The sequence below is a fragment of the Sarcophilus harrisii genome, chromosome 2, assembly GCF_902635505.1.
Source record: "Sarcophilus harrisii chromosome 2, mSarHar1.11, whole genome shotgun sequence".
Taxonomy (NCBI): domain Eukaryota; kingdom Metazoa; phylum Chordata; class Mammalia; order Dasyuromorphia; family Dasyuridae; genus Sarcophilus; species Sarcophilus harrisii.
This window is the reverse complement of record NC_045427.1, coordinates 477,993,777-478,282,134: the sequence shown is the minus strand read 5'-3', so window position 1 is coordinate 478,282,134 and position 288,358 is coordinate 477,993,777. Positions and strand designations below refer to the sequence as shown.

Here is a 288,358-nt window from a genome sequence, read left to right as displayed (position 1 = left end):
AGAAAAAAAGTAAAGATGAGAATTGGTGGGACTAGGAATCTGGGAATTATTTAGTAGACCAACTTCCCATTGTTTAGGGAAGGGACTGAGGAATTGTAGTCATTGTTTGAGTATGGGTTGGCTGGAGAGAGAGTATTTGTTTAAAAACAGAAATATAAGCAAGCTAGTGTGGCTGTTCTCAAGGAATTTACAATCTTACAGTCTATATGTCAAGAAAGCTGGGAAGGGGATTGAGACGGAGACCTTTGGAGTGGACCAGGTGGGGAAGTTTTGGAGGCTGGGCTTCTGCCATGTAAGGGAAAGGATGACTTGACCTAAGAGGCAAATTTCCAAGAGCTAAGTCTGGGTTACCATAAGGGTAGGGAGGTGAGGTGATGGCTGTACCCGAGGCAGCTGGGAAATGGCTTGGAGGCCTACCAGATCCCCCTCCCAAGATAAGAAAAAACCTTCGTTGATAAGGTCACCCAGCTTCAGTTCAAATGTTTTCAGTGGACAACAGGAATCTTTCTTAACCTTCTGCAATTGTTGAGCTAAAATCCTCCGGAGCCAGATGAATTTAAGTCTAATCCTGATTGTATTTATTGCTACCTCTTTGGATCTAGGATCTATTACAATAAAAATCCTGACCATCTTTTTATCATATCCTGCTCCAGGCAATCCTTGGTCCTGATTTGGTCTTTCTCTTCCAAGAAAAGGGAAATCATTTTATTCTGTGCACAATGCCTTTATTAAGCACCTTCTTGGGAGTAAATGCTGGGAATACTAAGACAAAAACTTGCTCTTACCTTCAGGAAGTTTTTTTTTTTTTTTTTTTTGGTAGTAGTTAATGTTGGATGGAGAGTCAAAGGACATAAAACAATGTATGTAAATGTATATGGGAGGGGCATTAACAATTCTTGTGGTTTAGTCTTCTGGTTTGGGTATCTGTTTTCTTGGCCTAGGTACTGGACTGGTTTGCCATTTCCTTCCATTTTACTGAGGAGGAAACTGAGGCAAATAGGGTTAAGTGACCTGCTAGGTCACAGGGCTAGGAAGTGTCTGAGGCTAGATTTGAACTTGGGTTTTCCTTACTCCAGTCTCTGTACTTTATGCATTGCTCTATGTACCTGCCCTCAATTGGGGCTTCTGATCGGGAAAGGCTTCTTCCAAGGGATGATCCTTGGACTGAGACTTGAAGAATACTCAAGGATCCCTAAAGGTAGAAACAATTAAGGAGTGCCTTCCATTCCAGGAGTGGACAGGTACCTGGGCAAAGGTACCTGGGCAGGAAATGGAATGTTATATATAAAGAATAGCAAATAAGTAGGTTTGAAAGGAAATCAATATGTGAGGGGGAGGGATGTGGAATTATCCTGCAAAGACTGGTTGGAGCTGGATTGTGAAGGCTTTGGAGTTTGTTTCTTTTCCCCATGACTAGACTTTAAGCTTTTTCAGAGGAAATACTGTCTTTTACTTTGGAACCCACCACAGCATTCATCACAGAAGGTGCCAGGCATAGGTCTTGGTAAAATTGATTGGAAAGAGACCAAACTTTCTGTCTGTCTGAAGTCCTTCAGCATCTTCCAGTCAGGGCCCTCAGGGGCTCAGGGCTCACTCCCATCAATCACCTTGACTTGTCAGTAGCTGATAAAGGTTCAAGGCCTGGCTTCCTTTGATGACTGGCATTTCTGCACAGATTTCAGGTGGTGGATGTGTTGCAGATAGAAAGGGATTAAAGAAGGGACGGGGTTCTGGCAGGGCTTGGAGGGAGGGAGAATTTGGGACCAAGGCAAGGCTGTCTCCTGTTTCCTCTGAGGAAGGGTTTAATAAACAGTGTTGTGGAAGCCTCTGCCCAGATCCCAGCTGCTGCCTCTTTTTTTCAGAACAAGATAGTGGATCAGTGTGAGAAGCTGCAGCTACAGAGTGCTGGTATCACCAAATACATGGCTGAAGTCTTGCCTCGGAAAAACCAAAATGCAGCGGTAACTTCCCTCTCATTCCCTGATCCCTGGGCCCACATCTTGCTTTCTCTGCCCACAAGAAGCCTGAGCCCCTGGGCTTCACTTCTCTCCACCTAATGTGGATACTTGGCGCCTTCACTACTGAGCAGATCCAGATATCCCCGCCCAGCCTGAGCCTTGGCTTTCTTTCCTATCTGTTTTAGGAAGCTAGCCTCTAATTCCATACAGAGGTCAAGAGTCAGTGGCTATAAAACACTGTTTTTAATTATCTTGATGGCAGGGCTTCAGATATTTAAAGTATGAATACCTAGAAATCACAGATAACTCCCCCAGACTCATGCATTTTGCTAACGCTTCTTCCCCACAAACTCTTCTTTTTATCCTACGTGCCCCCCAAAATCACTTCCTCTTCTTTCATCTTACTCTCTCTGTTAAGGTTGCAATAGGTTATGCACTCTGAATTGTGTCCCTGGTAGTGGGAACAGATTGTCAGTGAGACAATCTCTCTGCTCTTTCCCCTTCTGACTAAGGATATTCTCATTAGGGCAGGAAAGGGATCATGGGATGGTAGCATGGGAAGAAACCTCAGAGCACAGAATGTTAGCCCAGGAAGGGGCTCTAGTACTTCTTTCTCTTCAAAGCCCCCCCCCCCCCCATCAATGAGGAAATAGAGGTTCAGGAGCGACTTGTCTGGGGTTACACTGTGAAATCATAGATGGAGTGTTTACCTAAGACAGCCCTTGAGAAGCTCACACTCTAATGGAGGAAGGCAGCATTTAAAGAAGAGGGGGGTGCCCATGAGCAGGTGAGAATGGGCCCGAGTCTCCTTGCCGCCAGCCAATCTTTCTGCCCCTGATTTGCTGGGAGTCCTTTGGGCTTTTCAAAAGCTCTCCTTTTGTGTCCCGTCCTCCCCAGACTATGGCCAGCGGGGCCCGTGAGGTGGTGATCCAGCGGCTGGGCCTGGTGCGCACCGTATGTGAGAGTGAGGAGCAGCGGCTACTGGAGCAGGTGCACGCGGAGGAGGAGCGGGCCCATCAGAGCATCCTGACCCAGCGGTCTCACTGGGCGGAGGCCTTGGAGAAGCTGGGCACCCTCCGCACCAAGCTCGTGGCCATGATCACCGAACTCGATGACCACAGCCTGATCGTAAGCCTGGGGCGCCGTCTGTGGTCCTTCAGGGAGGGGAGTGGGTGGGCAGAAGGAAGAGATTGGGGATATATTCTAGGGCCTTGTGCAGATTGAATGGAGTGAATCACATCATAAATACATAGCTTAGTGTGCTCTTAAAATTATGATGTTTGTTATAGATGAATGAAAAGGCATTAAGTACTGTGTGCCAAGTATTGTGCTATGTACAAGAGTGAGAATCGGGTATAAAGTTAGCTCAGAAAAAATCTAGGAAATTTTGGAGGAAGTGTTTTTGTTTTAGTAATTTATCTACTCAACATCCCCTGATTTCCTCCCCCCACCTCTTTTTTTTAAACCATTCAGAAAATATTTTTTCTAGGTTTATTTTCTTGACCAGGCTTTTAAATCTTTAGTTAGGACCACTGCAGGGGGCAACTGACATTTTATCCTGGAAAAGTGTAGTTTTATGCCCACCCTTTCCTTTGGAGGAAAGAAAGAAAGAACTTTTACTTTTTTCCTACTGGAAGCTTCCTGTAGGAAGAAAAACAGACAGGAAGAAAGAAGGGATGAATATAAGTGAAATTTATTTAGACATGAATCTAAGAGGAAAAAAGTATGAATTGAAGTATGGACTTAAGGAAAGGGCAGCAATGAAGATGACTGCTTAGATCATGACTTGAAGGTTTGGGAAATATCTGTAGTAGTTAGTAGATAGTAGTTGATGTAGTAATTCAGTTAACAAATATAAATGAGTTGATGGCATTGTTCTGGTGATATGGGGGAATACAGACATCTGTTTCATTCAACAAAATCTGTTATGGAAAAAGAACCATGCTAGATAGGTGCTAGAGGGGTAAAAAGTTAAAAACCAATCTCTATTCTCATGGAATTTAGTGTCCAGTAAGAGGGATAAGATGCTAAGATGAATATAAGACACAAAATTACTTGATAAATGCCTAGGAGAGATGCAAAATGATTCTTGATGAGGTTTGAGGGAAAATGCTATTGATAAATGGAATTGGGGAAAGATTTTTGATGCAGTTATCATCTGTTGGGCTTAAAAGAGTAGGAGACATACAAAACACCATCTCTGCCCTGAAAAGTTTAGTCTAGTTAGTGATAACTAGCTACAGGAAAAGATAATGAGTAATACAGGGCAATGCATATTAAGTAGTATAAGATGGGTACAGACAGTGATTCTTATAGGAGCTGAGAGAAGGATGAGATCATTGGGCTGAAAGAAGGTGAGGTGGTGGGAAGAAAATGCCTGGAAGAAGTGGGCCTGGAGGGATGGGTAGGAGTCAATATGTAGAAAGAGGTGGGAAAGGCATGGGGGTGGGGGAGCAGACAAAGGCCTGAAAGTAGTAGAGGTAAAGTGTATTTGGGGAACAGTGAGTTTAGAGCACAGGCGTTTGCTTGGTTAGGGGAATAGTAAAAGGGAAGGTCAGGAAAAGAGATTGGAGCCAGATTGTGAAAGGCTAGACTGAAAAATAAAATCTTAAACTGTGGGTAATAGTAGGTCATTGGAGGTACATTTGACCACTATAGCCATAAACAGGGACTCTGCAGTCCTCCTCCTGGGACCTCCTCCTTCTGGTGCCCTTGTCAAGGTCCCTTCTGAGGTCTGAGTTCCATGACAATTGACAGGCAAATGATTCAGGCAAGAAGGATCACTCATTTCCTTTTTGCCCCAAACTGGCTTTAATGTATTTAGTTCATGACAAAATGCATGTTTTTAAATGTCTAACTTGCTAAATATTTTTTCTGTTACAGCAGTCAGAGCGGGAGATTTTTGAGAGGTGAGTCAGTGATTTTTTTCTCTGAGCCTGTGTAAACCTGGAGCCAGGTGGGTCATTGTGGGTCAGAGTAGGAAGAATGACCATTACAAGATCCAGCTTCTACCTTGTAACTACTTTGTATTACTACTGAGCAAGTCACTTATTTGACAGCCTTGGTTTTCTCCTCTATAAAATGGGTAAATGAACACTAAGGTCTGTTCCAGTTCCTAATCCGATGAATATGAGATAAATGTCAGACTAAATGATTTGTGTTCTCCAGTCTCAAATCCTGTGAGAATGCTTTTTCCTTCAGGGCACTGGTTTTAGGACAGTATTTTTGTTTTTGCCTTAGTTATTCCCAGATAGAGAATCTCCTCCATCCCCAATCCAATGCCCAGTGACTCTCTTGTAACAAAGATAGTCAAGAGGCCACATGTGATCATTCTGTAGTCCCTCACCTGTGTTACAAGAAGGGAAGGAGAAAGGTGTGCCTCTTTCTTTTCTCTGGGGCCAAGATTGTCCTTAAGTCTCTTTCATATACTCAGTTCAAGACTTCCAATTATTTGGGAGATACTTGTTTTTTCAGTTTAAGGATTCTAGGCAAAATCCCAATAGAAGTTTGTGGTTTATGATAATGATTCTGAGCCTTGGGACAAGTATTTTTGTGTCCCTTACCCACAGCATTATCCATGCCTCTTTTTGCTGTCTCCCACATGGGTAGTTGGAATGGGGCTGAAAGATTCAGGTACTTTCCCCACAGTGGTGGGGAATATGTCAATATGAACCTGGGCTTCTTTTCTTTTCTTTTTAGTATACATTTCTTTATGTATCATGTTGGGAGAGAAAAATCAGAACAAAAGGGAAAACCATTGGAGAGGAAAAAAAAAAAAGAAGCAAGCATAGCATATATTGATTTACATTCAATTTCCATAGTTCTTTTTCCGGATGCAAATGGTATTTTCTATCCAAAGTTTATTGGGATTGCTTTGGACTGGATTTCTTTTGGTACCTTAATGTCATCTATTGGGTGAGTGTGGAAAAGCAGCAGCTTTCAGAAGTCTTCAAGTGACTTGCTGGAAACCTGCTTGTCAAACTGAGAAGTGTCATCTGTTGTGGGCAGGTGGGGAGGATAAATTGATGTCTCTCATTTTCTGACAGGTCTAGGTTATGACCTAAAACAGACATGTCCAACTATCTATTATTTTTCCCCCACCCAAGCAAAGGTTCACTAGACACCTGCTGTGTCTTAACATCCGTCCCTCCCCTCTGATACTCCATTCGTCTGGAGTGACAGCTTCTCTCCTGAAGGGTTGAGGGCTCTGAAAGGAATTTGAACACAAGATCTATCCCTGCCCCCATCCCCAACTAGAGGGCCCTGCTTGGGATGGGCAGCTAATTGGAGATGCAGCACTGTCAGGACAGGAGGAGACACAGTTCCTCTCTTGTCTTTTATTACAAAGAGGCTTTGTTGGTCAGAGACTCAGCAGGAAAGCTAGCTTTGTAATTATCTAGGGCTCTTGTTGCTTTATTTCTCTTTTGGTGACTTCATTTTCCCATGTGTGATTCTCTTTTTGAAATCAATTTCTTCCAGGCTATTTGATCTATGGCCATTAAACCGTGAGGCCCTTTCAGAACTAGGGTGACCCTAATTAATTCCACAGACTTTTTACTAGGCACCAGCTATGTGCAAGAAACTGTTCTAGTAATTTTGGGGATAGAAAGATATAAAATAAAATGAAATTATAATTTAGTAGGAGAGAGGAGTTGGACATGCATAATTAGAATACAAATTTGAATGGAAATGTAAAGGAGGAATCCAAAGAAAGGCCTATCAGAAATTTTTGGTGCATCCCTTCTTCCCCTCTCCTTTTTGTAGATGAGAAAACTGAAGCTCAAAGAGGTTAAGTGGCTTGCTAAAGTTCTCTCACCTGGTTAGTGTTGGGATGGGATTAGAACAGGGAACTATAAAAATTGAGGAAGGACGCTGTCAGGATTGACTGTTTTTAGTCAATAGTTCCAATTTGGCAGTGTGATGTGGGGCAAGGGGCTATGAAGCAATTGAGTTCACTTCAATGGGGAGTGCCCTTTGGACTAAACAGTATGGGAAGGTCTGAGATAAATCCCCATCTTTTGCTTCCAAGTTCTTTTTCTTCCTCTTCCTTATTTACACACATCTTCAAATCTAATCATACAATTCATTATTTCAGCTAGTCAAGAAGTAAAATGATCTGAATAAATTAACACACACTAAGATAGAAATTTCAGAAAATCTTGTGTTTTCTTCCATTAGGACTGAAGAAGCTGAAGGAATCTTGGATCCCCAGGAATCTGAGAAGTTAAATTTTAATCAGAAATGTGTGCGGAGCCCATTACTGACCCAGCTTTGGGCATCAGCTGTTCTCTGCTGTCTGTCAGGTCAGGATTTTGCCAAAGTCAAAAGCACTCAGAACTATGACTAGAAATCAATGTGTTTCATGGTTAATATGTTAAGGAGGATTTTGTGGCTGACTTGCCAGAGGACTTGACTTTCTGGGTTTGTAAACCTGTGTCTGGGGGAAGGCAGATATATTAAATCAATATGGTTTTTCCCATACAACCACATTGTTCCCCATCTTTGATCATTGAGCCCTCTCCTGATACTATTCTTGGTCTGAACCTATCCGTCCCTCTACCAACCCTTTCCTTCTGAAAGCCTTCAGTCTTAAAAAATTATCATTGCAAAAGATAGGATAAATTAATATACCTTAAGGAGTTATGTGTTGACAGATTTGATGTTATTTCTTCATGGAATACTAGCATTTTAATAGAGGATTGTTCCTAAATCAGGTGAGGTGGTCTAGTGAGAAGAACCATATATTGAGAAAAAACCTGGGCTCTCATCTTGGATTTCCCACTTGCTGGCTCTGTGCCTTCAGTTGAGCAACTTCACCTGTTAGCTTTGGTTTCCCCATTTGTAAAATGGATCAAACATTTATTAAACCCCATATTTGGCCTTAGGCACTATGCTAAGCACTAAGGGTGCAAAGTCAAAAAAAGAACAGACCTGCCCTGGAGGAGCTAACATTCTATCAGAAGAGATAAACATAACAATATATGCATAAGTAAGAACAACTGTCCACCTCATGGGATTGTTGTTGGGATCAGGTGACAGTTAATATATGGTATCTTTGTTACTGCTACTGAGGTTCTGAAAAACTTGGAGGCTTGGATGAGAACTCTTGGTTGGGAGTTGGTTAGAGTTGGGGAGCTCATAAAGGGTTTAGGACTGTTCCTGAAAAACTACTTTTTCAACAGGTACTGAGGACATTCGTGTGGATGAGAGGACCATTAGTCCCTTTCTCCAGCTGTCAGAGGACAGGAAGACCCTTACCTTCAACCCCAAGAAGTCCAAGGCCTACACAGACGGCCCAGAACGCTTTGACCACTGGCCCAACGCCCTGGCCTCCACCTCCTTCCAGGGTGGGCTCCATGCCTGGACGGTGAATGTAGAGAATAGCTGTGCTTACAAGGTGGGGGTCTCCTCGAGCCAGCTGCCTCGAAAGGGTTCTGGCAGCGATACGCGCCTGGGCTACAACGCTTTCTCCTGGGTCATCTCCCGCTATGACCAGGAATTTCGGTTCCTGCATTGTGGCCAGCACCAGCCTTTGGCCTTGTTGCGCTGTCCAGACCGTATTGGAGTCTTGTTGGACTTGGCAGCAGGTGAGCTCTTGTTCTATGAGCCCACCTCAGGTGCCCTCCTGTGCTCCCACCACGCCCAGTTTGAGGGCCCCATCTTTCCTGTCTTTGCTGTGGCTGACCAGAACATCTCCATTGTTCAATGATGAGCTCGAGGTTCCCTCTCCCTCCCCACCCTCAACATCCTGGTGCCGGGTTTCCCCATTGTGCATGCTCAGTAGCCATCACCTGAGGCACATAGTGGTAGGAAGATGGGACTGAGATGGGTTTGCAGTCTGAGTTCTACCTCTAGATACTGGTGGGTGTTGGTGAGGAGCCCTTACCTCTCTGTGTGGCAGGTCTCTTTTCCTTATCTATTCTTTAAGTACCTTATATGGGAGGACTAGAAAGGTGATCAAGGCAAGTATTGGAAAGAAAATTGGACAGGGGAGTCAAACGCCTGGGGTCTGATCTTAGCTCTCCCACCAACTTATTTTGAGATTCCGAACAAGTTGTTTGATCTCTTTGGACATCAGTTTCCTCATCTGTGAGGGCAGATGAGCTGAGTGAGCATTTGCTCTCACATTCCATGTACAGAATTCCCTGGCGATTACTGTTTCCAGTTCCTTCGGCTGCCAAGTCTGTGTTTCTAACTCTTTTCTTCTGTTTGGCAACCCCCCAAGGTCCGCTCTCTTGCCTTCTGGAATACAGGGTATTCCTTGAACCCGCTCCATCCTAGGCTCAGTTAGGTAGGCTCTCTACCAGGTGCTAACTTTAGCTGGAGTTGTGGGCCAGTTTTGCTGAAAGTTGCTGGTAGCTGATGGCTTTTCTCTAACCCAGCCTGATGACTCCATCTCTACCTTTTTCTGACTTAACAGTACCTATTCTCTAAGGCTAGGGTTTGAGCACATGAACCTTGAGAGCAGAGGATGGAAGCATGGATGCCTGATGGCAGGGTTGGCTCCTGATAAGGTGCCTGGCTGTGGGTAACATTTAAATTATTAAAAGATTTTGGAAAAAAAAGTTAAATGCCTTGTTTTATTTGTCTCTGTCCTTTGCTGATAAGTGACCTCCATGTGCTGACAAACTCCCTCCTTCTTCTCCCCCCACTTCATGGCCCCTTACTAGGCCCTATCTCTGGAAGCTGGTTGGACTTCTGCTTGCTAGAAAACTCATGTCTTCTCCACCTATATATTCCTTCCAAAACTGGAAGAGGGAATGGGAAAAACATTGAGCTGGGACCCAGGAAGTTTGGGTTCTAGTTATGCCATCAGCTAGACGTGCTGTCCGTGAGCTAGTCACCTCATTCAATTACTGGCCTGTTTCCCCATTCACAAATGAAAGGAGGAAGGGATGCAGAGGTCCTAGCTGGGCCTAGAAACCATTCTTTGGTTTCACCATGGCAATATCTACAAAATCTCAACTACTGACCAATCTAACCTTCAACAATATGGAATTGTATTTGGCAAAAGAATGTCTTTTTTATGTTTTATAATGAAACAATTTATCTTTGAGTTTGGGCACTGGATAGAGCACTAGGCCTGCAGTTGGGGGAAACTCATCTCCCTGAATTCAAATCCAGCTTCAGATAAATGAGCTGGATGGCTCCAACTGCTATTATGTCTTTCAATTATTTGTTTGAAAATGAGTTTTTCTGCTCTGAGGATTAAATTTTTTGACAACTACTTTGCACCTAAGTGGATCATTTCAGCTGGGAAATGTAGCCACAACTCTTTCCTATATATACACCTTTGAATTGTTCTACTCTCTTACTACCCAATCTATCCAATCACAAAATTTTAGTCAAAAGGAAATTCAGTATCCATCTAATCCAATTGGAAAGATGGCTACTATAACATACATACAGCATTTGCTTAAAGATTTTCAGTGCATGAGAATCCGCCTCCTTCATTCCTCCTTTGGATATTCTTAATTGTTAGTAAACTTTTCCTGACATTAAATCTAAATTTGCATATTTGCAACTTCAACCCAGTGGACCAGGTTCTGTTCTCTGGGGCAAAACAGAGCAAGTCTACTCCTTCTTGCACATGACAATCTTTCAGATACTTGAAGATATCCATTACATCCTCCTGAAATCTTTTCTTGTCCAGGTAAAACATCCCCTTTCTTCAACCTGTCTTCACATGGTAATCATTTAAGACCTTCAACATCTCAATTGCTCTACACCAAACTCTATCCTGTTAACATCCTTCATAAATATCAGTGCCCAGAATTCATCCCAGTACTTCAGATGTGGTCTGGCCAGGGCCAGCTCACAGAGACTATCATCTTCCTTTTCTTGGTAATTATGCTTCTCTTGATGCAGTTTAAGATCACACCTGGTTTTTTAGCTGCCACGCCACACTGCTGATTCACAATGGACTTGAAGTCCACTAAAAGTCTCAGATGTTTTTCAAACCAACTATCTAATTACTTTTTTCCCATCTGGTACCTATGAAGTTAATTATTTGGAACCAAAATGTAGGAATTTACATTTGTCACACTTTAATTACAGAAGCAGTATGGTACATGAGAAAATATACTGTCTCTAAGATGTAAAAACTCCTCAAATTGATTCAGCTGAGTGTAGCTCCCCTGCCATAGTGTCCATGTTGGTCCAACAGCCCAACATCAAAAAGAGACTGAACATCCTCCTGGCTATAAGCAAGTGACAACGAAGTAAGGTCAACTGAGCCGTTAGTCCTCTGAGTTAACTACGTCTGGAAGAGAGTCTGGATAATGTCAAATGGAAAAGGGGTATAAGCAGGATTTAGAATATTGCTTCTATCACAAATGGATCTCTTGGCAAAAGAATACAGAATAATTTTTAAAATAATTTCAAATAATTTTCCAGAATCGTTGAAGCAATTCAAAACTCCTCTAACATAGAATTTGCCTATCTTTCCACAACCCTTCCAATATGAACTATTCCCATCTTTGGTCATTTTTGTCAATCTGGTGGATCTGAGAGGAAGCTTTAGAGTTGATTTGATTCATACTACTTTTGTACAGTTGTTTTGAAGAAATCTTTTATATAGTTATTAATATTTTGTAATTCTGCATCACACTATCATATATTTAGAGGTGGAAGAAGCCTTAGAGATCACTGAGTCCAACTATTTTGTTTTACAAATGATAGAATTAAGATACAATATAGTTAAAGATTTATCTAAGGTAAGACAACAACACCAGCTTGCTATACAGGATGCCACCTAGCTGCTGCTTTGTCTGTCTTAGTTTCCTAGGTATCTTGAGTCCCTGATCTTTATCAAAGATATTTGATGTAAAGAATTTTTTCTCCAATTAACTGCTTCCTTTTTAAAACTTGTATTGATACTAAGCATACTCTTTGACCCAGCAGTGTCTCTTTCGGGCTTATATCCCAAAGAGATCTTAAAGGAGGGAAAGGGACCTGTATGTGCAAGAATGTTTGTGGCAGCCCTGTTTGTGGTGGCCAGAAACTGGAAACTGATGAAACAGCCCATCAGTGGGGGAAAGGCTGTATAAGTTATCGTATATGGATGTTATGGAATATTATTGTTCTATAAGAAATGATCAGCAGGAGACAAAATTAGAAGGAAAGCAATAAACTGGAAAAACATTTTTACATCCGAAGGATCTGAGAAAGGCCTCATTTCTAAAACATATAGATAATTGTCTCAAATTTATAACAGTTCAAGCCATTCTCCAATTGATAAATAGTAAACGGATATGAACAGATGATTTTAGATGAAGAAATTGAAACTATTTGTAGTCATATGAAAAGGTGCTCTAAATCACTGTTGATCAGAGAAATGTGAATTAAGACAACTCTGAGATACCACTACACACCTCTCACATTGACTAAGATGACAGGAAAAGATAACAATGAATCTTGGAGGAAGTGTAGGAAAACTGGGACACTGATCCATTGTTGGTGGAATTGTGAATGGATGCAGCCATTCTGGAGAGCAATTTGGAACTATGCTCAAAAAGTTATCAAACTGTGCATACCCTTTGACCCAGCAGTGTCTCTACTGGGCTTCTATCCCAAAGAGATCTTAAAGGAGGGAAAGAGACCTGTATGTGCAAGAATGTTTGTGGCAGCCCTGTTTGTAGTGGCCAGAAACCAGAAACAGAGTGGATGCCCATCAATTGGAGAATGGCTGAATAAGTTGTGGTATATGAATGTTATGGAATATTATTGTTCTGTAAGAAACAACCAGCAGGATGATTTCAGAGACACCTGGAGAAACTTACATGAACTGATGCAGAGTGAAATGAGCAGAACCAGGACACGGTTCTATACCGTATACACGGCAACAAGAAGATTATATGATGATCAATTCTGATGGACATGGCTCTTTCCAATAGTGAGATGATTCAGATCAGTTTGAAATAGACTTGTGATGAAAAGAGCCATCTGCACCCAGAGAGAGGACTGTGGAACTGAGTGTGGACCACAACATAGTCTTTTCACTCTTTCTGTTGTTATTTGCTTGTATTTTGATTTTTCTCAGTTTTTTTTTCCTTTTTGATCTGATTTTTCTTGTGCAGCAAGATAACTATAAATATGCATACATATATTGGATTTAACATATATTTTTAACATATTTAACATGTATTGGATTACCTGCTATCTAGGGGAGGGGATGAGAGGAAAGAGTGGAAAATTTGGAACACAAGGTTTTGCAAGGGTCAATGTTGAAAAATTACCCATGCATATGTTTTGTAAATAAAAAGCTTTAATAAAAAAAAATTTCAAAGCAAAAAAAAAAAAAAAAAAAAAAAAAAGATAAATGAGCTGGAGAAGGAAATGGCAAAGCACTTCATATCTCTGCCAAGAAAATCCCAAATGGGGTCATGAAGACTCAGATATGTCAGAAAAGACTGAACAACAAAAAATACATTTTTTTAAATTGTTGTATTTAGTTTAGTATTTGTAAAGTTTACAAACCTCTCTGGCTTTGTGAGCTAAGAAGTATAGCACAACTATTCTCTCCTTTTCACAAATAAGGAAACCAAGGCTCAGAATTAAGATTTGCCCAGCTATGTCAGAGTTGGTATCTGGACCCAGGTTTTCTGACTGCAAGGAAGGCCAGGGTTCTTTCTCCTGACGCTCACTGCCCTTCCAATCATTTCAAATGGCTGTTAGGCTAGCCAAGGCATAACAGGTCACAGTGAATGTTTGGCTTCAAAGACCGGGGAGCCCATGGCAGAACTGAGTTGATAAGTCATGTCCTCAATAGCAAAGAAATTGAATCTCAGGAAAAGAATCCAGGAAGTTGACGTCAGGTGTGGCCAAGCCAGAATAACAGGCTACCCTTCCTTCTCCAAGGTGTCTGCCTCCCTTTTTGCCCCTCCTGCTGCCCTCAACTCTAGGGTTCATCCCCACCCCCAAACTCAAACCCCAGTGACTCTTTTGTCTCAAATCAAGTCTAAACTCAGCCAGGCCTTCATTCATCGTCCCCTTCACCTAACTTCCTACCCCCCCACCTGTTCTTTGGATCCTTATTCTATTCCTCTTTCCTCCCATACCCATGGTCTTCCTCCTCTCCCAAATCCCATACCTCCTTGGGGCTTTCCCTGACTGTTCAGGTCCACACAAAGCTCTCTTGTAGAGCTGCTGCAGTGCTTCCAGCTTCTGGTCCTCACAACTAATCCTGTAGTTCTTTGTATTGTAGTCTGTTGGATGCCCAGGTTTTCCTAGCTGAATTAGAAGTGCCTGGAGTGAAGCCTTACCCCACAGCACCCAGACTGTGTAAGAGGAAACATGGAAATGTAGTTTGAATGACCTTGGATTGGTAGTCAGACCTAGATTAAAATCTCAATTCTAACACTTCTGTGGCCTTGGGTAACTTTGCTGGATTCAGTTTCCTCACCTGTAAAATGAGAATTGCATTAGATGATCCGAGGTCACTTCTATCTCTAGATCTAGGATTTCCTCTTTATGATGGGGTCAAACAAGATCAGGTAGAAATTATCTAGTTTAGAGAGTCTTAACTGAGGTTCCATGAATTTTGTTTTCTAAAATAATTATTTGAAGTAATTTGTTTCATTTGTAATCTTATATATTTTATGGATTTAAAAACATTTTGAAAAGGGGCCTATAAACTCTCTATATATGTAAAAACTATACACTATAGTCTATAATTTATATCAGATTGCATAAAGGGGTAGATGAGAAGAGGTTGATAGATGATCTAGTTTGATAAACACCTCAGAGAATGAAAGACCAGAATATTTTGCCCAAGATCACATAGTAGCAGGGATAGGATTAGGATCCAGATCCTTTTGATTCAACTCAGCTTTGGTGCTTTTTCCACAAAAAATAACAACTTTTGAGACCTTTTCCAGTTCTATATTCTTTGATCTAATTTCTAAGAAGAAACAAGGAGTCACAATAGTTTATGGTCATTGACTTTATGGTAGCCTGCTATTGAAGCTGAGGGGAGAACAGCTCCCACTCTGGCCACATGGGAAGAAGGGGTCAGTTTCCAACAGTAGGTGCTACTACTTGAGATTTTCATTGCCTTCTCCCACCTGGTAGGCTCAGCTTGCAGGGATTTTACCACCTTCCCTTCCCCACCGATGTTCAGTGCTTTGGAGCTGAGCCCTCCAGATGGTTGAGAGCAACCAGAACATGGGGAAGAGAAGGCAGGATGTATTCCTTAGGGACCGTTCCCGGGAAGGGGTCCTGGCGCTTGGTACCCACCAGCAGGAAGCTGTGCATGCCCACCTCCCGCGGGGCCTGGTAATCGTTCAGGTAATGGTCTCCAATGTGGGCAGCCTGGGTGGGCTCTACATCAGCAAGCCGCAGGGCCTGATAGAAGATCTGTGGGTCAGGTTTGGCCCTGCCAGCTGACTCGGATGTCAGAATAAAATCGAAGTGCTTGCGGAGACCACAGTGAGCCAGGATGTCCTCCAACCTCCGGTCAAAGTTGGAAATGACACCTAGCTGCAGGCCCCGGTCTCGGCACCGCTGCAGAGTGGATTCGGCCCCTTCCAGCATCTGCCAGGTCTCGGCACTGCTGAAGTTCTGGTAGAGTTTGTCGGCGATGGTGTTGAGGACGCTAGAGTTCTGCACTCCCGCCAGGCGGAACGTCTGCAAGACCACATCGAGCCACCACTGTCTCGAGGTGAAGCCTTTGCTTAGCCCATAGTTGGGGAACTTCTGATTCTGGGCCTTGTATGCCTCATGGAAAGCTGATCCAAGGGCTGCTGCCTCCACCTGCAGCCCATGAGCCCGAGCCTGGGCTGCGTATTCTTCCCCCACTGGATGACGGAGTCGAAGCAAAGTGTCCTTCACATCCCAGGTCAGCAGCCGCAGCCGGGGGGCCATTGGCCTAAGAGATAGAAGCCCAGCAACGGACAGAAAGTCAGATGTAGTCTACCTCTTCCTCCTCAGACTTGGGGCTCAGGGATCAAGGTTCAAAAACTGCCCTAACCAGTCCCTTTTCCTGTTTTCCTTTTAAACCCGGCAAACCAGATTTTCACAGAGGGAAACCCTCAGGAAAAATTTCTTAATTCAAATTCTCTTCCTTGGCTTTCACAAAAACTACTTAAGAGCTAGGGACTGTCAGAAAGGTATGTGAATCGTACAGGATTAGCAATAACTAGACATTATGTAGCCCAGACAAGCCTGCAGGACTTGCCCAAGACTCATCTCCACTGCTTGGAGAACAGGACCCCTTGAACGGATAAAGCTCCACTCCACTGGTCACGCGGCTTAAACAGGGAGAAGGGCTCATTACTGTCTGGGCCCCCTTACACACGGTCCTCCCGGCCCTCGGATAAATAAGTGCTCCCCAATCCCAGAGCCCGTTTTCACCTAACGGGCCTTCCTCTTCCAGCTCCTAGGGTTAATTATTTAGGTATCTGAGCCCCGGTGTCAGATTTCTAAAGGGCTGCTGGGTAAGAAAGGAACAGCTCGGGGGCCAACGCTGACCGAAGCCGTGGAGGCGAATAACGGGGGGACACAATCTCAGATTTGGAAAGGCCTTAGAGACGATCTACCATCATCGATTCTGTTTATAGACAAAAAATCGGGGGCTAAGGAGGGAAGGGTCTTTTCCAAGGCCTCCGATGAATAAGGGCCAGGGCTAGAAGGATGAGCCAAGGGCTGCCACGGTCCGACAGACCCGACTTTCTCCCGATCTCAGACCTGAGCCTCGGGCGGGGGGGGGGATGAGCCAAGGGCTGCCACGGGGGGGGTGGTGGTGTCTGAATGGACGGCTGCAGCCCCCGGGGAAGCTCCAGGCCCGGCTCGGGCTCGGCCGCTGGGAGCCCAAGGGCGGAGAGGGGGCCGGAGAGAAAGGGGTCGTCGGGCGCCGGGGTCCGACTCCCTCCCGGGCGTCCCCGAAGGCCCCGTGGGCCAGGCCGAGCTGAGGAAGGAGGAGTCTGGAGGACCGTGCGGTCCCCGCGCTGCACCGGCACGTCCCGGACACCGGCTCAGGAAGAGAAGCACCTTACCTAGAAGGCTCCGGGAGGCAGGTGCGACTCCCGGAAGGCGGGGCGCTGCCTGAGCTCCCGGCCTCGGAGGAGGGTTTCCGCCTCCCCTCCCTCCTCTTTCTCTCGGAACGTCGCGCCCGCCTCGCGGGGTCGCCGGGCTACGAGCGTTCCCGGAATCCCGGAGAGCGGGAGGGGGGGGCCTCGGGGCCCGCTCTCACTCCGGCCCGCGTAGCCCGGGGGCCAGAAGCAGCCGGTGCCCGGCCCGGCGGGAGCTCACGCCCGGACGGAGCTCGCGCAGGCGCGCCTCATGCGTGTCTGTGAGCAGAGGCCGCGGGACAGTTAGCGGCCCACGTACTGCGGGGGCGGCAGCGCCCTCCGCACGCGTCGGGGCTCCGGGCGGCGAGGTGCGGCTCCCGGGGGAGATGCGGCAGGGGCCCCGAGGCCCCGGCCGGGGAGCGTTGTGGCTCCGCCAACGTCGCTGCCCGCCAGCAATAACAGAGGCAGTGACGAGGCGGCGGGCGGCCCGTCCCTCTCGCTTTCCGTTCCGCCTTCCTGCTCCTGGGGCGTCGCAGGTTCTTCTGGAACTCGGCCCGCTGTCACGGGCCTCTCAGGCACAGCGCCCCGTGTCCCTTGCCTCGGCGGCGGGTCGGGGCCCGCGGTTCGAGAGACGCCCGGCGGGGCTGGTCCGGACCCCCACCCTCTCGGGCTCTCCTCGGAAGCACAACCCAGGCGTGGCGCGCGCTCCAAAGGAACCTGGAAGCCCGAGAAGTCAGGAGGCCGTGGCTCATAGTCACGTGACCCCGCTTAGAGCCCCGGCCCCCAGACGGGATGGCAAACCCGACTTCTCGGCGCGATGAAGCTCTCAGGCCCAACTCCGTCTTTCACGCACACTCTCCGGGGTGGTGCCGTAGCCCTCCCAACAGCTGCCTTCCGAAAGCGATTACATCGTTCCAGAGGCCTGGGGGTTTCTGCTTCATCGTTCCCCGGGCCAAGTTGCCCGTCTGTTATTACCATAGGACTGCATCACACCGATATGATATACAGCGTAGCCTTACTATATAGTTAATACATAGGCATTATATGAAATAAACCTGTGGCTTTTTCTCTATATCGCTTAACGAGATAGATTTGAGGCAGATAACGTAGTTTGGGGAGGGCGTGCCTTAAAAGCACCCGAGGGATCAGGAAAGACACAGGACATTTGAGTAGCCCCCATTTCAGGTTTCTTTCTTCCAGCCTTTCCTCCAGTTGTAAATCCGGGAGCGTTGCCTTTTGATCTGCTTTCAGACTTGGGGTGGGGTCTCTGTGCTGCAGGTTCCACCCCTCCCCTCTTTTATAACTTCGGCCTTGAGTCCCTTGTAGGGTGCGGGTGTTGGCCTTTCTGCTGTGGGTGGTGATGAAAGCTTAGAAGCCAGGAGACTTGGACCTTGGGCATATTATTTTATTTCTGGGTTCTGGTTTCCTCATCTATTAAAACAACAAAAATAGACTAGACGCAGATAGAAAGGCCCTAGTCAATGATTGATCAGCTTCAGCAGATATTGAGCTGTCCCTCCTCCCGCAGTCTTTTTGGAAATTCTACAACTAGGACAAAGGTAATTGGGCACTGAACTCTGTCCCGTTATAAACTAAAGAGATTGCACTTGGTTACTGTCCACACCACCTTTTAACTGCTGAAAACTTAGTGGCGTCCAACGTATGAAAAACATTCAGACACTTTTATTGATTTTTTTATATTATTTGATTTCCTCCCTTGTTTAGAGAACCATTCCATATAACATTTTTTAAAGAGTATTAAAAATACTTCAGTAGAAGACTCCATCAACCAAGTCTGACATTGTATACAGTTGTTGCTGTTGTTTGCCTTCATACTCTAAGAGGAACATAACATCAGGGAGGTGATGGGTATAAATAAATAGGATTTAAGTGAGGGATGCGGTGCAAGGTCACCTGCCTCACTTTCCCCACCAGAGCCCTCTGGGTCCAATGGCCAGATACAGATCGATTGGAGAGGGCCCTGGATGCAGTAGGAGACCTGGACCTTTTAAAGTTAGAGAACTTTAACTAGAACTCTCAAAGGAGAACCCATCAATTAGAATATGATGCAATTGTCAGGACCACTGAAGAAATATTTTACATGTAACCTTAGCTCTACCCTCTCCAAATAATTTTTTCTAGATCCTTGACTTTTAGCAAGCACAGGGTTGGTGATCATCCTGTATAATAAAGAAACTCTGCTGCTAAAAACAGTTCCTAGTCAGGTCCCCAGATCTCTAGAACTCTGAAACTCATATATTTGTCTCCAAGACTTGCATGTTCATCTTTGTATGATCTTTTGGTCACTTACACTCAAAGAAGAAATAAAATAAAAGCAGAATACAAGACCCAAGACTCTGGCCCGGGCTCTTCAAAAAAAAAAAAAAAAAAGGGGGACTCTGGTTTTTTGAACCACCTTTTCAGCAAAGCCATGTCTCATCTAACAGCAAAGCAGAAGCAACAACTGTCTTCCCTCCTGAGAGGACATTGAAGGACATTATATAGGAAACCCTTGAGGGATCTCCTCTGTCTCATGTTATAGAAAATGCTAAGTAGCTAGTCTGTCTTTCTCCAATCAGTTCTCAGCAAAGGAATACCGTTATTCTAATAAGCACCCTTTCCAGAAAAATAGCTGCAAAGTCAGACTCCTTTCCACTTTATTCAACTTTTATATTTTGTCTTCTATAAACATTTCCACTCATCTTCTGTGACTGACATATGCTTAGGTTCTTCTGATTCTATCTTCTTTGGAACACAATCTCCTCATCTCCCAATGCCACAAATCAGGCCTCCTTAGACAGAAGGAGGAAACTTTTGTGGAAACTTGAAAATTTTTTTTTGTGAGGTATGGTTCCAACAATCCTTCTATAATTACTCCACAGATTAAATAATTAAATTATAATTTCTCAGTTATACCCTTCCAGACTTTGAAGGTAGTCATATATGTAAATGATTGGATGGATCATGGAACCCTGTCTTTTTCTCAATGAATGGTCTGCCTTCAAATAGGTCCTCATGACACATATCTGAAAGGCAGTTTTCTTTCAGATTTTCAGAACTGTCTATGTCTTTCTTCAATATTTTATCTGAGAGATTATGTCTTCTCAACTAGGTCAGTAGAACAGATATTATATATATTATCTTTATTTTTGTTATTTATTTATTTTTGATGTGAATGGGTCCCACCCATCTTTTTTTTTTTTTTAAGATATATTTTTAATCTGTATTCAGATACAATCAGTTCTTTCTCTGGGTATGGATAGTATTTTTCATGAGTCCTTCAGCGTGTTCTTGGATTGTTGTATTGCTAAGAACAGCAAAGTCATTCAAAGTTGATCATCCCAGAATATTGCTATTTGTATATAGTACATTTCATTTTTCATGAGCTCATGGAAGTCTTTTCAGGTGTTTCTGAGGTCATCCTGCTTATCATTTCTTATAAAACAATAGTATTCCATCATAATCACATATTACAATCCATTTAGCCATTCTCCAATTGATGGGTATCCCTTCAATTTCCAATCTTTATCCTGAAAAAAGCTGCTATAAATATTTTTCTAGGGCCTTTTTCTTTTTCTTTTTCTTTTTTTTTAATCTTTTTTGGGATGCATGCTTAGTGGTGGTTTTGTTAGGTCAAAGGCTATACCCTTTGTGAAGAGTTCTAAATTGTTCTACAGAATGTTTGAATCAGTTCACAATTCCACCAACAATGCATTAATGTCCCATTTTCTCCACATTCCCTCCAACATTTGTCATTTTCCTTTTCTGGTCCATTAGTTAATCTAATATGTATGAGATAGTATCTCAGAGAAATTTGCATTTGTCCAATCATTAGTTAGAATATTTTCTAGTTCTTCTTTGGCCATAAGTTCCTCCTTTTTCCACAGATCTGAGAGGTAAACTATGACCTTGTTGTCCTAATTTGCTTAGAGTATCCACCCTTTAGGTCTAGTCTAAATCATGAATCTATTTTGACCTTATCTTAGTTTAGGGTATTAGATGTTGGTCAATGCCTAGTTTCTGCCCTACTATTTTCCACCTAACTTCAGTCTTAAAGAAAGTATTTATGGTATTAAGGACAGATAGGAAGAATTCAGAGAGGCATAAGAAATATGAAATGAGGCAGAGGAAAATGAGGGTGCAATGTAAATCAAGAAATTATAGGTTTGAATTCTGCTTCAGACTAGCTGTTTCAGCCCATACAACTTACTTAACTTCCTCTATCAATCTTAATTTACTCATTTACAAAATAGAGCTTGTTATGAGGATCAAATGAGGTAGAACACCTTATATTGATTTATAAATGTCAAATGAGATAGAACACCTTATATTGATTTATAAATGTTAGCTTTTATCATTATAATGTTCAAGTCTGTTCCAGAGAAGAGGTAAGAAAATCTCTCCTCTTTTTCTACTTTTGACCAAGATGGGGGATTATTAGAGTGGGATATTGCATATATTATCAGGCAAAATTGCTTGGTGGGTTAGTTGGACTTTCATTTTTGTTTCTTTGTTTTAAGGGATAGATTCCTGAGAAGGGGAAGGAGGTAGCATGTCTTTGGAAATGAGGGTCATGTAAAAATAAAGGATGTCAATAAAATGTTTAAAACACTCACTTTGTAAAAATTTTAAACAAAATAGTTAATAACTTGCTTTTTACATAATTAGATCCAGACCAGAGCTTATTAATAATATTCCTCTAGGAAGTTATGAAGAAGCTGATAAATTTCTGCATGATTTACATTTCTGCAAAAGAGGAACTTTTTTTCTTCTTGGCAGGCCTTTAGCCATTCTGCTTTTGAGCAGCAAAAGGAAAAAAAAAAAGAATTCCTATAATGCTTTTGATCTCTGACAGAAAATAAATAGTCATTCATTTGATGCCTGTTAAGGAAAAGGTTGAGGCCTGGAAGGGTTAGGAAGGAATGCTGGAATCTGGCTTGTTTCCCCTACATTTCAGTCAGAAGGTGCTTTGACACCTTAGAATAGTACAGGCTTGGATTTCACAAGGGAACTCTGGACAGATAGGAATGGAGAGACCAAAGCGATGGTGTCCTAGAGAAAAAAGGAAATGGCCTTGGGGAGCCTCTTCACTATGGATAAGTAGGGACCATGCCCATGTTCCTTCATCAAAACCTAAAGAAAATCCTCAATGTGAAAGGAAAGCTAGATAAAAATGGATCTTCAGAGTCTATAGGAAATCCAGACCCTTAGGTCCCACAGTTAAAGTAGGAAAGGATGTTCCTTTTGGAGGATGATGTTTCTGGAGTTAATTCCACCTAGATCAGTGGATAGTTAAAGACGTTGGCTGGAAAAGTCTGATTTTTCATTCTTTCTTTCTTTTTTTTTTTAATAAGTGTCTGAGGCGAAATTTTTTCCTCTATGAGTTTTATTTATTTATTTATTTTTAATATACATTGTTTTGTGAATCATATTGGGAGAGAAAGATCAGAGCAAATGGGAAAAACCATGGGAGAGATGAAAAAAAAAAAAAAAAAAACTAGAAAAAAGGAAGTGAACATAACATATGTTGATTTACACCCAGTCTCCTTAGTTCTTTCTCTGAGTCCAGGTGGCATTTTCTGTCCAAAGTCTATTGGGATTCCTTTGGATCACTGAACTATTAAGAAGAATCAAGATAGTTGATCATTGACCATCTTAGCTGTTATTGTGTCCAATATATTCCTAGCTCTGCTTGTTTCACTCAGCATCAGTTCATGTAAATCTTTCCAGGCCTTTCTAAAATCGGCTTGTTCATCATTTTTTTATAGAACAATAATATTTCATTACCTTCATGTACCACAACTTGTTCAGCCATTTCCCAATTGATGGACATCCACTCCTTTTCCAATTCTTTGCTACCACAAAACTGATTTCTTTATAAAGAACTTGGCAAGAGTTCATTGCTCTGCCCTCCAACACTCCAATGAGGTGAGAGGGTGTTGAGGAGATATCAAATAGCAAAACTGAGTCAATCACCAATTTGACCAGATTTAAAGGGATGAGTTCATTTTGAGGAAACAATGGAGGCATGAAGTTGTAAGAGTCAAACTAAGCAGTGGACTCCCTGACCCCATTTGGGGTTTTCTTGGCAAAAACATTAGAGTGGTTTGCCATTTCTTTCTCCAGCTCATTTTACATTTGAGGAAACTGAGGCAAAAAAGGGTTAAGTGACTTACTCAGGGTCACACTGCCAATAAGTATCTGAGGTCAGATTTGAACTCATAAAGATGTCTTCCCGAGGCCAGGCCTGAGCTTCCTAGCTGCCATGGTGAATTAAGTTAACTGGAAAAGTTCAAGTCCTCTTGCACTGATTATTAATTTACAAAATTATGAAATGGGGGCAGGTACACCTGGTTATTTTGATGCCAGTTGGGAAAAATCACAGTTGGCAGTGGGAAATAAGGCAAAAATCACACGTTCATTAAACACAGAGTGTATGGGTCAAAAAAGTCCCTAAAGGCAGAAAAAGAGAGTGAAGAGTAGATAGTGAGATGGAGGCAGACAGTGACCTGGGGATAGGGCATGGGGTAAAGGCAGAGTGGAAAATGGGATGGCGAGGGCATGAATCGCTTATATAATTGGGGATTAGTTGGCAGCACCAGAGCATCATAGACCCTGAGGAGATGGAAGAGTGCTTGTCAGAGGGGAGACTTTTGAGTCTCAATTTTTTGGGAGAAACAGAGAACTTGGGGTTAGTTCATTAACATATCCAAATCATCTCAAAGTTATCAGCATTTTTGAATTGTCCAGAATTTACATGAGATCAGTAATACTTAGATGGCTTCTGCTGATTTGGCAAATTATCAGGATGTGAATTTTGATTAATGTATAATACAATTTATAAATTATGCTACTTTGATCTTTGGGACAATATGTACTTGACTTCCAGATTCCCTTTTGCAAGCCTAATTCCTGCTATTGCTCCTCTATACTGGTTATTTATAAACTTACTATACTCTACAGACTAGAAGGGGAGGGGGGCAGCAGTCAGGGAGACCAGAACAAGAAACTATTTTAACACACTTCCTATAAAGGGAAGCCCTGATTTGTCCTTGCCCAAGGTCACACATTAAGTGACTATCAGAGGCCGAGTTTGAATCTGGTTCCTCAGACTCCAGAAATTCCTTTCCACTGTACCAGAAAGCTGAAGAACAGAAAGTTGACACCCAAAGGAAGAGGGGAAAGACTCCTGAATATTTGGAGCTAATAATCAGATTTGAGACTTTTCATGATGAGGAGGGGCCATGAGCTATAAAGAGGAAGCAGCTGCTTCTCCAGGAAATGATAAAGCAGCTCCATCAATATGATCCCATGAAAGATCATTTGGTGAGATCAGGGGAAGAAAATGATTGTAGTTGCAGATGATTCTCTGCTGAGGGATACTGAGGTGGTTATTTGTCTACATGAAGACACTAGTAAGGAAGTCTGTTGTTTTCTCATCATGTATTCAAGCCATGACAAAGATCCTGAGGCTTATCAAAACACATAACTGCTCTTTGCTGCTGGTTTCTTTCTTCCTTCTTTCTTTCCTTCCTTCCTCCCTCCTTCCCTTTCTTTCTCCCTTCCTTCTTTCTGTTCTCTCTTTCTCTCTCTCTTATTTCCTTTCTTTCTTTCTGTCTTTCATTTTTTCTTTTTTCTCTCTCTCTCTTTTCTTTCTTTCTTTCTTCCTCCCCTTCTTCCTCCCTTTCTTTCTTTCTTTCCTTCCAAATGCCAAATTCCCATAAAACTATTCTTTTTTTCCCAATAGTATTATTTTTCAAATACATGAAAGTTTTCAACATACATTTCAATATATAAAATGTTAGTGTTCTCAATTTTTCTCTCTCCCACTTTTACCTTACCCCCAAGACAGTAAGCAATCTGATATAGATTAGATATATGCATTAATGTTTTATTTTTATTTTTTATTAAAGCTTTTTGTTTTCAACACACACACATAGATAATTTTCAACATTCACCCTTGTACAACCTTATGTTCCAATTTTTTTCCCTCCTTTCCTCCTATCCCTTCCCCTAGATGGCAAGTAATCCAATATATGGTAAACATGTATGTACTCCTTTTAAACATATTTCTATATTTGTTGTATTGTGAAAAAAAATCAGACCAAAAAACCCAAAACTCATGAGAAAGAAAACAAACAACAATTAAAAAAAAAAAGGCGAAAATACTATGCTTTGATCCACATTCAGTCTCCATAGTTTTCTCTCTGGATGTGGATAGTACTTTCTGTCACCAGTCTATCGGAGTTGCCTTGAAACATCCCATTGTTGAGAAGAACCAAGTCCCTCACGGTTAATTATCACATAATCTTGTTATTAACCGTGTTTTCCTTTTTCTGCTCTCTTCACTCAGCATCAATTCATCTAAGTCTTTCCAGCTCTTTCTGAAATCAGCTTGTTCATCATTTCTTACAGAACAATAATATTCCATTACCTTCATATATCATGGTACCTCAGAGCTGTCTTAATTTGCATTTCTCTAATTATTATTTTCCATAAAAATATTCTTAAACTTGCTACCAGCCTCAATATTTTCAGTCTTAAATTTTTTACAAGTAATGTCCCACTCTAGATGACTACTGACAGTGACTCTGTTGCAATAGGTGTCAGAGAATCCTTTTCTTCATGGGATGAAGTCATCCCATGATATATAGTCACACATTTGGTCACACAGGACTCTTTCTGCCTCCTCACTTGGTGCTCTTTGCTCCTGGCATCCATTTGACCTTGTCGTTGTAAAGTGCTATATAAAGCAAAATAAAAACTACTTTTTATGCTAAAATCAACTAAACAAATCAGACCAAAACTAAAACAAAGCAAAAAAATTTGATCCTTTACAACTTGGCCCCAGTCTAACACTTAATAACATTATTATTTTAAACTTTTTACTCCCTTCTTATAAATTTTAACTTATTTACTCCTTTTCCTACACTCAGTGGTCCAGGCAAACTGGTCATCTTGTTGTTCACACGCAACACTCCATCTTCCATTTCTGTGTCTTTGTATTGGCTATTTCCTAGGTCTGGAATGCATAACTACCTCCTCTGCCTCTTAGACTCCCTCATTTCCTTCAAAATTCTGCTCAAGCAAGGTAATTGTATAAATATGTTACTATATTGGATTTACATATATTTTTACCATGTTTAACATATATTGGATTACTTGCCATGTAGGGGAGGGGGGAGAAAGAAGGAGGGGGAATTGGAACACAAGGTTTCACAAGGGGCAGTGTTGAAAGATTATCCTTACATATGTTTTGAAATTAAAAGGCTTCAATTAAAAAAAAAAAACAACTAAAAAAAAAGGAAAAAATAAACAAAACTGCTCAAGCAATATCTTCTACATGAAGCTTTTACTGCTGCTCTGGACTGTTAGTGTCCTTCCCAACAAATTTTGCTTTGTTTTTATATTGTACATTAATGAGAATATACATGTTATCTTACCCAATTGAATCTAAGTTACCTGAATATAGGGACTCTGTTTCCACCTTAGTCTTTGGAGAAGGTAGTGGTATTTTAGAGCGAGGAAGAAGAGGCTAGAAATGTCTATTCTGCCTTCCTTCAAGCCACACAATGACACCCCAGGCTACATATTTAATACAGTCCTTGCCATATTTATATGTTGTTTCTCCAATTAAATTGCAAACTCCTTGATTTCAGTGAATTACTTTTGCTCTTCCCTTTATTCTTCTCATATCTTTAGTGTCTAATATAGTTCTTAACACACAGTAAACACTTAATAGATGCTTATTGACTGATTCAATTTGTCAACGACTTTATATTCAGAGATCTTTGGGAAGTAGTTCTATGATAGTATAAATATGCAAATCTGTATTACTATACATCTGTTAAAACTATTTCTTTTTATGTCTGTGGAAGGCAAATGAAAGAGGAGATTCATAAGGAAAATCAGGCCTTGGAGACTGGAATACTGCAGACCATGGTTTTCTCCTGCTGGTCTTTAAACGTGTAATGGCAACATAAATAACTTTCCTAAAGTACTTTGAGGCTTGCAAATAATATTATGTAAATTATTTCACTGGATACTACTGACTGTGAAGTCGGTGCTATTACTACCCCCATTTTACAAATGAGAAAACTTTTTATTTTTATTTTTTATTTAATAGCCTTTTATTTACAGGATATATACATGGGTAACTTTACAGCATTAACAATTGCCAAACCTCTTGTTCCAATTTTTCACCTCTTACCCCCCCACCCCCTCCCCTAGATGGCAGGATGACCAGTAGATGTTAAATATATTAAAATATAAATTAGATACACAATAAGTATACATGACCAAAACGTTATTTTGCTGTACGAAAAGAATCAGACTCTGAAATATTGTACAATTAGCTTGTGAAGGAAATCAAAAATGCAGGTGTGCATAAATATAGGGATTGGGAATTCAATGTAATGGTTTTTAGTTATCTCCCAGAGTTCTTTTTCTGGGCATAGCTAGTTCAGTTCATTACTGCTCCATTAGAAATGATTTGGTTGATCTTGTTGCTGAGGATGGCCTGGTCCATCAGAACTGGTCATCATATAGTATTGTTGTTGAAGTATATAATGATCTCCTGGTCCTGCTCATTTCACTCAGCATCAGTTCGTGTAAGTCTCTCCAGGCCTTTCTGAAATTATCCTGTTGGTCATTTCTTACAGAACAGTAATATTCCTACAAATGAGAAAACTAAGGCTGAAACAGGGTTAATAAACTTGCTAAGTCATATAGCTACTTAAGAGTCTGAAGAAGGATTGATCTCTGGATTTCCTGACTCTTACAACAGATCTTGTTTTGCAATGCTACCAAAGGACCTGGGTTTAAAGCTCATCTCTAATACTTATTACCCATTTGACTTTAATAGAGAGCTTTGGCTTCTCTTGGAAATGAAGGAGTGAAAGGCAGCTAGGAGTGGAAAGATCACTGGGTCTAGAATCAGGAAAAAGTGAAGGTCAAATCAATCCTCAGACATTTACTAATTATGTGGCTGGGTAAATCTCTCAACTTCTGCCTCAGTTTCCTCAATTGTAAAATAGGAGTGATAATCATAGCACCTACCTCCCAAAATTGCTCTGAAGATAAAATGAGTTAATATTTGTGAAGTGCTTAGTAAAGTGCCTGGCACATTGTAGGTGCTTGTTTGCTTCCTTCCTTCTTCTTCAGTTTTCTCATTTTTAAAACATATGAGTCGAAATAAGTTCAGTTAAACAATCCAACAAGCATTTACTAGTCTCTTATATTCAGGGCATTGACTAGGTATTGGGTATAAAAAACTCCTCCCTATCTTCAAGGAATTTCTATTCAGAAATACAACATGGATGAAAGGTTAATCAGTCAGTCAATATTTATCAGATGCTTGCTATGTTATCATGCACTGTGCTAAGTGCCAGCGGTACCAAGAGACAAAACACAGTCCCTGCCCTTTATGGGACATACAGACTTAGAGGGAAGACAACAAGCAAACAAATATGTACAACCAAGCTATATACAGGATAAATAAGACAATTAGTAGAGGGAAGGCTAGAATTTAGAATTAAGATAATTTGAGGAAGAATTCTGTAGAAGGTGGGATTATAGTTGGGATTTTAAAATATAATTTACAAACAATAACTTGAAATAGAAACACTTGGAAATACTTTTTTTTCTCTATGCTTGGGGAGTAGGGGAGCTATATTTGTTTTCCCCAGATAATATTTCTTGAGCCATAGTACATGGGATGTACTATGAAATGTACAGTCAGTAGTGGCAAACTATAAGTTTTAAAATAAGTAAGACAGGAATAATATAAGTGTTAGTAGGTAAACAATAAAATGTAAACTAAATTTGGGGACACATTTATTGTAGTTCTTTAGAGTATCTTTCTACCAACCATAAATTCTATTTCATAGGATAGGAATTCCTTCCTCACATCGCAGCACAGTTTTTGAAATTATTAAAAAAAAAAAAGACAGGTAATGAGGTATTAATTTGCTCTTTAAATTAAATTAATTTTTGGTGGGGAGTTAATTTATAACTTCTTTGTAAAGTCTATGAAGGTCTCTTTGATGAATTTAGAGAACAGCTAGCTAATGGCCTGCCAAGAATAGGCCATATCCTTGGTGGTTTAAAATAATAATTAGAAAAAAAGAAAAAACTGGAAACACAGGGAGTCAAGGCTACTCCCTGAATACAGGGGAAGAAAGAATCTCTCTCCTTTTCTCCCACCTCTATTGGTCATGGTATTTTTTCCCCCAAATGATTAAAAAATAAAAATGTGTTGAACTTTATCAAAAAGTTTTCTGCATCTATTGACATAATTATATGATTTTAAAATTGTTGATATAATAACTTATGTTAATAATTTTCCTTCTATTAAACTGTCACTGGACTCGGCATAAATTCCACTTGGTCATAATGTCTAATCTTTGTAATATATTATTTTTAATCTTTTAGCTAATATTTTGCTCAGGATTTTTGTATCCATATTCATTAATGAAATTTGTCTATAATATTCTTTTCTCGGCTTTTTTTCCCTTGACCTGTCATTTGTCTTTACTTCTACAGGCAGAAATACATATCTCATTGGCTCCTAAAATCTTTTTTCAATAATATTTAATTTTTTCAAATACACGTAAAGATAGTTTTCAACATTCATATTTATAAGATTTTGTGTTCCAAATTTTTCTCTTTCCCTTATTTACTTCCTCCCTTCCCAAGAAAGCAAGCAATTTGATATAAATTAAATATGTGCAATTCATTTAAACAAATTTCTGTATTTGTCATGTTGTGCAAGAAAAATTAGACCCAAAGAGAAAAAAAAAACACAAGAAAGATAAAAAACAAACAATAATCAAAAAATGGTAAAAATACTATGCTTTGATCCACATTCAATCTCCATAGTGATGAATGTGGATGACATTTTCCATACCATGTCTATTGGAATTGCCTTGAATCACTGCATTGTTGAGAAGAGCCAGGTCCATCACAGTTGATCATCATATAATTTTGTTGTTACTATGTACAGCATTCTCTTGATTCTGTCACTGTATTCAACATCAATTAATGTAAATCTTCCAAGATTTTTTTGAAATCAGCCTGCTCATCATTTCTTATAGAACAATAATATTTCATTACATTCATATACCATAATTTATTTAGCCATTCCACAACTGATGGGCATGCATTCAGTTTCCAGTTTCTTGCCACTGCAAAAAGGGCTGCTACAAACATTTTTGCACATGTGGGTCCTTTCCCCTCTTTTATGATCTTTTTGGGATACAGACCTAGTAGTGACATTGCTGGATCAAAGGGTATACACAATTTTATAGCTCTTTGGGCATAGTTCCAAATTGCTCTCCAGAATGATTAGATCATTTCACAGCTCTACCAATAAGGCATCAATATCCCAGTTTTCCCATATCTCCTCCAGCATTTATCATTATCTTTTCCTGTCATTTTAGACAATCTGATAGGTGTGAAGTGGTACTTTAAGATTGTTTTAATTTGTATTTCTCTAATCTAATAGTGCTTTAGAGCATTTTTTCATATGACTAGAAATGGCTTTAATTTTCATCTGAAGATAGTCTGTTCATATCCTTTGACCATTTATCAATAGGGTAATAGCTTGTATTCTTATAAATTTGAGTCAATTCTCTATATTTAGAGGCCTTTATCAGAAACATTGCATGTAAAACCCCCACCCCCCCACCCCCAGCTTTCTGCTTTCCTTCTAATCTTGGCTGCATTGGTTTTGTTTGTACAAAAGTTTTAAAATTTAATTGTCTGTTCATGTCCTTTGTTGGCCATGGTATTTTGCAGCAGATCTACTTACCTAGAAGTAACTGCATGGGAGGTAGAGGAGGTGAGCAACAAAGACAGAGATAGCAAAAGAGACAGACAGAGTCACTCAGAGACTACAAAGAATACAGGAATGAATGAATGAAAACAGCTCCAAGAAGTATAATCCTGGAGGCAGATAAAAAAAGCCTTGGAAGAAGAATTAACATTGGCAGTTGGGAGTTTAACTTCTAAGAGAAGGCTTAGGGAATCTGGTTAAGCTCAACAGAGTCACTGAGTCCAGGAAGGCTACCCCAAGAAGAAAAAGAAGATGCTTTGGTCAGATGAGTTCCTTGTGTGTATTTTACTAGCAATGTACTTACTCACTCTACTCTTTTGACTGATTTTGTGGGATAGTGTGTCCCAGATTTGTGATAAGAATGCTATTTTTGAGCTAATTATATTTACTGAACCATTTTTAAAAGATGAGTGTACCAGTGGAGGAGCAAGAATTGTAGGTGTGAAAAAAAAAAAAAAAAGAATTGTATGTGTGGATCTGCAGAATAGCTTGAAATCTGGAACTAGTTATTCACCAGGGACTGCATCTGCAAAATGGTGCCAAGTAAAGATTGGAGAGAGTATAGCACTAAGAATAATTTTTTTTTAATTCTTTTTTTTTTTTTTAGTTCAAAATTCTCTTCTTTTCCTTTTTTCTTTACCCACTGAGAAGACAGAGAAAAAAGGCAATACAAATGTGATAATAATGCAAACAAATTCCTGCATTATTCTTGTCAAGAAAAAAAGAAAGGAAGAAAGGAAGGAAAGAAAACATACTTTGATATACCTTATAAGTCCTTTAACTTCTCTATCTGGAGATAGAGTGATTTGTTTTAAATTCTCTAGAATTGTGGTTGGCCATTGTATTGATCAGTCACTTCATAGTTGACTATCTTTACAAAGTTGTTATTACATAAATTTTCTCTTGGTTCTGCTCACTTCACTTTGTTCATGTAAGTCTTGGAAATAGTTTCTAAGGATTTTGATTGAATTCATGCTTTAGAGCACTGTTTCTTCTGGAGTCAGAATAATAAGGTTCAAATATTTACTCCAGTGATTACTGTTTAAGAATTCTAGGATCAGACCTTTTAGAGAGAGAAGAGAATTTCTTTACTATCATTCACTCCTGAAGAAAGAAAGTGGTCACTGACATGGCTCATCTAGCTGGAAAATTGGTAAGGGGGATCTATAAGTTGGGAAAGCAAAGGTTCTAGTCTTTGCTACTCTTAGTATTACAGTGAATGATTTGGATGGTACAGATCCAATTAAAAGAAGCATTGCTTGTTTAGTAGCCCCTGTCACCATGGTAGCTTGGGCTTGTTCTGATTTTGACCTGAAATGGTTTCACCTCCCCAGGTAACAGCATAGCCCCTCTTTTCCTCCCTGTATTGATGAGCAGAAGCTCAATTGGTTTAACCCGCTGGAACTCAGAATACCAGAATTCAAGAGATCTATTAGCCTCAGCCACTTTTGAAAACCTGTCCCCTTCCCTTTTCCACTCAATTTCTCTGAACTTCCAGAGTTACCCATTTCCAAAGACTTTACAGAGAGAAAGAAACTTCATGAGGAGAACAATTTATTACAGACCTCGTTTAAGAGCCTTTCTTTATTCCTCCTGGTGGCAGCATCTCCCTTCTCATCGCGATATGTGGATGTGTTTGTGTATGTGTATGTGTGCAAGCATGTATCTCCTGTATTTATTCATTATGAGTCCAGAAATTCTTGGCTTTTATGTTTTGTGGATACAAAATTACAAACTGTAACCTTTTTTTGTGTTCAAGGGATATAGACAGCCCCTTTTCACAATATTTTTAAATTTATAAAAGAAAATACATAGGATTACAAAGGAAATCATTATTATTTAATTATTTAAATTATTTAAATAAGGTTATCAAAATATGTTTTACAAGTTCACGTTCTCAATTTAAGAATCCCAGTAGATACTGTAATTCTTGAGGGCAGGGATCTCTTACTTTTATACCTGTGTCTCCTAAGGCAGTTGGCAGTGGCTCTAGGGATGGGTTTGGAATCAGGAAGACTTGAATTAAAATGCAACTTCAGATTGTGTGCCCTGGAAAGTCACTTACAAATATTTTTTGAAAAATTTTTATATTTTTCCTCATTCATTTGCATTCTCTTTGCATTCTCCAGAAATATTTTTAGTACACTGGGGTAAATCATTTAAACTTTGTCTCTCACCTGTAAAATAGTGATAATAACAGCAGCTACTTCAAAAGTAGCTGTATTTTTGTGAGGATCAAATAGTATTAGATTTGTAAAAAGTTTTTAGTACCATGCCTGACACATAGAATACATTAAAAATACATACACACGTATGCATGCATGTATGTATATATAAATATAATAAATATGTAATATACTACCTGTAATATGTAATTATAATTTATATCAGTAAGGTTAGATTTACTATTATTAATAATAATAACACAAAATATTGATATGATGTATTTATGTAGTATATTATAATTATATGTATAACGCATTTATATAATATATTATAATTATAGGTGACATCTAAAATAATACAATGCAATAATACAATACAACAATAAAATTTCCCCCCCCCTTACTTCCCCAGGGCTTAGCACAGATACTTCATTGATTAATTGATTTAATGATTCTAATTCCTCATTCTCTTCAAAATAAAATAATCAGAATGCTATAATTACCAATTTTTCATTGCATGGCAAATATTGAAAATACCATCATGACCAAAAACCTAGAAGCCAGAAGGGTTGGACAACAACCCAAAGGAAAAAAGGAATGTGTCAGGATGGCTTTCAGAGGAATCAAACAACAATGTACTTTCTCAATCTAAATCCAAATTACTTAAAAATAGCCCAAGGAAGTATTTCTCATCTCTGAACTAATATAATTATACCTCATGTTTATTAAAGTGCTTTGAGGAGGTTTACAAATTGCTTTATACATATTATTTCATTTGATCCTCACAACAACTCTAAGAGGGAAATATTATTATTTTTCCACTTTACCAGTAAAGAAACTGAGACAGAGATTAATTAATTTACTCAGTTACACAGAAGAGTCTGAGCCTGAATTTGAACTCAGCTTTTCTGTAGGGCTCCATGCACAGCGCCACCTAGCTGCTCTCAAAGTTTAGTTTATTGTTTTTATAGTAATATAATCCACTTTCACAGTGGAATATAGAATTAAACACTGAATAGTTTTAATTATTATAGTTATTATATATGGAAGTCAATATTTAACATAAACTAGAACATGTGATTATTATAACTATTATACCTAGTTCTGTGATCTCATCCATACTGGTATTGCCTTCATTAGTTGGAATTGAGATCCACCCATACTTTCTCTCCTGTGTGATTTGTGTTCCTGCTATCCTGTAAACTCTGCACCGAAAAGCTATTTCATACACTAAAGATTTCTTTTTAAGTCATCATATATTTTGTGAGCCCAGGTCCAGGTCTTGGGTTGTTCACCCTTCACTCTTGCTACATGACTAGCTCACTTCTATTTCAAATGAGATATTTCCTCCCTATTGACAAACTATTGATGAACAAGAACTCTGTCAGGTGCCACCTCCACTGTGAAGCATCTCCTGACTGACCTACCCCCTTAGTAGTACTCTCTTCCTTCTCAATTTTTCTTGTTTGCTATTTATATTAGTGTCATATTCCTCTAGTAGCATGTGAGTTCTTTGGGCAGAGGCTGGCTGGGGTGCTCAAGTGCTTAATAATAATTCAAATAATAATTCAAATTCAGTCTCAGGCACTTACTGGACAAATCATTTAACCTCTATGTATTTCAGTTTTCTCAATGGTAAAATGGAGATAATATTTACCTCCTAGGGTCATTGTGAAGATGAATGAGGTAATTTTTGTAAAATGCTTAGCATAGAGCCTGGCACATACTAAGAACTTAAAAAATATTGGTTCTTTCCGCCTTCTACTTTCTAATATTCACACCTATATTCTCTCTGGTTCTGTTCTAGGATATATATATTTATATATCTCCTATATACATTTGTATACATAAATAGGATAAGATAGAGAAGATTAATAGTTCTAAAATAAACTACTTATCTCTCCTCCTTTGGGTCTGACTTGTTCCCAAGACTCCTGATCAAGGAGATGCTCCTTATATTTGTAAGAGAAAACTCTCCTCCTACATAACAAGATCATCAGACTAGGCTAAAGTATATTAGATTCACTCCCACAGAACATAGATATATTTTTCTTAAAAGACCTCAAAGAATTATGTTTGAGCCTTTAGACATGGGAGATAGGAATAATCAATTCACATTTTTTTCCAGGAGTTATTTATTGACATAATAGTTTTTGAAATTGGTACCACTTCATGCTTTGTTTAATTATTACCTTTTCAAGGTTGGCATGGCTCACCCTGGTTGGGTTTGTGAAACGTGTAAGAAAGGAATATTCTTTGTTTGTTCTATGGCCCTCCCCATGTCCCACCTCCAGTAAGTAAGCTAGAAGGCCCCATGGGTAGGGCCGAGAGCAAAGAGATCTGCATCAAGAAGGAAGGCTGAGGGACTGAGAAGGGGCTTTCCTCTGAGAGATGGGAGCACAATTCATTACTGAGTCAGGATCTGGGAAGGGCCTGATCCTGGCTAAACAAGCTAGTTTTAGGCTTTGTCAAAGAGGCAAGAGGCAGGGAAGGTGCTCTGGGGTTTTCCCTTCCAAATTTAATGTAGAATTTCATCCTATCCATAGGAGAATTGTGTTAGTCTTCCTATATCCAAACTCTCCCTATCCCAGGGGTGGAAAAAAGCCAGCTGACACAAGGGATGCTCCAGAGAGAGAGCGGGTATCACTTATCTGAATCTACCTCATCTCTAGCTAATGTAGAGCTCTGTGATGTTACTTCCCTTTACAAAGCCATCTGGGGAAAAAAAATTGCCTCTGACTTCTATGAGCATGAAACACATACCAAGGTTCTTGCTCCAGTGTCTACTCCTGTGACCTCCCTGTCAAACTTGGGGAGCTAGGACTTATTCCCACACCTAATCAGGAATTAAGTTTGGAGGAGTCTTGAACTCAGAACCTATATATAAAGAGCAAAGTAAGCATGGCAGTTAGATGGAATGGTGGCTTGCTAGACTTGGAATAAATCCTGAGTTCAATACTTACCAGCTGTGTGACCTTGCAAAACAGGCATAATAATAGTTTCACAGACTGGTGGCAAGGAACAAGTAAGATAACATATGAAAAGTATTGCAAATCTAAAATAACTAGAGAAATACTAGCTATTTCTAGGTATCCTGTAGCCTGAATTGCACCCCACTGCTCGCTCCCCTCTTTACCTTGGTTTCCTTCTTGCCTGGACTATTAGGATAGGATCCTAATTAGTCTCCCCTGCTTCTAACTTTTCCCTTTTAAATTCATATATTGTGGCCCAAGGGTGAGAAGTGGCCCAAATATCACATACTGTGACCCAACTCTTCAATGGGAGTATCTTTGGCAAGAAACAGCTTATCTGGACCTCCAACATCCCTACTAGTTCTAGAGCTACATTACTATCAATGGAATCTTTCTATGGCTTGTTTGACTTTGCTCAAAAAGTTTCCACTGATTCTAGTCTAAGAAGTTGATTCTTCAGCTAAGCAGTTAAAACATTTCAGTCTGGCTGCAATCTTTCTTTCCAAGAGAGGAATCATTTATATTACTAGAAGCAGCTGCTTTACTATTTTAAAGTATTATGATAATTCAGAACTATTGTTTTTACAAATTATAGTCTTGCTCCTTTCCCCTCCTCCCTAATTTCCTCTTTCTCACACTCTCATTCTCCATCTCCAGTTTTCTTCAGGGAAAGTGATTATGATAAGGTTTAATAGAGGCTAAAAGAGAAAGGTCTGTCAAGGGGCAATGGCCTAAGGAGAAGAGAACAATTTTTAACCATCCTTTAATCCCCTGTACAATAGGTTTGTTTCAAATAGGAGTTTGGGGACATCACCCAAAATACTCAAACTTTTGGTAACAGACTCAGCTGTTCCTCAGACAGTGTAACCTATCTATTTTGGCAGTGAGTAATAGTGTGATTTCCAGCACTTCCTTCTGCATCTTTCTATCGCAAAGGGCTTCCCTCTCCTAAAGTGTAAATAATAGTTTCTTTCGGAAGCTCTGAGTTTTGATCTCTTAAGGCCTGATGCCCCGACTGGTGCTTTGTAATCTGATCAAGTACTAAAACAGGCAGGTTGGTGGGAAAAAGTGTAAATTGGGGTAAAGCGGGGAGCGAGTAGTGGGGTGAGGTTCAGGTTATAGCCACAAAGAGGCAGCACTGTTCGATCATTGGCCCGACCTGTTCAAAGACTGAAGCTGCTTGCCACCTTAGAGAGCGGCGGCGGAGGCTGTACATTACGCGCTGAGTTGGGACCCCCAGGACCTCCGAGAGATCTCTGTGCATCTTCTCTTCTCCACATGCGGGGAGAGCTCTCTTGACCTGCGCCGATGTAATCCAGGCTATGGTCCCCAAGACAGCAACGGGGGAACCGCTGCGTTCTGCTTTCTTCCTAGAACAGGCTCGGTACCTCCTTTGCTCCCACACTTCCCGGGCGCTGCTTCACTACACCAGGAGAAAGTTGGTCAACGGGCAAGGGCTCCTGACTGGTTCGGGGGATGGCAATGGAGGCTCAAAACGAAGACTGAATATAGTTCGCGTAGGATTTGGAGCTGAAAGAAACCTTAGAGCTCAACTTACAGGGAGAAAACTGAGGCCGAGAGAGGGAACGTAATTTTTCCCAAGTCAAATAGTAAGCAGCACTGTTGGGATTTGAAGCCAGATCCTCTGACTCCATAGGATGCGTTGATTTCCTGATTTAGTAGGAACCTGGTTTAGCAAATAGCCTTGAATAAAGAGCTCAGAAGTGTAGAGTTATAATCTTGTCTCTTTCACTGAAAGCGAGACCATGGACAACTCTCCCTTTGATCCTACTTTGCCCCTCAGTAAAATGGAAAGGCTGGCTGCTCTCCAAGGTCCCTCCCAGCTCTAGCCGCCTGACGTGCTAAGAAAATAATTGCCTGGAATGACTCCTTAAAAGCTTAAAATATCGGTCTATTTTTGGTTTTTTCAATTATAATCCCCACCGTCCCCCCAAAGTTGTAAGATTAAAAAACTGCTACGTCACAAGGGTATTAAGAGGAGGTAATACAATCTCAAGGAGCTGGAGAAGAAAACCCTGTAGAACAGGTTTTGTCTAAGAATTTCAATTTCTCAGAAGTGGGTGTGGGAAGGACTGGGGTGGGGGCCGCAAATGTTTAGAGGAGAAGATAAGCCAGAAGCTCATGAAAGATTAGTTTTTGGTAGAATATTCGAGATTATCTGGTCCAGGTCCACTACACAGTAGAGAGGAAAAAAGGGAGGTCCCATAGAGAAAGAGGATCCTAGATATACAGATCTGGGAGGCAACTGACTCAAATCCTCCCCACTCCCCCCATTCCATCACAGTTGTCTCACAGAAGTGGGATACAAACGAAGACTTTCTGAGACTAGAGTCAATGATTCCTAGATCATCCAACTGTTATAACATCGTGGATTTAACTTTATTTTCATTTTAGCTTTCTTTCTAGTGAAGAAAAAAGAGAAAAGTATCACCAATTGGATTTTCTTGTTCTTCTAAAGCCTGATAATTCAATCTTGACAAGCTCATTTTAATTTTTCTATTTCTGTTAATAATAACAGCTGGTATTTTTATACTATTTTAAGGCTTGCAAAGCACTTTACAAATATGATTTTATTTGATCCTCACAACTACCCTTAAACGGAGGTACTATTATTATAATTTTACAGAAGAAGAAACTGAGGCAGCTGGAGGTTAAGTGACTTGTTCAGGGTTCATAGTTAGTAAGCATCTTGAGGCCAGATTTGAACTCAATTTTCCTGATTTCAGGTGTTTATCCACTGTATCACCTAGTTATTCCCAACAACTCTGGGAAGTGGGTGCCGTTATTATCCCAATAATTTTATATATGAAGAAACTGAGGCAATTAAGTATTAAATGACTTGTGTGAGGTCACATAGTAATAAGTGTCAGATACCAGATTTATACTCAGATATTTCTGACTCCAGGCCAGGTACTCTATCTATTGCACCACCAAGTCTTACCATACCATTCTTCAATTAAAACAAAAAACAAAAAACAAACAAACAAAAAAAAACAAATCAAATCAAATCTATTGCCTTGATGCAATACACTTAATTTAGATAGGCAGTTTGGGCTTTTCTCACTCTGGTTTCCATTTATCTCTTTATACTTATTTTATACTACTCTCATAAGCTCTGAGTTTCAGTCAAACTGAACTGATTATGGGGAAGCTAGATGGCATAATGAAAAGAGTGCAGGCTCTGCAGTCAGGAAGACTCCTCTCCCCAAACTCAACTCTGTGTGCCCCTGGGCAAGTCACTTCACCCTGTGTGCCTCAGTTTTCTCACCTGTAAAATGAGCTGGAGAAGGAAATGGCAAACCACTCCAGAATATTTGCCAAGAAAAGTTCAATATGGTGTCATGAAGAGTCAGACATGATTGAAAAATGAAATATTTTTAAGTGTAATACTCATATCCTACTCTCCATGCATTATTTGCACAGCCCATGTCCTGTTCCTTATAAAGTACTCCCTCCTCATCTCTACATTGTAGAAGCTTTGTCTTCTGTTGAAGCTCAATTCTGATTCTTGCAGTTGCTATCATTCTCTCTCTCATCACTTTTCATCACTTCATTACTTCCCCTTTCCCTCCTTCCTGAAACTGTTTATAAGCACCTTGAGGGCAGGAACTATTTAGTGGTGGAGTTTAATAAATGTTGAATGGAATAGTATTAAATTATTTTGGGTTAAAACTGATTATTTGTCATAGATTCCATTAACTTGTCTCACACTGCCACAGAAAGCCAACATGACATTTTAAAAAATAATGCAACAAAATAATAAATTTACTTTAATAAGACAGGCAGTGAAGTATAGTGGATGAAAAGTCAGAAGTGGGAAAACCACATCTGATACACACTGGCTATGTGACCCTGAGGCAAGTTATTTAATTTCTCAATGTTCCAGAATGTCTCTGAACATACAAATTGCACAAGGACTGCTGATTTGCATCGGTGATAGGAGTTTTCTCACAAGAAATCCCCTACACTGATGAAACCATAGATCCTGTAAAAAGGAAGGAAAGAAAAAAAAAAAAAGAAGAAAGAGAGAAAGAAAGAAGTAACCAGAGAAGTTAAAAATCATCTAATCTAACTCCCTCATTTTAAAATGAAGAAACAGGTTCTGTGTGAGGATATGAGTTGGCTCCAGGTCACAAAAGTAAATAAACAGTAGTTCCCAGGACAGTGACTGTCAAATAGGCCCATTTGTGTACAAAGATCTTAATTCAGAGTAGGAATAAATAGGATAAGTAAATAAGCCCTCTTGGATTTTTGGACCTGGACATACTCTGCCCCACTGATTTTCTGATTAGGGAAGTGACAAATTAAGTTCCTTTGGAAAATATTTAGCATGTTGTCATGTTGAATAGTTCCTTTCCTATTCCTCTTTCCCTATGTAGTTTTCCTCAATTTCAAGACATTTTCCTTGTTCTTTATTACATTTTTTTTTTTTTAGGAAGTAGTAAAGATAGTCCCACTCATGAAAAAAAGATTTTTGTGATTTGACAGTATTGGAATTCAATCCAGTCCACCAAGTAGTCATTTATCACTTATTGGGGAAGATATGTGATACTTAACCATCCAAATATCCAAATGACCCTGGACACCAACACTAATCTCTTTATCACCTTTCCTTGAGTTCTCTGTGTGGAAAGAGAGGCTGGGATATAGTTGGACAGAATGTATATATAGCTGAAACTTTTCCTTACATCTTTATGTCAAATAAACCATGTGGCTACAGAAAATTTATTGCCTGTGTAATAAAGAGGGTTGAGCCAGAAAATTTACCAACTATAAGCTAGGTTTTGAGAGCTATATAGATTTTCCTACTTCATAATCATGAACACTATTTTAGTTGCCAGGCTAAAGTTCAGACTATGTCATCACAACCTATCTTTCTTTTTAAAAGCTTTTTATTTTCAAAACATATGCATAGATAATTTTCAACATTCACCCTTGCAAAACCTTGTGTTCCAAATTTTTTTCTCTCCCTTCCCCCTAAAGAGCAAGTAATTCAATATATGTTAAACATGTGCTATTCTTCTATACATATTTCTACAATGATCATGCTACATAAGAAAAATCAGATCAAAAAGTAAAAAAATGAGTAAACAAAATGCAAGTAAATAACAGAAAAAAAGGTGAAAATACACATTGTTATCCACACTCAGTCCCTACAACCCTCTCTCTGGGTGCAGATGGCTCTCACTAGCACAAGATCATTGGAACTGGCCTGAATCACCTCACTGTTGAAAAGAGTCATGTCCATCAGAATTAATCATTATATAATTTTGTTGTTGCCATGTACAATGTTCTCTTGGTTCTGCTCACTTCACTCAACATCAGTTCATGTAAGTCTCTCCAGGTCTCTCTGAAATCCTCCTGCTGATCATTTCTTGCAGAACAATAATATTCCATAACATTCATATACCACAATTTATTCAGCCATTGTCCAACTGATGGACATACATTCAGTTTCCAGTTTCTGGCCACTACAAAAAGGGCTTTTGCACTTTTTCACACGTGGGTCCCTTTCCCTGCTTTAAGATCTCTTTGGAATATAAGGCCAGTAGTAACACTGCTGGGTCAAAGGGTATGCACAGTTTGATAAGTTTTTGATCAGAGTTCAAAATTGCTCTCCAGAATGGCTGGATCCATTCATAATTCCACCAACAATATATCAGTGTCCCAGTCAAAACTTGTCCTTGAGGTTTTTTCCTGTTCACCTGTTTGAAGTCTTTTGTCACAGTAGAGTGAGTTTTGTGTATGGGAAATGGGAAACTATCTCTGGTTATGTGTCAGAGAGACCTTGATGGGACCAGAATAGAATCTCATCTGATGGGAAGAAAATATATATTCTCTTACTGCTTAAATAATGGAATAACACAATGCCTTTTCTGTGGGCTGACTGAAGGTGGTACACGACCTGATATTGGCTTCTTATACTGCTGCCGTGTTCCAAGTATAAGATGGGCTACTCGTTACCTCCTAGGGTTATTATGAGATCAAATGACATAATTCCTATAAAATGTTTTGATAACCTTAAAACATTACATATATGTCAGTTGTTCTTATTCTTGCAGTTATGTGCTAGACTCTGGGCTAGGTGTTGGGGTACAAAGACACAACAAAAAAATGGCCCCTTGACCTCAGGAAGCATAATTCTAGTATAGGGGGTGGGTGGGTGATACAATGTGTAAATATAGAAATATATACAGAATATGATCATTTGAGGAGGGAGTCAGTTCATTAACAATTAAAGTTTACTTTCCATTGTAGTTAATTTACCCTTTCACTTAATGACCTTAAAGAAGATTCTGAACTTCTAATTATAAGTTTAGGGATAGGTGGGTGGTGCCAAAAGTCTTTTTGCTCCCTGAGGGCAGGGATTTTATTTGTATGTAATGCTCTTAATAAAACCTTAACCTGACTTGTTCTAACACCCTTATTGACCTCTTAACACACCTGTTAGCAGACTTGTCTTCTGGTCGACCTCTCTTCTGTGCAAAGGCTTCTAATGACTTTCCTTGTCCTTTGACACTTCGGAAAAATTCTGCTAGCCTTTTCAAAACATTCCATGCTCTAGCCCCACCCTATTTCACCCTATTTCTAATTTGCCAACTTAAACTGCTGCCCTTTTACCCAGAAGTATTTTCACCTCTGTTTCTCATGTTTCCCCCCACCCCCTTTTGGTCTGATTTTTCTTGCTCTCTATGACAAATATGGAAAAAATTTTAAAATAGTATTTTATTTTTTCAAATATTTTTCAAAAATTTTTTAAAATTCAAAGATAGTGTTCAACATTCATTTTTGTAAGACTTTGTATTCCAAGTTGTTCTTCCTCCTTCCCTTATATCCCCCCTCTTCAAGACATGGAGCAATCTGACGCAGGTTATATAGGTGAAATTCTTTTAAACCTCTTTCCTTTGTTTAGAATTTCATGGTTAATTTATATTAGATTGTCTGCTGTCCAGGGGAAAGGGAGGAAGAACAATTCGGAACAGTCTTAAAACAATGAATGTTGAAAACTACCTTTTACATGTATTTGGAAAAATAAAATACTATTTAAAATAATAGGGGCCAGACTGCCAAGATTATTCTCTGAAATTGCCTCCTTTTTACACTGCCTGTATCCTGCATGGGTATAGCTTTTTGCACGTTGTTGCCCCATTAGAATGGGAGTCCCTTGAGGATTTTTTGCCTTTCTTCACATCCCCAGTACTTGGCACACAGAAGGGGCTTACCAAAGTTTTGGTTAACTTTTCTGGTGGCAGTATTTTTGAATCATAGATTTAGAGGGAGAAGGGATATAACAGGGCATCAAGCCTAAACAACTCATTTTATAGATGAGAAAAACCAGTGTAAGAGAAGTGGTGATCTTGAGGGTCACATAGCTAGAAGAGTCTGAGATAGGATTTGAATTCAGGTCTCCCTGATTCCAATTCCTCTACTGTACCATTTTGCTGCAAAAACCCTTAACCAACTGAGCCACAGAAATTAGAAGTTTTAAAACATGAGATATTAGGAAGAACATTAATTCTGGAGCCAGAGGATTTGGATTTGTTATCTTGTCTCCAATGCTCGCCTACTATTTGTGTGATCTTGGGCCTATTTTCTCATCTATAAAACATGGGGGAGTGCGGGTGGAATAAATGGTCCCCAAAGTCTTTCCACCTCTAGATCTATGTTCTTTCATCATAGGCAGCACATGAAAAAAGTCTCTTTGCTTGGAGTAATGTGGTAGGAATGGTAAATGGAATAAAAATTTCCATTTACATAGGGCTTTAAGGTTTGCAAAGTGCTTTGCTAAATGTTATTTTATTCATTCTCATAACAACCCTAGAAGGTAGGTACTTTATCCCCATTTTATGGATGAAGAAACTAAGGCAGAGAAAGGTCAGACAACTTGCTCAGGGTCATCCACCTAGGAAGAGGTAATGTGGTATTTGAACTCAGGTCTTCCTGCCTTTTAGTTACTTTGGGCTCTATCCCATATGCCACCTTATTGCCTAAATAAATACTATCTCTGTGGCTTAAATTTTTAGGGTGAGGTGAGAATTGATTAGGGTGACAAAGACTCAGATTCTCTCTCTCTCTCTCTGACCAGCCCCACTCCCACCCACACTTTAGCCATTAGAATTAAGTGAAGAACCCAATACTGAAGCTTGCCTGCTCTGGAAGAACTAGCCTTTTCCTTGCATTTCCACAAATCTAATAGGGCATCTGAAGATGTAAACTGAACCCAGAGCTAAAGTAGAGAGATTGAAATGTCTTTGGGAAATTACCAGGGCTTTTAATATTCCCATACTTTCCCTTAAAAACAAGATTAGGCCCTTGAAATCACAGATTTAGAAGTGGAAGGGTTTAGGGGTTGTCAGATTCTCATTTTTGAGATATAGAAATTGGGGTCCTGATAAGCTAAGTAACTTGCCCATTTCACCCTTTAACACCAATATTATGGTCATGTACCTTTGGTGGAATTGTGAACTGGTTCAACCATTCTGCAGAACAATTTGGAACTATGCCTAAGAACTATAAAACTTTGTATATCCTTTGAGTCAGCAATAACATTACTAGGTCTGCAACCCAGAAGAGATCAAAGGAAAAGGATCTATATGTTCAAAAAATATTTATAGCCACTTTATGTGGTAGCAAAGAATTAGAAATTGCAGGGATGCTCATCAATTGGGGAATGGCCGAACAAGTTGTGGTATATAATTGTGATGGAACAATCTTGTGCTATAAGAAATTATTAGCAGGTTGGTTTCAGAAAAACCTAGGAAGATGTATATGAATTGGTGAAGAGTGAAGTAAATAGATTGAGAAGATTGTTATATACAGTTACAAAAATGTTGCAATGATGACCAACTATGAAAGACATAGCTATTCTGATCAACATAATGATTCACAGCAATTATAAAGGACTCCCGATGGAAAAATGATAGCCACATCTGGAGACAGAATTGATAAACTCTTAAGTGCAAAGTGAAGTATAATTTTTTCATTTTAAAAATATTCTAGTGATATGTAGCTGCAAGCCACAGAATAACAAGATTATTGTTTCTGAAGAATTAATCAACAAAATGACAAAAATGCAGGATGGGCCAGAGCAGACAATGTTATCAGAATGTATCAGAAAAGTAAGGATGCTATCAGAGAGCCGAATGATAGGAGAACAAAGACATAATTGGTCACATAGGGAGGCTGAGTCAGCCTGATATGGTACAGCTCCTAGGGAAAAATAGCGGTGGTTTTGGAGTCCCTGACCTTGGAGGGCTTCTGTTCTAACAATGTCAGTAGTCCTAAATCTTCTAGCTTTGGAATCTGCCTCAGGAAACTTTCAGGCCTAATCTGTCAGATTCTGAATAGACCACTCCTCAGTCTTTTAGCTTCTGGCTTCAGGGAGCTCCCACAGATCAAACTCGAGAGACAATAGTGAATAGACCACTCCTCAATTGTTTGCTGACTGGTAATTTGGTCAGTAATAATCTGGCCAAGAGAACCAAGTTCTGGAGACCACTCCTTCCTACCTATGAGCCATAGAATTAGCTTATCTCTGATTGAAAGCTGGGTAAATGTGTTTCCTTGCTTGGGTTTCTCTGTTTACAATTCAGCCCACTTTGAAATGGCCTTACTTAAAATAAAGCTTTGCCCCATGGCTAAGGAGATGGGTTCAAGTCTGCAAATTCTTTTGAGACACCTTGCAGCACCAGTCTGGGACCCAAACTTTTGGGGTCCCCCCTTTCCAACCTCAACGAGCCATTGGTATTTGTACAATATCAAGAAACCTTGAAGAGAGGCCTCTGGTGTACTGCTGCTGGATCATGGAGGCCAAAGAGTGCAGGGTAGGCTGCTGTCTCATTTTTGGAGGGAGTATGAATCCTGGGGAAACCATAGCTTTTTCTCTAAAGCTTGGAGATTTCAGTGGTTTGACCCTTTGAGCCAGCTGAATAAAAGCCCAAAGAAGACTTGGGCAGAACTCTACAGAGGAACTAGCTGAAGAACAGTGAGTCCCAATAAAAGGGTGTAGCAGTGAATGTGAGCTCTGTGAAGAATTAAGCAGGTTAGATTCTTCACTTCCTAAAGGAGCCAGTGTGGCCAATAGAAAGGGCTGGAATGATCTGGAAACCTTCAAGTCCAAGCTCCAGTCAGTCTGGACTTGGGTGTTAGGTCACTCACTTAAACCCTTTGTTTTTTGTGTCCGGTCTGCAACATAGAAATGAGGTAAAACGCCATTGTAAAATCATTCACCAAACCATGTTGGAAAATGCAAGATTTGGCAAAACCCATCTGCAACCTGTGAAGGGAGCAGGCACGTTCTGGGGGTTCTTCCCTTCCCTGGGGTGATAGGGAGGTGTCAGGAAGAGATGAAGGGAGAAGATTTAAGATCCTGAGAGTGAGCCAGACCCCTGAGAGGCAGAGGGTGGGGAGGTCTAGGGAGGGAATGCTACAGAGAAATGCCAGTGTTTGTTAGTAAAAGCCTCATCTCATACCCTCAAGCCTAGATTACCTGCCGAGAGGTCTACCTCCCTCAAGTCTCTCCCGACTCTAATCCATCCTGATGGGGCCAATAGTAATTTTCCTAAAGCACAGGCTTCCTATCACCTCCAAGGTTCAAATACAAAATACTACTTGGCATTCAAAACTCACCTACCCTTCTTATATCTCACTCTCCACACACCACTCTTGGATCTAGTGACTCCGGCCTCCTGGCTACTGTGAACAAGATACTATTTCTCAGCTCTGGACATGTTTCCTGGCCTGGAACACTCCCTCTTCTGCTCCAACTACAGACCTCCCCAGGTTTCTTTTAACTAAACTAAAATCCCCCCTTCCACAGGAACCATTCTCTCTTTGAATTACTTCTTATTTATCATGTATATAGTTTGCTTTGTTTGTATGTAGCCTTCCCCATTAGATAATAAGGTCTTTGTGGGCCGGGACTGTATTTTGTCTTTTTGTATTCTCAGCACTTAGCAGTGTCTGGAAGTAAATACTTAATAAATATTTATTGATTGATTGGGTTCTCTTCTGTCCAACACAGATGACAAGTTTACATTCATATATATCACTTGTTAAGATTTACAGAGCAGTTTTCTATACATGATCTCATTATATCCTTAAAAAAAACCTGGCAGAGATGGGATTCTTGCACCCATTTTTGCCAGATTTCCCTAAACATTATTAAATAGTTGACACTTATAGGGAGCTTTAAAATTGGCAAAACATTTTACAAACATGATTTCATATGGCATCCTTTGCTCATGAACCTTCCATGATTTTCCTTTATTTAAAATCCAAACTCTCAGTCAAACACTGAAAGCTGTCTTTTATCTAATTCCATTGAATTTGTCCACTTTTTTCTTTCCATTAGTTCCCTCCCTCAATGAATTCATAGGTCCTTTTACAGGGACCTTTCCCTTTCCCTGCTCCATGCCTTTGCTCACACCTTTGTATGGCTGGAAGCATTCCCTCTTTCTCCTCCTCTTGATTCACCCAAACCCTCTCTGTCTTTTTTAGCTGTCTTCCCCACATTCTTTATGAATCCCCCAAGCTGGATCCTCCAACACTTTGGAACTGTCCCACTCAATGGGCAGCCAGCCTACAATTCCCGATGATGCTTGCTGTCTTTTTATGCTGATGTCCCACCTCTCCCAGTTTAAATAGTTAGTCTGGTTAAAACACTTGGATAAAATGGTCAATGAAGCTGTGGGGAAGAGCCTCCCATATGCTCATGTCTCCCCATACTAGACTTCAATCACTCTCTGGAATATATGGGATAGGGAGCTGGACACTTAGTATAATCCATCCCATTAACAGAAAAAATAAAACAAAACTCCTCTCCAACAAACTCGGGTATCTTTTGGTGATGGGAGCAGAAGTATCAAATAATATAAGAGAAATGACTACATGTAACAATAGTCTAAGACAGGGTTCCTCAAACTACTGCCCGAGGGCCAGATGCGGCAGCTGAGGAAGATTATCCCCCTCACCCAGGGCTATGAAGTTTCTTTATTTAAAGGCCCACAAAACAAAGTTTTTGTTTTTACTATAGTCTGGCCCTGCAACAATCTGAGGGACAGTGAACTGGCCTCCTATTTAAAAAGTTTGAGGACCCCTGGAAGGTTTGCATTCCATTCCCAGCGCTGACTGGCTCTATGATCGGGAAAAATTACTTTCCCTCAGGCTCAGTTTCCTCCTTTAAATGGGTGTAATATAGCATTTACACTATTTGCTCCACAAGTTTGCAGTGAGGCAGATAGTATAGCTGCAGTTAAGTACTATGTCAATGTACAGAAAGGGGTCCACCCCTTCTGGTTAATCTGATGAACATGGGAAGCTTGATTCAGGGCAGAAAATGTAATCAAACTGAAACAAACTTGAGCTGAAAAGCAAATACTTGTCCTTGGACTGAATAAAGCTGTTTTAAAAACATACCTTATTACTTTTTAATATCCTTAAGATCCCTTTAGTTTTCAAAATTCTATGATGCTGAATTATTTAAACTGAATTTGTCCTTCAGGAAAATTGAATCAAATCTGTTCTTCAGCAAAAGCTCTTATCTGTCAGCCTGTGGTCCACTAACCATTGGATCTGGGGGACCTCAGAGATATAATACCCTCATTTTACAGATGAGGAAACTGAGGCCTAAAGAGGAAAAAACTTTCACAAATTAACTCAGAAACGGCGGATAAAACCTAGTCTGACACACTAGATGGGAGTGGCTTCCAACACAACCCTTCCTTGCTCTTTGCAGGCAGGGGACAGTCAGGCCCATGGTACTAAGCACAGAGAATAGCACCGGCCTATGAGAATCACAGAATCTACCCTTCACATAAAGCAGCAGCAACAATAGCCCAAGACCTCCACTTTAGATTTGAGAAACTTCAGCCTTGGAGATTAAAGTAATCACAATGATTCACATTTTCATAGCATAAGGTGCTTGTCACAGAGCTTCTGTGAGGCAACAGTACAAGTACTAAGACCCCCCATTTCACATACAGAAGGAAAACTGAGGTCCACAAAGGGGCAGTGATGAATCCTGGTGTCTGGCCTCCAGGTCTAGTGCTCTTTCTGCTACTTGATGTTGGCAAAACATTCTGCTGGAGGCCTCATCCCATGTCTGGTACCCAATCGCCGCTGTCACTTCACTCGCAGAGATTTTTCTTTGCCCAATGTCCTTCTTCGGAGGGACCCTCGCTCCTTGTTTACTTATTGCTGGATGGTTTTTGTTGGCTTGAAATAATTCTGGGAGAAGATAAGATCTCCCTGATCTCAGCAGGTCAAGACATTCGAGGAGCTAAAGATTTTCTAAGAGAAACTAGAGAGAAGTGTCCAGGTGAGATTAGCAGGGTGGATCTGGAGCAGCTGGAGGAGCAACGGGGTCTTCTCCACAGGATCACAGAAAGCAGAGGTGCCCCGAGGAGGCGGTGGCACTGAGGGCCCTCCCAGGAAACCCCAAGGTACTGCATGCTCCCCAGGATGAAGAAAGTGGGTGCCAGGAGCCCTGAGTACAGGGCGCAGGAAGAAGGGAGAAGGGGATGGTCTGAATCATCTCTTTTAGAGAAGTTTCAACTTCTCTATGGCTTCTGGGTTATCTTCTTTATTTTTTTTTCTTTTTTTTTAATTTAAAAAAATTTCTTAGTTCTTGCACTTTCTATCCGTCCATCACGGCTCCTTTAGCCACTGTAAGAGTTGAGGTGTGTAATAGGTGATGATGATGTCAGCACCTGTATTTAGGAGAAACAAAAGGGGGTGGGAGTGTGAGAGCTAGCATGAAGGGCTCCAGCTGGTCTGTGTATGCTGCCCACTCTCAGGAGCAAAGGGCACTGCCTGGGACCTCTGCTGTATCTGCAGTCACCAGAAAAGCATCACGAGGCTAGAGAGGGACCTGGCTCAAACCCAGCCTTTAGCCTAGTGCTTGGTGCTTAATAAATGATTGCCTGACTGACCCTGCTTCTCATACATCCAAGCCTGGGAAATCCTTTGTTTCTTAGAACCTCAGTTTCCACATCTCAGTTGCCCATCTAAGATGGGCAAAATACTTCTATTATTTACCTTACAAGACTGTTGGGAGGAAATAATTTAGTGAATCTTAAAGTCTTGGTATTAAGCTGCTACCACATCCTTACTGTGGGTCTGTTTTCTCAACTGAAGCTAAAACTTCCAATCCCACCAGAGTCCAGACACATAATACTGACTTACTCTTTATTCCTGTATCCCAGCTGGCAGGAGAACAGAAGTGGAAGAGGAAAATCCTCTCCACTCCTTCCCAATCCCTGCCTTACGTACCTGCTCTTCGGAAGGCTGTCATGGCCTCCATAACAGCAGTCTTGAGGTCAAAGGCCCCAGCTCGGGCTCCGTGCCACAGCATGGCGAACTCCCCAGAAACATGATATACAGCAAGAGGCAGGACAGAGTGCTGGAGAGGGGAATGAGCTAAGTTACAGGGAGTGGCTGATGGTGCCCCTAAGGAAGTATGTTCCCATCTTCTCCAACTCTGACTCGCCCCATTCTGATCAAGCCTGAGCAAGCTGACTTTTATCTGTCAAACTCTAGGACTAATAACACAAGACTGACTAACTTTATTCTGAGGTGGTGAACTATCTAAGAAGCCTGAATGATCTGTCACAGAGGATACAGAAGGGGATTGCTACTGGATCAGAAACGACTAAATGTGGCCTTCTCAGTCTGATTCCAAAATTCTTCAGAATCCTCACCGCTTTCAATTCTGCTTTTGCAGAATTGCTCTGCCCTTGACTCACCTTGTTCTTTACTTCTCTTACAATGTCCAAGTATGGCAACCCTGGCTTGACCATCAGAATATCTGCTCCTTCCCGGACATCTCGATCCTAAGGTACATGGGATAGAGAATGTGACTCCTGAAACTTTTCTCAAACCCATTTTCAGGGAAGACTGTAGGAAATTCTGGGGTTGAGAGGAGGACTTCTTAGGAAAGGAAGGGAGGGTGGAAAGGAAGGCTCTCAAAAGGAATGGCTGGGAAGGGGAGGTCCCTTTTTACACACCACAGCTCGAAGAGCCAGGCCCCGAGCCCCAGGAGGCAACTGATAACAACGTCGGTCACCAAAAGCTGGGCTAGAATGCGCTGCATCCCTGTGGAGAAAAGCCAGGTCATAAGGAGGGAAGCAACAGATCGCTCCTGGGTCTTACCACAGATTGGGACTACCAGGACTACCTGGGGCCGCTAACTCTCATGCCCTCCAATTTTCACTCACCGGAAAGGACCATAGAAACAAGAAGCAAACTTGGCACTGTAGCTCATCACTGATACCTGTTGGGAGATAGTTCCTTGGGCTGAGTATTCTGCTAAAAGAGCTCTAAATTTGGAGTCAGGAGCCCCAGGGGGTTCCAACTTTAATCACTGCCCTTGTGACTCTGGATAAATCCTCTATCTTTTTTGAGACCTACCTCATCTATAAAATGACGCAGAAGGATTTTACAACCCTATATCCTAGGAGCTAATAAACCTGTGGATTCTAAGAATGGGTTGGAGAGGGGATAGGCTTCCAGTCCCTTGCAACCACCCCCTTCTCATTCCCCACCTCTTCCAATGCACTACTTTGACTTCTTGCCCTCTTACCTTGTTGCCAAGCCCATGGGCGATCAATGCCTCCTTGATGGCAGCAATTCGCCCATCCATCATGTCTGATGGAGCCACGACCTGGCAGCCTGGAGGAAGAGTTAGAAGATGGGAGGGGATTGAACTTGACCCTTGCCAAGGTTACCATCAGCTCTAATTGTGTCTGATTCTGAAGATGATGTAGTCTGATTCTGCATTTTGTTTGTCTCCCAGAACTAATTGGGTCTTCAAATACCTATAATTCCCTTCCATCCCAGGATGTGTAGCACTTAGTTACTCACCTGCCTTCGCATAGGCTAGAGCAACTTCTGCCAACCTCCTGCTGCTGTCCTCGGCCCGGAACGAGCCATCCTCTCTCAGGAGCCCTGCAGGAAACCAGTGGGACTCAGGAAAGGCTCAGGGATCTCCCCTCTGCCTCCCAATGCAGGGAAACCCCAGCATTACTCCACCAAGACTTAGCCTTGTTGCCAGAAGTGGAGCAAAGAGATCCTCGGTAGGATCGGGGAGCTCAGGACTCACCGCAGTGACCATGTGAGGTGTAGGGACACAGGCACACATCACAGGCCACCAGGAGGCTGGGAAACGCCTTGCGCAGCAGATGAATTGCCTGAATGGCGGGGGTATCTTCTGTGTCAGCTCCTGAGCCCAACTCATCCTGGGTGAGCAAGGATGGCTTTATCACCAACATCCAGGCCTCCTCTCAGATGCACGTCCTCCACTCTCAGCCCATTCCACTCACACCCTTGTCCTCCTCTTCCCCAACACTCTAGCCTCTCCTTTCTTCACCCACCACATCTCGCTACCCATGTCCTCACCTTGCTGACTCTGCTGGGTACCCCAAAGATCAGGACGCATCGTAGCCCCTTGGCTACTAAGGGCCGCAGCATCTCTTCCAGCTTATTGACGCCATACCTGGGAAGCAGACAGGCCAGCTTGAACCCTGGGCTAGGACCTTAACTTAGGGTTTCAGACTGAGGCTGGGCAGGGCAAGAGAGGTTGGACCTGTCTGGATCACTCTCTTGTAAAGGAATTGCATGTACAGATGTTTAATAAAAGTCTGATCAAGGCAGGAGTGACAGGGCATGGGGATATTATAGGGTGGGGGGGGCTTTACATTACGTTTTCTACTTCCTAAAGTGGTTTTGCATCCATTCTCTCATTTAATCATCACAATAACTCCATGGAATATGTAGGGCAGATTGAGTCATTCTCATGTGGCAGTGAAGGCCAAGGAGTTTGAAGTGACTCCCCTTGATAGTCACACAGTGAGTGGGGAAGCCTAGATTAGATCCCAGATCTCCTGAATTCCAACCTAGAATCCTTTTAATCATAGCCATTCTTTCTTTCCTCTAGAGATCTCCCAGGAGCTTCTCTTACCTGGAAATGCCAGGAAGGCTCTCAATTGGCTGCACAGCATCAGGAATGTCCCTGAAGGAAGCAGAGGGGTAAGCTGTGGGAGGATGGGGTAAAGGATAAGGGGGAAAGATGATTTTGAGGGCCAAGCAGAAATAAAAATGGAGAATCAAGTGCCTTGGAATAATCCTCTGAATTAAAAGTTGGTTCCTACCCACAAGGGTATAGGGGTGTGTCCTGGACAGACCAGTAATCTGTACCAGGAGTAGCCACAACTCACATTGTTGATTAATACATGAGCTTTGTAAGTGTTGTACTTCTTACTGGTATGAAAAGACCCTCCATAGTCTAATTATCTCTGGTTAAAATAACAAAATAAACTTTCTGAACCCCAGCAAAATTTATGACCAGATGTTTGTCCCATGGTGCTTACAACAGGACTCAAGTGGTCTGCACAACCACTCAGCCTCTTTCTCATCATCTCTTGAATGAATCAACAATCCCCACAATAATAATAATACTTCACGATTAAATTTTATGACTGTGAAAGCTTTACAATTTTCAAAGTACTTTGCTAACTATCTGATCATTGTATTTGTGAGCTTTGGAGAAGGATTGTTATATCCATTTTACAGACAAAGCATAAGCTCAGAGAGGAAAAGTTATTTGCCCAAGTTGGTAAAACAGGGAGGGTCAGGAGCAGATAATTCCTAAATATGGTTTATAGTTTCCCCCAGGAGAGAAGAGGCAGCCAGATGACCCTGCTTTACTAACCAGACACCTTCATCAGATCAATTTGGTACAAGAAACACTCAGTAGACCCCTGCAGACCTTTCTTCCTGCTCTCAAACCCCACAAGTAAGCCTGAAGTTGGACACAGTCCCATGAACTTACGTGACAAAGATGGGGTAGATAAGATTGGAGGCATCGAAGATGCTGGCTGCTGTCTGCCAGTTTCGTAACAAGGGGTGGAAGTAGCCGCTGTGAAGCAAGGATTCAGGCTGCATGACTGGGGCTCAGCAGGGGTTCTGGAGACAAGCAAAGAAATATTTACTAAAGGCCCCCATAGCCAGCCCTGTGCCAGGGGCTTTAACAAGACAAAAGGCGCTCCAAGATAGTTCCTGCTCCAAAGGATCTTACAGTTTCACTGAAGGAAAAAAAAGATACAAATGTATAAACATATATATATATATATATATATATATATATATATATGTACATACATACAGATACAACACACAGAACAAATACACAACATGAAAAAGCAAGCAAAGGTAAAACAGCCTTGATGACCAGGCTTTTTACCCTGAAGGGAACAGGGAAGCAAAGGAGTTAAGTGACAATCTGCTGTGCCTTTGGAAACTGAATCTGGCAGCAGGCCTAGCATGGACTAAAAAAGGGAAGACACTGCATTAAAAGGCTGGTGTAACAATTTTGGGCCAGAAGAATAGAGAAAGGAGTTCAGTTTTAAACTTGTTAATTTTGAGGTAGTAACAAGAATTCTAGCAGGCAGATAAGTGGGAGGACTGATTGTACAGCCAGCCGAATTCTCCAGGCTGGTTTATCCTAGATTGGGTCTCCTCCAGTCTTATTGTGACCAGGAGGTTGGAGCTCCTGCTGCTTCACCCATTACAGTCGAACTCTGACACTGGGCAGTTTCTGGCTCCTTTCCCAGTCAACCTAAAAGCCTTATCTTAATTTTCAAGGCTCAGTGCCATTTAGAAGGTTATGTTATCACTAGAAACACAAGTTCAGCCTCTTGCCACACCCCAGGGCCAACACACTGTCTGTCTCCCCCACCCCCCAACATGTCCCCCCCCCCTTCCCTACAATCCCTGGATTCTTATTCCTCAGCTATTCCCACCTTCCCCAGTATATACACTCAGCCCTTTATTTTTTCTCTCCAAAAGCCTATCTTGGGGCCACAAACACTTCATGAGAGGCCACAACTGGGACAGAGGTGAGCTACGGGTTTATAGATTGTATGTGAAGAGGATACCCAAGTGTTCATATCCCACAGACCTTTCCAGGCTCCTCATCTGTAAAATAAGGTTGTACTGAAAAGATCTTGGTGATCTCTTCCAATTCTGACAATTTACATGACTCTTGACACTTCTGAGGTGCAAGGGAACCCACAGGACAATGGAGGGGGCAGATAACTAATACTGGTGCCCATTCTTTGGCTTCTGAAGGTCAAATCTTGTGAGAAAACTTTCTTCAGGTATTCTGAATTGATGTCAACCCTTTCCCTTTTCTCGCCCTTAGCAAGTTCAAGATTAGCATTCAATAGGAAGGTCCCTTAAGCAATCCTAAGAACAACCAGTTCTTGGGCATCATCATAGTGCAATAGGCTAGTCTTGGGTAGGTAAAATCCCCTGTAATTCGGTCACCTCATTAGAGTCAACCGTTCCAACTCCTACCACACGTTCAGCCAAAGCTGCTAATGTTTCACAAGGCCTGACTTCTTTACGCTGTCAGATCCTAGGCAAGGTTATAGACTGAGAAGGACTTGTTCTATATTTTAGGAGCTTCGGAAGATAGTGAGGAAAGGAAAACCCTTCAAAAATAGGTTTACTTGTCAAATACTACGCTCTCTTATCATTTTACTAGTAATTCAGTGAAAGAGTTTGAGATCACAGCTTGCCACCAGCAGCAATAATGTTCAGGGAACCTGACAAAAAGATCCAGGTGCTACATATCAGGAGATGGGAATGGCTCAGCTTTGGAGAAATTATTATAGAGTCTTAAGATATTAAAGCTAGAAGGAGCCTACTCCTTCAGTTTTCAGAGGAAATTGCTGCCGAGCGCAAAACTCACAGTTAGTAGTAATGCCAGAATTAGACTACTCCCTATCCAAACACTTTCAATAACACATCTAACACCAGTAAATTTTGTCTTAAAAAAAAAAAAAGACTGGGAGAAGAATTCTTCCTTGGTCAGCAACAAGTGGGCATCACCACCAAAAGTTGTTTCAACAAAAGAATGGTAACGTTCCTGGAGGCTAGGCTCAGCAGACACTCCTGAAGGTGCTAGGTTATAAGGGAGTGATTGTTAATACCATCACATTAAACAATTAGAACCTAGAGGGGCATGAAAGGAGCAGACAATGGCACAGCCAGCCAGGCAGAAGCAGAAAAAAATTCCTCAAGCTTACAGGCTGGAAAACAGTCTCCTTGCCAAGGAGGGCGGGAGGGGAGGAGGGAAGGGGAGATACTGTCTGGCCTGAGAAATCAAATTACTAGGTCAGAAAAAGGACATTAGACTCCCACTTCCCTAGACGGGCAGATTTGCCCTGATAGCTTTTAAGATGGAGTGAGCTTGATATTGAGCTGGTCCTGGGAGTTGGGAGAAAAGGTAAAAGTTCTAGGGTCAGTTCTTCAAGGGCTCCAGCTGGCTGGCGAGTTCGGGTCAGGCCTCCAAGGTATACTCAAGGGCAGGCCATGTGACCCCAGCCCTGGCTCTGGGCCCTGACACTCTGCTTTCCATATCCGCAGGGGCCTCACAGATGTGCAATTATTGTAGCAGTCAAAGGAAAAGAACTCGGCCTCCATCAGAGACACTTAAATCCCCGGGACGGAGCCACAGGCAAAGCAGGCCCCCCGACCCAAGTCAGAGGGCAACCAAGGGAAGGGCCGAGGGGGCTTGTGCCTGGGTCAGCACCGATGCGGGGAGAAGATTCATCCAGGAGGTTGCCACAAGGGGAAGGATGGCTCTACTGAAGCAGAAATAGGAACCAGCGCGTTTAGAAATGAGTCTCCGGGGCCAGGAGACCAGATAGTGGAGAGCCAGAAAAACAGAGCCACTGACTGACACCATGACCTTGGGCAAGTCAATTGTCCTCTTTTAGTCCATTTCCTAGGTAAAAACAACCCCCACATCCCGTGGTTTAAGCACTGGGATGTCTCCTACCGGCTTCCCGCCCCTCCCCGCGCCCCACGGAGAGGGGAGCCCTCGGACGGGGGGAGCAGACCCTCCAGCCAGGATCGCCCGGCTGACCTGAGGGTCGGCTGCACGCACGCTCCCCCGGGAGGACAGATCGCGGACACGCTCGGCCTCCCGGCGCCCCGGCTCCCCAGCCCCGCTTCTCCCGGCCCACTAACTCGTCACCCCGTAACCCAGGTCCCGGCTTACCAGGAGTGCAACAGAGCTGCAGAGAGCGCGGATGCTCTCGGAGGTGGCCACCGTGGGACTAAGTAAGCCCACGTGGGGGTGGGGCGGGCTCACCCGGAAGCAGCTTCTCTCGGCCAGGCTCCGCCCCCGGAGTTGTTTGCTGTCCCTGCACTGGCTGGCTCGGCTCCGAGTCACCGCCCCTCCCCTCTATGCTTGGGTCGCGGGTGCCCGCCAGCCCACGTTACTCAGCCCAGCTTCGCAGAGTAACCGGAGGGCGGCCCGAGAAGGCGGGGACAGCCAGGAAGCAGGGCCCCCTGCTGAGATGAAAGTCCCACGTGACTCGGCCCCGGCTATCCAGCTGAATGGCTGGTGGGAAGGGTTCAAGCATTTACTGAGCTTCCAAGGGGGACCACGCTGGCTGGTAAAAGATGACGAAGACATTGCTGGCCTGTTTACTGTACACAATGTGAACAGAAGACTCGAATGGTCAAGAGTGGGACCAGTGCAGGGAGTCTAAGGAAGAATTGGAACCACCTGAGTGGCAGGGAGTCTTGGGACCGCTTTCCAAAGTAGGATCTGAAAGGACACTGGAAATTGACACAAGTATGTTAAGGGGAACCAACTCAACTAACTAGGGGCCGCCTTGAACGCCTGAGTTCAATTGGGACTTAGAAACTTACATTTAAAATGGTTTTGAGAAACTGAAGACTATCTGAGAGGCAAGGGCAGTAAAGTGTGACAGGTCTCAACCTTAGTCCAAACTCTAAGTAAATTGAGCAAAATTTTTGCATTCAAGTTATCTGAAAAAATGCTTTATATCACTAATACAAATTAAAGCAGTTCTTTGGTTCCACTTTACACCCATCACATTGGCAAAGAAGAAGAATGTTAAGAGGGGCGGTAGCAAAACAGCTACAGTAATGCACTATTAATGGACCTTTGAATCTGCAGTTCCATTGTGGAAAGCAATTTGGAATTCTGACCTCAAAGGTTCTGAACTACACATCTACCCTTTGACTCAGTAAAAACCTCTGCCACGTCTATACTCAAAGGGATCAGAGAAAAAGGACTCATACATATAAAAATATTTGGAATAGCTCATTTGTTGTGGCAAAACTAAGGGGATGTCAATCAACTGAGGAATGACTGAACAAATTATGGTATAGGAATTCAGTTATTGTGCCTTAAGAATACTAAAGGTATGGGTCCAAAGAAATGTGGGAATGGTACATTCTATATAACAGTACTGCAAAACCAAAACAATTTTGGAAGACTTAAAAAAAAAATTTCAACTATGAATCCAGAGGAGTGAACTTATCACCTGACTGTGAGGGAATGAGATATATATTTTGGATAATGTGAGAATTCGTTTTGATTAAGAAGTTAGCATTTATATGCCATTTTACAATAAAACAAACTTAAAAGCCATTCCCTTTTCTGTTTCAGGTGGTCATCCAGGTTCTTTAATATTTTCAGAAAGATACTCAGTTTCTCACAAAGCAACCTTTTCTATCCTAGTTCCTAGAAAATGCTTCCTTTGTATAATAAACTGGCAGTTGCTTTCCTGTAACATCCATTAACTGGATCCTACTTTTCTCCTCTGGAATTAATAAAACTAAGGCTGTTCTCTTTTCCACAATAGCTCTTCTGGTATTTTTAAGACCAGCAATCCTATCTTTTCCTTCCCCTTAGTCATTTCATGGCTTGGGTGGGGGAGGAGGGGAGAGAAACAAATATGTTCATTAATGACATGACCCAGAAGGCAAAGAATGTATTTGTTAAAGAAGAATTAACAAGGGTGAATGATTAATGGGCAGGGACTTTTGGAGCTAATTTTTAAAATATGAAAATATTTAATTGATGAAAGCAGTGTCATGAAGAAAACTGCTATAATAATAGCTCAGCTATTATTTTTCTGGTACTCGAGGAACACCTGCTGGCTATACAGGGCGTTGCAGGTTTTCCTATGGTTCCCATATAGCAAAATACAGAAGACACATGAAGAGAAGTTAGTTCTTTCCATATAGTCACAGATGTGGAAATAAAAGTTAACGATTTTTAAACATTTTTTATTTATACAAACCATCCCATTTCCCTCCCCCAAATATAGAATAAGATGAAATTCCTTCCTCATTTATTAACAAACTTGTCCTATAATCCAATAATAAGTAAATGTTAGCAGACTACATTTTTCACCTGTAATACTCCAATTGGAATGGGGTCACTATTATTATTTTATAGACCAAAAAAATTAAAACTAAGTAGGGAGAAAGGTTGATAAGAACCTTCATTCCCAATTCTCAAGGTAGCATTATCAGGACTGAATGTGGTCTCTGAAGGAATCCCCTCTAGTTAAACACAGAGTTGTTTTTTTTTTTTTTTAATTTTCTGGCCATGGGGACAAAGGTCTTCTGGTAGCTTCCAATCTTTAAAAATAACCACTTAACTTGGGAGTAAATAGGGAGTCTAACAGAAAATGAAAGCCCTATCAAAACCACTTTAGAAGGGTAATTTATGAGAATTATATTACTAAGCATTATTAGATTTTATTAAGTTATTCCATCAAGTTATCCTTAAAAGACCAATCCTTTCTGGGATTGGAAGAAAACTTTACATTTGTTCAATTAAACTGGACTGAAGATCATAAGTTAGCAAAGCCAAGATTAGACTAGAGAGTGGTACTTGGAGGAAATGAATTTTAGAGCTTGTCATTTGTTAAATAAAAAAGACAAGTACAAAAAGGATGAGACACCTGAAAAGGTCATATGCTACATATATTAGAAAATTTATTTTCAAACTTATGATCAGGTGGCAGGTGAAAAGGAAGAGAATTTAGAAGAGAAATGCCTACTTTACATCAGACATTTCACTAGACCCAATACTCCACTAATATAGTGAAGTACAAACCTCAAAACATACAAAGTGCTATATAGAGTGTGGTAAACAGGGACCAAGCTCCAAACGCAGCAAGAGACTAGGGGAAGGAAGACTCAGGAAGAGAAGATAATCAGTTACAAACCAAAGAAAGCAGAACTTTGTCATCCCTTAGAAAGTAACTTTCATCAATTTCATTCTTTACCCCAAACTTTTTGGATAGCTCCCCCAAATCCAGAGTGCCTCAGTTACTCTTTTTATAAGATATATCCAATCTCTCACAGGTTAATTCAAACTCAGAGTTCAAACCCCTCCAATTTTTAGCTCCCTCTACAGTCCCTAAATTTTATGAACTATGGGTCATAAAATAGGAGTGAAATATATGACTCTTTTACACATTTTTCCTATAAAAATCTGATTAAGTGGCAGTTTATAACCTACCTTGTCAAAAGGTCAAAATTTATGGATTATATATAAAACAAAATTGGAAAGATCTCATTCATAAAAACTCTGGTTTGGGGGTTATTCAAGAAGTATTCTTAGGTCCTCATATATAAGCATTCTTAGCAGTGGAGGAAAAGGCCACAATTCTTTCAAACAGTACTATGGAGGCAACAGTGTTGAACATCCAATTTCTTATCATCTGATTCTGTGTTCTCTCCATGAAACTCAATTATCAACTTCTTCTTCATCATTCTGCTCCTCCTCTTCCATTCTTTCATCATAGTCTTCATTATCATCTTCCCGGCTTTTGTCTTGTTCCTCAGAATCTGTTCTTTTGTCTTTATCCTTCTTCTTTTGTTCTGAAGCTTCCTTCTTACCTTTTTGTTCACGTCTATATGCTAGAAATAGAAGGTAGCTATAATAAGGCAAAGCTAAACAAACAGAACCAAATTATCGCACTCTAATAGCTTATTATTTCAAAAGTAGAGACACTAAAGCATCTGAGACAGATTCAAATGAAGATGCTGCCAATACTCAATACTATATTAAGTCCAACTGGTTAAATCATATGACAAACACTGTACCAAGGATCCATGTCTACAGCCCAAGATAATACAGCGGTTGTTACCATCTAATGCTTCTTTTAAAGGAGAAATGAATCGCTGAAATTCCATCTCTTCCATAGCCGACAGTACATCACCAGCATTTAGGGTCTTCCGCTTTCCTTTCATCGCAAAGTTGTTTGCACTTAGGAAAAAAAAGAGAGAGAAATTATTTTGGCCAACTCCTGTTTCAAGACATTTAAAGACAGGAATGTATAAGCAAATCTGATTGCCTGACCAAGCTCACATCTAGGAAAAGTACTATTGCCCCAAACTTTAGTCAGTGATTACAAAACACAATTACTCTGGTAAAGGAAGGAAAGAAAGTGTGAAAGAGCAGGTGCAGCAGTTTTAGGCCATGTGGAACTTGAAGGGCTACCTACGCCAAAGACTGTTGCAGGAAGCCCTTTGTAAATATTTGATATAATTATATTTTGAATGCCTTATTTTACTAATGAAGGAAGAAAGAGCTGACTTTTGAGATCAGATTAGTGGTTCTTCTCTCAGATCATTTCAAAAGGTCCATAATACTAACACATTTAAATTTCTCATACACTAAAACACTGATAGCCAGTTATAACACTGCTCCATGGCCAAGCTCACTTCCTGAAGAAGGCAGCATGGCTTAGTGGAAGGAGTACCAGAGCTGGAGAAAGAGTAAGGAGAGCTGGGTTCAAGTCCTAATTCTGTTCAGTTGTTGTGGAACCTCATCTGTCAGTCTTGGCGAGGTCAATTTGAGAATGAGGAAACTACATTAGATTATCTCAAAGCGAGACAGGGACTTGAGAGGAACTTTCACTGGACATTGATTTTACTAGAATGGGAAACTCTCAATCAAGGAAAACCCTCTCCGAAAACAATCTACCCCTTCTCGGAAACCCAACACCCGAGGCACTGAGGGAGAATTAAGGGACTTGTCAAGTGTCAAAAGCTAAACTATGGATCAGAAGCTGCTTTTGAACACAGGTCTCCCTGGTTTCCGGAGACACAAAGTCCCTGCCCTCAGAGCTAACATTTCTACGGAGGAAATACCGACTGCGAACAGATTCACAAGTACAAAAAATAGCCAGGTAAGGGATAACGGGGAGGACGCGGCCAGAGCCTGCGGGGCAGCCGGGGACTTGGGTAAGGGACGTTCCGAGCACCAAGGGGTTCGGGGCGACGCCGGCAGCGCGGGGTGAGCGAGGGTGAGCAGCAGCCCGCGGGGCTCCGGCCAGCAGCCCGCGGGGCTCCGGCCAGCGACCCGCCTGGGATCTCCGGCCAGCAGCCCGCCTGGGATCTCCGGCAGTCTCGGCCCCTCACCAGGACGTGGCGTACAGCACGAACACGCTGGCAGCCCTAGAGATGGCACTTCGAGCCTCTTTGGAAATGTTGACTCCGTCGGGGAGCTGCAAGGGAGACGGCATCGGGATTAGTGGCTGCGCCCCGGGCCCGGCCCCGGCCCCGGCCCCGGCCCGACTCCGCTCACCGCCTCCTTGATGATCCTGGTAATGACGGCATTCGGAAGGTTCAAGTCCTCCGGCCTTTCCGCCATGGTCGCCTCGCCCTCCGTTTCCCTCGGGAAAGTGGCAACGACGCCGCCGCCGGCCTCCAGCGCAAGGCGGCGGTTGCCCCCGGAGCTACGCCGGTCTCGTTGCTCGCCCAAGGCGCCGCTCCGGCGTCCGTACTTCCCGCCCCCGGCCGCGTGTCCCGCCCGGGCTTCCGTCCGCACGCCCGCCTCTCCGTCCCAGCGCGCTGCACGCCGTCCGAGAGCGGCGCCAGCCTCGTGCTCTCCCTGCGAGCGACTTCCCCCGACGGGTTTTGGCCAATCCAAGGGCCCCTGGGCCCAGTCGGGAAACCTGAAGGCCCCGCCCTTCCCGGTGGGCCCCCATGGTGCAGCGCGCGGTTGCCTAGAGACTTCTTTAATGCTCTCTGTGTCGCGCAGACTTGGCGGAGGCTGAATGAACATATGTCTGTTGGGCTGGGATGAAAGGTCTGCGCTGGGAAAGTCCCGCTCACTTCAATGCCGGGGCAGAGATCCCCTCAGAGCCGCGCTTTCGCGTCCCTCTCAGCGGGCGTCCTCCCGCCAACTCTCCGGCTTGGCAGTGCTCGTGGTCCCCGGGGTGTTGCTTTATCCTGACTCCCAGGTCCTGTTCCCCATCTTTGTCTTGGTGTCCCCGGCCCAACCTCCCTCGGTGGTTCCGTGCTCCTTGTGCCCCGCCTGACCCTTACCGCCCTCCGCCTCTGCTCTGTCCCGCCGCCCCTCAGCTCCCCCAGCCACTCCTGTGCCTGCTCTGGGCCCCGCCTCTCCGGGACACCCTGCCCTTAACCAGCTTGTCTGGTTTTGTGTCTCCCCGGGACCGTCCCGTTGGCCCCTTTGCGCCGCGGCGGCGATTCTTTGGCGGAAGGAGCCAGCTGCCTCTCCCGGAGCAGAATCGCGGTTTCTCAGCGACTTCCACTCTTAGCCAGCCAGTCATGCAGCGCCGTGCGTTAGAGGCGGCAGGATCTGAATCCTTCCGCCTGGTTCGCTCACTCTCCCTAACTGCTGCCTCCGACTCATCCTCTAATAACGGGCTCTAACTTTTCTCGCGCCCTCCTCCTGCCCTTTTCTCTGGCTTCCCCAGATTCCTGAATCCTTTTTTCCCTTTAAGCTTCTCTGGTTTCCAGATTTTGCTCCCTTCCTAAAAGAATCTCAGGGCTAGGCTTCTGCTTTCTTTGGCTCTTGAAACTTTCCATCAGACATGGTTTTTAAAATGTTTCAAATAATATATATATAATTAGTAGTAGTACCATTATTGATAGGATGCTAACAGGCTGGTGTTGTGAGGAAAAATGAAGTAAGATATGGGAAAGTGTATTGGAAAACAGAAGTGCCATATAAGTGCAAGATAATTATATATTTTTTACTCGTTTCATAGGATAATGGGATTTGTAATTAGAAGAGAATTTATAGATCATCATTTGAGCATTTCATTATATATAAGGAAGCAGGCGGAAAAGAGAAATTGCTTGTCCTAGGTCACAGATTCACTATCAGATTCCTCCTTCAAATCCCGATCCTCTGACTCCACATTCAGTATTCTTTTCAATCACCGTTTTTATCTGCCTCTGTATCAGGATTGTATTAGTTTATTAGCTGTGTTTGTAATAATGGAATTAATGCTTTTCTTTAATTTTACTAATGGTATCTGAACCACCTCCCTGTTGGTCCCCATTCTAATGCTTTTTTTTTTTTTTGAGGTGATATAGGTATTCACAATCAAATTAAAGTATGGACTACATGTTGCCATGCAGATATAACTCAATATTATGTATTATTCCCTATCTTATTCAATTCTTGTTTCTCTAGATGGCTAATGATCTTGAGGTTGATTTCTGTAGTCAACCTGTGATAAATGTCAGATTGCCAGATCTCAGTCAGTTGGATGAGACCACCTGCTCACAGCTTGTTTGCCAGCATCCACACTGTTGGGCAGCAATCCGAAGGCTTCAAAGAGGCCATCCTCGAATTCTTCAACCAATTTCCAGAGCTCCTAAGAAAAGTGAAGGTGAATGGACAAGACCCTATCACATTTGTACTAAGAACCATATGTTTGGTATATTTAGCCTCCTTTCTGACCAATTTTTATTCTGGTCTGCATTTCTAGATGAACTGCCAACTCTCAAGATAGTGGACTTATCTTTACCTGATTCTTTTATTTTGGCCAAGAGAATCAGTGATTCGGTCCCATTTTTCAAGCATCCACCTTCTTTGAGTGGAGACTCTAAAGTCGAGTCGGATTTACAAAGCAGGTGAATCATCTGAATCATCATGGAAACCCTGGAAATCATATGCCTCATAATCTCAGGTGTTATTTTTTAGATCCAGTGCTCCAGAATTTAGCATGCCAGGTTAAAAAAAGAAACAATTGCTTTATCACAATAGGTCTGCCTGGGAAGAAAGAGTTATCTCCCACTAATGAAATGAAGTGTTGAGTAGATGTTGAGGAAGGGGAAAGAAATATGTCCATTATTGGGTTCCAATAGGCTTGCTAAATGAAATGTACCTGGTCATTGCTGCAAGTATATTAAAAATTTTTCAGATTTTAATTTCTTGTATTATTCTTAATTGCTTCGTGCTTGAAACTATATTGCAAACTCTGAGAGACAGAAGGGTGGTTTTTGCTTTCTTGCATGTACCATAGTAACTGGCACATAGTTAAATAGGTGCACAATAAATACTTGGATTGAAAAGTAGATCATCTTAGAGTCAAAGTACAAGTGTTGGACCCTTTTACATACTTTTTAGTGATGTTTTTCCTGTTCAATGTAGCTCAATGAGAGAGGGTGAAACTGAACAAAGGGAAGATCATTTTCATGCTTTGGAGAAAAGAATGGAAAACTGCCTTTTTATGGTGTGAAAGTGGACATATGGTTGGCAGGCATTCACACTTTTCTCCTGGCTTAAAGCTATAGTGCAGAGTTGATGGGGAACTGCTATAGCAAGTCAGTCCTTTCAATTCAGCTATATTAATGTATAATGTATAGCCCTTACTTTCCATTTCTGTGGCTGCTGTATTCAGAACCATGAAGGTACTAACTCTTATCTAGCTTGTGTCAATAACTTCCTAACAAGTCTCTGTCTCTTCTTTCAGTCCATCTTGTATATTTATACCAGACTGATTTTCTTAAAGCACTAATTAGTATGTCTTCCCTCCTACTCAACATTTTCATAGGCTTTTCTTTGCTTACAGAATAAAGCCAAAACTTAGGTTTGTTATTCCAGCCTCTTCATTCCCTTTCCCACTTTATCTCCTACCTGTTTCCTCCTACTTTTATCTCCTGTTTACAGGAACCTTACCCTTTATCTAAACTAGTCTACACATCATATTTATTTTTTGTTTTAAAACTTATAAAACCCTTTCTAAATGTCAAACCTATGAGGGAGGCATTTTAAATATTTCCATTTTCTATATGAGGGAACTTGAGTCTAAGAAAGGAGAAGCGTTTGCCCCATGATCACTCATGGAGTAAGTGTCTGTCTGACATTCTCTCCACCTTACTGGATTGTCTTTCTAGGCCCAACTCAAGTTCTCCTGTCTCCATGAAATTTAACCAGATTTTTTTTCTTTTAAGAGGGATTGGTTGGGGTCAGCTGGTTGGTGCAGTGGATGGAACACCAGCCTGAAGTCAGGAGGACCTAAGTTCAAATCTGGTCTCAGACACTTAATACTTCCTAGCAGTGTGACCTTGGGGAAGTCACTTAACCCCAATTGCCTCCTTTAAAAAAAAAAAAAAGGGATTGGTCTTGCCGTTTTCTCAGAACTCCTATAGCAGCTAGGTGGCATGATGCATGAGTCAGGAAGACTCATCCTTCTAAGACTCATCTTCCTAAATTCAAATCTAGTAGCAGACACTTACCACTTATGTGACTCTGGGAAAGTAACCCTATTTGCCTTAGTTTCCTTATTTATAAAATGAGCTGGAGAAGAAAATGACAAGCCTCTCTAATATCTTTTCCAAGAAAACCCCAAATGAGTTCATGAAGAGCTGAACATAATTGAAAATGGTTGAAAAACAACTCATTATATAGCTAACACATGATGCATTGTACCATTCCTATCTTCCCAACTGGTATAAATCTCTTGAAGACAGGGACTGCATCTCATACTTCCTTGTGTCCTAATCATGTGTCATCCACATAGTAGATGTTTCACACTTGTCTGTTGATCATGATGCATTTCTTTACTACCAGATTGGGAAGCAGAAATTAAAAAGGGGAACTTTACAATAGTGAGGAATTATGGAGAAGCATTATTGCCATAAGCATGAGGAAGGGTTACTCCTAGACTTTCCCTCTACCAGCCTTTATTTTCCTTTCACTTTTCCTAATAATCCTTTTATGTTTCTATTTCAGTGTGGAAGAATCTTTTTTAGGCTTCAGATCTCTGAGAGACTTCCATGGTAAGGGTTTTGGCCAGAATCGTCGAAAACCTGCCAAAGTAAGCAAAGAAAATTATTATTATTATTATTATTATTTTATTTAATAGCCTTTTATTTACAGGATATATACATGGGTAACTTTACAGCATTAACAATTGCCAAACCTCTTGTTCCAATTTTTCACCTCTTACCCCTCCCCCCACCCCCTCCCCTAAATGGCAGGATGACCAGTAGATGTTAAATATATTAAAATATAACTTAGATACACAATAAGTATACATGACCAAAACATTATTTAAGCAAAGAAAATTAATCCACATTTGTAGTATAGTATATCTTTCCAGGTGAGCTGAATAGCACAGAATAAAATGTCTTTTATATAACCTGTATTCTTGGGTAGGGCGCTAGGTGGCATCATAGTGCTGGGTTTAGAGTCAGAAAAACTCATTTTCCTTAGTTCAGATCTGGATACTTAACTAGTTGTGTGACTCTGGGCAAGTCACTTAACCCTGTTTGACTCAGTTTCCTCAAATGATAAACTGAGCTGGAGAAAGAAATGGTAGACAATTCCGGTATCTTCACAAGAAAACCTCAAATGGGATCATGAAGAGCTGGTTTTGACTGAAATGACTACACAACAATATTCTTGGGTAGTGTCTGTTGTTTGTTTCATGACTAAAGAAAGCCGTAATCTCAGAAGTATACAGAATAAATCTGGGAAGTTCAATGATAAGATGATGATGATGATGGTGTGTGTATGTGTATAAATATTCAGTTATTGTTAAACAGAGCTCAGAGACTTACATGAACTGATGTTGAGTAGATGAGCAGAACTAGGAGATCATTATATACAGCAACAAGAAGACTATACAATGATCAATTCTGATGGACGTGGCTTTCTTCAACAGTGAGATGATTCAGACCAGTTCTAATTGTTCAGTGATGAAGAGAGCCATCTGCACCCAGAGAAAGAACGGTGGGAATTGAGTGTGGATGAAAACATAGCATTCTCATTCTTTCTGTTTGCTTGCATTCTGTTTTCTTTCTCAGTTTTTTTTCCTTATTGATCCAATTTTTCTTGTGCAGCAAGATAACTATAAATATGTATACATATATTGAATTTAACATATATTTTAACATATTTAACATGCATTAAATTACTTGCCATCTAGGGGAGGAGGTAGGAAGGAGGGGAAAATTGGAACACAAGGTTTTGCAAGGGTTAATGTTGAAAAATTACCCATGCATGTTTTGTAAATAGATTACTGTAAATAGATTTTTATAAATAGATTAATAGATTAGATTTGTTTTTAATTTTACTTTTTTCATTTTTTAATTAAAGCTTTTTATTTAAAAAACTTTGACTATTTTGTCTTGTGTGCCTAATCTATCCCACTGGTCCACCACTCTTTCTTAGCCAGTACTAAATGGTTTTGACGACTGTTGCTCTATAATAGTTTTAGACCTGGTATGGCCAGGCCACCTTCATTTGCATTTTTTTCATTAATTCCCTTGAAATTCTTGATCTTTTGTTCTTCCAGGTGAATTTTGTTATTATTTTTTCTAGCTCTATAAAGTAATTTTTTTTGGCAGTTTGATTGGTATGGCACTGAATAAGCAGATCAATTTAGATAGAATTGCTATTTTTATTATATTATCTTAGCCTACTTAGAAGCAATTAATATTTTCCCAATATTTTAGATTTGACTTTATTTTTTAAAAATTTTCAATAGTATTTTATTTTAAAAAATATATGTAAAGATAGTTTTTAACATTCTTTTTTGTAAGACTTTGTGCTTCATATTTTTCTCTTTTCCTCCCTTCTGTCTCTCCTCCCCAAGATAGCAATCAATTTTTTCTTTTTTTTTTAAATTTATTATTATAGCTTTTTATTTACAACATATATGCATGGGTAATTTTTCAACATTGACCCTTGCAAAACCTTCTGTTCCAAATTTTCCCTTTCTTCCCCCTACTCCCCTCCCCTAGATGGCAAGTAGTCCAATACACATATGTTAAGATATATGTTAAATCCAATATATGTATACATATTTATACAGTTATCTTGCTGCACAAGAAAAATTGGACCTAAAAAGAAAGAAAGAAAACCTGAGAAGGAAAACAAAAATGCAAGCAAATAGTAACAGAAAGAGTGGAAATGTTATATTGTGGTCCACACTCATTTCTCATAGTTCTCTCTCTGGATGTAGCTGGTTCTCTTCATTACTGAACAATTGGGACTGGTTTGAATCATCTTATTGTTATATATATCTTCTTGATCTGGTAATTATGTATTTTGAATACTCCCTGATAATTCTGCTCAGCATATGATTGTGTTCTCTTTTCTTTTGTTTTATATTACTTTTCTGTTTTCCTTTTTTTTCCTTACTTTTTTTCAAATAAAATAAACTTTAAAAAATATCATTGATTTATGTGGGTTTATTTTATATCCTACAACTTTGCTAAAGTTGTTAATTGTTTCAGTTAGTTTTTTAGTTGATTCTCTAGGATTCTCTGAGTATACCATCATATTGTCTGCAGATAGTGCTAATTTTGTTTCCTCATTGTCTACTCTAATTCTTTTAGTTTCTTTTTCTTCTCCTACTGCTAAAGCTAATATTTCTAGTATGATATTGAATAATAGTAGTGATATTGCACATTCTTGTTTCATACTTTATCTTATTAGGAGTGCTTCTAGTTTATCTCCATTACATATAATGCTTGTTGATGATTTTAGATGGATGCTGCTTACCATTTTAAAGAAAACTTCATTTATTCCTATGCCCTCTCGTGTTTTTAAATAGAAATAGTTGCTGCATTTTGTCAAATGCTTTTTCTGTATCTAGTGAGATAATCATATGATTTCTGTTAGTTTTGTTGTTTGAGATGGTCAGTTATGCTAGTATTTTTTCTGGTGTTGAACCATCCTGGAATTCCTGGTATAAATCTTATTTGTTCATGGTATATTATCCTAGTGATTGATTGCTGTTAATCTCTTTGTTAATATTTAAGATTTTTGCATCAATATTTATTAGGGAGATTGGTCTATAATTTTCTTTCTTTGTTTTGGCCTTGGCCCTTCCTGATTTAGGTATCAATATCATTATCTGTGTCATAAAAGGAATTTGGTAGAATTCCTTCTGACCTATTTTTCAAAATAATTTACATAATATTAGAATTAATAGTTCTTTTAATGTTTGGTAGAATTCACCTGCTTTGGAGGTTTTTTCTTAGCGAGTTCATTGTTGGCTTGTTCAATTTTTTCCCCTAAACTGGCGTCATTAGGTATTTTATTTCTGCTTCTGTTAAACTGGGCAATTTATATTTTTTATGAATATTTATCTATTTGATTTATATCATCAGATTTATTGTCATACGGTTAGGCAAAATGGCTCCTAATTTATTTTCCTTTAATTTTTTTCATTTATGGTAAGTTCATTCTTTTTGTTTTTGACATTGGTAATTTGGTTTTCTTTTCTTTTTCTAATCAAATTAAAGATTTATCTATTTGACTTTTTTCATAAAATCAACTCTAGTTTTATGATTTCAGAAGTTTTTTATTTTCAATTTTGTTAATTTCTCTTTTGATTTTCAAAATTTTTAATCTGATATTTAATTGGGGTTTTACTTTGTTCTTTTTCTATCTTTTTTAGTTGCATGCCTAATTCATTGATCTGCTCTTTATTTTATTCATGCAAGCATTTAGAGATATAAAATTTCCTCTTAAGAATTGCTTTGGCTGCATTCCCAAAGTTTTGGTATGTTGTCTCCTTAGCATCATTCTTTTGGATGAAATGCTTGTTTCTATGATTTGTTATTTGACCAACTCATTCTTTAGGGTTAAATTGTTTAATTTCTAATTAGTTTTTAGTTTATCTTTCCATGACTTTTGGGTTAAATTGTTTAATTTCCAATTAGTTTTTGATCTATCTTTCCATGACTCTTTATTGCATGTAATTTTTATTGCATCATGATCTGAAAAGAATGCACTTAACATTTCTGCCTTTCTGTATTTGATTGTGAGGTTTTTAATACCCTAATACTTGGTCAGTTTTTGTGTAGGTGCTATTTGCCTTTGAGAAAAAGACATGTTCTTTTCTTTCACCATTCAATTTTCTCCAGAGGACTTATTGTTCTTCAGAGAAGTTAGATCGTTTCACAAATCCACCAATAATGCATCATTGTCCCAAGTTTTTCCACATCCCTTCTAACACTTATCTTTTCCTGTTATTTTAGCCCATGTGAGATGTGTGAAGTGTTACTTCAGAGTTGTATTAATTCATATTTTTCTAATAAACTTCTCTAGTGATTTAAAACATTTTCCCATATGATCATAAGTTGCTTTAATGTTTTCCTCTGAAAATTGTCTGTTCATATCTTTTGACCATTCATGAATTGGGGAATGACTTGTATTCTTATAAATTCGACTTGGTTCTCTATTTAAAAATGAGGCCTTTATCATAAATCCTGCCTATAAAAACTCCCCCCCCCACTTTTCTACTTAACTTTTAATCTTAGCTGTATTGATTTTTTTTTGTGTGTGTAAAATCTTTTTAATTTAATGTAAAAAAAGTTGTCCGTTTTGCATTTTTAAATGTTCTCTAGTTCTTCTTTGGCCATAAATTCCTCCCTTTCACATATCTGATAGGTAGATTATCCTTTGCTTGACTAATTTGCTTATAGTGTCATCCTTTATGTCTAAATTATGAACCCATTTTAACCCTGTCTTGGTATAGGATATGAGATGTTGGTCTGTGTCTAGTTTCTGCCATACTATTTTCCAATTTTCCAGCAATTTTTGTCAAAAAGTAAGTTCTTATCCCAGAAGCTGGGGTTTTGGGGTTTATCAAACACTAGATTACTGTAGTCACTATTGTCTTGTGTAACTAACCTATCCCACTGATCCACTACTCTTTTTCTTAGCCAATATCAAATGTTTTGATGATTGCTGTCTTATAATATAGTTTTAGGTCTGGCATTTTTTCCCATTAATTCCCTTGATGTTTCTGTTCTTTTGTTCTTCCAGATGAATTTTATTATTATTTTTTTCTAGCTCTCTAAAGTAAATATTTGGTAGTTTGATTGGTATGGCACTGAATAAGCAGATTTAGGTGGAATTGTCATTTTTATTGTGTTAGCTCAGCCTACTCATGAGCAACTGATATTCTTCCAGTTGTTTAGATCTAACTTTGTGTGAAAATGTTTTGTGATTGTGTTCATATAGTTCCTCTCAGGTAGATTCCCAGATATTTTATATTATTTGCAGTTAATTTAAATGGGATGTCTCTTTCTCTCTTTTGCTGCTGGGCTTTCTTGGACACCTATAGAAATGCTAATGTTTTATGTGGGTTTATTTTATATCCTGCAACTTTGCTAAAGTTGTTAATTATAAGTAATTTTTTAGTTGATTCTCTAAATATACCATCTTATCTGCAAAAAATGATAATTTTGTTTCCTCATTGCCTTCTCCAACTCAATTTCTTTTTCTTCTCTTATTGCTAACATTAACATTTCTAACGATAATAGACAACCTTGTTTCATTCCCGATCTTACTGGGAATGTTTTTGTTTTACCCCATTATATATAATGCTTGTTGATGGTTTTAGATCGATGCTACTTATTTTAGGGAAACCTTCATTTATTTTCCTGTACTCTCTAGTGTTTTTATTAGGAATGGTGGTGTATTTTGTCAAATGCTTTTTCTGCATCTACAGAGGTAAATATATATGATTTCAGTTAGTTTTGTTATTGATATGGTCAATTATGTTGATAGTTTTCTTGATACTGAACCAGCCCAGCATTCTTGGTATAAATTCTACTTGGTCATAGTGTATTATCCTGTTTACAAGTTGCTGTAATCTCTTTGCTAATATATATATATATATATATATATATATATATATATATATTATAATTTTAAAAAATTTTAATAGCTTTTTATTTACAAGTTATACGAATGGGTAATTTTACAGCATTGACAATTACCAAAACTTTTGTTCCAATTTTTCCCCTCCTTCCCCCCACTCCCTCCCCTAGATGGCAGAATGACCAATCCATATTAAATATATTAAAGTATAAATTAAATACAAAATAAGTATACATGACCAAACCATTATTTTGCTTTATAAAAAGAATCGGACTCTGAAATATTGTACAATTAGCCTGTGAAGGAAATAAAAAATGCAGGCAGGCAAAAATATAGGGATTGGGAATTCAATGGGAACTCATCTCCCAGAGTTTTTTCTCTGGGTATAGCTGGTTCAGTTCATTACTGTTCCATTGGAACTGATTTGGTTCATCTCATTGCTGAAGAGGGCCAGGTCCATTAGAATTGATCATCATATAGTAGTGTTGTTGAAGTATATAATGATCTCCTGGCCCTGCTCATTTCACTCAGCATCAGTTCGTGTAAGTATCTCCAGGCCTTTCTGAAATCATTCTGTTGGTCATTTTTTTACCGAACAATAATATTCTTTGCTAATATTTTTAAAAGATTTTTTTTTTGCATCAATATTCATTAGGGAAATTGGTCTATAATTTTCTTTTTGTGTTTTGGCTCTGGCCCTTCCTGTTTAGATATCAGTGCTATCAGTTGTGTAGCCTCACTCAGCTTCAGTTTTCTGACTTATAAAAATGATAATAATACTTTGTCATAGGCTTGTTGTGAGGTTCCAATGAGGGAAAAATATATATTATGAGGTTCCAATGAGTATATGGTCAATTTATTTATACACATATACATACATATACCGCTCTGTAAACCATAAAGTATAAAGCACTATATAAATGTCACGTTTTATAATTGTTATTATCAATTTCCCTGACTTATGTGCCACTTGGGTATTTATTTTGAACTGAGTTACTTGGGTCATATAAACTCACATAAATTAGCATTAATATCTTTTCATTTTTTGTTGTAGCTCCCAGTGCTGAATTTGAATTCAACATATATTCCAAAATCTCCAGATGGTGGGAATTTAGTTATGGTATGGATCCCAGATGAACCTGTGAAATACAAGAGACCTGACCAGAAGCGTAGGACAAAGTGAGCATTATTCCTAACCTTGGGATTTCTTAGATTTTATACCTGCATGAAACTCCTAGAGATTCTCCACCTCTAGGTTTCTCTCTAGTAAAGATTTTTCATAACAGAAATTAGAATTGCCCCCCAACTCAGTTGAATGGCTGGTGTGTGAGAGAGAAATCACCATCATTCTTAACCTATACGGATTATTACAGATTTTACAGAATTACAGATAATACAGATGAGGCCTTATAATTTTCTGACTAATCATTGTTTATTGTATATAAAGTATCTGGAAGTAGATAGAGAAATCCTGGGACAGTTTGTAATTCATAGGCCTTTTCATGCTTTGTTTCCATAGATTGAGCCCAGATAAGGCATCTATACCTTTGAAGAATAGCAAAGCTATATCAAGCCTGGAAGGGATCAGCAAAAAAGCAGCTCATAAGGTTGTAAACTCTTTGTTCAATTTCACTGATCAAAGTGTTGATATTTTTGTTCTGTTAGGTAGAGATTTTTTTCCTACCAGTTCTCCTCAACTCCTAATTAAGGAAAGAATCCAAGAGAGATCATCTTCCAGGTAGATTCACCAAACGTCTTTCCATTCCAAAAATATTTTCCCTTATGTTTATCCATTTGTGGAGAAAAGCTTTTTTGTAGATCTTTCTAAAGGGGACAGTCTTAATTGAGTGCTGGGGAAGACAACATAGGATTAGCTGACTACCAGAGTGGTGTCAGGGACCTTCTGGAAAGGAAATGGAACAAGAATGGTGTTATACAGAGAAGCTGTGCAAAATAAAGCAGGAATTGTGCTTGGAAGAAAGTAAGGGACAAGTTAGAAGTAGTGTTATAAAGCTAGCGTCTTAACTGGAAGAAGTAAGAACTCTAAGGTGGTGACAGGAAAATAAGGGAATTGTTTTTCCTATTTGTTTCTCTTCAAGAAAAAGAAAACAACACAAGTCCCTACTGGTGGGCAGCCCTGTTCTGCCCAATTGATACATCGATGGTTAAAGGTGCTCCCACCATCACCAGTCACCATGCCTTCGAATATGGGATCCCTTTCTTCCTGGGATTTCACATTCCCTAAGCAGTTATTAATGAGGTAAGCAGCATTCTTTAGAGTACAGCGATCAGAATGACTTGGGTTTGAATTATCCTTCTGATACTTATTAGCTCTTTGACCTTAGGATCATAGCCTCTTTCTGGCCTTGATTTTTCCTTATACAATGAAGATAAATAAAAGATACACCTGTCTCATAGGATTATTGGCAGAATTGAATGATAATTAAGTATAGAAAGCACTTTGCAAGCCCTAAAACATGGTATCAGTGTTGAGTTCTTCTCTTCTGTTTCTCTTTCCCTCCCAGTCTTCCTTACCTTCTCTTCTTCCTTCCTTCCTCCTCCCCTAAGTACTCTTCCTTTTTTTCCTACTCTTTTCCCTTGCGGTTCTCTGTGAATACCAAAAGATGAACCTGCTTCTTTCTGAATCAAGAAGTGGAGTGAATACTCCCCCTCCTAATCTGTTTATACTTTTGTCTTAAGTTCACAGTTGGGCACAGATGGGCAATTATCTCTGGGTGAGTATCTCTAAGTGTTTTTACAGCAGAGTATTGATTTGTGCAAATCTCTTTCATGGTCCGGATAGTGAAATTTCACTGATCCTTTAGACATTTTCAACCATTTATTCATATTCTTTCAGAATAGAACTATTTGCTCTCTGTTTATCCTTCTCTTCAGCTCTTTGTCTAATGAAGAGAAAGCAATTGCAAAGATGAACCAATTGGATGTCATAGATGAAGAGAGCCTTTTTCAAAAAAGGCATCCATTTAAATTGTCCAAGACAAAGATGATTCTGGCTGTGCACAGAATAAACCTTCAGGTAAGAGCAAGGAGATTTTAAGGGGAAGGTGTTTTTTTTCACTTGACCAGACTCAGAGGATGAGTACTGAAGTCCAAAGCACTGGTAACCTTGTTATCAGAACTGATATTAGGAAGTGTCTTCTCAGGGGAGGATTAACAGCAGGAAGGCTATGCATTTTTTAAGCAGACCATAGGTTTTTAGTGATGCCCTGTATTCAGTCTCTGAAAGTGTTTGTCCTTAAGAACCTTAGAATTCATTTTTGTAGATAAAACATGCACATAAAATGGCTTGGAAATTTAAAAGTTATGCTCTTGGTCATACATACATCATGGATCTTGTGTATAACATAATAGCAGATAACAGTTTTTTTTGGTCATTGTAGCATGAAAAATCTGTAATGTTGGAGCTGTCCTCATTTTCTGATATAAAATTTTAATAGAATTTTGCTTTTAAAAAAATCTGTGGTTTTTAAAGTATTCATTGTTACCTGTCTTTATTAGAGCAGAGCATTAAGCACGTATTGCTACTAAAGATTTTTAATCTCAAAGAGATTTTATAGATTATGGATTGCAAATTCTTCATTTACAGGAGAGAAGAAACCAAAGCAAGAAAGAAATGATTTGGCTAAAGTCACATAGCTAATTAGTGGCTTAGCTTAGACTAGAAATCTGACTCACAGTCTGGCTCTTTCCATTTATGCTATGCTGACTCTAGCAAGGTTCAGTCTTGGAATTGAGATGCTACTTAAATTCTGTTACTCAAGGCAGTGAGTGGAACCGGATCTATCTGTAATAGTCTACTTATTAATAACAGGGAGTATATCCTGAACACTTATTTGGCCAAGGTCATTAAGAAAACCCAAGGAGTATGTTTGGAGTTGGTCCTCACTTAAGCTGCTGTATTTTTGGCTATGCACTTTCAGTCCAAGGTACCAATAGAAATTGAAGACATCTATCACTCCTGTGAAGGATGACCTGTAAGATCAGAGATAAATGTCTACAGCTGATTCTTGGATAAGAAAAGGGCACAATTAGCATCCTTTCCCCAAAAAGTTTTAACTTTTCTGTGGTAGAATGATATAGAAGAAGGAGGAAAAGTGAATCAGCAAAATTCAGGTGGGAAAGAGTCTTAAGAAAAGCAATGTTTTTTCCCCCTACAAATATAATCCTTCATGGTAGGAACAGTGCCTTCTATTTCTTCTGCATACTTTCTACCACTCTTACATGATAATGCCTAGTAGTGCAGTGTACTGCACAGTCCTCCTTTGCAATCTCATCCTGGTGAAGAGGTGACTCTGGGTCCTGGAAGACTGTCAGTGCTGGCCCAACTCTGGTAGGCACTACCAGACTGGAAAGTTTGGTGTTTGGGCTCTATGATGGGCTAAGTGTCTTTTTTTTTTTTTTTTCTGAGGACCAACTAGTCTTTGTGAAATTTGGAGAGACTCATCATCAGATTGTCATAAGGCTTGTTAAATTCTCTGTTCAGGGAGCAGTACACGGAAAAAATCACGGATTTTTCAGGTATTGAAATATGGACATAGTGAGGTGTGGATCCTAGGGCCTCAGTATATATTTGTTGAAGGAAATCATTTGGGAAGAGTTGGGTCTAAGTATTAAAGCAAAAGAATTCATTTAAATGGGAGTTTTTCTTATGTTTCCTCAGAGGCCAGTGTTGAGATATCCAGCAAATATAAAAGAATTACATTCTAGAACGGCCAGAACAATTCCTAAGATAAAGAAAAAAGGTAGAGTTAAAAGGATCTGCTCTCAGATAAAGGGATAGGCCACTTTGGCCCCACAGAATTGTCCAGAGTCACTTCCCATCCATTGTCCTGGTTGCCCAGGGTGTGTGGAGGAATGAGGTGTAGGGGTGGGTAAGGCAGGAGAGGGTAATAGTCCTAGATAAATAGTCATGCAGAGTTTTGAATAGGACTTTACCCTACCCTCTACCAGGCTGCCATCTTAATAATATTCATCTCTGAGAGAAGGGAGGATCAGTTATTAACATGGGGTAAAATGGGAGCTTAGGAATGAAATATAAATTAACAGAAGAAGAATAGTTTGGCTTTTTGCTCATTAGATCTCAAGATTCCAGTGCAGAAAAGTGACAAAGCTGCCAGAGAGCCAGGCCTTTCAAAGAATGAGATACCACAAAGCTCAGAGATGGTGAGTGATGGTGAAGGTGCCTTGGGTTGAGCTCTCTCAAGTTGCTGTAATGAAAGGTTTGGTCCTGTCCTTAGTGCAGACAGGCAGAATTATCACGGAAAGGTGGGTACTCTTAAGTCAGTGGTTCTCAAACTTTTGTTCTCAATATCTTCATGTTGTTAAAAAAACCCTATTGAAGATCTGTTCAAAGACTTTTTGTTCACATGGGTTATATTTATAGCTATTTACTATATTAGAAATAAAAAATGATTTTGAATTTGTACTGAAAGGGTTTCAGAGACCCCAACAATTCTTTGGATTACACTTTGAGGACCACTACTTAAGTACTCAGGATATTTAGTACAGATGGTAAGATGCTCCACAGTCTCTTAAATATCTTCTGGATCTTATCTTAGATGCTGAGTTTGAGAAGTCATTTTAGTAGCCAAGAATCTTTCAAGTGCCTTTTCTCTCTCATTTTCATATTACATACAGACATACAGTCACACACATGTGAGCTTATGTACTTATCAACCTATTGAATCATGAATTTCAGGAGCTCAAAGAGGAATCAAAGAAGAGCAAGGAACTTTTGGACTTAAATCGAGTTTCTATCAGTAGCAACTTTCTGCTTCAAAAAGACAGTAAGTGATTCTATAAGAAGCAATCAGCAGGCTTACATTTATTGATGCTAAGTGAAGTGAGTAGAACCAAGAGAACACTGTGCACAGCAACAAGAAGATTATAGGATGAGCAATTCTGATGGACTTGGCTCTTTTCAACAATGAGGTGAATCAGGCCAATTCCAATAGACTTGGGATGGATTCAGCGATCTGCATCCAGAAAGAGGAATATAGGGACTGAATAGTGGATCACAACACAGTATTTTCACCTTTTTTTTTTTGGTGGTTGTCTGCTTGCTTGTTTTCTTTCTCATTTTCCCCCTTTTGATGTGATTTTTTGTGCAGAATGATAATATGGAAATCTATTTAGAAAATTACACGTATTTAATCTATATCAGATTATTTGCTGTTTATATATGTTATATATATATATATACACACACACATATATATATATATATATATATATATATACACACACACACACACACATATATATGTGTATATATATATATATATATATATATATATATATATATATATATATGACAGTAAATGGTTGGTTGGAATGAGACTGTAAGTGGCAGAGAGTGGGAAAAATTGAGCCATGAGGAGCCAGTATGGGATCTCCCTTGTCTAGATGGAATTTCCCTAGGTCATCTATTCTGTCTTTTTGTTGCTTATGGGAATTTAGGAAAAGCCAAAAAGCACTAGTTGAGGCTTGATTTTTCTTTCAGGTATTGTCTCAGCAAAGGAAAAGCAGATCCAGAAAGACAGTGTTGTTGCTGACAAGGCACAAGTGCAGGAGCCTGAGGCTCAAAATGTGAAACCAGAGGAAACTTCTAAGCTTCCCTTGGCTGTTGATGAAAAGAAGTTGAAGGAGGAACCTTCAGACTCCATACAGATTCCTCAGGCTTCTGAAGAGCAAGAGGATGAACCACCCACCCCACCAACTAGCCGAGAATGAGAATAGAATATTGAAGATGTCAGTCATACTTGTCAGCTCCATCCAAGAGGGTAGTCAGTCCTCTCAGGATAAGGTTGACTCCTCCACTTTTCCATTGGGAAAATGAGTTTCTCTTTGGAGCTCTTAGTCAGGCTTGTACTGTGTCTGTTTACCTTCTCTCCCTTTCTACTCGTTTCTGGTATCTGGCTAGGTGTTAAGAAAAGGATTTAAAAGCTTAAGAAAAAGGCGATTGAAAAATAGGTTCCTTTGAGCCTAAGAAGGTTGTGTTAATCAGATCTGGATTATTGTTCTCAAGTGGTTCTGATGTAATGATTAAAATAGCCGTTTTCATTCAGAAGATTCATGTGTCTGTTCTGATGGGGGTTTGGTTCAGCATGGGAACAGGAACACAGGCAAAAATATTCCCTGTAGAAATACCATTTTATGTCTTTTATTCGCTTTTCTGCATAAACATTTTGGAGTTGAGTGAAGGTATTTCTCCTTTCCTTGTTGGAAATCATTCCACATGTGGAGACCACAGCACAGAGTAGATATTTGATTTGTAAGCTTGTCCATCAGTGAGGCTTCACTAACTCTATGGATACATTCCCTAGTGGGAGGGGGATCATTATCAAATAATTATTGTTTGACACTAAACTAAACATGTTATAGTAGAGCACTGAACTAGGATTCTTCAGGAAGGCTGGAATTCAGATCTTTTGAAACTAGCTATGTGATTATGGGCAAGTTATTTATTTAATCTGTCTGAACCTCAGTCTCAGTTTCCTACTCTACAAAATGGAGAAAACACAGGTAGTACCTACTTTATAGGATTATTGTGAAATGCAGGTGAGTTATTATATATAAAGCACATTGTAAGATTCAAAAGGGCAATTATTAAGAAAAATGTTATAAGTAATAATGATTGCTTCAAAAGGGCAATTATTAAGAAAAATGTTAAAAAAATGTTATGTGACGACAAAGAACTTCAGTTTCTGATGTGTTTGAATTTATAGGAAAATATATTGAGTTTCAAATCAGATCTGTGTAAAATTTTAGATTTGAGAAAATGTTAGAGACTTTAATATTTAGGATGAATTTTACTTAAAAGCTGGAGGGTGGAGAAGGTTATGATTCCCTGAATTCTCCCAAAGCATGAAGTGAGAGTTTGAGAGATCTTGACTCCGTGCTCTTTGGCCTCTTATTTTAGAGATGATCCAGAGAAGCTGGTAGTAAACTACCACCTGCTGGCCCCCTCTTATTTTGTATATGAGGAGACTGAGCCTCAGAGAAGTGGCTTATCTAGTCACACAGGTAGTAAGTGGCAGAGCCAGTAATTGAACACATGGCCCTATCCTCCAGGTTCAGTGCCCTTTCTGCTATACCACAGGGCCCAGTCCACTGGCTCCTTTGCCCATGATATTTCTACTGAATGATGTTCTTTCATAATTAGCCATGGCATATGTTTTCATCTAAGTTTGGCTTCCCTCCAGCTGGAATGGTCTCCTTATCCCATCTCTACTTGTGAGTGATCTTTCCTGGTCATTAATTGGGGTATATCCCAATTGGAATGACAGTACCAGCCTAAAACAAACACAAATAGGAAGATATATCTGTCACTTCCCTTCTCCTTGCCTGCCCTTGCTACTACATCCCAAAGTCATACTAAAAGGATTTTTCATTATTTGTGCCATTTTTCAACTATATTGAAGAATCAACTACATTTAATTGAATATTCATTGATTAGAAAATGAAGTTTTATGTGGGCAGTTTTCCTGATATACTCCCAAGGCTACCCCTGAAATACACAAGTGGAGAAGTATTTACTGGAGGACCCAGCACACCCCTCCCCCAACCTTCCTGGTGGGGAATATGCCCCCAGTGTTCTGAGAGGAGGAACAAGGTAACTGTCACTACCTGCCAGTGTCCTCACTACAGCAAGTTATGAGCCAGTGAGGCAGACACTAGGCTGTTTTAGGGCTAGGGAAGTGAGACCTTAAAGGTCAGGATTACAAGAAGTCTACTCAAATGGTCTCAGCTTTCTTTAAGAGCTTAGATGACTCAGTCTGGTTGATAACTGGCCTGGTCACCTGATCACACCTGAGCTCCTAGTTCTCCAGTATGATTCTTACTGTTTCAGGATATTTGCCACGAATGGATTACTCTAGTTTGCTGACCTTGTTTTTTGGTACTGATGGGCTGCATCTAATTGGTTCTACATCCTTAGTTTTGAGGTTAGCATTAACATCTGAGGTGGGGTTGATCAGTGTCGGTACTTATTTGTTTCTCTTGGGAGTTGGCATTTGTTCTTGGTGGAAGAAACTCTTATGTTTTAAAAACCAAATGATTTGGTTAAATGATTCTAAAGTTGTTTCAGCCAAGCCAGTGCTAAAATAAAATGCCTTATGACTTTGAGATGGAACTAGTTGAGGTATGTGGGGCTCTATGAAGTCAGAAAGAATCTGGGAAAGAATCTACAAGTAGTTTTCACTTTCAGGCACCAAACCTTGTTTAGTCTGTTTTCAGGGGATGAATACACAGGTCCTAGAAGGTCCTAGGGCTTGGTAAGGTAAGAAAAGTAGAGATTTTTGTGGATGGTCCTGATAAATGTGGGCCCATATTAGTAGCTTTTTTTTTTTTTTTTTTTTTGGTGAGAGCAACAGGTCAAGCTGATCAGTAACCACTAGATGGTGATCCTACACTACTGGAAGTTTCTCATGATGGCATTTCAAGGGTCCTCTAAATCTCTTGAGGTGTCTCTAGTTACTTTTAGGACCTTAACTCTAGAATAGAATCCTATAGTTAGAAAGAACTTGACCTATCATCCAATTGTCTGTTCATTCATTTGTTCAATATGTTTATTCAACAAATGCTTATCTCTTGCTTAGCTTTGTGGGGAATACAAAAATTTTAAAATTTTGGTTCCTGCCCTCTAGTTGCTTATATTGGAAATTGGATAGAATTAGCTAAAATATTAGACTCATGTCAATATTAAAAGGCCCTATCTGGCAAATTGCCTTATGAGTGGCACAGCCTTTGGAAGTTGAAGGTATAAGTGAGATCATTGGAATGATAGAAAATACTTCATGGAAGAGGCGAGATTAAAATTTAGATGGTTCAGATTATAAATGGGATTGAGAGTGGAGAAGACATTGAGTTGGAAAGACTAGAATGAACATGGAGGCAGGAAAGTACAAGGTCTTTTGAGGGTAGGGAATATTTGAATATATGTATCTCTAGAATCTAAATGTCTTGCATCATGTAACTAATGGTTTCTAAAGGTTTGTTGAATTAGAGAATAATTGCTAAAATTCAGTGTTCTTATAGAGAATAATACAGGAAAGTCTTATTTGGGGCCTTTAATTTCAGACTAAAACAGTTTGGAGTTTACTGGAAGACAATCAGGGATTTCTAAAGATTTTTGAATGGTGGGGAGGGAAGGAGTAGTGGGAGTGACATGGAAAATAGTACTTGAGCATTAATCAGGTGGAGGTGTGAAGGATAGATTAGAACAGAGACTGATCTCATTTAGCTGTTAGTGATAGGCGTTTGAAAAATCAAAGCCCATGGTAATAAGAACTTTTGTTAGTATTAGTATGATAGTAGTGGATCTAGGAGTAGAGACATCTATAAGACATATTGATTAGACAATGAATCCAGAGAAACTCTCATGGTGAAATAACAGGGCTAGAGTAGAATAAAGATGGAGGATTTTGAACTGGGTTTATGGAGGGAGATGATCAGAAACAACTCGGAGGAAACAGCTTTGAGGGGTTGATTTCAATTAGACATGTTGAATTTGAGGTGTTAATGGAACAATTAGGTGGAAAAGTCTAGCAGGTAGTTGTAAATTTGGGATTAGAGTTTAGGAGGAGTCAAGTCAGGTCTGAGAATATTGATTTGGGACTAAGATAATAAACAAGTCATTGGATTTGGTAATTAGGAGACTGGTAAAGGAACAGATACAGTTGTGATGAAAATCAGATTTCAAGGAGTTAAAAATAAGTGAGGAGAAGATGGGAGTGGAAAGGTATAAAATTATTCTTCTGAATACATTTGTATCAAAGCAATCAAGAACTTCAAAAGCATAGCATAACATTTCCTGAGTGAACTAGGGCTAGTTTGAGATGCTCATGTTTTTTCCCCTATATCACCTCTATTTTTTTCCCTTTATGCCATTAAGGACTCTAAATGGCCACCACATGCACAGGAAGCTAATTTAGAGTGGTGCTTGCCTCCTACATCTATATTTAAGTTTGGTATTTAACAAAGTTGAGAGCTGAGCAGCCAAGCCCCTCTGATTCAGTACTCTTGAGTTTATAGTAAGCATTCCCATAATTTCTGTAAGTGGAAATAGCAAATAGCAAATACTAAATTGTTAATAGCTTCCCTGAAATTTAGTTTTGACAAAGTATTATAGTTTGACAAAGTATTATAGTTTGTGCTAATAAGCACAGAGCTCTAAAGTGTTTTTTAAGTTAGTTGATTCTTATTCTGGATTTGATATTTAAAGTAAAAAACTTTTCCACAGTCAAACTCAAGTTAGAGACCAGGTAAATATAAACCCTGGGGAAAAGTTACTTGGCCTTTCTTAAAAAGGATACTTGGGGGGCAGCTGGGTGGTGCAGTAGATAGAGCATCAGCCCTGAAGTCATCAGGACCAGAGTTCAAATCTGGTCCCAGACACATGACACTTCCTAGCTGTGTGACCTTGGGCAAGTCACTTAACCCCAACTGCCTCAGCAAAAAAAAGGATACTTGGGTACTTCACTGGATTTTTGATTTTATTGGTGTAGTTACTCCTTCCATCAGTGCAGATTGTATGCTATCCATGCCTTTTCATCTTGTCATTTTGTTTATGTCTTACCGTAAGTATTCCATAGAGGAACACTAATCTGATGATTTCTTCTAGGTTTTTAAATATTTTGTGAATAGCAGTACAACAGTAAAGCTATCCAAAATTCCTTATTCATGACTGGCCCAATCCCTTTTCTATCATTGATGTTATCTTTTATGTCACTCTACTTATAATTGTTGGTGATATATTGAATCCTACTTACATTATATATCTTTATGTGCTTCTTTATGGAATGGGCAATTTTGATTCTTCCAAGAGTGAGATATTGCATGATTTGCAACTATCAGGGGAAGGATATTAGTATTTAAAAGGTGGGCTTTTGCAGTAGACTGCAGCTTTGTATCATTGAAAACACTTTGTAATTTCCTAAATGCAGTCTAGCCTCTTGATCATTTACAGTATTTGGACTAACTCAATGGGCTAAGCTATTTTTCATAATTTGGGCAATAAATATTCTTTAGTTTTACTTTGTTAATTACTAGGTTTATCTCTTTTGATGAGATCATGCCATATAAGGACTAATTGAAGGAAATAGGGATAGTTTGGAGTAGAAAAGATTTAGTGATGGTGGGGAACATGTTTTCTTCAGGTATTTGAAGTGAAAAAGGAATTAGGTTTATTTTGCTTAGGTTAAAAGAAAGAACTTAGAATGATGGGTAGAAGTTGAAGGAAAATTGAGGCTTCCTAGTAGAGCTATCCACAGAAAGTCTTCAAGCAAAGGTTGATTAATCATTTGTTGGGCATGTTGTAGAAGAGATTCATAGTCAGGTGTGGTTTGACCTAGGTGATTTCTGAAAGCTTTTTCGACTAGTCTTGTGCTTGTCAAAGTGATCCTGTAGTGTTTTTGTCCTCATGCAATCACATCAATGTCATTCATAAAGGAGGATCCAGAGGACTTTACTATCAGTGGGGAATCTCTCTTCTATTGATACTTTCTATGATACTGGCAAATGCCTTTGACAAATGTATGTTCTCTTTTTTTATACCTTGCTTGGTATTAGTAGATTATGATTGTATCTATTAAGTTATTTTGTAATATGGGAGACAAGTTGTGAGACAATTCATTGTTTTGAGTCATGCCTTTTTTCAAGCAACAAAGTGTAAACAATGGGATTTCTTGACTTCATTGTATCTCGTTTTTTGATTGTGTATGATTTTGTGGTCTGTTGTTGATCATTTCTGCATTCCCTTCCCCACCATCCCGTGGCCTTTAAATTTTCTCCATAAAAATATACATAAAGCATACTCCTTGAAGATTTTAGATTAATGAGAAAAATCATAGTAGCTGGGAGTTGGCGTATTTTGATCATTTTTTTGGGTAATAGTACCAGTTTTTACAAGTATCTTGTAATCTTTTTTTAAATTATTATTATAGCTTTTTATTTACTATGCATGGGTATGCATGGGTAATTTTACAGCATTGACAATTGCCAAACCCTTTGTTCCAAATTTCCCCTCCTTCCCCTCGATGGCAGGTTGACCAATGCATGTTAAGTATGTTAAAGCATGTATGTCCTAACAATTATTTTGCTGTACAAAAAGAATTGGAGTTTGAAATAGTGTACTATTAGCCTGTGAAGAAAATCAAAAATGCAGGTGGACAAAAATAGAGGGATTGGGAATTCTATGTAATGGTTCATAGTCATCTCCTAGAGTTCTTTCGCTGGGTGTAGCTGGTTCAGTACTGGTTTGGTTCATCTTATTACTGAAGATGGCCACGTCCATCAGAATTGATCATCATATAGTATTGTTGTTGAAGTGTATGATGATCTCCTGGCCCTGCTTGTTTCACTCAGCATCAGTTCGTGTAAGTCTCTCTAGGCCTTTCTGAAATCATCCTTTTTGGCGGTTCTTATCAAACAATAATATTCCATATTATTCATATACCACAATTTATTCACCTATTCTCCAATTGATGGGCATCCACTCAGTTTCCAGTTTCTGGCCACTACAAAGAGGGCTGCCACAAACATTCGTGCACATACAGATCCCTTTCCCTTCTTTATGATCTCTTTGGGATATAAGCCCAGGAGTAACACTGTTGGATCAAAGGATATGCACAGTTTGATAACTTTTTGAGCATAGTTCCAAATTGCTCTCCAGAATGGCTGGATGTATTCACAATTCCACCAACAATGTATTAGTGTTCCTGTTTTCCCACATCCCCTCCAACATTCCGCATTATCTTTCCCTGTCATTCTAGCCAATCTGACAGGTATATATAATGGTATCTCAGAGTTGTCTTAATTTGCATTTCTCTGATTAATAATGACTTGGAGCATCTTTTTCATATGGCTCGAAATAGTTTCAATTTCTTTGTCTGAGAATTGTCTGTTCATATCCTTTGACCATTTATCACTTGGAGAATGGCTTGATTTTTTATAAATTAGAGTCAATTCTCTATATATTTTGGAAATGAGGCCTTTATCAGAACCTTTGACTGTAAAAATGTTTTCCCAGTTTATTGCTTCCCTTCTAATCTTGTCTGTATTGGTTTTGTTTGTATAAAAACTTTTCAATTTGATATAATCAAAATTTTCTATTTTGTGATCAATAATGATCTCTAGTTCTTCTTTGGTCATAAATTCCTTCCTCTTCCACAGGTCTGAAAGGTAAACTATCCTATGCTCTTCCAATGTATTTATAATCTCATTCTTTATGCCTAGGTCATGAACCCATTTTGACCTTATCTTGGGTGTACAGTGTTACGTGTGGGTCAATGCCTAGTTTCTGCCATACTAACTTCCAATTTTCCCAGCAATTTTTTGTCAAATAGTGAGTTCTTATCCCAAAAACTGGGGTCTTTGGGTTTGTCAAAGACTAGATTATTGAAGTTATTGGCTGTTTTGTCCTTTGAACCTAACCTATTCCATTGATCAACTAGTCTATTTCTTAGCCAATACCAAATGATTTTGGTAACTGCTGCTTTATAATATAATTTTAGATCTGGTATAGCTAGGCTACCTTCATTTGATTTTTTTTTTCATTAATTCCCTTGAAATTCTTGACCTTTTGTTTTTCCATGTGAACTTTGTTGTTATTTTTTCTAGGTCATTAAAATAGTTTTTTGGGAGTCTGATTGGTATAGGGCTAAATAAATAGATAAGTTTAGGTAGTATTGTCATCTTTATTATATTTGCTTGCCCTATCCAAGAGCATTTAATATTTTTCCAGTTGGTTAGATCAGACTTAATTTGTGTGGAAAGTGTTTTGTAGTTTTGCTCATAAAGTTTCTGATTTTCCCTTGGCAGATAAATTCCTAAATATTTTATACTATCAGTAGTTACTTTAAATGGAATTTGTCTTTGTAACTCTAACTGTTGTATTTTCTTAGTGATATATAAGAATGCTGATGACTTATGTGGGTTTATTTTGTATCCTGCAACTTTGCTAAAGTTGTGGATTATTTCTAATAACTTTTTAGTAGAATCTCTGGGGTTCTCTAAGTATACCATCATATCATCAGTAAAGAGTGATAATTTGGTTTTCTCATTGCCTAGTCTAATTCCTTTAATCTCTTTCTCAACTCTTATTGCCAAAGTTAGCATTTCTAATACAATATTGAATAGTAACGGTGATAGTGAGCAACCTTGTTTCACTCCTAATCTTATTGGGAATGGTTACAGTTTGTCCCCATTACATATGATGCTTACTGATGGTTTTAAATAGATCCTACTGACTGTTTTAAGGAAAAGTCCATTTATTCTTAGTATCTTGTAATCTTAAGATGTTTTGACAATTTATCCTTAAAAATCTTTAAAATTGTGTCACCTCCTAGAATGAAATTCTTGTAATAATTATTTGACCAGATTCATCTGTACAGTCCTACTTTCTTATAATGTGTAAGTATATATATGTGTGTGTGTGTGTGTGTGTGTGTGTGTGTGTTGTGTGTGTATCATTCCCACACAAAAACTCCACTATGATGTTTCCCCATGATATGGAATTAACCTAGGATTCTCAAAGTACTCAAGGGTACACTTTGGCATATTCTACTTATCTGAGAAAGGTTTAAAGTATTGTTCCAGTAGTAGGTTATAACTGGGCAGGGAATGAGACTGAGTATGACTAAGCTTATTGCCAGAAAGTTAGCTCCCAGGTGAAAATTTTTTTTGGTCATTGTGACCCAGAAAAGAAAGAAAACATACAACAGTATCTTTAGAACAGCATAGCTTCTCTCTGCTTTGGCAGTGATGGTGGCAGAAGGACAGAAGCAGAAGAGAGAGCAGATGGTTCTAAGAATCAGAGTTTTTAGACCATTTACAAATTTCTTTAGCCAATGTTACAATAAATATGAGATCTTTGTCATGTTGATATAATATTGGAGGAGATGATATTTGTGATATAAATGACACCAGAACATATTAAGTATGGGCTAGTCCCACACAGCATTTGCACTGATATCAAACACTGCAGTTCCCCAAAGTATTCTAAAAAATACACTTTTTTTTTTTTTTGCTGGCCCTTACTCATGGGGTAGTAGAATGTTAGAAGTACGACGTGACCATTAAGAGAAACTGATAACTAGAGAGAGGAAGTGATTTATTTTGGTAAAGATGGTATGGATTTGATACTTCTGAGCAAAATTTCCCAAGTTTGAAAGCTTGCATTTCTACTTTTATTTCCTATGCAGACCCTGCATGCTGATTTAGGACTTGAAGTCGTCTTGATGCTGTTCGGCATATTAAAGTTTCTCAGACCATGGCAAGATATAAATGTTTCAGTGAAGAATTACTGATCTATGGACACTGTTCTTTATGCCATTAAGATGAAATGAAAATATCTTATTAAAAGGCAAGTCCTTCATTTAAGAGATTAAGTAAAATATTACTAAAAAATAATTCCAGCTACTTAAATTTAGGGTGCTGAAAAAGTCCAGTCCAACAATATTCCTTGGCTTTGGGCCTGGAATATTTTTGTGTGGTAGTGAATTCTATACAATTTTTTTTATTCATGTTGAGATTCTTCCCAGTATTTGATTGAGATCGGCAAATATGATTGACACTAATCGTATTGGTTTTCCATCTCAAATGTTCTCTTTCTGGAGGATTATTGATATTAAAAAATAGCCTAATATTGCTGCCATATTTTCAATGTGAAACATTAGATCTTCCTCTTCCTTTTCAATCTGTCTCATCTTTTCCATTCCTACTGCTTTCCTCCTAATGAGCATCCTTACCAAATCATGCCTAGGTTTTTCAGTTGCCTTCTCTTTGTTACCATTAAGTCTTAGATGAGATTCAGATGAATCTTTGCCGTCTTCTTTTCAGGGGCAGGATAGTTTCTCCCTACTTTCTTTTCCATAACTCTGGATCTGTTTTTCTGGAGGAAGATAGGAATAAACTGATATATGGAAAGTGAGCTACTGTATTGCTGTGCACTCTTTAAGACTTAGAGGTATTGAAACAAGTGGGGAATCATACTTCCTGGACTTTTGGGGGAAATTGGAGATAAATGAGATGGATAATCTTAACTTGGAGAGGAACAGGAAACAAAGACTTGATTGAGTAGGTTGAGAAGCATCTGAAGAGATCTTTTGTTTATAAGGTGATGGGACCTACTGCAAAAGGATGAAAATGAGTCAATAGTTGAAAATCATTCTGGCCTTGGAGGTATGAAACTGTCAGGTAGAATTCTAGGCATTTTGCTTTCAGCCCAGCAACGCTGAAGAAGACAACTGTAATGCTGATTAGGAGTAGGGAACAATGACCATGGGAAGGTAGATTGCTAGATGCTTGTCAAGAGAGGAGATACCAGGGTGAGCACTAGGGGGTATTATCTTGATCATCTTTCCTTCAGTGAAGCTTGATTCAGGGCAATGCTATGAGGTATATCAACTATACAAATTTCTGGGATGGGGGAAAAGTGATCATTTTTCAGAGAGAAAAGGGCTCTCACCTGGGTGTAAGTTCTATATTCTTTCTAGAGTAAATAGAATTGGTTCTATTTTTGATGCCTTGTGAATTTGAGTACTTATAAGGGTATCTGATAACTGACCATCTTTAGATTCTACTTTAGTGTCCGGAAAGGAACTCTAGAAATTTAGAGGTCCTCAAAGTTTACCTGGATCCTTATTGTCATGTGTTATTATAGTCGTTTTTCAGGTTTATTTGACTCTTTGTGATCCTGTTTGGAGTTTTCTTGGCAAAGATACTGGAATAGTTTGCCATTTCCTTTTCCATTTCACTTTTATAAATGAGAAAACTGAGGCAAACAGGGTTCAGTGGCTAAATTTAGGAAGATGAGTTTTCCTGACTCTGGGTTTTGGCATTCTATCCATTGAGCCTAGTCACAGGAACTTTACTCACAAATCTCTCCAAGGCTTCTTTTTGCCAGATAAGCACAAATACCATTTGATTTCTTTTAATCAAATGGGTTACAAGATGATTCTGTAGAATCAGAATGACTTTTGGGGATCCTGAAGAGTGATCCTCTTGGTGGCTGCCTGGGAATAAGGTTCCCAAAAGCAATAGGATTGTGAGGTGAATTGAAGAAGGGAAATAGCAAGATTTGAGTTTCTTTTGTATTAGGGATTAAAGACCAGCAAGGTAAACAGTGTGACTTCCTTTGGGTTTGGGGAAAAGAGCAAATAATAGAGGTTGGTAGGTTTGAGGGAGCTGCTAGGATAGTGTGTGTATGTGTTTTGGGCTGGGATACTTTGTTTGGTTACTTTACAGCAGTGAAATGTACTTTCTTAGGTCCTGGCTATGGCTATTGTCTTCTTTCTTCTATCTAGATGCACAAATCACCACAAGAAACAAACAACAAAGATCCCCTGCATTCCATGGCCCTGTCCAGGAGCCAGAGCTTGCTGAATTGACTTCCAATATAGCATATTTAGGCTTCTGAGCTGTCTTCAGCCTTTTAGTCTGAGAAGAGAGAAAAGTTGTTAACAGGGTTGCTCTTTACTTAGCCCGACTAGCAACTTACTCTTGAGAACCCACAGCAATTCTGGAACTATTCTGAAAACTAAACAGCATGCTAACTCTTGACAGCCCTAACTAACCCTTGACAAAAGCAGCAAACTTTATTTTTAACCCACCCCTTCCTCCCGAATTCTGTGCTTCTTTTTGCCTTCCTACCTTCAGATTTGCCATGCCCTCGTGAAGCCTAGGTCTCCCCTATTGTTAGAGAAAAGCAGATGATATGGAGAAGGCCAGAAGTGTTGGTGGTAGAGGATTTCCATACACCATAGCACCTGGGAGAGGGAAGCATATGTAGGCCCCTTTATCTGGTGTATGACCACTCTTTATTCTTCTACCTGGTCCTGCAGGTTGGGAAGTCTTTTCTGGTCATTGTGCCAATTTTGCTGCAGACTCCAATTTCTTCCTAGGAAGATGGCTCAGTTGGACCGAAGGGAGGAAGAGCAACTATCTGAAGGCCACAAGGGACCTGGAAGAATGGAACAGGATCAGGTCCTTCCTCTCCTCTCAGAGAGGAGAGAGCCAGAGAGCAGCACCAAGAGGAGGATCAGCCACTTGCAAGTTGAGGGTGCAGGTACACTTACTGTCTTCCTGGGGATGCTGAGCAGAAATCAGTCCTTTAAAAGCTAGCCATGCCCACGGTGGGTGAGAAGGGCGGGACTCAGGCAGTCTCCATTCAGTGAAGTTTTCTTTTATTCTAGCTCTAATCTAAGTGTGTTATTACAAAGCATGCCTGAGTATTTAACTTGAAGATAATTTGCATCTCATTATGCATGTTTTAGCATTTAAACTTAATTGTAAGAGCCAAATAAATTACATTCCGTAGCCTATACTCTTTCTCTTATGAATCTGACTTATACCCATTCTGTTACTACATTGGGTCAGAGTCCAGTCAGCCCTGGAAAAGATGCTGCATTCATCTACGCTCTATTGTTCTCTTGTAATGGTTCTTGGGATCAGCCTGGCTGAGATGGGATGAGATTTCTGGTGTCTCTCAGGAATGACTGAGAGAGTATTTACTGTGTGCCAAGTGAGGACCAGGGGTACACAAAGTTCCAAGGTTTAAGGAACACACGGAGATTGTCCAATGACAACAGCCAGATTTTAAAGGGCCTTCAGTCTATAGCCTTTGAGGATACTGACACGTGAAACATCTGGCAGTAGGCAACTATACTAGTTGATTCCTTGATAAAACCCTTTTAGATTTTATGAAATTTAATGTAAAAGTTTAGTGAAATTCCCTAATCTCTGCTTCTTTTCCCTTGTGGAAAATAATCACGCTTTATGACTTTGGAATCCTTACAAAGTGTTAAGTCATTAGAATTGATAGAGACAATAATTATCTAATTTAGCGTAGTTCAATATGATTGATCTGATCCTACAAGGAGATGTTATGGGCCAGAACTTGAAACAAGGTACTAAGTGGAATTGAGGAGACAATGTTTAAATCTAGTTTAGAATTGATTTAATCCTACAACAAATAATGGTTTCCCATTGATATAATGATTGGTGTGTACTCATTGTACAGCATATAAGCAAGAAGCTCTCAGGGCCAGGGACAGAAGCCCACTCTTGGAGGCGGAGACAGATTCATTCCATATTCTACCTTTGTGCTGGCTGGAGACATTTGGAGGGAGCTAGGGGCTGAAGCTCAAGACTTTGAAGGACCCAATAAAGGACTGGATTTTAATTCCTGACTGCATTTGAAGTGATTATTACTTGGAATTGAAACTAAGGCTGCCTCCAGAAAACGTCCCCAAGAAACCTGCTCCCAGAGAACCATCATATATTATAAAAAAGAAAAGAACACCACATATGACTTTATTTTTTCCATTGCCATATTGGGCTTATTTGGTTTTGAAAAGTTGGATTTCCTCAAGAGATGGTGAAGTCTTCCTCGTAAATCTTGCAGTTAGAAGTTGGATGAACACTAGTCAGGGATGTTCTAATAGGGATCCCCTTCATGTATGGGTAGAACTAGATGATCACTGAGAGCCCTTCCAATTCTCAAAAAGAGCCCTCCAAATTCTCACAATTCTGTAATTGTTAGTCTTAGTTGTCCTGCTGCTCTGGACTTTTTCTTGAGAGGAACTCTTCTTGGATCCATCTCAAAGGAGAGGCATTTGTTAGTGACATTGAGGGAATATCATGTGGCTCCTCAGAAGGCAAGACTTAATTTTTTTTTTTTTTTAGCAGTTTTTAATAACTTGAAGTTTAATGATCAGATGTTGTAGTGTGAGATTGTTCCCTGGAGTTTTAGTGACTCGAGTGTTTATTCACAAAGGACATGTCCTTCTTATTTTAGTTTCTTTATTCTAAGGAATGGGGGAAAAGAGGATGTATTTATTGTGCTCCATCCATCTACTTTAATTTGGAGAGTCTTTGATGTTGTCAGATCCTTGGGATACATGCTAAAGCTTCTCTAAGGATTAAAAATCCCTCTCATTTTCTTAAAGGAGCTACTATCTAGTACAAGTATGGCGCATCCTCAAAATGCTTTGCTTTAATAGAGAGGAAGAAATGATCATCTTAAATAATGAAGATTCCTAGCAATAATAGTATCCACTTAATTCTGCTGATGTTTTCAGTCCCCTTGATGCAGAAGGATTGACTAAAGGCAATTCTGGGAGTCAGTGACTGGGTTAATGAGCAGGAAAAGCCAGTTGTAGAGGGTTTCTGCAGGTTGGGGCCCCTGGGTGTGGCCTTTTCACAGGTGCTATGGTCTGAACAGGTGCCTTGAGGGGAGGGAGCAACATTTGTGCAGTTCAGAAGGGGCATGGTCCCTCCTCTTTCTCCTCCTCCTCCTCCCCTCTGGGCGGAAACTTGTTTACCCAGTCAGGTAGAAATCATTACCATTCAAATAATGTCATGGCCAATCATATTCTGGGTTCCTTGTACCCTATTCAAATGAATGGCGGTTACAGCTGTCTTGCCTTTCCCCGAGGCCTTGCAGTGTGTGTGTATCCTGGGGGATGGCGGGGAGGAGGAGGGGGTGGGCACTGATTTAACGGCTGCTTAGGTTACTGGAGAGCAACACAGAGGACTCCAATTACAGACTCCTTAGGAGAAGGAACAGCTATGGAGCCAGACAACATCCACCGAGTCTCCCTCCTTAGTAGAGATGCCCACTGGGACTCCTCTTTCTACCTCACAAGCTTTGGTGAGTGCTTTCCTCAGACTCCCAGAAAAGATCCTGAGTCCATGTCACCATCGGGCGGGCCCATACCCCATGAAAGTGAACCTTTTTCCATTTCCGATTCCCAAGCCTTGAGACAGATGACTTGCTCCCAGTTTCATTAGTTTCCCCTCTACTTAACCCTCTCTCAGTGATTCCTGAGCTGCTTCCTGTGGAAAGGAGCTCAGAATTGTACACACCAAGGCATTTCTGAACTGATGAGAATCAACTGCTGTCCTGCTATTAGCACCAAGTCTGGTTAATTCCAGCTCACTAGGCTGGAATAATTGCACAGTGTTCAGTCTTTCAGAGTTCAGATTTGCTATACAGAATGTTCTTTATTAACTGTCAGTTCATGGGAAATTTAGGGTTAAAAGAGATGAAAAAAGATAAGGTTTCCTGCCCCACTTGGGGGATTTCCTGACTTTGCCTAGATTTGAGGGAATAGGTGGCCAGGGAGGCAGAATCAGCTGACTATTTTGGAAGCCATAGCTCACAATGTGGTGCAGGAGAGGGGCTTTGTTTCTGGCCAGCTGGTTTGGGGACCATCTCAGGTAGGGGAAGGAGCTAGTTGAGGCCAATAAAAAATGTCTGTCTCTGAAGACAGTTTGAGATTATTAGTAAAGTGCTGAGGGGCCTTTCCACTTTTGCCCATAGGGTAAAAAAAAAAAAAAAATTAAAACTAAAAAAAACAAAACAGAACAATTAGGACACCAGTCATTTGAAAAAACTCTATGGAAGCTAGCATTAGAGCTTAATTTCAAGAGGGCAGTTGGACATTTGTGGGGTGTGGGGATAATTTGCCCCCTTTCCAGTATATCCAGTGGGGACAAAGGAAAGAAATAACAGATATAGGCAGAGTTTCAGAATTGGAAAGCAATCTCAGTGATCAGTACTAGAGAAGGAAACTGCTCTCCCATGTACTCATCAAGAAGTTTTCATGCCTTTTCTTGGAAACTTCCAATCAGGGAAGTGTGGTAACTCCTTGCCTCTTGAGGCAGCCCATCCCATTTATAAATAGTTCTTTCTTACTGTTAATAAGTTTTTCCTTACATTAAATAAATTTTGTTTTGTAGCTCGAGTCATTACTCCCAGTTGTGTTCTTGGTGACCAAGTAGAACAAGTTTAATCCCCCTTCAAATTCTTAAAGTTAGTTCACATGCTCCTCCTTCATCTACTCCAGGCTAAACTTGCTCTTTTTCTTCAATAAGACCTCATGTAGAACTTGAGGCCTTTTACAATTCCTAAACAGAGGACTAAGCCCTTGGAATTGGTGAATGGCTTGATTTCCTGGAATTTACTAGCCTGCTTTGTGAGCAACATTTAGCCTTTTTAAACAATAATAGATTCAGGAGATGGAGGACTTTGAGTCCTCAGCATTTAATTCCAGCCCTGATAATCACTGTAGAGAGCCAGTTTTTGCTACTTATGAATAATAGTGACTTTGTCAGAAACACCAGAGCAAAATAATATTGATGGTTGCTGAAAAGGGGGTGGAGCTTTATTTTTGATAATCTTAAGTTTGAAATACCTTGAAAAGTGGACTTGGACATCATTTAACATGGAGATACTGTTTACTGTCAGTGGCTTGTCCTGAAGCAGAGAATTTGGAAATAATAATCTATTTGGAAGATGGTTGAAAGGACCATGTACTGGATCTTCCTTCTGGGTCTGGGGAATTGGTGTTCTCTGAGATTGAACAGTTGCCCTAGTTAAGTGTAGAACAGTAGTTCAAAACTATTTTCATAATACTACGAAGATAATTTAGTACTTCACATGGTAAATATAAATAAAAACTATGGGCTCTTTAATAGTTTTTAATAGTGTAAAGGGATTTTGAGACTAACACATGGTTTGAGAACCATTGGGATAAGGCAAAAACTGATTATTAGAGGGTAGACAAAGATGGCATATTGCCTGGAACATTCTAGGTGCCTAATAAATATATATTGACTGAATGGGTTGACCATGAGATTGGCTTTCCCTAGAAGTTATGATTGTGATTGTCCTAGTGGATAGAGCAGAGCTTTAGGGTTATTCCTCATGGAGTTAGAAACTCTACTACCCTTTATGATAACCCAGCTCTCAGGGTTTTTAAGAAAGCCAGTATCCTGAGCAGATGTATACTGATGGTCCTAATATGTAAGAGACTCTGCAATCTCTGCTCTTACTACCCTGTTTCAACTTAGATGGCTCTGGACTTCTTTGGCACAACCATTGTTGACACCTTTTCTGCCAGTTATAGAAATTGGGGGCACTGAGAAGCTTAGTCTCAGTTTGTGTCAAAGGTAAACCTTGAGGTCAGATTTTTTTGATTCTGTGGCTCCCTATCTATTTGTCACTCCTTATTGCATTCCATCAAGTACATATAAGCACTTAATGAGTTCTTTTTGATGATGGTTTTTAGTGGGCCTAGATTAACTCACAGTATAATGAGTGGTAGACTTTGTTCCAGAGAAATGTCAAAATTTTAGAGCAAAAATAAATAATAAAAACAGAATATTGAAATAACTGTCATATGATTTTAGTTTTCTTTGAAAAATAATGGAAAAATAATCATTTAAAAAATGAAGTCCTTTCTAATTAATCACAGTGTCATCATTAAACATTTAACAGGTCAAAATCATTATAACATATAAACATAGAGAGAGGTTTTAAAATATAAAATTGCTTTTTGCATAACTTGTAAAATGTTCCTAATTGACAATTGTAGAGCAAAAACTAGAGAACTCTGTAAATTTTTCTATTAGATTGTAAGCTTCTTGAAGGCAGGTAATTATAGTATTATTATTCCTGCTTTAGCCTCTTTTATTACATGGCTTTTATTAGAGGAGGAGTTCAAATAATGAATTCTTATTAAAAAAATAAATCTTTACACTTCATAATTTGGTAAAAAATTGTTGAGAAAACTAGAAATCAGTATGGCAGAAACTGAGCATAAACCAATATCTTACATTATTTACCAAGAAAAGATTAAAATGGATACATGACTCAGATATATAGAGATAGTTTAAAAAATTGGAAGAACATGGAACATATTGCCTATTAAATTTATGGATAGATGAACAAGTTATGAGATAGCAAAGTTAGGTAGAAAAGGGGATAATTTAGATTGTATCAAATTAAAAAGGTTTGTACAAATAAAACAAATGTAGTCAAAATCAGGAGAATAGAAAATTGGGGAAAAACTTTTTTAGACAGTTTCTCAGTTAAAGGTTTCATATTTCAACTATATAAATAACTTTGTCAAATTTATGAGAATACGAGTCATTTTCCAATAGATAAAGAATATGAACAATTTCCCAATGAAGAAATCAAAACAATTTATAGTTATATTACCCTAGGTCAATATTGATTGAAGAGATGCAAATTAAAATAATTTTGAGATATCATTTTATACCTACTAGATTGCTTAAAATGATTTCAAGGGGAAGGAGACAATTATTGGAGAAAATAGGGAAAAATTGGGACACTAATTCATTGTTGCTGGAGTTGTGAACTGATGTAGCCATTTTATTTATTTACGCAGGCATGGGTTCTGTCAATAATGATGTAGCCATTTTAAAGAGTGGTCTGCAATTATGTCCAAAGAGTTATTAATCAGCTTCTACTCTTTGGCCCAGCAAGACCACTGCTAGGTCTGTTTTCAAAGATGATTAGGGAAAAATATTCTTTATGTTCTAGAATATTGGTGGCAGTTCTCTTTGTGGTGGCAAAGAATTGGAAATTGCAAGAATGCCCATCAATTGGGGAATTTGCTGAACAAGTTGTAGTGTATGGATTATTATGGAATGCTATTATGCTATAAGAAATAATAAACTCAGTGATTTTAGAAAAACATGGAACTCAAATCTGACCCCATATACTTAACACACTTCCTAGCTTTATGACCCTAGGCAAGTCACTTAACCCCAATTGCCTCACCAAAAAGAAAAACTTGGAAAATTTGCATGAAATAATAAACAGAATCAGAAAAATATCATATATAGCAACAGCAGTATTTTTTGTTTTTGTTTTTTGTTTTTGGCTGAGGCAGTTGGGATCAAATGACTTGCCCAGGGTCATACAGCAGGAAGTGTTAAGTGTCTGAGGTCAGATTTGAACTTAGGTCCTTCTTACTTCAGGCCTGGTGTTCTATCCACTGCACCATGTAGCTGCCCCTAGAAATATTGTTTTAAGAATGATTTGGGGCATATAAATCATTTTGACTATTATAAATACCCAAATTAACTATAAAGGACACATGAAAAAAAGACACTATTTACATCCAGGAAAGAATTGATAGACTTATTTATAGAATAATTTTACATGTAAGTGCTTATTTGTCTCTAATGCTAGCCATTTCTATAGTGGGGAGTGGGAGGGAAGAAAAAAAATAAATTTACATAATTTGGTTATATATTTAAAAGAAAAAATAAATTGTATATAATGGATTTGCAATTTCATGTGCAATCTTTTTTTATTATACTATGGAAATGCTTATTTTATTCAATAAATAAAAAAAAATTAGAGTAGGCATTCAAATCTAGGTCTTTTCAGATTTCAGTCCTAGGATATGCCTCTTACTTAATATGTTATCAATCCTTAGTGACAATAATGGACTTATTTTTTTTTTTTTTTGACTTGTAATAATATTCCTGGAAAGATCTTCATTCCATAGGTAAGACTAATCTGGACTTTGAGATGTGTAGCTTTGGACTAACTTAGTTGCATCGAGAAATTAATGATAGAATTTATTCATCAAAAAATCCAGTAAATCAGCAAGCCTTTTAGCTCCTAAATAAAGCAGTATTGAACCTTTTAAGAGAAATGAAACCACTACATACTTTTCATAAAAGGCAGCTTTAAAATGCTAGTTTAAAAATTTCAACATTTATCTTCTGAAAACATACCATAGCAATTAAATCGGATGTTGTCAATTTTTGAAAAGCCAGTGGGGTTCAGCTTTTCCATTTTTTTCTAGCAACTTTTCTTAAAAAAAAAAAAAAAGTTAGGATAGTAGCTGTGTTTCTCATTATCCAGAGTCAAAGGTGTCAAACGTGGCTTAGGGATTACATGTAGCCTACAAACAACACTCTTGAATATGGCTTGAATCAGATTAAAATGCAGTTATCTATTTAGCGTATAAATATATTAATGAAAAATATAAATATATGTGGTTTTCTAAATCAATATAATATGCAATCTGCAGAGGTCCTTATATTTGGTGTAGTAGGCCTCATTTTTATTTTTTATAAATATTATTAGGTACTAATTAATTTATGACTTAAATGATTCCCCTCTCTTTGTAAATTTAAATGTGTTCAAGTTAGGGGCTGGGTTTATGTTGCTAATGTTTTGGGAAGATTTTCTTATACTAGACAAGACCATGAGGACTAAGGAGATCCAGTTGATGACTTCTGAAAATAAGTTACTTTTCTTCCTAAACTCATGAGACTTTTTGGGGCAGAATTTTTCTCAGTAAGCTTATGATCTTGGAAGGAAGGTATGTGTGGGAATATTTTATAGATAGATCCTAGATATCTCAGATGACTCTTACTGTTATTTTTTGATTGCATCTATTTTTTCCTGACAAAATCTTTCCCTAGAATCTTGGTAAGTTGTAATATTTGGAGTTAAATGAATGGTTTCAACAAAGTCCTGGATCAACATGAAGCCGTTGGGGTTAGGAAGCAGAGAGAAATACCATGGTAGTATACTGGTCTTGTTGGGCATTTAGCATGGAACTTTCCTTGGACAATTAGACATTTACCTGGTGGGTCTGCCAGGTAACTATTCCTCTTCAGTAGGGACAATGTGAGGGAAAAGGGAGCAACCGTTGCCACCTCTGGAAATGCTGTTTGAGGCCCTGGCATAATGAAGCTTTATCTCATCTGTTTTGGTGAAGGAGCCTATATGAGACTGTGGAAGGGCCTAGCTGAGGCATCCTTACATCGTTGGTGTCTGTGACTACTTGTCAGGCATCAGTAACTGACTAAGGGACAGGATAGGAAAATAGTCAACAAGCATGTTGTAAGTGTAGAACACAACCTCATAGCTCCTCTACAGCAGAAGAGAATTCGTTTCTTTCTCTTCTCTTTTTCTCGACCCCCTGACTTACTGTTTTCCACCCAGTTAATCTAAGTCTATCCTTGAATGGCGAGGATGAAATTTATCATAGATGTTCCCCATTCTCATAGCTCAGAATAGTAGTACTAGCAAGCATTGTACCTTGGTACAATAGTGTACGAAAAACAATGTGTTTTTGCTCTGTCCAGGTTCAGTGAATGAAGGGTCATGACTGTGGGAAATAATAATTGCCTATAACTTCAGATAAAAATACCACGGATTTTTGTGATACCTTTCATCCAAAAAGCTTAAAGTACCTCCTAGTATTATCTGACTAATCTCCTGGGGTTAAGTTACCAGTATTATTATCTCTATTATATACCGGTAGAAATTGAGGGTCAGAGAGGAGTAGATTGGACCATTAGGTGAGTGAGTAGTAGAGTCCTTGGGATTTCTCCTTGCCATTTTTCCTAGGGCTAGTACTGAGAACGGGGACATTTTGGATCATACTGGTCCTGGAATGTCATGAGCAGCAGAGTCCCAGGGAAATTAGATTGATTTGAGAGCTGAATATAAGGTTTACTACATTCAGAATATGCTAGGACTGAAGTTTGAAAACATAGATTCATCCATTTGTTCACTCAACATTTATCAGTTATCAACTATACAGGATTGTACTTTGTTCCTGTAATGGGGGGCATGTCTAACATGGAGGGGTCAAGAAACCATCACAGTCTTTGGCTTTAACTCCGAGGGGTTCCAGGCTCATTGAGTTTAGCAGTTGCAAAAAAACCTTATTTTTGGCTGTGACTTTTACACTCACATCCTTCAATGGAAGATGATACTGTCTTCATTATATAATAATAGAGTATCTATAATCTGAACATTTCTCAGGGGCATGTAGAAAGGACAGGCTGGAACCCAACTCATGGAATCAAGGTGCAAAAAGGGCTTGATTTCCATAGCTAGTTGATGTGACCTTTTGCAACACTGCTTCCTTATATTACTTTTGCTGTAGTTATCTGATCAAGTTTTTTCTTTGATTTTTTCTTATTACTGCTATCCCTTGGTGTAGAAATCTGCAGTGGGAACTGCTTAGAAGGTCTTATTTGGGTCATGGTTTCTTGGATGCTTTGTTCTTTAGAACTATTTCATAAAAACAAATCACATCTATGACAAGCCATTAGATTTTTGGTTTATACATGGGATAAAATGAATTGCTTGTGTTTTTTCCTTAGGTCAGTTGAAACTGTCAATAGATAAACAAGACCGGGTTTTGCTTCTTTATAGTAAGTATGTTTTTGCACATCTCATTCAGTAAGGGCTAGACACAGATCATTTCAATTGCATTCAAACTGATTTCAATTATCCTTTTCTTTGTAAAATATTCTGTTGGTTTTTAAGAAATGTGGCTTTTACGTGAGACCTTTTGTAAGGCAGTTTCTCTGCTTCTGTCTCATGTATGTATTGAGTTCATATCCCAGGCCATTTTGCCCAACCAGATCAGCTTTACACCCCAGGAAGCAGTGTTCTCTGCCTGCAATATTCTGTAATTCCCTAAGCAAGCATACAGTGGGGGAAGGGTCTCTCCTTGCCCTCTCACTTCTCTGGATTTCGTGACAGTCTGTTTATGTGTGTCTTTAAGGACGAGGGGAAGTGTTTTTTTCAGTTATGGACTCTACTCTGTTCAAACAGTTTTTTTGTTTTTTTTTTTAAGTTAGTTGACCTCAAGACTATTTTTACTTTATTTGTATTGGAATTTTTTTCTTTGGTTCCACCTATGTTTTCACCTGTGTTTCTCTCCTTCATGGTCATGCCTTCTCCTTTGTTTTACTTTATAAGACCTTAAGCTAGGAGCATAAGGCCTAGTCTGCAATAAAGTCATGCAGATTTTTTAGCTTCTTTCCTCCTGCCCTGCCCCCACCCCCTCCCCCTGCAAGGGTCATGCAGCTAGGAAGCATTAAGTGTCTTAGACCAGATTTGAACTCAGGTCCTCCTGACTTCAGGACTGGTGCTTTATCCACTGAGCCACCTAGCTGTCTGTTGTCTTTAGCTTTTAGTTGAAATCAAAGAGAATGAAAAAGAAGAGCAAAATAGATTCTGATTACTTGAGATTTACTATCTGATTTCTTTTAGGCTATAGCTACAAAAGCTAATGCTTGCTTCCATGACTGCCTCTGCCTCTGCTTATACTCTGCTTAATATGTGATTGCTGGATGATGTTAGCCTTGTCTGCTTAGTTAGTTTTTGCTTCTTCATTTCATTATGATTTGGTATGGGTAGTCCCAGGGAAGGGAAAGGAGGGCTGTGACAGATTTGAGGAAGGGATAATATCATGAAAGAAAGGAAGGAATCTTTTGAGACAAAGGGGCACATGCATTTTCCACGATTAATCCTTCTATCAACTATATACTTTTTTTTAGTCATAGAAGCCAAAGATCTCATGATCAAAGACTCTCGACCTTGTGATGCTTATGTGAAGGTATGTAATGGTGGGATAGGGTGGGAAGTGCCCCTAAGGCACTTAAAAATGTAATTATTTCTGCTATAGATATTAGAGTTTAGTCAACACAAATATTTATTGATTTCCTATTGTATATTGTACCTTGTGATAGGAAATCTCCATTTTCTCCATCTTCAATGGTTGCCATTCCATTATGTCAAGAGACATAGCTCCCATTTATATGGTGCTTTATATAGTATATAGTTAGAGAATAGTTTTACATTAATGGATTATTAATGAATAATAGGTATAATATGGATATTTGAAATTTACATTTAGTTCCACTTATCTTTAGCAGTTTCAGTTATAATCCTACCAAATATTTAACTAAAAGTAACAGTTCAAACTAGCTAAAATTTAGGCAGTAGGAGAGAAGAGAATTCTAAGACCTGTTTAATGAATCTTTAGATTAGTGGTTTTCAAACTGAAAACATGGCCCTGACCCAAAAGTATATGTGATCAGCCAGTTGGAAGGTGGGAAGATCCATTGTACATTCCACCTTTCCTGTGACAATCACCTGGAGAGTTTGTCTCCCAATATAATCACACCCACCCTTGTCCTCTAACAATCCTAAATTCAGCCCCCTCCCTTTACTATGAGAACTTCCAGCTTCTTCCCTTTTGAACTGAGCTTCAACCTCTCTAGGTATATATGACTCAAGTGATAGCTGAGTACTCACAGCAGCAGCTGTATAGATACCATTGGAAAAGTTATCTTCTACTCCAGGAAAACTACCTTTTGTCCCCCAGATCATCATCTCATGCTTGTGGCAAGTGCCTCTTCATTGGTAGGCTCTGTGATCATAGTAGTGATCAGTGAGTTTTTTTTTTTTTTTTTTTTTGAGTGGGACAGAATGAGTTGCACAAAATGAACAAGTATGAGTAGATTATTTCTTTACATTATCTTTCCCTTTGAGCTCAATCCTATTCAGAATTTCTCTGTTTTCAAGGATATCACCATCCTTATAGTCACTCAGGTTTACAATTTCAGTATTAACACTGATTTTTTGTTGTTGTTGAGGCAATTGGGGTTAAGTGACTTGCCCAGGGTGGTCACACAGTCATTAAGTGTTAAGTGTCTGAGGCCAGATCTGAACTCAGGTCCTCCTGACTTCAGGCTGGTGCTCTATCCACTGCGCCACTTAGCTGCCCTTACCATTGATTCTTTACTCTCTCTCCCCTTGCATTTCCAGTCAGTTGCCAACTCTTGTTATTTATCTCTTTATATTTCTTGCATCTGTCCTTTTAAATTTACATAACCACCACTTTTGTTGAGGCTTTTTATCACCTTTTGCCTGGACTACTATAATGTCCTCCATCCTTGGAACATAACTTCTTTTTAACTTCTGCTTCACAGAATCTCTTTTCCTCCTTCAAGATGAAACTTATTTTGTATGTGCTTATATGTGTCTTTGTGTTCTTCCATTAGAATATAAGCTCCTTGTGAGTAAGGATTGTTACATGTATTAGATTTATATCCTTTGTGTCTGACAGAAGTGCAATATAGTTAATTAACAAATTTCTTGTTGACTAATTGGTCTCTTGTCTCATCATTCTCTTCTTCAACCCCCTCTTTCAATTGATCAATTAATTAGATATTTATTCAGACCTACTATGTGCCAGGCACTGTTCTAGACATTGGGAATACAAATTCAAAGAATGAATCCTACTCTTAATGAACTTACATTTGAATAAGAGTACATTTAATTTAAAATAAATCTTGTACTTTATTAATAACATCATAGAAAATTAATGTAAAGTTAGCAAATACAAATATATTCAAAATGGTTAAATACTAGTTTAGGAGGGAAGAGGGCATTATCATTTGGCAAGTTCAGAAGGTTTCATGAAGAATATGGTGTTTCAGCAGTATCTTAAAGAGAGGGAATGTTAGGCATAAGTAAGAAGAGAGTGCATTCCAGATATGGGAGATGGCCAGTTGAAGGGCAGAGAGACAGAAGATGATGAAGTGTTTTGTGTTGGAGGAAAAAAGAGAAGGCTAGTTTGGCCAGATGGCTGAATGTACAAGTGGAGTAATATCTGGTGAAACTGGCAACAGGTTTGGGGCCAGGTGGTGGAGGACTTTAAAAACCCAAAAGATGTGTTTATAGCTTAATCTAGTGGCAATAAGATGTCACTGAGGTTGGTTAAGGTGGAAAATCATGGTCAGATCTGTACTTTAAGAAAAATTCCTTTGGCAGCAGTGTGTAGAGTGCACTGTAGTTGTGGAGAGTGACTTGAGGTAGGGAGAACAAATAAGAATCTCTTTCAGCTATCTAGTGGAAGGTGATGAGGACCTGACCTAAGATGGTAGTTGTGTAAGGACTTACGAGGGAAATGTTGTAAAGGTAGAAATGGAAAAATTTTTACAACTATTTGGATGTGGAGGTTGAAGCAGAGTAAGGAGTCCAGTACAATGTCAAATTGCAAACTTTGGGAAGTAGAAGAAGAATGGTTCTTTTGACAGAAAGAGGAAAAATTGGAAGAGGAGTGATTAGGAAAAAAGATAATGTTGAGTTTAAGCTGTCTCTAGGAAATACAATTGGAGATATCCAATAGGCAATTGGTGATGTTCAAGGGTTAGATATAGATCTTGGACTCATCTGTAAGCAATGATAATTAAAGTAATGAGACTTGAGAAAGTCACCAAAAGAAAAAATACAGAAGGCCTAAGATAGAATCTTATGAAACAAACAAAAAGAGAGGTGAGGTGGATGATGGGTCAGCAAAGGAGATGTAAAAGGAGTGGTCAGACAAATAGGAGGCAAACCAGAAGAGAGCAGTGTTAAAGAAACCTAGAGGAGAAGGGTGGTCAGCAGGAGCAAATGCAGCAGATTAAGGATGAGGACTGAGAAAAGATCAGTAGGTGGTGAGAATTGTGTTCATTAGTAATTTTGGAGAGAGTAGTTTCAGTTGAATGATGAGTTTTTGCAGGCTGGACTACCACAGATAAAGGAGTGAATGAGAGGAGAGAGGAAGGGAAGTCAATCTTTTAAGAAATTTGGCTGAGAAATGGAGGAGACAATTTGAGGGCGTGGTAGATTCTAGTGAACTTTTTTTTTTTAAATAATAGGAAAATAAATATGCATTTAAAAGTAAGGAACCACTTAATAGAAATTGGAGATTCAAAAGAAGGGAATGATTAAGGATATAATCCTATAGAGAAGACAAGAGAGGATAAAATCAAATGTACATACAGAAAGGTTGTTTGGGCAAGGAGAAAGGCCACTTTCAGAATCTAGAGCAAAGGAGCAGAGAAGGGGAGATAATGTCAAAGGGTCTTTTAAATGAAAAGAAAGGAAGAGAAAGGAGCAGAGGGACTTATGTCATGCTCAGTGACTTGAAGTTGACTGAAGGAATATGTCATTAGACTCAGGGTAGTTGAGGGACATCTGCATGGAGAGTAAAGCCTCGTTACATTGAAAAAAATTTTTTTTTAATAAAGGCTTTTTATTTACAAAGCATATGCATGGGTAATTTTTCCAACAGTGACCCTTGCATAACCTTTTGTTGCAAATTTTCCTCTCCTTCCCCCCACCCTCTCCTCTAGCTGGCAGATAGTCCAATACATGTTAAATATATTGAAATTCATATTAAAGCCAATATATGTAAACATATTTATACAGTTGCATAAGAAAAATCAGATCAAGAAGGCAGAAAAGAAAAAAAAACTGAGAAAGAAAACAAAATGCAAGTAAATAACAGCGAGAGTGAGAATGCTATGTTGTGGTCCGCACTCATTTCCCACCATAGTTCTCTCTCTCTGGTATAGATGGCTCTCTTCATCACTGAACAATTGGAACTGGTTTGAATCATCTCAGCATTGAAAAGAGCCATGTCCATCAGAATTGATCATCATATAGTATTGTTGTTGAAGTATATAATGATCTCCTGGTTCTGCTCACTTCACTTAGCATCAGTTCATTTAAGTATTGCCAGGACTTTCTGAAATCATCCTGCTGGTTGTTTCTTATAGAACAATAATATTCTGTTATATTGCATACCATAACTTATTCAGCCATTCTCCAATTGATGAGCATCCACTCAGTTTCCAATTTTTTGCCACTACTAAAAGGGCTACCACAAACATTTTTGCACATGTAGGTCCTTTCCCTCCTTTAAGATCTCTTTGGGATATAAACCCAGTAGAAACACTGAAAGCCTTATTATATGAAGCAGGTGTTGGGGAGTAAGGCAGATGGTGAGCCAGGTGCTGTACTTCATAAGAACATAATTTTGACTGAGTGGGAAATTTTGATTTGGTGGACTTCAAAGGAGGAAGGATCATTGAGGAAGGAGGTAAAGGGAGCATCTGAAAGTGCCACTGGGAAGCAAGGAATATTCTGACCTCTCCTTAAAAGATAAAGGTGATGGTAGATGGTACTGTGGAGATGATAGCTAGGTAAAGATACAGTATCATTGGGAGGGGGGTGGCCCAGGTCTCAGGACTAATACATGGAAAGAGTATGATAAGTCCAGGATGAAGAGGGTTTCTTTAGGGAACAGAGGGCACAATGTAAGGGATGGGGAAGGTTGGGGTGGGATATGGGTGGGGACATTTGATGGGGATGGGGATGAAATAAGATGAGGAAGGGGCTGAGGACATTTTTCTCTTAAATAACCCTTACAAGGATAGGGAGAGAAACAACAAAAGCTATAAGGGAAATAGTGGACTAAGTGAGTAGAGTAGCTCAGTCTTTTAAGAGATGTTGCAGAAGAAGCTGAGTTGGCCATAGATCTGATCCTTCAGTTGGGTAGCTGGTAGCTTATTTTAAGGAGCAAAGCATTGGGGAGAATGGTAGGTTGTGGTTGCTGTTAGCTGTTGAACTTGGATGGGGTCTGCCAGATGCAGGTGCTTGCCTTTTCCAGGGTGTCTAGTGGTAGGGTATAAAATAGTCCCTTCTCTGTTTTTCCCATTAGAGAATTTGTCCATTAAGGTTCCACCATGATGATATGTTGTGGTGCAGAGGTGACTTCAGTTCTTGAAGACTGTACCAATGGAGGACAAACTTTTCTAGGTCCTACCAGGGAGTGAAAACTCCTACAGGTTCTACTATGCTAGAAGTTTTTTTTTTTTTTTTTTACTGAATTTTTTTTATTATTATTTTTAAATATCACTTTGTAAAATTACTCTCAACCAGTGGACACATTATACAATTATAAAAGAAATGCAACATGCAGCATCAGGTTTGTGAAATGAACAAAATATAACTTTTGCATATGGTACATACTGGAAGACCACAAGGTCCCATGATTCCTATAGAGAACCCCAAGGTAACATCATTCTGAACCTCAACCAGTGACGGACCAAATTTGCTCAGAAGCTTAAAGCAAAAGGGCATATCATGTACTATGCTAGAAGTACTTTGAATCTGGGTGTGACAGTAATCTGTCACCTAAGGACCTGCTGCATAAAGTTCTCATTACCAGGAAGTTGACCCATCTGATGATGTATGTTTTGACTATTGTAACTCATGAATTGTCTACTGAGGGATGAAGAGATTGTCATCTGGGTTGGTAAAATAAGTACCCATAATGATAAAGATTAAAAAGAGTATTGAATTAATTCATAGCTCGGTTATGAATCATGACTCAGGAACAAGTAGAGCCTGGTCCTTGAACAAGGCAATAGACAAAATGGAGATAGACACCGGTATGTTTTCTGACTGTTCATTTTTGCTTTGGATGGTTGTAACATTTCAGGATTTTATCCCATGTTGGAAGGTCTGGAGAGCAGAGCAAGAATTTCATTTGTCTTGGTCAAACTTAGAGTCAAGGTCATCCTGATTCATCTCAGACTTCTCCTTGACTTGAAACCTTTTGAGGAGCCATCTTGACTTATGCATTCCTTTAGTTGAATGATTATGAATAGTGAAAATAGAGAATCATATTTTCCATGAAAAAGTCAACTTTGCCTGAAGGCCTAACTAGGAATCCAGAAATCATGTCTATTGTTGGGGAACAATTGATTTTAGCTTAGCTTGGGCCTCTTTTCTCATAACATTCTAAGGCCCTGTACTGCCTCTTCTGAGAGCTACCTTTAAGAAGTTGATACTTTTATGTACTTTTTGAACTGCTCGATGGTGAAAGTCACTTGTTGACAGACATAAGAGGTACCACTGGGAAGGCTTTTGATATTTGGCTGCTGTTTGAAATATTTTTTTTTTCAGCATGAGTTGATGAACAAAGCTGATTAATGATAATTATAGTGGTTGGTAACAAGCTGAATCTGATTGAGAGTGGGTATGATTAGCTAATACAAGTTTGTCTCCATTTCAAGGTGTCTGTGGTACCTGATAATGATCGAAAACGAAGGCAGAAGACTCAGACTATCCCAGACTGTAAAAATCCAGCTTTCCATGAACGTTTTTTCTTGTAAGTGAATCTATTGTGGTATAATTCTATCCTACCCTGTTTTTCTCCTTTTTGGTGGAAAAGAGATTTTTTTTTCCTCAGAGATAGTTTTGTTTTGTGAGATAACCATTTCTACTGAAAACATGCTTATTTCCAAAAGCCACTTTTCCCCCCTGCTTTTTTTTTCTTGCAGATCTGATATATGGCAATAAAATCAATGTGCTTGATGTGATTTATCTACTTTTCATAATTGAAATGCCTTAGAACTAGAATTAGAAGGTTAGCCATTTTTAGCCTCTTGGAGGGAGGGAGCCCTAGAGGTACAGAATGAGCACACTTCTAAGTCTGGTAGGCTGAAATAAGGGTCTCAAGACAAAATTTTGCTTGAAGGAGCACTGGCCCCAAAATTGCATATGCTTCCTTTGTTAACCATGAAGAAATCTTTCTTTTTTTAATCTTTTTTATTATAATTTTATAAATTATATATTATATATTAAAATTATAATATTATAATAACTTTTTATTGACAAAACCCATGCCAGGGGTAATTTTTTACAACACTATACCTGGTACTCACTTCTGTTCCGATTTTTTCCCTCCCACCCTCCACCCCCTCCCCTAGATGGCAAGCAGTCCTATATATGTTGAATATGTCCTAGTATATCCTAGATACAATGTATGTGTGCAGATCCAAACAATTTTCTTGTTGCACAGGGAGAATTGGATTCAGAAGGTAAAAATAACCCGGGAAGAAAAACAAAAATGCAAACAGTTTACATTCCTTTCCCAGTGTTTTTTCTTTGGGTGTAGCTGCTTCTGTCCATCATTGATCAATTGAAACTGAATTAGGTCTCTTTGTCAAAGAAATCCACTCATGAAGAAATCTTTCAAGTTATTAGAATGTTCTTTTGGTGGCCTTTTGGTGTATAAAGAGCATATAGAATGAGATACCTTTTCCCCTGTTCTGATTTCTGGGCACTTGTAATTAGGTGAAGGAAATCTTGGGAGCTTTGTTTTGTGATGGAACAGCCTTCTTGGACAAACTGGAGAGTGTGTATGTGTGTATACACACACACACACACACACACACACACACACACAAACAAACACACACATACCCCTCATCAGGGTTTTTAACCATACAAGTTAATTTACCAGCAATTTATTCAGGTTGAGCTGCTCCCCTTTCCGGGGTGGCAGGAGCGGGGGGGGGGGGGGGGGGGGGGGGGGAATAGTGTGAAGGGGAATTTATCCTTTACCAAAATCTTTTATCTCTGGAGTCAGAATTAATCAAGACAGGAAGCTGGTGTTTCTTCTCTAAGCTTATTGCATGGATAACTTGGGAAGAAAAGTTTGTTGTGTAATGGCTGGTTTCCAAAGACAAAGGATTTTTACTCAGAGTTTCTTAGCAGATGGCTATAATTGGACCATGTGTATAAAGATGACTTAATGATAATATTTATTTGATTCAACTTGGGGTCCTGTGTCAACCATGAAGACCCTTGATGCCTTTAATTTACTTTACAGTCCCATCCAAGAGGCAGATGAGCAGAAGCGGCTTCTGGTTGCTGTGTGGAACAGAGAAAGAGACAGTAGGTAAGAAGGGTTTCCTAGATAGAAATGTGGCAGCCTCCCCCACCTCCCCCACTTTCCCCACAGTCTTTGGATAGAAATGGTGAGGGACATCTGATGCCAATACAAAATTCCATTCCTTTTCCAAATAAGAAGTGTCAGGGCTCTCTACTCTCCCTCCCACCTTATTTTCAGGTACTGTCCTATATTACAACCTGGTATTAGAGATGCAGAGAGGTCATGGGGTTTTGTCTTTAAAGAGCTAATAATTAAGTTGTGATAAGAGATTGCCTCATCTCCATCTCTTTCCTTATTCATTTTGCAAAATCCCTAATTTCCTTTAAGGTTAAACCACTTTCAATACTTCCCTTTGCCTGACTTTCCAGGCTGCAAGTGTCTTTCTGGTCCAATTTACCTTGTATCTCTTTTGTACAGACCTTTATGTACACATTGTATTTCCACTAAGTGGTAAGCTCCTTTTGTTTGCGTTATTGTATCCCTAGTACCTAACACAGGAGCTGGCACCTAGAGTGTGGGATGGAATAGGAAAGCATTTATTAAATGCTGACTGATTATGTATGCAAACACTGTGTTTAGTGATACAGATAGAAAATTGAAGCAGTTGTTACTTTTACAAAGCTTAGATTTTAATTGGGTGAGATTCTCTATAAAGAAGAATTTTGTTTTGTGGCAGATAGAAAGTTTAGGTTCTGGTGGGTAGTGTTGCAAAACAAATTGAGAAACCTCATGGACCTTAGCAGGTGCTTAGTAAATGTCTGTTGTTTGATTTGTTGATCTCATACATAAAACTAAGGGTCAGTAATGGAATGTGTATAATAAATAGCAAATTTGTATTTATTACCTGTAAAAGGAGGGGAAGAAGCTCTGTGGGCTGGTGTTTTCAAGGAAGGTTTCCTAGAGACTTGGAATTTGATTTAATTTGGGTTCTGAAGCAAGGGGAAGATTTGGAGAAATACTAGGGGGAGAGCATTCTAGACAGGTAAAACGAGATAACAAATATAACCACACAGAGACATTAAATAGCGTAACAGTTTTGGGTAAAGTAAGATGTTAACATAAGGCTATATTGGGGAATGTTCAGTCCACAGGCTATAAAAAGCCTGTAAAATCATTTGATGTAGTCCTGCCAAGGCAACTGCAGGTGACCTTATTGTAGTGGGAGAATGTTTGTAAAGCACTTAGCACAATGTGTGGCCCAGAGCAGGCATATAATAAATTATTCCTTCTCTTACTATATCCTTCCTTATCTGAATCAAATACTAGAAAGTAAGTTTTATAAGAATATAGATTTATTTAATTCAATATCAGATGAAAATGCTGTGTATTTAAAACCAGGGAATAACCCTAAGTTTGAATTTTTGTTCCTGTACCCTAAAGTTTAATAAATTGGAATGTTTTTTAAAAGTAGTATATTCTTGAAAATCTGTATGTTGTCATAGTGGTGTAAAATAGTGTCCTGGAACTAACTTTCTCCTCTAGGGTATTTGTTCATTGTATGCTTAATTTGAATAGAGACAGATCCTAGAAAACTTAATTTGTCCAGGATAGGCTAAATCCAAATATGTAGATGAGTAGAAGAGCATGTAATCTAAAGTTATTTTACTGTACCGATTGATATGTTATGAAAACTCTTGGAGGTGCAGCCACTCACCTCTCTGTTTTACAACTAGAATTTCATGACAGTGGAATAAATTAAGCAAAGTGTAGTTTAAGAATGAGTGATTAATGTTAATTCAAGTTATTGGCAAAGAAAGGCACAGTTATGTTGGAGCGAATGAGTCAGCATCAAGTTGAAGCAATACGACAATGTACTAAGAGATATTTTTCACATTCTTGCCTATTTTTGGGAAAGTATGATTCCCTATTCAAAAAATCCATAATAGGCAGTCAAAATAAAAAAAAGAATACAAAGAAAGAGACATATATATGTAACTTTCTCAAATTGCTTTGAATTGTGTTATTGACAGCCTTACTAAAAAAAAACAAAACATCAAGTTGTTGTTAGTAAAGAGCACATCAGTTCTCATTGATATGACTCAAGATGTTGAACACAAACTTGATGAATAATACTGAAATGTGTCACTGATGTCTTTCAAAGAGAGAATCTGCCTTTATAGCTACATAATCTGTGAAAGGAAAATAGTATGAAAAATACTGCCCAGCATGGTGCATGTGTTCTTAAATCAAAACATTTTTTCTTAAGTATGGTCATTAGTCAATTTGAACAGAAAATTTAATGAATTTATATCAGGATTTCAAGAGAATATAGTTAGGTTTGATCATTTTTGATAGCTTTTTACATCAAGCATACTGGTTTTCTAATATTCCCTTGCATGGACTTGCCTCTTTCTTGTCTGTACACTGTTGGGGTCTGAGAATCTTTTTTTTTTTTTTTTTTACCAGTAGATGTTAAATATATTAAAATATAACTTAGATACACAATAAGTATACATGACCAAAACATTATTTTGCTGTACAACAAGAATCAGACTCTGAATTATTGTACAATTAGCTTGTGAAGGAAATCAAAAATGCAGGTGTGCATAAATATAGGGATTAGGAATTCAATGTAATGGTTTTTAGTCATCTCCCAGAGTTCTTTTTCTGGGTATAGCTAGTTCAGTTCATTACTGCTCCTTAGAAATGATTTGGTTGATCTCGTTGCTGAGGATGGCCTGATCCATCAGAACTGGTCATCATCTAGTATTGTTGTTGAAGTATATAATGATCTCCTGGTCCTGCTCATTTCACTCAGCATCAGTTCGTGTAAGTCTCTCCAGGCCTTTCTGAAATCATCCTGTTGGTCATTTCTTACAGAACAGTAATATTCCATAATTTTCATATACCACAATTTATTCAGCCATTCTCCAACTGATGGACATCCATTCAGTTTCCAGTTTCTAGCCACTACAAAAAGGGCTGCCACAAACATTCGTGCACATACAGGTCCCTTTCCCTTCTTTATAATCTCTTTGGGATATAATCCCAGTAGTAACACTGCTGGATCAAAGGGTATGCACAGTTTGATAACTGGGGTCTGAGAATCTTTCTCAAGGTTCCTTCTCAGAGGCTACCCTGTCTGTAGTCCCCACTTCTCTGTTTATCCAAATTTTGCCTGTCCTCCAAAGTTTGGCCCAAACCCACCCTCTTCCTTGAGCCCTCTCTTTCTAATGCTTTGACGATTTTTCCTCAGATGTCTTTCACAAATATGATCTGTTTTATTTTTTTGGTAATCACACATTTGCCTTGTAAGATTTGAAATCACAAATTTGGAGCAGGAGGTGAATATAGAGCATGGAATGTTAGAAAATAGATTGTTACAAGTTAGAAAATAGATTGTTACAATTGTAAGAAACCTTGGAGATATGTAATTTAACTCGTTTATTTTATAAACAAGAAAACTTGTGACAGGCTATGGTTAAGGTTAATTACAGGCAGAGCTGAGGCTAGAAGTACATCTGAATCTTCTTTCCCGTCTAATCCTTTTTCTACCATGCCATAAAGCTTCTGTTGTTTCATCTTGAATTGTTTAAAAAACTCTTCTATTGTTACTTAGCTTTTCATGCTTCTCATTTTGCTGACACTTGTAATCGACTTGAACAATTACATCTGGAATTTGTTGTGCATAGTAGGAGCACAATTTGTGAATTAAGTATAAGTTTTGGGTTAGTATTTTTGGTATTATTTATTGACCTATAACCTGAGCCATATTCATATTACATATAAAATTTTTAAATATCTTTAAATATCATAAGTAACAGAGCACTTAAGTGATTTCTACTTATGAGTGTTAATTGTGACAATTTACCGTACCTGAATGATTATGAAATCATTGGCGCCTGAGTAGGAAGCAAAGCTGTGGGAAAGTTATTAACAGCTTAGTACTTTCAGTTCCTGTGGGATGTGAATTCTACTTATCAAAGAATATTACAGACACTGTATTCTTTAGGTCAAGGAATTATTCTTGTAGAAATATAGAAGTATAAAATTCATAATACTATAGCATATATTTAGTATACCAAGATTCAACTAGTACAGTAGAATACTTTGTGCATCCAAATATCAGATTTCTTTTGAATGGGTTGCCATTTATTGTTAAACATGTCTCAAGATGTTAAACACTAACGGAAACAGGTTTACAAGACTTTCACAGAGGCTGTTTGGTTTTCTAGAGTAACATTTTAGGTCGGCCTTATAGATGTTATGATGGCTGCTTTAACTTTAATGATGGCAGAAACTCTGTAGTATTCAGGGCATCTCGATCTCTCAGATGTCAGATCCCAGAAAAGCTAGTAATTGTGGTGTTATTCTGTGTTGGCATTTATTTACAATCATTGTTTGTGAGCACCTACCAGTATGTTTGCTTTTACTAGTAAGCCAGAGGACCCAATTAATTCAAAACAGTCATTTAATGAAATTTCATAGTAAGAAAAGTAGCACCCTAATATTTTCTTCCATAAATCTGGGACATGCTATCTCACATACCATCAATGGGAAGAAAGGGAACACGTGTGGGAAGGTGTGGTTAGAGAACACTTATAGAGTAATGCACATAAGAGAAACAAATTTTTCATTCATGAATAAAAAAAACCCAGTTATTAAGCACTTACTATGGGCCAGCACTGTGCTAAATAATGAAGATAAAAAGAGAAGCAAGCATCTGCTATCAAGGAGCTTAGGGAATTGTGAAAAAAGACTCTTGAAAGATAGCCAGGTTTACCAAGGTGGTATGTGGATCGGGAAGGACAGCGGGGCTTGAAATGGTCTGGAAGTGATGTGGTTGGTTAGCCTGGGATGACAGAATGGGAAAGCTCCTGAGCCCAGGATCATTCTGATGGGAGGATGGAGAAGGCCTGAGTGCTGGGGGCATGGTCTAGGAATGACTAATGAGGGAGAGCATAAGCCAGACGTGACTGATGCCAGGTGATAGTGCTCGTTGGGTGCTTCTCCTGGGCTTTGCCCCTTGCTGGCGTGGTGGGCACATTGTATGCCCTGGCATCTCCATCAGACGGAGCATTGCTGGTTTTGTGGATTAGCTCGTGATGTGGTTGGGCAGTCTCTGCTCTCAGCTCTGACTTCAGCTGGAGCCCTCGCCTGAAGTGTTAGCTCTTCATCAGAGGACAAGTCTTTTTTTAGCTTAGAGCCTAGAAGCTTAGCCACCAGTTTTTGGGGGAGTATCAGGACCTTCACATACCTCACACAAAGAGGGTAAAATCTGACCTTGCAGCCTTTCTTATTGTCAGCCCACACTCCCTCAGCATGATTTTGGGAAACTTCATTTTAAACAAACCACCAAGAGCCTGATAGTCCTCTTTCCTCCAGAGATCCATTGATTTTCCTAATCTCCCAAGATCCTTCTCTGGTTGGCATGCAAATAAATTTGAACCAGAACAAAAACTAAGCCAATGAAGAGAGTTCATTGTTTTCCATCCAAGTATCCAATTACCTGTCTGTTTCTATTATATATTGTCTCTTCTCTGTACCAAGAATGGTATATATTTTTGGCTATGGATTTAGGAATTGAGAATTTAGTATTTTAGTAATTGAGAGCATTCACAAATGTGAATAGATTATTGGTATGGTTGTTTATTTGGAGACAGCATGAAGAGGGGACAGCATATGAAAATGAAGGTAAAGAGTCTGGGGAGCATTTATTAGGAGAATAAGAGAAAGTGGAAAAAAATAACCAAGGTGTGAAGGAAAAAGGGATTAGGATGTGTGTATGTGGGAAAGAACAGTGGCCTTAAAATTCATTGTCCTTTGCTGTAGAGTCATTATTATGTCTCCTGGGATATAGGATATATAGGATGGGACAGCTATTGCTTACAAAAAACAAAACAAAATAAAACAAAACCTCCAGAAAACCTTTAACATTAAAAAAAATTTCAGTTCTGAATTCTCTCCTTCTCCCCCATTAATTAATTAATTTATTTAGAAGGCAAGAAGTATAATGCTAATTGACAAAATCAGGTTGTCTTTTTAAAAAATTCATCATATGTACAGTTAATTTTGTCTTGTAACTGTCCAAGTCATGATTTCTTGCCTCTGAATTTAGTTCAGAAATTCAGCTGTCCTGTAATGAGTCAAATTTAGAAATCCAATTCCCTTTTTATTACTGTTCTATTCTTATGTCAAGGAAATACGTTACCCTTGAAAGAGGCAGGTGGACCCTAAGGAGTCTAGACTCTTTATATCACCATGCTATCCTTTAAGGATGTCTCATTTGTTATTTAGAGAAGTGTAATCACTATCTCTAATTCTGCAGGTAGACTCAAACAGTGAACATTTTTTAGTCACAGACAAAAAGAAGGGGCTTGTTGCTAATTTCTCATTCCCAATTTCTAGCCATTCATGTTGTCCCCATCCCCATGATGCTGTCTATTCTGTAATCAACTGCATTGTTTTCCCTACCTACCTCACTCTGTTCTTTGTTCTCTTGTATTTTCCAAAACTATGTGAAAGCTAGTAAGTTCCACCTTGTCTTTGGTCATTGAGAGAGCTTATTGACCCAATTTACAATTTACTAGACTAACTAATAAATTGATTATGTTCAGACTACTGTCTCTCAGTTTACCTTAAATTTCATATTTACCTTAAATATTGCACTATTATAATATGAAATTGTATAAAGCATTTTTATGTTAGCCATGTTTTGGGGAAAAAAACAAAATAAAGAGAAAAAAGTATGCTTCACTCTGTACTGAGAATTCATCAGTTCTCTGGAGGCAGATAGCATTTTTCATCTTAAATTCTTTGGAATTGTTGTGGATTATTGTATATTGATCAGAAAAGCTAAGTAGTTCATAGTTGATTATTATTATAATAATATTACTGTGTATAAGGTTCTCTTGGTTCTTCCCACATCCCTTTATAGCAATTCATATCAATCTTCCCAGGTTTTTCTGAAATCATTCCCCTTATCATTTCTTATAGCATAATAGTATTCTGTTATCATAATATTCTATAACTTGTTTAGCCATTCCCCAGTTGATAGGCATCCCCTCAATTTCTATTTTTATGCTATATCAAAAAGAGCTTCTAAAAATATTTTTGTATGTATGAGTCCTTTTTCTTTTTCTTTGATCTCTTTTGGGTGTAGACCTGGGAATGATACTGCTGGGTAAAAAAGTTAGCAGTTTTGTAGCCTTTTGGGCCCAGTTTCAAATTATTCTCCAGAATGGTTGGACCAATTCACAGACAACTAGTGCTCTTGATACTTTATCTTTTGATTTGATATCATGAAAACTGTCTTGATGTATCTGCTTGTCACCTCTGCAGAGGAAAGTGAATCTTTGTCAGTGTAAATTAACCTTTTGCTTTGAATGCTAGATTGAGAGCTACCATCCGTGAAAGAAAGTCCTAAATGCAAGGACTTTAATAGATTTTGAATACTAATTGTTTAGGACTAGTCAGATGCTCCCTCTAGTCTTTAAGTTTTATGTTGCCTATATTAACTGTACAGCACTAGTGTTATTCACTAAACGATTATGGTGATGAGAACTACCAATCATATAGTGTTACTCTGTACTGGGCACTGTGCTAAGTACTTTATGAGTATCTCATTTGATCCTTAATAATAATTCTGGGAGGTAGGTGCTTTTATTATACCCATGATACAATTGAGGAAGTAAGGCAAACTGATTAAGTGACTCAGATGAGGTAATATAGCTTGTAAGTGTCTGAGGCTGGATTTGAATTTAGTCTTCCTGACTCTAGGCCCAGTGCTCTATTTACTGTACCACCTACCTACACAATCGATTCTAGAAGTTGTGTTTTTCTTGGCTGACCCTTGGGTTTCCATGTTCTACCTTGGTACATTTGAAAGTGTCTCTGTGATGTGGATAACTATGGAGACATTTTCTTGTGGAGCCTGCAACTGATCACTTCTTTCCATGCTCCATCATCCCTATGGACATTGTAATTGTATTCCTATCCCTCATGATGAGCTACTTGGAAGATTAACAGCAGAGCTGTTAAACATCCCACTCATTCTTTTGTTAGTCTCTTTGCTCCAGTTAGGAATGCAGAGGATGAGGGCAAGGACAGCGGAAGAACTGGATGACTTCAGGCAGGTTGTTTCTGTTTTTGTGCTTCAGTCACATTCTCTATAACACAAGGAGAGCAATACCCACCTTGTCTGCCATACGGGAAAGCTGTGAGGATAAAATCAAAATGTGGATGGGAAAAGATTTTGAATGTTAAAAGCTGTAACAGTGCACAGTGATCTCATCACATCTTCATTTCCACTTTGAGGTTCTGTAACTGAAGAGAGGACCTAAGGGAGTAGGGGGAAGATAATGGAGAAGTTGGAAAATGGCCAATTCAGACATTTTGGATTATGGGACCAATAATAATTCCACTTTCTTCTTACTAACTGCAGTTTGTTCCAGCATTCATATCCCACTGGTTAGAGATTACCTCTTGGATAAGTGGCTAGATATCCCTCTTGAATCAGTAGAGCTTCATAACAAGCAATTCCACTCCACCTTGGATTTTCTTTGATATGTGGATTTGGCTCCAAATCTACCTGCTGCTTAGTTAAAGTTTCTCAAAAGCCTAGTGAGTCCATTTTTCCCCCCATTTTGGTCAGGATACTGATTAAAGTTCTGTTTTTTATCTAGACAGAATCAACTCATTGGCTGCATGAGTTTTGGGGTGAAATCTCTTCTGGCCCCTGACAAGGTAAGTCCCCAGGAGAGGCCTGGTGATAATCATGACTCTGAAAGTGGTGCAGGCCTGGGAAATTTTCTCTGAAAACTTTCAGGAGAGGTGATAAAGTCCCTGACTTACACTCTGCCTGTCCAACAAAGAGGCAGTTAGATGACACGATGGATAGGGTATTAAACTTAAGAATCAGAAAATCTGAATTCAACTCCTATCTCAGACACTTAATAGCTTTGTAATCCTGGACTAATTTTTTAGTCTCTTTCAATCTCAATTTCTTCATCTATGGACTGAGGGAGATGAATCTCTCTTATGATGTTGTTGTGAGAATCAAATGAAATGGCATATATAAAGCACTTTATAAAAATTAAAGCACTACGTAAATATTATTATTTGTAGTTGGGTCAGTGGAATGACTTTTGTTACCAAGTCTGATTGAGCTAGAATCATCCCCTTTTGCTGTTCCATATCTAAAACCAATGGATCAGAATTCTTCCAAAAGGAACAGAATTTTGGGGAAGGGATATTGTTTAAAAAGAAGGTCTTTGGTGCATAGGAAGGACTAAAATATAAAATTACTGTCACCCCTTGTGTACATTATTGTGGCTGCTGTGAGGTAGATGTGCAGATATTATTGTTTGTATTTTGCAGATGAAAAAAAAGTCTTAATTGACTTCTCCAAGGTCATATTGCTAAGTATTATTCACATTTCTTCCGACTCCAAATCCAGGACTTCCTGACTTTCACAAGGGAGTAAACCCATATTCTAGGCTGCCATTTGCTTCTTTAGAGTTTCTCATAAGATGAACTGACTGGAACAAGGCTCAGCAAGTTTTGAACCCTGAGTATACCAATTAAGGGACAAACCAGTGAGGGGGCAGCTAGGTGGCTGCTAGGTGGCGCAGTAGATAGAGCACCAGCCCTGAAGTCAGGAGGACCGGAGTTCAAATATGACCTTGGACACTTCCTAGCTGTGTGACCCTGGGCAAGTCACTTAACCCCAATTGCCTCAGGAAAAAAAAAAAAGGACAAACCTTTATACTGGGGACTCTAGACAATAGAAAAGGAGAGGAAAAAGTTAAAACAAAAGTAATTCATATTTCTATATAATTTTTGAGATATATAAAGGAATATATTATCTCATTTGGTTCTCACAGTAACTATTTTATATTTTTAGACATAGGAAACTGAGACTTGTCCAAAGATACCAATTAGGACGTTCCAGAATTGGAATTGGACCCCAGATGCCTGACTCCCAGTTCAGTGCTCCATATTGCCCTATACCTTCTCTGTTCTCCAAATGCCTTATTTGAATGCCCTATTGCTGTCATCTGTCTGTGGGCTAAATGGTGATGTGACTTTCAAAATGTTCTTATGAGAGTGAAGATAAATACTTTCTTTTGTGGTAGTTATTAAATTCTCTTAACCTGTTCTCAAAATGCTAACTAAATGTGCATTTTGCTGTTATTATTTCCCTTGCTGAGCTCCAGATCCCCTGCTGCCTTCTGCTTCTCATCTGCCTTAGTAAGGGGGAGGCCTCACAGGAAAGGTGAAATCTGAATTAGACTTTGGAGCACTGGTGGTTCATTAGGTGGAGATAAGAGTAGAGAAGAAGGAAAACATGGCAAGGAGGCCCCTTTGGTGGGAGGCAGGATATGCAAATAGGGAGTGTGATTTGAGGCTGACAAAATAAGCATGAGTTACACTGACTTTGAGGAAGGCCAGGAGGGCCCACTGTTTGACTTTTGTTCCACAGGCAATGGGAAACTTCAAAGACTTTTTAAAGTGGAGGAATAATCTGAATTGTGCGCCTTAAGATGGCAGTAGGTACATCATGGATTAGGAGGAGACAAATTTCATGAACTTTTTCATCATGACCTGGTAGTGGAACTTAAAAGTTAATCAAGGTTTATGAAGCACCTTCCATTTACCTGATGCTGTACAAATGAAACCATTTCTGTCTTCAGGGAGCTTACATTCTACTCACTGATAGTGTTAGAGAAGCAGTGATGAGATCTTTTTTTTTTTTTTTTTTAAATTGGCTTCAAAACATCTCCAGAGTCCAGAATTTCAGAGGATGTGGAGGGAGCTGCTGTTTATGCTGCTTGTTTGGCTTCTCACTTATCAGAGGCACTCAGGACAGCAGGAGGTCAACTTCTTCTGGTGGTTCCATTTAAAACAGAAATATTTTGAGAGAGATATTTCTGCTTAGGCTAAAGTGGTAGACTTGAGTCCTTTCTCTCAGAATTGGGGATGTTTTCTTTTCTTCAGGAGTCTTATATTCATTTCTTCTCTGTTAGTCACAGTAACAGCAGCCCCCCCTCCTCCGTGCTCTCTCTATGAGAGAACTGTCAAAATAGGCTAAGTTTCTCATTGTTTTAACAGTAGATTGTACATCACAGACACTTGGTAATGGTGGCCAGATCCGATAATGGTGTCTTTGCCACACTGTTCCTCCTTCCAAGTGATTTTGTTAAACTAATTCTAAACATGAACCCCTTTCTTCCTCACCCTACTAATGCTCTTCTTGCCATAGGAGATCAGTGGCTGGTATTATCTTCTGGGACAGGACCTAGGCCTCACGAAACATCTTAAGGTGGCAACTCGGCGGTTGAAGAAGAGCAGAGGTATGTTTTCCACAGTTTCAAGCCTTGGTTATAAAAGACTTTTATTTGGAGACCATACTAATGGCATTTCCTTGAATACTTCCCCTGCTTCCACCTTCTTCCAGGGATCTATTCCTATGTTTGTATTAGAGCCTGTTAACCCTATATTTTGATAAAAGTGAATAATTTCAAAGTCACTCTCTTTACTGATTTTTTTTTTTTACTGGTTTACTGATTTTTACTGGTATTAATGATTTGCTCACCTTAGGCAGAAGGGGCAATTTTTCTAGGCAGGAAAGCTTTGAGACCTTCCTCTGATGCTTCTGTGTCTATTTTTCCTCTGCACCTCATTTGTATGACATAATAGCTATTTGGCCATAACTATCTTAACTTTAACTCCTTCTTTTGAGCTATCCTATTGTTGATGTGAATCTTATATACATATATGTATGTGTGTATGTATGTATATATATATATAATATAAATATAAAAAAAATTTAAAAATGTTTAAAATTTGTCCATGTTCTTCAAAATTGATCTTTTATATTGACTCATTTTTTCTAATTGAGTTTTCTTTCGGAGAAGAGGGTGTTATTGGCTATATGCTATATACACTTAGGGGTAGAAGTGGACCCTGCAACCACACTGAGAATGAAATTTCCTAGGGAGCTTTTTTTGAAGTTCATCCCTTTTGTGTAAGTGATCTGGGGCTAAACAGTAGACAACAGATAGAAATTAATTGCATATCCCTATTGATGACTTGCTTCTCTTGATTGTCTTTTAGATGCATTACTGAGAAAATCTGATCTAGCACTGAAACATGTGGACAGTGAAAACATGCAATTAAAGGTGGGTGAATGGGAGACCTGGATACCAACTGATAATGAGAACAGCTGTCGACCATCAGAACATTTCTCAAGGTTTTATTGTCTGTAGCTTGCTGGACATCCATTAATGTATCTCTAGTAGAATCACTTTATAAGGTACCTTAAAATCAATAGGAAATCTGCTGTAATTTGCATAATTGTGGCTGTTTCTTAAGTACCATATTTATTACTTAAAACAGAACTTTGTGAAGCTCTGGAAAATAGATGGTTTAGAAACCTAGTTGGTTACAACTATTTAAGAATTAGGAGTTAATATACAACATCAACTAAGACTTTGCTCAGAGACTTTTTGCTAGATTTGGGAACAAAACAGAGTCACTTCCATGGAGGAGTGGAAACTCCTAATAGTCAGGACCTGAGACAGCATGGGGCATTTAAAAGAACTCTAGACTTAGTTTCAGAGGACAGTTTATGGACAAGGCCCAACTCTGACACTTGTTAGTCATGTGATCATGAATACCTCATTTAATCTTTGAGTTTTAGGCAGCTCTCTGTCATCTGTGTCTGTGCTCCTTTGACTAAATTATAGCTCCTTGAAGTATTGACTTAAGTATCTTTAGGGTCCAAGGGCTTTTGTGAGGACCTTTGTCTACTGCCCAACCCTAATGCTTTGTTCCCACTAGGATCTCTGAGCTGCCACTAACCCCCCCTCCTCTGCCCTGCTTTGAGTTAGATTCCTCTACCTCATCTATCCTTGCCAAGTCTGACACTAGCTTCCACTTGCAGCTTGTTGGTGAGAGGGAATGCTGGAGACATGGAGGATTTCTAGTGCAAAGGAATAGATTTGAGAACAAGCATTCTGCCTTGTACTAGATACTTCTCCAAGTTGTCTTTTGGAGCAATGATCTACGTTGGCTTTAGATTCCCCCCCTTTCTATTGGTTTAGATTTTCATTGATGGAAATAGTCAAATTCCACTCTTGAAATTCTCAAAGTTCCTGTTATAGTGCTAGGTATCAAAAAACATGGCTTGTGGTAATGCAGAAAAGATATTTATCACATGTCTTGGAGAAGTAACTTGGTTTTATTATAGTTTTGAATTTAATAGGCATAGGGTAAAGTTTTAGGACACAGTGGATAGAGTACTAGGCTTGAAGTTAAGAAGACTCATTTTCCTATGTCAAAGCCAGATTCAAATACATACTAGCTGTATTAACCCTGTTTCCCTCAGGTCCTCATCTGTAATATTAGCTAGGGAAAAAGATGGCAAACTACTCCAGTATCTTGGCCAAGAAAATCCCCAGAATGGGATCATAAAGAGTTAGACATGACTGAAAAAACTGGGACAGTCACTACAACAAAAGAGTGTTAAGCTTTGGTCCAAGAAATTTACTGTGAAAGTACAAGACAGAAAGGGAGAAGTATGGTTTGTCTTAAGAAGATTTAGGGGTTTTAGTGGACTACAAGCTCAATATGAGTCAACAGCATGATAGTGCAACCAAAAAAGTGAATGCTTTATTGGGTTACATTAAGACAGGTATGTATAACTTTGAGGAGTAAGGAGGTGATTGATAGTCCTGCTGAATTTGTGGTGGTTAGATTACATTTGAAATTTCATTTTCAGTTCTGGGCATCATATTTTAGGAAAGGCATTGCAGAGCTGAAGGGAGAGCTTTTAGAGTCATCAAGTCAAATCAGTAAGCATTTATTAAGCACTTAGTACTTCCAGACATGGCACTAAGTACTGGGAATACAAATAAAAGCAAAAAAGACAATTCCTCTCCTCAAGGAGTTTATATCCTAATGGAGGAGCACAGCATATACAGAAAATCTAAAAAGTGGAGTCAGGAGTATTGGAGGGGAGATGAATCCTGAAAGGAAGGCTACAGAGCTGCTTTGGAAGTAGCTCAAAACTTCCCCTTGCTAGCAATCGGGAGCGGGGGAGCGGGAGGGGAGGGTTTCAGGGGGGAGGCAATCAAGATGGTGCAACAAATATCAAGTACTTTCTATGTGTCAGAAGTTGGGGTTATAGATTCAAAACTGAAAAAAACTGTCTGCTTTTAAGAAGCATGTATTCTATTGAAATAAAAAACATAGAGCAAATACAAATAAAATATTAAGTCAATATAAGGTGATTTCAAGTGGGAGACTCTTTATCCTAGACAAGGAGTAGTAGATCAGGAAAGGCCCTTATGAAGTGATTTGATTAGGAGGCTATTGTAATAGTCCAGGTTAGAGGAAGAGAGGAGGCTTTGAATTAGGGTAATAACTAAATGAATAAATAGAAAGGGACAGAGCTGAGAGGTGTTGTAGGGGATAGAATCTGCTTGGCAACTAATTGGGATATGATGGATAAAGGTAGAATAAAGAGTTGAACTCTTAGTTGGAGAGCACCAAATACAATTCACACACAACTCAAACCATCACCTCAAGTTGTCATTGGTCCCCTTTGAAAATGAAGGATGAACAACAACAACAGAAATAGGGCAATTAAGACCAGTTAATTGAAGATTGATTGATGGAACTGGAGATGTTTAGCCTGGAGGCTGGATATGATAGTTGTCATCAATACTTGAAAGTCTTAATTGTAGAAGAAAGATTAACTTTGCTTCTGTTTGGTCCCAGAATATAAAATTAGAATTAATGGGTGGAACTTTCAGAGGCAGATCAGTTAGAATTATCCAAAAAATGGAACGAGTTGCCACAGAATGTGATGTCTTCCTCTCTGGAGGCCTTTGGGCAAAGGCTGGATAATCACTCTGTATGTGTGTGTATTAGGAGGGAATCCATTTTTAGGTTTAGACTTAGTTAAGTGCCTCCTTCTAACTCTGTGATTTGGTAATTTTGCAAGTCAGAGAGGCTGAATTTGAGTCCCTGCCTGCTACTCACTGATCATCTGTGGGCCTCAATTTCCTCCTTAGTAAAGTGTGGGGGGGTTTGGACTGGATGACTTCTTGGGACCCTTCTAGCTCCAAATGCTATGAGGCTGTGATTTCATTCTTTCATATTTTCCAAGGAGCACTTCAGGACAATAAAATTGGTGCTGACTCGGCAAGTAGCAGCTTTTTGAGTTTATTAAGTTGCTTATTATTTCTTGCCTTCACTATATCCCTTCCTTATGAACTAAGTGCTTTCTTCCCATTATTCAGCCTTTCTTCCCTCTCAGTCAATGCCTTAGTCTCAATACTAAGAGAATGGGGAGAAACACATTCTTGAGGATTTTTATAGCACTGGAAACCTTTCCTTCCCTCTCTCATAAGCTTCCTCATCACACTTTATTTGCATCAGTGGCTGAATGTGACCCATCATTCCAAAAGTCAGGTTATTGTAACATCTTAGGAGGTTGGCAGCTGCTGATTCTGTCGTTCCTGGATCTGAGACTGGATGGTATTTTATTGATTAGGTGCACAGAAGTCTATCTAGGAGACATGGGAATGTGGGAGGATTTCTTTTTCTTATAGAGTATATTATTGGAAATACAGTAATTAGTAGGTCATGTATGAGGCTTTGCTTATGCCCAGCACTGTACTCAAGCATTGAACAAAGGAAGTATAGGCTCACTAGGAGCTTCTATATATAGTCTAGCCAGGAAATTAAGACACAAGTCAGTGTGAGAATAAGACCATATATAAAGTGCCCCAGTCTTGAAGCAGTTATAAGCTCTTAAAAGTTCAAAAGTACATCAAAACTTTTAGGAAACCCTGTATAATAAAGGACTAAATATATGAATAAAAATAACAAGTGCATTTGGAGTCATAAAAGGAAGAGCAATACCTTTCACTTTAGACATAAATATTTCCCTTCTCTTTGAATAAAGACACAAGCCTCTCACTTCTTTGCCCATTTGGATGAATTGGGTGAGCTAGGACATATACTGCTGCTCCTCTTTGGTGCTATTCCCAGAGAGAATGGACTGATGCTGAGAGAACAAGAACCATAACAATATTAGAACAAGGAGTAGGATTTTTAAAGATGATCTAGCTTAATCATGATCCTGTAATCAAGTAAATTGGTATAACCAATTTAGAGATGAGGCTTCTGAAGCCAGAGAAATTAAATGACTTGGACAATGTCAAAAACTTTTTTTTTTTAAAATTCCCTCAGGGTTTTTATTTTGGCAGTGTTGGCATTGGTATTACTGTAGGTTTTTGATGCCTCTTGTTTTTATTTTTAATTTTACTTTAGAGGAGCTAGGTGGTAAAGTAGGTAGCCCTGAAGACCATCCCTGAAGTCAGGAGGACTTGAGTTCAAATCTGACCTCAGATACTTAACACTCCTTACCTGTGTGACCCTGGGCAAGTCACTTAACCCCAATTATCTCAGGGGAAAAATTATTATAATAGTATATTATTTTCAAATTATATATAAAGATAGTTTTCAACATTTATTTCTGTAAGATTTTGAGTTCCAAATTGTTTTTCTCTTTCCCTTCTTACCTCCATCCTTCCCAAGACAGCTAGCAATCTGATAGAGATTATACATGTACAATCATTTTAAACATAATTCTATATGAGTCACATGTTGGAAAAGAAAACTCAGAACAAAAGAAAAAAAAAGGACAAAACAAAACAAAAAGGTGAAAATAGTATGTTTCGATCTGCATTCAATTTCTATAGTTCTCTCCCTGATGCAGATCCCGAGTCTATGGAATTGTCTTAGATCATTGTATTGTGCAGAATAGCGACTTGATCATCATACAACCTTGCTGTTACTGTGCACAGTGTTTTCCTGGTTCTGCTCACTTCACTCAAGCCCTTTATGTCTCTTCTTTAGCCCACAGAGACTTTGGACCTCTTCCAGCCAAGTTCCAGAAGCTAACTGGTTGAGGAGAAGTAGGCCCTGAACTTGACATCAGATTAGCCATTCTATAATATATTCTGGTGCCAAGCTCTGGGTTGCCTTAGAGCAGGTCTGCCTGGCCTGGGACACAGCTGGCTGGCAGCCATATCTCTTGAATCTGTTCTCAGGCTAAGAAGAAACCCCACAGGGTAGCTGCAGTACAAAAATTTAGCCTGGGCTTTTGGCCTAAAAACTTAATTTCCCCTCTGCAAAGAATTCTGAATGAATAGGGATTTTGGTTTGTAACTTTGGGGAACTGTTAAAGGAGAATTGAGGAGCTATCTGTTCTATAGCCATGTAAGGCTAAAGAGAACGTTGTCTTTTGATTTGGATACCTCATTTGTTAAGAGGTACTGCTGTCTGCCCTCATGTGAGAGCAGTCCTGGGATTTGGAGTGGGATCCTCTGATATGGGGTCAATTTTCTTTGATTTATATGAATGATCCTAGAAGGGGAGTAGCTACACAACATTGGACCCCAATAGAAAATGGGACTCAACAAGGCCATTGATTTATCAGCATTCAATTCTGTTTGGCTGCTTTCCTTTGGCTACATTTTTACTTATTTGTTTGAATCTGTAGAGTTTTGCCAGGCAAACAAATCCAGGGCCTGTTCTCCCCTCCCTTCCTTTCACACAATCAAAACTGGCTCTGAAAGCTCCTGGGTTAATCAGTTTACACTTCTATGTAGTACCCAGAGAGCAGCATGAAAGCAGCAGCAGCTCTTTAAACTCCTTCTAAATCTGAGGGCCCTCTTTCCCCAGACACACAGAAGTTTGGGCATAAGAGAGAAAGAAGTTGTTGGGATTTTTATTTGTGCTAATGCTTCTAATACTTACTGACTGTGGTCATCTGGAATCTCAACACAGAAGGAATTGTGCTTCAAAATAGCCACAGCAGTTCCACCTTTTCTATCCTGCATGCAGAAGAGGGAGGCTTTCCCCCCCCCCCTCCCCCCCAATGCAGTGTTAAGATAAATTCGATCTTCTGAGAGGGAAGGGAAGAGAGAAACTCTGAAACATGCTTCAAGGGAATGAGATAGGGAGTCATTTATGGAAGAATTAAAGTATTTGGTGTGTAGCTTTAGGGCTTAGTTGAAATTACATGACATAAATTTGTAGTGTTCCCAGCCATCACAGCAATTGGGATTGGGAGCTAAGATATCTCCCTTTTACTTCTCTTTTGGGTTGAGCACAGCCTGTTAGTGGGAAAGCCAGCAAAAGTGACAAAGTTGATGACTTCTTGTAGTGGGATCTTTAGATAGATTATAATACTGGCCCATGTCTCCAAGTTTTAATGGAAATGGAATTGGCTCTGTGCCTCTTCTCAATTTCCTTTCATTTTGGTTCCTTTGGGACTGTATCTGGGTGGGAGACAGCAAGTCTGTTTGCAGCTTAGAGATGTTTGAGTTTCAGAAGTGGGAGGGTCCCCCCAGTGTGGCTATTCCTTCCTCATCTCCCTGGGCTTCATCCAGGGGGACAGGCTTGGGTTGCTACTGCTACCATTGCCTCTCTGGCTTCTAGTGAGGGCCATATTTTTTATCTCCCAGAGAGACAAACATTATGGTGCGATGGAAAGTTAGGAATTTTATTCTCTGGCCCTGACTTTGCTGTGTGATCAAGACCAAATCATTTCCCCTGTTTAGGCCCTCACTTTCCACTTATGTAAATGGAAAGGATTGTCATAATAAAAGTATTTTCAATTCTGAATTGTATGCTCTATGATTAGGATAGTTCTATTCAGCAAACATTTATTAATTACCTACCATTTGAAAGGATATTTAAAGTCCTTTCTACCTCTGAACATGGACTTTATGATTCAAGTACTAAAACAAAGCTTTAGAAGTGGAGCCATACTTCTTTATTGCTCTGCCCATAAATGCCCCTTATGCATCCTATGAATAACATAGCTAACAATCCAATAGGATTATCTCCTTGGCTTTTGAATCCTTAGTACTGTTGCCTCTATAACTACAACTGCAGACTCTAAATCAGGTATATTTGTTTAGGCTAATGAAATGAGGAATAGGAGAGCTAAGGTAAGCAGGGAACACTGAGAAAGATGATCAGGGCCAATGACAAGTAGCAACTTAATCATGTTAGAAACAACTTATCAGGTCTTTCATAACTCAGGTGTTTTTTATCTAGATGGACTGGGACGTAAAACCTTTTTTTCCAATTTTGTTGGAGGAATTATAAAGAATAATTTTTCCTTTCTCTATCCTAACACAAGGATGTGCCATAAATCAGAGAATGTCTTTGAAAATTTATGTGGATTATATAGAATCAAGTCAAATTTCTACCTGCTTGATAAAAACTCAGGGCTTTAGTAGCAAGCCTACCAGTCTCATTTGGCTTGCTTTTATTTTGTCCATCAGACATGTCTTTAAGAAAAGTATGGTGATGGACCTAGAGAAAAGGTGGTTGGTGGTTTTTCCAGGCTGCTTTGGAAACTTGGTAGCTGGACAAAGAGGCACCAAAGCTAGCATTATATAGTTATGTCATAATGATTAGAATGGATTCTTACTAATGTAATATTTTACAAAGTGTTTTCCTTATAACAACCCTATGAGGTAAGTAGCATAAAGATTATGCTCATTTTTTGGAAATTCAGAGTCTGGTTGCACAGATGAAGAAACTAATACTTAAAGAAGTGAATGAAGCATGTTTTAAAGTTTTAGGTCTATTAAGATAGAGCCAGGATTTCAGTCTCACTCCCCTTATTGTAAATTCTGGGTTCTTTCTGCTACACTGGGTGTGCCTTTTTGATAAATCTCCCTGACCTCTTTCCTTATCCAGTCTTCATGTTGCCCTTTTGTGACTGTTCTCTTTATTCCTGTTCTAAGCTGCTCATTTTGAGCAGATTTCACACAAATAGAAATGTTAGGGTTAGGAAAGCACATATATTATTTGTTTTGGATCCCTTGGGGGTAGGTTTTTTGCACAATTGTATTTTGTGTTGAACACAAACAGGATGGGATGTCATGATACAAACAACTGTGGGCCCTTTTTGGATTCCCCAAGCCCTGCTCTTCCTCCTTATCCCAGACTGGGCAGCCTCTATGCTAGATGGAAGGGAGGGGGAGTGGTTGCGATAGAGAACTGTGTTTTCTGCCTGGGCTTCCCATCTAGGCAGTGTTTGTGAGAACACTGCAATAACAAAGTGCTCCATGCTCAAGAATGCAGCCAGAACAAAAGCCACATCAATAGCGCAGGGGCTAGGGAATACTAAATAGTTGACAGGATTTTAATATAAAACTCTCTCTTCCTTGTCATTCAGAGGTTTCAGGAAGCCCTCGGGCTTATCGTAAAGAGGCATACAGCTCAGACAGGGCTTGGGGAGGTGAAAGGTGATTTCCTGCCATTCTTCTGTGGAGCTGGGTTCCCATGGGCGGTTATGCCAGTTAACTGTGGCTCAGTCCAAGCTGTCGTGCTGCAGGGTGACTAGGACTCCTACTGCTTTGGGGAATTGAGTTTTCATGGGGTAACAGCTGAGTTGGGACCTGTAGCTATGAATCGCTTCAATGGGCTCTGCAAAGTGTGTTCCGAGAGGCGTTATCGACAGGTGGGTGGAAACTCAATTTCTGGAAAAGGGCATTGGGGGTGGACTGGTAGTGGCTATTTGGTTTTACTGTTATGTATCCCCTTCTCTCTGTGCCCCGACTTTATCTTCTACACCTGTTTGGCATATTTCTCTTTGACCTTAATGAAGGGGGAGAGAAAAGAGGGTAGGTTGGGAATTTTCCTAAGAACCCAAAGGATTCAAAGGATCCAAAGGATCTTAACTTCTTATTCTGTCCTCTCCTCATTGTTAAAATACCTCTCTTATCTTAAAAATCCACATTTTTGATTCTAACTATTGAGCAGATTTTCCTTTTTTAAAAAAATCATTGTTATTTTCCTCCTCTTTTCCATGACCCTTTAAAAGTTATTTTAAAGGATTTTTCATAAAGGGCAATTCCAGCTCAGAGAATGACATAGGGTAGTGTAATAGAAAGCACACTGCGTTTGGAGTGAGGACTGACCTGGCTTCAATTCCTGCCTCTGGCTTTCCTAGTTTGGTACCAAGGACTTAACTATTGTGACCCTCAGTTTCTTCATCTGCCAAAATGAACTATAGTTCTCACCTCTTTGAGTTGTGAGGCTTTGTTGAAATGATGCTTTGCGAATTTTAAAGGCTTTTATATAACTGTCAGTTTTCAGGGGTTAGGATACTAGACTTTAAAATTAGAAGGGATTTAGCACTGGCTTTGTTCATTTCCCTCATTTTGTATAGGGAAAACCTGAGGCCTCTAGAAGTAAGGTGACAACATTACCCAGAAATAGTAAGGAGAGGCATCCTTTTCTCCGCCCCCGCAGAGTTGTTTTGGGATGATACAAGATTATTGATGGACCCTGGAACTTTTCCGAATGAGAGATAGATTCTTAAATTTCAGTCTTTGGTGGCAGATATGAACCAGGTAAACTCTTGAAGTAAAGAGGATTGATATTGGGTCTTTGGGGGATGGTGGTCAAAGGCTAGAAAATAAAGGGTTTTTTCCCCCTCCAAAAGAAGGTAGTGATATGTATGAAAGCAAGGAGTATCTTATCCTACTTAAGGTAGCTTCTCTCTCTGGGGAAGATTTGATTTGTTCCTCATGTTCTTTGAATTATCTGTGGCTTCTTTAGCAGGGGAAAAACAAGTGACAGCACTTCAATTTGTTGCTCACTGCCTCTGAGCTGGAGGGGCGACTATTGCTTTAAGGTAATTTGGGTGTTTAGCTTCTGAGCAGAAATTTAGACGTAGTTTTCCTATCTCTTCTCCAACACCTCTTAGATCAGTAGTTTTTGGCTTTTTGCTCTTCATCCAATTCTCTTTCATTTACCTTCTTATTCTGGCCCGTACCCATTCTTGGAAATACATGAGTCAACATATATTGGACACTCAGCATGGCTGGATTATTGGGTGGCCATATAGTTAACATAATACTAGATCAGGAGTTGGTTTAGGAATTGGGAGCAGAAGTGAATCATACAGATAGGGTGGGATGCTGGAACCAGAAAAACTTGGGCAAAATAGAGGCTGAGAATGGGCATACCTGGTGAGGGCTTAAAAGCTGAAATCAAATCTTGCATTTAAGAGCTAGGTGAGCATATTGGCTTGTGGAGCCAAAGGAAGGAAACTGATAACAAACAAAATAAGACCAGGAGACAGTAGCAAGAGGCATCCTTGAGAAGAATTTCAACTCAGACATGAAGACGTTGAGATGTTTTCTGTTGAGGTGAAATCTTGCCCAAGCCATGCTGTTCTGTTTCTGTTCTAGCTATTTCTGTCATGTCTTTTCCTATGCTCTTGGGCCAGGCCATTTACTTCTTCAGGCCTTAGTATGTCCAGATATTTATTGAGACGTTTGGATTCCATGATCTTAAATATTCTCTCCAACTCTGGATTTAGGGTCTGTTGATGTGAATAGCAAAATCCCATTAGGAAGATGGTAAGTATAGTAAAGTGTTGGAATATGAGGTAAGAGATAAGGGCTGATTTTGATATCTGGAAATGTGAGCATAAGATATTTTACCTCTCTGGACCTCACTTTGCCTATCTACAAAATATGAATGAATAGTAGGTAAGAAATGTGCTTATTAGCATTATATAAAAATATATTTAAAAATATTATTTTCTGCTTGGGAATTTTAGTGCTCAACATTTCCTGGACACTAAAAATAATTCTTTTGGATTTTAATATTGTCAGGATATAGCAAGAGAAACATAAGACATAGTGCCTTCTGTTTTTATCTTTATAGCGTAAGGTATGATAGAACAGAACACTACTGTTATTAGACTCTGCTTTTGGTAGGTACAGATTCTCATGAGAACCAATTGACTTCCATTTTTTTTTTTTCCTTCCATTCCCCTCATCCCTATCAATATCAGGATGTGTTTGTCTTCTGGTGCAGTACATAACTTCCGGAATCTTATTGGGCTTGCCTTTGGAGCTTGGACATGGGCAGTGTCTGTGTGTGTGTGTGTGTGTTCTTTGCTGGTTTGTTTTTCTTTTTCTTTTCTTTTTTTTTTTTTTTCCTGCTTTGGCTATGTATTTTCCCAGAATTCTTATGGGACTTGGGTTCCCCATCACATCACCCCTCCCTTCTTGTCTGTCAGATTTCCTGTTTTATAAACTTGCTTTGAATTGAGTTCCAGGGCTCATAGGAAACAGAATCTCCTGAGCTGTAGCAGCAAGGCCAACCAGTGATCTTCCTCACAGGTCTTGGGAACTCAGAGCAACTAGTTTCTTTCAGATGCCCTGATTCAGTCTGGGCCTTGAAGTTGTTTCTAAAACTTTTACCCAGAGTGAAAGGGATAGCCAGTTGGGGGATCAAATTTTTCTTTGTGTGAATCTGACTCACCTTTAAGGTTTTCCACAATTTGCCTCCTAGCCAACTTTAATTCCAACATGCACCTTATGTTTCAGGTAGGCCAATTTTCTCAACTTGTCTAGAATGCCCTACCAGTTATCCATCTAGAACCTATCCATTCTCTAGGGCCCATTTTACCTTCTTCTTTTTCTTATTTTTTTTGAAAACAACAATAAAAACTACCATAGGTTTATCATACATCAAAACAGGACTTATATTAAGCAATAAAAGAATAATTTAAGTTATCTGAATTTACTTCCTATATTTCTATAAATCAACCTTAATTCCTTTGAAAATGTAATTTCAGACTAGTCTTCCAGGTTAGCTCATATTTCTATAATATGGTTTCCTTTTTATTTCCAAAGGACTGCTTTCATTGTCTATTTTTTAAAAATCCTCAAGCATTGGAATTTTTCTGAAAGACCATTTCCAGTGAGCTAATATTAACAAAAAACTTAAGGCTTTGGTTAAGTTAAAATAGTGCAAGTAGGGCTTTATTTAAGAAAATTCTCATTTTAAATGATTTGTGGATTTCAGAAAAAGCTGGGAAGACCTACATGAACTGATGCCAAATAAAGTGAGCAGAACCAGGAAAATATTGTACACATTGTACAATGTTTAACTTAGTTAGCTCTTCACAGCCATACAGTGATTCAAGACAATTCTAAAAGACTCATGATGGAAAATTCTGTGTACATCCAGAGAAAAAACTATGGAGTCTAAATGCAGATCAAAGCATACTATTTCCCCTTTTGCCCTGGTTGTTTCACAGCATGAATAATGTAGAAATATGATTAATTACATTTTACCTTCTTTATAAAGCCTTCCCTAACCTCCAATCTATGCTGATCTTTCTTTTTGCTTAACTTCAATAGCTTATTTGATATTGTTCACTTGGCATTTAGTTCTATATAGTCTTAAATTGCTTAATATTTAACCATTTGTGTGTGAAAATCAGTAAACATTTAAATGCCTATGAGGTGCCAGCCACTGTGCTAAGTGCTGGGGTTACTTATATGAAAAAGAAAACCTGACCCTGCTCTCGAGGAGCTGACAGATTGAAGAGACGACACACAAAAGGAAGCAGAAAGGAGACGGGACTTGGCTCAGTTCATGAGAAGAATAGAAATGGCTGACCCTGGCCAGGACTGCCCTTCCTAAATGGATCTCTTCCTTTCATTCATTACCTCCAACAAAGGAGCAGAGGGTACTGATGAACCAAGGTGCTGAGGCTGGTGCTCTATCCACTGTGCCAAAGTTCCTGATGAGATGGGAGAGAGCTCTTGGGAGAAATGAAAAGTAGTACCAATGAGATGGGAAATGAAGAATGTATATTTATGTGTGTTTTGTTTCCACAGCTAGGTTCTAAGTTTTCTGAGACCAGGAAATGTATCTTTTATATCTTCTGGAGCATTTAGCATAGAGGTGGACAGCCATAAAGGGGGTGTTCAATAAAGATTTTTTGTATTTGTTACCTTTGTGTACAGACACATGCTTTCTTGTTAGTGAGGCCTTCCTGTAGGGAATACCATTTGAGCATTTATTAGCTCTTTAATCCCAGTCCACACCTGAGGTTTCTGGATAGATAGGCAGAGTATACTCCATCACTCTGTCAAAGAACCTGGAGTATGGAAAGGGGCTGATAGGGGCGGGATATATTGTTACTATAGATTGTGTCTTGGCAACAAAATTGTGATTCCCTTAACCTGTAAACTATGTTCAGAAGTGTTAGCCAAGTACTGCAATTTGTCAGCCTGGAGCATTTTGACTAATTGCCTTGTACAACTTGTAAGAATACTAGGAGAGCACACAAGCTAAGCACCCCACTGAGAGCTGGTTGGCAAGTTGAGTTCTCCCTGACGATGTGAAACTTTGCCTGGCATTCAAGACTCACTTTCTATAAATCTGGAGCTGCTCTTTCTACTTTGTCTGAGGAGTCTGAGGACTCTATACCGCTTCTTCAGGGAATGGGCTTCTGGGAATAATGGGTTTTGGGCATATGTTGTAGATCACCATCCCGAGGGGAAGGGACGGCTTTGGTTTCACCATCTGCTGTGACTCTCCTGTTCGAGTTCAAGCTGTAGATTCTGGTAAGTAAATGATTCTGATGCAGCTTTTTGGCTTTAGGCTCTTAAGGTCCAAGCTTTTAACTCTGTGGTTTTGTTACCTTGTATAGACTGCAAATAGGGACCTGAATAGTGAAACAAAAGCTAAAATGTTTTAAACCTGGAGTCAACCATTACTTAAAAAAAAAGAATTGCAAACAAAACAAAAATTTCTTGGAAAAAAATTAGGGGACCAATCTGAAGTAAAACTAAACTTATTTAGTTTATTAGAAATATTTTCAGAATTTAACCTCATCAAAATTCAATTTGTTTACAAGCTCTCTCTAATGAGCTCAGAGATGAAATAAATTATAGAATTTTAGAGCTTCAAGGTACTTCAGCAATCATTTAACTTAGCCTCCTCATTTTATAACAGAGGAAAACAAGGTTAAACAACTTATGAAATCCCATAGCAAGTTGTTGACAGAATCAAACTTGTCCTCTTTCTCTATGCAACTGTTCCCTTTTCTCTGAGGAAATAGGTGGTGAAAGTAGGCAGTCAGGCAGAGATGCCACGGCCTCTGTGGGGCAGGAGTTCAGGAGAAGGGGATAGCAGGGGAACGAGGGTGGGCCTAGACAGGCAGGGATGGTTGGGGAGTGAAGGGAAGCCAGGTGAGCATTGAGTGACGTCTTTACCAGACCATCCCAGAGAAGGAGAGAAAAGGGAAAGGGAAGCTTGGGTCAGACCCTGGGTTTGGTTGAAGGCAGAGGATAGCTCATGGATCTGGAATCAGAAACTTGAGTCTTGGCACTTGCAGGACGTGTTAGAGGCCATACTTGTGTCTGTAGACTAGAGATGTGGACTTGATGGTTTTCTTCAGGTAACTGAGTGGTGGTGGGGGTGGTCTCTCCCGGCAGGGGGCCCTGCAGAGCGGGCAGGGCTGCAGCAGCTAGACACGGTGCTACAGTTGAATGAGCAGCCTGTGGAACACTGGAAATGCGTGGAGCTGGCCCATGAGATCAGGTGACTGGGGAGCAAGGGGACAAGACCCCAAGCGCTTGAAGACTGTTTAAGCCTTCCCCATCCCTTTGACTTATCCCACATTGGCATATCTGACCCTATTTCCTACTCTTGTGCCCTCAAATGCTTCTGTTCTTCCTTGGGTTATCGGTGAATCAGAGTTAATTGGCATCTCCTCCCTCTCCCTTGTTTCCTTAACTCCTTTTTCAGGAACTGCCCTGGTGAGATCATCTTGCTAGTGTGGCGCATTATCCCTCAGATCAAACCTGGGCCTGATGGTGGTGTCCTGCGCAGGGCCTCGTGCAAGTCAACTCATGACCTCCAGTCACCCCCAAATAAACGGGAGAAGAACAGTGGTCTGGGGACCAGACCTGAGCAGCGCCGCAGCTGTCACCTAGTGTGTGACAGCTCTGACGGGCTGCTTGTGGGCGGCTGGGAGCGCTACAGTGAAGTGGGGAAACGGGCCCAGCACACTTTGCCACCACTGTCCCGGCCTTCAGCTCCTCCTGACCCCAACTACATCATCTTAGCCCCTTTGAACCCTGGGAGCCAGGTAGGAGTGTGTACGCTGCTACTGCGATTAGAAGTGTGGGAAGAAGGGTCTGAGGATGTCTTTTACCTGATAGGGATGCTATGTCCAGGAGAAGAGTTGAAAAGAGAGAGGGAAACCTGGGCTGCACACTGAGTTGGGGCCATGTTATAGCATAGATTGTGGATCTAGAGCTGGAAGTGACCTTAGAGGGCATCTCCACTCATTCCTCATTTTGCACACAGGAAACTGAAGCTCAGGATGAATGAGCTGTCTCAGAGCACATTGGTACCCTCAGAAACAGGATTTGAATACTGGTCCTCGGTTCTGGGGTCAGCTTTCTTTCCCTGTCCTTTTTTTATGTAATGAGATCTACTTTCTTCACATCTTGGGATCCCAACTACTTTTGATTATTTGACCCATCTTGTTTCTCTTCCCTTGACCAAGTTATTTGGTGTTTTAGGGGGTGTCTTTTTCTCTTTGAAACTTTTACCCTAGAGAATCTCCTTTCAAGACCTTGATTGACACTTCTCATTAATGTGTTCCACAGATATTTTATTAAGTGCCTAATAGGTGCAGAAAATTGTATTAAGTCCTAGCAGAGATGCATAGTTTAGATAAGATTTGAGTTCCTACTCTTGTGAAATTTAAATATAATGGATACAAACATAGACAATAGAATACACATGATAAGTGAGTGAGATGAGTACAATGCAATATTATGTAGGGTCTGTGGAGGAAAGTTTTTAACTGTAAGACTGAAGGCATCAGGGAAGTCCACCTAGTTGATGTAGCAACTGCTTTGTGCTTAAAAGAATGGGTAGGAATTCAACAGGTGAAGAGGGCAAGGAAAGGCTTTTTAGGCATGGGGGAAAATGTGAACAAAGGCATGGAAGCTGGAGGGCCTGGGAATGTTTAAAGGGGCAGAGGATTGTGTGGCAGTACCTGGCTCTAACTTATAGTAATAGGAAGGGGATAATGTGGGAGAATGCTGGAAAGACAAGTGGGTGACATATGGCGTAGGGAGACAGAATGAATGTCTAGCTAAAGAGTTTGAATTTTATTCAGCTAACAGTTGAATAACAGTCCCTGAAGCCTTTTTCTTTTTTAAAGCAGAAGATATGATTTTATGCACCAGAAAGATTTCCTGGTAATGTTATGAAGAACAGGTCAGGTTTGGGGTGAAGAAAGTAAACACAGAGTTCAGAACACCTGTAAAAAGTGATTGTAATAGATCAGAGAAAGTGATGCTGGGGGATGGGGAAAGAGAGGAGGGAAGAGATGGAAAAGATGTTAAAGGTAGAGGTGGAGTCAGGAGGTCTTGCTTCAATAGTTAAGCTGGTGATTGATTCTGTGCTGTTTTGTTTTTTCCTTTTAGCTTCTGAGGCCCTTGTATCAAGAGGACAGTATCCCAGAGGGTAAGTGTTTTCTGCCAGTTCCTATTACCATAAAGGTCCCTGGAAAGAAATGGGATTACCTCTTTGTCCTGGGTTAGTGACTCCCTCTCTGTAATTCTTATAGTTGCAGTATGAAGAACAAAGCCTTTTGGGACTTTCCCTTCACTTCCACTAAGCTTTAATAGACTAACCAATCCTAATGGAGTCTGGGTAAATGAAAGTGACAAAAAAATTTAGAATAATTTAGTCTTCCCACCTTGCCCAATCATAGTTACTAGATTTTTGTTGTTTCTTTGTAAATTCTCTCAATTATACTGAAATAGATATCTTCTCCAAAGACAGTTCTTTTTCCTCATATAGAGAAGGCTTCTATCTGAATCCTTTCTTGGGGCAGCAGTTAATGATGACCTCCCAAGAGACTGCAACTTCAAGGTTTGAAACATTGCAGACTGAAACCACTTATTTTCCTTCATAAAAGAGAGATCTTTTACTATCTTTGAGTGTGGTGTTGTGTTCTATAATATAAAACATTTTGAATCTTCGCTCTATGGAGTGAGAGGAAAGAATCAGGACAATGGTCGGGTGAAGTTTTGACTCTGGTTTGTTGAACCAGCTGCTCCTTGGAAGCCTGGAGTCACTCCCAGTTAGTATCTTCAAGTCCAGTTTCTGGAACCATTGAGTTCTCAAGTGTTATTTACCTGGCCATTGTTGGATGTGTAGGTCCCTCTGGGAAGTGTTGAGGTCTTTTCCCTTACAAGCGCAGTACAGGAATAAAAAGAATGTCAGATTGGTCCTAGGACTAGGAACTGCTTTCAGGGAATTGGCCAAATTAATGGCTTCCACTGCAGTTGGGTAAACTCCCCTGACAATGCAGGTTATGACATGGAGAGGTACTATGGTATGGGTAGAGCACTGGAGGAGGAGGGAGGGACCTCAGTTTTGGATCTGACTGTTGCTAAATAGCAATATGGCCTACTAGAAGTACTAGAAGTAGTTGTGTATCTCTGGGCTTCAGTTTCTCCATTTACCTATTGCAGAGATAGGGATTAGATAATTTTTAAGATCCTTCCTTCTAGCTCTGACTTTATAGGTTCTTTGATGAAAACATGCACATGACTTGACCTCAAATTTCCCCATAACTGTCTAGATTCTGAGGAGAATAGCTCCTGATGAATTTTGCTTTTGGCAAGGGAATGTCATGGAGTTCTCATGGATACTTAGCTCTCTTCTGAGCTTACTCAGTAGATGTCATTCCTAACTGAAGAAAATGCGGGTCCTTTCTACACTGGCAGCAGAAATTCCCTTCTCAAATTTATTTTGATCTCCTGAAATAGATGAATTGTGTGAAAGCATAATCTGGAGCCCTCTGAACTAGATGGTAGGCTCAGATTTTCCTTTGTGCTTAATATAGCAAGAATATGAGCAGAAGTAGGTGTGTGTGTGTATATGTTTATACACACACACACACACACACACACACACACATATATATATATATATATATATATATATATATATATATATACATGTGCTTCTGCCAGGAACTTGACAGAGAAGGGAACCATGTGGTTTCTTATCTAGCCTTCTATTTGAATAATTATTATAATGACTATCAAGCTCCTTCTGGCCAATTTGAAAAAGCCAGGAAGCAGAGTAGAACAGAGTAGAAATCTATCTGCTTGTTTGCCAAATAGTCTTTCTGACTTCTAGTCTTGTTTTCTCTCTATTACACTATACTGGCTTTTTCTTCAAGTGTAAAGTCCTGTTGTGATATACTATTGTGAGCTGGTAAATCACTTAATTTCTTCAAGTAGATCATTTGAGAAACACTTTTAAGGGAGTGATTTTTTTTTTCTTTTTTTTGGTATTTGGTTACTAGCTGAGGATCTTTTAAAATTGGGCTTTCTCTTCCCTACTATAGAAGTAGAATTAAGGCCTTCTGGCATCATGTTACTTACTGAGTTGGCTCCAAAAGGACAAATTTGGATTTGTTTGCTGTGTTCTGAAAACAATTGCTTTTTCCAGGAAGCTTAAGATATCAGCTCTTATATGGTGAATAATTTGGCTAAAAGCTCAGGTCCAGGGATTCCAGCAGAGGTCATTGACTTATAGCCTATTGAGAGGGTTGGTCCTTTCTTATATTACTTTGGGAAGGGAATCCCTAAATACCGTAGAAAGTACTCAAAATTTGGAGATTAACCCTGTGGAATGAGTTTGAAATGTTGAGAGCTTCACAATGACCTTTGTCCTTTTTTTGGAGCCCCCTTTATCTTTTTTGTCAATGTTACTTGCCTTTTTCTCTCCTACCTATAAAAGAAGACAATACTTCTTTCTAGGTAACAATTGGAAAATCTTTTCCCATTTTATGGGTGAAAGGTGATAGCTAGGTCAATGACAAAGCTCATGCCCTGTGTGCTATTAGTTGATATTGTTCTTTGTTGAAAGATCCAATCAACAAAGGCAGGAATCAGCTTCTGAATTCAAGTCCCATAGAAGGTCTAAGGGTCCCAATTTGATTTGGTTCAGTTCAGCAAGCAAAAACTCTCTTGGTTCACTGGACATGAAAAGATAACAGTAGACATTATCTGTCTTTGGAATGAGGGGAAATGTCACTTCCTTTTTTTTTTTTTTAATTAATTTTTAAATACACATTATTTTATGAATCATGTTGGAAGAGAAAAATCAGAGCAAAAAGGAAAAACCATGGGAGGAAAAAAAAACAGAAAAAAGAAGTGAATGCAGCATGTGTTGATTTACATTCAATCTCCATAGTTCTTTTTCTGAATACAGATGGCATTTTCTATCCAGTCTATTGGGATTGCTTTGGATCACTGAACCACTGAGAAGAACCAACTTTCATAGTTGATCACTCAGCAGAAAATGCTATTTCCTTCTAAGATGGTGCCACTGTGAGCCTGAATTTGTAAGAGGAGTGAATTTTTTTGTTAAGTGTAGGAGGAGCAAGGTGTACATTTTGAATTGAAGAGATTTAAAAGTTTTGAGTAGCAAATTTCAGAATTTTAATGCCTAATATGTATAAGGCCCTCTGCTAGTCCTTGGGATGAAGCAGTATCTTCTTCCTTGAAGGAACTTATATTTTACCAGAAAGGAGAAAGAATCTTGGTTTGAAATTGAGCAAAGCAAGAGAAAAGTCTTCTCCTTTCAGCACAATAGGTTCATTGTGCTGTGGGGGTGACTATTGTGGCTTGACACTGTGTGGCAGAGAAGAAGTGAAGCAGTTGAAGAGTTTCAGAGGAAGATCCCAGAGATATTGTCTCCCCACCCCCAGTCACATAAATCTCTTTAGGAGGCCATCAACATACAGTTCACCATGATTTAATTCCCTCCTGAAAATAAGGCACTTGATTAGCTGGAAAGTAATAAATATGACTGAAGTATTGGGGAAGAAACTAGGTATATATGGAATTACAACTGAAATGAGAACTCCTGGGTTCTAGTTTTGGTTTGGCTATTAGCTGACAACTTGGTGGCTGTACCTAGGTTTACATTCTTTCCCTAACTCATGTGGAAAATGAAACACAATTTTTGCCTTGGGAAGAATGCTAAATATCAAAGAATACAAATAGTTTATTGATGATGTTGCTAATGGTTGAAGTAAAAGCCTCCAAGTCTTAACTCCTATTGCTAGGAGCAGATATGAGTGTGTTTTGGTTAATTCATGTTTACTCTGGAGCTGGGTTAGTGGAATTCCAAATTCCCTGGCCAGATCAGCTCATGATTAAGGCACACTATAATGCTCCTAGTCCATTGGATTAGGAAATCCTAAATTTGCCACCAAGTTGTATATGATCTTGGACAAGTTGATTTATATCCTTTGACTTCAGTTTCTTTTGAAAAGTGAGAGTTTGGACTAGATGGTCTTTAAAGTTCTTTTTAGCTTTTGCCAATCTATTATGCTAGAAAGGTTTTATGAATGAATGAATCTAAGTATTTGAGGACTAATTTGATTTCGGGCGCAGAGATTTGTCATTAGAAGGTCTCTCACAAGGTAATGATTTCTTTGGACTTGGTAATCCATGAAATAAAACAAGAAATGAACCTTAGTCATGTGTGGCTTCCTTGTGCTTCTGTAGGAAAAGGGTGGAATGGTAGAAAAGAAAGCAGAAATTCTAAGAGTCATATAGTTTTTAAGTTGATTGTAAAGGTCTTAACTGGAGGTATCCTAAATATGTTGATTTTGCCTACTAACATCTGTTGCAAAGACTGAAGGCAAAGAGAAATATGTGAAGAATTTGATAAAATCACTTAAGAAGTTGGTAACTGTTGGAATCCTTACAAAGTGTTAAGTCATTAGAATTGATAGAGACAATGATTATCTAATTTAGCATGGTTCAGTATGATTGATCTGATCCTACAAGGAGATGCTATGGGCCAAAACTTGGAAACAAAGTACTAAGTGAAATTGATGGAAGCAATGCTTGTGTGCTTGTGTTTGCACCTTTAAGAATTCACACATTAGAGCTCACACATTGGAGATGTACAGGAGATACACAAAGTTAACTTTGTAACTTTGTGAATTCACACCTCCCATAATCCCACTCTCAGAGGAGGAGTCAACCTTTGAGAGAGCATAAAAACAGCTGAGCTCAGTCAGCAGCATTCAGTTGAAAAGATTCAGAGTGGAGGAGTGTCAGTTCAGAAGAAGCCAGGAGTTGGATTTGGAGTTCAGCTAGAGCCAGAAGTCACTTCGGAAGATTGACAGAGTGAGAGTTCAGTTTGGGAGATTGAGAAGCTAATCTGCAGTCGGGCAGAACCAAGATTCAGAGGGAGGCTGAAGCTAGCAACAAGAGCTCTCGCAACCAAAGAAAGCTAACTGGGCTATTTTGGGAGAAACAATAAAGAACTACTTTAACTCCTGGCTGCATTTGGAATGATTATTACTCTGAACTCAAACTAAGGCTGCCTCCAGAAAACCTCCCCAAGAAACCTGCTCCCAGAGAGAACAATCATATTATACAAAAGAAGAGAATACCACAGGTAAGTCACACCAATGTATCCTTTGATACTCGGAGACCTTACTACGAAGGTGGGCACAGGGAAGGATGGTGAATGATATGTTGAAAAACATGGTAGAGGCTTGAAAAAAAAAAGAGGCCTAGGATTATTATAGACTTCATAACTATTATCATTAATTTTCTTCTTGATGCTAGACCTGATGAACCCTAAGCTATATGGTAGAAATGAAACTGACTCCATCTTAACAGATAGGAAGTGAAGAGTTACTGATAATGAAAGTCATAAAAATATTAACCCTCTATATGCAATCATATCATCCACTAAAAAGCAAAATCAACATAAAATTTCACACATATTTGTAAAACACAATAGAATAAGGTAAAAGAAAATTATGAGCAATATCCATTTAAGAATAGCAAAAAGTGGTAGAAGCAAAAAGAAGTTTATAGAAAAGTTGGCATGAAATTCAAGTGAGCCACATCATTGGAAGAGCATTCATAGATGAAACTGGCAGGAGAATAACAAACGGAACAAATTTGTCAGTGTTTCTATTTTCATCAGCAGGGACAGTGGAACCTTCAGAACCTCAGTTCTTAATGTAGCTTACAAGAAGATAAAAACACCACTTAAGTTGATGAAGTTAGGATGAGCAGTGAGCCCTGAGATCAGACTAAGTATCCACTAAAGACATCTGAGCCAGAGGTGATATAGTCTTGAAAGCATTGAGGGATCATTTAGCAAGGTGTCTTAGGAGAGTGGAAGATACCAAAGGAATGGGGAAAAAAATCACAGACATAACTGCCAACTTAAATGTCACCTGTTTTCACCATGTTATTTTTATGAGAATAATCTGATGAAAATAGAAGACAGGCTTTTGCAATCAATTCTCTATAGATGATCATATTTCTATATTTATGAAATTATTTGAAAGGTTCAGAGAATACAAGAATGTTGTATTTATTGCTTGCCAAAAGATATTTGTCTCCATAGAGTGTCATGCACAAGTTAAGACCAATAGTGATTCCTTGATAAATACAGCCATTCTGTTCAGCAACTTTTTTGAGTATTGCCAAATGAAGCATGTATCAGGGAGATGTGTATTGAGCACTGTTATAAAGGATGTCTTGTATAAGATCCAAGTGGAAGAGAAATTCCCTCTAGGAGTAAGTCTTCCAGATGCTACTGTTTGCAGATGATATTGTTCTGAATGCATTAGGTCCCAGAGGTACTTAGTGAGATCCATTATTGCTAAGAGGTGATTGGCCTATCATTCTGTATGGGAAAAACTAAATGGATGAAAATTGTCTATTGTTCAGATTATGATGTATTGTTGGACAGCTGTTCCATTGTGTGTTGGTCTACTAGTGCATATATTTGGGAGAGGCACTGCAGATGGAAAATAAGCTGAATCCAGAAATGAACAGGAGAGAATAGAGGAGGGTTGCATTTTGGAAACTTCACATGTGAATCTTGCAGTAGCACAATCCCTTAGGCAAGTCTCATCCTCTCTGGACCATAGTTTTCTTGTCCTGAGGGGGCTTGTGTTCCTTCTTCTAAATATCTTTGTTAATGTAATCCAAAGACTCAAACGTTACTGATGACCCACTGGCTGTGGCATAAATCTGGTGTTACAAAGGCCTTTGGGAAAATGTTTGACTAGAAAAAGAGAATGGGGGATGAAACTCCTGAGAGTTCCCCCTGAAACCCAGAAAATTTAGAAAAGCCTAGAAGGTTTCCAGAAACTTGGGTAATCCTTTCTGAAGGATCTGTGGGAGAACATGGACAGTAATCACAGAACAGGAGAGCCCAAGGATCTGCTCTTAGTGGGTCGCTACAGCAATGAGGTCACAGATCTCCCATAGTTTGTAAGGGGGCTGAATGTGTAGTTAAGAGGCCTTGGGAGTGAATCCCAGCTGTGCTTTCTGCCTGCTTGGTCCAGGGCAAGTCATAGAATCTTTCCAAACCTGTTTCTTATGTAAGATGAGATGGTTGGGCCCGATGATCTTTAGGGCCTCTTTCAATTCTAAATCTATAATTAGTTCCTTTAAGGAGACCTATGTAGACAGGGAACCAGTCCTTTCCCTTTCTGTATGCCTGTTATTTATATGAGCAGTTTCAGGATATTTTGACAGAATTAATCTTGCTAATATAGAACCCTGAGGGACAACAAATTTTTTTTGCCCTTGATCCATTTATAGATTGTGGAAACTGAGGCATAGAATTTATGGGCCCAAATATTCCATCTTGAGGCTTGAACTGATGAATAAGTTCTTGAAAGCTAGACCCACAGTCCTCCAATTAGGTCATTCCACATTCCTGTGAATGCTAATTTAGGATACAGTGGTGAGAGATTTCTTGGGGTGAACAGAGTCCCAAATTGTTCCATGGCACATGGACAACACTCGGTTTGGTTATATTTCCTGGGTAGAGGAGGGAGAAGAGTAGCAGCACATCCTCAGCGTTGTCTGCTGACCTGAAAATGCCTGGTTTGAGGTTCCCAACAAGTGATTTAGTATTGCTGCCAGGGTCAGATTCAGAAGTAGCAGGAGAGAAGTGTAATTACTGTACATGGCCAGTGGAGCAGGTGGTGAGAAATAAAGCCTTTTTGTAATCTGGGGTTTTAGGGAAAGAGGAAGAGATTTCTACAGCGAAAAGAGACTGAGTAGGAGTTGAATGAACTAAGTGGGACAGGCTGGATAGCTGTAGTTGAAAAGTTCTGTTGTTTAAAAACACATACAGACAAAAATCAAACTTCAAAATAAGTTTTAGAGCTTTGTATGCATGTGGTTCTTGGTTCTGGTATGCCAAGATTTAAAAATGAAAAATGGTATTTTTTGATGGGATAAATGGATGACAGCATCCTTCCTCCTCTCCACAATTTGGACTCTTTATTCACTGGGTGACTTGGTCAAATTATGCAGCCTCTTTGGACTTCAGGTACTTCATCTGTAAAATGAAAATGAGAATATTTGTCCTTGCTCAAGGTGGAGCATTGAATGCTTATAGGACTTCTTAAAGTTTTTTTCCAGCCAGATATGTTTCCTTTGGAATCAGGGAATTGAAAGCTATGAGCCAACCCCTTTTTTATTAATTCAGCCATGATTTAATAAGTACTTATGAAGTACCTACTATGTGACAGGAACTGTGATATGTGCTAGAAATATAAAGACAAAAATGAAAGAGACCCTAATCTCAAGAGAATTCTATTCAATTTTCAATTCTACTCCACACACATAGACAATTAAATTAAAAATGCTTATGTAGTAATTTTAGGGAGAGGGAAGGTACCCTGTAGAAAATTCTTGGTCTGAGCTTTAGAGGAAGCAAGGGATTCTTTGAAATGGAAGCGAGGAGGAGGGAGAACATCTCTGACAAGGGAGATGACTTTCACAAAGGACAAGGATGAGAGAATAGAATGTTGTATATAGGGAATGGAAAGCAAATCTTAGAGTGTATTCAGTAAGCCTGAAATGGAGGCCGGAGTAAGATTTAAAGGATTTGAATAGCCAAGTAGAAGTGTTTGCAGTTTGTCTTGGCAGCAAGAGACAGAGAGCATGAAGGAAGACCAATTCGGGGGGTATTGCAGTAGAACCAACTAAAGAATGATGAGGATCAGAACTTAGGGCAAATGATCACATGAATGGAGCGGAAGGTATGAATTTGAAATTCACTGTGGCTATATAATTGGCAAAACTTGATCACTGAGTAGAAATGAGGATTTAAGGTCATGATAATAAGAATTAGCATTTATATAGACTTTAAGGTTGGCAAAGTATTTTATAATCATCTCATTTTATCCTCTTAACATTGCTGTAAAGTAGATGGCCAAGGTAGTGAGTAATAGTGGTTTGACTTTTCTGGCATATGCTGCCTGCTGTCTTGCCCTCAGAGTGCTTGGTTGCTTCAGTTCGGCTGGCTTACCTATGTAGCACTTGGTGGGGGGATTGGCCCTTTTTTTTTTTCACAAGAGTTACTTCCACAGATGATACCTGTGAGAGCTCTTATTCCTGTATGCCTGCTGGTGGCAGTTGGTCAGCAGTTTGTACTACTTGGAATTTCTTCCTAAGAAATTTCTGGCCTATTTTTTTTGCCTTCTTACTTGATGTGGAGAGTTACTTGAAGGGACCTCAGAGGTCATCTCATTAACTCCCTCATTTTATAGATGAATCTGTAATGGCCCAGAGAAGTGAAATTACTGGACCAAAGAAAGTAATTTAACAGAGCCAGAGGATTCAAACCCAGTTATATTTAGATTCCAAATTCATTGTTTTTCTGATAGAACCAGAGCAAGCAGTAACCACAACTTCATTCTGGACATTAATTTGCTTTTTAAGGCATTCTTCTCATTAGCTTTTTGCGTTTCCTTTTGCACCAATCTCAATTCTTTTCCTAATTTTTCCTCTATCCCTTTTACTTGATGATCAAAGTCCCGTTTGAGCTCTTTCATGGCCTGAGTCCAATTCTTATTTTTCTTGGAGGCTTTGGATATAGGAGCTTTGATTTTGTTATCTTCTTCTGAATGTGCATTTTGATCTTCCTTGTCACCATAATAATTTTCAGTGGTCAAAACCTTTTTGTTTTTTCTTCATTTTCCTAGCTTAATTACTCAGCTTTTAACTCTTTGTTAAAGTAGGGCTCTGTTTCCAGGGTGGAAGTTATACTCTCCCAGGCTTCAGGGATTTTGTGCAGCTGTTTTCAGAAATCTTTCTAGGAATTTGATTGCAAGTCCTCTTTTCTGTCCTGAAATTGTTAAGTCCTTGCCCCATTGTAGCTGTAAAATTTGAGTGTGCCCAGGCTGTGCTAGGACTGCACACCAAAGTCCCATCCTATTAGCACAGACCCTCTCCACTGACCTTTCGATCCTCCATGGTGTTCCCCGGCCAACAGGTCCAGAAGTGTTGTTGATTCAGAGGTCTGGCTGATGCTGGGGTCCAGCTGAGACTAGGTCTGGGGTAGGAAAGTCTGTGCTGGGATTAGGCACTAGACCTGGTTCCTCAGACCTTTTATGCTGACCTTCCAGGTTCTCTTTGGTGTCTCTGAGCTGAGAGGTCTGGAAGCCACTGGTATTGCTGCTGATTCATTGGTTGAGCCTGCTGGGGCTAGGGGTGAGTCTGGGGCCACACCATACTTTTCTGCTGAGCTTCTAAGTTGCCTTCAGCTGGAAAATATTCTACTTCTTTTTGGATGTTCTGGTGCTCTAAAATTTGTTTATAAAGTCATTAATTAAAGGAATTTGAAGCAGTATGGGGGAGAGGTTAAGCAAGTTCCTGTCTTTATTCTCCTAGACATTAATTTAAATTCTACTGTACTATTGGGGAGATTATTCTAGTTTTTTTTTTTTTATATTTAGGACTCTGTCTCTTTTTAGGGAGAATGCCATTGAAAGGTGACAGCTATAAGGAAAAGAACACAATTTTAAGTGGAAAGTTTCTTAGACACGAAATAGTATGATCCATATACAGAAATCCTCCTCATCACATCTTCAAATCATCGTTTAATTTTTGATTAAATGATTCCATGAAGAGACAACCCATTGCATGTTTCCATGCCTTTGTGGTTATATCAACTTTTTCCTTACATCAAATCTAATTTTGCCTCTTTGTAACTTCCACTCACTGATTCTAATTTTGCTCTGTGGGCCAAGCAGAATAAGTCTAATCCCTTGTCTATCATGTTCCTCCCACTTCCTGTCCCTCCCATTTCCTATGCCCAAGACATTAAAAAAAAAGATCAACAATCCAGTCCAGTTTCACAAACATTTATTATACACCTACTAGGAATCAAGAGTACAAAGACAAATAATTTCAGCTGTCAAGGAGTTTACACTGGGGCATGGAATGGGTCAGTGGGATACAACATGTACTGCAATAAGTAAATACAAAATAATTCGAGGAGAAAGATGATATTAATTTAGGGAATAAGAAAAGTCTTTCAATAGGAGGTGGTACTGGAACTGAACCTCTAAGGAAGCTAAGAATTCCAAGAGTGGAGGTCAGGGAGAGCATTAAAACTAGTAGGTATGAGATGGTATACACTCCACTAGTTCCCCTATGGCATGACCTCAGGGGCATTCTGGTAGCTCTCTCTGCATGCTGCCCAGGTTATCACTGCTCATATCTCAAGCTTTGGACATTGTGCCTCTCAGTGAAGCCTAAGATTGCTGCCATATAAGACATTGAAAAATATTGAGGTTTTTATATCCCCCCAAACCCAGTGATCCTTTCCAGATAAGTTGTTGTTAAGCTAGTTATGAGGCTGTTACTTTGAATTTGAATATAAAACTTGACATCAGTCCATATTAAATTTTCTCTTGTAGGATTTGGCTCAATAGCTTAGATTTTTCTCCACTCCTGAACCTAAATTCAGGCCTTTATTATTACCTCTTGCCTAGATTATTAGAAGACTCCTAAATGGGGTCTCTTCTTCAAGCTCCTCCTCAGTGCAGTCCAATTTCCTTAAGTATGTGTCTGAACGAGTGAATCTCCTACTTAACTAACTATAGTGACTTCCTATTGCCTCTAGGATAAAATAATGTTTAGGTCTTAAAGCCCTATACAGCATTCCCCCCCTCCCCCCCAGCCTTTTTTTCCAGCCTCATTGAACATTACTTCTCCTCCCACACACTGCTATCTAGCCAAAAAGGCCTTCACTCCATGTTCTCTCATGCAACTCCTGTGTTCCATTTCCATGCCTGGAATGCCTTCTCTCCTTACCTCTGTTTAATAGTCCATCTCTTTTTAAGATTCAGTTGAAGCACCATCTTCTGTATGAAGCTTTTCCTGATGCTACCAACTGCTAATGGCCTCTTCCTTCCCAAACCATCTTGTTTTTAACAACTTTGTGTAGATACATGTATGTATTTATTAGCTTCATATTTATGCTGTATTTTTATATGTAATTATCTCTCCTATTAGAATCAATCAATAAAAAAATATTAAGTACCTGTTATGTGCCAGTCACTGTACTAAACCCTGGGGATACAAAAAGAGGCAAAAGGGATTCCTGCCCTTAAGGAGCTTACAGGCTAAGGGGGAAGACAACATGAAAGAATTAGGAGAGATTTGAGAAGGCTTCCTGTAGAAGTAGGGATATTAGTTGGGATTTAAAGAATGTACACTTATTGTAAGTAGGGATTGTTTTATTCTTTGTATTTGAATCCTCAGCATCCATTGTATGTAGTACAATAGGCATTCAATAAATACTTGTAGATTGTTTAGTTTCAGTTTTCCTTTTCAACCTCAGTTCATTTTGAGCACTCCTGACACTATTCTAACAAATATATACCACATTTTGTTATTTATTTTGTTACTTGTCCTTTTTTTTTTCATTTTTTGCATGTATCTTTCTAAAAAGCAAATTAATTGGTGGATTTCCTCTGTATCCATACTTAAGACGATCATTCCTTTTCTTTCTCATTGATTCCTTTTGGGATTTCAGAATTTTATTCTTTAAGAACTTCTAATCTCTCCTGGACTAACTTCCCCAAGAGGATTTTTCTTTTTGGTCCATTTTATCCCCGTCTGTCTTTGAACCCTTTGAAATCTGTTCTCTCAAAATCTAGGGTGTATGTGTGATTATCCTTTCTTTGGCCAGAAACCCTGAGGATCTTCCCCTCCCAGATTAATTCACTCATTTATTTATTTAGATTTTTTTTCTTTTGGATGAGGTGAAAGAGAGATTCTTTGCCTCAATTGTTACCTAGCCTTAATTACTGAATGGTGTGGCCTCAGTTAAACGGAGAGCTGTTGAAAGCCATAGTTTAAAAAGGCCAAGGTTTCCCTTTGCATCCAGGGCCGTCGGCAGGCATCTTGACCTACATCTTGCCATTGGATCCAGATGTCTCTGGAGGGGAAAGTGGGGCAGGTGACCTTGCACAGCCTCCCTCAGTTAAATCCAATTCACTTGCATGTCAATGGTATCACCTTCCTGATGTCATGGTCCTCTGAAAAAGGACAACAACAACAATCACAGCCCGGATTTCTTATTCTTTATCAAAAATTTTAAGGAGTAGTTAAAGTTTCTTTTCAGGTGTTGATTACTCCTATGTTAGCAACCAGCTTGTTAATAAGAGCTACATTCAAAATAGGTATTTCTTTTGTTGATTACTCTACCTTTTGAGGATGAAATTATTACTTACCTTAGCAAGTCAAGAAATCATTTGCTTTTGGCAGAGATAACTGGATAATTGAAGTTCAGCAGACATCTGGATAATTGAAGTTTCCTATCACTTTTAGGTCAGGCTTCTATGTCAAGGTTGTGCTCTATTTCTTGAATTCCTCATTTATGCCGTTTTCTTGTCTCGAAGGTCTGTGGTAAGCTCAAAGCTCAAATGACAATATCACTTTTGTTTATGTCTCTGATGATTTACATTCAAAATGATCTTTGAGCTTTATTATGCTTCTTCTACTGGTTCATAGATTTTTCTCGCAAGTGTTAGCACTTTAAAAAAATTTTTCCCCCTCAGTTACATGTAAAGATAGTCTTTAACATTTAAAAAAATCTTCAATTCCAAATTTTATCTTTCCCTCCTTTACCTTCCTTCTCCCTGAGATGATAAGCAATTTGATATAGGTTATATGTATTTTGTTATACAAAACATTTTGCCATATTAGTCATGCTGTAAAAGAAGACATAAACTTAAAGGAAAAAAGTACAGAAAATGAAAAATAGTATGCTGTAATCTGCATTCAGATCTTTGTTAAATTGTTTCCCAGCTTTCTGTTTCTCTTGGTTACATTGGTTTTTTTGGTGCAAAAAATTGTTAATTTAATGTAATCAAGATTATCAGTTTTGCATTTCATAATGTTCTTTATCTCTTATTGGGCCATAAATTCCTCCCTTTTGTAAATATTTGTAAACAAGCTATTTCTTGTTCTCCTAATTAGCTTATACTATCACCCTTTATGTTTAAATTATGTACCTATTTCAGCTTTATCTTGATATAAGACAAGTCTATCTTCTAAACATACAAAGTTAACTCATTCCCCCTACCTTTGTCCTTTTCCTTTTGAATAGGACACACCACCTTTCCAGAGCCATATTCCTATCATGGTTCTCATCCTAATAGGTCTTACTAAGACCTGTGGCATCAAAATTGCCTTTATGTTATGATCTCTAGTTCACTTTGTTATCCATACTTTGTGAATTTGTGTATAGAATCTTAGGTTTCAGATCCTTCTCATTTGTTCCCTCTTTGTTCCTGCAGATACAGGAAACACTAGCAAAGGAAAATCCCACATAGGCCTGGGGAAGAAATCCAGACTGATGAAGACAGTGCAGACTGTAAAAGGCTGTGGTAACTACCAGAACTGTACCATCATGAAGCCCCACAGCCCACACTCAAGCTATGGCACCTATGTGACACTGGCTCCCAAAGTCCTGGTCTTTCCTGTTTTCGTACAGGTGAGATGGTGGCTCCCGGAGGACTGGTGGTGGTCATTCTGGAAGTTTGGTCTGAATTGTCCCTGAGAATTCCGTTTTGAAAAGGATGAAATCATGGTGTAAAGCTATAATAACTAGTGAGTGAGGATTCTGCACTGGACTAGGTACTCCCCTCTAAATACCTCCCAAAATTTCAAGTACCTTATGGGGAAATAAAACAAATTTTTCTTTATCAAATTGCTCATATTATTGAGTGTAGGGAGAGAGGCAAGAGGTATTAGGTGAGGAGAATAGGACTTTGATTGGCTAAGGGGAAACTGTCTTATCTGTTTTGTCTGCTGTACATGTGAGTCCTTTTCTTTTTTTATGATCTCTTTGGGAGATCTGTTTCTGCATGTCTTTTTTTAAACCTAGATATCCCTATCTGAATTAGGTTGGAAATGAAGTTGCTACTGATGGGCAGAATCTCATTGCTGATCAGCATAGGAGCTTTATCTTGTTCAGTTCCTTACTTGGGCCAGGGGGCCAGATGAATCTGGGAACTCATTATCCTGGTACCAGGCTTAGTGCAGATACCTGATGAGCCTAGCCCAATCCAATTTAGGGATCTTTCAAGCCATTCACCAGCCTTAGTAGGGCTTGCCGTGTGCACCAACATGTGTGGCCTCTATTCCTCTTCTTTGGGGATTTTTATTTTTGCCCAGCAATTGTATTTAAAGGCAGAGTATGATTTCATGCTTATTTGGGAGCCAGTTCTTCCATATGTTTCTCATTGTAAATGTTAAAGGTTCTCATTCCTCTGGCTTCTGTGCTGAGCACGAGTAATTTGTCTTTTAGAAATTACTGAGTAGGAAGGAGCCTTGCGAGCTTTCATAATGTGATTCCTACTTTGCTCTTCTCATTTGATCTGATCTCCTGGTTCCTCCACTTTATGATTAAAGTTGTCTTACATGGGGTCTAGCCATTTTCCTTAGACATTGTTAGATTGTAGTCTTACTTGCCCTTGCCCCTGACCGAGGTTTCTCCAGGCCCATTGGTTATTTTGGAGCCAGTACTGTCTAATATACCTTAGGATGCAAACACATTTTGACAGCGTATAGTCTATATCTGTCCGTTGAACTTTATCAGCCTCAAATATATCTTTATATATGTCTGAATGCTCTTTTTTCATTTCTATATGTCTGTTTCAATATACTGACGTATCTGTTTTAAACTGGAAGGTATAAATATGTTAGGGTTAAACTATGTTTTTCTTTAAGAATCTCACTCCAGTACTAAGCATCTATTGATAAACCTCAATAAATATTGCTATATGAGTATGAGTACATATATTGTCACTATCATATGTAGCTTCATTTGGGCTGAATAAAGAAGAGAACTTAAGAGGAGACATGGGGGGCGGCGGGAGTATAGTTAGCACAGTGATGCATTGACCTAGAGGGCTGAGATGCTCTGGAAAGTCCTGTGAGAATCAATCAGTTTGATCAAGAAAGTGCAGGGGGTACAAGAAAGGGCTTCTTGGATGAAAGCTAGTAACTAGTGGAGTAAGAATCTGTTGGTTTGTGATCAGGAGATGTGAGGATAAAAGAACCCAGTAGGTATTACACACTGCCAGCAGTCAGTTTGTGGAAGGAGCTAATCTGACTCCCAGAGAGATCCTCATTGTAATTCTCCCTGTATGGGGTGAAGAGGGTAGGACTGTGTGTGGCATGAAGCCATTGATGGTGTCTCTGGCAAAGCAGCGGGCAGGCTTATAGGAGGGGGCTGGACCTCGAAAGGACCCACACTGTGTGGTTTTGCTTCCTGCCCAAAGAAAGCAGCCTCATTAGAGTTGGCTCTGGGCTGTCTGTCAGGCTGCTTCCCATGAGGACGGTGGTTATATTTTTTCCTCTCTTTTGAGGCTGTGGGGCTGTGTAAGTGTTGAGCACAAGTGGGTGGTTTCTCCCCATTTCTGTTCCAGCCAACCGGTTAGCAAGCTCTCCTCCTGATAAGAATTGAGTCTCCAGGTGGTTTAGCTGGCTCATATCTTTCCCAGGCCCCCATGGGGCAGCCTGACTCTGGGGTTCCCTTCTCCCCCAGTCCCCATTGGGATTCTTCATCCCTACCCTGTGAGTTCAAACTCTACTTTGTTTTCAGCCTCTAGATCTCTGTAACACAGCTCGGACTCTGCTGCTGGCTGAGGAGCTTATGCTTTATGAGGGGAGAAACAAAACTTCCAAGGTAAGGTACTTAAGTGAGTTCTCAATTGCTCTTGTAAACCATTGAGGTGCCTGGTTGTCCCCCTCATCATTGCTAGACTTGGGGTACCTCCATAGACGGAGAAAAGAGGACAAACTGAGACTGACTCTGTTGAGAAGTTTGGGAGGAGGGAGAAATCGGCGTTATCAATTAAGTGAAATGGAGTTTTTAGCTTAGGTAGAGAATGGTTATCTAGGCTTCTCTTGTCCATATTACACAAATCTAGAATCTGCTCTATATTTGTAGACTCTGACTTCTGTTGGGCTCTAGTTCTGCCAAGATAAAATTCACAACACTGGCTTGTCCATCTCATCCTCCATAGCTGAACAGTTATTTCTACTTGTTTTACACAATTTTCAGGATCACTTCCAGCTAACACAATTTGTGATAATTTTCTAAAAGGGAAATCCCTAGAATGCTATTGGGCATAGCAAGTTTCATTTCCAGGATCTTGTTCCATTTTAGCCTCAAGATCAAGCTAAACTTGATCTTGGCTACCAGAAGAGAGTTTTTCTGGGAGTTGGAAGTTTTGTGTCTATTTACCAGTGAATCTGGGATTCATCTAGCCTTTGAGCTACTCTGGCGCTATTACATCATGCATTAAATCTTGAGCTTGACTTTGCTGCTGGACCAATTAGGTTTTCATTCCTGGAATTAGAGATGGACTTTAGCCATACTTTCTTTTGTGAAGGGAGGCTATTATTCTGTGTATTTCCTTTGGTGTCATTCAGGTAAAAATAGATTAAGAAAAAAAACAAAACGAAATAGCCTATTCATTCAAATGAATGCTGCTCCTCTCGGATTTACCATTTTGGAAAATATTCATCCCAGTGATGAATTTCATTAGAACATTTTGGGCACTGCTCTTTAGGAATGGCTTTTATGGTCTGAAAAACACTATTTTGAATGCCTTCAGTGAAAAAATCTTTGACTATAGATTTGATTTTTGGAAATGGTCTTAAGCTAAGGCTTCAGTTTCCTCATTTTAAAAATGATGAAAATGGACTAGATAAAACTGGGCATTGAACTAGATAATCTCTAAAGTACTTACCATTTCTAATATTCTGTGTTTTTAAAATTCATTTGGAGCTGACTTTAGTGAATAATGTCAGATTAGAATGGGTTGTATTATTTTAGTTTTTTAAATGACTTTTTTTTTCCAAATTATGTGTATAGAAAATTCATTTTTCACAAGATTCTGAGTTTCACATTTTTTGCCCTCCCTTTCTTTTAGTCCCCCTTCCCTGAGAAGACAAGCAGTCTATCTTAGTTTTAAAAATGAGGTGTGACAAACTTACAGTATCCAAAGCAAGAGTATAGAAATATTTGAAAAAAATTGGCTGTGTCATTGTACTAAGTGTACATTTTTCTCCAACTTCTGGGTAATTACTTTGAAGGAGAGCATTTATTGGAATATATAAGCTGTATATAGAATCAGTAGAAAAAGAGCTGGTCTTGAAGCTAGGAAAATCTGAGTTCAAGTCCCGTCCCTGAGACATAATTGGCTAGCTATGTGATCCTGAGCAACTCACTTAACTTCTCAGTTCTCTAGGCCAGTGGTGTCAAACTCAAATAGAAGCCAACATGAGGATTCCAGCTTGCTCACATTTTAGTCTGGTTTGGGGACAGAGCTGTTGGACACTTCCACTCTAAGCAACTGAGACCATAAGTTACAGAGGAGCTGCTGACTTGAATTGATAAAAGGAGTCATTTTCATCTTGTAATTCCTTATACCAAAAAAAAAAAAAAAATCTCAGGTTCAGGCCTTTAGTCTGTTAATAAGCTTTTATTAAGATCTTATTATGTACCACAAAGGGATGCCAAAAGTCTCTGCTGCTGAGGAGCTCACATTTTGTTGGGGCAAATAGCACATAAATAAGTAGGTCTCTACCTACTTATATGTATATGTAATATATGATATATATTGTATATATGTATATATGTACATATATGTACATAAGTAGATATATGTAGAGTAGATGGAAGGCAGCCACAGAGGGCAAGGCAGCAGCATCTTGGGAGAGCAAGAAGGGCCTTTTGCAGAAGGCCGGAGAACTCTTAAGAGGCCAAGATGAAGAAGGAGAGTATTTGGTCCTGGGGCACAAACAGTGCAGAGGTGTAGAGACAGGCCTATAAGATGCAATGCTTTATAGGAGGAGGGAAGTGAAGCTGAAAAAGATTGAGGAGCTAGGAAGTGTTTCAGTACTAAGCAGAAGAGTTCATTTTTGCTTCTGGAAGCGGTAGAGAGATGTTGGAGCTCAGTGAGTTGGAGAGTGACACAATCAGCCCTGAGTTTTAGGATGATCACCTGGGCAGCTGAGTTAGGATGGGCTAGAGAAGAGAGAAACTAGGTCCTGGCAGACCCACCAGCAGGTTTTGTGCAATAGTCCAGCCCTGCACCAAAGTGATGAGAGTGTCAGAAGAGAAAGTTTTTTTTCCCCTTGAGGCAATTGGGTTAAGTGACTTGCCCAGGGTCACACAGCTGGGAAGTGTCATGTGTCTGAGATCAGATTTGAACTCAGGTCCTCCTGACTTCAGGGCTGGTGCTCTATCCATTGCACCACCTAGCTTGACCCAAAAAAGATGTTTTCTGTAAGCAAAAAGATTTGCTAATGAATTGAATGTATAGGGGTGAGAGTCAGGGATGATACTAATATTGTGAGCCTAGGAAACTGGAAGAATGGTGGTGCCCTTGGTCCCATCCTTATCCTCATCTCTGTGGAATTAGAGCATTTTATTGTTGTTGTCTTTTTTTGTTCAGAATCAAGTCTAACCTTTTCATTTTACAGATATGGAAATTGAGACTCAGAGAAGGGAAAAGCAGGGTTATACAGTGAGCTAATGTTAGAGATGAGAACCTCAGCCTTTTGGTTCTCATGTCATTACTTTTTGGACTACACTGCCAGTCTCATTACTTTTATGGCAATTTCTTTGTTAAGGATTTCTGTCAATTTAACATACTTTCAAAGACTGTGGATATACTGAGAGCTTCTCACTCCATTGCCAATGTCATTTTTAAAAATAATTTAAAAAAAAATGCTGAGTTATTAAGGCCCCTGTAAAAGATTAACTGAGATATAAAAGAAAAAAGTATATGCTTAAAATTGAAAGTAGGAAATATATGGAGCTTATTAATTGGAGAAGTTGAAAAATCAAAAATAAAAACGACTTGAGAAAAAGTTAAGATAAATTTTTAGATGATGGATTTGTAGTGAAGGTCAAGGAGAAGGTTGGGATATTCTGGGTGTACCCCTAAGCTTTGGGAGCATTCCTTTACAAAATTGTAGTTATTTATTAGGTAAATAGATGTTTTCTTGATGAAATAGTGGTGGGGGAAAACAAGAAATTGTAGCTCATTGTGATCCTTGGGAAAGGAGAACTTGTTGAGACTTATTTAAAAGTTGCAGGGTTGTGTTCCTTAATGTTCCTTAGAGGTGGATACTAGAGTTTGCTTGGTTGAAGTTAGTTCTGTTATGTCTCTTCCTGGATCTTTTTTTCAGAGGCCCCTTGGTGGGGTTTCAACCAAGACTAGCCAGATGAAAGTGAGATTAAGGAACTGTTTGGACTCTTTCTACTATTTCATTCTCTGTCACCATATCTAGACTTTTGCCAGCTCTGTCCTTTTCCCTGACCTGACCTTTGGGGAAATTCTTTATTCAGTCCTTAATCATTTCCTGTCTAGACTACACTGTGATTCCTGTTTTAACAATTTTCTTAAAACCATGTTTTTCCAATTTGAGGCTCTGGAGAGTTCATAAACTAATTTTGAGCTTTCTTCATCTCCCTGCTGTCTTTTCCCCATTTGCTGTCCACTTCTGCACTTCCATGACTTTTTTGGCTTGCAGAAGGTGTTTCAATCCTACCCATCAGTCACTGCTATCTATTTGTGGCTTGGATTGATAGGAGAGAGAAAGGAGTGAGTGAGAGAGAGAGAGAGAGAGTGAGTGTGTGAGTGTGTGTGTGTGTGTGTGTGTGTGTGTTGGATTTTTTTTTCAAATATAACTAACCTGAGAAACTAGGTGGAGCAGTGGATAGAGCACCAGCCCTGAAATCAGGAGAACCTGAGTTCAAATCCAGCCTCAGACACTTAACATTTCCTAGTTGTGTTGCCTCAGGGGAAAAAGAAAACAGAAAAAACCTTCAAATGTAAGGAACTTAACCTCTTGCTTCCACCCCACCTCTCATCCTAAATCCTTTTTTATATTCATGTGTGTTTTCTTGTCTTTTCATACTCCTCCTTCACTCATGATATTCATCATTTTTTCTACTTCCTCTGCCACCATAACCTTACATGTTATAGCCTTACAAAAGGCTATAATCATGTGATTTTTTGGCTGCTGCTGCTAGGTTGAACAGAGATAGGATGGTATAGATGTAAACACTTGAATTAGAAAACCTGGGTTTAAGTCCAAGCTCTGTCTTTCAATAGTAAAAAAGATGGCTACAGATCAGGTTTTAACCTTGAATTCATGGTCCAGAAGCACCTATGAATAGATTCATAGTGGGTCTGTGAACTTGGAAGGAGTAGAAATGAAATGTTTACTTTTACTAGTTTCTTTTATTTTTTTCTTTTTTTTTTTTAAATTTAATAGCCTTTTATTTACAGGATATATGCATGGGTAACTTTACAGCATTAACAATTGCCAAACCTCTTGTTCCAATTTTTCACCTCTTACCCCTCCCCCCCTCCCCTAGATGGCAGGATGACCAGTAGATGTTAAATATATTAAAATATAAATTAGATACACAATAAGTATACCTGACCAAAACGTTATTTTGCTGTAGAAAAAGAATCAGACTCTGAAATATTGTACAATTAGCTTGTGAAGGAAATCAAAAATGCAGGTGTGCATAAATATAGGGATTGGGAATTCAATGTAATGGTTTTTAGTCATCTCCCAGAGTTCTTTTTCTGGGCATAGCTGGTTCAGTTCATTACTGCTCCATTAGAAAATGGTTTTTAGTCATCTCCCAGAGTTCTTTTTCTGGGCATAGCTGGTTCAGTTCATTACTGCTCCATTAGAAATGATTTGGTTGATCTCGTTGCTGAGGATGGCCTGGTCCATCAGAACTGGTCATCATATAGTATTGTTGTTGAAGTATATAATGATCTCCTGGTCCTGCTCATTTCACTCAGCATCAGTTCGTGTAAGTCTCTCCAGGCCTTTCTGAAATCATCCTGTTGGTCATTTCTTACAGAACAGTAATATTCCATAATATTAATATACCACAATTTATTCAGCCATTCTCCAACTGGTGGACATCCATTCAGTTTCCAGTTTTTAGCCACTACAAAAAGGGCTGCCACAAACATTCGTGCACATACAGGTCCCTTTCCCTTCTTTATAATCTCTTTGGGATATAATCCCAGTTACTTTTACTAGTTTCTTACTGAAATTTAGCATTTCTTCCAATTATGAATGCAGGCAATGAACATTATTCTGAGAAGGGGGGCTTGTAGCTATCACTAGACAGCCTAAGGAGAACAGGACAAAAAATGTGGTGTTTTTCTTCTTTAAAATATAATGTTTTTCTTTGGGAGCAGGTTTCTTGGGGAGGTTTTCTGGAGGCAGCCTTAGTTTCAGTTAAAAGTAATAATCACCCAAATGTAGCCAGGTGATAAAAGTTCAAACGTTTATTTTCTCCTTCCAAAATAGCCCGGTTAGTTTTTCTTGGAGGCCTATCTCTCTGCTTGGTTCCAAGAGTTCTTGCAGCTAGCCCTTTGCCTCTGCTCCCTTCAGCCTCCAGCCAGCACAAAGATGGAATGATTCTGTCTTCGCTTCTGAGAGTGGGCTTCTGGGCTTCTGTATCTCCTAGAGTGCTCCTGGCTCTCAATCTCCCAGAGTGCTCCTCTCCAACTTTTGTTGATGTTTCAAAGTAACTCATCTGCTCTAAGAACTTATATATATATGATCTCCCAAAGGTTGACTCTGCCCCTCGGAGGGAGGGATTAAGGGAGGTGTGAATTTGGTTATATCATACTAAACCCTGAAATCTCCCAAATGTGTGAACTCCAATGAGTAAAGGTGTGAACACAAGCATTGTATCAATTCCATTGAGTTAACACTAGGATTCTAACATCTCTCTCTCCCTTGAGTTATCACCTTGTTTCAAGTTAACACTAGGATTCCAACAAAAAAAGATTAAGAAGTAAAAGTAAAAAAGTAAAGATTAAGATGGTAGAGAACTAGGATGTTAGCGAAAATGATTAGGACAAACAGAAGGATCCTGATAACACAATATCCAAGAGTCAAAAATCCTGTGGTCTAGATTTAGATTTGCTATTGACTGTGTGACCCTGGGCAGCCACTTACCCTCACCAAGCCTCAGTTTCCCCATCTTTAAATTAAGGATGATAACACTGACCTCTGGATAATTGTAATAAGATCCAATATAATATTATAAACTATAAAATTTATAAAATAATATGTTTAAGATAATATTAACACCAGCTCATGTGTCTCTTAAGCACCAATAATTGAGAGTAAGTCCTACAGTTTTTAGCGTTCCTAGAAGAGTCTCTAGTTCAAGTACTAGAGGGGCAGAGTATCATCACACAATGTTGAGTAATGCTTTCATTCCAGGATCTTAGGTTAGTTAACATTTTGTTGCTTTTGGCCAAAGAAGAAAAGGTCATATGCAGTTTAATCTTGCATGTGGCTGGTTAGAATGACTTTCAGAATGTGGAAATAGGAAATTAAATCTTTCAAAAATGATTAATAAGACAGAACCATCAAATAAATACATTGCTGAGTCAGTTTAATTGTGATGTAATTTGAGGGCTGATTTTTGAAGTGAACATTACAAAAAGAAACTATATAAGTGACATGCATGTTTTTGTTAGATTGTAAATAATTGAAATGGCAACCAGAGACCTAGGATAGTGGAAAGTATACTGTACCAGTTCTGGATAGTCCTGGGGGTTCCAGATCTCTGGAGACATAGCTGGATGACCTCCTTGAACTTCTGTTTCATTGTCTGTAAAAACAGAGCTAATACTCTCTCTTCTGCCTTTTCCTACAGGGTTATTGGAAAATCAAATGAGATGATATATATGAAAGAGTGTCGCAGATTGAAAAGAGATACACACATGTAGCAGATGAATACCATTGCTTTTCTAGAAGTGTTTTTGAATGAATGCTAGTTAAAATTTGTCTGAGAGACTTCTAGATTAGCTCTAGATGGCATAGATGAAAACAATAGATAATAGTAAAGCTCCTTTAATGTAGGAGTTCTGATATTCTGTCACTCAGCTGGAGGAGTTTGGTTGTCATGGCAGTGGACATGGTTATCAGAATAGAAGAAATGACCTGGTAAAAGGCCTGGAATTAGGGGAAGTTTCCCTGTTTTATGCTTTGAGGTATTAGAGGAATCAGAGACCTGTATGTTGTCCATGGTATCATAATTAGTGGGCCAGGGATTGAGAAGAGGGATAATGATCTCATAGTTAGTAGTTTGTAACAGTGCTGAAGAAATTGTACCTTCCTCCTTTGTTCAATCAGATGAAAAAATCTAGTAAGTCAGATTATGACTTTTATTCACTCGTCTATTCAACAAGTTAGTAATTCAGTCAGCCACATGAAATGCCTGCTGTGTAGGTAGAATACTGTATGAGGTACTGAAGGTATACAAAATTTATATAAGACTCAGTCCCTGTCCTCGTAACTGAGAAGGCCTTCTGAGATTTTGCTTATTGGCAAGTGCTTTCCACAGTTCTTCATCTTATCCTGTGTGATTTTTTTTTTCTTGCTCAGGTGACATTATTTGTGTATTCTGATCTGTTGCTCTTCACTAAGGAGGATGAGCCAGGACGATGCAATGTCCTGAGAAATCCACTGTACCTCCAGAGTATAAAACTGCAGGAAGGTAAGTGTGGGAGAAGTCCTCTACTTTTTTTTCTCTTTTTCTTCTCCCAGGAAGCATAGTTGCACCAATGAATACAAAATTTAGTTTGGCCCACTTAATAGTTTGGGCCACTTGGGTCTGTCTTCCTAGTACACACTGGTAATTGTCAATAGTGCAGTTTACAATTCTCAAACTGATCGGTTCATCATTTCATTTTGTTCTACATGAGCTTCCCTTTATACCTGCCCATCTACCTACTCTGCCCCACCTTTCCTAGAGTTTTGTTTTGTTAGTGGTTTCTAATGAGAGGAGGACTATAGGAGAGAAGAAGAGAGGGAAAAGAAACTGGCTTGTTCTCCTGTGGACATGTCTCAAGATCCATAGACGGGGGAGGGGTGGAGAAAAGGAAGAAATGGAGGAGACAGAGAGTTAAAGGCGGGGAGAGAGAAACAGAGAAAGAGGGGAATGAGATGTGAGTGTGTGAGGCTGTGAAATGGGTATTAAGTTCAACCTTTCCATCATATCCTTCTATAATCTGGGAACTTGGATCCAGCTGGGAATATCTTTTGAGTTTAGTTTGGCACCTGAGGTCTCTGCTGTAAAGAGGCTTGATTTCCTCTTTCAAATTATTTAAAAGAAAAATAAATCACCCAAAACCAACAAACTTGTTTGTATAAGAGTGCCAAGAGATGGAAGGAAAATATTACCAAGTGAAAATAATTTTGTTTTGATGGCTGTTGCTGGAGCTGGATATTTGTTAGCTCATCTTGTGTAGTTGTTGATTGAGATTTTTTTTTTTTTGCTCCTTAGCTATATAGTCAATGTGTGGAAAATCTACTTATATTTCTTTGAAAGAAAGTAGTCTTTCTTCTTTCCTTGATTTTTTTCTGCCTATTGTCCCAGGCATCTAGGTAGTGCCTATCACTGCTTTTGGTGTACCTTGAAGAATATAATGTAGTTTTCTTTTAATCTTTGAGATTTAACTGAGGGAAAAGTTGATTGTATCTGGAATAGACATTCCCCCCCCCTTTCTTGGCCACAATTCCTATCACTTCATTCATTCTCCCAAATTCTAAATAATCAAATATAGGTGCTGTCTTGGCCAAGGAACTTTTAGCTTTATTGATTTCTAAGACATAGATACACTGTGATATCAGGGAGGTGATGCCATGACATGCGAGTGAATTGGATTTAAGTGAGGGAAGGCTGTGAAAAGTCACCAGCTTCATTCACTTTTAGACATTTTTTCCTTATTTGATTACTTTGTAAAGTATTATGACACTACGACACTAATATTTGCTCACAGATTGTAAGAATCTTTCATAGAGTCCTCTCAGTTATTCAAGAACTAATTATCTAAAGCCAGAGAGTTTCTTCTCCTAGCAAAGCTCTACACATTTTCTTGTATCCTTACTTTACCCCATCCCATTTCTTTCTTGGGGAAACCAGTTTCTTTTCTGGTCTCTACATTAGGAAGAAGAAAACTTTGGCACAAATAGTTTCCCAAACTAATGGTAGGACTAGTCTTTGCCTACTCATTTAAGATTGTCATTAAATTCAGACATAGTACAATTGTTGTTGTTGTTTAATGAGGCAGTTGTGTTTGTGACTTGCCCAGAGTCACACAGCTAGTGTCAAGTGTTTGAGCTAGATTTGAACTCAGATCATCCTTACTTTAGGGTCAATGCTCTTATCTACTGTGCCACTTGGCTGCCCCTATAATAGGTTTTAAAAATTGTTTTTATCTATTTTTTGTTACCTTTTGAGTTCTGAATTATCTCCCTTCAACCCCACACTAGAGAAGACCAGTATTTGATTTGGATATATATATATGTAGAACCATACAAAATGTATTTGGCACATAACAGTTCTTTCTTTGGAGGGGAAGCATTTTCTTTCATAAGTCCTTCACAGTTGATTTGAATAATCATATGTTTATACTCAAATTATGATAAAAGTTGATAATATTCAAAATAACCTAGTCATTCACAGTTACTCTCTGAATAATATTAGTGCTACAGTATACAGTATTTTCTTGGTTTTGCTTGTTTCACTCTGCACTATTTCATGCAAATCTTTCCATGTTTTTCTAAAACCAATCTGCTCATTGTTTCTCAGAGCATGCGAAGAGGCCATCTCCAGTTGTCTTGATCTATATCTTGACACTGGACCCAGATGGCTCCTCCAGAGGGAAAAGTGAGGCTGGCCACCTTGCCCAGCCTTCCCTCCCTGAAATCCAGTTCACAAACACAGCCATTGGATCACCTCCCTGGTGCCATGGTCCTCTTAAAGAATGAAGGACAAACAACATCATCAGTATTCCATTACAATCATATACTACAACTTATACAACCACTTCCCAATTTATGGATATCTTCTCATTTCCTGTTCTTTGCTACCACAAAGAGAGCTACTGCAAATATTTTGAAACATATAGGTTATCTTCCTTTTTCTCTCATTACCTTAGAAAACAGATCTAATAGTTATTGCTGGGTCAGAGTCTGTGCAGTTTTATAACGTAATTCCAAATTGGTCTCCAAAGTGATTAAATCAGTTCACAATTCCACCAACAGTGTATTAGTATCCTAATTTTTCCATATCCCCTCCAGCATTTATCATTTTAGCCAGCTTAATAGATGTGAGATGACAATTCAAAGTTGTTTTAATTTATATTTCTCTACATTTCTGATTTAGAGCATTTTAAAAATATAACTGTATATGACTTTTGATTTCTTCCAAAAACTGTTCATATTCTTTGACTATTATATTAATTGGGGAGTGACTCATATTCTTGTAAATTTGGCATAGTTCTCTATATATTTTAGATATAAGATCTTTATCTGAGAAACTGACTATAAATTCCCCCTACTCCCTCAATTTTCTGGTTTCCTTTTTAATCTTGGCTACATTGGTTTTATTTATATAAAATCTTTTTAATTTAATGTAATTGGAGTTATCCTTTTTACTTCCCACAAGGTCTGTCTTTTATTTATTCATAAATTTTTTTCTTATCCATAAATTTGATAGGTAGTAGATTTCATGCTCTTCTAATTTGCTTAATCTCCCTTTATATCTAACTCATGTATCATTTTAACCATGTCTTGATAAATGTTATAAGATATCAGTCTATTCCTGGTTTTTGCTAAACTGCTTTCCAGTTTCCCAGCAATTTTTAAACCAAATAGTTCCAAAAAGCTTACATCTTTGTGTTTATCAAAGTAGCAAAGTCACTATTATCATTTATTCTTATATATTGTATACCATTCTATTTCTTTGCCAGTACCAGATAGTTTTGATAATTACCACTTTATGATACAGTTTAAGATCTGGTACTGCTTTACTCCCAGGTATTTTATATTGTCTATGGTTATTTTAAATGAAATATCTCTTATTTCTTCTTGAAGGGCTTTTTGTCATTGATATATAGAAATGGTGATGATTTAAATAAGTTTTATTTTATATCCTGAGACTTTGCTCAGATAAATTTTTTCAATTAACATTTTAGTTGTATTTCTATTTTCTTTTTTTTTTTTTTTTGCCCAAAATAGATTTTATTCTGTGTCATCAGAGGGTGTACCCACATCAGGGAATTCACAAATGCATTTGAATGTTGGTACATAACAACAAACTTTATAAAACACTTTAAATTTGATAATGACTAGGTCTAATTTTAGTTTTTTTTTTTTGTATTTCTATTTTCTAAGTATATTTCATCTTGCCTGCAAAAAGAGATGATCTTACTGTTTTCATTGCTTATTCTGATTCCTTCAATTTATTTTCTCTTGATGCTAGGCTAGCATTTTTAGTACAAAACTGAATAGTATTGGTGATAATAGGCAACCTTGTTTCACTCTTATTAGAGAGGCTTCTAATTTTATCCATGCTTGCTGATGGTTTTATATAGATGCAGCTTGTCATTTTAAGGAAAAATCCACTTATATCTATGTTTGTAATAGGAATGAGTATTGTATTTTGTCAAAAGCCTTTTCTGACTCTTGATGTAATCATATGATTTTTTTGATTTGATTATTAGTATAATGAATTATGTTAATAGTTTTCCTTATATTGAACCAAACCTGCATTACTGGTTTAAAATCCCACTTGGTCACAATGTATAATCTTTGTGCTATATTGACATAGACTTTTAGCCAGTATTTTATTTCGGATTTTTGCATTAGTATTCATTAGTAAAATTGATCTATAATTTTCTTTTTCTGTTTTTGTTTTTCCTGGTTTAGGTAGCAGCATCATATTTGTTTCATAAAAGGAATTTGGTATTATTCCTTCTTTGACTATTATTCCAAATAATTTATTTACTAATGTAATTAGTTGATCTTTAAATGTTTGGTAGAATTCACTTGTAAATCTATCTGGTCCTGATTTTTTTTCCTTAGGAATCTCATTTATGGCCTTTTCAATTTGTTTTTCTAAAGTAAGTTTATTTAGATATTCTATTTCCTCTTCTGTTAATCTGGGCAGTTTATATTTTTGTAAGTATTCTTCCATTTCACTTAAATTGTTAAATTTATTGTCATATAATTGGACAAAATAGCTCTAAGAATTGCTTTAACTTAATTTTTGTTAGTGGTCTTTTCATACTTTTTGTTTTTGATATGGTGTAATAATTGTTTATTAAGTAGACATTGAATTGGAATTGTAAAAGAATCCATCTGCAATACAGGGCAATTATCAGTTGTCTTAGTAGTTTCTAACTAGGTGTTGATCCTTACTGCAGAATAAGATTTGGATATCATAAGACAGAATGGCAAACTGTTTTTGATATATCATGCACACCCCAGAGCTGAGAGGGACACAATTAACCATTGAAAAAATGCAGAGAACTCTCTAGTCCCAGGCCTTTAATCCCTTTCTTTGGAGTCCATGTAGTCCTAGAAGGAGAAGAGAAGAAAGGAATTGGAGTTTCTTTTATTGTAATTGGGCGTTCTGTTGTTCAAAGAGCAAGTAATGACCACTGTGGGAGCTTGGTTTAATAGAAGTATGACAATCATTAATTTCAAGAAACTCAATCCTACAACTGGAATTTCTGGATTTCAAGAATGTATCATAGTGGTATAAATTTTGTTTGTAGGTTACAGAGCTGAACCCATTTGACATACTTTATCTCCCAGCCCTATTCCCATCCTTTTAGCCTGATAGCATGTAGGAGTGGAATTATTTAAAAATTGGTCAGACCTGCACTAGGACAGGGGTGGAGGTTGTAGATGGAAGTTTCAACTTGGTTCACTTCTATGACAATCTCTCTTTAAAAGGGATTTATTTTGTAAAACCTGAGTGGGCCAATGTAAATTCAGTGGTAGCTGCTTAATGTTCTTTTTAATCTTTAGGGCTAAACTTGGGGTTCAGGCTGAGTGTGAAAGGTGTTAGTTATAAAAACTATCAGTGGAATATCTGGCAATTATATACCCCATAAGTATTGTGGGTGAAAGAGAGAGGCCAAAAGGTTTCACACATTCATGATAGAAGAAACACCTTCTGAGAGAGGTTTCATTTCCTTCACTATTCTAAGTAAATTCAAGTGACCTTTGCATGTGTAACTTCTTTTTTTGGTTAGAGACCACTTCCTTTTCCTATAGGTGAGGGTAGGTAGAGGTAAGGTTTAGGGGGTGCTTGATTCAGAAGTAAATTTGTCAATCTATAGTATGAAGCTGGAGGAATAAACAACTTTTATTGAGTATTTTAGAGCATGAAGTGTGGTGTGTTTGTGCACACATGTGCATGCTCGCACACAGTAGATTAGATCTTAACATGATTGTGTTTGGACAAAAAAATCCTACCCCACTTTAGTCTTTCATTTATCAAACACTAGAATAGTGCCTCTTAGAGGGATAGGGAGTAGTTAAAAGCGGAGGAAATGACTTGATGATACTAAACATTTATGTAGCACTTAATAGTTATATTTCTCATGTTGCTGTCCAGTCTTTGGTCAATATCATTGCCCCTCCCTCTTTACATCTCCTGAGACTGGTGCAATAAGTCCAGAGACACTAGGAACTCCACTCACCTCATTTCCTGAAAATCAAGAAGGATAATCATGAACCAGGCTCTCATTTCAACCTTGCTCCATTTCACCCCAGGAACTGTTAGTGTACCCTGCAGAGACTTGGGAGATAATTTCCTAATACAGAACTGTTGCGGTATCATTCAGGCAAAAACAAACATTGGTAGAATTGTTCCTTGATTTAATATTGCTCAAAACTAGATTTTTTCTTTCATCTCTTTTTTCCAGTTCAGTTCATGTTTTAAAAAATGTTTTATTTTGTACTATTTTTTGCTCTATTTGCACAATTTATTTTGCAATGAGCACCAAATAAAATGGTCAGTTGCATGTACGTGGTAGAACAGAAGAGAATTGTATTTGAAACTGTAGATATTTCATACCTCTTGTTTTGCTTTGTGTTTTCTGACCTTCTTTCCATTCTCTGCATTTCTAAAGGTGCCTCAGACCCTCTTTTTTTTTTTTTTTTATATTCTGTCCCCATTCCCTCTTACCTTTGCAACCTGTTCCCTCCCTTAAAAAAGAAAAAGAAAGCCCTTGTTACAAATATACATAGTCAAACAAAACATTTCTACTTTGGCTTTGTCTGAGTTAGCATCTTGGTCCTCTCAAGTTAGAGAGCAAATAGTAATCTTATCTCCTTGGGAGTTGTGGTTGATCATTGATTGCATTGATTAGAGTCCTTAAGTCTTCCAAAGTCACTTTTCTTTAACATATTGTTGTTACCCTATAAGTTGCTCTCCTAACTTCATTTTGCCTTAGTTCATTTTAAATTCAATTCAACAAATATTCACTAATTTTGTGCCAGGCACCAAGTTCAGAGCTGGGGATTCAAACATAAAAGGAAATGTTTTTGTCCTCATGGTCATTTGCCAATATATTTCCTTCCATAGAATCCTCTTTTGGAACAAAGAAAAACAGTTAATAAAATAACTGCCATAGGTGGCAAATAAAATATTTGTTTCCGTAATTACAAGTCTCTTCCCCAAGATGGGGAAAATGTGTTCCAGTATCTGTTTTCTGGGTTTTAGGATTGGTCTTTAAAAGAAATCTGAGTTTAATTGACTTGTATTGACATTTTTATTTCATTGTGGATATTCTTCTGGTTCTACTTTTTTTTTCCCTCTTCATCACTTCATACATAGCAGTTTTTCTGTTTCTTTTGACTTTCTCATCTTTGAAATTGCTTCCTGTGCAAAATTTATTACATTTGTATGCCATAATTTGTTCAGCCATTCCCTCATCAGTGGGCACCTTGGTGCTGCTCCTATCTTGTTTTATATGAAAGGTCTTGATTTTACCTCTTTGGTGTATTAGTCCAGTCGTTGGGATTACAAGGTCAAATTATTCATCTGTTTTAAAAATATTTAACACTATACAGTGAAGATGATGAATACCACACCGTCTCCTTGCTGTTAAGATGGAGCTTTTCCTTCTACTAGAAGGGAGGGGTGAGAGGGAAAGGAAATCCAGTGACCAAAGGTTTTAGTGAAGATATTTGGCTAATTGTTTTTCTGCTAAATACACTTAGCCCTACTGGCTATCTGGAGGCACTTGCTCTTTCAGATTGACTACTTTAAGGGGGAATCTTCAGGAGAGTTAAAAGCAGATGGGGCTCGGTTGACCTTTGAACCATTTGTTACTTTGGTCTTCACTAGCATTTGTCCAACCTTTCTGTCTCACTTGGCAAGCACTTTCTCCTGGACTTCTGAGTGACTGAGCAGTGCTGTAATGGGAACAGGCGGAGGACTGACTCTAACAATTGAGACATCTCCGGTTCTCAGAGAGCCATTGTGACGTTTCCTGTCTCTGCAGTGCTCTACACCAGTTGCTAGAGCAAGTCTGTCTCACAATGCACTGTGTTCCTGTCTCTAAGGCCTGACTGAGCTGACCCATGTTTCCCTGCCCCCACTTTTTCTGTTCCCCCTCCCCCAGTGTTGCTTCTTTGAATGGAGCTTCTATTCTCTTAGGACAGGGCTGGGAAATTTCCAGCTGTTTCTTTGGGGCTCCACCCATGGGGGGGTATATGTATGCTTAGGGGGGAGAAGGGGCTCAAGCCTGGGAACTTGGCTCAAGTTCCAACCTCTGGGAATCTCTGAGGTGTAGCATCTATTACTTTGCCCATTTCTCTGTCTCCTTCCAAGATTGGGACTTTCAAAGGCTAGGCTAGGATCACCTCCTTGGGTATTCTCCTGGGGTGAGGGTAACAGACAAGTCATCCTCTTTAATAAGTTTTTAAAAATCCTTTTGTCTAACTGTTATATAATACTAATGTACAACTTATTTATATAAAAGCACTTTTAAGATCTTAAAAGTTTCCCCCTTAACAACTGTTTGTAAGTATTATTGTCTTTGCATTACAGTAGAAGAAAATAAGGTCCTTAAAAGTTGTGATTTGCATATCTTTACATAGTAAGCATCTGATGTGGTGTTTGAACACAGGTTCAAACTCAAAGTTCACTGACTCCTGACTCAAAGCTGGTGCCCTTTCCATTATACCATATTTTCTCTCCCTGTGTTAGATTTAGTGATGAAAAGGAAAGACAAGACATAGTCCCTGCCCTCAAGATGACTATTGTCTGATTGTGTCCAGTTGGAGACATAAAGGCAAAAACATATTAAAATAAAATAAAAAAACCCAGGGAAACTTATGTGTGAGATGAGTGTCATGGTATTTTACAAGAAAGAACAATAGATGGTGGGCAAAATGATTAGGAAAGGTTTCACAGAAGTTAGATTTGAATTGGATTTTGAAGGGTGATTAGATTTTGATAGAGAAGAGACACAATGTACAAAGAAAAGATGAAGCAAAGGTAGGAAGACCACCCCAGGAGAGTGAAGAGATCAGTCTGCATGGAATTAAGAGTTCCTATAAGCATCTAGGGACCAGATTATAAAGGGTCTTGGATCCTATTCCAAATACAGACTTATTAAAGGTTTTTGAATCATTTTTCCGTGAGAGTCAGTTGAAAGATAGCTCACTAATTTATAGTTGGGTGTATCTCTACAAATTGTGAATAATGTTCTTCATAAGACATTTCTTTTCTGTGGGCCAGCACATTCAGGAAATCTGAATGACAGTTCAGAAAGTTGTTAAAATTGAATCAGAATGAAAGGAATTAGATGTTCTCAAATGGCATTTTAACCCTCCCCTAAAAATTTATGCCCCTCCATTCTCTAGAATTATTTTTGTCAAAAGAAGAGGACTTTTTGAATTCAGGACACCCTCTCTCCCTTGGCCAGGCCTGTTGCCACCTTGACATGCTCCACTATGTCAGCTGTCCTTTTCTTGGATTCCATTTTAACTCTGTAGTCCTAATGGGGTACTCTCAAGTCTGGCATATGTGTTCCTGTGTCTCCAAAGAGTTCATTTATGATCTTTAATTTATCTTGTCTGTTATTTAATTTTTTAAGTCAGACCCTTACAGTTGGATGTCTTAATAGCCATTCTCTGCTCTCTGTAGTTGCCTTTTCTGTTTCTTTTTTCCTCTTCTACTTATAATCTCCTTTGATTTTTCTTCTTTGACCAAATTATGTCATTTTAGTTTTAGGGGGTGTGGGTAATGCATGTTGTGGTGTAGTTCATTTGGCGCTCATAGTGCTATTCCTCTGAAAATCTAAACAACTGAAAGTTATATATACCATAGGCACACAAGGAGAATACTGCCCATTGTAGGCTGTGGGATGTTGTTGCCTTAAGAAAAAATAGTAGCATCTTTAAGTGGCATCTAACATAGGGTTTTTTCTTTTTTCTCTCTAAAGGTTTGTCAGAAGACTTGAAATTCTGTGTACTCTATTTGGCAGAGGTAAGTATTTTTTTATTTGGGGTCATTCTCTTGAGCAACAGGTACATGTCAGTAGTGCCCTTTATTCTTCAATGATGGTGGGATGGCCTGTGCCTTTGATTTGCAGAATCTTAGTCAGACCCATCAGTTCTGCTACCATAGCATGTTTGTGAGGCAATATGGTTCAGTGGAAAAGGAACTAAATGTAGAACAAGAGATAGGAGTTTAAATCCAGTGTGACCTACCTTTGTGACATTCACAGACAAGTCTCTCCCTTTTTGGAGCTTTTGGGTTTGTTTTTTTAACTTGTAAAAGTTCCACTAACTCAAAGGCAGAGTGAAGAGCACTTTGGAAACATAAAAAGAACGAGTAAGATGTTTAATCTCTGTGGTCTCAGTTTTTGTTTTTTTTTTTTCTTTTAAAGAAAGGCATAATAATCTTTGTCTTTGTCTTCCTAGTAGAAGTGATAATAGGATAAAATAATAATAGATGTCAAATTTTTTCAAAAGTCTAATGGTGTTCAGATATAAGGACAGAATAATGCCAAGTATATAGTAAGTGCTTAATAAATACTTGATTTATTGGACTTGATTTATATTGTTTTTAGTTTTTAGTTAATTGGATAGTTCTGGCTTCTATCAAGCATGTATAACTGAACAAATAATTTCACTTCTCTTGGTGTCATTTTCTGTTTCTGTAAAAGAAAGGGCTTCAACTAGATAATTTCCAAGGTCCCTTTAAAGATGATAATAACAATGATAGTAAGTAATAACTATTATTATAGCTAGCTTTAATGTAGTGCCTTGTGGTGTACAAAGTACTTTTTGTATGTTGTTTCATTTGATTCTGACAACAGCCCTATAAGGTAGATGCTATTATTATCCCCATTTTATAGACAAAGAAACTGAGGCTGAGAGAGGTTAAATGACTTGAACAGGGTCACATAGCTAGTTTCTGAGTCAGGATTTTAACTCGTATCTTCCTGACTCCCAGTCCAGTGGCATTCTTTGCATCATGCCTTTTACTTCTAACTGTGCCTTTGAGCTTTAACATCTGTGATTCTAAGAGGAAATGTTCTTAACGTGAAAAAGGAGAGATTTGGGTCATACCAAAGGGAGTATTTCTTTAATGGCTTGGTAATAGCATTAAAATAGAACGGTGAAGGGAGGGTGTAGAATCTTTCCCTGGAGAGCTTCAAGATAACCATTCTTCCTGGGTGATTTAGAGAATTACTTTGTTTTGAAGTTAGAAGATTTGATTAGATGACCTCTCAAGGTTCCTTCCAGCTCTATGATTCTGTGATTCCAAGTCTCCTGGATAGCATCTGGACAGAGACTCTTAATTTCTTTAATAGTCAGCAAAATTCCATTCTGCTGGACTCAATTTGTTTTTCACAAAGAAAAACACTTTTTCTTGGGTCATTGATCTCTAGGGGCCTGTAGCCTGCCACTCTGGTAATGATTGATGAGTGCATATTAGTTTTGGGCCTTTCTCTTCACTGATGTACAGAAAGCATTTTTGCTGATCTGATACAGAAGGATTAGGGATGGAAATTTTGTAATGACTGAAAAATAATCTCTTTTCTCTTAATGGAATAGTAATTATAATAAAGGGGAAGGGTAGAATGATGGGAAGGAAAAGAGAAAGAGGAAAGGAGAAAAAGGAGGGGAGAGAACTTGGAGGGGGGAGTGAAAGGGAAGAGGGAGGGAGGGAAAGACACACACACACACACACACACACACACACACACACACCTCTCTCTTGCTCGGGATTTTCCAGGAAGAGTTTCCATTAAGTGAATTACATTGAGAGTCCTACAAATGAGCCCATATAGTAGTTTTAAGTGGCCATACATATTATCATAGAGTGACAATTAAGGGATTGCCCTCCTTTTCTCTACCCTCTTGTAATAAATATGCTGCCAGTGTCTTCTCCTTTAAGGTTACCTTGTAATCTACTTTGTGTGTATTTTCTGTGTGTTTGTACATTATGTACTATATATTATAAAATACTACACATAATATGCAAATTATATTGTTATTAATATAATATTGTATATATTACAAACATAATTGATGTTGGTAATTATATTAATATATTATGTATACATTGTTTTCTCTGTTAGAATATGAGATTCTTGAGGGTAGTATTGTTTTTTCTTTGAATCTACATTAGTATAGTGCCTGGCATATAGTAGGTACTAATTAAGTGCTTATTGATTAATTTTTTGTAGAAGAAACTGGAAGTTTTATGTTTTTCCATTATGGAAATAAATGATTAGATTCTACTTATGTTTAGTATGAGGCAAAGATAGTTGTTACTAGTCAAGAAATTGTGTGTTGAAGTCTCCTGAATGTGCTTTAGGTACCTGTGTCTTGACCTATTGGAGAAATATTTTTTAGCCATCACAAGCCCAGGAAATAAGCAAAATTTTATGCCCAACTTTAGTTGACCGTAATACATATACATTCATTGAAGTTGGCCAGAGGAGCTGTGGTTGGATTTTGGGTTCCAACTGAGAGTAAGGTTAGTACTTTTTTTTAATATATCACTACTGGTAACCTGCAGAGCCATGGCAACAAGATAGAAAAAACAAAAAACAAAAAACCCTTTCCCTTCCCTCAAACAAACAAAAACAAAAAAACCTCAAAACTGACAGTGCTTCAGATTGCAGGAAGGCTGAAAGAAAGTTTTGGTCTCTGACAAGTACCAGCCATAAGACTAACCCCCTGGGACAATATACAATGACTATATGTTGTTCTGGTTTAAAACACGTTGTCTCATTTGCTTATTATTAAAAATGGGTCACTCTTAAGCAATTGTGGAAAGAACTGATGAAGTTTAGGATATGTTAGAAAGACTGTGAAAAGTAAGAACTGGGAAGCATTATTTTTACTTTATCTCCTATTTAATATTGTGACCCTGGGTGCTCCTTTCCCTCTCTGGGCCTTAGTTTCTTCACTGGTGAATGAGCATTAGACCAGATACTTTCTAAGGTCCCTTCTGCCTGAAATTGTTTGATTGTATAGAATGCTAAAGAGCTAGTCTCTATGTCCTCAGTCTCAGTTGTCTCCTTTTTATGGAAGACAGAAGAACAAGAGAGAATTAGACTAAATTAAAGGGGGGCTAGGTGGCACAATGACTAGAGTACCGAGCTGAGCATCTTCACTAGTTCAAATCTGACCGCAGACATTTACCATGGGCAGGTAACTAACTCTCTTTTGTCTCAGTTTGCTCATCTGTAAAACGAATTGAAGAAGGAAAGGCAAACCATATCAGTATTTTTCCCAGGAATACCCCAAATGGGGTCACAAAGAGTAGGGCATAACTGAAATTTCTCAACAACGAGTTGTCCATAAAGATGAATTACTCTGACTACCAAAGTGATAAAATGTGCTCAAAGTAAAGAGTGAGGAAAACACTGCCGGTGGAGTTAGAAAACCAGAATTGGGAGCTTAAATCCTGGTTTCACCATTTGTTCGTTGTGTAACTTGGTGCCAAGGTTTTACAAACCACCCCTGAGCCTCACTTTTCTCACATGTAAAATGGGCATAGAATTTGAAGTATTTATAGGTTTGTAAAGCCAATGCTTTATTAACTTGAGAATATGAAGCCTTCTGAGCCCTTGGAAACAAAGAGTAATTGCTCCCTGATGATGATTTGGTAGAAAGCAGATTTCTATCATATTTGATAGGGGGAAAAAATGGCCTTATTCTAGGAGAGAAACTATGCATTGATTGGTGAGCTAATTCTAAAAGGAATTAGGTCCTAATTCGAGTTAGGCTGAAATTGTTTTTAACATTCATTTTTTAAAATTGTGAATTCCAAATTTTTTCCTTTCCCTTTTCTCTCTCTTTCTATTTGAGAAGGCAAGCAGTATTATATCACTTATATATGTGAAATCATGTAAAACATATTTCTATATTAACCATGTTACAAAAAAAACCACATATAAAAACAAGAGAAAGTAAGTGAAAAAATCTGCAATGTGCACTCAGAGTTCATTAGTTCTGTCTCTGGAGGTGCATAACTTTTTTTTTTTTTTTTTTTTTTTTTAGTCATGGGTCCTTTTGAATTGGACCATTGTTTCAGTGAGAATAGCTAAGTCTTTACAGTTGGTCATCATCACAACGTTGCTATTATGTAATATGTAATGTTCTCTTAGTCTCAATTCTAGCATTTCTAATACCATATTGAATAATAGTGATGATAATGAACTTCCTTTCTTTATCTCTGATCTCATTGAGAAGGTTTCCAGGAAAACATGTTTTTGAGGAAACGCAGACAGTCCCAAGTATAGAACACCTGGGAGAAATCCTGGTGACTGACCATTTTATCTAATGGTAAAAGGGTGATGTCCCCTTAGCACCATGTGCTCTTCAGTATTTAATAATTGCAATTTGATTGTTTCATTACACATACTGGCAACCAAAGCTGTTGCCACCTTCAGAATTCCAAACAATAGAATCTATTGTTTGTAGTTGGAGACTGCAGTGGGCCCAACAAAATATCTTTCTTTTATCAGTATTCCTTTTTCACCAAGGAAATGATTTGGAAAAATTTTGCATTCACTACAATATCATGATATTGCCTTTGGAGCAGGTGTATTTTTTTAAACTTTATTCCCAGTTTATTTGTCACTGATGAGTGTTTTGAAAGGAAGGAACCCCATTTTTACTATATAGAATCCTTTATGTGCTTTCTTTTCTAAGATGTACATACTTCTGTTTAAATGCATAAAATTAAATACATAGAATTACAAAAGAACAAATTATAATAGTTAAAATATTTAAAAAACAAATGCAGACTCTAGATTAAGAATTCTTGCTTTAACTAGTCTTGTAAGTTAAAGAGTTTTTGTTTACTTTGTAACATGTTATTCCATGTTTTCTAATTTTTTACATACTTGCTTTTTCTAAATTTCTAAAATTAAAAAAAAATTACTTTCAGTAAACTTTTTTTCTAGCCTTCTGTTTAGTTTGTTTGTTTTCCTTCAATTCTTACTATTCCTGCTTGACTGAGCAGAGAACAGGGGAACTATTGTCTCCTTATTTCTGGAAACTATGCCTCTTTTCTTGTATGTTACATTTTATTACTGAATTATTTTTGAGCATATAGTCCAAAACCCTCCAATTTTTAAAAGAGAGATAATTATCCACATTTTACCCACCCTTTGAAATTTATTTTTAGTACTTTTTCATTATATTCACATGCTCTTGCTCAGATATTGCTAAGTCATTGGATACATACTTTGTTTCCATTTTGTAGTAATAACAAAACTATATTATGAATGATTTTTTTTTGTTTTTTATTTTTGTTGGATAGATAGAACTTCTTGGAGTATAGTCCCAGAGTGCAATCTGTGCATCAAAGAAATGATTAATTTGATATTTTTTCTGGCATATTCCAAATAGTTTTCCAGATAAGGTGAATTTATTCTAACCTGCTAGCAGTAAAGTAGCATTCTGTCTTTTCATAGCCACTTTAATAATGAATTTTCTTATTGTTTCCCATATTTGTTAATTTGATGGTTGTGAGATAATATTCAGACTGACCCTAATTTGCATTTTTATTCGTTATTTTGAACAATTTTTCAAATGGTTATTAATAGTTTGTATTTCTTCTTTTGAGAACATTTTGATCATATTCTAGACCTACTTGTATACTTGTATATTAGAAAATTGTCCTTCATATTTCAAATATGTTTCAATTTCCCATAGATTTTGGATGTCTGACCTTTAGAGATATTTAATGCAAAGATTTTTTTCATATCCATAGCTTTTCTTTTGCATTAAATAGCTTATGGATTTTTGACCTTTTGAGATATATATATATATATATATATATATATATATATATAGTGATAAATTCCTCCTTTCTTATTTGTTTTCTTATATATTCTTCACTTTTCTTCCCTGATGGCATGATTTCTAGCCTATTTTTAGGATCTCAGTAAATTATATTTGATTATGATGGTACATCAGAAGAAAAGAGTCCTTGAGAGCAGAATTAAATTCAGATTCTCCCCTGCCAGGCTTTGCAACCAAGTACCACTTGTCCCATTTTCTGTGGGATAAGAGTCCCCCTGTATCTGGGAACAGTGGGGTTAGAGTGGGATTGGAGACTTTTCAGATTTTTCTAATTTCTCTTATCTAAGCAATGAATTGAACTAGTTGTGAATGGCTATGCTTGAAAGGCCCACATATTGAGATGGATGTTTGGCCTTTCATTAAGACTCAAAATGCAGCTTTTTCTCCTGAGCCAGGGAAAATTCTATGAATTTTCTCTTGTTTTTGAAAAATGCAGAACATACTTTAAAAAAAAAACTAAACCTGTCAAATTCAAAGGGAGCAAGGCTAATCCTTTGCATATGTCTTTAGGAATATAGTGGAACTTCTTTACAAAGCTAGTGTCAGTAGCTGGATTAAGATCATAGGCTAAATGTGTCATAACAGGATTTAACTTTATGCATTTATTATTTGGTCATATTATCTGTCAAAGCCAATGTAACAGTGAACTGTATTGTATTGGAATTATTTTGAATTGGGGACATTACTTAATTCAATTAATGTTCCAGGTTTGACTTTACCAGAAGAAATAGCACTTTCAAGGAGTGGACCTGGAAGGTGGGATCTGAAGGAGGAGACCATATTAACATAGCACTGAGCAATAGTAGTTTATAGTTTCCCTGAATTAATAGTTTACATTCCAAGTACTGGAACATACATTTTGATTAAGTTCAAGAGAATGGATAAAACTCATTCTTATTGTGAGAGACCAGGAAATGTTTATCCAATATCATCCCTAAAAAAGGAACTGCCAAGTACTTGTTGCTAGAGGGCAGTTGTACATGAAACAACCCTCCAGGTGACTACATTTGTTCTTAACCCTATTAAGATTCTACTGATTTTTCTTTTAAATAATTTGAGTTCCTGCTACCCTTTAGGGTCTAGTCTGTAAGGAACATCAGCACTGCCCAGTAAATGAAAGCTTAATGGATTTTGAAGAGTTGCATGAAATTCTGGCAGGCCATTTTTAAAGAAGGGAGCACTAATTCTCAAGAGGGAAATGGGAGAGGTCACATGTTAAGTGTTAGGTCACATCCAGTCAGGGAAGGATACTGTAGAAGACAGTATAAGATACTGTTAAAGACAGTTCAGGATACTGTGAAAGACAGGAAGGATTCTGTCCTTTTCTCTGATTCCCAACTTCTTTTCCTAGGATCTACATTGTAGATTTTAAAAGTTTTCTTCCCAGTCAGTTGCCATCAGAGTCTATCCTTGTTCCTAAGAGGGCAGGGTATCAGTTGACAGTAGGAGCTTAACTGATACTTACATTCTGCTACTGTTTTACACTGGGGGAGCCTTGCTCCAGAAGCTAAAGATATATAGTTCCCTGAATCTGGAATGGAGAAATTTTGTTTCTCTTTCTTTTGTTCTTTTAAGACATTTAATATTGCTTAGGGATATGACTGAATGTTTTTTGATGTGAAGTGAATGGTACATTTGGGATTTATCTTTTAATGGGTTAGATTGCTTAGATCATGAGTATTGAACCAGATCACTCTTTTGAAGCATCTCTTACTTATTATGGACCCCAAATGGCAGGACTAGAGAAGAAAGATATCATCCAGACTTTGCTGCTGCCTCCACTCAAGTGGAGTTTTTTAGCCTGAAGTTTTGAACAGTTATCTGTTTTCATGGCACAAGTAGAAAAAATGCTTGAGGACCTGGGATCAGAGTCAAACTCTGCTACTTATCACTGTGTGACTTTGAGCCTCAGTTTGGGCTTCAGTTTTCTCAGTGAAGAGATTGGACTAATGACGTGGCAGGAGTCTTTCAGCTTTGAATCTATGCTTCTGAAATCATGGCCCTGTGATGTTAGTAACTTTTGTTACTAACTTACAGGCTTTGTATGTCAGATTCTGACACTGGCTCTTCCCTAGACGGTCAACACCTTGCTATTCAGGATCACATGAATGCCCTCAGGAGCCCTCTGTCTAACCCAGCTGCCTGTGTCTGGATTTCATCTTATGTCCAAAATTGCTTAGCATTGTGCTGTGGGACATGGAAATGGGATAAAGAAATATATAACTTGTGAAAAGTGTAATTAGAACATAACTATGAAATAATAGTGATAACAATATAACCTTATTTGAATAGTGCTTTATGATTTACAACATAATATTTTCCTGTAGATTTCATAGATTCCTTACAACAACCTGTGAGTTAGATGATATTATCTGTGTTGAGGGTGAGGAAATGGAGGCTCTTAAAGGTTCATTGATTTGCCTAAGGTCACACAGATAGTTGGCTGAGAGTAGAATCCTGGCTATCTGGCTTCTGATTCTGGGCTTTTCATTACAGCAGGCTTCCACAGAAACCAAGAAAGATCCCTGTTGGGCTGGGGTGGGGCTAGCCTTTCATGACATTGGTACAAAATACCCAAGCACTTTTATTCTTCAGATTTTGCTCTAGCAGCCTTCTCCATTGTGCTCCCTGTCACATGGTATGACCTCATTGACATTTGCTCTCTACCTCATTATACAGCTTTTCTCTCTGGGGAACTGAAAAGCCATTCCTCCCTGCTGTCCCTCCTCTCCCCCTTCCCCAGCCTTTTCTAGGGACTTGCCAGCTGGCCACTGAATCAGTGAGCTTTCCCACTCCTCTTCCCGGCCTCTGGGTCAACCAAGATTAATGTGCATTTGTGGCTTTTAACGGACACTTGCTACTCTCTCTCTGAGATGGGTGCTGGGTCTAAGATGTTAAGAACTAAACAGCAACGGGGCATTAGTGATGATCTTCTCTGTTTTCCTTGACGTCAGAAGGCGGAGTGCTTATTAACTTTGGAAGCCTACTCTCAAGAGCAGAAGAAGAGGGTGTGTTGGTGCTTGTCCAAGAACATTGCCAAGCAGCAACAGCTGGCAGCAGCGCCACAGGAGAGCAAGGTAAGGATGCCTCACTTTACTTTTCCCCAGCTGTCTCACCTTTCATAGGGCAGTGCTATGTTGGTCACAGATTGGTAAGTACTTGATCTGACTGTGAAGTTCTCAGAACCAGAGCATTAAGTTTGTGGGAGAATTGATCAGAGCTCCAGAATTTATTTACATCTGCCAAACTAGTTTCTGGCATAGATGCTTTCATAGTCTTCCCCCCCCCCCTAGTATTTTATTAGTCAGCTGAAGGGGACTAGCTATGCTTACACACAAGACGTTTGAACCCACTATTCTCTAGTGGACCCAAAGTGGCAAGTGCAGAATGAAAACAATGGAATAATTTTCTGTTCATTACTTATATTATCTAGTGCAGAATTTAATCTGGGCTGATTCCCTCTATTCCCTTCCTTCCCACTCCTCCACTTCCTCTGTTGTTATTTGCTCCCCTCACCCCCTCCCAAAACAGCATACATCTTCTCTTTGTCATCAGTTACTGCATGGTCATTCACTAAATGCTATTTAGGAGGATCCTCAGAAAGGCATATTTTAATAGGTAATATTAATCTACATCAAATGTAATTTGAAGAATAAATCAGTCGCAAAATAAATCACATGATTTAAAGACAAACATGGGTTAAAGACAAACAGGAAAAAACACATGAGGTTGTTTTGGATTATCCTGGTCCACTTGATGATATGGATAATTATAGTTACATAGCAGATCTGTTTTTTCTAGGCCATTTGACTTGGAAAGTACAGGAAGCTGGGCCAAGGTCTGAACACTATTGGTCTGAACAATTAATCTTGAAAATATAGCCCCTAGCAAGTCTGTAGAATAATGTTCTTTGTTCATGGTGTAGTGAGTTTCTGTCTCTTAGAGTAGCATCTCTTCCTCTGTCCCATCTCCTAAGAGGAGTGTAGCATTTCTCTTCCTTTCTGTATGATGGTATTTTACAGTAATATCTTTTCAATAAGATCTATATCTTAACAGGGTTTGAAATCTTGAAAGAACGAGGCTGTAATATAGAGCTTTTATGCACCAGCTAGTGGGTAGTGGATGTTTTTGGTTTTAAACAGGAAGGTTCTGTGACAAATTATTAGTGTAGGGAACCAGAGCCTTTAAGTTCTAATACAGTTTGTGCCTCAAATTTTTCCACTAATCCTGGGGATTTTGCTTGTGATTACAAACAAAGAAAATTACCATAGGAGGATTTTTTTTTCCATGCTGGTGAAAAGCACCATCTTAACTGACTTGCCTCAAAGATCCAAGAGAGTTTACCTCCCTTCTCCTAAATCAGCCTTTTCTCATCTCTTTCAAAATGTGACTAAAACTACTTTTTAACTTGCCTTATGCTGGTCAGAAAGTGGCATCCTACCTAAACTAGGATGGCACATGGACAGCAGGATGCAATTGTGTGAAGAGACAAGTTGGATAAAAGGCCCAAGAATTCCACTGGCTCCCTCTTCCCATCTCCTTATCAGCCCTTATTGTCCCAGAGCTAACAGGTTGTCCTCTTGGCCTCATTCTGAGGTATTAGATACACATGGCAGCAGAACTGTAGGATGCTAAATAGGGGTGTGATAATTCGGACATGGCTATCTGATAGGAAACCTTGCCTAGAAGGTGACCGTGGCTAGAGCTAGCAGGGGATGGAAAGAGCTGTTCTTCAACTTCCTTGAGAATTTCTCTTATGGAGTTATAAAATCATAAAATCTCAACATTAGAAGGGACTCTAAAGGCCAGGAATTGTTGACTCTAATCTCTGTTGTGCCACTTTCATATTGGATAAGCCACTTGGCTCCTGTGGGCTTAGTTTCTTCATATATAACATGAGGGAATTAAATTAGATAATTTCTAGGGTCCCTTTTGGTTTGGACATTTTATGATTCTGTGCAATATCATTCTCATGTCATTTAGTCCAGCTTTTTATCCAGTTTAGGAATCCCTCCTACATCATCCCTGAGAGGTAGTCATCTAACAACTACTTGGATACCCATCAGGAATTACGATCATACTATCTCCCTTGGTATCCTGTTTGTTTGTTTGGAGATAGCTTTAAGTGTGAGAAAGTTCTTCATTATATTGAGTTAAAATCCACCAAACTTTAACTTCCATTGGTCTTGGTTCTTCTTCGGAGCCTCACGGGACAAGTTTGTCTCTACTTCCACCTCATGACCTTTCAGATATAGCAAACCAGTTATCATGTCAATTAGTCAATTAAATATTTATCAGGTTCCTACTATGTGTCAAGTACAATGATAGCTAAGTATTGAGGAAACAAAGACAAAAAAATGAAATAATTTTTACTCTTGAAGCTTACATTCTTTTGGGGGTGTTAATATGTACATATACAAGTATATATAGTATTAGCATATACAGAATAAAATCAAGAGAAGTCTTGAATAGGAAGGGATAGAAAAAATTTCATATAGAAGATGATGGTTGAATTATGTCTTAAAGGAAATGAGGAATTCTTTGAGATGGAAGTGAGGAAGGGAGTATATTTTAGGCAAGGAAAATAGTCATTGAAAAGGCATAGAGAAGAGAGATTGAGTACCATATGTGAGGAACAAAGAGAAGGTCAGTTTAATTATATTATGGGGCACAGAAAAAGGAACTTATGTAAAGGCAGTTAGGTAGAACAGTGGAAAGAGTCTTAGACCTGGAATCATTAAGGCCTGAGTTGAAATTACTAGTTGTATGATCCTGAGCATACAGTTTAGAGCTAATTTACCTTAGTTTCTACATCTGTAAAATGAACTGGAGAAGAAAATGGCAAGCCATTTCAGTATTTCTATCAAGAAAACCCCAAATGGGGTCACAAAGAATCAGATATGACTGAAACAATTGAACAACAACATATATAATAAAATTGGAAAAATAGGTTGGGACCAGGATGTGAAGAACTTTTAAGAGCCACATAGAAGACTTTATATTGTATCCTGGAGACAATAGTAGTAGTATTACTGTAGTATTGAATAGAGAAGTGGGCATGTTGGATCTTAAGGAAAATCACTTTGGCAGCTATGAGGACAATGTTTGGTGTGAGACAGGGAAACCAGTGTGAAGTCATTGCAGTGATTCAGAAAGGGTGAGCTAAGATGGTGGCTCTGGCAGGAAAGAGAAAAAGGCATATGTAAGAAATATCATGAAAGTAGAAACAGCAAGATTTGGAACTGATTGGATATTTGGGGTAAGGGAAGAATTAAGGATGATGTTGAAGTAATGAATGTGGGAGCCTGGAAGAATGGTGGTGCCTTTGATAGAAACTGGAAATTTGGTAGAGATGTGAAGTTGAGGGGATAGATAATGAATTCTACTTTGGAATTATGGAGTTTGAGATGTCTCTAATTTGAAATGTCTATAAGTTAGTAATGTGAAACTGGAACTCAGGCAACAGAGAAGGGCTGGATACATACTCTTTGAAACATATGCCTAAAGATGATAGCTAGGTCATGTAGTAGAGAGAGTAGAGTGCTGGGCCTGCTGTCATAAGAGTCAGAAAGACTTGAATAAAGAGAAAGGGGCATATGTAAGAAATGTTGTGGAAGTAGAAATGGCAAGGTTTGGGATCTAACTGGATATTTGGGGTAAGTGCCTTGACACCCTTACTAACTGTGTGAGCCTGGGTAGGTCACTTAACTCCATTTGCTTCAGTTTGATCATTGTAAAATGAGCTGGAAAAGGAAATGACAAACCAAGAAAACCCCAAATGGAGTCATAAAGGGTTGGATATGACTGAAATGATTGAACAACAACAAATCTTTGGAAGCTGATTAAGTCAACAAAAGAGAAAGTGTAGAGAGAGGAGTCCCGCCTTGGGGAACACCTACAGTTAGGAAGGATGACATAGATGATGATCCAGCAAAGGAGACTTGGAAAGTGGTTGTACAGATAGGAGGAGAACTAGGAAAAAGTAGTGTCCCCAAAATCCAGAGAAGAGAGAATATATAGGATGGTCATCAACAGTATTAGATGTTGCAGAGAGATCAGTGGGAAAAGACCATTAGATTTGGTACTTAAAAAATTGATGACAAGTTAGGGAGAGCACTCTCAGTTGAGTGATTAGGTCAGAAGTCAAATTGTAAAGAGTTGATAAGAAAGTAGAAACATTGAGTGAAGACAGCTTTATCTAAGAGCTTAATTGAGAAAAGGTGAGAAAAGGGTGAATGGTATGGATGAATGATAGCTTGAAGGAATGATAGATCTAATGCAAGTTCTTTATGTATGGGGACCATTTGGGCATGTGTGAAGACAAGAGGAAATGAACCAGTAGACAAGAGTTTGAAGATTGGAGGTAGAAGGTGATTGAACTTGCAGTCTGGTGGTAAAGACAAGAGAGACAGGATCAAGAGTACATGTAAAGGGGTTGGTCTTATGGAGAAGGAGAACTGCTTTTGTTATTAGAGACTGGAGGAAAACAGCAAATGATAATGTCAAGGGGATTGGGAATGAAGAGGAGGGAAGAAGTAGCTCCTGGTCAGTATCCAAGAGAGACAAAAATGAAAGTGAAAGACTTCAGCCAAGGTAAAAGCAAATAAAAAACTCTCAAATCTACTATACCAACATGGAAAAAAGCTCTATTATTTTGAAGAGGGGGGGAAAGCTTTTATGCAGTCTGCCAGTTGTTTTTTAGAGAAGGAAAAAAAAGGGATGGGGGTTGGGGAATGAATGATCCTTAGTGTGTTGTAGATCTTAATATTCCAAGATAAAAAAGTTTCTATTCCCTATCCCTCGTGGAAAAGGCTTCAACTAGATTATTCTACCAGAGGAGGGCAACCTTAGATTTAACTGAGCTTTAAAGAAAAGGCCTCTCCTTCCTTTCTCTCCTCATCTAAAGGGCTTCAACTAAGACTGATCAGGAGGGGAGAACTTTCGTAATTTCTTAAAGGAAAAGATCCAGGTTGAAATTCTACCCTAAAGAAAGTAAGCTCTCCCCAGAGTTGGGAAATCTAGAATTAAACTCTTGAGGCCTCAACCACAAAAATGAACAAAGCAAAAAAGAATAAAGGACTTTTATGATGTCAGAAATGAGCCCAGAAGAGAATAACTCCAAATTACTAACTACAATTAAAACCTCAAAAAAAAAAAAAAAAGGAAAAAAACTTGCTCACAAGAAAAATTAGAATTCTTTGATGAAATGATTAAAGAATTAAAAAAAAATATGTAAAAGTGATTTTGAAAAAAGGACCAGCAGCTTAATAGAAGAGGTACAAAAATCTTATCCTGGTAACAAACTCCTTAAAAATAAATAAAACCCCCTCTGTGAATATCATATTTCAAGAAATTATTAAACAGAAAATGACAGATATGTTAAAATATAGAATATAGAAAGCACTATTCTCCTAAAAGAAACACCAAAATAAAAACTCTCAGAAATTTCATTACCAAAATTCAGAACTTCCAAGACAAAAGAAAAAATAATGCAAGCAGTCAGAAAGCAAGAATTCAAATATTCAAAAAAAGCCACAGTCAAGATCATACAAGATTTTGTAGCTATCCCTTTATTTATTTATTTTTTTGTCTTTTTTTTTTTTTATTTAATAGTCCTTCACCCACAGGTTACATGTATGGGCAACTCCACAGCATTGACAACTGCCAAACCTCTCATTCCAACCCTTCCCCTCCTACCCCCCATCCCCTCCCCCAGATGGCAGGACGACCAACAGATGTCAAATACATTAAAATATAAACTAGATACACAACAAGTATTCATGACCAAACCGCTAACCTGCTGCACAAATAGAATCAGACTCTGAAACACTGCACAATTAGCCTGCGAAGGAAATCAAAAATGCAGGTGGGCAAAAATATAGGGATTGGGAATTCAATGTAATGGTTTTTAGTTATCTCCCAGAGTTCTTTCGCTGGGCGTGTAGCTATCCCTTTAAAAGAGCAGATTACATGGAGTAAGAATGACTTTCTGAAAGGCAAAAAAAAAAAAAAAAAAAAAAAAAAAAAGATATATAACCAAGAATAATTTTATCCAATGAAGGAATTCTACAAGGAAAGAAAAAATAGAACATGAGTGAAATGGAAGACTTTCAAATATTCTTGATGAAAAAAAAAATGGAGCTGAAAAGGAAAATGCTGAAATCCAAATACAGGAGTTTAAAGGAAAAAAATATATAAATACAAGTGGACAACCAGAAAGTTCTTTATAAGAGTGAACTGTTACATTCTAATTTATGGGGGATTTTAAATGGGTTCTTTCAGAATCCTAATGTCACAAGAAATCATACATTTTTATTAATTTTTTGTTATGTTTTGAAGATGCTATAAGAAAAAGAAAATGAGAGAAGGGGAGGAGGATGCAATAGGAAAAGATGGAGAAACTTAACACATAATATACAAATGAGTTGCACAAATAGAATATATATATATATATATATATGTATATATATATATGAACATGGAAGGAATGAGGAGGGGGAAACGCATCACTACTTTCATATGAACAAGTCAAAAGAGTACAGAATGCAAATAACAAGAATTTAGCTTAGAAATATGTTCACTTAATAGGGGTATAGGGATATAGATAGGAACAAAAAGAGGGAAAAGAAGTAGTAGAAGGAAGATACATTCAAGGAGAGATTAATCAAAAGCAAAACAGGGGATAGTGAAGAGAAGTTTAAAAGAAAAAAAAGTAACAACTTGAAATAAATAGAGCAAAGCAGAGAAGAAAAAAGAAAATAAAAAGGAAATATCTATCATAACTGAGCAAAATCCAATGATAAGTCATTTTACAAGAAACATACTTGAAACATAAAGACTAACAGAGTTAAAGATGTTGGATCAAAATCTATTTTGCCTCAGTTGAACACAAGCAGAAGTAGCCCTTATAATTTCAGACAGGGCAATGGCAAAAATTAACTTAAATTAAAAGAATCAATCAAAGGGAGCCAGTGAAACTTAAGGGAATAGTGTGTCAGTATCATGAGGTCTGAGTTTTAGTCACAAATTTCCGTATCACAAACATTTGTAAAAAGAAGGGATTGAACTAGATGATTCTTATGAGGTATTTTTCTAGATCTAAACAGTGACTTTAAATAATTAGGCTTAAAGGGGTCTCCATAAAGGTTTAGAGTCAACTGCCTCAGTTTTAACAAATGGTTCTAAACTACATTCCCTTTTGGAAATGTTTAATATCATGTAGGGAGGCTGCAAGAAAGGAAAGCCAAAGGGGAACTCTGTGCAAGATTATTGTGCTATACCCATTTCCTGTTGGCTATAAGTTTTTGTGTATATGGGGGCCCTGTTTTATGGCAATAGAGATTCCTAGTTATGATGGAGAGAGTATTGGCAAAGCTAGGTAGTTCTGGGACTCTTTCCTTAGGAGGCTTAATTCTTTTTCTCAGGTTCTGATTAAGTAAGGAGTTGCTTAATAGTTTGGGGTAAGTTTTTTTTTTTCTTGCTTTTTTTTTTCTTTTGTTCTAGTCTCTTCTCTTCACAGTTCTCTCATTCAACTCCTATATACTTTTTCTTTTACCTTATTGGAAAATGTCTTTTTCTTTCTTGAAAAACTCATATAAAATTCCCATATGTTCATGATGCTTGGTACAATATTCCCTCGAACAGAAATGTCAGAAATGTAGCCCATCATGTTTCTGAATGTGGCATGAATCTTGTAGTTCCTTTTGGAATTTATAGTATTCACGAAAAATTAAATTATATAAATATGTATGGTTTTCCAAGTTAGTATGTGACCTCTGGGGTTTCTTATGTAAGGTTTAGTGGGTTCTGTTTCTATTTGAATTTGATATCACTGCTCTGGAATTCCTTGCTCAAAAAAATTTCCTGCCCTCCATCAATTTAAGATCTAATGTAGAGTGAGTATAGAAAGTATTTGTTATTTTGGACAGTCACCAGATATTTGTTTTTATGCTATGTAAGGTGCTATTCCAGATATTGTGTGAATTACAAAAGAAATCTAATTTGGATTCTGCATTAAAGAGCTTTATAATCTAGGGAGATGTTAATGTGGAAAGATAACTAATGAGATAAAACAGTGTGTAACAAGTATCATATAAATTGGGAAAGATAATGAGTTTTTTTTTTTTAAAGCTAAAAAGAGGGGGGAAAAATCAGAGATCTTCTTATAGAGGAAGCAAGATTTGAGTTGGTCTTGGAAGGCTAGGCCAGGAGAGAGGCCACTCTGGGAGGGGAAGATGGTCTGGATGATAGGAGGCATGACTAGGCAAAATCTAATTTAGCTGAAATATAGAATGTGTACATAGAAGTACTAGGAAATAGATATTACTGGAAAAGGTGGGTTGTGACCAGATTATAGATAACCTGGAAAGACAGGCAAAAGAATTTGGGCTTGCTCTTAGAGGCAGCAAGGGGTCTTGAGAATTTCTGAGCATGCTGAAAGGGCACTATAAGAAGATTAGTTTGGGGAAGACATTTGTGGTAAAACCTAAACCCAGAAATAAAAGGATAGATAGTTCCATGTTTTTCCTGTTGCACTGCATCATTATTTTTGAGTATCTGTATAAAAGTGGGGAAACTGAGACTGTAAGATGTCAAAACAGGATACTGAACTACATATAACACTAGGGCTTGATTTCATTTTCCTCTGAGTTAGTCTGATCATGCGGCTATTACTATCTTGTCATTCTCCTGCAGCAGCTAGGGAAGGGAAAATTGAGAATGATAACTGTTATCTAATTACTCAGATCCTTCTGCTTGTGTTTAGTAGTCTTACTAGTTATAAATTTGTAGAAAATGGAGATCAGCAAGAAAGGCAAATTCAGATGAGATGAAGTGAACTCACTGAAATAGACGGAAAGCTAATTCCAGTTCTGTCTGGTTCCACAGAAACTCCACCCTCACAGCTCTTTCCATCAGGAGACAGCGCAAGCCAGCTCAACCTGTGAAACTCAGCATAGAAGCTTTACATCATCAGGACAAACTCTCATTGGATGATCAAACCCAAGGGCAGGACTCTGCTTCTAACAACTTGACCCTTTTTTTGGGTATCCTCCACTTGAGTATCCTCCATTTCACAATAACATCATCTCAATGTGGAGGACTAAGATGTGACCTCGATGGTGTGCAGGGCTATCCCAAGAGAGGGCCTCCAAGGCACTGTGCAGATTGGTACCTAATGGTCCACAACAGAGGAGACTCAGAGGAGACTTGATGGAGCGCTTTCTGATGAGGAAGAAATGAATAAAATCTCATCTATCCTTCCTCATTCCCTGTGATATCTCCTTCTCTACTGGAAGGGCAGGAAATGGCTAGAGAGTCTTTATAATCCAGAGTAGTTAGCTTCTAGGAAGCTTACCATTTTCTGAACGCCTGGATTTAAATATGGGAAAAAATCATGTAAGCATTGAAAATTGTAGGGACTTCTAGATCGGAAGAGATTAAACATCTCTCCCAGTTTCCATCAGTACAACTAGCAGATGGATCAAGAGGGTTTTTGGATTTTTCCTTGAACCTTCCATATTTTGACAAAGAATATGGTCAGTGTCATGGAAGGTAGGAAATATGCTGACTTAGTTCAAGTGAATTTAAGTTCTCTGAACTGAATTAATCTATTCATATCCCCGAGAGTGTGATATATCCTTAGGCCTTAGCAGGAAGTGATTTTTCCCATTGTCATTAAAATGAATTTTAGAAAGAAAAACAAATGGCAGCATTTGTAGAGTAGTTGAGGTCAGGAACTACTTCAGGAAAGCTCTTTGCTTCCTTTTGGATTAAGAAAGGTTCAGTTATCTATCATGAGTGGACTTAAACACTCCACAGATTGTAGATGCCTTGCTGTAGGCCTTGGTTGTTAGTCTTTTGAGTTTGGAGGACAATTTACCTTATAGGTATATTTTAAGAAGAGTATTTTTCCATAATAGCCTCTGACATCTCTCCTGCTGCTGTCCTTTATCTTATTCAGAATGCTAATGAAATTTGGGGGAGCTATTTATTGTTTGCATTTCACTGTAATTATCTGTCCAGAACTCAGAGGAAAGCAGGAAAGAAAATTTGAGTCTCTGGGACTCAAGCACACTAACCATCTAATTAGGGTTCATAAACCCGTAAGTTTTAGATGAAATAAAGTGATTGGTCTGCATGTCATTTTGTCAGGCCATTGCATTATCCCTGGCTCTCTCTGTATGATGCAGCACAATGCTGGGCCTTTGTTGTCATTCTTTGTGGGATTCTACTTAGCGTATTGCCCGATTTATTTTTTAAATTTTGGGCTGCTTTGCTCAAATGGGTATATCTGTTGGAATCCCAGTGACAGTGAAGAAGAGATTGATCCCCTAAGAAAGAACAAAGTGAATTATAAGGATCTTGTTCTGGGGAACTAGGGCCCGAGTTAATGTCGATCCATGGGCTCAGGGAAGAAATTAAAGCCAGCTCTTGCCAGTGACCAACTGTTCAGGGTTAATGCTAAGCTGCTTCAGGTGAATGACTGAACAATGAAATCTCTAAAGAAGTTTTGCAGGATCTGCACAGACAGTAAGATGCTCTTTGATTTAATTCTGCTCAGAAATGACATTAAAGGGAATAACTGAGTAAGACTCAGGAAAATTGCATTTCTGGGAAAGCAGGGACAGGCTGCCTCCCCATGACTCCACTTTGCTTCTCAGTGGAGGCATTCTAGAAAATCTTCATGAGCATTGGGCATAGGACTTGGTCAGGACTTGGAGAAATAAAGGAGAATATTCCAGGACCTCCAGGTTTGGTGTCCTCATTACTCACCACAATTGAGCTGGGGCATGAAACTTTCCCATGGAGTTCTGATTAATTGGATCAGAGCATCATAGATCAAGAATGGGAAGGCATCTTGGAGGCCAGTGCAATTCTAGTACAATTCCCTCATTTGTTAGATGAGGTACGCGGGTCCCAGTGAGCATGAGTTCCCAAAAGTCAAATGGAAGAAGTAGCAGAGGTGATATTTGAACTTAGGTCTTCTCCAAATTTGTTGCTTATTCTGCTTTCTCATGCTGAATGACCAGAGGGGAACACAAGAGGCTTCCTGATAAAGTAGGGGTTTAGTAATTAAAGCCAAGTACAAGAACTGCAGGGACCATCCCTGTTCTCTCTCAAAAATCAATGAACCAATCTTGCTCGTTTCATTTGCTGTGGAAGAGGAAAGATGACCTGGTATTCTTTGCTGTTCATCATCTCAGTCTATCACAAATGTCTAGTCATGATATGTAGTCTATCGAAATGGATTAATTTAAAATTCATAATCATAACAAAGAACCAACTCCCTCTTTTCTTCATTAATCACTTTAAAGGCTCCATAGCAGTGTCTTTACTAGTTGGTCAATTGTCTTAGTTCAGTGTCTTAAATCCTAATAGTTAAGATGAAGGGAACACAACCATTTGTTCTTGAGGTTATTTGTGCTATTTGAACACAGTGATTATTTTAGTCCCTGGCACGCTGATAAGCACTTGATAAGATTTTCATGTATAAGCAGATGCCAGGCCAATGTTACCTTTTCTATAGACAGTACTGACTGGGTTATTTGTTGTTTTGCCCTCTTCTGGATATGTGGAGAACATTTAACTTCTCTTTATGATGTTGTCTGTTTGTATTTTTGTGGGTGTTTTTAAAAGAAAATCCTGCCATCAAAGTCTCTATGGCTCATATATAGTAGTGCCTAGAGAGCTAGCCTGGCCTCTGAGTGGAGAAAATTTGGGTTCTAGTCCTACCTCTGACACACTGCTCATCTGGAAACCTCTACATCAATGAAATTACAAGGCTGGACCTGAAAAAAAACCCGATTCTTCAGCACAAATTAAAGATGTTATTTGTGATTCATCGGGACTCTTTATTCTGAAAGGACAATCACAAAGAACAGATTGGTTAATTAATCAAGTATTTTATGAGCAAAGGAAACTTCTTCCTAACTCACCAGATGTGGGGACATGAGACCTTCCTAAAAGCCTGAAATAAATAAAGTTAGGTAAAGTAAAACAAAGAGGAATCTAGAAGTCCTAATTTTAAGAAGAAATAGAAATTCAAGATAAAACTAACTTTGAAAGAAATTTGTGGATGGCAGCTTCATAGCGGGATTTTAATGTTAAGGAACGTTTAGGTTGCAGTTACAGGAGACTAGTATACCCTTCTCTCTACTTCTTTATAGGAACAAGTCCTGGACTGTATGGGCAGGATTCTGATATTCTGATGTTGGTTAGAAGTAGGAAAAAAAAGGCTTCTGACTTTCATGTGTATATGGCACTTAGCAGAAATCTCATAAAGAAGGCTTTTAAGTAGAGCCTTGCTCAGTGTGATGGAAGGTCCTCTGCTCTTCCTCTTCTTTGTGTTTAGATTTTAATTGTCAGTCATGGTTTAAATGTCAGTCTAGAATTCTTAGAAGTATTGCTAACTGGCCAAGCTAATGTCAGTTTAATCAAACTGAATTTCAGATTCTCATCTAAGGAAGTAGAAATGTTTTCCTGAAAAGCATTAAGTACTGCTGGCATTCTCCTCTAGAGCTGTAGAGAGAAAATAAGGATCTAGAAATATCTAAAGAAAGGCCTTTTGTTCTGCCAAATTTTGCTCCCAGTCCAAATTCATTCCCAATTCAGTGCATAGAGAAGAAGAATTTGAAGAATTTGGGGTCAGTTACAGATTACTTCAGAAATTTAATCCTAGATATTGTTGATCCTGCCTCCAATTGTAGATGTCTTGTTGCTTGCTTTGCAATTCTAGAAAACAAAACCTCTTCTTTCCCCCAGTCTTGTTCTTGTTCTCCCATCACCGTTCCATGTCAAATGGAAATTTTGGCTTCTAAAAGCATTTCTGCAGATATATAAGGCCCCTCAATTAAGGGAGTATCGGGTAGGAATCTTCAGATGTCTCATCTCAAAACACATCTGCATAGTTTGAGGCAGTAGCCACAGCTCTTTCCATCCTCATGGTCATTTCTGATGTTGGGTTTGCAGTCCTTCCCTGTAATTTTTGGATAGTTCCCCATTTTCTTAAAGATTTCTGTGAGCAATTCCTTCCTGTTTCTTGCCTACCTAGTGACTTTGAGACTTCAAGAAAATAAAAATTCTCCTTTCCACAAAAATTTAGGGATGAAAGAATTTGATCCAGTTTCTTTATCAAAAAGAAATCAAAGGGCAGCTAGATGGCATAGTCTATAGAGCACCAGCCTGAAGTCAGGAGGACATGAGTTCAAATCCAGCCTCAAATATTTAATACTTTCTAGCTGTGTGACCCTGGGCAAGTCACTTAACCCCCAGTTGCCTCAGCAAAAAAAATATATATATATTATATATTATCAACTTACAAGCATTTGAGGATTTCTAATCACATTTGTGTACTCTAAAGATTTTTAGAAAACTAGATTAAAGCTCTCTGACAACATTCTTGAAAAACATTCCAATGTTGACACTGGTACGAGAAGATTTGTCATTGGAGAGGGACTAAACTATACAACTCTGTATGCTCAGTATATATCCATAACCTATATGTATATATCAATACTCTGTATAACAGGTTGCCCTGACCAGAAATATACAATTGACATTATTAATACAGTATTGCTAAATGCCACTATGTAATCACCAAATGATGCTGTATCATTATTTTACCTATTATGCCTTTAAAGCATTGTTCCTATGGAACTATTTGTATTACTATTTCATTTAACATGATATTTTTTTCCCAAGTAAGTTTCTTTTATTTTGTGGTCCTCAGGGAATAACTGAATGCAATACTTTTTTTAATTCTAAACTGAATAATTATCTTTTTTTAAAATTTTTTTTAATTTTTTATTTAATAGCCTTTTATTTACAGGATATATACATGGGTAACTTTACAGCATTAACAATTGACAAACCTCTTGTTCCAATTTTTCACCTCTTACCCCCCCACCCCCTCCCCTAGATGGCAGGATGACCAGTAGATGTTAAATATATTAAAATATAAATTAGATACACAATAAGTATACATGACCAAAACGTTATTTTGCTGTACAAAAAGAATCAGACTCTGAAATATTGTACAATTAGCTTTGTGAAGGAAATCAAAAATGCAGGTGTGCATAAATATAGGGATTGGGAATTCAATGTAATGGTTTTTAGTCATCTCCCAGAGTTCTTTTTCTGGGCATAGCTAGTTCAGTTCATTACTGCTCCATTAGAAATGATTTGGTTGATCTCGTTGCTGAGAAGGGCCTGATCCATCAGAACTGGTCATCATATAGTATTGTTGTTGAAGTATATAATGATCTCCTGGTCCTGCTCATTTCACTCAGCATCAGTTCATGTAAGTCTCTCCAGGCCTTTCTGAAATTATCCTGTTGGTCATTTCTTACAGAACAGTAATATTCCATAATTTTCATATACCACAATTTATTCAACCATTCTCCAACTGATGGACATCCATTCAAAAACTGAATAATTATCAACACAAATAAACATTTAGGTAAAATTGAACCCTGGATTGTAAACTTTTTGAATTTATGCATTTTTCATATGTATAAAAATAGTTTCTTCATTATCTCTCCTTCCTGACAACCAACTTGTGGGCAGCAGTTGAATAGTCTTGAATTGAAGACAGTACCTACTACTTAATTTAGAGCTTCTGATGCAAGAGCTGTTCCATCATTTATTTTCTTCCTTTTCAAGATACTGTATGTATGTTGTTATTCCCTCTTCCCCCTAATCCTTTTCTTCTTTCACTGATCATAGCTCAATAATTTTCTTAATTTTGCTCTCATACATCCATATACATTGTGTGTATATATATATTCATACATATAAATATATACTCCTTTATTCTGATTTCTTTTACCTCTTGTTGAAGAAAATCTTTTTTGAACAATCCTTTTTTTGTCCTCCTTTGTTTCATTTGTGACTCTTTTCCCTCCAGACTGCATCCTGATTCTGATATAATGAATGGTATTAGATACTTTTGTCAAGGAAAAACCAAGTTATTCATTTTGTGAGTAAAATTATATGTTCAATTAATTTAGCAAGCATTAAGTATGTATCTAGTAGTGGTCAGTTCTAGGGATTCAAAGATGAAACATTATATATAAACCTTGTCCTTGAGTAATTTTCAGCTTAGTAGAAAAACAAGATATGGATGCAACCATGATACGTAAGATATGTATTAAATGTATTTTAGAAAATTATGTGTAGATAAGTGAAAACAGGGAAATCTGAGGAGGGAAGAAAACATGAACACTAGATTGGATCAAGAGCACTTAAAGGAAGAGGTGGTACCTGAATGGATTCTCAAAGGAAAATAGAGATTCCAAAAATAGAGCTAAGAAAGAAGTACTTTGTTGAAGTGGGGTGTGGCCTATGTGAAGTTTGACTGGAATGAGAGTATGTGAAAGGCAGTGCTTTGAAGTGAAGGTAGAAGGTAGTCTGGAATTAGGTTAGGGGTTAGTTGATACTGAAAGTTTGGGACCAGAAAGGAATAACAGCCAGGTGAGCATAGGCCTGAGGAGGATTTTAGCAACTATGAGGGCTAGCAGCAGATTTAGATAAGACAATCAGTTCTGTTACAGCTATCATAATTTTGGGATGGTGACAAAGCATCTAGGTAGCTATTGCAAGTTGGTGATGTGGGACTTGATTTTAAATGAGAGATCTAGGACTGGAGATAAAGATTTAATCTATATAGATTAAATTAAATTAAACCCCATAGAAGTTGATAAAATTAAAGGAGAAAATATATAGAGAAAAGATCTCAGGACGGATCTTTGGGAGATAACCATACTTACAGTAGCAAAAACATAAAAGGAATAGCTAAAACAGGTAGAAGTTATTCCAGGAGGAGGCATTGTCTAGGAGATCAATTGTATCCAAAAAATGCAGAGAAATCAAGGAAGATAAAAAAATTAGCAAAAGCCCATCAGAAACTTCTGGTAAGAATAGTTTCAACTAAGTGATGATGTTGAGACCCAGAATTCCCAGGAGTTAAAAAGTAGATGGTAAAGAAGTATAAATAGTGACTATAGATAATTCTAAATGTTTAGTAATGAAAAGGAAGAACAGATCTGATGGACGAGCTTTTAAGACAAGAGAGACCTGCATATGCTTTCAGGCAGTAAAGAAGAACTCATAGTTAGGGAGAGATTAAAAATGAGAAAGAGTATGAATGATCCATGGGTTCGGCTTCTTGAGGATATGGGAGGAGGAATCTGCTTAAAGATACAGATAGATACATTGGTCTTGGCAAGGAGAAAGATATTTTCTTCAAAAATTGGAGCAAAAGAGGAGGGGTAATATGGTGAATGGGCTTGATTTTCTGTAGGAAAATATCTGATAATGTTTTAGAATACAATTCATTTCTAGATTGGTGACTTGTACACATGAATAGATAATATGTGAGTGTGTATGTGTATTTAGGGCAACTGAATGTACAAGGGGCACATGCTTGGTCCAGAGAGACTTATCAGAGGAGATCAAATTTAGAGATTTAGTTCATACAGCAAAAACTTAAGTAGATAAAAAAATTCTTAATTTTTATACCAAAGCTTCTTAAACTTAAACTTCACCATATGGAGTCATGTAACTGAATGTGGAATTCATGAAATTATGATTTATTATCAGTAAATGTTTGCTTTGCATACCTATTTTATATACCTATATATTGAAATTGTATAAAAAATTTTCAAGTGGAAAGAAATCATGAATGGAAAAAGTTTAATAAGCCCTGGTTTGGAGTCACATGCAGTTTGATGAACACCTTATACAACTTGTCTATCAAGATATATCCCTTGGATTGTCCATGTAAAAAGGCAGAGAATTAGGCCTAAAATTAGGTAAGAGGAGAAAAACAAGCTGGATTTCCTATAAGAAACTGCAAAGCTTATTTAATAACTTTTTCTTGAAAGGAAGCTAGCTTATCACTGAAAGGAAAGTTCATCTTTTTAATATCAATATTTTTTCATTATTGGAAAGAGAGAATATAGGGAAAGATGAGGACACTGGACAATGTTAAGGGACATGTTCAAGGTTAAGGAATGGAACATAGATGATAATTTAGCAAAGGATACTGATATGGCATGGCCTGATAGGTAGGATGTCGTGAGAGAGCAGAATGGCAAAATCTACAGAAGAGAGAGTAACCAAAGGAAAAGGTGGTCAATCATGTCAAATCCTACAGAGAAGATGAAGCAAGAAGGATGATAACTGAGAAGAAGCTAGTACATTTAGCAAGTAAGACATTGGCAGCTTTGGAGAGCAGTTTGAGTTAAAGTGATAAAGTCAAAAGCCAGTTTGCAAAGGACTAAGAAGTGAATGAAAAGAAAAAGAAGTGGTGGCAATGACTGTACCTAGCTTTTTCTAGGAATTTGGCTATGAAAAGGAGTTGAGAAATAGGATGCTAAATATAATAAAGATGACAATATTACCTAAACTAATCTATTTATTTAGCGCTATACCAATCAGACTCCCAAAAAACTATTTTAATGACCTAGAAAAAATAACAACAAAGTTCATATGGAAAAACAAAAGGTCAAGAATTTCAAGGGAATTAATGAAAAAAAAATCAAATGATGGTGGCTTAGCTGTACCAGATCTAAAACTATACTATAGAGCAGCAGTTACCAAAACTATTTGGTATTGGCTAAGGAATAGATTAGTTGATCAGTGGAATAGATTAGGTTCAAGGGATAAAACAGTCAACAAATATAGCAACCTAGTCTTTGACAAACCCAAAGATCCCAGCTTTTGGGATAAGAACTTACTGTTTGATAAAAATTGCTGGGAAAATTGGAAAAATATGGCAGAAACTAGGCATTGATCCATACTTAACGCCGTACACCAAGATAAGGTCAAAATGGGTTCATGACCTAGGCATAAAGAATGAAATTATTAATAAATTAGAGGAACATAGGATAGTTTACCTCTCAGACCTGTGGAAGGGGAAGGTCTTTATGACCAAAGCAGAACTAGAGATCATTACTGATCACAAAATAGAAAATTTCGATTATACCAAACTGAAAAGTTTTTGTACAAACAAAACTAATGCAGACAAGATTAGAAGGGAAGCAATAAACTGGGAAAATATTTTTACAGTCAAAGGTTCTGATAAAGGCCTCATTTCCAAAATATATAGAGAATTAACTCTAATTTATAAAAAATCAAGCCATTCTCCAATTGAAAAATGGTCAAAGGATATGAACAGACAATTCTCAGATGAAGAAATTGAAACTATTTCTAGTCATATGAAAAGATGCTCCAAGTCATTATTAATCAGAGAAATGCAAATTAAGACAACTCTAAGATACCACTACACACCTGTCAGATTGGCTAAGATGACAGGAAAAAATAATGATGATTGTTGGAGGGGATGTGGGAAAACTGGGACATTGATTCATTGTTGGTGGAGTTGTGAACGAATCCAACCATTTTGGAGAGTAGTTTGGAACTATGCTCAAAAAGTTATCAAACTGTGCATACCCTTTGATCCAGCAGTGTTACTACTGGGATTATATCCCAAAGAGATTATAAAGAAGGGAAAGGGACCTGTATGTGCACGAATGTTTGTGGCAGCCCTTTTTGTAGTGGCTAGAAACTGGAAACTGAATGGATGTCCATCAGTTGGAGAATGGCTGAATAAATTGTGGTATATGAAAATTATGGAATATTACTGTTCTGTAAGAAATGACCAACAGGATGATTTCAGAAAGGCCTGGAGAGACTTACACGAACTGATGCTGAGTGAAATGAGCAGGACCAGGAGATCATTATATACTTCAACAACAATACTAGATGATGACCAGTTCTGATGGATCAGGCCATCCTCAGCAACGAGATCAACCAAATCATTTCTAATGGAGCAGTAATGAACTGAACTAGCTATACCCAGAAAAAGAACTCTGGGAGATGACTAAAAACCATTACATTGAATTCCCAATCCCTATATTTATGCACACCTGCATCTTTGATTTCCTTCACAAGCTAATTGTACAATAATTCAGAGTCTGATTCTTTTTGTACAGCAAAATAATGTTTTGGTCATGTATACTTATTGTGTATCTAAGTTATATTTTAATATATTTAACATCTACTGGTCATCCTGCCATTTAGGGGAGGGGGTGGGGGGGGGTAAGAGGTGAAAAATTGGAACAAGAGGTTTGGCAATTGTTAATGCTGTAAAGTTACCCATGTATATATATCCTGTAAATTAAAGGCTATTAAATAAAAAAAAAAAAAGAGAAATAGGATGCTAGCTTGAGGAAATGACACAATCAAGTGACAGGTTTTTTTTTTTTAAAGGATTGAGGAAAGCTGGGAATATTTGTAGGCAGAAGGAAGAGATTGAAGATAAGGGAAGAGGGTAGGGATGGTCATGGGGACAATCTGCTGGAGAAGATGAGAAGGAATGGGATCAAGGATGCAAATGAAAGAGTTGGTCTTGATAACGAAAAGGGCTAGAGTAAAACTGGAGGTAATAGTCATAATTTTAAGGGATTTTGAGTTATATTGGAAGGGGATAGAAGAGAGCTTATAGTGAATCTGGTGAATATTTTTTCAATAAAGTAAGAAAGTGCTCTTCTAAAAGGGAGGGGGGGAAGATATTGATATTGGGAGAATGGAGGAAAGAAGGGAAAATTTGGAACAGCTGGTATGGGGAAATATAATAGAGAATTAGGGAGTGAGAAAAGTCTTGCTTTGTATCGTTGAGGACCATGTTAGGAAACTATAAACTTATTAAAGACCTAGTCAGCACAGTAGCATGACTTTTTAGTTCTTTATTAGCAGAAGTAGAGAAGAAAGTTGGGGGAAATAGTCTAGAGATGAGGTTTGGGAAGATATGAGTGAGCATAGTACAAGGTGGTGAGGGATAAGAAAGAGGAGGACAGCATGAAGTTGAATTTCATCAATTAACTATGGGTTTAAGATGATGAAGAAAGTAAAGCTAGAATAGTGAGGGGCTTGAGAGACTACTGAGGAGTGGAGAGATTAGAGGTCATGGTGAAGACACGTAATGGGCTATGGAGGAGGAAGACGGAGGGAAAGATGGAAAGTTATGGTAGGAAAAATTTCAGAATTCTTGCTCATGGGAGTGAGATAGTTATAGGTAATAAGGAGATCAATATTGTGACTATTCCTGTGTATGACTGAGGTGGAGTGAAAGAATATGTTGTAGAAGTTGAGATTTTTTAAAAGAGTTATAAAGGCAGAGTGTTTTAGTAAACATTTTTGTCTATGTTGAAATCCTCTAGGTTAAGAGCAGGGATTAGGAGGAAGGGGAAATAATTCCTTGAGAAAGAATGGCCAGTGATTTAAAGGACCATTAGATAAATGCTATCAGGAGCTAGATAAAATAATGTATCTAGATAAAATGGATAGAATATAAGGAGAAGAGATTGTTGTCTGGTGGTGGCAGAGGGAGAATGTGGAAGGAGAATGGGGAACAGCTTATCTTACAGAAGGGGGAAAGGGCATGAGAGAGAATCAGCAGGGAAGCCGTGTCTTCTGGGGAGAACCAGGTCCCTGTGACCAAAGATAGAACACAAAAGAAAGAGTTTTAAGATGAAGGGGAGTTTGTTAATGGGAGAACATTGTTAGAGTTGCAATGAAAGAGGAAAGCAAAACTGGATTGGGATTTGGACTGGGATGAATGGGAAATAGTAATGGGAGAAGGGGTAGTTTTTATCATTGCATAGTGTTTTACACATAGTAAGTGCTCAATAAGTGTTTCTTTTCAGTCATTCATTCTCCATTGCCTTGTGGGGAAGTGGTGAGGAAATGGGGTGTGCAATGTATATTTGTGCAATTTTAGAACTGGAAGGAAATTTAGAGAATGTTTAGTCTTAATGCCCTGGTTTTAGAACTGTTGAAGAGCTGGGAGGTGAGGGGCAGAAAATGACTTACTCAAATTCACACAACCAGGTATATAGCAGAGCTGCATCTGTATAATGCAAGTTTTTGGACTGTTGTACCATTTCTGTGCTCTTTCTGCTATACTTCATTGTCTTTCCGTCTGATAATTTTTGAAAGCTTTGCCAGGGAGAGTGGAAGGGATAAATAGTGTCACTTAAGTTTTTTACTTTCCCATCTCAGCATTCCAGTATGTTGTTGTTGGGAAATTTAAGTTACCATTTCAGGCTGTAATGGAAATAATAAGAAATCATCTAACAAATCTGGAAGAGTTGGCCTAGCTGACTGGTTTACTTATACATTCTTGGCTGCTTTTGCTGGAACAGAATGAGTGGGGCCCAGATGAATCACCTGGACCTTGAAAACATGGGACTAGTGAAGAAGCACCCTGTGAAGTTTGCCCTAAAAATAGTTTTCAAGAATAGAACAATTCTAAGGAGGAGGTGGAGCCCTGCCTCGGAAGAGCAGTGGCTTCTCAACCTCTTCCTGCTCCTTTTGCTTAGGTCACAGAGTACACAGAAGCTTAGTTGGAAAATCCCTTTATTTGAACTGTAATCTATTTCCTCTATACCCCAGTGCTATTCAGAAGGGACCTGGCAGGATGAAGGGAAGAATTAGAATTTTTTTAAAACTTTTTCCCTTTTTTTTTCCCATTTAGGGTGAATGCAGGCTCCTTTGTGGGGTCCTCTTATTGACCCTGGACAAAAACAGAGCCTGGGAATTCCAGGGGGCCGGATGGGAAGACACTTCCTTTGAGTTGCCTTTCAGACTCCTAGTTCTCTGGCTAGTGTCCTTTTGGCCTTGACTTCTGCTCAAATCCTTCTTTCCAGCTATGTTCACTTTCTTTTGGAAATATTGCTCCTACCTTAGATGAGCCTTGTTTCATCTCTAGGCTTTAGGGTCAGGAGAGAGAGGAAGGAGATTAGTCTTTGATGGGACTAATATCTGGTGGGAACTTGGGAAGAAATCTAGTGGTCTTTTCTAGGCTTAAAGATTTCCCTTTCCAGCTTTCTAATTGTTCTTTGTCACATGTTGGCTTTTAGTGGGAACAAGTTTTTCTGGGGAAGCGGAAGACGAAATCTTTTCTGTTTCCTTCTGCTTCTTAAAAAGAAGCATCACACAACAAAATTGAGATGGAGAGATCAGACCTTGAAATTTGTGGTCTTGAGTCAATATTAGTATCTTTTTGATATATTCTATCTAGGAGCATCAGCAGGATGCTTCTCTTCTCGATCCCACAATATGAAATCTCAGGTTAGGGCTACCTGAAGAATGTTAATTTTTAAGGTTCATAGAGCCCTCTGACATCTAATAACTTCCCTCTTCTACCTTTCTTTTAATTTGGAAAAAATTAAAGATTTGAAAAAGGGTTGCACTCTTTATGGGACTACATCATCTTATGTGAAGATGTTGCTAGATAAGTTGTCTTATGAAATCTTAACCTTGAATGATTGGAAATCCATAGCGAGAACATGCTTAGAATCGGGACAAAATTTGTTGTGACTTTTTGGAGTTTCATGAATTATGTAGGATTCAAGCCCAACGCAATAGGCAAACAGGAACTATTGGACAAATCACTTTTGACCAACTAGCTGGTGATAAAAATCGTCATCATCAAAGATCTCTTCACCTTTCCTTCCTTCTGTAGCCAGATCCATATTGTCATTTTCCATGTTCCTCACCTTGCTGTTGATCTTATCAGTTTCTTACTGAAAGATGAGAATTCTAATGTAATATTGGTCATTTGTAAGCTGTAAAATCCTAAATGAGCCAATGAACAAAACTGAACTGTTTTGATAATGTAACAGTGAACTATGAAAGCCTAAGAATTTTTCAGGTTTTCAGTGCTAGGGTTAGCCTGCTTGACAATAAGAATGATTTTATTTGGTGAGTTCCTAGGGACTTTGATGGAAATCAGTGCTCTGAGAACTGGAGTCAGCTTGGGATCCATCCATTCATATGAAAGTAACATGATAAATTAATGATGCACAGCTTAGGTTTTCTCACCCACAAATAGAATGTAAGTTCCTTTAGGACAATAATGGTACTTTTCTTCTTTGAATGTCTTATTACTACCAGGGATAGTATTTCACTGGGAATCAATTATAGACTATTAGAGCTGGAAGGACCTTTGCTAATCTAGTCAAACGCTTTTATTTTTAGGAAATTAAGAGGAGGGGAGACTATGATTTACCTGAGTGTAATATCGTATGTAGGATTTCCATGAATATTTGATTGATTGAAAGGTGTATAGCAAAACAAGACAAATGTGAATAGTATGATCAAATAAAACCTTTGGTAGCAGCTTGGAGGCACATTCACCATTAATTTAGTAGAGTACAAGTTGGGACAGCTAGGAGCTCTGGGACAGAATTAAAGGAAAGCTCAAGCTGATTATCTGGCACATTTTCCTAGTGGTGATGAAGACAATTGGATTATGAAATGAACTCTCCAGGGACCAGGGTGGAAATCTCATTAATTAGGAATTGAGCACTAGCCCAGACTCTGCTACAGAAGGTATTCTGGTGAAGCTGTGGAATTCTCTTTCCTGGAGCTACATCAGAATTAGCCTTTCTAAGGACCGCCATTATGGGTTTAAAGTAGACTATTGAGTTTTATAGCCATAAAGAGTTTTCACCTCTTCATGTTTATCCCCAAATGTCTAGACATATGCAGTTTTTACTCTGTGGTAAGTTGACATTCTTTCTTTTTATCCTTTTGCCCCAGTGAAGCATGGTCCATTTATTTATTAAGTTAAACTGAAGGAAACTTTTTTGATGGCAGTTTGTAGGAAAATCATAGTATCATGGTGTAGACTCGCAGGGGTCCTCAAACTATGGCCTGCGGGTCAGATGCAGCAGCTGAGGACGTTTATCCCCCTCACCCAGGGCTATGAAGTTTCTTTATTTAAAGGCCCACAAAACAAAGTTTTTGTTTTTACTATAGTCGGGCCCTCCAACAGTCTGAGGGACAGTGAACTGGCCCCCTATTTAAAAAGTTTGAGGACCTCTGGGAGGCTAGATGATGGAATAGCAGGAAGGACAGCTGAGCTCTTTATCTCTCTCTCTCTCTCTCTCTCTTGGCTGAGGCCATTGGGGATAAGTGACTTGCCCAGGGTCACACAGCTAGGAGGTGTGAAGTGTCTGCAGTCAAATTTGAACTCCAGTAGTCCTGACTTCAGGGCCAGTGCTCTATCCACTGCGCCATCTAGCTGTCTACTGAGCTCTTTCTCATAGTATAACTCCCTTCATAAAGATCTAAAAAACATAGCAGATCAGGTTCTGATACAGAAATTAATAATTAATACAGAAAAAAACAAGGTTAGAATAAGTAGATTGAATACTGTGAACACTGAAGAGAGGATATGTTCAGAAGTGTCCTGCACTGAGCCTTCTAGCCCATAGGAACTAAAAGGAGGACCAAGGCTGTGGACCTTCAGGTCCTGAGGCCAACTTTGATACTTGCTACCCCAGTCTGGTTTGCAGATGGTGTGCCAGGGGGAGGTAGCTGTGCTGTTGGTTATGTACTAAGCAAGCAGCAAATTCAGAAACAGAAGTGGTGTGGCTATGACTCCAGGACTTCCAAGGTGACAAAAGCTCACCTCAGACATTCTTTTCGGAAAGTGACTTAAGCCTGGACCTAACAAAAAGTCTGAAGCCAAGAAGTAGGCTGGAAGAATGAATAAACAAAAACAAAATTCTACCATTAATAGCTATTATAGTGAAGAAAAACCTAAGACATAAATTTAGAAGAGAATGATTCCAAAGAAAAGCCTCAAAGGAGGAAACAGCATGGACATCAATCCAACCAGAATTCCTGGAAAAAAATGAAGAAAAGATTTTTAAAAGTTTTAAAAAATTATTTAAAAAATCAACTGAAGGCACTAGAGGAAAAAGAAAAGAAATGAGAGCTATGGAAGAATAATTTGGAAAAGGAATTAACAGCCTGGAATAAGAGGTACAAAACCTTGCCTAATGAAGGAAAACTCCCAGAAAATTGGATTTGAACAAACATAAGCTAATGACTCCTTGAAACAAAAAAAATAAAGAAAATTGCTCATATCTCTCACAGTATGCTCTTACAAAAGGGCAAAGTTGAAATATAAAGAATCCCATCAGTTACTGCCTAAAAGTCCAAAATGGAAACTCCCAGGAATTTACACAGATTGGTATTTATAATTTATAAATGCATTTCAACAGAGAAACAAGAAAGAAAGGAAAATAGGGAGAGATAGGAATAATAAATAGGATAGAGTAAAGAAGGGATTTATCTAAGCAAGAGAAACTCTAAAGAGGGTTTTAAAAGAAAATAATGGAAGGATAAGCACTCTTGGGTAAGTACTAGTTATTGGATCACAGAAAGAAGAGGAACGGTCACAGAAGCAGATTACACTAAGTCTAGAGCACTGGTGCTGAACTTACCCCCCCCCCTTTTTTTTTAACCTCCCTCTTATTCTTTATAAAGAGGGGAGTGGGAAATAAAGTAATATAAAATAAAAATAATAGTAATAAATAAAAGTAATAAAAAGTAATAATAGTTAATAATCACAACCATGGATGTGAATGGTAATACCCTCAAAATGGAAGAGAATAGCAGAATTGGTTAGAAAGGCTGATCCAATAATATATTGTTTTTTAAACATAATTGGAGATAGCAGGATGTCCACACGGTTAAAATTAAGAGAGGGAGCAAAATTTATTTAGTTTTAGCTGAAGAAAAAAAAGGCAGAGGAAGTAATTATGATTTCAGACAAAACAATAGAAAATACGTTTCATTAAAAGGTATACAGGAAAAATACATTTTGCTGAAAGATACCATATACAATGAATATTGATTTCAAACTCATATGTGCCAAGTAGCATTGTATTTAAATATGTAATGCCAATATTAATTGAATTACAAGGGAAATAGTAATACTTATATAATGGGGGATTCACTTCTTTCAGGTTCAGATTCAGACCAAACAAATTAGGAGTGAAGGACCGGAACTGAATTTTAGAAAAATCAAACATGATAGAATTCTGGAGAATAACTGAATGGGAATCAACCATTATTTAAGGCATTAAATTCATAAACATAAGCCAAAATATTAAACACATATTTTATGCACAACAATACAATAAAAATTGTGCTCAATTAAGGGCCATTTAAAAACAATTAAAAATTAATTGGAGATCAAATAATTTAATGCTAAAGAATGGGTGGGTCACAACAATAATTTTATTAAAGATAATGAAAACAATCAAATAACATTGGGATGCAGCCAAAGCAATCCTTGAAGAAAAATTTATATATTTAAAAACTGATCAAGAAAAGAGAGGAAGGAAAGATTTCAAATTGAACATGCAACTAAAACAAGAAAACAACTGGAAATTAAATCAAAAACCTCATTTAAACACCAAAACAGAAATCTTGAAAATTAAAGAATAAACACAATTGAAACTTAAAAATTGAATTAACAAAAAATAAAAAAGACAAACTATTAGCTAATTCTATTTTTTTTAAAAAAGAAAGGCTAAAACCTAATTACCAATATAAAAAATTAGAAAGTGAATTTACAACCAATAAGAAAGAAGTTATTAAGAACTATTTTTCCTAATTAATATGCCACTCTAAATTAAAAATGCCCAGATTAATAGAAACATGACATAGAGCAAGGCTTCTTAAACTTTTTCTATTTACCATCTTTTGTTTGCCTCAGAAATTTTTATGCAATCCGGGGTATATAGGCATATGAAATAGATAAATGTTTATTGATTATAAATCATAATTTCATGCCCTCCATATACCATATAGAGTTGTGAACCACAGTTTAAGAAACTGGACATGTAGGACTTAACCCAATCTCAGAAAAAGAAATGGAATAATCCATAAAAGGAACTACCAAAGGAAAAAAAAATCTAGAATCAAATGAACTAAAAGTGGTCTATCAAACATTTAAAGAACAGTTCTGATAATACATAAATTGAAAAAATTAGAAAATTATATATCCTAAGGAATTTCTTTTATGATATAATTATAGTCTTGATTCTGAAAGTCAAAACTGCAAAAGAAATTGTAGGACAATATCCCTATTGAATATTGATAACAAAAATTTTGATAAAAGAATTAGTAGAGACTTCAGTAACTATAAACAGAATGATTTTATACCAGGATACAGGACTGATCGAATATTAGAAAAACTGTAAGCATAATTGTCCATGTTAATGGTAAGAACAACAAAAATCATTTGACTATATCACTTGATTTAGAAAAGGTTTTTGCTCATATAAAACATCCATTCCTATTAAAAACACTATAAAGCATAGGAATAAACAAATTTTTCCTAAATACAATGAATAGTATCTTTCTAGAACCAAGAACTAACTTGGGAATAAACTGGAATCTTCTAAAAAGTTTAGAGATATAGCAAGGATGCCATAATCAAATATGGTATGAGTAATGCTAGCTATAGCAAAAAGACAATGAGCATAGAAAAGAGGAAACAATGACTTTTTTTTTTTTTGCAGCTAATAGGATAGATCAACTAAAAAATTAAAACAATATCTTTAGCAAAAGTAACAGAATATAAAAAAAGTTTACACAGATTTTCAGCATTTCAGTATATGACCAAAAAGGAAAAAATTATCAGAGATAGAGAAATCCTATTTTTAAAAATTATAGAAAATATAAAATAGTTGGGAGGCTTTTGCCATGTCATATATACAGGAACTATAGGAAACAATTACAAAATACTCTTTGAACAAATAAAATCTTTATCACAGGAGGAATATCTGTTCATAAGTAGGCTTAGCCATTAATAAAAATGACAATACTACTTAAATTAATCTACTTATTCAAAACCATACCAATTAAACTACCAAAAATGTATGGAGCTAAAAAAATAACAAAATTCATCTGGAGGAGTGAAAGGACAAGAATCTCATGGGAATTAATGAAAAAAGTAGAAAGGAGAAAAGGACTAGTAATACCAAATCTCAAATAATACTAAAAAAATTAGAAATCAGAGATACACACATAAACACACATATACAATATATACTACTTTAAAAACAAATATTAATCAGTGGAACAATATAGGTACACAATATACAAATGGGCATAGTAAATTACTGTCTGATAAACTCGAAGTTATTATCTATTAAAGTAAGAATTCATTATTCAACAACAACTGTCAAGAAAACTTGAAAGCAGTCAGAAGAAACTAGGTGTTGTGAGCCAATGTTTCACACTTTATGTTAAGATAAACTTCAGATGTATAGATGACTGAGAAAGGGTGACATAAATCAGAAAAACAAGGAGGAAATTATGTGTTGGATCAATGGATAAGAAAAGAGTTTCCTGATAAAACATAAGATTGGAAAGGCAACACAACACAAACTTTTGACTTTTCAAAATCAGTTTTTCTGATTAAGGTCTCATTTCAAAGATAAAGAGGGAATGGATTCAAGTTTCTAAAAATACGAATCATTCCCTAATAGCCAGTGGATCTGAACAGGTAGTTTCCACAGGAAAAAATGTAAGCTATCAAAAACCATATAAAAATGCTTTAAATCACCAATAATTATATAAACATAAATGAAATTCTACCTCACCATATTAACAAGAATTGATTAAAAAAATGAAAATGATAGATACTGCAGGGTTTGTGGGAAAACAGATATATTGTTGCATATTTGTAGATCTGTTGTCTAGCCATTTTGGAGGGCATTGGGTCATGTATGCCCTTTGACTGGTGGTGCCAGTATATGCCAGTACATATACCTCGAAAGAAATCAAAAGAAAGAAGAAAAGGCAGGGAATTGGAAATCGAGTGGGTGCCCATCAAATGGGGAATGGCTGAATAAGATAACTTATTCATAAAAGGTATAAGGAGGATATAATGGAATATTATTGTTCTATAAGAAATGATTTCAGCAGGATGAATTCAGAAAAGCTTGGCGAGACATGACCTGATGCTTGAATAAAGTGAGCAGGACCACATAGCAACAACATTATGTGGTCAACTGTGATGGAAAACTTGGCTCTTCTCAGCAATGCTGTGATCAAGACAATTCCAAAAAACGTGGGATGGAAAATGCTATCCACATTCAGAGGATTATGGAGACTGAATGTGGATCAAAGCATAGCATTTTCACCTTATTTATTTGCTTGCTTTTTCTTATGTTTTTCCCTTTCTGGTATGATTTTTCTTGTACAGCATGACAAATACGGAGATACCTTTAAAAGGATTGAACCTGTTTAACCTATATCAGATTGCTTGTTGTCTTGAGAAGGGAGAGGTAAGGAATAGAGGAAGAAAAAATTTGGAATACAGAAATCTTACAAAAATGAATGTTGAAAACTATCTTTATGTGTATTTGGAAAAAAAATGCTATTGAGGAAAAAAGAAAGAGGAAAAGGACCCATTGTACAAAAGTATAACAACTCTGTGGTAGCAAAGAATTGGAAACTAAGTATTAATCAATTGGCTGAACAGGTTATGGTGTAGGAATGTGATGGAATACTATTGTGCTATCAGAATTGATGAAGATGGGGGAATTAGTTTCAGAGAAATTTGGGAAGACTTGTATGAATTGAGGCATAGTGAGAATAATTTATATAGTCACAACAATATTGTGAAGACAATCAGCTTTGAAAGTCTTGGGAGCTCTGAGCAATTCAATGACTAGCCACAATTCCAGAGAATTCATGATATAACAGGATACCAATCTGTTGATAGATGATGAACTCAGCTCATATTGAAAGATGGAAGTGGGCAATACAGGAATGTTTTTATTGAATGATAACGTGTTTGTAACAGGGGAATTTTGTTTTTCTTGCTTCCTTAATGGGGTGTGGGAAAGGCAGATATTTGTTTGGGGAAAAAATAAAATTTAATTAAAAAAAAGTTGTAATAGCAGTCTAGCTAACCAAGGAACACACTTTGTGTTTAAAGAGTTTGAATAAGCACATACTGGCTGGCAGGCATTAGACATTGCTGCAATTCTACCTCAAAATCCTTTGCAGAGAACTAGGGAAAAACCTGGCTAAGAGTTATACATTTTCTAAGCATTTGCAGTCTGGTAGGATTATAGTTAGCATGGTTACCCCTATACTGAAGCTGTGCAGTAAGTCCTTGGTCTTTCTGCTATTCATATCCTGGGTTTGTTCCCAGGAGTTTTTTTGGCTCCTAAGCCAGAAATGGGAAGAACATATCCCTCCCCTATCCCTGAGTTTTTTCTCTTTCCCTTAGCTAGATAGTGGGCTTTTGACTCTTTAGTGGAGATCAGTCACTTAAGCCATATGTCATCCCTGACTCATTCTTTAACAACAGTACTAGCTTTGGTATAAACAAACATGGACTGAACCTTTGATGAATGTGATGGGGGGAGATTGAAGTAAGTAGATGTGATTTCTGCCCTTACAAAGCTTGCAATAAATGGACTGTGCAAATGAACCCTATAATAGCTCCATTTGGGGTTGGCTTTTTTACTCTTGGTCAGAAGACTGATCATCCTATCAAGGAGTTTTTGAGAGCCTGTTTAGTACTATTCTAGTTACAATCATCCTATTAGGTGATATTGTGAAGAACGGTTAGGTCTTTGTTTATGGAAATGGTCCCATTTACAATCATTTGGAGTTGTTTCTCTAGTAATGTGGATGGAGTTTATACCAACAATCATCCAGTATTTATTGAATTCCTATAATCGTAATTGGTACTGGATCATATGTATTGGAATCTATCCCAACTCTTTACTTACTATCTTTATGTGGCTATTAGCATATTTGTACACTACAGCTACTAGGGGTTGGATATGCAATCTGAGACTGTGAAAGAGTCATCTGCTATTTAGGAAACTGAAACCATAATTGTCTGGTGTGAGCTAAGTAAACCACTATAGGCTAGGCAGGTAACTATGGTGCAGTCCTTGGATCTAAATGGGAAAGTGTTGATTATGCAGTGGCCAAAACTTTGCCTCCAGTTTCTAAGGGGCCTACACTTAGAGCTTTTGAATTGAGATTTGTCATGGTCTTTTACCAGTAATCTGAGTTGTCAGAATTATTACAGTCATTTAGAATCATGACAATAATATTTGTTCAGTTTTTTTTCTAATGATCCTTATTAAATCTCTTTGTAAATGCTTTCCAAGCTGAGCTGAGGCCCAGAAAAACAAGAAGATTGTAACTTCTGCCTATTTTACATTACCTTCTTGTATTCCATTTTGAATGACATTGAACAAATGTTCTGAGGTAATGGGAACATATGATAGACATTCAGACAATCATAGAATCTCAGATTTTGGTTCTGACTAATAGCACATGATGACCACATAGTCATCAACCCTTTACTTGAAGACTTCCAGTGAAAAGGATCCCTTAATTTCTCAGCAGCCTACTTGGTGGAATTGTTGAGAAGTTTTTCTTACCAAATATCCCTTCCTCTTCCCATCTCTCCCCTTCCTTCCCTTTCTTCTCTCTCCCATCTCTCCTTTTCTTTCTTTCCATTACTTTTCTTAGTCCCTTTCTCCTCTCTCCCTCTTTTTCTCCTTTCTTTTTCCTTTCTGCTTCCTTCCTTGAACCCTACCTGGAATCCAATGCTCCTAATTGTGTCTCCCCAATAAAGTGGTATAAAATAGCTATTTTGGTTATACCTAAAAATCATTAAGCTAGTTATAGTTCATCTTTATATATTTTTTTGAGATTTAGGCCTAGTAAATACTAAAAGGGTAAATTCACTTTGGTAACTTTCTGGGCATAGTTCCAAAATGTTTTTCAGAATGTCAGGACTAGTAATTGATTCATAGTTCCACCCACAGTGCACTAGTTTTCCTATTTTCTTGTAGCATCTCCCACATTTGTCATTTTTTTCATCTTTGTCCATCTGATATGTATGAAATAGAGTCTCACAACTGCTTTAATTTGCATTTCTCTAATAGTGAATAAGAACATTTTTACATGATTGTTGATGGTTTAGATTCTTTCCTTTGAACACTTCCTGTTCATATCCTTTGACCACATAACTATTTATTGGGAAGAAGCTTTTTGGCTTATAAATTTAAATTAGTTCCTTATGTTTCTTGGAAATGAACCTTTATCAGAGAAACTTGTTGCACAGATTTCCTTCCAGTTTCCTATTTTCCATCTGATTTTTACTAAATTAGATTTGTTTGTGTGGAATTTTTACAACTTTACATAATCAAAAATGTTGGTTTTATTTTGTACGATCCTCTCTATAAATCTGAATGGTAAATTTTTCCTTATTCTTCGAATTTATTTATTTTTTTGCGAGGAAGCAATTGAGGTTAAGTGACTTAACTTAGGGTCACACAGCTAGTAAGTATCTGAGAGATTTCAACTCAGGTCCTCTTGACTCCAGGCTGCGCTTCTAATTTTTTTTTTTTAATGATGTGACCTTTTACATCTAGATTATGAATACATTTGGAGCTTTTCTTAGTTTATGGTTTTGAGTAGATTGAGTAGATAATTTCTATTAGATTACTAAATAAGATTTCAGCTTTCATATCATCAATTTTTGACATTCAACAATGTTGTCTTTTTTCCTCAATTGTCCCCTCTCTATATTTCCTGTATATTTTATGGAGTTAAGTACTTAGCTGTAGAAGCTTCACAAGTCAATCAACCACTCTACGTTTATTAATTACTTATTTTGTGCCAGATACTGTGCTAAATTCTGGGGATACAAAAAGAGGTAAAAGACAGTTTTTGCCCTTAAAGAATTTATGTAAGACAGCATGTGGACAAGTATATATTCTATAAGCTATGTGCAGTATAAATAAAAAATAACAGAGGGAAGGCTTTCCTGTAGTAGTTTGGATTTTAGTTAGGACTTAAAGAAAGCCAGGGAGGTGAATAGTCAGATCAGAAGAGGGAATACATTCCAGACATGGGAAACAGCCAGAGAAAATTCCCAGAGCCAAGGGAATGTTTTGTTTGTAGAACAACCAGGAGACTAGTACGTGTTGTGAATAAGGTGCAAAAAGAACAGAAAGGTAGGAGGGGATTAATTTATGAAGGGTTTTTGAATAGCAGAGTATTTTTGTATTTACTTTGTGGAGGCAATGGAAAGCTATTGGAATTTATTAAAAGAGAGAGAGAGAGATAGACAGACAGAGACAGACAGAGAGAGAGGGAGAGAGAAAGAGACAGATTCAGAGACAGAGAGGGAGACAGAGACAAGAGAGAGACAGAGAGACAGAGAGAGACAGAGAAAACATTGCCTGCTTATTTGCTGATTAATTGTCATCTGGAGCCATGAGGATCATTGGAGTTGGCTGGTTTCTGGCACAGACTTAACTCACTTAATTCACTATTATTGAATAAAGACAATAGAATATTGCTTTAGTGCAGTCACTGGGCTCAAGGAACAGCCTCTTCTACAGTGAGTGGTCCAGCAGGAACCTACAGATATACTGCTTCATCTTTCGTCCATCTCCATCTGCTAGGTCTCTTCAGAGGACCTTTCCCCAAGAAAGAAGAGATTCTTTTCAGGCTTGTGAGCAGCTTTAATTTGTTGTGATGTGGTAGAAAGAGCTCTGGTTCTGCACTCAGAGAACCCGAATTCAAATCCTTGTGTAATGTTGGTCAAGTCATTGTATTTCCCTTGGCTTCAGTTTCCTTGTTTATAAAATGCAGCTACTGGATTAGATGATCTTTGAAATCTCTTACAAGCTCTAGAATTATGATCCTAATGACCTTGGGCCATGCAGTTTTGTCAGAGATGCTGTTGAATAAATATCAGAAACTCTCATTATATCATATAACTGCATCAATACATGAGCTGGAGGTTTGGCCGTAATGGACTAGAGTCAGGGACTTTAGTCATTGGCTAAACAAGCTCAAGGAACATACCAAAAACAAAGACTTAAACATCATTCACTTAATTCTTCAGAGCTTCACTTTTGAGTATTGCCGTTTATCTTCTCAAATAAACATCAAGAAAAAGATCATTTTGAGACATTTTCCCAGAAATCTCACTGACTTTACCTCCTAAGCTAAAGGCAGAGACCTTGCTCCCTGAGTGACTAACAGATAACTGTTCCCAGTTGCTGAGAGAGACCTAAGCAAACCAGAAAAATTGGCGATTCTGGTTCCATTGATCCTGGGCAGGGTGCCGTAGCAGACTGCCTTTAAGAATTGGTCCATGCTAGGCCAATGCTAATTCTCTTTTGGGCTCTGCAAATGATTTCTCTTGCAAATGAGAAAAAACCTTCTACCTTCTAATGACAAGACAAGGGATCAATAAGCATTTGTGAACAGCTAATGTGTTTGAGGAAGCCTCTTGGATAAAACTGGCAATTGTCACTGTTTAGTTAAATCTTTTTTTCTGTATGAAGCTGACACTTAATTTAACACCAGCCTCATTTCTTCTATATAGCCTGTAAGTGAATAAATGACTGTAGATCCTAAGGTAAATCTATTTATTTTTGTTGTAGCCAACCCTCAGCCAGACTTTGTGTGCCCAGAGGTGCTTACTAGATGTTTGCTAAATGGACTCGTGTCTACAACATAGTGGAGGAAGTCCAGTATGGTATAGTCATTGGGCCCAACTCAGGATTTTAGAAAGATACCTCTTTGAGTTACTGTTATCTGCCTTTCTCTTCCTTCCTCATCCCATAGATTCCATTTACACGTTTTCTTTTAGTACAGGAGTCCTAAACTGTTCAACCGTGTTGCTTTGAGGATGTTGAAAGGCCTCTTCTGTCACACCCTAGAAATGGCTGCATTCTTAGTCTGGAATGAGTTCAGCGTGTTCTGCCAATAAGATTACTGAGGGATAGGATGGTGGGTTGGGGGAGGGGAGTAGTTGATAAGGATTCAAAGTTGATTGGATCTTCCTCTGGGAAGGGGACTTTATTCTATACTTCCTTGTTCATCTTGTTCCAGACCAGCAGAGACCTTCTAGGATGTACTGAAATTTTGGAGCCTAATTAATTCTGGTTGGGAATAGTTAATCATGTTCTAGGTCTCAGCTGAATGAAAAATGGATGGATACCTCTTTCTATGGAGTAGTATCCTATGCTGCCTGCCAGCTGGGTTAAGAGGAACTCCTAAGCCAGCCTTAGAGAGGAATTGGCTGGGCTCTGTCATGGGGTCTGAATTTGGAGAAACAGAAGCTGAAGCTGAACCTGTGTTTGTAAGTTTGGAAATTTAAGAAGTTTAGTCTCTTTCATTATGGGAAGGGAAAATGGGATTTCCCAGCTTTCCTCTGTGGCTCTTGGAGAGTCCCAAGATTAGGCAAAAGTAATGCACAGCCCTGGTGAGCTGGGAAGTACAATAATTGCAAAGGACAGAGAAGCCTTGGATTGAGGTCTTGTGTCCAAGAGACAGGCAACAATGGTTTAGCAATTAGCAGAGTTTTCTATTTGTGGGAGCAATTAAGCTCCTCTTACCTCTCACCTTCTGTTGCCAAAGACAGGATGGGAGGTAAGGGAGGTACAGTTTGGAGAGAAAAAGAGAAGGGGAGGAGAAAAGCTGATTCAAGGATTCGGCGACACGGATGAGTGTAGCAGAAAGCCGGTCTTTTGGTTTTCCTTCTATCGGCAGGTAATGGTCCCCCCGGGGAAGTTGGGCAGTGCCATAAATAGCCCGGCTGACACAAAGGCACTCTGTCTGGGGAGAGCCTTTCACATGTCTCAGGCAGCCACTTGACGCGGACCACTAATAAGTGCTGCAGCCCTGCCTGGGAGCTGCTTGCCTGCTGGAGGATCCTGGTTCAAGCTTGATCTGGGTGCCCATGCCGTTAGTTCCTGGGGACCCTGTTGTTGCAGGATTGTTGCAGCTGGAGCTGGGCTGATTGATCTCATTGTGCTTAAAACTCAGCTCATTGCCGTCAGAGTGCTGGGTAGGTGCTTTGGGGAGAGCTACTTTCCATTCTATTCCAAGTGCTTTTTCTTTTTTAAAAACCTCCTCTAAGGTAGCCATTGATGCAGATCTTGCAACCCGGGAGAATGGTGTATATTGCTGTGAGATGGCTGGGTGTGGTATTGGATACTGGGGTGGGCTGGGGGAGAGTAGGTGAAGTAGAGAAAAAGAAAAAGACTGGGTGTGAGGAAGGGAAAGGAAGGAAAAAAGAGGGGGAGAGAGAGAGAGAGAGAGAGAGAGAGAGAGAGAGGGGTGTGTGTGTTAATTCTGGAGAAGAGGAAGAAGAGGGGAAAGGGAGAAAAGCTCTTGAGAATCTAGGATTCTGTTTCAGTCTCTGCTGCTTCCCAGTCTCTGTCTCTGACTTATTGCTAGGCATGTCATTTTTGGGGGGTGGGGGAGGGAGGAAAGGAGTTGGAATGTGTAGAGAATGTGTCCTGTGACTGTAGGAATCAAACGGGCTTATTTGGTTAAAAGCAGCAGCTTTGAATGGAAAGTTGGGATCCAGCTGGCATTAAATAAGAGGATTTGTGGTTTCATCAGTGATGCTGCTGAGTGCCGGTTTCAAACTGTTACAACTCTTTGTTTTGAGGGCAGAAAGACTTCTGAGATTAGGCAATTTTAAGTATGTGAATGTGAATATATGTGATGACCAAACTATGGGCTTTTAAACAGGAGACTTTGCTTCTGTTGAAATGTATAATGAGCTACTTGTAAAGTATTAAGGTTGAGGGCAGCTTGTTCTGCACTCTGTACTCAGGGTCACTTATGAAATGTGCCAGATCCTCCCCAAACCCACGTCTAAGACAGTTCCCTCTCTAATTCCTCTCTTAAGAGACAGCCTTTTAGAAGGGCCACTCCAGGCTGAACTCTGCAAGGGGTGGGGCTGTCTCACTTAAGTTATCCAGACTCAGGGACCTTAGAAGGAAGGAAAAAGCCAAAGAATAAATCTCTTACCAAGCTGTTGCAAGAGCCAGCAGTGACTTCAGGTTGCCGGGGATGACTTGCTTTCTCCACACAATGTGCCTTTTCTTGACAAGAAAAAAGAAAATGATTGCAGTTAAGCCCTTAACTCCTCAAGTGTCTGAAAAGTCATTCAGAAGTATTTGCTTCACTGGACTTGGTGCTAGTTAATTTTCCAGGCAACCTCATAGTGCACATTGAACTTAGGTGTGGTAGGGGTTAGGGAAGCTCTCTTCCCTTTTCTCCTACATTTCCCCTTGCCAACTTATAACAAAGAAAATCTCCCAGAAGTGGGACAGCTTTTGAGACTGGGCAGCCAGTTCTCTGGCTATTTGGGGTGGCCCTGTTGACATTTGATGGATCTCCTCTTGGTAGGAGGCAATTGTTGGCTTTAGACTATTAAGGAGAGCATGTTCCTTCCTGCAAGAAGTTAAGAGATTTCAGAACGTAAGTGTCTATATAATATCACCCAGAGCAGGCTTTCTATCATAACTATTTACGGGAATGAGGGGAGTGTTTTTAGGCAGGATGGGGAGCTGAGAACTGAGAAATTTTGGTTCTTTATGATGGGGGAGGGAGACATGAGGATTTCTCTGATGGCCACTAGTTGTGTTCATTCCACTGAGAAGAAATACGTTAGTTAGTCTTGTGTCTATGAGAAGGTTTTTTTGGTGCATTCAAGTGAGACCTGAAAATGTGTTGGTGTCTGTATATATTTGTTAATTTCTTGGAACCCAGATGAAGTAATGAGTGAAACAAATTCAATGTTCTTTGTTGGTAGCTCATCATGTTATCTAATCCAGTTGGCCTAGACACCGATTGTTGGTACTGCACATATTTCCTGGGCCCCAGGGTAATGGCCGTGCTTCCAGCCCTCAGACAGATGTGATATTATTGCATGTAGGTCAGACTGCTACTGCCTTCCCCTATAACCCTAACTCTGTAGGAAGCTCGCCTGGATAAAACTTGTAAGTGCTTTGTTGTTTACATATCATATCCTCCTTTAGAATCTAAGCTTTAAAAGGGCAGGGTTTTGTTTTGTCCTGTTTTTTGCCTTTCTTTGTATCCCTAGAACTTAGCACAGTGCCTGGGGCACATAGTAAGCACTTAATAAATGCTTGCTGACTTGTTGACTGAAGCCTTAGCTTCTTGTCACAGCTCCTAAAGCAATGGACATTCAACTGGACTAATGAATGTTGATATTTTAGATGTAAAACATGTGTTTTGTTTAATGTTTTGTGAAGAGAGCAACTTATTGGCATTTATTAATTATAAGTTTTGGTTAAGAACATGAGGTGGAAAGGCAGGAGGACAGAAGGAAATTGGCTTCTTGGAGTGCCAAGCTACAGATACTCTCAGCTGTACCTCCCAGTAGCTGAGAATTTTCCACTTCTTGCTTCTTCCATCAGAGAACATCAGTAATGTTACTTAAAATAGACTTGCGGACTTGGAAGGGACTTTAGAGATTATTCATCTACTTCTTTTACTAACAAGGAAACTGAGTCCTAGAAAAAAGAAACCCTGGTGTCAAATTAGCTATAATAACTAATCAGTTATTATTTGGTTAATAAGCATTTACTAAGTGCTTGCTTTGTGTCATGCATTGCATGAGGTGTTTAACACTGGAAATGGAATAATGAATTGAGGCTGGTTTGGCTACATTGTAAAGGGGAATAATGTATATCTAGGGAGCAGTGTGGTCTGATCGTATTGTAAGTGTAGAAATATCACTTTAGTAGCTGTTTGGAGGATGACAGGGAAAGAAGAAACATGAGGCAGGGAAGCCATGTAGGAAGTTCTTGCAAGAAGTGTTTAATGGCTTGAAATAGGATGGGGGCATGTGAATAGAGAAGTGAGGCTGGGTAGGAGAAAAATAGAGGGAGAATCAAGACTTGGCAACTGATTGGACATGGGGGATAGGGAGAAGTCAAAGTTGTAAAACCTGAGTGATGGGGGAATGGAATAAGCATTTATATAGCATCTACTTTGTATCAGGAATTGTGCCAAACAAAATTGTTTTACACAAATATTACCTCATTTGTTTTTCACAGCAACTTTATGAAATGAATGCTGCTATATCCCCATTTTACATTTGAGGAGACTGAGGCAAATGGATCTTAAGTGATTTGTCCAGAACTCAGGTTTTCTAAAGTCCAGACTCAACACTCTTGTCATCTCTGAAAGGAAAGATGCAGCTTTTCTCCACAGAAGCAGGATGTTAATAAGAGGAGCTGAGTTGTTTTTTTGGGATGGATAATGAATCCTATTTGAGGCATGTTGAGTTTGAGATATCTGTGAGATTTTCAATTGAAAATTTTTGAAAATTTAGTTGATGTGGAATTGGAACTCAGGAGAAGAGACTAAGGTTGGGTCTATAGATGTATAGATCTGGGAGTGATCTGTTTAGAGATGGCATTTGGACCCATGGGAGCTGATAAGACCCCCCAAGTAAGAGTTTAGAAAGAGAAGAGAGTTTAAGACAGGGGGATGGGGCACAGATGATGATCCATTGATGGAAACTTGAGGGGTGGTTAGACAGGGAGGAGGAAAAATAGAAAATGTGCTATCATGAAAACTGAGAGAAGAGAGAGTTTCCAGGAGAAAGTCAGTGGCTTCAGAGAAATGAAGAAGGATGAGGGCTGAGAAAAGACTCCCAGATTTTGCAATTAATGATAAGTAGATTAGGAAAGAGTATGTTAATTTGAGCAAAGAAGTTGGAAGCCTTCTTGTAAGGAAGAGGAGAGGAAATGGAGGCAATCCAGAGAGACAGCTTTTTTCTAGGACTTGGGTGAGAAGGGTGGGAGGGATATGGCAGGAGCTTGAGGAAAATAGCTACCACATAGGAAAGTAAGGTGAACTATATGACTTGACACTATTTACTTTACCTCCCCTGGTCTCAGTTTTCTTTTCTGTAAAATGAAGGCATTGGACGGGATGTTTTCTAAGATTTCTTCTGACTACAACATTCTATGCTCTCATACTTTTTTCAGCTTGAACAGTATCAGGGTCCACTACAAATTCTCTTCTGTCCCCCTCTCCCTGGTGAGGTGGGTGGAGAATGGGATACCCATTGCAGATAAAAGCCTTAACTGTACATATCCAGGAACTGCCCTTATTCCCTTTTTAGCTCTTTGGAGCCTGACAAATAGTTCTCATTGGAAAACCTTCCCCAGCTTTTGTGAGAAAGCCCAAGCGGCCAGAGGTTGTTTGTTGTTTGTGAAGCTATGCCGTTTCCAAGATGTCATCACTCCAGAGAAAGCTATTATTCCTCCCAGGAATAAACAAGCTTGTTTACACTTCAGTCCCAGGGAGTAGGGAGAGGCTGGCGCCTCTCCCTGGGGGTGGTTCTGGGTGAGCTAGCAACTTGCCTTGTTCCTCAGATCCAGCTTCTTCTCCAAGGAAAAGAGTTCTGGTTTGCCAGCAGGATACAGCTGCAGCAGGCCTAGATGTAGAACTCTCTTCTTTAGGGAATGGCAGAAAACTTGAGCCATGTGTCCAGGGCCCTTGGGGACACGAGAGCTCCCTAACAGGGGTCTTAGAGCTTTACTCTAACAGCAGAGAGTGCTGGGCCAGTTGGAGTGTGTGGATGGGGGGGGGGGGGGGGGGGGGGGGGGGGGGGGGGGGCGGGGGGGGGGGGGGGGGGGAGAAGAGCACAATTTATCTTGTCCAGATGTCATGAAAGTCCTTCCCATGGCATTCATCTCTTCTCCCTGAGATTGACCTTGGCACACTGCTTCAGAGTTTGCCCTTTTCTGATGTTCAATTTGAATACAGGTTCTATTCCAAAAATTCCTCTGTAAGTGAATTCTCTTGGTTACAGAGCACATTTTTCTTTAGAAACAGTGATACGTGGTGGCTAGGTTCCTGAGCCAGCCCACAAAAACCCATTGAGTCCAAAATGTAGTTGGAAGAGGGCTAATGCTGGCCCTGAGCCATGCAGACCCAAAGCAGAAACCCCCTCGGCTTTTGAGAGAAGAACAGATAGAGAATCCTGAATCAAGGAAGCTTTGCAGAAGCATTAAAGGGAAGGTTTAGGCCAAAGGTTTCCAACCTTCTTTGTATCCTGAACCCCTTTGGCTTTCTGGTGAAGCCTGTGGATCCTTGTAGATAATGTTTTTGATTGCATAAAATAAAGTACATAAGATCGATCACAAGGGAGAGGACAGCTAGGTGGCGAAGTGGATAGAGCACCAGCCCTGAAGTTGGGAGGATCTGAGTTCAAATCAGGTCTCAGACACATGACACTTCCTAGCTGTGTGACCCTGAGCAAGTCTCTTAACTCCAATTGTCTCAGGAGAAAAAAAAATCACAAGGAAAACTAAAGATGGAATTTTCCTGTATCTAAATGCGTGGACCCTTTGGATCCGAGGTTAAAAAGCCCTGATATGAGGGCAGCTAGATGGTGACTCCTGGAAGTCAGGAGGATCGGAGTTCAAATCCAGCCTCGGACACTTAACACTTCTAGCTGTGTGACAATTGCAAGGCTTTGGGCTGTAGGTCCCATTCGTATATCAGGTCTTAAAGCCAAGACTTCCTGTTCAACAGAACCTCTTATCTTTAGGGCGATAATTAGCACTAGATAGATTTGACACAGTGGAGAGGAAAACCTGGGTTCAAGTTCTGCCTTAGCCACATTCTGGCTGTGGGATTCTGGGCAAGTCACTTAATCTCTTAATGTTCTTGGCATCTCTAACTCACTTAGTCTTGGCTGAATCGTTGAGCTGTTTCAGTTGAGGAGTTCACTATGAAATTGCCCTCCATTAACTAGAGTTATTTTTTTGCACAGGTCTGAGAAAAAAATCTTAGCAGAGACTGCATTAGATTGAAAACCTGAAGGCCCAATTCTGGTTCAGGTTCTTTTACTTAAAAGCTTTTTGACTGAGGGAATAATTTCTCTTTCTTGATCTGTAAAATGAGGGAATTGAACCAGATTTTTAAATTCTCTGCCTCCTCAACATTTTTTGCTGTAACATTTTTTGTTTTATGGGTCCTTCCAAGACTGTGATGTGAGAAGAAGGGATGGCAGGGTACTGAAAAGCAACTTTGAACTTTGCCTATTCCCCACTTGTTTTGTTCTGGCTTTGGATTTGGTGGTATTGAAATGGCCAGGGGAGGGTCTAAAGCAGAATTTAGGGGAATTTATAAGTGATTGATGGAGTTTTTAAGCAGTCAGCTGCTTCATGGGCTGGCTTTGGGAGCTGATGCTCCTCCCATCTCCACATGTAGGAAACAGAGATACTTATGTAATTGGGAAGATCTCTTTATGAAGCTGCCTTTGAATCCCTCCACATGGATGCTTTCCTTGGCATCTCAGGTCTCTCTTATACCTTTGTCATGTTCTTTTGTGAATTGTCTCTTTTACACTTGGCTGTAAACTTCTTAAAGGTAGGGACTGGCTCTGTTTTGTTTTTTATTTTTATTTTCCACAGCATCTGGGATTACAGGAACATCAATTTACAACTAGAAGGGGAGCTGGCGTGTCATTAAGTTCATCCTCTTATTTTATAGATGAGGAGACTGAGGCACAAAAAGATGAATTGGCTTGTCTGAGCTCACACTGATAGTAAGAGGTAAAGCCAGGAATAGAACAAATCCTTCCACTTACACCATGCTGCCTCCTGTCCCGAGAGTGCCCTAACCTGCCACATTCTTTCAATGTGGCTCCTTATTGACTCTTCTTCACATTTTGATTCTGTGGAGGGAGGGATGGAAGTCCTGATATCGAACGGTCCTTAGGCAGCTTCTTCATTTCCATTGATGATCCCTGGTGATGTTGGTATTTGACCACAGGGAGGGGGAGGAGCTTCAACTTTCATCCCGAAGGTGCACAAGTTCCCTTGTTTCTGCTTTCCTGAGCCACAGGATCATTAGTAGTGTTACTTCCTCTTCCCCAGGAGTGATGTGAAAGTTCCTGCTTTGTGACTATGATTACCTGTAATGCTCTGAACCTCTGAGGGCACTTAGGCTGGGACTGACAGTGTCCAGAGACCATGGATCAGGCAGGAGTTCGTAAGATCACTCCCTTGGGAATTCTACTGAAATGGGGATTCCAAAAGCTAGCCTTCTGCTGGGGGTCCTCAGTAAATAATATTCCCCCTCTAACAATTTCAGCCAATGAGTTTCCTAAAGGAAAGGAAGAAAAGAAAAGTGAAAGTAGATTTCATTTGTTTTTCTTCCTCAGTAAATCTTCAGTCTGAGTGAACCTTTTGGCAGTTACTACATTTTCTTGGTGTAGGGCTTGGTGTAAGTCCTTTCTCCCTTGCCCAGTTTCCCCATTATGATAGCCACGATTTGGGTTCCTTAATACTCCAGATAAGATTTTTCTTCAAATATATAGGAGATGTGACCCTTGGACTGTCATGTCCGAATTCCACCAAGTTCTTCTTTGTTAGGGTTTCCTTTAAGAAAGGACGCAAATGTGCCATAATAAGGACAGTGATAGTAATATTTGCATTGCTTTTACACCCTTTCTAACTCCCTCTTGTGTTCTGATGTTGACCATATACTCCTTTCAGAATGGCCTGCGCCCTAATGATGGACTTCAGATCTTTCAAGTGTAGACTCGGTCAAAGAGAGCTCTTAATGTATAGTCCCTGCCCCAGGGCTTGGAGGGAACCTGAGAGGGTTCCCTCTGAACAAAGTTTACCCTTGCCAAGGGGTTTTATCAGTAAGAGTGAGGATTCTGGGCATTTGGCACTGGGGGATTCCCATAAGCGGAGGAGAGCTGTAGTTTTGCAATGTCTTCCTCATTTCTCTATTGGGAAATCCAAGTAGGGATACTAAGAAGGAGCAACTAGGAATTAGGACCAAAAGAAATGGGTTGTTTGTTTTTTTTTTCCAGCATGATAAACTTGGAGTCAGGATTCTGGTCTCCCGGTGACCCATAGTGCTCTCTGAATTTGAGCCTTAGCTTTCTCTTAATACAGGAATAATAATAATAAACTACCTACTTTGTAATGCTAATATGAGAAAAATACTTTGTCAACTCTTTAAGTGTTTTACATTGTTGTTACTTTTATTCTGAGAATACATCCATTAACTCCATCATCAATTTCTTTTGGAAAACTGTTCATGACACATAGCAGGAATGTCATGACTTCTCTTGGATAAGCTGACACAGGATGAATGAGGGTGGATAACACATATCTCTAGGATCCTGGGAGTGCCTGACTTAGACTGAGTTAATTTGTTATTGTGTCACATCAAGTTAGAGAATAGGACTAGACAACTCAGATGATGGCTGGGACTTGTGGGAGGCAAACCTGAACCCAGTTGTTTAGAAGGGCCAGGGAATCTGTGGTGACAAGAAGTGATGAGCAAGCCCATCATAATAGTAACAGGGGATTCATCAACCTCAGGAGGAACAGAACTGAACTTAAGGTAGGTAAAGGATCCAAAATCCAGATAGTTAGGATGAGTAAAGAGTACTACAGATTCCATATAGGAGGAACTTTAATATCTATGTAAGAAGGGTTTGATCTGGGTTGTTCCTTATATATTTCCTGCCAGGGCAAGAAAATAGTTTATGTGGGTTGATGGTTAGGGCCTATTATTTATGTATATATGGAAAATGTCTGCCTTTGTTTTGATGACCTTTGATTGTGGGTAGATTGCTGTGAGCAATCTATGGGATAAGAGCTGCACTGATTATATACTTGGGCATGCATCTCAGACTGAGATGAAGGGACCAGCATCCCCAGGCCTGACTAAATTCAGGATCTGCAGACCAGGTCATATAGTTTAATGTACTCTCCACAACTTCCCACTCTCATTTGTTTGGTCTGTTGGTGCCATCTGGGGCATGCTAATAAATGTTTAATAACAGGGTTTCTGAAAAAGTGCCAAATTTTAAAGTTTCATCTGTCCTATTGACATTTTCTCCATCATTTTATTAAGTCCAGACAATTGACAAAACAATAAATCAATTCACAATGAAAATTTAAAATTGATTCTTACTGGCTGATGAGAGCTGGTTTCTAGCACACACCCTTAGTTCCATCCCTCTTCTAGGGATTTCCTCTATACAAAAATTTCCCTGCTCTGAGATGTTAGAATGTGGGGATATTCCTAATAAATGAGAGAGAATGAGGGTCTTGTTGAAGAATCTTACCAAGCAAAAGGAGGCAAACATTTAATGATAATTTGCCTCCTGGAGGTAGACATAAGATGGGAGATTTGGAGGTAGAGAGCACGTGAATAGAAAAGGGAATGTTTGCCTATTTCTTCCTAGGCATGTTTGGGTTACTTTGCCATAGTTGAACTTTTTCTATATTTGAGGTTATGGGAGCTTTTTGTTGTATGACACAAGGGTAGGTAAACATTTAAAATATTGTTGTAGGCAAACCTTGTGGAGGCACTCATTCTGAAAGAACAGTGTTAAACATACAAGAAACCATGTTGTCTGGTTATGTAAAACTATAAAAGACAGCTTTCACAGAACCATACAATTGCTGAAATCTTATCTTGTCCACTGGAAACTTAGAATGTATGAGCTGAGATCTTAGACCATAGTGTTCATTTTATCCAAACCTCTCTTTTAGAGAAGGGAGGAACCACCCTTTACACAGAGTCATTGAACAAAGAAATAAAAAAGTGAACTTGATTCTACTCTTTTTGGGCTGTCAAAACTAATTTTTCAACCTCATGACCAGCTTTCCTGGATGGATTGTTTTTAGTTGTTTGTTCACAGCAAATAAGATTTACATTTAAGAGTGCTGGCTAGAAGGGTTGCCTTTCCAAATTCTCAACTACTCATTCACTTATTCAGTATTGATCACTTACAACTAGTATTCCTAGACTTTTGTTAAGTATTGTGTAGGATAAAAAAGCAGGTCTTTCCCTTGCCTCACAGAGTGTATAGTCTAGAAATTACCTTACCAGATTCTCTAAAAACCCATATTTTTGTGGGTTTCTCCTTTTTCTGAAGGAGTCTCGGATTTTTTTTTTTTTTTGCCATTGTTTCTCTTAGCACAATACCTGCTCAATCTCTCGCACCATGGCAGTGTATCCCAGTGCCTTTAACTAATCCTTCAAAACTCCAGGTCTGCCTGTATCTCTTGTAGCCTGGGCAAGTCAGAAGTTAAATAGATAGTTCCTGATAAGCTTTGGGTTTCCTATCTGCTGTTCCCTCTGTTGCAGCCCTAAAACCCTGGATTGACTTTGGTAGAGGATTTAATGAAAAGCTAAACTGAGCCTCCTTTTGGTTCATTTCCTGCTTTTCTGTTATCTGATGTGGGCACTGGGCAGAATTAAATGAAGCTGCAGCTAAGCCAAGTTAAAAGATAGGAGCAGTTCTAGAATTTTCCTGGAAGGAGAGAAAAATCAGGTGTCTGAGAATGCTAGGCTTAGAATGAATAAGAAGGCGCTGTCCAATTTCTTCAAATACCACTTAAGGTTGTCTTCCCTGCTAGGTCTCCAAATTCTGCTTAGGGACCAGGGACCAGTAGAATGGCGTGTCCAGCTGAGCTGAGGCTTGGGAACAGGGTGTCTCCAATCCAACTTTCCTCCCAGAGGTAGGAGTGAATTTAGGGGGCCCAGGACTCTCTTCTAGGGCAAGTGAGGAGTTATTTGTGATCCTTTTGAAGGTGATTGGATTGTGTATACCTTGTCTCAGTCTGTTCTCTTTCCTCTAGGATTTCTCAGAGCTCCACAAGTAGGTATGTATTATAAGGCAGTCTGGCGCAATAGAAAGAACACTGGGTTGGGAATCTATACAGTGAGGCTCGCAGAATCTTTGTACAATGAAGACCCAGGACTAATTGGCTTGTAGCAGCTGCCAGATGCTGTGGCTCATATTGCCTCTCCCATCCCTTTGGAGAAGATCAGGAGTTTCCAGTCTTGGGCCAAAGGGCTGTGCTTTGGCCTCCTGGTGAGGTGCCTCTCTGGCAGCATGAAACTTCCAGGCAAAACCCCAGTGATCCCATAGCTGAAAGGGAGGGCCAGCATTGGGAGTAGGGAGGAAGCTAGTGACAATGTGGTCAGAGGAGGAAACCTTGGACTAGAAGGTTGAGCCTATGATTTTCTCTCTGTGTGGGCCTCAGCTTCCTTTTCTAAAAAGGAGGTGCTTGGACTTGACTGACTTTTAATTCCTTTTCTTGCCCTGACTTCCAGTGATTCTTAAATAGGCCCTTTGGCTAGGAAATCTCTCATAGAAATCCCCTGTGGTGAAACCAAGAAGAACCTGCCCCTTGATGGAGGAGGCCGAGGTGATTAGGAGGCACTTCCGCTTTTTCAGCATTGTTTGTTTTTGCTCTAATCTGCCAGTGGGAATGGTCTGAGCCGCCTGACTTGCATTTCTGGTTCTGGGTCTGTCACTGCATTTTCCAGCCCCCCAACCCACCAGGGCGTTGGTGAAGGAGTCACCCACTGGGCAGGCCAGAGCCACTCCTACCCCTCCTCCCGAACCCCACCCCAGGCCACCCCCTAGGAAAGGGGAAATTCAGAGCTAGTCACTTCCCTGGAGAGGCAGATCTGGGGGTGCTGTGCCTTGGTGGTGGCACTGACTACGGATGAAAACTGAGGGGCTGTTTGCCACCATTTTTTCTGCTGAGGCACAAGGAAGTAGGTAGAGAATTGTCTGGGAGAGTTGGGGATTCTGGTTTGTTGCTGAACTCCTTTGGTGGGTGACATGACAAGCCAGGATTTGAAACCTGGGAGTGATGAGCTCGCTTCTCAGGGAGCAGCAGTCTTAGTCACATTTAAGGGACAGTAGGAAAGCCCCAACTGCCGAGGTGAAGTCCAGCTCTTTGTTTCTCAACATGGGCACTGTTCGGGGTGAGTGTGTATGTGCTGGGTGGCCAGGGGAGGAGGCGCTGGGCCAGAGGCTTCAGTTCTTGGGCATTCGGTGGGGTTTAACTGTGGGGAAGAGATCCCATTTATCTTCCTGCCTGTGTCTGGCCTCTGAAGAAAATGAAGTTTTCTTCATTCAGAGTTCTTTCATGGGTATTATTTGAGAGAATCTCATTAATCCTGGTGAATCCTGTACGTAAATTGGTAGAGGTCTATTTTGAACTCAGATTTCAAATCTGAACTCAAAGTTCAGACTTTGAACTCCTGCTACAATGCCTTTTCCACTAAACTACAATCCTGAGAAAGGGAGAACTTGGGACCTAGCGCAAAGAGCGTCTGAGCAGAGAGATGGAGAGGGATGGCTCAGAGCTGTGCAGGGAAGTTGGTGACATTCTTACTGATTGTCAAGGTAGAATTGTCATTCCAGGCCTTGACAAGGACATCCTGACATAAGAGCAAGGGGGTCACATCCTCAAGGAGACAGCATTAGCTTTGGGGGGAGGGAGTGATGGATCTCTTTGTCTGTGGGCTACTAGACCTCATCCTGTGTAGGGAAAGTCTCACCGGTTGTGTTTTCCAGAAGCCAGTTTGAATTTTTCTTGTTGGTCATTGCTCATTCAGATGGGATTCTAGAGCTTCCCCAACTCACACCTTGGTTCTAGCTCCAAGTAAGAATTGAGCAGGAATGGCATCATTCTAGTGTCTTCTAGCTCTGGTCTAGATTCAACTAAGGGTACTAACTCCTGTGTCACTATATACCTAGGCACTAGGGCTTAGGAAGTAAAATTGGTCTCCCTGGTTTGTTGCCTCTGGAATCTGATGCATAGAGGGCAAACATAAAATTAACACACCGATCCTTCTTGGCTCTCCAAGAGGTCTGGCAGAGTAATGTCCCCCAGAATGTTGGTACTGGTCAAATATCTTCTTTACTTTTCACTTTATTGTTCTTTCCTTCCTATAGCTCACATGATGGTATTGTCTCTGTCCTCTGCCAAGCTCAGTCAGAACCTGCCATGTGAGATGGGTAGATGCAATCCAGGGCTAGGAAGGTAGCTACTGAATTTTGTTACATACAGCAGGAAGAATGTGAGGGGCCTCCTGGTGAATGCAACTCCTGTGTTGCATGCTTAGCATTGGCTTTTTGTCTTGGGTCTCTAGCTACTGGGCTCTCTCAAGGGTAGGAAATCAATGTCCAGGTAACAAGTTATAATTTGAGATGTGGGCAGGTTGGAAGGACCAGAAGAATTTTTCATTTGGATTTCTAGTGGACTTGAGTTCAGATCCTAGCTCTGCTACTTAATACCTTTGTTACTATAGGCAAATCATTGTGAGGATCTGGATAATCTCTAAAAGCTCTTTCAATTAAAATAAATTTTTAAAAAATGGTCTTATGGCCATTAGCCCGAAATATATGAGCTAAGACTTCTGGGACTTTTGCACAATTTGATGTTCTTTGACCTGACCCGATCTTGTGTACTCTCTCCCTCCCTCTTCCTCTCTCTCTCTTCCTCCCTCCCCCTTTCTCTCCCTCCACCCTCCCCCTTTCTCTCCTTCCACCTCCTCTCTCTACCTTTTTCCTCCTCTCCCTCTTCTCCCTCCCTCCCTCCCTCCTTCTCCTTCTGTCTCTGTCTGTCTGTCTCTCTCTGCCCCTCGTCTCCCCCCCCTCTTTTTCTCTCTAGATGCTTGAGACAGACGTGGATGAAAGAAAAGAGATGCCTTCAGAGGAGGAGGTACCTCCTCCTACTGAGGTGGGGGCTAGTGGAGCACCTGAGGAACCGAGGCCTCCTGAGAGCATCTGTTCCCAAAAGGAGGCACTTGCAGGGGAGACCACAGGCCTGGAGGGGGTGGCCAGTGAGGCAGCTGAGGAGCATAAACCTCTCGAAGACCACGCATCCCAAGTGGAGGCCTTTGCAGGGGAGGCCTCAGGTGCAGAGGTTGCCCAGTCTGCTGAGGGGGTGGCCAATGGGGCACCTGAAGCACCGGAGCCTCCTGCCAGTGAGTGTCCTCAAGAAGTTCCCACAGAGGTGGCAGTTCCATTAAGTGACAAGCAGCCTTTTGTGATCCCCGAGGTCCGCCTGGACGCCACCTTCAGCCAGAGCCCAGGGGCAGAGGGGGTAGAGCAGGATGGGGCCCTGGATGATGAGGCTGAAGAAGAGGAGGAGGAAGGAGAGGGCGAGGAGGGGTACGAGGATGAGGACGAGGAGAGCGACGACAACTACCTGGAGCGGAACGAGCCCAAGCGGTGCAGCATGATCGAGACCTCGGGCCCGCCGGGGGCCTTCATGCTGACGGTGCAGAGCTCCCTGCGGCGCCGCACCCACAGCGAGGGCAGCCTCCTGCAGGAGACCAAGAGCCACTGCTTTACCTCAGACACCACCCTCAACTGCTCAGATGGCGAGGGCAGCAAGAGTGGCTGGGGCCTGGCCTCCCCCCGCTTGGTGAAGAAGGAGCTGGCCCGCAACGGGGGCTCCATGCACCAGCTCTCTCTGTTCTTCACAGGGCACAGAAAGGTAGGTGGGGCGCCGCGGGGCCTGGGGCAGGGGGGCTCTCTCTGGCAGCTCAGCACAGACCAGGCCCAATCTCATCTTAGGGAGGGGACTGAGGCACAGAGAGCTTGAAGGACCTGCCCAAAGTCATGCAATGAGAGGTAGCAGAGGCAGGCCTGCCCTTGGGTCCCGTTTGGGGTTTCTGGGCAGAGATACACAGTGGTCGCCATTTCTTTCTCTAATTCACTTTACAGATGAGGGAACAGAGGCAGACTGGGTTAAGTGATTGCCCAGGATCACACAGCTGGGGAATGTCTGAGGCTGGATTTGAAGCCAGATGTTCCTCCAGGACCAGTAAGGGGCAGGATTAGGAAATTTGTCTAGGAACAAAGACGACTGAGAATGATCCAAGTCAAGGGGAGCCATCTGCAGAGGAGCCTACAAACCTGAAGGGGCCCCTGCCCACTGAGGGGGTGGCCAATGGGCACCTGAGGAACCTGGGCTTCCTGCCAGTGACTGTCCTCACGAGGAAGTGCCCAGAGTAGGTTACAGGCTCTCGGGCCCCTCCCTTAACTGACAAGCAGCCCTTTGTGTGATCCCCGAGTCCGCCTGGACCCCACCTTCAGCCAGAGCTTAGGGGCAGAGGGGGTAGAGCAGGATGGGGCCCTAGATGCTGAGGCTGAAGAAATAGGACAGCTATTGTTTAAAACAATAGTTCTTGTTTTCACACATAGCACTTAAAACTTAGTTAAGGAAACAAAGCTTACTTAGAAAATTAAATGATCAGTACAACAGTGAGCTGTGATGCTGAATTCCAAGTTTGTGTCACAGAAAACTGTGGGCTTTCAGAGGATGATGGCCCTTGAATCCCTGTGGCTTGGAATAGGCTGAGATTTTTCAAGGGAAGTGAAGATGAATAGGACCTTGAAGGACAGTTAAAAATTGGCCCTAAAGCAGAGCAAAGAGAAATAATGTGAAGAAAGGAAGAGAGGCAGGAATCGCTAGGGCAGGTTTGTTTTAAAGACAATGAGTAGACTTTGGCTGAGCCTTAGAGAGGTAGCGTGATTAGCATTGTACTTGGTACTAGAACTGTTTGAAAAGAAGGCCCATTTTCTCTCTCTAGTCATCTTTGGTCTAAGGAATGTTTTCTATTTTTTATTATAACTTTTTATTGACAGAACCCATGCCAGGGTAATTTTTTACATTATCCCTTGCACTCACTTCTGTTTCGATTTTTCCCTTCTCTCCCTCCACCCCCTCTCCCAGATGGCAGGTAGTCTTATGTTAAATATGTCACAGTATATCCTAGATACAATATATGTGTGCAGAACCAAACAGTTCTCTTGTTGCACAAGAAGAATTGGATTCAGAAGGTAAAAATAACCTGGGAAGAAAAATAAAAATGCAAATAGTTTACATTCATTTCCCAGTGTTCCTTCTCTGGGTGTAGTTGCTTCTGTCCATCATTGATCAATTGGAACTGAGTTAGATCTTCTCTTTGTCGAAGAAATCCACTTCCATCAGAATACATCCTCATACAGTATTGTTGTTGAAGTGTATAATGATTTCCTAGTTCTGCTCATTTCACTCAGCCTCAGTTCGTGTAAGTCTCTCCAGGCCTTTCTGAAATCATCCTGCTGGTCATTTCTTACAGAACAATAATATTCCATAACATTCATATACCATAACTTATTCAGCCATTCTCCAATTGATGGGCATCCACTCCGTTTCCAGTTTCTGGCCACTACAAAGAGGGCTGCCATGAACATTCGTGCATATACAGGTCCCTTTCCCTCCTTTAAGATTTCTTTGGGATATAAGCCCAGTAGAAACACTGCAGGATCAAAGGGTATTGCACAGTTTGATAACTTTTTGGGCATAATTTAAGGAATATTTTCTTTAGGAGAATTTGAGGCTGAGGATTTGTGGAGAGGGATCAAACTTGAGGGAGTACAGAAACTCTATCCTCTGCATCCTGAGTGTCAAGCCTTACAGAGATATTTTATTTAGAGTTAAAGCTATATTTTATTGACACACTTTTTCTACAGGACTCTCACTTTGTACTCTTTTCAAAATAGAGATCTGCAGCTAAGCAAAACAGAGTAACGCCTTGGCCCCCAAGCTTTGATGAACATATCTTTCTAGACTTGGCTGGGAGCTGAGGGAGGTCACTCTGACGAGTGGTACAATTGATGCCCAGGGTGAGGCGGGGCACTTACTTCAAGTCACACAGGGACTGGAAGATGACAGCGAGCGCCTTTCTCATACCAGGCGTTTAATACAAGCTTGTGAAATTGAATGGGTTAAGGTTAGAACTAGACTTGAGGGTAGGGCCCATGCTTACATTAATCCTTAAAGCTTTCAGGTCCAAGAATATGTTTTGAGTGAAATGTTGGCATCCGGACAATGAAAGCTCATTAACGGGATCCGGGGAGCAGAAATTTAGAGCTGGATCACCCCTGCCCTCTAGTGGAGAGAGAGGCCCAGCTAGAGCTTCTGAGTGGGACTGGTTCTTTCAGTTCCATAAAGAGATCATGATTTTTGGGGTCCCTAGTTTTCCAGCTCTCAGATCTGACTTAGGGTGAACCTCACTCATAGTCTGTTTGCTGACCTACAGCGGCAAATAAATCAACCCTTCTTCAAAAGGTGATGGTTGTTCACTCGTTTTAAGTGGTATCTGACTTCTTAACCACATTTGGGGTTTTCTTGACAAAAATATCAGAGCAGTTTGCCATTTTTTTCTCCAACTCATTTTATAGATTGAAGAAATTGAGGCAACTAGGATATAATGACTTGTCCAGGGTCACATAGCTAGTAAGTGTCTGAGTCTACATTTGAGCTCAAGAAGATGAGTCTACTTGACTCCAGACCTGGCACGCAATCCACTATACCTCCTAACTATCCATTACTTCAGAGTACTCTATGCTTTCTTCTCTCCTTCCTTCCTTTTTTTTTTTGTTCTCTCCCCTTCAAAAAAGGAATCCTAATTCCTCAGTTTACATCCTGTTAGCCAAGAAGAAAGCAACCTGATTATCTTAGAACCATACAATATTGATACTGGAAGGGACCCTAAAAATAATACTTTTTATGTGGAAAGGGAGGAGCAGAGAGTGATTGATTTCTTTAAGGAAATCAACACAAAGCAAGTTAGTGAAAAAGCCAGGACTTTAAAATTCAAGTTTCCTGATTCCCAGGCCTGCCTTCCTTCATGCCCAAGTATGCACAGGAGTTAGTTCTCTTTCAAAATTTCTGTAAGCTACACTTCTGAATAGATTTCCTAGATCTACTCTTTATTGTGCATAGAAAAAAAATTCTGTATCAATATATTCACCTTTCAAATGATCTCTTTCCCACAGATTTTCCTTCATAAGAGCCTTCCTTGAGTAGAAGTAAGATCTAGATTTTTATTATCAACAACAATAATAACTTATTCATAATGATTTGTGATCAGTGAGTCAGCAAACATTTGTTATATGCCTATCACAATCAGGCATGTGTTGACTGCTGGAAAAGCAAAAGCAAAGCAAAAATAACTGTCTCTGTCCCTACATTCTGATAGGGGAAAACATGGAAAAATTATGTGCAGACAAGATACACAGAAAAGAAATGGAAGGTAGTCTCCAGTGGGAGGAGGGAAGAGGGAGCAGGAGGAGGCAAGAAGAATACCCAGAAAGGCACAGATGATAAGATTTGAGCCCAGTTTTGAAGGCCAGAATAAGGTACCTGCAAAGCCCTTTACATATTGTTTCTCATTTGAGCCTTATGACAACCCTTTGAGTTATTATCCCCATTTTGCGAATGAAGAAACTGAGGCAGAAAGATGTTAAAATGACAAATGAATAACAAAGTGTTTTTGAATACCTTGTTTTAATTTAATTTTTCACAATGACACTGTGAAATAACACGAGGTTTACAAATGAGGAAACTGAGGCTAAATGCTTTGTCCACAAGCCAGTGATCTTTCTGCCATATCAGGTCCTGAGATGCCAGCTTCTGTCTTTCCACTGCACCATGCTCACCTGTCAACCCCTCTGCGGCAGCTTGTCTTCTTTCTTGCTTTTAGCTTCCTTGTCTGGGCTCTGCTGAGTCTCTTTTAGTGATCAGTCCTTGGCCAGGCCTGAAAGATGCTCAGTCCTTTATAGGTGAGGATGATAAGAATCATTAAACGGTGCTATGTCTACCTGACTCTTAACATGGGAAGTCATTTCCTTCCACGCACTAATGGTTTTCTAGCCCCGCCTTGGGCCTAGGTAGTTTCTGTATCTGTCCCAAGCTTGTCCTGCTAACCTTCCTGTGGCTTTCCCAGTCTTAGTCTTTTGCTCTGGGGAAGATTGCAGCCTTGACTAGGCTTCACTCCATGCACTCAAGAATGGTGTTGGAGCAGGGAAAAGAGAGGCAGGGTGGGGTAAAGTATTGCTTATTGCCAAAACCTTTTCATTAAGCTGGACTGGGATTCAGTTCATTTCCATTTGATGTTGAATTGGGAATCTGAACTGTTGGAATCATTTTTAGGCACATAACTTCAATTCATAGCTCCTCTCTTTATCTACCTGTAGAGTAGAGTAACAAATGGTTTTTTTTCCTCTCCCAGGGTTCCTTCCCTTTATCTCTGCCTCCCTCTCCCACCCCCAAAGTCCTGGGCCTGTCTAAATTCCAGTTTGTTGAATGGAAAAATTGTTTGCCTGGGAGTCAGGTGCTCTGGGGTTCATGTCCAAAGCATGACTTCAGCAAATCTGTTGATCATATCTAGGCCATTTTGAGGAGATAGTACTGAGCTTCAAATCCTGCTGTACAACCTTGGACAATGCCCTCCTGCCATCAGGGTGCCTCTGTCCTTTTGTACAAAGGAGTGAGTTGGACTAACAGCTCTGACTATGACTTTGAGCCCTGGCGGCTTTCCTGAGGGGCAGCCTCAGGAGTCTGAGGCTCTGCTTGGGGAGTGATGGTCGTGGTTGGGACTGACAGATCCCAGCAGACACCAGAATCAAGACAAGTCCTGTCCAACAATGGAAGGAAGTTTCTTCCCATGTTTGAACTGCTTTGATTTCCCCAACTCTTGTAGAGGGAAGAGGGGGAGTGGGAGGGACTCAAAAGTACCATTGTGCTGGGCTGATAAACTGCGGAAGCTTAAGGTTATAATGGAAGGAAGCCCAGCGCCAGGCTGAGGGACTAGAGGTGCTCGTTCCCACGGGCGGGGAGGGGGGGGGGTGCCTGATGGATGGGCTGGTATAGGAAGGTGGGAACTGAGTTGTGTCCAAAGGAGAGCATGACTATAAACTAATGTGTGTAGTTATTTTCCTCAAGATTAAAAAAGGAAAGAAAAATACTACAACCCACACATTTGTAAGAATCAGCTAGCTTCAGTGATAAACTACCTGTCCACCTGATTGGCATCTGAACCCATAGGGGCACAGAACATTTACTGCTCCAGCCAGCTAGTCAACGAGCTTTCATTAAGTATCTTTACTCTGTGCCCAGTGCTGTGGGAAATACAAGAAAACACAGTTGGTGCCTTAGAAAAGCTTACATTTTAGTTGGAGAGAGAAGAGTAATTGTTTTCACAATTAGAGAGCAGTGCAGGATGGAATCTGATCAAATGCTAAACTATGTAATACAAATGTAAGCATTATAGGGGAGCCGGGAAAGCTCTAAGAGAGGGCCCAGCCTGGGCAAGGCCTGAAAGGATGGGCAGGGTTTGTTTAGGTCGAAAGGAGAACAGACAACATTGTTTAGATAAAAAGGAGGGGCAGAAGCCACAAGCACAAATGAGAAGGTGGGAATATGGCACGTGCTAGAACTGTGAGTAGCCTAGCTGGAAAAATAGATGTGCTGTAGTGGGAGAATGCTCCTTCCTATTCGTGTGACCATGAGCAAATATCTGTGAATCTCACTTTCTCATCTGGAAAACAAGGGGGTTGGATTAGATAAACTCCCAAGGTATCTTCCAATTTTAAATCAATGATCCTATGATTCTATGAACTTTATGAGGAGGGGAGCAAGATGCCACTAGATAGGCAGGATTGGGGCAACCATTATAAATTTAATGCCAAAGAAAAAAGCCAAACATTATTGTAGAGTGACTGCAGCTGGACTTTGGGAAGGAGCCCTGGGTTCTAGTCCCTACTTCTTTCATTATCATATATACTCTGTGACCTTTGATACTAAGGTCAGTTTCAATATGAACCAAAACAATCACAAATTCCTCCAAGTTAGCCCTTGCTTTACAATCTTAGCTGTAGCCCAGGCTGTGCCTCCTTTGGCATGGGAACTCGGAGCTGGAGGTGGGCTCTTCAGCCTGACGTCCTGTGCCCACTGAAGCAGTCTGTGCCCACCCCACCTTCCAACTGTTTCTCTACTTCCTAAGCTGGCCTTGGTCCCCAAAGCATCACTTCAGTGGTAGGGGCCTACAGACATACCCCTTCCCCATGGACTTAGAACCAGGGCGGGAGAGCTGGGCTGGGCAGCCACACCCCAGATTGCTGGGCTTCCACTCTCCTAGCTCTATGTCCTCAGCGTAAACAGAGCATCTTCTGTCTTCCCAGTTGAGCGGCGCTGAGGCGAGCTGCGAGGACGGCGCTGAGGCGTCTCAGAAGAGGAGCACAAAACTGTAAGTAGAAAAGGACCCGGCCCCCCGCACAGGGCCTAGCTTCTGACCGTCTGGGCTCGGGAGCTCTCTCTCCATTTCCTTTCAGATTTCTTCCACTTTGGGGGGGTGGGGGTGCTCTCCTTTTTACCGAATTCCTTTCCAGACCAGTCCTCTCAGCCCATTGTTTGCACCTCTGCCCGAGGTTGAGATGGAAAGAGCATTATAATGCTGGTTACCTGACACACAACCTATGGCCTGGCCCTGTGACTGGCTCTGCTTGGAGACTGTCTGAAATCCCGTTTTTAGATCTGTTTTCTTATCGACATATGGAGGTACTTAGACTCATGGCACAGTGGAAAGAATAGGGGACTGGGGGTTAGGAGGCTGGGATCCATTCCAGGTTTTTTACTATTAAATTAACAGGAAACTTTGTTTTATTCATTTCCCCATTGTATGCCTCAATTTCCCCATCTGTAAAATAAGGATGTTGATCTAGATCTCTGAAATTATTTCCAGCTCTAAACTCATCTGACTTTGTTTCAATAGACATCTCTTAAATGCCTACAGTGCGTGAGGCATACAAATATAGACACAACATGGGCTCTGATGCCAAGGGGCTTACAGGCTCATGGAGAGGAGGAGGAGGGCAAGTATATGTTGCCTTGATATGAGAGAGAATGAAACAGATGAAACAAAATAATATGAAAAATTTGAGATGGGAGAGATTCCCTTTTCACTAAGGAAGAGCAGGGAAGTCTTCAAGGAGGAAGTGGGAACTGATTTGGCTCAGAAAGAAAACATCTCAATATGTGGAGATGGGATGTCTATTGTAGGCATGGAGGATATTGTGAACAAAGATGGGGGATAGATAAGATAGAACAAGTGTGGGGCCGGGGAGAGTAGTATAGTGAAAAGTGATGAGTGTGAGTAGTGGGAAAATTGTTTGGAACCAAATTGTCAAGGGCCGTGAATGCCAAGGATGGGAATTTATAATTTGTTTGGTAGTCGCTTCATTAGAGGGTGACGTTGCTTTAGGAATATTGTGTTAGTTGATAGTATGAAGGCTGTGTTGAAGAGGGGAGGGGGTAGACTGCAGGGAGGAAAATGAGAGTGAGGGCTCTTAGAGTGAGCTTAAGATAATTTCAAGGAGAGTTCAGAGAAGGGGCCAAATAATCAAAGAGATTAGAGATTGGGAAGAAAGAAATGACAAAAAAATTGGCAATTGATTGAATGTGGGGTGAGAGTGGGAAGACTCCCAAGATCACAAACCTGGAAGGGTGGGAGGTCAGAGAAGGGAACAGCAATTGTAGAGGAAAGATGGTGAGCATACTTTGAGATAATCTAAGTTTGTAGATAAAACCTCTAATGGAGAGAGTCAGCAGACAGGCAGAGAGCTGAAGACCTGGCAGAGGGGGAGGTGGAAAGAGCTTTTTAGGGTTACCTGCAGAGGAATGGGGGATCTAAAGATAGAAAAGGCCATCGAGACAATCCAGTTTGATCCCCTTTTACAGATGAGGAAATCAAGGCCCCAAGATATAAAGTCCTGAGCTAGGATTTGAACCCATGCCTTCTGACACCAGGCCGAGAACTTTTTCCTCTTTTCACCAGCCTTTGCTGCTTGTGCAGTCACTCTCTGAAATTCTTACCTGTCTTTGGTAATAGGACCAACTATTTTTAGTGTCTTTTATAGACTTATTTATAGCTGATATTCAGCTCATAATATGCCATTTTAGAGTCAGCAGAATCAGAAGTTTGTATTTTTGCTGACATAAAGAAGGAAAACGGCTTGGTTAGGAACCTTACATGTGCTGGTGCAGACATGGAGCTGAAAAAAGGAGAACTGTGACCCATTTCCTAGAAGCAGAGGGAACAGTGGCTGCTGTCAAGACTCCATTCTAGCCCATAACTGTTTTTTCAAACCTCTCAGACAAGCATTGGTAATTTATAAATTGTGACCATAGAGAGATCTGGTAGAGTGACTTGTACATGGTAGGCAATTAGTGATTGGTTTTCGTTTTTGCTATTAATGTCCATAGGATGAAGGGACTTGAAATCACACTAGAATAGAATAGCTGTCAATTAGGAAGCAGTTCTAAAGGGACTATTCTGTGTCAGGCACTGTGCTGGGGTTACAAAAGAAAGTAAAAGACAAACCTTGATCTCAGAGTTCATAGCCTAACAGGGGAGACTGCATGCAAACAGCTGAGCACAAAGATGTCTATCTCTTTCTCTATATATCTAATCTATCATTCTGTCTATCATAAATTGAAAGTAATCAGCAGAAAAGGCAATCACATTAAGAGGAATTGGGAAAAGCATTTAGCAGAAGGTGAGATTTTAGCTAAAACTTGAAAGAAGTGAGGGCTATTGGTTAGGTATTCTTAGAAGATGAGCCTTTGAAGGTGCAGTCAAGAGATATTGTCTCCTTCAAGGAATAAGGAGGCCGGTGTCACTGAAATGTGGGGAGAGAGATTGAGAAGCAGAGAGAATGGTGTGTGTGTGTGTGTGTGTGTGTGTGAGAGAGAGAGAGAGAGAGAGAGAGACGCGCATACACACAGATAGAGACAGACACAGAGAAACAAATGCAGAGACAGACAGAGACATACAGAGACACACACAGAGAGAAACAGACACAGACACACAGAGATAGACAGAGACAAAGAGAGACAGACACAGATACAGAGAGAGAGACAAATACACAGAGACAGAGAGACAGACAATAGAGAGACAGACATAGATACAGAGAGACACAGAGAAAGACAGAGAAAGACAGAGAGACACACAGCAACAGACAAGAGAGAGAGGGAAACAAAGACAGACACAGAGAGAGACACACAGAGACAGAGAGAGAGAAAGAGACAGAGACAGAGAGTCAGTCAGTCAGACAGACAAGACACACAGAGACAGGCAGACAGAGACCTAGATCCAGAGAGACACAGAGAGACAGATAAACACAGACACAGAGAGAGGCACAGACACAGACAGAGACATGGTCAGACCTGCACTTTAGGAAGATCAGTTGGGATGAAGAAAGGCTTGAAGCAGGCAGACCCACAAGCAGGCTTGTGCAGTAGTCCTAGCATGAGGTGATGAGGCAGCCTGAACCAATATGGTGACAGACATTTTGGCCATGAAAGAATGACAGAGATGATTCGTGGGTTCTAGGCAAGCCTGGCTAACTGGTAGGGTGACAGTACTCAACAGTCAGAGCTAATAGTAGCTAACATTTACATAACGGCGATCTGTGTGCTAAGCACTCTGCTATGAGTATTTCATTTTATCTTCACAACAACTCTGGGAGGCAGGTGCTTTTCACTGGGATAAACAAGGGGTTCAATGACTTTCTCTAAGTTACACAGTTGGTAAATGTCAAAGGCCAAAGTTGAACCTCTAGTCTTCCTGACTCCAGGCCTGGTATTCTGTCCACTGAAAGATCAGGTTACTCCAGTAATAGGAACATTCAGAAGGAGGGATAGTTGTGGGGAGAAGATAATGAATCCCGTTTTGTTTGGTTAACAATGACAATCTGATCGAGACATCCAATAGGCACTGGAGATGTGAGATTTGAGGTCGTCAGTGAAATTAGGGGTAGATAAATATATTTAAGAATCATTAGCATAGAGCTAGTAATTGAATCCATGGGAGCTAATAAGATCAACCAAATAAAAAGCATATGGTGGGATTGGAGAAGAAATCCTAGCTGTCAATTTATTAGTATAAGAAATTTCTTCTAAGGTCTGAGAATTGCTCCCTTCCTCCGTTTTGCCTTTTTGTCCTTTTCTCTTCAGCTCCTATACGCCAGAGACTCCTATTGCTGGCCTCTCATTTCCTCTTGATTCCTGTTCCTATACTTTCTTCCTATGCAGTAGTTATAGCATGATTCCATAATTCCCCTTGCTAAATTCCCTCTCATCATTCAGACACTTCTTGAAATTGCCTCTGCTCCAAAAAGCTTTCCCCACTTAACTTTGAGAGTCGCAGTAATTCCCATGACATACAGCTCCCATGGGTCTTTTCTTCCTTCATCATGGTATTAGATTTAATCCTTTGCTTATTTCATAGTGGAAATACTTATACCTTTAAAAATATCTTTGTGTTGTAAGGTTTAGAGAATAAATTCCTTAGAGCTATTGCACCATAATTTGCTGTGCACTGATATGTACAGAGACAGCTTTGAAAATGACAGTGACTCAGAGCCTGTTTCTTCATCTGTGGAATGAGGGGAATTGGGCTATATGATCTTTGAGGTTCTTCCATTTCCAAAAGTCTTTGAAAAAACCAAAGAAAGATTTATCTTTTGCAAAGTTGATATTCCCTAATGTTTTACCTGGAAATTTTTTTTAAACATTTGTTTTCTCTTAGTTACATGTAAAAATATTTTTTGAATTCATTCATTTTTTTTTTAAAGTTTTGAGTTCCAAATTCTATTTATCCTTGAGATGGTAAAGCAATCTGGTATAGGTTATACATATGCAATCATATTAAGTCATATGAAAAAGAAAGGAAGGACAGAGAGACAAAGATCAGTAGTATGCTGCAATCATATTTCTTTGGAGGTGTACACCGTCAAATATAAACAAATTCATAGAAGAACACAATAGGCATAAAATAGATACATCTATTTATCTAATTGCTGGTTCAGATGACCATCTGATTTTAGGAAAGAGGGAAAAGATGTCAAAAACGACTTGATTTTTTCAGATATAGATCAAAGAGTTGCCCAGAACATTGATTCAGAAGCACTGTTCCCTGGGTATGGAGGATTAAACATATAATTCTGCTGGTGATGGAGTCTCAGAAGTCATACTTGAATAGTTATTTTGAGAGGAACACTTCATAATTATCACAGATCACAGTGTCTTTAGGACAAAGGTAACTGAACTTCTACATAGAAAACAGTTCCTAATTTGGCCTGTTCAGAAACTTCAGGCTTGTCCAGTCATATCCAGTAACTGTTTCAGGGATGTCTCATGTACTTTCCAATCAGCTGATCATTCAGCAATCATTAGCATTCAACACTTCAGCATTTCCCTTATTCTATTGGCCTTACTCCTCTTTTAGGCACTTGGATCAGGTTTTCTGCTTTTGCAGCCCCTACTTTCACCCTACTTACTGCTAGGTGTCAAATGATTGGCTAGAAGCATGATGATTGAAGTGGGTGAGATCACGAAAGGGCCAGAATATACAGAGAGAAGAACTTTAGGGATAGAACATACACATATACAAGGAGATAGAGAAGAAATTACTCAGAGAATAAGAGATGAATTATAAAAAAATGAATGTTAGGGAGGCTAGGTGGTGCAGGGGATAGAGCACCAGCCCTGAAGTCAGGAGGACCTGAGTTCAAATCTGTCTCGGACACTTAACACCTCCTAGCTGTGTGACCCTGGGCAAGTCATTTAACCCCAATTACCTCAGGGGAAAAAAAAGAATGAATGTCATGGAAACCAAGGGAAGAGACAGGGTGGTTCATAGTGTCTTATGTCACAGAGAGGTTAAGGAGTATGAGGACAGGAAAAATGTCACTTCATTTGATGCTAAGGTCAAATGTGACCTTAGAGAGGGGATGGAAGCCACCTTGCCAAAGTTTTGAGCAATGAGCCTAGGAAGTTATTTTTGATAGAAGGTATTTTTGTCTACTTAATACTCACAATTTTTGTCTAACTCCTTTAACTCTGTTTCAGTTTCCTCAACTATAAAATGGGGATTATGATGACACCTACTTCCCAAGGTTATTGTGAGGATTAAATGAGATAATTATAAATCACTTAAAACTCTGCCTGGCACATAGTAAGTTAAGGTTAATAAATGCTTGTTTCCTTCTTTCCTTCCAAATGTTATTCTTTGACCTTCACAATGATCTCCATTACTTCTATTTCTCTGTTCTAGTCTTATCATGTGATTAGAGAGTTGACTTCAGAGTCAGGAAGAACTGCGTTCAAGTTCTGTTTAGAACCCACATTGGTTATGTAACTGGGCACGCTGGTCATTAAATTGCTCCCAGGGCTCTTTAAAATTGTATGTTGTAGAAATAGTGTCAACCTTCCTGGATAGAAAGAGTTTCCTTAATCGGAAGTTCCCTATAAGAAATTAAAGATCCAGTCCAATATCTTTCCCTATCCCTACTCCCCTATCTATTCATCCATTATTCATATTGCTAACCCCTATATCTGTTTCCATGCCCATCCCTATCACTAACTCTGTCCCAAATCCTGTCTCTGGCCCTAGCTCAATCCCCATCCCTATCCCTGTTTCTAACCCCACCTTTAACCCAATCCCCATCCCTAAACATATCCTCATCCCTGACCCTATTTCCATCCCTTTCCCTATGTTCACCCCTAACCTATATAGTTAGTCCCATCTCTATCCCTTTTTCTATCTCCATCCCTAATCTTACCTTTATTTCTATTCTTTTCTCAGTTCCCCACTTAGAGAAGTCAATTAACATTTTACTCCACCATTGCCCTTTTGTTTTATTCATTGTTCAAGCCATTTTAGACCTTGGTCCTGGCCCTTCTTCCACTTTCTCTGAGCCTACTCAAATTCTACTGAATGCCACTAAAGAAGTCACACAGCTTTCTTCAGTTGGATCCCCTACAAATTTATGTAGTCTAACCTCAAATGTGTCCTAGTGGTGCACAGTAATGTTTTTATCTTCCCTAATTGTTATTTTTTTCTGAAAAAAGTTTAATTGATGCTTTTTTTTTAAACCATGTCATTCACTTTTCATTGATCTCCCCCAACACATGCACACACTATAGAATCTTTCTTTGGAGTAAATAAGCACAGTCAAGCAAAACATCTACAGTGGCTGTGTCTGAAAATGGGTGCCCCATTTTATGCCTATTGTTCATCATTAAGAGGTGACTGGCACTTTTCACCACCTGAATGACTATCACTCTCCCTAAAGTGCCTGTTTCAGATCTCTCCTTTCCTTGAGTCCCATCAGCACTTTTCCCCTCTCTCCTTAGTAGATGACCTCACTTCATATTTTACCAGGAAACGTGCTGCTGAGCTCCCCCTTCCTTTCTCCTCCAGTCTTCTCTGCCTTTTTCCCACCATTTTCTCTTGTTTTGTTTCAGTCTCTGAGGAAGACGTGACTCTTCTTCTTGCCAAATCTCTCTCTCCTACCTGTGTCCTCATTCTGCTCTCTTCCCATTTCCTTTAGAAGTTTCTCCTTTGATCATTCACTTTCTCTGTCTTCAAACTCTTCCTAACTGCAGCTCTAGCTATACTGCTGATAAATATTCCCAGGTCTCTGTCAGCCTTAAAGAGCTTCACTGGACTCTGTTATCCCCTCTAGTTCTCCTCCTGTATCTTTATTCTCTTTCATAATCAGAATTTTAGAAAAAAGTTTTAAATAGTCCTGGATTTTGCTTCTTTACATCTTATTCATTCCTAAATCCTTTACATCTGTCTTCTGATTATTAAAAGCACTATTAAAAGTGCTCTCTCTTTCCCTGGCTCTTATAACAGGACTATTCTACCTGACTGATAACTCCTTTCAGGATGGGATCCTAGAGGCCATCTTAGATCCAAACCCTTGCCTTTTACCTCACAAACAGACTTAGGATAAGTAAGTAACTGGTCCAGAAACAATCATAATAATAATTAGAGCTGGCATTTGTGTAAAACGCTTTAAGATTTTACAAAGTGCTTTGTCCTCTTACAATCCTGGGAAGTAGGTGTTAGTATTTCTAATTTATAAATGAGCAAACAGCCCAGGTTGTAGAGCTAATTAAGTGAGAGGCATTGTTTGAACCCAAGCCCTTGGATTCCAAAGTCCTTGTTTTCCCCTAAAATTTCTTTTTCACTTTCTTTTGCTGAACCCTCTCACTGCTACCTGTCCTGAGTACTGGTATTGCTTAAATGCTGCCCTATGCCTTCTAATCCTTTCTCCTCTTAACCGCTTGATGAGCTCATCTGTCCCCAGCGTCTCCATGAAGAAGACTCTCAAATCTCTCTTTCCTGGCTTTTGTCTGTTTCCTTAGGAGGCAGCATGATGTATACAATACAGTATGTTAGACTGGGACTAGTTTCTAGGTCACTGGAAAGCCACTAGTGACACTGGAAAAAGCTTCAGCTTTTTCATGTGTGAAATGAGGATAACAATACCTGTAATATTTACCTTAATGTTGTTATTATAAAGCTTAAAAGAGATCATGTAGAGTGTACTGTGAATTATAAAGCACCTTGTATCAGTTACTGTTATTATCTATAGGCCTTCATCATTAGCTTTCTACTGCTCACTTTCACCTGGAAATCCCCATCAGCTCTCAAATTCAATATGTCCAAAATAAAATTCATGATATTCTCCCCTAAATCTGTTCTTCCAGGATTTCCTTATTTCTGTGAATGACAGCCGTCTTCCTGTAGTTAGTCACTAAACATTTATTAGGCATCCACTATGTTCCAGGCACCGTGCTAAGTGCTGGGGATACAAAAAGAGGCAAAATAGAACCTTTGCCCTTGAGAAGCTTACAATCTAATAGGGAAGACAACATGCAAACAAATAGGTACAAAACAAACTATATGTAAGATAAATAAAAAATGGACAGAAGGAAGGCACTGGAATTAAGAAGGTCCCTGTAGAAAGGAAGATTTTAAATGGAATTTACGAAAAGCCAAGATCACTGGCTTTCTGTGACGAGGAATTAAGTCACCCAGGTCTGCAATTTTAAAGTCAGCCTTGACGCTTCTCTTGCCTGTGCCCTTTCACATTGGATTGGTTTCCATGTCTTTGAGATTCTTTGCAACATCTTTTTTATGCATCTCCTTTGTTCACTTGGCCATTAGTGTATACCAGTGCCATATTTCTGCTTGTGTGGACTTCCTTCTTGTTAATCTCTTGCTTCTAGTCACATTCCGCCAGTTCATTCTCCACATTGTTGACATAACAGTTTGTTTTAGGCACAGAACTGTCATGGCCCTGCCCAAAAAGCTTTGGTGGATCCCCATTCCTTTCAAAAGAAAATACTAACTCCTTGGCTTAGCATTTTAATCCATCTACATTTTAACTTGAGTTTTCTCAATTTGTTTTATCTTAGTTTCCATCTGAACCAAACTACATCCATCTCCTGGCTCCATGCTTCCAACAGGCTGTCCCTCCATGTGTAGAAGACACTTCCTCCTCACTTCTGCTTCTTAAAATTCTTAGCTTCATGACTTCCCCCCTCCATAAAGAGAGATGTTGCATTATAGCATAGATATATACAACAGCTGTGCAAGCATGCCTGTCCGCATGTGGCCAATGCATATGAGACAGGGTTGTACTGTTGGAGGTAGTGGAAAGTTTTAAAGTGATATGAATAAAAGAGAATCAATAAAGCATCTTAAAAATTCTAAATGTCAAGGCTCAGCTTTAGTGTCATTGCCTATGGGACACCTTTCTTGATCTCTCTCATTGTTTGCATTTCTCTCCTCCTCATTGTTTTTTACATAACTTATCTCTAAGTGTTGTTTCCTTCAGTAGAATCCACGTTTTGTGGAGGACAGAGTCCCTGTGTTTTTGTTTTTTCTTCCTGTATCACCTAGTACTATGCTTAATGTAAGGCCTTGCTAAAGGTTGTTCAGTGGAGTTGGTGGAAGTGGTGTAGGCTTCTGGTTTCTGGAAGTTTAGGAGTAAAAAGAAGGAGAAACCTGGAGGGCCCAGCAGGGGAAGGGAAAACACCTGGGGTTAAAGGTGACCTGGGTAGTTTTGTGAGCCTTAGGGGAACGACCAGTAGAAAGAGAAATTGAAAATTCATGGAAGGGAAGAGTTGATTGATAGAGCCAGGTCGTTTAGAGACAGGTGGAGAGATTAAGATGAAGGATCTTTCCTTCAGATGAGGCAAGATAGTAGGAAGAGAGAGGATTGGGTAGGAATATGGCATATGGAGAGAAGTTGACAGAATTTTTGTTGGATAAGCTATTTTTCAGAGGAGGTGAGATGACTCTACTGATTTTATTAAGGATTTGGGGACAAGGGGACCCTTCTGGTGCTCTTTAAGTCTCTTATGCTTAGCCCCTCTGTAATGCTGATCCCATTCCCAGCCAGCAAATAGGAACAAGTCCACTCCTAGCTCCATCATGTCAGTTAATGGTCCTTGATACAACATGAGCCCTTTTCATTTAAGATTCGAGCAGAATAACAGCACGTAGTAGAATGGGGTGATCTTTCCACCAGGGGTCTTAGAAGCTTAGGTTTAAATTCTGTACTTCATCATCAACAAGCACTGATTAAAGGCTTTGTGCCTAGCACTGTGCTAAGTGCTGGGGATACAAAGGAGAAAAGATTGTTCCTGCTCCAAAGGAAACCACATTCTAATGAGACAGCATGCAACCAACTCTGTATTTCTAACTAAGTAATAGGTTAAAAATGGTATGTACAATAATTCAATATAACATAAGTCTCAGAGGCAAAGCACTAATGGAGGATAGGAGTGGAAGAGGGATGATGAAAAACAAGGGATTTAGGAAAAGCTGCTCAGAAATCCTGGGATTTGAGCTCAATCTTGATGGAAACCAGGAAGCCTGGGGGAGGGGACAGGGGATGTGAAGAAGGAAAGCCAGTATATGTTGGTAAATGTTTAATCACTGTCTGTCTGAAAAGAATGGTACATTTTTAAGATTAATCTGCATTATTAACATTTTCTCTGTTTCTTAAGTCAATTAATAAAATAATATATTTTTGTTACATAAATATAATAAATTCATATAGATACATAAATACAAATGTGGGGTGACATTTTATTATTTGCCAGTTTAATTGGCTAGTTCAGGCTAGTTTCAGCAGGGCTCTGGTAGAGTGCTGCAGGTATCTGGAGCAACCAGTGAAAAAGTGTGGAGTAAAGAGATGAACAGTTCAAGGAACAAAGAAGCCAGTGTTGCTGGATTCATCATACATGAAGGGAACAAAAATGGAAGACTGGAGAGGCGAGCAGGGATGGGATTGTGAAGGAGTTTAAAAGCTGAACAGAAGAGTTTGTATTTCATCCTGGAGGTAGTGGGAGCCACTGAAGTTTATTGAAGGGGGGCAGAACTGAGAGGGTTACTTTGGAGGCTGAGTAGAAGACAGACTGGAGTAGACCACTGGAATAGTCCGATTCTGAGGCAATGAGGGCCTGCATCTCTGGGTCGGCTGGAGCCTGTGCCTGTAAGACATGTCTGAAGAGTGAAGCGACAGGGCTTTGGTGACAGATTGGATTTGTGGGATTAGAACTAGTGAGGAGTGGAAGTGTCACTGAGGTTACTAGCCTGAGCAAGTGGCAGGACGACGGTGAAGTCGGGGTAAGGGGGAAGGGTGCCGAGTTTTGTTCTGGATGTGTTGAGTTTGAGGTGGGTACTATGTGTCCAGCAGGCAGCTGTTGATGATTTAGGAGAGAGATCAGGGCTGGATAAATACACCTGAAGATGGTCTGCGCATATGCGCCGATGAGGTCGGCAAGCGAGAAAGCATATGTAGTTTGGAAGAGGTCAGAGAGAGCCCTGAGGCCCTGTTAGTAGTGGACGGGCCTGGAATGATAATCTAGCGGCGGCTGAGAGAGCCGGCGGGAGAGAGGAGAAAGCGGGGTCCTGAAGGATGAGGCTGGCGAGTGCCCCTCAGAGCTGGCGACTAGGGGGTCACCGTAACGCTGGGGAGGGGGGCGCGAGCCAGCGTCTTAGAGGAGAATGAGAAGCGGAGACAGTTTTGTTGTGACCTTACACGGCGTTGGGGAACCCGCCTAACAGTTCTGTTCCTCAGTGTCGCTACTTGCCAAGTGAAAGGGTTGGGAGGGATGGTTTGTGCTCTCCCGCCCAGCTCCGAGTCCTGTGGTGGGAGGGGGCCCTGGAGTTGGGGGGCGTAGTTGAGAGGCACTTAAAGTCCGGCTATTCCACTTGGCATGAACTTGGGCAAATTGCTTAGTCTGTGTATGGCTCGCTTGTAAAATGAGCCAACTGGATACCCTGCCCCTCAAGGCTCTTTCCCGTTCGGAGCCGTAATATCAGAGCTTTGTGCAAACCGGGACTTATTGCAGAATCGGTCACCCTGAATATGGCCACCAGGTGGCGCTGTGAGACCGAGGGCCCGCACTGACTGACGCTTTGTAAGCGCCTTCCCTCCCTTCTCCCCTTTCCGACTCTGCCCCCCTTCCCCAACATCAGGCTTTTAATGCAGCCCCGGTTTAACGGGAGCGCGGCAGTCATCACCTTTGCAGAGAACACGCTGGAAGTTGCCAGCGCTAAGGATGCCTCGGGCAGGCTTCCCCTCCCTTCTCGCGGACACGCTCTCAGAGAGGAGCTAAAAAGCGGGCAGCGCCGGGAGCCCGCGGCGCCGAGTGCGGGAGGGCGCCCCTCTGCCTCCCTGAGCCCGGCGGGGAGAGCCCGGGGAGCCGGCGGGGAGAGCCTGGGGAGCCCGGCGGGGAGCCCGGGGCCGGCGCCCGCCCATTGGCTGCCGCAGGGGCCCGCTGCCGGCAGCCGCCTCCGGTATTTATTGGGCTCCGGGCTCGGGGCCGCGGCTTCCCGCCGGCCGCTTTCTCCCCGCGCGCCGCGCCATGGTGGACTTCTCGGAGAAGTACCTGGAAAGGTAGGGCCTCAAGGGGCAGCCCAAAGGCGCGCGGCTCTTGGCTGTCCCCCCTCCCGTTTTGTCGTGGGCAAAGCAGTTGTGAGATGGCTCTCTGTGCTTTGCGGAGCTGGGGACCCCAGGGCGGAGTCTCGTGTGCGCGGATGCGGTGTCCGGGCCGGGCTCGGTTTCTGTCAGGGCGCGCTTTTTCACGGTCTGCCGCGCAAGGGCCCGTGCTCTGGGGGAGGGCGTGCTCGGGAACGAAGGCGGTGTAGATGCACGCGCGCGCGCGCAGGGGTTTCGGCTAAGGGATGGAAGAGAAGCAGACGGCTCCACGTCCAGGGCTCTGGGCTAGAGAACGCGGGGAGGGGTGGGCGAGAGGGACGGGGGAGTTACCGAGTCCGCCTTCGGGTCGGGGGCGTGTTGGAAGGGGAGAACCCTGACGTCCTTAAGGACAAGCCTTCGGGCAAGGGTGCGCTCGGAAGGCTGGCTGCAGAGGCGGGCTCAGCATAGGGACAGGCTCGGATCTGCTCTGGAGCTCGTGCTCCTCTAGATTCGGCTCTGGGGTTGCAGGAAAAGACCGAACCTTGTAAACTCAGAAGGAAGCTGCTGTGTGCGGGGAGAGGAGGGGTTCCTGTGGGAGCAGGCCAAGGGAGAATCTGTATTAATCATGAATGTCGTACTTACATTAGGGAATGACCGCTCTGCTGGGCTGGCCCAACACCTAGACTGGGAATTCAGAATCCTTTACCCCATTAATCCTTTCAGAGAGAGACAGAGACAGAGAGAGAGACACACAGAGACAGAGAGAGAGACACACCCAGAGACAGAGAGAGACAGACAGAGAGAGAGAGAGACAGACACACAGAGAGAGAGACGGAGACACACACAGAGAGAGAGAGACACAGAGAGAGAGAGACACAGAGAGACAGAGACACAGAGAGACAGAGACACAGAGAGACAGAGACACAGAGAGACAGAGACACAGAGAGACAGAGACACAGAGAGACAGAGAGGGAGAGAGAGACAGAAAGGGAGAGAGACAAGAGAGGGAGAGAGGGAGAGAGAGGACACAAAAACAAACAGGAACAAGAACTCTGACCCAAGAAGAGGACATGATTTTTATTGGTCAGCTTAATGGAAGACTTAGAAACAGAAGTCTCTATATCCTTGCTCCAGATCCCTCCCCATAGGACTCCCAATACTTTCCCTTATCAGGCTAGAAAGAGGAACCTGGGGAAGAGGGAAAAGAGCATTGTGAGAGTAAAAGTAGTGGATTAGAGAGGGGATGCTTGTTTCCCATTAGAGGCAGGGATGGAGAAGGTATAAAGCATAGGTCCCCTGGGTGGGTGAGCAGCTGGCTTTCTATTGCCTTACATTTGTGACCTTAGGCATAAGAGGCTTAACCTGTTTGGCTTTCAATTTCCTGGTCTGTAAAATGAATAGATTATATTAGAAGGCCTCTTAAGGTCTCTTCTCAGATGTTATGAGCTCTGTCCTTCACTGTGTCCCACTCTGAGCAGATATTATTGGCCCCATTCCCACTTTGGAAGCAAAAAGAAGATCCAGCTCCATTCTGATTGGGAATGGAAGGAATAGTCACCTGTCACACAGAAGAGGAGAAACTGTGTAGTGTGATGGAAGGGACACGGGTTGGGCAGAGAGTCAAGAGCCATTAATCCATGCTTTAATGACAGCATCTCTAGGTGTTGGCATACTTCTTGACCTCCGAGACAGTCAGCAGAGTATTCAGGCTTCTATCTGTAAGCACTTGGTGACAGGCCCAGAACAGTAGAGTTATCTCTTAATTATCCAGGGGCCAGGGCTCATTCATTCCAGAGAATGAATAATTGTAGGGGAATGAATTAGTCTGCAATAGTGGTACTGAGGAGAGCAAGGGAAGCAGAGAACAGGGGGAAAACTCGTTTAGTAAATTTTTTTTTTTTTTGCAATTTCTTTAGAATTAACTATTTGTTTCTCACCGTGTCCCATTCCCTCCCCTGCCTCAGAAAAAAGGGAAAAAAAACCAAACCCTCCTAACAAATATGAATATCACTATTTTACCATCTACTCGAGGCTGATCAAGGCATAGAAGAATAACAGCTGTCCATATTTGTGCAGTAAATTGCTGCTTACATTTTAGGTAAAGGATGAGGAATAGATTTGGGTTCACAACTTTCAGTGGTTTTGGGAACTGTCATTTGTGTGTGTCTCTTCAAGTCCCAGTGATAAGATATGGTCAGGAAAAGCATTGGTAGTAGGAAGAGTTGTATGATTTTAGGGATATCCGTTTCCCTGTTTTCAGGGCCTCCATTTTCCTATCTGAAAAATGTGGGAGTTGGGTTAGGTGACTTCGCTAGTATTATTCTTTGTAAACATCAAATCCATAACTGAGACCTAGGGTTAAAGACACAGACTATTAATTGGGGGTTTCTAGACTCCCTAAATCTGAAATCTTTCCTTGGGATGAAAGTCTCCTTCCTCCCCACCTTCCCACCGTGGCTCCTAAGAGCCAAGTGTCTGAAGGTAAACAGCAGAGGAAATGCTCACCACTCTTCCTAAGCCACTGGCCCACTCCCTGTCCTAATGATTGTTTTCTGTGTTGTGATTAGAGCTTTCCTACCCTATGTTATTTCACTTGGTTGGCACTGCTCGGGCTGGGCTCCAATGCCCGGCCCTTTAGAAAGACTGCGTCCAGGGGCCAAGTCTCCCATGGGCCCCCAAATCCAGTCTTCTGCTTTGAGCCGACAGGGCTTGGCTGCCTTGTTTGTTAGTTTTGCACCTTTGTGCATGGGCATGGCTGGATCCTGGGAGTCTTCCAGTGCTGCTAATTGAAACCAGAGCCCAGATGGGGCAGAGTTTTCAGACAGATGCTCATATCTAGCACCCATCTCTTGGCACTGCCCAAGTTTGGCCAATCCCCTAATCCCAAGGGCCAAGGCTCGGGATGGGAGTAAGAGTTGGGGTAAGTAGCAGTGATGGCTATGGTCTTTTTAACCCCCTTCCCTGCCAGCTATTTTTATACTATTTTTCCCCCAGAAGGGTACCCCGTCTTGAAATCTGCCATTCCTTTTTCCAATGACATTCTGGGGGGAAAGTGCTAAAAATGAGTGTGTTCTAAAAATAACCATTACTGCCATCCTGGCAGGACGTGTTGATGCCCATCCCTGGTATTTGCTGACTTATTTTCTTTCTCCCTTCCCTTGCTGTCATGGCAACGGAGGAGGCCTGGTCACAAATAGCTCAGAGCAGCTTCCTGCCTCAGCCCCATGGAGGGGCTGGAGTGTGGGGGCCGGGCCTCAGTGGGAGCGGGCCAGCCCAGTGGAAGACACATGCCTCTTTCACTAGCTGTTAGGCTTGGCTTGTGTTTTTTCTGTTCGTTTGCTTTCCCAGCCCCTCCTACTTCCTGACTCCTCCTGTCTGAATCCCAGCTTCAGACTGTGCTCGGAGCCCAGACGCTGAATTCCCGCTGCTCTGAGTGGACACTGACCAGCCTGGCTGCTGCCTCCCTGCCGGCCGAGCTTTCTGTGAGGGCAGTGAGAGCCTGTCCAGGCCCGAGGGCAGGGCTGTGGAAAGAGCTTTGTGGGGGTGGTTTGCTTCTTGTCTGCCCGAAGAGGCCCTCCAGACTGGACCAACTTGATTCTGGGGCCATGCCCTTTTTCCGAGATCTGTCCAAGCCAGGGCCTTTAGAGTTCCACTCAGAGATGCTCCTCAGCATGTACCGAACACGGAGTGGGAATCTGCAGCGGAGACACACGATGAAAGAGTACGTGCGACTGAACCCCCATTTCAGGCGCAAGAAATCTTTGGATGATGGGCTCCAGCTGGCACTTCCACCCTTGCTGCTTGGTTGTCTTTTTCTTTCTTGAGGCTAAAGATTTCTCCGTCTTTTCTTTCTCAGGGCCAAAGATATGAAGAACAGATTGGGGATTTTCCGGAGAAGAAATGACTCTCCTGGGGGCAACGTGGCTGGCAAGGCAGACAAAGGGATGAAGTCCCTGAAGTGAGTTCTTCTCTGGACCCTGAGTAGATCTGCTTCTACCCCCACATTTCCTGTCTCCTTACCATTAACCCACACCTGGGCTCTTTTTGGAAGATCCGTGCTCCCCTGGCAGCAAGTCAGAAATAGTAGGAACTTTTGCCAGCTGTGGTCAGCTTCTCCCCCTCCCCCCAAGAGTTCAGGGATCTGGAATCTATTATTTTCCTATAGCCCCATCACCCTAGAGCGGTGGTGGAGGCATCCGAAGACTTTGCTGGTTAACTTTGACCATCTACTGGAGAGTCCCAGACCTGAGGGCCAGCCCGAGGGCAAGGGAGCACGGCTTTGTCACCCTTGTGTTCCTGGATGGGCGCAGCTGTTGCTACTTCTTAGCAAATTAGGCAGCTGTGGCACTAGCCTTGGCACAGCCCGAGTTCACATCATGTCTCTTCTGTTTGTTGGCAGGCCCACCTCTGAGGAGGCACTCAAGTGGGGAGAGTCTCTGGAGAAACTGCTGTTGCACAAATGTGAGTATGTGTATTGTGAGGTCCATTTCTCCCCCCTCCCATTAGTTCCACAGTCTCTCTCTCCTACCTTATTTTCAGTCTTTAGCTTAGAGACTTGTCTATCATTCTTCCCTTTAGAGTTTATAAGAAAAGGATTCTGTTTTCTGGCCAACCTCAGGCCCAGGCTTGTTCTCTCTCAGTATGGAAGCTAGATATCCCATGAGAATGTATGAAAAATTTACCCCAAACCTTGTCCTCAATCTCCAGGGGGTTTTAAGTCCTTCCTCAGGCACTAAGAGGAAGCAGGAGAAATTCATCATTCTATGATGAATGTCAGACCCCCTCCCCCCCCCAACATACCTTTCTGGGGAATTGCTGTTTCAAAAATCTAATGGGGAGGTCTCTGATGGGATGGGGATTTATATGTTCCTCTGAAGTTCTAATGGCAGAGAAACTGGGAGCCCCCCAAAAAGGGGTAGGAGGGATGGAATCTTTTTTAGCTGTACCTTTGTACCCACAACAGCCAGGCATTAAGCCAAGATGGGTCCCTCCCACAACCAGCAAGAGACAGATAAGAGAGAGGGCAGCTTTGAGAACAATCACTGTTTTTGACTTTGTATGCCCAATATTTGGAACAGTGCCCTGTACTATAGACTTAGTAGATTTAATACATGTTTCTTGGATTGAATTGAGTCTTATAGCAAATTTTCAGAGAACTGGAAAGGATCCTTAAAGGTGTTCTTTTTATCCAACTCTTTCTTTTAATGGATGGAAAACTGAGGTTGACTATGGTGAATTTGCTTGATAGTACGATGGGTTGTCCTGACTCCCAGCCCTGTGAGCTCTCTACTATACCAAGCTATTCCTTGGCTTTCTGAGACAGTCTCAGGGCAGAGTCTGAGGAGGCTTCTGAGGTTTGTTCTGTTATCTTCTTTATGATGGGGCCCATGATGGGGCTGGGAGGGATCTCAATTTGGTGCTAGGCTATCCCTTCTCAGTGTAACCTGACCTCTTTGTCTTCTGACAGATGGACTAGCAGTGTTTCGTGCCTTCCTCCGAACGGAGTTCAGCGAAGAGAACTTAGAATTTTGGCTGGCGTGTGAGGACTTTAAGAAAGTCAAGTCCCAATCCAAGATGGCATCCAAGGCAAAGAAGATCTTTTCAGAATATATTGCCATCCAGGCGTGTAAAGAGGTAACCCATTTGTGTGTGACTGCATATTCCCTAATCAGTGTCAACAACTGCTTATGTGAAAACAGCTCTAGGCAAAAGAACTTGTAGTTCCATTGGAGCAACATTATGGATAGAAAATTGATCAGGCCATTTCATAGTAGGAGCTCATAACATTAATGTAGGATTGGATTGTAGCCCAGTGCTACTGTTTAGGGCACTGTCACTTAGGAGTGGGCCTGCTTCTTCATTCTGGGAAAACATCACATCAGCTCCTTGAGGACGGGGTCTACTTTGTTTCTGTCTTTTTATCTCCAACACCTCACACAGTGTCTGGCACTTTTTAGGAGTTTAATCAATGCTTACTGGTTGGTTGATTGACTCTTCTACAGGAGTGATTTCCCTCCCCCACCTCCCCCCAGGCCTCAAGTCAGGTTGCTCTTGGAACTCCCCAGTGCTTCATCTTGAGTTGTTAGTTCCTTCTCATAGGATCCTCCCTCGCTGCTCTCCTTTACCGGCTAATGGGGGTTACAGGAGTTAAAGAGAGGTACAGGTCTTTATTGCCTTGTTACGGTTGGGAGACTGGACAGAAAGTTAGTCCTTTGTTCCCAGTGATATGAACTGAGAACATCATTGGGAATTGGCAGGAAATTAAACAGGTCACAGTGGGGTTCTGATGGAGAGATAGCAGAGCCAAAGAGGTAGCTCTTGTGTCTCTGGGGGCTTGGAGATGAGTGAGTATGCCAGTGTAGACTTAGCTTTTGAAACACTGGTGAGAAAGGGCAGTCCTTGACCGACACTGGTCTCCTGGGCGCCTTCCCCCGTTGAGGGCTCAACAGCCGTTTTTCAGGTCAAGGACTTGATCTTGTATCTGCTTTTCCTCTCAGGTGAACCTGGACTCCTACACACGGGAACACACCAAGGACAACCTGCAGAATGTCACCAGGGGCTGCTTTGACCTGGCTCAGAAGCGAATCTATGGGCTCATGGAGAAGGACTCCTATCCTCGCTTCCTCCGCTCAGAGCTCTACTTAGACCTCATTAACCAGAAGAAGCTGAGCCCTCCATTGTAGGAGTGCTCCCCTCCCTTCCCCGGGCAGCCCGGGAGAGACAAATGTTTACATGGAGCCCACCCAGCGATGGCCTGCCCTCTCTCTCCCCGCTCTTCTGAGGATGGCCCAGAGGATGGGCCATTCTAGCCGGGGACTCCTTGAAGCCACGTTTCTGGTGGACTGGCCCATGGACATAGAGGAAGTCTGAGGCCTGGACTCAGGGTCCCTGGGGACTCCAGAAGCCAGTGGGCTGGTGCTAGGTGTCTTGGCGCCCCGCCCCCTCCCCAGTGCCACTGTGGTACGATGAGGCCTGCCCCAGGATTGGGCCTATGGGCGTGGCCCCTAGGCAAGGCTTTGGTACAGGCTGAAAGGTTCTTGTCCAGGCAGCAGGGAGCCAGGGCAGGGGGAAGCTGGGCCACAGGGGACCAACCAATACAGGAATCTTACCTCTCACTTGGGAACTCTAGCAAGCATTCCCCAGCACAGGCCTGCTCCCCATTCCGGGTCACTTCTCGCTGATGGAATCCCTGAAAGAACTGGGTAGCAGAAGGTGGGAACGGGGAAGGTATCCCCCAGGCCAGGTGGCAAGTGCTCAGGTGGCTTGTCCTGTAGGTTTGACCTCCAGGTGCCATCCCGTGGGGCCCTGGTGCTCAGTGCCCTGATATCCCCTACCCTGGGCCCTGGCCTCAGGATTTTATTTATTTCAACACTGTAGCCGAATGCTTGATGCATTGTTCTGTAATAGGAAATCCTTGCCTCTTTATTTTCTTAATTTACAAGTGCAATATTTTAAATATGTTTTCATGGGAAGCTACAAAGCAGAATGACCGTTCTATTTTAAGAAGGTGTACACACTTTTATAAGTTGGGGTGGGAGGGAGGGTTGGTTTTTGCCCAAGGGGCCCTGGCAGCAGGCAGCTGGGGCCCCTGGATGTACATATGTTGAAAATCTCAAGTTCAATAATATGAACAAAGTGCCGTGCCAGGCTGACCCTCAGACCAGAGGGACAGTGTCTCTGAAGGGGCCCACCTGGCTCCGGACAGCACATTTGGCCCTTGAGAGCCATTTCTGTGGTTTCCAAACTATCCACATAGCCAGGTGATGGAATGAATAAAAGGCCCATGGGACTTCTATTGATGGTTGCTGTCTTTTTTGTCTGGCTCCTTTAAGCCTTCTTTTCACCTCCAGGATTAACCCTTTAATCTTACTAAGAATCTTGTTAGATAACGGGGACTGTAAGAATTCAGAATCTTCACAGACCTGAAAGGAACCCAAGCATCACTGGTCAAACTGCCCCCTGAGGTGGGGGTGACTTGCATGAGGTCACAGCTAGTGAGTGAGAACACAGGCTGAGGCTTGGTGGAGAGTCCAAAGAGCAGTGGGGCCCAAAGCTGACTCAATGCGGTCCATGGAGTCTTCCAGACCTTGGAAGTCATCCACAGAATGAGGGGCTTGGTCCTTGCTACTCTGCATCTGATCCTATGTAATGTGGCCCCAAAGCCCTTCCAGGTTTAATTCTGTAAACTAACTCTCTTGAGTCAGAACAGGATCCTAAGGAAGCAGCCTCTGCCTGGGCCTTGTGGATGGAATCACCCAGCACAGGAGCCTTCCCTTCACCTCTCCCCACCTTGGCTGTTTCCTTGCCTCCTAGGAGAGAGAAGTCTGTATTTAAAGGAGAAAGTCAGAGCTAACCTGTGCAGTACTGAATCTTAGACTCGAGGAACATTGTGGGTTAGATTTATCTGGGAAGGCTTCCTATAAGAGGCAGAGCTTCGTCTCAGCTGTAAGATGAATGACTCTTTTAACAGGTTCCCCCCTCCCCCATCACTCTCTCTAAGTCCTGAAGACTTTCCTTGTAACTAGGGGATAGTGAGGACCCAGGTATCACCTTCCATCATATGGAGTTACCCTGGATCCTTCTTTGGTGGGAGTCCTGGGCCTGTCTTTTGGGCAGGAAGCAATGAAATGCTGTGGGTTAGATTCTTTGTCTGACTGCTATTCCCCTGCATTGAGATCCTTGGATTTTTCCCTTTCTCCCTTTCCTGCCCCTATTCCTTCTACCTATTAGTGTTTCCTCTCCCCTTCTTCCCATCTGACCTTTTCTTCAAAAGTCCCCTCTTCCAGGAAGCTTTTCTAGGTTTTAGTACCAGGTTTTTCAGAGACCAGGGTCTTGAAAAGAGAGAACTTCTGTGTTGAGTCAGCAGACAGTAGTGCTCAGAAACCTGTTACATATCCCATTGCTAGATGACAAGTGACAAACTTATTTTCCACGTGCCCTCTGACTTCCCATCAGGGACTAGAATTTTGGCCTGGGTCTGGCTCCCCTGGGACTTGACTGTCTTAAGAATCCAATCCAATCCAACAAATGCTTATGAAATCACCTAATATTAGTGAAAAATAAGAGTGAAAAATAAAACTTGCTCTCAAGGAGCTTTTATTCTACTGGGGATATTCCTAACAGCACAGTGCCTCATACATAATAGGAACTTTAATAAACGATTGCTGAATTAAAAGTGTTGAAAATATAAGCAGAAGAGGTGAATATATGGTCAAGTACCTCACACTCCCTGCCTCCTGGGTCTGAATCGCAGTCATCTGTGGTTCAGAGAATGTATGCATGAACTTTGTTCTGGAGCAACATCCCAGTTGCTGCTGATTGAGGAAAAGCAGCTTCCAATTGAGATGATTGCCTTGGCCCCACATGTAGGAAACCAGCAAATAGGATTTCTTGATCCAATTCTTTGCTTCCTCTCCAGACAATTTCCACTTGGAAGCTCTGGGAAGGGAATATAGGCAGAAAAAGATGAGAAACATTCTCTTTCTGCCCCAAGGAGTCTACACTTTAGAGAGGTAGCTTCAGAACCAGAGGACTTGTCGACAATTGGGGATAGATGATTCTGATGTTAGTCCCCTTAGAACTTTGAATTCTAGACTTAAAGGTCTCCCAGTGCAAGGTCTTCATTTTTACAGAACAGGAGTCGGGGCCATAGAGCACCAAGGTCGCCTGGTCAGTGGCAGAGCTGGGAACAGGAGCCAGGCCTCCTGACTGGTGTAACTGGCTGCTGTAAATTCTCCACTGCATCCTGATGCCTCTTACATATGTGACTGATTTATACCTGAGAGGGCATGAACAAAGCACTATAAAATATTATCTCTGGTTCTCCACACTCGGCATCTCAAAAGAAATCAGGGTGGGATTAATGGAACTGGGGCAGCTGGCTTCAAAGAAATTGAATTCTGACTGCTTTGGCTTTATATTCCCTTTGGGGTTTGTTTCCATGGGAACCTAAAGGTCAACCGTGAATGGTCAGGGTGGGGGTTGGGAATGGGCAGGGGGAGGCCACCTTTGAGCGAGTTTAAAGGAGGCAGATATTGTGTCCTCTGACCCCAATAAGGGGGACGAGCAGATCTCATTGCTTGTTTAAAGTCACACATCCCCAGGGACTTGTCAGGAGAAAGATACCAGCTTCTAGGCCCGCCTTCGGACTATGGCAGGTTTAGAGAGGCAACTTTGAAATTGCAGAAGGAAGTGTGACTGGGAGAAGGAATGCTGGCTTGGGAGCTGGGAGCCATTGGTCATGGTCCCAGGCTCTGTCATGGGCCAGCTGGGAGAGACAATCTCCTTGGGTCTCCGTTTCCTTGTCTGTTAACCGGGGATAATTGCTGCTTCTCTGGGTTGTGTGAGACAATACCATATAGGAAAGAACTTTTTCTTAACAGAGGGCTCTGCAGATGTCAATTATTGTGAGGATGAGTACGTCTGGCAATCGAGGGCACCTTTTTGCCCACACTCCGCAAGCCTTCTGGGAAGATGAAAGTTTAACTGTTAATGAGAGAAGACTGAGGCGTTTAGGGCTCAGGATGTCCTGGTGAGGACACTGGGTAATCCTTGGGCTGCAGGATGTCCTTGTGAGGACGCTGGATAATCCTCGGGTTGCTCTAGAGGTCCCATCTTTGGTTCTCTCAGTAGCTCCATGGGCCGACAACCTCATAGTTCTTTATGAGGTCACTGTTCTCTTTGTGGCCAAGCCCACGCAGCCCCCTCAGGCTTGCTGCTCTCCACTAGCACAGTAGGGCAGTCTGGGAGCACAGGAGGGGAGCAGCACGGGTCAGGTATAGGGGAGGGCATGGACCATTCCACTAGATCGCTTCTACGGTCCCTTAGACAAGCTCGTTCTGAGATTCTACAGTTCTGTGCTCTAGTATTCAGAGATCTGAGGTGCTTTTTATTATTGACATTTGTGTGTTTTCAGCTTGTGGTCTGGGTACCTTCAGCTCTGAAAACCTGCCTTGGTCACTTGCAGAACTATCTTGGCCTGCTTCCTTCAGAATCAATGACAGCCTTGCTGTCATTCGTGCTTCGGGGCATTGATCACTCGGTACACAAATGCTCCTTGACCTCGCTCTGATTCATCCTTCATGGCACTCTATCCATGTGCCCATCAGCCTCCCTCCATCTCCCCATTCCTTTCATCAGCTCAAACCAAAGGGTCAATCCCTGCTTCTGTTAGGCTTTAGGCCCCAGCTGGTCCTTGGACAATTCAGGGAAAGGGAGGAATGAGATTAAAAATAGTCCCCAAAGAGAAGCATGTAGGGCATTTACTTGTCCTTTCTTCCTCCTCCCTCCCCCCTTCATTCCCACCCTCAGGCTGGCTTTTTATCAGGATTGTTCAGCACATGCTAAGTGGTTGGGAGGTAATTGGTTTGATTTTTGATTTTTTTTCTTGTTTTTTTGAAGTAGCTGCCATCGCAGAGACGGTGGGATAACGGAGCACTAGCCTAAAATGAATGTGGATTCTAACTCCGGCTCTGCCACTGAACCCCTGTGATGTTAGATAACATCAGTCCCCTCTGGGCCTTCTCTGTAGGATGAAGGAGATGGGCTCTGAAGTCCCTTCTGGTTTGAATATCCTTGGGAACTTAGTGATGTCAAATCAATACAGACCAGCAGGGTGATGTCAGAAGCTGTCAGAAAAGCTAAGTGAATCTCACGCAGCCATTGCAAGGGAGGTGATCATCCCATTGTTCTTGGCCTGGCCAAATCACAGGGAGCATCATGTCCATTTCTGGGTGCTGCATGTCAGGAAGACATGACAGGGTAGAGCATTTCCAAGGAAGGATGGAAAGGAGTCTTAAAACCACGCCATAACAGAGTCAGTTTAGAACAGGTCTTAATTAACAGAAACAGGGAAAATTGTGGTGTTCAGATGTATGAAAGGTTGTGCTGTGGAAGAGAGATTCAATGCTTTCCTGGTTCTGGAGAGTAAGGACCATAAGGGGTCAATTTGCAGGGTGGGGAGGGGATGGGGAAAGGAAAGAGGAGAAGGGATTAGAGGGTAATGGAGATTTTAGCTCCTAACTTTTAAAAAGAAGGAAATTCTGCCCTAATTTTTAAAACCTCCCCCCAAATGGAACTTGGTCTTTGGAGACATGATACATTTCCTGTCATTTCATCTGGAGGCGAGATGGGCACTTGTCAGGGGGAATATAGGCAGGATTCGTGTTTTGGGTAGAGATTGGATGAGATCATATCTGACATTGCCCCTCCTCCCCCAACTCTGTAATTCTCTGATTCCATCAATTTAGTGCTGTTCCAGGTTATTTTTAACCACTGGGGGCCCTCTGGCTTTAGGTTACTCAAAGAAAATAAAGAATGTTTGAGAAATGGGAAAAAAAAACCCAATTCTTTCTGAATAGCATTCCTCATTCAAAGACCCCGACTGTAGTAAATCTGAAGTGTTATATTGGAAGGTATGTGTCATGCTACCAGGACTGGACCTCCAGTTGCAATTGGGGAGAGGGAGAGGCCTGACCTCCCTAGGGTCCCAGCTTTGAGTTTAAAGAATGGTCTCCAAAAAGACCCTGTTAAAATGAAATACATTTCCTGAAAGGGGGCATTCAATAATGTCTTGGTACCTTAGAATCCTGGAGCTGGCTGAGTTATATACTACCTTGGATATCAGTTTCCCTTAAGAGTAATTTGAAGGAATATGAAAAATGAAATGAAATGGTCAATAAACATTTAGTAAGCACTCACTATGTGCTAGACACTGTTTAAATTATCTCTAGTCCGATCCCCTTAATTTTTAGAAAATGAAATAATCTTAGTTCTTAGCTTATTTTTTTGGACATGGTCAATGAAAAAAAAAAGTTTTTTTGCTTGACCATACATGTTTGCAATAAGAGTTTTATTTTTCTTGTTTTCTCAATGGGTGTGTATGTGTGTGTGTGTGGAGGGGGTGCAGAGGGGATTATAGAGAAGGAGGATATTCATTAGAAAGAAAGAATTTTCATAAGATGTTTGGAGAGGCAAAGTGACTTGGCCCCCATCACATAGGCAGGAGATGATATTAAACTCCAGAGCCAGCTGCCTTTCTCCTAGCTGGGAACAGGCTGGAGGCTGGGACTGGGGCTATGTAATTCAGCAGTGTAGTGGAATGTCTTTGCCAAAAGAATCAGGGACAGCACTTTTTGCTCTGGGCTGAAGCTGGCTTCTGACCTCCAGGGGGACAGATAAGGGAGCAAGACCAAACAATTGTGGCTAGCTGGGGTTATTTTTAGCTGAGGGAGAGCCCAGTTCCCAGCACTTCTGGCCTCTGGGCAGAATGTCTCTCATTGAAAGCAGAAGGGAGAACAATGATCCCACAGAGTATTCTGGGTGACTGAGGTCCAGAGATAGAAAGGAATGATCATATGAAGACCAGCTTATTCAGGGACAGTTCAAAGAAAGGGCCAATTCTCTGCAGATTAGATGCTGGTGCTCCTATATAGTATGCTGGAGGAAAAGATGAATGAAATTCCAGCTGACTGGCAGGAAGATTTCTGTCCCACACCCTTTGTTCCTGGATTTCCTGCGACGGAGCCCAGGTGCTAGTCTGGCTCATGGGAAGCTGAGTCAGGAAGGAGTATTGGTGAGTGCTAAGCTGGTGACCATAAACAGTCTTGAACTCAAACTCAGGCATGGCTTCTTCAGATTTGAGTACTCTTGTCTCAAATCTAAGGCCTAGGCTCCATATTGCTTCCTAGTCTGGGACTCCCTAGCACTGGCTGGCTCTCCCTTCCCTCTCTCCATCCCACTACCACCTCATGATACTGTCCCACCTAGTTTGAAAATTCTTCTCCCATAGCAGCTCCATTCCTAATTCCCAGCCCTATTCCTCACAGCACAGTGGAAAGGTGGCAATTGGGGGACCTGGGTTCTAAATCCTAGTTTAGCTGTTAACCTGATGTGTCACTTTGGACAAGACTACTGTCTTTGGGGGGTGGAAACGGGAGGAGAACTGCTGTTAACAATAAATTCTGATTTGGGTTAGATGGGTCCCTCAGGCTTCTTCATTTCTGACATGAGAGGACTGACTTCCGCAGTCCCTTCTTGTTCTAAAGCTGATGTCCCAGAATCAAGGTCAGACTGTCATGTCAGCAGCACTTAGGCAGCCTCTGCTGCCTTGAATCCTGCCTAGGCAAACAGGCAGTACGGCAGCCCCCAGAGAGGGAGCTCAGCTGTTAGTCAGAAAGGCTAAAGTTCATGTCCCCAGTCCCTGGAGCAAGGCCAGGACGTGGGTTCTGTCATGGCTCAGGCCTATGGCTACCCTCTCCACAATTCTCCCTTCCCAGATCTGCTCGGGGAAGTGCCTCTGACTGCTTTCTAGAAACTGATGGGGATAGGCTTGGGGTTTCCTTTTCTTTAGGATTGTTTGCTGAAAAGGGAGACGTTCTCATTTTAACTAAAGTTGCTGCTGTAACTCCCAGTGATTCCCAACAAACACATCTTCCCTTCGTTGGGGGTCCAAGCTTCCTAAACTTCCCTGGAAGGGCAGAATTCAACTGGAGGTTTTCCCATTCTCTATTCCTGATCAGTCCCTCTGTGACAAACCTGGTAAGGAAGGAAGCAGGACTGAGGGAAATGGATCAGAGAGGGAGGAAGGTACTTTGGATTCTAGCCACAGAGCCCAGAGATACCAGTTCTACCCCAAAACAGTCCGCAGGAGCAAATAAATGGCAAGGCTGGGAAATAGTTCCAGGTCTTCTACTCCAGCAGCCTTACTTACTGTCTCCCTCAAAGATTCCCACCTTGTTCTGTAAGACTTAGTTTTATCTTTCCAAATACATTGTTAACTTCTTTAAGGGAAGTTTTCATCTCTTGTTGGGGTATCCAGCAGGTAAAATCAGTTGGCATTTATATAGTGTTGAGGGTTTGCAAAGTGCTTTGTGTATATTACTATTTCATTTGTTCCTCACAACAACCTTATACTGTAGACAATACTATTCCCATTTTACAGAAGAGGAAATCAAGACCTAAAAAACTTAAGTGACTTGCGTATAGTCTTGCTGATAGTAAAATTCTAACTCAAGTCTACCACATTCCAAATCCAAAACTTTATACACTCTGTTCCTACTCAAATGCTTCTTATCTGGAGGAGGAGTTAAAAAAGGCTATAATTTATTAATTCCAACATGATGCCAACATGAGAAGGCTGGATGGGGGGAGTCAAGACGTTTATCCTAATCCCAGCTTTCTCCTCACTCAAAATTTGACTTTGGACAAATTTGACCCCTTTGTGCCTGAATGAGATGGTTCTTAAGATTCCTTCCATTTTTAACTTTTTATGTGCTAAGATCTCTTCTAGGCCTAATATTTTATGAGTCTACATTTCTAAGGTCTTCATTGAATTTTCATTATTCTTTATTTTTCTTAATTATTTCCTAATTGATGTCAGAATCATGTGCTTTCATGGGTTTCATGCATGGCTATCTGTTCTTGCTGCTGTTTGCATGATCTCATCAACTTCCACCAAAGTACCATATTTACCAAGAAATGTTCCTTCTTGGGCATCTACCCCCAAAAAGAAAGTAGAGGGTTAGCAAGAAACTTCATTTTGAGTCATTGTTGTTGGGACAGAGATTAAAAAAGGTTCTTTTTCCCCTTCCGCTAAAAATATTCAGGTTTTTTTTTGAGCTTCTGTTCAATCAAAACCAATTGCAATCACATGACCCTTTCACAACGCCCCTATTAAAGTCTTCCACATGCTCCAACCAAATTGTTGATCAAGAGAAAACAATATTAATGAAGGTCTCAAAGTGGGTACTGGGTGAAATTATTCCCAGTGAAGTCCATTGAGCAAACTGTTGGCCTTTGGAACCACAGACCTCAGACTGTGCCAACTCACTAGAAAATAAACTCCTGTTTACTTGTGAGGATCATGTAGGGGCAAGGTGAACCAACTCATTGGAAGACTTAAGGTGAGCCCCTCCCTTCTCTGATACTCAATTTCTTCATCTATAAAGTGAAGAGTTAGATCTGATTATCTTTAAGTTTGTATGAATATTCTTTTTTTGCCTTTTTTCTTTTCAAAACATGCATAGTTTTCAACATTCACGCTTGCAAAACTTTGTGTTCCAAACGTTTTTTCCTTCCTCCCTTTTTCTCACCCCCTCCCTTAGACAGCAAGTAATCCAATATGTTAAACATGTGCAATTCCTCTGTACATATTTCCACAATTATCTTGCTGCACAAGAAAAATCAAATAAAAAAATGAAAAAGAAAACAAAAAGCAAGCAAACAACAAAAAGAGTGAAAATGCTAATGTGGTGATTCACACTCAGTTCCCACAGAGCTCTCTTTGAGTGCTCTCTTCATCACAACACCATGGGTTGAATCAATCTTGCTACTGAAAAAAGCCACGTCCATCAGAATTGATCATACATAATCTTGTTGCCCTGTACAATGTTCTCTTGGCTCTACTCACTTCACTCAGCATCAGTTCATGTAAATCGTTCCAGGCCTTTCTGAAATCATCCTGTTGGTCGTTTTTTACAGACAACAATTGAATACTCTTTTCTGATAGTCTGTGTTTCTCTGTAAAATGAGAGGGATGGACCATTCATGGGAGTTAATTACCCGGTCCAATCCTCTCTTTTTTCAGATGAAGAAACTGAGGCTTAGAAGAGTTTAAGTTATTGGCCTCAGCTTACACAGGTAAGAAGTTACAAAGTTCAGATTTCAAACCAGATTCTGATTCCAATCTAATGCTCTTTCCAATCAAACATGTATTTATTAAGTACCTACTATGTACGAGGCACTGGAGATAACAAATGCAATGAATAAAACAATTCCTATTCACAAAGATCTTACATTGTTAAGGGGGAGACATACAAGAACATATGTAAATACGAAGAAAATTAATATAAAATGTGTAAGGACAAAGAGGACACTAGCTGTTGAGGGGGTCAGAAAAGGCTTTTTCTGATTCTAGGTCATATCTAAGATCCTAAGATTATTATCATCCTGGGACCATGGTGATTATGATAGAGATGGACTATGTCCCATTCCCCTGGTTTGATTTCCCCCCCCCTTTTATACCCATAACAATTTTGTGACTCCTTTCCTTAATTTCTTTTCCCCATCATTAATAGTCTATAGACAAATATTTAAGTTCCCTAGGGAGATAAGGAACTGTTTAAAGGAGACCTGCATGGAATTTTTTTTTATTATAGCTTTTTATTTACAAGTTATATGCATGGGTAATTTTTCAGCATTGACATTTGCAAAACCTTTTGCTCCAACTTTTCCCCTCCTTCCCCCTCCCCCCTCCCCCAGATGGCAGGTTGACCAATACATGTTAAATATGTTAAAGTTTAAGTGAAATACAATATATGTATACATGTCATGCCGTTATTTTGCTGTACAAAAGGAATCAGACTTTGAAATATTGTGCAATTAGCCTGTGAAGGAAATAAAAAAATGCAGGTGGACAAAAATATAGGGATTGGGAATTCAATGTAATGGTTCTTAGTCATCTTCCAGAGTTCTTTCCCTGGGTGTAGCTGGTTCAGTTCATTACTGCTCCATTGGAACTGATTTGGTTCATCTTCATTGTTGAAGATGGCCTGGTCCATCAGAATTGATCATCATATAGTATTGTTGTTGAAGTATATAATGATCTCCTGGTTCTGCTCATTTCACTCAGCGTCAGTTCATGTAGGTCTCTCCAGGCCTTTCTGACATCATCCTGCTGGTCATTTCTTACAGAACAATAATATGCATGGAATATTTTGAATTTATGACCTAGCACAGCTCGGGCATTTGGCCTCCTGACCATTTGTTTGACTATCCTGACATAGCCTAGATACCTCCCTTCCAGTGTGTCTTTGGAGAAAGCATTGACCTCTCTGAGCCCCAGAGTCCTATTTCTAGCATGGCACTTAGTATTTTCCTAAGTTTCTCTAACAGAGATTCCCCAGAGGAATCCCTTGTATTATTTTTTCATTCCTTGTTCTCCATGCTTTGAGAGGATACCGGGCACCGGGAGAAGTTTCTATGTGTACTGTCCATTCATCTGTCCTTCCTCCTGGGGAGGTTGTTCCTTGGAGGCAGAGGGATGCAGTGCATGGAAGACTGGATCTGGATTCTGAGGGAACTGGGTAAATAGGTTTGCTTTACTACATACTACTTGTGACCATAGGCAGATAATTTCACTGGCGCTTATTAGTTTCCCCATATGTGAAATGCCATATTTTGTGGGCCTGGTCTTTATTGGAACTATGGCAGTTTGAATTAATCCCCAGTATTCTTACTATCACCAGAACACTTAGATCTTGTGAAGGAAGAGCTATGAAGGGTGGGAGGAAACAGCAGTCTGTCTTAACCTTGTTCCCAGGGGGATTGATCTGGGACTTAGCTGTGGGCTGCAGGGGCAGGGAGTAGAAAGACAGTTCTAGGATGCTGGTGGGGTGCACAGAAGCTCCAGGAAACTTCATTGCTTTTGAGATTCCCTCTATCAGAAGTTGTGTTGCCTACTGATTTTTTTCCCCACTTCTTACCTATCTCCTCAAACCCAACTTTCTCTTGTAACAAAGAAAAGGCTAAATACATCCCCGATGACAAAGTGGCCATGTCTAAAAGCATATGCACCGTAGTCCCCCCATCTCTTTCCCAAAAGCAGAGAAGTATATTTCACATTGTCCTCCAGGACCAAGATTAAGTTTTTATTTGGAGTTTTGCTGTCTCTTGATGTTGCTTTCAGTGACATTACTGTAGTCACTGAAGATAATGTTCTCTGGCTTCTGCTTTTTTCACTATATGTTCCTCTTTAACCAATCAACAAGTATTAATTAAAGGACCTGTTATATTCCAGGCACCATCTATACAGTTGTTTTGACTACCTTTTGGATCACTTTGACATGGGGATTGCTTAATATGTTTTTATTAAAGAAATTGCATATCTTTACCCCAGGCTCTGAGTCATCCATTATTCTGGAGTCCCAACTGGGACAGCAGATTAGATGGTCCCTGAGGTTCCTTTTGGCTCTAAATCCGTGATCTTGATATTCTTCCATGAAACATAGGACCTCGCAATGTCTTGTTTTTCGTATGTTCCTGTTCCTTGCTGGAATGAGGGTTGTGATTCCCCCTGAACTGGGAGTGAGGCTGCCAGATGTGCCCAGTGCCCTGAGAAGACATAATGTCAAGCTGGGCTAGGACACAGAAACCCTTGTGTTCCCAGAGATAACAAGAAATGGACGAAGCAAACATTCCTGGTTGTTTGCAGTGTGGAAAAGGTGGTTCCCTAGAACTTAGAAAAGCTTCAAAAACAACTTGTTTTACTCTAGCCTCCAACACTTTGCAGTTGTGACCAAGGGATGATCATTCTACTTCTTAGGACTTCATTTTTCTCATCTGTAAAATGGAAAGAAAAAAATCCTTAGACTACCTCACAGAACTGTTACGAAAAGCATCATAGAAATAGGAGTTATTATAATATTGCCCTTTCTCTTCCTATTTCCTGGCCCCCAACTTAAAATGTAGGAAAGAGTAGATGGGACAGCTCTGAGAAGTAGGAAGAAGGACCATGGGAAATGGTGTAATTTTGTTGTTAAAACCAGAATAAAAAGGGGATTTGTGGTATCCTAGTTTGTAGTGTGCTTTCTAGAGCCCCAAATTGGGGTGCCAAAATGTGCTAAGCTTTCTAGAGCCTCCATGCTAGGGTACCAAAAATATACTGTCCAGACTAGCTCTCTGGAGGATCTTGGGACCAGCCTGAATCCTTGGTCTAAGTGGAGAAGTGATGAGGCAGGAGACCCACAAAGATGGTCAAAGATGGAGTCCATTTATTTCAAGTCCTCTCAGCCCCTAAATCTCTTAGTACGATTACATCATACAGTGCACTGAGCATGTGCCAACTAGAGAACCATTACATCACATCACACTGTGCAAGTGCTATAAGTACCCTGCTATTGAAATTTAAATGCCTCTTACTGTAAGTATCCCTTGCTTCAAGTAGAACACAGGTGGTCATGCCCTCCCTGACTTCTCTGGAAGGGTGAGAGCACCAAGAGGAGGTGGGGAGCCAAACCAGACCTTGTCAGCAGGTTCCTTCTGGGCTGAAGGGTCTTGTACCTTACCCAGAGTTCCCCCACTGTCTGTGGCCCTCTACACTAGTAGATCTTGAAGGCTGGGAATGAGGTTAGAGTTTGGGGTATATAATCTGTCTTCAGCCAGGCCCACAGTGGGCAGAAAAACTTGGAAATCTGAGGAAATTGCCTGTCAGGTCAGCTCCCTCCTCTGTTTCTGAGCTCCCAGTTTCTTGTCCCTAGAGAGTAAATTTGGTCCTGCCTCTGCTGCTAACTCACTGTGTGATCTTGTCTTAATCAGTTGCCTACATGGATCTCAGTTTTCTTTCTCTGTCAAATGATGATGATAATTCAGAGAAAAGCCTATCTTTCTTAAAGTCATATTTTAAGTCCTGTTCTCCCTGACATAATAAATGGTAAAAATAAATAAGTAATAAGGTAAGTAATAAATTGCTCTGTGAGTATAAGCATTATGTGTATTGTTAGCCTATCAAGCTTCAGTTTTGCCATCTGTAAAATGAGATGGACAGAGATTCCTTCTGCCAGCTCTAGATCTTTGATTCTGTGATTCTGGGTAGGAGGGACAATGGGATGAGAAGCATCCAGCTCAGTTCCTCTGGGCTTCAGGGCCCCATGGCAGCAGGAGCCAGAAGTCCTGGCCTGAGCACTGTTGTCCCGTGGAGGCCAGGAGAGGGCAGAACTGATAGGTCCTGGCATTCCTCCTGTGGCCTAAGGGAAGGGGATGAGAGTAGGTGTGCAGGGCTGGGTGGGTCCCTGACAAGTGCCTGCCCTGTGGTGGCCTCCTGGCACCAGGACAGTGAACGCCTGGCTGGGGGAGCGGCCTCAGAGGAAGAACCTTTCTCACTGGCCTCTGAGGCTCCTATTACACTTGGCCCCGATGGCCAAATTGCTCTGCCAAGCCGCAAGCCAGCGTTGCCCAGGCTGAATCATGGTTTCCTGCTTTCTATTTTCAGGCTCAGCTTTTCCTTTCCTTGCTCTCCTGGACAGAAATAAAAATCTCTTCTCTCTCCCTTCTAAAAGGAAAACTTTTTCCCCCCTGCTTGCCTCAGCAGAGAGTGTCCCTCGAGCTTTGGCTCAGGAGAATCCTTGTCCACTCCCTCAAATCTCAACATCCCCTCCAATAGCCCTGCACCCAGTTTAGTGTTGGGGCCCTCCCTCCCTGTGTCAGGAGAAGCAGGTGGGGAAAGTCTCCAAGCCTCTCTCTGATTTTTCCCCATGAGTTAATTAATATTCAGTCTAAACAAACACTCACTAAATGCCAGGTAAAGTTAAGGAGACAAAAGTTGGGTTCAAGTTCAGTCTCTGATTCCTATTGCCATGTGCCTGGACAAATTGTTTAGCTTCCTCTATAGTTCATGACCCCATTTGGGGTTTTCTTGGCAAATAGATCATTTCCATTTCCTTCTCCAGTTCATTTTATAGATGAAGAAACTGAGGCAGATGGGGTTAAATGACTTGACTAGGATCATTCAGCTAATAGGTGTCTGAAGCCAGATTCACCCTCAGGAAGATGAGTGTTCCTGATTCCAAGCCCAGAGCCCTATCCACTACGCCCCCAGCTTCTAAAACTATGGGCACAACCCCATATAGCGTCTTGTAATTGAATTGCGGCTTACAAAATTATGGTTTATTATCTGTAAATGTTTGAGTTATGTACCTGTTTTATGTGCTTAATATTCAGGGTCATGTAAACAGTTCTTGGGCAAAAAGGTCACAAGTGGAAAAAGCTTAAGAAGCTCTGCAGTCTACATAAATCTCTAAGACTTCAAGTTGTAAAGCCTCTGACTACATTGGCAGAGGAAGACCTCACCTGCCATTTTCTATATGGGCTGGCCCCAAAGTCTCAGTGAAATCTCATACTTTATTAGCTTATAGCTTGAAGTCGTAATACCTAGTCATACTAGTGATACTGCACCTTTATTAGCTTAAAGCTTTAGTACCTAATAATCTAGTAATACTGCACCCTATACAGATTCAGTCCCTGACCTTATACACTATGCTGGAGATACTAATCTAAAATCAAGACAATACCTGCTCTCAACGAGATTGCATTCTCCTGGGGTTGGGGTGGGGAAGTACAACTTGTTCTAAGGCAAATCTAGGTTTTATGCCAAATAAAAAGTGATTTGAAAGTTGGTCACAGTGGAAGGAATTAGGAAAGGATCTTGAAGAAAGTGAAACACTCTGCTTCAGTAATGTTGCTAGCAGAATGCAAAGATACATACTTTATAGGTTCTTCCAGCCTAAAGTAAGCATCTCAGCATTTAGGAATTAAATTTCCTATATGAGTTTTAGCTTTCTTATCTATAAAGTGGGACAAATACTCTCTACACTGTCTACTTAAGAGAATTTTTGTAAAAATCAAGTGCGATTATATTTCATTTATCTAACAAACATCTATCAGACTTTTACAGTATTGAGCAATAAAAAGAAATGCAAGGGTGCAGTGTTCAGAGCTCTGGGTCTGGAGTTAGGAAGTCCTGAATTCAAATCCAGACTCAGGCAGTAGCTGTGTCACCCTGGACAAGTCAGTTAACTCCAAGTAACTTAAAAAAAAAAGACAAGAAGTGCAAAGTTTGACTAAGACATGGCTTCTGTCCTATGCAGCTCCCATTCTAGTGAACTGATCATAGTTTTAGGACTGAAAGGCATTTTAGGGGCTATCTAGTCCAGGGCTTCTTAAACTTTTTCCATTTGTGACTATTTTCACCTGAGAAATGTTTATGTGACCTCAGGTATATGAGTATATAAAATAGGTATACAAATTAAACATTTATTGATAATAAAAAAACATAATTTCATGACCCCCACAATCAATTATGAGGCCCCATATGGAGTTGCAACCCACAGTTTAAGAAGATTTGAATCCAACTCTCTACCATTTTTACAGCTAAAGAAACTAAGATCTAGGCACATCTTGTGAGCTTATTCAAAATCATGCTTTGGTATACCTTGGTATTTTTACAGATATAATTACTGAATTTGAAAGTGTTTTGGAAACTGTAAAGTGCTTTTTTTTTAATGAGCAATAAAAGACTCTCATTTGAAACTAAGGACCATTTTGAAAGCAGCCAAGGTGAAATTTAATTCTTTTTTTTATTAAAACTTTTTATTTTTCAAAACATATGTGTGGACAATTCTTCAACATTAGCCCTTGCAAAATCTTGTGTTCCAATTTTCCCTCCCTTCCCCCATGCCCTCCCCTAAATGGCAAGTAGTCCAATATATGTTAAATATGGTAGAAATATATGTTAAATCCAATATATGCATACATATTTATACAATTATCATGTTGCACTAGAAAAATCAAATCAATAAAAAAAAGAAGCAAAATAAAATGCAAGCAAACAACAAAAAAAAAAAAGGGTGAGAACGTTATGTTATGAACCACATTCAGTTCCCACAGTCTTGTCCTTGGGTGTAGATGGCTTTCTTCATCACTGAACATTTGGAACTGGTTTGAATCATCTTATTGTTGAAGAGAGGTGAAATTAAATTTCTGAACAGAAGGCTTACTGTGTAAATGCATAGTGCTAAAAAGCTATCTATTTGGGAGAAGAGGGAGAAAACCATGTACTTTATTTCCTCTGCATTTAAGCTCTCCAAAAGACCTCAGTTACTCGCCAGTCCATTTTTTCTCTCCTATCTCAAACTCCCCTAGAGAACTTTGTGAGGACCATATCCCATCCTTTGTCCCTCTCCCCTTCTCTGTGTCTTCTTTATCTCCTTCCCTCTTTCTCATTTGATGGTAAACTCTTTTAGAATTCTTCTCACTGTTGTATTCCTGGCACCTAGAATAGAGTAGTGCCTTAAAAATATTAGGAGCTTGATACATATTGGTTGGATCAAAGTGACTTGATCAGTGGCACATGGGCAGTGAAAGATACCCAGAATTTGAACCTAGCCCCTTTGACTCTAAGATTTGTTCTTTTCTACTTAATCCAAACCTGTTATTTTATGTTTGAAAAAACAAAGATCCCAAGAGGGAGAACCTGACCAAAGTCACACAGAGAGTAGGACTAAATCCTGGGACAAAAATACTGGTCTCCTGAGTCACAGAGAGCAATTTTTTGCTGCTCTGTTCAGGAAAGTCAATCCCTCTCAACCCCCAATTCCCTGTTGTCCCTAGAACCAGGCCAGTTGTTAGCCCCTAAGACTTCCTTGTGCTCAAACTTCTTCCAGGAGTAATTAATTAGTGATCCCAAAGCATCATGAGACCCAGTATATGTGAACAAAAGATACCTAATAAGTGCCCAAGAGAGATCCTGATGACTTGGGGTCAGGAAGGGTCCTTAGGCTGGCTTGACATGTTCAACTTACTTAAAGGAATGAAGGTCTTGAGCATTTTGGGGGCTACCTTTTGTACCATGTCAAATGGGCTTGTATTGAGGTTTAAAGTAAAAACAGAGAAAAGTAGATGGATTAGCCTTTGTTAAAACCACAAGAGGGAGAAAAGCTTTATCTAAGCCCTGACCCTTGGAACTGATATCCCCTAGTATCCTCTGGTGACCAAGAGACTATTCCTGTAACACTTAAGTTTTACATTCACAACAATACTGTGAATTGGGAAGTATAACTATTTTTAATCCCCATTTTATAAATAAAGAAACTGAAGTTTAGTGCCTAGGGTCACTTAGTTCATAAAGTACTTTTTGCATTTTATCATGTTACCCTTAGCTCATGGCAAAGATCTGAATCTAAGTTTTCTGATATCATGGCTTCTTCTTGGATGATTCCTGCTGTAAGAGATCAGCCCTCCCCCTCTCCTGTCCCACTAAGGGACCCTCTCAAGCTCAGGATGCCTCCTGAAACTTATCATGATATGCTTTGTTCTTTTCTCTTTCACTATTCTTTTCTCCTGCTCTCTTTCTCCTTTCTCTCTCTTTTCACTCACTCTCTCCTCTTTCTCTCCTTTTCTCTCCTTTTCTCTCACCCTCTTTTCCCTTCTCCTTTCCCTCTCACTTTTCCCCCTTTTCCTCTCCCCCATTTCATATTCTTCTTTTGTCTCTTTTTCTCCCTTTTCTTCTTTCTCCTTCTTTCCCTACTTTTCTTTTGCTTTTTACTCTTCTTGTGCTTCCCCCTTCTTCCCCCCATAGTTAGAATCCACTCCCCCCCTTTCCCTCTCTCGTTTCCCTTTCTCTTTCTCTTTCTTTTTCTTCCTCCTCCTCTTTTTTCTCCCCCTCCTCCTTCCTTTTTCTTCCTCCTCCTCATTCCCGTCTTCTTTTCTTACTTTTCTTTCTCCTTTTACTCTTCCTGTACTTCTTCCTCTCCTTCCCATCATGGCTAGAGTCCACTCCCCCCTTCCTTTTTTGTCTTTCTTCTCTCTCCCCCCCCCCCCCTTCTCTTGCTAGAGTCACTTCCCCCTCTCCTCTTGGGGTTTGCTCGGCAACACCAGGCATGCATTTTTACAAACTGATGTCATCTTATGGAAAATGGTTTTTCCATCCCTCCTGAAAGAGCTCAGGCTTAGTGACTACTCTGTAAAACAGTCCAAAAAACAAACTTCGGGGGCTTTTCTCAACAGTAGAAACTCCCTCTGCTCACTGGGAGCCCAGGATCACTATCCCAATCCACTTTGCTCATTTATTCTTTCATTCAACAGGCATTTCATCAGATCATATGGAATTGTAAAGGACCTGGGTTCAAATTCCAGCTCTATCTTCTAATAATGTAAAAATAACATTGGGGAAGATGTTTAACTTCTTCTGCTCTCAGTTTCTTCATTTGTTGAGAGAGGAGTTGAAATCTCAGTTTTCTTCTAGTTCTCTATCTATGATTCCAGACTAGCTGTGTTATTATTCACTTTAGGAAACTGAGTCCGGAGACACTAGGTATACTGAAGGCTAGACAAATTCTAATTCAGGAATTATACAGGGAATTTAAACTTGGAGCTTCTTCCCACTTCCCCATCATAGCAGGCTACTTCTATTCTGAGAATCCACTAATTTTCCTTTTTCTAGGACAAGAAGGAGAACAGTAAGACACATTCTGGGTCTTCCAGGAATTCTTAGCCCCATAGAGAAGGTAAAACCTGGGCACAAATGACCAGAACCCACCAGTCATATAGTGTATACAAAGTGTCATGCAATGGATGAGTGATACTGAAGAAGGGAAAGATGCTGTGGACTGGTTGGAGTAGGCAGGGAAGGCTTCCTGAAGAAGGGGCCAGTTAATCTGGCCTTGAAGAATTTAGGATTTGGAGAAAGGAGCCAGAAGGACTAGAGTGGGAACAGCATTCCAGAGAGGGAAAAAAATGTTATGTAATGATGAACATAAAATATATTCAGAAAATAGTGAATAGGCCTTTTTCATTGTGAAAGGCACTGGACTCAGGGAGGTGGTTTGACCTTTCAGCATAACTCAGTCAATAGCAGAGCAAGGGGCTCAGTCAGAAGTCTTGCCAACTGTGCCTGCATTGAGAGGCAGGGGACGTAATGAGAGCCCAGATCTGGGAAGGGGAGTGAGGTAGAAAGGGGTCCTTCTAACACAGCTAAGAAACATTCCTTGGGCTGTCCAATTTTCTTGGAACAAAACCACATTTATTTTCACACACACACATACACACACACATATACACAAATATTCCCACATTTGTAATATATTCCCAGAGCCAAAGAACTGGGATTGGAAAGCTTGGCTTTTGGTGCTTCCAGAGCTGTAACTCTGGGAGCTGGGCTTGCTTCTAGAGGAGGCCAATTGCTGGGACAGGAAAGCTGGAGATGGCCTTTTCCTGTTGGCCAGCCATCCCAGGAAAGCAGGAGGCTCCTACACCAGGGGTCCATTCTTGTACGTTCCTCTTCTCTGGAGGGAGGGGGAAACACCTGAGAACCTTGGTCCCAGGAGCAGGGGGCCTCAGTTACTGTGTCATAGTCATCGCAGGCTCTCAACAGGACCTGAGGTCCTGAATGCATGTTAGCCCTTTGCGGACAAAGGCAAAGTGGGGAGAGGCAGAGCCATATTTAGAAACTTACCATTTATAAAGGCTGATGATTGATTTTTATATATTTCTACTGCAGCATCTTATTGCTCTTGTGGTACCATGGGGAGTGTGAGCTGGTCTCCTCTAGAGAACTTTCCAGATTACTCCCTCAGCCAAAACATGTTCTATTTCTCCAGCTGAGATGGAAATCTTTGCAGTTTCCACTGCCAACACTTCCTTGGCTTCTTAAACAGCACCTTAGACGAAAGATTCAACCTGGTATGTGGAAAGAGTGATAGATTTGAAGTCAAGAGTCTTAGATTCCAGTCCTGAGGCTGGCATTGTATTAGTTGGGTGACCCTTCTAACCTGCAAACTGGGGATAACATCCTTTTAACTACCTCCTCATAAAAGCATAGATTTAAACCTGGAACATAAATTTAGACCTAGATATTGCCCATCTGGTCTGGTAATACTTCCTTTTTTTTGACATTATGGACTCTATTGGTAATTTAGAGAAGTCTATGGAATCTTAGAACATGCAAAAAATATTCTAAAATGGAAGGAAATGCTAAATTTCAATGAGAAATTAGTATAAATTAATATATAACATCATATAATTGTTTTATCTGTATAAATGTATGTATATATACATATATGCATATATAAATATATGTTATATATATATCATATACAAAATATATACATATGCAGTCATCCAAGTTCCCTTTGGGGGGTCAGGTTAACAATCTCTGATCTATAAAGATGAATGATTGAATGAAAAACATTTACTTAGCACTAATTACATGCCAATTACTGTGTTAAGTGCTAGGGATAAATATACAAAAGTGAGGCAGGCAATACCATCTTTCAAGGAATATAATTATATTCTAATGAGCAGAAACAACATGCCTAGGTGAATTTCAGTGGTCAGGCAAGGGCATCATGGTTTGGGAAGTGAAGGTTAGACACTGATATACCCTTTCCAGAGGTAAGGTTTGCCCTGATTTGATTATAGTTCTCACAGCAAAAGGCTAAAGGGAGATAAGGGCTAAGAAAAGGGAAGATAGGATGGCAAAGGAGAGAATGGCTAAGATGAAAATAAAAATCCATGCTACCCAGAAGTACAAATGAGTAGCTTAACATATAGTCTCTGGTGATCTAGCTTGGAGGGCAGAACAGGAGAAGCAGCAGCAGAAGTAGAAGAGTAGAGAAGAACACTAAGCTGAGGCCCAGAGAAGTTAAATGATATCTAATATCACACAGGCTGTGAGCAACATTCTGTAGGGTTCAAGATTTGAACCCATGTTTTCTTCCCCCCCTTTTTCTTCATTAACAATTTTTATTTAAAACAAATAGAAAATAAATAAAAATAGAAAAATAAACAAATAGAAAAATAGAAATAAAAAAATAGGAAAATAAAAGAAAGTAAAGAAAAAACAGAAAAAGAAAAAACTATATATACAAACTTATACATAGATACCGATAATCATACACGTACATATATTCCTATACATCTATGAATCCAGATTTTCTGACTATAAATCCATCACTAAAAAAATACAATCAATAAATATTTATTAAATGGCTACTTTTTGCTGGTATTCATTGTACTGGAGAAAGAAAAAACAAACAAATCCAACCAGTCCTTACTTTCAAGGAGTTTACAATCTTCTGGTATCTAAGAAAATGTTATGTTAATTACATAGAAACAATTTCTTAGAAAAGAACATAGATTAAATAATTATTCAGGGCCCTTCAATGCAAAAAAAAAATTCAAGAAAGTTTGGTATTTTAAAGGGACAATTTTCCTCCTTAAAATAATACTTTGATATATCTCTTTTCCCCCTCATCTTCTATTCACTATTTTACTAAAATTTTTATTACTATTATAATTATAGCTTTTTATTTAAAAAACACATGCATGGGTAATTTTTCAACATTGACCCTTGCAAACCTTCTGTTCCCACTTTTCCCCTCCTTCCCCCCATCCCCTCCCCTAGATGACAGGTACATGTTAAATATGAGTCCAGTACATGTTAAATATGTTAAAGTATATGTTAAATACAATATATGTATTGTATAAATATGTAGCTTGGTAACTCAGTGGAAAGAGTGTTGTACCAGGAGTCAGGTAGACCTAAACTTGTAGTCAGGAAGTCTTGAATTCAAATCCTGCCCCAGATACTTACGAATTTTGTGACCTTGTCTGTCTCAGTTTCCTCAGCTGTAAAATGGAGATAAAGATAGTACCTACTTCCCAGGGTTGTTGTGAAGATCAAATGATATTTGTCAAGCTCTTTGAAACCCTTAAAATGCTATATAAATGCTAGCTATTATAGTCAAGCAAAATATATTCCCATATTGGTCAAATCCCAAAAACATATATTTCATTCTGACCCTGAGTTTGTTGGTTTTGCTAGGAAATGTAGCATGCTTCACCATAGGACCCCTGGAATTGTGGCTGATGACTGAGATAATCAGAGCTCTTAAGTCTGTAAGTTGTTCATCCTTACCTTATTGCAGTCATTGTCCAAACCATTCTAGCTCTGCTCATTTCACTCTGCATCAGTTGAAGTTTTCTCAGAATTCCCTGAAACTCCTCCTCATTTCTCAAAGTACAGTAGTCTTCCATTCATAGACCACATAAATGCATCATTTTTAACTTTGTGCTATCCTTCCTCTCTAGGATGGATGTAAGGAGAGCCCATGGCGACATTTGAGTGAAATGAGTTATTATTTTTGTTCTCTTCTTAGTATCGTTATTCTTTAGTCTTTTCTTGATGACTCAGTACTATTATTATGAGTGTACAAGCTTTGGACTTAGTCAGAGTATCTCAGTTTGAATTCCAGTCCATTCATTTCTTAGCTGAGTCACCTGGGGCCAAACATGTGACCCTTTGGATCTTAGTTTTCTCATCTGTAAGATGAGGACTTCAAACCAAATGACCTGTAAGGTCCCTTCCAACTCTAGGTCTGTAAAGCATGCATAATCAATGATCTGTTCATAGACATGCTATGAACACAGGCCCAGGGTGTGACACAGTGAGCCTGTGAAAGGGTGTAGTACTGCTTGTCCCAACCTAGATTGCTCCTCTTGTGTCTCTTGTGTCTGCTCTTTAGACTCCACATTTCCCACCTGGCCTTGATTGTCATCCTGCCTGCTGTCCCATTTCAAAGATAGCTTTTAATTAGCCCCAGATGGGAAAGGCTGGGCCAGGGCAACCAGGATGGACAGAGACTGAAAACCAACCCCACAAGAACTGATTGAAGGAATTGTCAATGTTTAATGTGGAGAAGAGATTTAATTCAAGTATCAGAGAAGGACATCTCATAGAAGGAGGATTTTATTTGTTCTGCTTTGTCTCTGAAGCCCGAATTGGAAACAAGGATGGAAGCTACAAAGAAGCAGATTTAAATTCTATGTAAGGCAGAATTTCCTATAAATCAGAGATATCGAAAGGTGGAGGATCTGCCTTGTACTCTCCATCACAGCAGGTATTCAAGCTAAGTCTAATGGAGAGGAATAGTGCATGAGTTTCTCTGATAAAGATTGGGGTGGGGAGGAGGATTGATGGACTCTAGCTTCAAAGTAAGTCAGCAGTATGATATGGAAATTAAAAATGCTAATGTAATTTGAGGCTATATTGAGAGACAAGATGTCCCAAATGAGGGAGGGAATGGTCCCCACTACACTCTGCCCTGGTTGAACCACAACTGTATTGCTGTGTTCATTTCTGAATGACACTTACTGGGAGGACTTTTGAAAGCTGGCAGATGTGCTCTCTGCAGGAGTATAGGATGGTGAAGGACCTTAATATTATGACATGTTGTTTTTCCTTTGTTTTCAAAGAGGTGATGCCATCACATGCAAGTGAATTGGATTTAAGTGAGGGAGGGCCAGGTCACCAATCTTACTTTCCCTTCCAGAACCATCTGGGTCCATTGGCCAGAATAGCTCAGGACAACTGGAGATGGTCCTGGATACAGTGGGAGACCTTGGCTTTTTTAAGATGAGGTCTTTAACAGGTCTGTTTGACTGAGGCTGCACCCATTCATAATTAAGGATAGGTAGCAACTGAGGCAAAGAATCTCCTCTTTCATCTAGTCTTATGAGGGTGGGTTAAAAAAAGAGGGGAGGGGATATGATACTTTTCTTCAGGTATTTGAAGCGTTATTATATGAAACTTAGTTCAATAAACATTTAAAGTGCTTAACAAGTGCAAGACATTTTGCAAAGCCTCGGGGATACAGAAACACAAAATGAAATAGTTTCTGCCCTCAAGGAGTGATACAATTGATACAAGGATTCTGCAAGAGTGATACAATTGATACAATGATAATACAAATACAAAATAAATACAAAATGATATCAGAAAGGGAGAGCTCTAACAACTGGGGAGAGGGGGTGGAAGTCAAGATAAAGATGCATGTCGAAGTAGCTACTACTGAGATGAGCTTTAAAAGGAACTGAAGATTCTTAGATATAGAAATAAGAAGGAAGGGCCCTTTGGGAAGAGGTGGGCAGGTGGCCTGAATAAAGGCATAGAATGGGAGAATGAATTTAACTTAATTTGGCTGAAACAGTGTGTGGAAGAGCTAATAATTGAAAGATTAGGCTGGAGCCAGACTGTGAAAGGTTGGAAAAACCAAAGATAGAAGTTTGTATTTGATCTTAAAAGAATTAGAAAGCGGGGAGACTTCTGAATCAGGGGAATGACATGGTTACAGCTGGACTTTAGGATTATCAATTGGGCAGCTGTGTGGAGTATGGATAAGTAAAAGGAGGGATCTGAGGCAGGAATAGCAATTAGGAATAGTCCAGGGAAGAGAAGATGTAGGAACTAGCATGGTGTTTATGACTGGAGAGAAGGAGATAGAGGGAGACATTTATTGAGGTAAAGTTGGCAAATGATTTGCTATGGGAGATGAGGGAGAATGACTGGTCAAAGATGACTCCTAACTTTTAAACCTAGGTGACTGGGAGGGTGGTGATATACTCAACAAAAGAGGAAAATTAGGAGGGCTGTGGTTAAGGGAAAAGCTAATGAATTCTGTTTTGTATATGCTAGTTTAAAGTACCTATGAGAAATATAGGTGATGGCTTAACAGGTAGTTGGTAGTGTAGGACTGAAAAGAGATTTGGGGCAAATATTAAAATGCAGAGTCATCTGCATGGAGATAATTGAATCCATGAAAGCTAATGAGATCACCAGGGAAAATAATCTACATAGAAATAATCTCTCTATATAATATAAAAATATACATAAATATATAAATAATATACATATGTATAATAAAAATCTACATAGAAGTAAGATATATATGTTTATATATAAATATATATAATATTATATATTATTATATTATATTATGTTATACATATTAATATATTTAATTTATTTTTATTATATATTTATTACATATTATACTTATTATATAATTAATTTATTTATTTAATATATTTTAATATATTATATATTATTATAATATTATGTATTATTATATATGTAATATATAATATGTATATAATATATAAAAAACCCCACAGTTAGGGCAGGACATGGATGATAATCCAGCAAAGGAGACTAAAAAGAAAGGGTCAAATAGATTAGAAGGATAATGGTCCTTAGCAAGCCCTACAGTTAAAACAACAGCAACAACAACAATAAAAAGCAAAAACTCCTCGGCCTGTTCAATTGCAATAGGGATAGGCACACCTGGTAGAATCCCAGGAGGAACAGTTGTGACCCTACTGGATTTGTTGGCTTTCTCCAAGGTCTGGAGGTATGTCTGTCTGTCTCATCAGTGCCAAGGAGATGCAGAAGTGTCTTACCTGGTGGTGAGATGTTGTAGATAGAAGAAACAGGATTGTCATTTAGGATTGGAAGAGTCAAAGCGAGGGAGAGCCATATATGGGAACAAATAAAACATTATGAAAACCCAAGAAGATGGAAATATCCAGGAGGAAGGAGTGGTCAACAATATTAAATGTTGCATCTCAGTCAAGAAAGCTGAAGACTAAAAAAAAAAAAAAAATCACTGGATTTGTCAACTGACACTAGTAACTTGGAGTTTGGGCTGCTCTGTGGTACAGTGGATAGAATGCCAGGCCTGCAGTTGAGAAGAACTGAGTTCAAATCTGACCTCAGACACTTACTAGCTGTGTGATCCTGAACAAGTCAATAAACTCTGCCTCACTTTCCTCATCTGTAAAATGAGCAGCAGAAGGAAATGACAAAAGCATTCCGATATTTTTGCCAAGAAAACCCCAAGATAGGTTCACAAAAAGTGGAATATGACTGAAAATTAATAATAAAGAAACTTGGAGAAATTTATCTTAGTGGTAGGGTCCAAAGACAGATTACAAGGGGTTGAGAAATGACTAGAAGGTGGACAAAGGAGATAAGGAGGTTTGTGTTTCCACCCCCTCCCCCCACCGGGCATTTTGGCTGTGAAGGGAGTGATATGGGACTATTATAACTCAAGGGGGAAGGCAGGGTCTTTTTATCTCTCTCTCCGTCCCTCTGTCCCTCTCAGGATGAAAGAGACATAAGGATTTCTGTAGGCAGAAAGGAGTTAGTGGATAAAGATAGATTAAAGATTAAAGTTGGTGGTGGTAGGGGAAGGCTGAAGGGAACAACAGAAAAGAAAGAAAGGTATAGAATTATGTTGAAAGCTCCCAGAGAAGAGAGAAGGTCATGGGATCAAGGGCACAGGTAGAAGAGCCAGCCTTGGCAAGAAGAGGGGCTACTTCTTGCTCATAGACTTCCTTTTAGGCAATGGTCTAGTTCTGCTCAACTCCAAAGGGCAGTTGGGGGTGGGAGGAAGTAGCAAAGAGACAAAGCTTGATATAAGGAAAAAATAATATAATTAGAGCTGCCCTTGCCAGTGAAGTTGGCAGCTAGATGATATAATTGATAGAGCATAGGTTTGAATTCAAATCTTTCCTTGGACATGCTAACTGTGTGATCTTGGGCAAGTCACTAAAACTTTTTTGTTTCTATTTATTCATCTGTAATTATGAGCTGGAGCAGGAAATTTTAAGCCACTCCAGTATCTGTGCCAAGAAAATCCCAAATGGGGTCGTGAACAGTTATTCACAACTAAACAACAACCACTGCCATTGAAGTTGGTTCTGTGGGCTGGGTCTTGGTTTTGAGTTCTCTCACCCTTTATATAGGTCACTTGTCTGGGAGAAAGAGAGTGAACAAAAGTCAGATATATTCCCTGTTCCCAGAGAAGAGTCTATTCAGCTCTGACCTGTTTTTTCTCTTTTCTTTTCTACCTGTGTTCTCAATAAGGAGGCCCACCTTTCAAACCAGTGCCACAGATGTCCTGCCTCTGGCTCATCAATCCTTTCCTCACGGATGTGTCAAAAGAAATTGTTTAGGTGTCCTGAGTGGCTCTATGGATGTCCCACCCATTGCTTCCTTGCCTACTTCTCCCATCATTCCCTGCTGCAAAGGGCCATCATCCTGAGTGAGGATGCAGGTCTAGAAGGAAATGCCAAATTCTGGCTTGCCACCAGCTGAATAAACCTGCTATCCTGCTAGTTGCTTTGGTTCCCGATTCTCCTTGTGCCCAGGGCTGCTTTGTCAATAAGTCTGATTTGAGAGAAATCAGACAGGACTCTTGCCTCTAATATCTATCCCTTTGTCTATTAAAAATCTTTGGAACGCCAAATCTTAAATGATCTGCTACTCCCTTGTAGGCTGGGGTTGGTTGTGTGTTAAGTTGCCAGCTGAGAACAGTCCTAGATCTGGGTTTGGAGGTGGGGCAGTGGAGAGGGGAGAGTTCTAGGTTAATCTACATAAAGCCAATTGACTTAGTGCTCATTTCTGGTTCCTTTAAAATCAAATACCTTATTATGATTATGCATTTTTTCCTCTTTTTTTTTTTTTTTTGGCATCACCCTGTGCATAATCTCAAATTGTTTAATGAGAAACAACTTGATCTATCAATCTACAGTCAATATACATTTATTAAACACTTATGATATGCTAAGTGCTGGATATACAAAAAGAAGTAAAACACAGTCCTTGCCCTCAAGGAGCTTACAATCAAATGGGGAGATAATGTGCAAACAGATATATACAAAGCAAGCTACATACAGGATAAATACTGTTGATTGAGTCATTTAAGATTCTTTATGACCCCATTTGGGGTTTTCTTGGCAAAGCTACTGGAGTGGTTGCCATTTCCTTTTTCAGCTCATTTTACAGATGAGGAAATGGAGGCAAACAGGCTTAAGTGACTTGACCAGAGTCTCACAGCTAATAAGTGTCTGAGGCCAGCTTTGAACTTGGGGCTGACTTCAGGCCTGGGGCTCTATCCATTGGGGCACTTACCTGTCCCATAGGATAAATAGCAGGTAATTAACAGAAGAAAGACACTAGAATTTAGAGGAGTTGGGGAAGGCTTCCTCTATAAGGAAGGGTTTAAAGTCTTAAGGAAGCCAGGAAGGTCAGTCATTAGAGTAGAAGAGGGACAGTGTTCTAGGAAAAGGAGAGAGGGCAGAGAAAATGGCCAGAGTTGAAAGATGTCGGGTCTTGTTCATGGAATGGCTAAGAGGCTGGTGTCACTGGATCCAAGAGTTCTCTGTGGGGAATGAGATATAAAAAGACTGGAAAGATAGGCAGGGTCAGGATGATGAAGGGCTTTGGATGCCAATAGAGCATTTTGTATTTAACAATGGCTAGTGAGCTGCCCGCTGAATCCAAGTTCAAGTCCACTGGTACAACCTGACTCAGTAGCCTAGAAAGATGTTGGGTCTTGTTCATGGAATGGCTAAGAGGCTGGTGTCACTGGATCCAAGAGTTCTCTGTGGGGAATGAGATATAAAAAGACTGGAAAGATAGGCAGGGTCAGGATGATGAAGGGCTTTGGATGCCAATAGAGCATTTTGTATTTAACAATGGCTAGTGAGCTGCCCGCTGAATCCAGGTTCAAGTCCACTGGTACAACCTGACTCAGTAGCCTAGATCAGTTATTTAATTTCTCAGTGCTTTATGCAACTCTCTAAGGCAGGAGCCGGTGCTGATTTATTTTGATAGAGGAAATTTCCTAAAATCACAGGTCTGATGCCTATCCTTGATCCCCATTGTCAAAAAATAGAGAAAACAAAAAAACCAGGTAAAATCTAACAACAATGATAATAAAAAATGGAAGTTTAAAAATTTTAAAATGGGTTGGGTGAATTATTCAAATGCTAATCTAGATCCTTCCCCTTAACAAACTCTGGCTAAGTCTCTTCCTCAGCAGAGATGTTCCTATCAGCTTAGAATTTTTAAACTATTCAGTTATGGTGGTGCTCTGGATCTCTGTCTGGGACTTGAGAAGTTGCCAGCCCTGGGGCTAAAAATACAGATCCTGTGAACAGTCAGCTCCAAGACTTTTAGTATCCTGTCATTAGTGGTAACACCAAGATGGAATTGGGCCTCTCCATGCCCTGATGCCCTGTGTACTTCTATGATTCTGCTTGCAGGAAAGACTTCCAGTGTAATAGTGGTGGTGGTAGTGTAGTGGTGACATTCAGGTCCTTAACAGGCCTAAAAAGCTTCTCAGTTGCTCAAGTGCAATAGGGACAGGCACACCTGGTAGAATCCCAGGAGGAGCAATGGTGACCTTGTTGGATTTGTTGGCTTCCTCCAAGACTGGAGATATATGTCTGTCTGTCTCATCAAGTCCAAAGTCCAGGGGGGATCAGGAGGGCACAGCTGTAGGAGATACAGAAGTGTTTTACCTGGGCATGAGATGTTGTAGGTAGAACAAATAGGGCTATACTTCAGGATTGGAAAAGCCAAAGCAAGGGGGAATGAGTGCTGTATAGGAATAAATCCTAAAGTATATTTGCTTATCTGAATAATTTACTGGAGCTAAATAAAGATTAAATTGACAATATATAATGCTTATAGGATTCTGGTTCCTGTTTTAGCAACTTACTTCCTAGGCCTCTATTACTCTGTGGC

The 288,358-nt window shown here is 39.7% G+C and overlaps 6 protein-coding genes across 24 annotated transcripts in view; 3 read left to right on the top strand and 3 right to left on the bottom strand.

Annotated features, from left to right (window-relative positions):
* Positions 1-9,523, top strand: part of BSPRY (B-box and SPRY domain containing) — a 13,313-nt gene extending 3,790 nt beyond the window's left edge. The window contains exons 2-6 of the mRNA XM_031954661.1: positions 1,863-1,961; positions 2,856-3,086; positions 4,842-4,867; positions 7,137-7,261; positions 8,141-9,523. Of these exons, the coding sequence (XP_031810521.1) occupies positions 1,863-1,961; positions 2,856-3,086; positions 4,842-4,867; positions 7,137-7,261; positions 8,141-8,667 (1,008 nt within the window). The 3' untranslated portion in view covers positions 8,668-9,523. The remainder of the gene's footprint in view (positions 1-1,862; positions 1,962-2,855; positions 3,087-4,841; positions 4,868-7,136; positions 7,262-8,140) is intronic.
* A 3,861-nt stretch (positions 9,524-13,384) lies between these two features.
* HDHD3 (haloacid dehalogenase like hydrolase domain containing 3) lies at positions 13,385-17,866 on the bottom strand. Its single transcript, XM_031954660.1, has 2 exons — positions 16,952-17,866; positions 13,385-15,825 (listed from the first exon to the last, which is right to left on the bottom strand). The coding sequence occupies exon 2, from the start codon at positions 15,819-15,821 to the stop codon at positions 15,075-15,077; it is 747 nt and encodes a 248-aa protein (XP_031810520.1). The 5' UTR covers positions 15,822-15,825; positions 16,952-17,866; the 3' UTR covers positions 13,385-15,074.
* Positions 17,867-49,564: 31,698 nt separating this feature from the next.
* ALAD (aminolevulinate dehydratase) lies at positions 49,565-57,116 on the bottom strand. Of its 2 annotated transcripts, none has more exons than XM_031954659.1 (12): positions 57,023-57,116; positions 53,786-53,919; positions 52,916-52,988; positions 52,354-52,450; positions 52,058-52,193; positions 51,820-51,903; positions 51,539-51,627; positions 51,174-51,229; positions 50,964-51,051; positions 50,703-50,789; positions 50,230-50,359; positions 49,565-49,667 (listed from the first exon to the last, which is right to left on the bottom strand). In XM_031954659.1, exons 2-12 carry the CDS (start codon positions 53,817-53,819, stop codon positions 49,606-49,608), a joined length of 936 nt encoding a protein of 311 aa, XP_031810519.1. In that variant the 5' UTR covers positions 53,820-53,919; positions 57,023-57,116; the 3' UTR covers positions 49,565-49,605. The 2 variants fall into 2 exon arrangements, with proteins under 2 accessions (XP_031810519.1, XP_003757355.1); XM_003757307.4 differs by having other exon boundaries at positions 52,916-52,966.
* Positions 57,117-59,049: 1,933 nt separating this feature from the next.
* On the bottom strand, positions 59,050-62,887 carry POLE3 (DNA polymerase epsilon 3, accessory subunit). Its single transcript, XM_003757306.4, has 4 exons — positions 62,390-62,887; positions 62,224-62,309; positions 60,948-61,066; positions 59,050-60,717 (listed from the first exon to the last, which is right to left on the bottom strand). Exons 1-4 carry the CDS (start codon positions 62,867-62,869, stop codon positions 60,545-60,547), a joined length of 858 nt encoding a protein of 285 aa, XP_003757354.2. The 5' UTR covers positions 62,870-62,887; the 3' UTR covers positions 59,050-60,544.
* C2H9orf43 (chromosome 2 C9orf43 homolog) lies at positions 62,845-78,495 on the top strand. Of its 2 annotated transcripts, XM_031954657.1 has the most exons (12): positions 62,845-63,047; positions 64,250-64,448; positions 64,548-64,692; positions 66,797-66,881; positions 73,743-73,867; positions 74,208-74,295; positions 74,788-74,948; positions 75,584-75,725; positions 77,118-77,227; positions 77,370-77,451; positions 77,787-77,872; positions 78,408-78,424. In XM_031954657.1, the coding sequence occupies exons 1-10, from the start codon at positions 62,862-62,864 to the stop codon at positions 77,380-77,382; spliced, it is 1,254 nt and encodes a 417-aa protein (XP_031810517.1). In that variant the 5' UTR covers positions 62,845-62,861; the 3' UTR covers positions 77,383-77,451; positions 77,787-77,872; positions 78,408-78,424. The 2 variants fall into 2 exon arrangements, with proteins under 2 accessions (XP_031810517.1, XP_031810516.1); XM_031954656.1 differs by lacking the exon at positions 77,370-77,451 and having other exon boundaries at positions 78,408-78,495.
* A 2,631-nt stretch (positions 78,496-81,126) lies between these two features.
* RGS3 (regulator of G protein signaling 3) lies at positions 81,127-259,235 on the top strand. 17 transcript variants are annotated; one of them, XR_004232309.1, is made up of 27 exons: positions 81,662-81,989; positions 88,912-89,072; positions 91,552-91,775; positions 94,257-94,361; positions 101,663-101,713; positions 102,848-102,906; positions 109,208-109,302; positions 110,809-110,877; positions 119,496-119,556; positions 122,075-122,165; positions 122,929-122,993; positions 136,211-136,292; positions 137,166-137,271; positions 137,479-137,821; positions 139,176-139,215; positions 153,377-153,573; positions 155,689-155,772; positions 163,545-163,656; positions 173,414-173,457; positions 182,261-182,383; positions 231,479-232,309; positions 238,828-238,892; positions 254,823-255,157; positions 255,293-255,394; positions 255,836-255,897; positions 256,904-257,070; positions 257,934-258,107. XR_004232309.1 is itself a non-coding variant. In XM_031954640.1 (26 exons), exons 3-26 carry the CDS (start codon positions 91,616-91,618, stop codon positions 258,117-258,119), a joined length of 3,300 nt encoding a protein of 1,099 aa, XP_031810500.1. In that variant the 5' UTR covers positions 81,127-81,654; positions 88,912-89,072; positions 91,552-91,615; the 3' UTR covers positions 258,120-259,235. The 17 variants fall into 17 exon arrangements, 16 of the variants coding, with proteins under 16 accessions (XP_031810500.1, XP_031810503.1, XP_031810507.1 ...); XM_031954640.1 differs by lacking the exons at positions 81,662-81,989; positions 254,823-255,157 and adding an exon at positions 81,127-81,654 and having other exon boundaries at positions 257,934-259,235; XM_031954639.1 differs by lacking the exon at positions 254,823-255,157 and having other exon boundaries at positions 81,668-81,989; positions 257,934-259,235.
* Positions 259,236-288,358: the final 29,123 nt, after the last annotated feature.

What these genes read in the sequence shown, in the direction of transcription:
- POLE3 (XM_003757306.4), bottom strand. Translation starts at nt 62,869, where the DNA reads ATGTTCATTCAGCCTCCGCCAAGTCTGCGCGACACAGAGAGCATTAAA. An exon ending in CCAGGATCATCAAGGAGGCG is followed by an intron (nt 62,310 to 62,389) that starts GTGAGCGGAGTC and finishes TCTCCCTTGCAG; the next exon opens with CTCCCCGACGGAGTCAACAT. An exon ending in GTGCTGTACGCCACGTCCTG is followed by an intron (nt 61,067 to 62,223) that starts GTGAGGGGCCGA and finishes TTTTTTCCTAAG; the next exon opens with TGCAAACAACTTTGCGATGA.
- C2H9orf43 (XM_031954656.1), top strand. Translation starts at nt 62,862, where the DNA reads ATGAACATATGTCTGTTGGGCTGGGATGAAAGGTCTGCGCTGGGAAAG. An exon ending in TGCTTTATCCTGACTCCCAG is followed by an intron (nt 63,048 to 64,249) that starts GTCCTGTTCCCC and finishes TTGTTTCTCTAG; the next exon opens with ATGGCTAATGATCTTGAGGT. An exon ending in CCTAAGCAGTTATTAATGAG is followed by an intron (nt 74,949 to 75,583) that starts GTAAGCAGCATT and finishes CCTTCTCTTCAG; the next exon opens with CTCTTTGTCTAATGAAGAGA.
- HDHD3 (XM_031954660.1), bottom strand. Translation starts at nt 15,821, where the DNA reads ATGGCCCCCCGGCTGCGGCTGCTGACCTGGGATGTGAAGGACACTTTG.
- RGS3 (XM_031954640.1), top strand. Translation starts at nt 91,616, where the DNA reads ATGGCTCAGTTGGACCGAAGGGAGGAAGAGCAACTATCTGAAGGCCAC. An exon ending in GTGTACTCTATTTGGCAGAG is followed by an intron (nt 173,458 to 182,260) that starts GTAAGTATTTTT and finishes CCTTGACGTCAG; the next exon opens with AAGGCGGAGTGCTTATTAAC. An exon ending in TCTTCACAGGGCACAGAAAG is followed by an intron (nt 232,310 to 238,827) that starts GTAGGTGGGGCG and finishes CTGTCTTCCCAG; the next exon opens with TTGAGCGGCGCTGAGGCGAG.
- ALAD (XM_003757307.4), bottom strand. Translation starts at nt 53,898, where the DNA reads ATGCAGCCTGAATCCTTGCTTCACAGCGGCTACTTCCACCCCTTGTTA. An exon ending in TCTAGCCTATGCGAAGGCAG is followed by an intron (nt 51,628 to 51,819) that starts GTGAGTAACTAA and finishes CTCTTCCTCCAG; the next exon opens with GCTGCCAGGTCGTGGCTCCA. An exon ending in GACAGCCTTCCGAAGAGCAG is followed by an intron (nt 49,668 to 50,229) that starts GTACGTAAGGCA and finishes TCCTAAATACAG; the next exon opens with GTGCTGACATCATCATCACC.